Here is a 288,358-nt window from a genome sequence, read left to right on the forward strand (position 1 = left end):
CGGGTATCGGTATCGGATTAGATCCGATACTTTGCCGGTATCGGCCGATACTTTCCGATACCGATACTTTCAAGTATCGGATGGTATCGCTCAACACTAATCACGATATATCGCCCTCATCATTATTCTATCCCTCTCCCTATTAGTACCGGTTCACCGTACAGCGGCAAGCAAGCACTACAGGTGCAGCAGCCAGTCCTCCATATAAATAGTGAGTAGTCTTAATCCTAATTAACATTAGGTTGAGGTTGTATGTTTATGTTATATAAATCTCAATACACTATTTCTCCATAGAAATATTCCCTAAACTTGTGGAAGGATTGATAACAGTATCCGCATAGGAATACCTCACAGTATAGCACATAACAGCTATAAGTAAGTGTGCATACAAAATCGCTTAGTATTTATTTGCACTATTTCACATCTACCTCATTAACTTTATGATATCCCCTTTTAGCAATATACCATAATCAGGTTCTAATCCACCTCTAAGGGAACAAGTGGCTCTTATATTCAATAATTGACGCTTTATCAAGTAAGTCAACTTTTTTTCTGCTCGTTCTATTGCTCTTGGGTAAGCGCAGTGGTTCTAATTTATCAAAATGTACAACATGCTCATACAGAAAAAAACACAGCGATCGAGCATCTATAGGTACCCTTTCTATTAACTAATGTCATGGAGTACATACTGTCACATGCAATACAGCTTATATCATCAATCAGTTTTTATACTCATCTGCCTTCTCACGGTCATCGTTTTGACTCAGTGCAGCTTGAGTATTGTTGTGGACCTTTTCAGCGGTTTTAAAGCTGTATCCGCATTACTCCTTTTACGTCCACCTTTATGAATAGTGCCTCCCAACGCGTTTCATAACTTGGAATCATCAGGGGATTATGTCACATTCATGCATGTCACATGAGCATATCGCTACTGTGGCATTCATTCTGCCTGCTTTATATACACTGCTCACCGGCATTTGCAGTCTCGTGCTTCCGGATGCCGGGAATCAGATTTCCGGTCTGTGTGTGCACCATAGATTACAGCTCGCATATCCCTTCCGAACACCAGGACGTCGGCAGAACATGCCGTAACGTCATGTCCGGTGGGCGGGCACTTCAAACTTTGTAACGCCTCCTCTATAGTGATATGCAAAGAGCGCACTTCGTTTCATACAATAAACAAGCAAGAGACAGACGTCGGCAAACCATGCCGTAGTCGTCATGTCTAGTGGGCGGACACTTCCACCTTTGTGCCGCCCCCTAGATAGCAGTGTGCAAGAAAAAACGCACCGCATTCAAAGCAACAAAGAACAGGAGAAGAGTGTCACTCTAGAACTTCCCGTCCTTTATTTAATATTATCAGGGGGAGCAAAAGTTTTTCTCCTGAGCCCAAAGATGGGCATGTACAGATAGACTAGCCACATTTTCTTAAAGAAATTATACCCCATGTATCGAGGACTCCATAGAGCTTCAGAATTGGGTATCGCACTTCACTCAGCAGTTTATATACCTACTTAGAAAAAACAAATTCTTCTTTTTATAAAAAAGTAATACATGACACAGCGGACCTTCCGTAGAAAGAAAGATAGAAAAAGGTACACCTGCCAAAAACCCCTACGGAGCCCTCTCTAGACTTACTCCTACCTGTCGCGGAGGTTGGCACCCTATTCCTACGCAGTGGTGCCCCCACTCAACGGTGGCTATCCCTGTTCTCGGTGTACCCTATTACTCCCTGTCTCTATAGGAAGGAAGAAAAGTTGAGCTGGTCGTTCAGACCACGCGGTGGTGTTGTTTGGAGGCGGAAAATCCATTTACTCTCTCTCTGCAGGATGCTTTTATCCCAGTCACCTCCTCTCTGGGACTGGTACGCCCTGTCAATACCCATAAAGTTGACCATCTTTAGATTACCCTGATGTGTCCTCTTAATGTGGTTTGCGACCGGGGTGTCTCTTTTGTTAATCGTGTCTCTATGATGCTCTCTGACTCTTCTTCTAAATTCCCTACTTGTCTTGCCTATGTACTCCACCCCGCATTCACACGTCATCTCATAGATAACCCCCCTCGTTTTACAGTTTATAAAATGGTTGATGTGGAAAATTCTTCCTGTTACATTACTCGTGAAGTCCTTTCCCTGCCGTATGGCCTGGCAGTATTTGCAATTCCCGCATCTGTAACATCCCTTGACCCGGTTATCCAACCAGGTGGGTTGTGTCTGGGGGGAGGGGGGGTAAAATGGCTGTGGACTACCCTGTCTTTTATGGAACGGCCTTTTCTGAACGTGATTTGTGTAAGAATTCTCCTAAGATCATCGTCCATCTGTAAGATAGACCAATGTCTTTTAATGATCTCACTTAGATCTCCTGCCCCATTGGTGTATCTAGTAATCAGCCTTACATTATTATCCTCTTCCTTTTTTGGTGTGGGGGTTAGAAGATCTTTTCTCTGTTTCATAAGGGATGACCTGTATGCTTCATTTAGAATTTTACTGGGGTACCCCCGCTCCAAGAAACGCCCTCTAAGATCATCGGCTTGCTTTTGGTATACAGTGTTGTCCGAACAATTCCTCCGTACCTGCAGGTACTGGCCTTTAGGAATACCTCTCTTGAGCGATGTTGGGTGATTAGATTCCCATCTAAGGAGGGAATTAGATGCCGTTGGTTTCCTAAAAGTACTTGTGGCCAGTTGGCCATCTCTCCCCCTCTCAATTAGGACATCCAGGAATGGTAGTTTTTTCGGACTCGACTCGAAAGTAAAATGTAAACCCAGGTCATTGCCATTCAATTCTGCTACAAAAGACGTGAAACTAGTTTTGTTCCCCTTCCAGATAACAAAAACGTCATCAATGTAGCGTAGCCACATTATGACGTTGCTCTCGGCTAATGGGGTATCGCTGAACACGATATTCTCCTCCCACCAGCCCAGGAGCAGATTTGCGTACGAGGGGGCACAAGGGCTCCCCGTCGCGGTGCCCCTGAGCTGGTGGAAGTACCTCCCATCATACAGGAAGTAATTTCTGGTGAGGGAAAATTCCAAGGCCCGTTTTACAAATTGGTTATGTTCAGCATATTGCCGTCCTCTCATACTCAGGTAGTAGTCCACGGCCATACCTTTGTTGTGCGGGATTGAGGAGTAGAGTGCCTCTACATCTATAGAGCACAGCAACATATCATCATCCAATTCAACATTTTCCAATTTCAAGAGAAGATCCGCTGTGTCACGTACATAGGAACTCAATGAGATCACAAATGGTCTCAGAATACGGTCCACATAAAGGCCCAAATTTTGGGTAAGACTCCCAATCCCCGAAACTATAGGTCTTCCTTTTAGCGGGTTGATACCTTTATGTATTTTCTGTAAACAGTAAAATGTTGCAGTTACTGGATGTGCAGGTATAAGGAAATCCCTTTCGTTTGCATCAATCAACTTATTGTTAAATGCCTCTATTACCATTTCCTTAAGTTGTCTTAAATACATCATGGTGGGATTAGTCTCGAGTACCTCATAACCCATCTCTTTTTGTAGCAGGGAGTAACATAGGGTCCTGTACTGTGTTATGTCCATGACCACCACGTTACCCCCTTTATCAGAGGGTTTTATCACCCTTTCATGATCTCTTTCCAATTCGCATAGACCTTCCATCTCCTTTTTAGTCAGGTTATGCGAAAATCGCTTCTGTTTTTTGGACTCAAGTTCCATCAAATCGTGGGTTACCACATTCAAAAACACATCAATAGGGCTCACATCCCCTGTGGTTGGGGGCATATGTTTACTTTTGTTCTTTAAATCTGTAAATGGACCCTCTCCTATATCATTGGGATCAATATCTCCCAGATGAAACAGGAATCTGACATCACTTAAGAGGTCTTCATCTATGCCCAACTCGGTGCATTGTTTTCTATCCTCGTTAATGAAAAACTTTCTCCATTTTAACCGTCTAACAAAAAGGTTAAGGTCTTTTACTGCTAGGGTCGCTACTTCCAACAGGCGGGGCTATAGAGTTTAAGTCCTCTTTTTCTCTGAAGAGGCAATTTGCATATTAAATTTCCCAGAGGAGCATTGCACGGTGAATAAGCCTCCTTACCTTGACAAGCCAGAGCTGGTATGTCACTCTCCACAAGGAGAAACCTTACCCCTTAGACCCCAGGTGTTTATTAGGAATTTTTAACCATTACTCCCTGAATGTTGTGTTGAGTTGGTTGGTTACAACATCCCTAGTGCAACCAGCACACACATTCAGTTAGTGAACTTGCTATTTTAAGATCATGTTCATGTACTAGTACTTGGACAACATTGGACTTGTGAAATTTTTTCACACTGCGATCGCCGCTGGGTGTCAGATGATTCTGACACCCGTCACTAAGTGCTAGGCGTGGTCACACACCACTCCTGGCACTTTAACCCCCTAAATGCTGCGATCGAAAGCAATCACAGAATTCCGGGAGCCAGCAGAGGGATGCCCGGTGGTGATGGTGACCTGATGTTGTCATGACGACATCCAGATCACCAGAGCTGGGAAAGTTGCTTGATTATGCGCAATGCATGATCAGCAATTTTCTTTGTCAGTGCAGACAGACGGAGTCCAGAGTGAAAATGCCAGTCCTCACTCAGATCTGTCATCTGTTAACAGAAATATAGGGGCTTCCACGTTACTGGTAGCACAAATGCTCTGGAAAAGCGAAATGGCTCCTCACTCTTCAAAAGAAATTCAGCAATTTCTCCGCTCCCAAATCCAAATGCCCCCTCCCTTCTGAGCGCCACAATGCACTTAAACCACATATTGCATCCACATTTGCCATTTCTGAAGTGATGAAGCTCACCGAACTTACAGGTGCATGCCTCCAAAAGCACGGGTTGGACATAACGTGCTGGTCACTACAGCGTCCTGGTCACTACAACGGCAGTTTGCAATTTCCACTTGGCAACATTCATTGCTGGTTGTTTCTGGAAAATACCCATGGAGTCAAAATCGTCACTACACCTGTAGATAAATTCCCCATCCCTAGATATTTTATATACATGCCCTAGATTGAATCCTGTTTGTGTATGCGAGGAAATCTGCATCCATAGCACAAGAAATAAGCAACTAGCTTTTCTATATTCTCTGGGCCTTTGTTCCTTTCCTTCTTCTTCTATGGGCAGCTATCTAAGACTGCATTGGTAAAACTTAGCATGTAAAGCTGCTTTTTAGTGCCTGTTAAGTCCTCTTTTATGTCCCCTTTTGAACATAAGGATTAAACATCCGCTCGTTTTTTCTGTGTTTGCTGCTCCTGTTATCCTCTATCTCAGACCGTGCACTTTATTACCTGCTGCTGCTTTCTTTCCCCACTATACGGAGGCCCTTTTCTTGGCCTGTCTTTTTAACCTGGTTTTACACTGTTGTTATTTAATAAATAACAATAAAAAAAATCTTATCACTTCTCATCTATATGGCACTATAGCATAATAGATAATGTTAATTATATTATTCATGACTATGGGAATAAATTCCACATGCGGTAGAGTTTTCAAAATGGGGTCACTTGAGGGGGATTCCGCTCTTCTAGCAATTAGGGGCTCTGTATATGGAGTCCGCAAACTGTTATTGGAAAATCTGTGCTCCAGGAGGCAAATAGCGCTTCATTCCTCCAGAGTTTCTCCGTATGGCTAAGTAGTACTGTACAGCCACATATGGTGTATTGCCACGTTCAGTAGAAATTGTGGGACAGATTTTGGTGCCATTTTTACCCACTTCTTGTGTGAAAATGTAAAATTTGGGGCTAAAACAAAATTTTGGTGGTAAAAATGTAGTTAGTTTTTTCTTCATAAAATTCTGTGACACACCCGTGGTGTGAATACGATCGCTGCACTCCTAGATGAATTCATGAGAGATGTAGATTGTAAAATGGGGTCATTTATGGGGGGTTATGCTGTTCTGACTCCTCATGGGCTCTCCCAGTGGGTCATGGCACCTGTAAACCATAACAGTAAAATCTGGCTCTGCTTGCTTTCTGAGCTTTGCACTGTGCCTGAAAAATATTTCCCGATTACATGTAGGGTATTGGTGCACTCAGGAAAAAATGGACCTCAGTTTGTTGTAAAATAAAATTCCCATTAGCCTATAGAAAAATTAAAAACTTGGGGCTAAAACATTTTTGTGGTAAAACTATGATTTATTCTTTCTTCACTGCTCAGTGGTATAAAATTTTGTGAGGCACATGTGGCGTCAATATGATTACTGCACCACTGGATGAATTCATTGGGAAGTGTAGTTTGTAAAATGAGTTCACATATAGGGGGATTCTGTTGTTCTGTCACCTCAGGGGCTCTGCCAATGTGACATGCCACCCTCAAACCATTCCAGCAAAATCTGAACTCCAATATGGCACCTCTTCCCTTCTGAGCTTTGCACTGTGCCTCAAAAGTAGTATTCCCCCACATATGGGGTATCGGCGTACTCAGAAGAAATTGCACAACAAATTGTATGGTGCAGTTTCTCCTGTTACCCTTATGAAAATGCTAAATTTTGGGCTAAAAATAACATTTTTGTGGGGAGAATGTGATTTTATTATTTTCACGGCTCAACGTTATAAACTTCTGTGAAGCACCTGGGGGCTCAAGGTGCTCACCACACATTTAAATACATTCCTTGAGAGGTCTAGTTTCAAAAATGGGGTCACTTGTGGGAAGTTTCCACTGTTTAGGTACATCAGGGGCTCTCCAAACGGGATATGACGTCCGCTAATGATTCCAGGAAATTTTGCATTCAAAAAGTCAATTGACGCTCCTTCCCTTCCAAGCCCTGCCATGCACCCAAACAGTGGTTTTCTCCCTCATATTGGGTATCGGCGTACTCAGAAGAAATTGCACTACAAATTGTATGGTGCAATTTCACCCTTAGTTACAAACGCCTGAGGGGGGTGACAGGTTCCCTTTAAGGCTTAACTTTATAAATTTCTGTGAAGCACCTCAGGGTTCATTGTGCTCACCACACATCCAGATTAGTTCTCTGAGGGTTATAGTGTCACTTGTGGGGGATTTTCACTGTTTAGGCACATCAGTGGCTCTCCAAACGCGACATGGCATATGATCTGATAATTGTTCCATCAAATTTTGCATTCAAAAAGTCAAATGATGCTCCTTCTCTTCTGAGCTCAGTGGTTTTATCCCTCATATGGGGTATGGGCAAACAAATTTTGGGTTCCATTTTTTCCTGTTACCCTTGTCAAAATATAAAAATTTGGATCTGAAGTAAATTTTTTGTGAAAAAAAGTTAAATGTTCATTTTTTTTCCACATTCCAAAAATTCTAGTGAAGCACCTGAAGAGTTAATAAACTTCTTGAATGCTGTTTTGAGCACCTTGAGGGGTGCAGTTTTTAGAATGGTGTCACTTTTGGGTATCTTCTATCATATAGACCCCTCAAAGTGACTTCAAATGTGATGTGGTCCCTAGAAAAAATAGTTTTGTAAATTTAGTTGTAAAAATGAGAAATCACTAGTAAACTATTAACCCTTATAAATTCCTAACAAAAAAAATGTTTTTTCAAACTTGTGCTTGTGCTGCAGCAACGAAAACGAAATCCGAGCAATAACAAATACTCGGAGACCACCCGAGTGTGCTCGCTCACCACTAGTCCTTAACATAAATTTGTAGTGGATGGAGTTTTCTGGTGTGCGATTTTTCCTCCATAGGGGTTCAGTGCTCATAGAGCATCGCTGGAGAAATTGAGTTTTACCCTGTGTTTGGAGGTTCTGAGGGTGAGTGGCACTACTTGGTCCAGGGTGCTTTTGAGAGTTTCATTGTAGTGATCTACAGCCAAATCAGGACAGGAAAAAGAGAAGATCAGGGACAGTGATGAGTGTAGGGAGTCTGTAAGTGTATGAGGGTTAATTGCTTGTAGATTTCTGCATATATGGTAGGTGGGAGTGGGCTGGGGTGGGCAAGGATTTGTGAGCATGAAGGAGAGAATGTTGTGATCTGATAGAGGAAGAGGTGCGTCATCTAGGTAGGAGATTGAACAGAGTCGGACAAAGACCAAATCAAGGGTGTTACCATCTTTGTGTGTTTCTGAGGTTGAGAGCTGTGAGAGGCCAAGAGAAGTGGTTAGAGATAGAAGCTGGGATGCCGATGGAGAAGTGGGACTGTTTATGGGGATGTTGAAGTCTCCCAGGATAAAGGTTGGTAGTTCTGAGGACATGAAGTGTGGCAGCCAGGCAGAGAAATGGTCAAGGAAGTGGGTGGTGGGCCTGGGGGACAGTATATGACAACTACTCTGAGGGAGAGGGGATGAAAGAGCCTGATGGTGTGGACCTCAAAAGAAGGGAATGATAGTGATGGAACTGGGGGGATGACCTGCAAAGTGCATTGTGGGGACAGTAGTATACCGACTCCACCACCAAGTCTGTTTGGTGGTCTCGGGGAATGGGAAAAATGTAAGCCGCCACGGGAAATGACAGCAGGGGAGACAGTGTCAGAATCCTGAATCCATGGTTCAGTGAGGGCCAACAGATTAAGACAGTTGTTTATATTGTAGTTATGCAGGAAAGGAAGCTTATTGTGTGGCGCCCCTGAGGGTCCAGTTGCTACAGAGTACTGCACCTCATCCAGAGGTGTGGTATTCCACTCTCAGGTAAGGAGGGGGCACAGAGCCCTACACCTGCATCCAACATTAGACAATTCAGTCAGGGTACCCTAAGGGAGGAAGGTCTCATCTCAGGCCTGATAGGAAAGGGTGTTGGAGGAGTGTGTGGGGTAGGGGAGGGGAGGAGCTTAGTGAGCAAGAAAGATCAGGAAAGATCTAGAAAGTTAGTTAGATTGTGAGAGGAGTGGAGCTGAGCAGACGTGAGTGTCTGCAACTCCTGAAAGACAGAAGAGAGAAGTGAAAGGGAGAAGCAGAAAGAAGCTCCCAGAAGGGGTCCTAGGAGCACGGATAGTGAGAGATCCATCCGTGGGGCTCCTATCCACCGGCGTGGTTGGTGGAGGGACCAGGTTGCAGTTATGGGACCGGCCCCATTCTAGTGGAGAAACTAAGGACTCAGCTAGCTAACCGGAGGCTGTGGTATCTGTGTGTGCCACAGCCACATCTGCACACATTCGCTAAAAAGGCAGCCATATAGGATCCAGGGGGATTCAGCGCACACCGCCCGACAAGATCCGCGGCTGCTGGCTTGGGACACTGTGTGGCAGGCGCAGGGCAGGAGAGGCAAAGCCAGCGCAGAGAGACGGCCAGGAAAGGACATATGAAAGAGGGTTCTGGAAAGTGCATCCAAATTACTTGAGAGCTAGCTGGACCACAAACCTGGAGGACACAACACCCGGCTGGGGCAACTAAGAACTGTGAGTAAAGCATTGGAAACTGCACCATGCCATGTCCTCACATTTATTTAATGCGCCATCCACCCTGCACCACATCCACCCTCAGCAACACCATATTTTATAACCTAAGTGCCCTAGGACTAAAGCTCTGCCTGTGGAGAGCTGTACCAACTCTGCTGCATCACCATCAGCCCCAGTGGTCTCTTAAAGCAGCGTCGTCTAACACCTTTATTGCCGAATACCACAGATACGTCACAAACAATTTATCCCATTTCCTTTAGTTCCCTTTATTGGACGCCCAGGGCCACGGACCGGATCACTGCTGCCATGACCACATCCCCTTTAAGAACTGTCTGACAAGGTTCGAGTACTCCACGGTCCTAGTGGGCACTCCAACTGCATACAGACCGTGGATTCCAGAGTGCGCAATTAAAAGAGAGAGATGAAGAAGTACAGCTAATGTTAATCAGGTTAGTAAGGTTTCGATGTGAGATTGGGTTGAGGTTGGCAGAGGGTGGACCAGGGTTGGGGGAGATATCCCCTGAAATAAGTAGCAGTAGAAAGAGGAGCAAGTAGTTCTTGGAATTGTGACAAGGTTGTTTTTTGCGATGTCTTTAGACAAGAGGTTTTCAGGAAGGTAAGAAGTGCATGGGAGCTGTGCATGCAGTGCCATATTTGGCATTCGTGCTGCCCTAGGCACTGTAAGTGGTCACTCCCCCTTTTGGCTAGTCAGATAACAGTCCCATGCAGCTGTCAGTGTTACACATACAAATTATATCCGTATTTTTCACAAACACAGGTAACCATTATAGTCTATGAGGCAGTCCATATATCCATGACTTTTCACGGACTGTGTGCCTGTGCAAAACTTAAAGAAATTTGTCAGGTTTTTTTACAGTACAACATATGAAAAGTGCTAATACAAGTCTATGGGTCCGGAAAAAACGTATCACATGGGTAGTATTAGTATACAGTCTGTGCGCCATCCGTGTGCTGCCTGTGATTAACATTGCAAAGTATAGCAGAGGCTTTGTCATTTATTTATCCATCTGTGAAAACCACCAACGATAACTGATGGTAAAAACAGGCACATGGACTGTACACTGATGACACACAGACTGTGTATTGATGACACACAAACCATAAACTGATAATGCACGGACTGAACACTGATGACACACGGACTGTACACTGATGACACACGGACCGTACACTAATGATACATGGACCCTACACTGATGATACACGGACTGTACACTGATGGCAAACAGACCGTACACTAATGATACATGGACCCTACACTGATGATACACGGACTGTACACTGATGGCAAACAGACCATATACTGATGATACACGGACCGTACACTGATGACATACATACTGTACACTGATGACGCATGGACCGTACACTGATGATGCAGGGACCGTACGTACACTGATGACGCTCGGACCGTACGTACACTGATGACACATGGACCGTACACTGATGACATACGGACCGTACACTGATGACATACAGACCGTACACTGATGACGCTCGGACCGTATGTACACTGATGACGCACGGACCGTACACTGATGACGCGCAGACCGCACACTGATGACGCACGGACCGCACACTGATGACGCACGGACCGTACACTGATGACGCACAGACCGTACACTGATGACACACAGACCGTACACTGATGACACCTGAACCATTTTACACGTACATGTTTAAACACAGACGAGTGAAAGATGCCGAAAAGTGCCCATTACCATTAAATAGTAGTTAATGTACCCACACACATTAGACTAAGGTCAGACAAACCCGCAGATATCAATGTGTTTGGCCGACAATCTGATCCTAGATTAACACATCCGTGTGTTACAATCTGAGAGACGCCGAATGATTTTTTTCTCAGTGGTCATCCAGGTTGCTTAAATTTTTTTCTCCCGTATTGTTTCACTGAAGAGGCGCTCACTTCCAGCCAATACAAACCCCTTGGAAGGTCACGTTTTTATTCAAGTTTATCACTAAGAAACAAATGGAATCAATTCACTTTTATTGAGAGAAGCCGAATATATCGGTTTGGCATGTGACCCCAGGTATGCAAATCACATGTATAAGGTCACGGGATCGCTTGTATCAGGGAATCGTAATAGCGTGAATACAGACTATTTTTCTAAGTCTGGACTGCCCCTTTAATGGTATGGGCCATATGTTTGGGTTTGTTGTCCTGCTGCAAAATTTGGAGCCAGATGCATCCTTGCCACCTGCTTGAACTAGGTGTATACAGCCAAAAATGATGCACATCAGAGCATGTGCTGACTCTGCATCAATGACCCCATCAGCGCATATCACTGAATGCTGTTTTGTGGAGGATCAGAACTAAGCCCGACAGAGCCACGGAATGCATTTACACAGAATAGATGGTCAATCACACAACGCACGAGCAAAATGTTCATCCATTGAGTGAAATAAATGAGAAGATTGTTTAAAGAGGCCACTACTTTAACATTGATGACCTAAACTTAGGACAGCCCCTGTCCTAAGGGGATGACCTATCCTTAACCCCTTTCTGTCATTGGACGTACTATTCCGTCCATGTGGGGTGGGCCCTACTTCCCAAGGACGGAATAGTACATCCAGCACGATCGGCCGCGCTCACAGGGGGAGCGCGGCCGATCGCGGCCGGGTGTCAGCTGACTATCGCAGCTGACATCCGGCACTATGTGACAGGAGTGGTCACGGACCGCCCCCGGCACATTAACCCCCGGCACACCGCGATCAAACATGATCGCGGTGTACCGGCGGTATAGGGAAGCATCGCGCAGGGAGGGGGCTCCCTGCGTGCTTCCCTGAGACCCCCGGAGCAGCGCGATGTGATCGCGTTGCTCCGAGGGTCTCCTACCTCCTTCCTCGCTGCAGGTTCCGGATCCAAGATGGCCGCGGCATCCGGGTCCTGCAGGGAGGGAGGTGGCTTACCGAGTGCCTGCTCAGTGCAGACGCTGGTAAGCCTGCAGCCCTGTCAGTGAGATCGGTGATATGACAGAGTGCTGTGCACACTGTCAAATCACCGATCTGTGATGTCCCCCCCTGGGACAAAGTAAAAAAGTAAAAAAAAAATGTCCACATGTGTAAAAAAAAAATAAAAAAAAAATTCCTAAATAAATAAATTTTAAAAAAAATTATTCCCATAAATACATTTCTTTATCTAAATAAAAAAAAAATCAAACAATAAAAGTACACATATTTAGTATCGCCGCGTCCATAACGACCCGGCCTATAAAACTACATAACTAGTTAACCCCTTCAGTGAACACCGTAAAAAAAAAAAAAAAAAACGAGGCAAAAAACAACGCTTTATTCTCATACCGCCAATCAAAAAGTGGAATAACACGCGATCAAAAAGACGGATATAAATAACCATGGTACCGCTGAAAACATCATCTTGTCCCGCAAAAAACGAGGTGCCATACACCATCATCAGCGAAAAAATAAAAAAGTTATAGTCCTCAGAATAAAGCGATGCCAAAATAATTATTTTTTCTATAAAATAGCTTTTATCGTATAAAAGCGCCAAAACATAAAAAAATGATGTAAATGAGGTATCGCTGTAATCGTACTGACCCGAAGAATAAAACTGCTTTATCAATTTTACCAAACCCTTGGGAAAATACAAAACTGGGGCTAAAAAATAATTTTTGTGGAAAAAAAAATATTTTTTATTTGCATGGCTCTGCGTTATAAACTGTAGTGAAACACTTAGGGGTTCAAATCTCTCACAAAACATCTAGATGAGTTCCTTAGGGGGTCTACTTTCCAAAATGGTGTCACTTGTGGTTTTTTTTTACTGTTTAGGTACATTAGGGGCTCTGCAAACGCAATGTGACGCCTGCAGACCATTCCATCTAAGTCTGCATTCCAAATGGCGCTCCATCCCTTCCGAGCCCTCCCATGCGCCCAAACGGTGGTTCCCCCCACATATGGGGTATCAGCGTACTCAGGACAAATTGGACAACAACTTTTTGGGTCCAATTTCTCCTGTTACCCTCGGGAAAATACAAAACTGGGGGCTAAAATATAATTTTTGTGGGAAAAAATTTTTGTTTTATTTTTACGGCTCTGCATTATAAACTTCTGTGAAGCACTTGGTGGGTCAAAGTGCTCACCACACCTCTAGATAAGTTCCTTAGGGGATCTACTTTCCAAAATGGTGTCACTTGTGGGGGGGTTTCAATGTTTAGGCACATCAGTGGCTCTCCAAACGCAACATGGCGTCCCATCTCAATTCCTGTCAATTTTGCAGTGAAAAGTCAAACGGCGCTCCTTCCCTTCCGAGCTCTCCCATGCGCCCAAACAGTGGTTTACTCCCACATATGGGGTATCAGCGTACTCAGGACAAATTGTACAACAACTTTTGGGGTCCAATTTCTTCTCTTATCCTTGGGAAAATAAAAAATTGGGGGCGAAAAGATCATTTTTGTGAAAAAATATGATTTTTTATTTTTACGGTTCTGCATTATAAACTTCTGTGAAGCACTTGGTGGGTCAAAGTGCTCACCACACCTCTAGATAAGTTCCTTAGGGGGACTACTTTCCAAAATGGTGTCACTTGTGGGGGGTTTCAATGTTTAGGCACATCAGTGGCTCTCCAAACGCAACATGGCGTCCCATCTCAATTCCAGTCAATTTTGCATTGAAAAGTCAAATGGCGCTCCTTCGCTTCCGAGCTCTGTCATGCGCCCAAACAGTGGTTTAACCCCACATATGGGGTATCGGCGTACTCAGGACAAATTGTATAACATCTTTTGGTGTCCATTTTCTCCTGTTACCCTTGGTAAAATAAAACAAATTGGAGCTGAATTAAATTTTGTGTGAAAAAAAGTTAAATGTTCATTTTTATTTAAACATTCCAAAAATTCCTGTGAAACACCTGAAGGGTTAATAAACTTTTTGAATGTGGTTTTGAGCACCTTGAGGGGTGCAGTTTTTAGAATGGTGTCACACTTGGGTATTTTCTATCATATAGACCCCTCAAAATGACTTCAAATGAGATGTGGTCCCTAAAAAAAAATTGTGTTGTAAAAATGAGAAATTGCTGGTCAACTTTTAACCCTTATAACTCCCTAACAAAAAAAAATTTTGGTTCCAAAATGATGCTGATGTAAAGTAGACATGTGGGAAATGTTACTTATTAAGTATTTTGTGTGACATATCACTGTGATTTAATTGCATAAAAATTCAAATTTGGAAAATTGCGAAATTTTCAAAATTTTCACCAAATTTCCATTTTTTTCACAAATAAACGCAGGTAATATCAAAGAAATTTTACCACTATCATGAAGTAAAATATGTCACGAGAAAACAATGTCAGAATCACCAGGATCCGTTGAAGCGTTCCAGAGTTATAACCTCATAAAGGGACAGTGGTCAGAATTGTAAAAATTGGCCCGGTCCATAACGTGCAAACCACCCTTGGGGGTGAAGGGGTTAAGATAGGTCATCAATGTCTGATCGATGGGGGTGCAACGCCTGCCACTCCCATCAATCAACTGTCGTTGGTGGCTGGAACTGCACACACACTGCACCCCTCTATCTCCTGCACCCTGCACCCCTCTATCTCCTGCACCCTGCACCCCTCTCTCTTGCACCCTGCACCCCTCTCTCTCTCTTGCACCCTGCACCCCTTTCTCTCTTGCACCCCCTCTCTCTTGCATCCTGCACCCCTCTCTGTCTTGCACCCTGCACCCCTCTCTCTCTTGCACCCTGCACCCCTCTCTCTCTCTTGCACCCTGTACCCCTCTCTCTTGCACCCTGCACCCCTCTCTCTCTAACACCCTGCACCCCTCTCTCTCTCTTGCACCCTGCACCACTCTCTTGCACCCTGCACCCCTCTCTCTCTTGCACCCTGCACCCCTCTCTCCTGCACTCTTCTCTCTCTTGCACCCTGCATCCCTCTATCTCCTGCACCCTGCACCCCTCTCTCTTGCACCCTGCACCCCTCTCTCTCTCTTGCTCCCTGCACCCCTCTCTCCTGCACCATGCACCCCTCTCTCTTGCACCCTGCACCCCTCTCTCTTGCACCGTGCACCCCTCTCTCTCTTGCACCCTGCACCACTCTCTCTTGCACCCTGCACCCCTCTCTCTTGCACCCTGCACCCCTCTCTCCTGCACTCTTCTCTCTCTTGCACCCTGCATCTCTCTATCTCCTGCACCCTGCACCCCTCTCTCTTGCACCCTGCACCCCTCTCTCTCTCTCTTGCACCCTGCACCCCTCTCTCCTGCACCATGCACCCCTCTCTCTTGCACCCTGCACCCCTCTATCTCCTGCACCCCTCTATCTCCTGCACCCTGCACCCCTCTCTCTCTTGCACCCTGCACCCCCCCTCTCTGTCTTGCTCCTTGCACACCTCTCTCTCTTGCACCCTGCACCCCTCTCTTGCATCCTGCACCCCTCTGTCTCTTGCACCCTGCACCCCTCTATCTCCTGCACCCTGCACCCCTCTCTCTTGCACCCTGCACCCCTCTCTCCTGCACACTGCACCCCTCTCTCTCTCTTGCACCCTGCACCCCTCTCTCCTGCACCATGCACCCCTCTCTCTTGCACCCTGCACCCCTCTATCTCCTGCACCCCTCTATCTCCTGCACCCTGCACCCCTCTCTCTCTTGCACCCTGCACCCCCTCTCTGTCTTGCTCCTTGCACACCTCTCTCTCTTGCACCCTGCACCCCTCTCTCTTGCACCCTGCATCCCTCTATCTGCTGCACCCTGCACCCCTCTCTCTTGCACCCTGCACCCCTCTCTCTCTTGCACCCTGCACCCCTCTCTCCTGCACCATGCACCCCTCTCTCCTGCACCATGCACCCCTCTCTCCTGCACTCTTCTCTCTCTTGCACCCTGCATCCCTCTATCTCCTGCACCCCTCTCTGTTGCACCCTGCACCCCTCTGTCTCCTGCACCCCTCTATCTCCTGCACCCTGCACCCCTCTCTCTCTTGCACCCTGCACCCCCCTCTCTGTCTTGCTCCTTGCACACCTCTCTCTCTTGCACCCTGCAACCCTCTCTTGCACCCTGCACCCCTCTGTCTCTTGCACCCTGCACCCTTCTATCTCCTGCACCCTGCACCCCTCTCTCTGGCACCCTGCACCCCTCTCTCTTGCACCCTGCACCCCTCTATCTCCTGCACCCTTCACCTCTCTATCTCCTGCACCCTGCACCCCTCTATCTCCTTCACCCCTCTATCTCCTGCACCTTGCACCCCTCTATCTCCTGCACCCGGCACCCCTCTCTCTCTCTAGCACCCTGCACGCCCTCTCTTGCACCCCCCTCTCTCTTGCATCCTGCACCCCTCTCTGTCTTGCACCCTGCACCCCTCTCTCTCTCTTGCACCCTGCACCCCTCTCTCTCTTGCACCCTGCACCCCTCTCTCCTGCACTCTTCTCTCTCTTGCACCCTGCACCCCTCTCTATCTCCTGCACCCTGCACCCCTCTCTCTTGCACCCTGCACCCCTCTCTCTCTCTTGCACCCTGCACCCCTCTCTCCTGCACCATGCACCCCTCTCTCTTGCACCCTGCACCCCTCTCTTGCACCCTGCACCCTTCTATCTCCTGCACCCCTCTCTCTCTTGCACCCTGCACCCCTCTCTCTCTTGCACCCTGCACCCCCCTCTCTGTCTTGCACCTTGCACACCTCTCTCTCTTGCACCCTGCCCCCCTCGCTTGCACCCTGCACCCCTCTGTCTCTTGCAGCCTGCACCCCTCTATCTCCTGCACCCTGCACCCCTCTCTCTTGCACCCTGTACCCCTCTCTCTTGCACCCTGCACCCCTCTCTCTCTCTTGCACACTGCACCCCTCTCTTGCACCCTGCACCTTTCTCTCTCTTGCACCCTGCACCCCTCTCTTGCACCCTGCACCCCTCTCTCTCTCTTGCACCCTGCACCCCTCTCTCCTACACTCTTCTCTCTCTTGCACCCTGCATCCCTCTATCTCCTGCACCCTGCACCCCTCTCTCTTGCACCCTGCACCCCTCTCTCTCTCTTGCTCCCTGCACCCCTCTCTCCTGCACCCTGCACCCCTCTCTCTTGCACCCTGCACCCCTCTCTTGCACCCTGCACCCTTCTATCTCCTGCACCCCTATCTCTCTTGCACCCTGCACCCCTCTATCTCCTGTACCCTGCACCCCTCTCTGTCTTGCACCTTGCACACCTCTCTCTCTTGCACCCTGCACCCCTCTTTTGCACCCTGCATCCCTCTATCTCCTGCACCCCTCTCTCTGGCACACTGCACCCCTCTCTCTTGCACCCTGCAACCCTTTATCTCCTGCACCCTTCACCTCTCTATCTCTTGCACCCTGCACTCCTCTATCTCTTGCACCCCTCTATCTCCTGCACCCTGCACCCCTCTATCTCCTGCACCCTGCACCCCTCTCTCTCTTGCACCCTGCTCCCCTCTATCTCACACACCCTGCGCTTCTCTGTCACAGTCTGGACCTCTCTATTTCCCACAGCCTGTAATGCCACACAGCCCTGTCAGTCTTCACCCCCACAGCCCACAGAGCCTGCACCCCTCTATCACATTACACACTGCACTCCACATGTAACCGTTCCTTCATTACCTCTCACAAGTTCCCGGGGGGTTTCCTGCAGCTTCAAGCCAGCAAAATTCTGTGGCTCCTTCCCCTTGAGTCACATGATCGTGACGCCATCGCAGGTCCTGTACCATTCAGATGTTATTTCTTCCGTTTAGGCAGGGAGCTGATTAGTGCTCCCCTTCCCCCACCGTGCGCTCGCATATTGAAATACCCCCCTTAAAAAAACTTTGCCCGCCCCTGCAACCTGCTGGACTAAAAAAAAAAAAAACTTGCTCTGATGTCGCCCCCCCCCCCCCCCCCCCCGCATCCTGGAGCCCCTAGGCATGTGCCCTCAAGTGCCTAGTGGCAAATATGGCCCAGTGTACATGGGAGAGGAAAATAGAGAGGAGCTGATGTGTATGAGGGGTGATGGATGGGGAATGGGGTGGAGAATATGGCTGGCAAGGGCACACAGAATCCCTTGCTGATTTTGTAAGTTTGCCCACTGACAAAGACAGGAACAGACTATAATTTTAAGGGTAGGTTAATTTTAACATTGAGAGATAGAATATCATTAAAATCCAGAAAATCACATTGTATAAATTATATAAATGTATTTGCATTTTGCAGTGAGATATCTGAGAAATCTCCTACCAACCATTAAGAGTTCTGGCTCCTACAGACCAGTTAGACGCTCCTAATCAACTTGTTACCTGCATTGAAGACAGATGTCTTGCATAGTCACCTTTATAAAAGACTTCTGTCCACAGACTCAATCAGTCAGACTCTAACTTCTACAACATGGGCAAGACCAAAGAGCTGTATAAGTATGTGAGGGACAAGATCATAAAGCTGCATAAGGCTAGAATGGGACTGTCAATTGACATCCATCTTGGCCATCATGCAAAATCTCACCTCGTGGGGTATCCTTGATCATGAGGAAGGTGAGAGATCAGCCTAAAACTATGCAGGGGAAACCTTTAATGATCTCAAGGCAGCTGGGACCACAGTCACCAAGAAAACCATTGGTAACACATTACGCCGTAAAGGTTTAAAATTCTGCAGTGCCCACAAGGTCCCTCTGCTCAAGAAGGCACATGTGCAGGCCAGTCTGAAGCTTGCCAATGAACACCTGGATGATTCTGTGAGTGATTGGGAGAAGGTGCTATGGTCAGATGAGACAAAAATTGAACTCTTTGGCATTAACTAAACTTGCCGTGTTTGTAGGAAGACAAATGCTGCCTATGACCCAAATAACACCGTCCCCACTGTCAAGCATGGAGGTGGAAACATTATGTTTTGGGGGTGTATCTCTGCTAAGGGCACACAACTACTTGATCACATCAATGGGAGAATGAATGGAGCCATGTATCGTAAAATCCTGAGTGACAACCTCCTTCCCTCCGCCAGGACATTAAACATGGATCGAGGCTTCCAGCAAGACAATGACCCAAAACATACAGCCAAGGCAACAAAGGAGTGGCTCAGAAAGAAGCATATTAAGGTCATGGAGTGGCCTAGCCAGTCTCCAGACCTTAATCCCATAGAAAACTTATGGAGGCAGTTGAAGTTCCAAGTTGCCAAGAGACAGCCTCAAAATCTTAATGATTTAGAGATGATCTGCAAAGCGGAGTGGACCAAATTTCCTCCTGACGTGTGCAAACCCCATCATCAATTACAAAAAAGTCTACAGTATGTGTGTAAATAGGGTGCACCACAATGCATACATAAATAGACAAAACAATATCTATGTGAGTTGAGGTGCCACATCAGGTAGAAGATATGCTGTATAAGAGAAAGGGAAATGGCTAACTGTAAACATGTGCACACTCACAATATGTAATTATACAACGTGTAATTTTATTGGACACACAGGAAGCAAGCAAAAAATAGATTAAAAACAATTAAAATTATACAACCGGGGTTCCCAGGACAAAACACCCCTAAATAATTACATGTAAACTGATCATATTTGATTGATACATAAAAATGTGCAATACAAATTCATTCAAAAAAATTACAATAATATATGCATAGATCAGTTGTTATCAGAGAAACACACCACACTGCACCCCTGAATTAAAAATTCCCCACAACCATGAGCATGTAAAACATGCCAGAATTAGAGGCACTGGAATGATCCCATCCACAGCAAAAATTTCAAATAAGGATTCAATCGCTCCTCATAATAATAAAACAGAAAGGAACATGCATAGGTGTAGCCCAAACATGAACCCACCAATCTGTATTCATGCAGAAAGAATCATGGATAGAATAGAATCGTGCTCTCAGAGCAAGTCCCTGAGACACCCCCCAAGGTATAGCTACATCGGCAGTGAAAATCACCGGAGGAAGAAACAAAAATGCCAGGGAGATCAATGAGTGTAAAGAGGGGAGGGTGCAAGAGGCAGTGATACATGTGGGGTCAGTTCCAGGGCCCTTGGGCGACTTAACTTTCATCTCCACCCCTCACCTCTTTACGCTCATTGATCTCCCTGGCATTTTTGTTTGTTTCCCCCAGGATACTTCGCCGCCGTAAAGAGACAGTGCTTCACCTTTCTCCAGAATCAGTTTAGAGACTTTTCCCGTCATCTACGGCGCCATCGTGGGATTTTGCAGCCTCCTCCGTCCGGGAACCACAGGCTGATAAGTTAACCTGTTATTTGAATCTATATTGCTCCTTATTAATTGCATACACTTTGTTCATTCATATTACTTTAATATCTTTCTCCCTGCATGGAGTATCAACTGTTATAATACCTTTTCATAAAAACCCGTTAACTCTTGTACTGCCTCCTGCTTGTCACTGCATCCCGGGTATTTGCTAGCACCTTACACTTTACGTAGTTGGCAGGATGCATTCCAACAACACGGAGGCGGCAGATAAAGCAGTTGGGGTTGACCCTAGGTCCAGTATCTGTCTGGGGCAATGTTGAACAATTTGCCAAAGTTTACCGAAAGCATTTCCATTTTATGGAGCTGGACTGAGCGCATAAGGGGGATGATGAGAATGCACCCCATGACCCCTGCATTGGAGGCCGAGGTGGCCATTATGGCATTAGATGGAGAAGCCAGAGACTCAGTTATGTTACGACCCCCCCCAGAGAGTGGGACACCTTTAATAAGGTGCTTCAGATTTTGGAAGAGACCCATGGAGACCCCACGGACGTAGAGGAGCTGAGGACACGTCTTTTTAGCCACATGCAGAGGGAGGGGGAGATTGTGACTAAGTACATGAACGTACTGCAGGAGTTGCATACTGCGATTGTCAGGAAAGACGGCATAGGCCCTACGGACAAAATGCTGCGAGACCTTTTGGTGACGGGCTTGCAGGACACGCTGATGAAACAGACCCTGCAAGAGCACTTACGGGTGAACCCTCGCATGACTTTTCCTGAGGTAGGAAGTGAAGCACGCACGCGTGAACAGGAGCGGGGGTGACAGTCCCGGTAGGGAAGGTCCGGAGCGGGGAGGTGTCCGTGAATGCAATCACTGAACCTCAATGGGTAGAAGAATTAAGGAAAGAGCTGCTGAACATAAAAGGAAAGTTGGCTGATGTTAAAAAGAAGTCTGAGGCTGCCTCAAATCCGTCCGGAGGAAGGGAAGACCCGGATTTCCACCATGATTCTAGACTGCTCCACCGACAAAGGCCTCTCACCTGCTTCATTTGCGGCAAGACTGAACATATTGCACGGGAGTGTCCACGATGGGGTACGATCCAACCAAGGCGTCCGTTAAACTAGAAGGCTCCGAGTCTGGGGGACGCTGCCCGGAGCCAGAATCAACATGGAGGAGTAGTGGAAGTCCCACAAATCTAGTTTCAATGTGCCCTCTAATCTGGGCTGAATTTGATGGTCGAGCAGTGCGTTGTCTGGTGGACACCGGCTCACAGGTGACTACGATGCCTGAGGCCTATTTCCAGAGACATTTTACTGAAACAGGTCTGCCCGAATGGGGCCCATTGATAAAGTTGACGGCTGCCAACCAACTGCCCATCCTGGTTGCAGGGGTGGTGTGGATGCAGATATCTATTTATGGAAAGGATCTGGGATGGAAAGGTGTGAAGCTAACCCTAGGAGAAGTGAGTAGCGGACAGGAATGAATATATTGAAGGAATTTGCGAGTCTCCTCATCAACGAACCCGCTAATGAGATTCTGAAGCAGTGGAGCCCACATACCCCCCAGAGAAGAGTATTCCAACAGTCAATCCGTATAGCGCAAGCACAAGAGTCATTCAGCGACGAGGGACGTTATGAAAAGTGATCATACCCGCCTCTGTCGGACTCATTCTGCCTCCCAGGCAGATGGTACTCACTCTGCCTGTCCGAGCTCGCACCCCGCTAGAAGGAGTAGAGATTCAAATTAAGCCATCTTTCTCAGAGCAAATTCCCTCAGGACTCCTGGTGGCACGTACATTAGCCATTGTGTGTGATGGAACAGTTCCTATGCGTTGCATCAATTTAGAAGATCAGGATATCACAGTTTCTCCCAAAAGTGAAATAGCTCGCATAATGGGCATGCCTGAAGAAATAATACTACCTCAGGCTGTGCAACTGCAGGCACAGCAGGGAGATCTCTGGACTGTGACGGTAAGCTCCTCTTCGACGCGGGAGCCCCAACATATTCAGAAGGGACGACTTATTTTGGAACAGATGCGGGCTGAGATGACTGAACTCACTCAAGCACAGGTGCAACAGGTAGAAGCACTATTGGAAATCTAAAGAGACGTGTTCGCTCATCATGAGGACAACTTCGGCTGCACTATGGGCATCACACACGAGATACCAACTGAAAATGCTGCACCCATAAGAGAGCAATATTGACAAATCCCACCACAGCTGTACCAAGAAGTGAAGAGTATGCTGTTGTGAAATTGGATTTTGGGCTCCCCCGGTGGCCACTGGTGGAATTGAACTGGTGTGCATCATCCTCTCTGTTCACCTGTTTCCATCAGGATGTGGGAGTCGCTATTTAGCCTTGCTCCTCTGTCACTTCCATGCCGGTCAACATTGTAATCAGAAGCCTTTCTGTGCATGTTCCTGCTGCTAGACAACTCCCAGCTAAGTTGGACTTTAGTCCTTGTTTGTTTTTGCATTTTGTTCCAGTTCACAGCTGTAGTTTCGTTTCTGTGTCTGGAAAGCTCTTGTGATCTGAAATTGCCACTCTGATGTTATGAGTTAATACTAGAGTCTTAAAGTAATTTCAGGATGGTGTTTTGATAGGGTTTTCAGCTGACCATGAAAGTGTCCTTTCTGTCTTCCTGCTATCTAGTAAGCGGACCTCAATTTTGCTAAACCTATTTTCATACTACGTTTGTCATTTCATCTAAAATCACCGCCAATATTTGTGGGGGCCTCTGTCTGCCTTTCGGGGAAATTTCTCTAGAGGTGAGCCAGGACTATATTTTCCTCTGCCAGGATTAGTTAGTCCTCCGGCCGGCGCTGGGCGTCTAGGGATAAAACGCAGGCTACGCTACCCGGCTACTGTTAGTTGTGCGGCAGGTTTAGTTCATGGTCAGTTTAGTTTCCATCCTTCCAAGAGCTAGTTCTTATGTTTGCTGGGCTATGTTCTCTTGCCATTGAGAACCATAACAGTTTGACCGGCCAAAAAGGGTTAAATTAATTGACAGAGAAAGGAGAGAAAAGAGAAGTCTGCTGAAGTTTTTTTTTTTTTTTTTTTTTTTCCTTCAGTTCTGAGTGTGCTTGTAATTGAATCTCTTGCAAGTCTGCCTATATTGCAGCCTTTCTCTCTCTCTCTCCTTCTAATCCTGGAATGGCTCTGTGTTCACCTGTTTAAAATGGATATTCAGAGTTTAGCTGCAGGTTTGAATAATCTCACCACGAAAGTTCAAAATTTACAAGATTTTGTTGTTCATGTTCCTATATCTGAACCTAGAATTCCTTTGCCTGAATTTTTCTCGGGGAATAGATCTTGCTTTCAAAATTTCAAAAATAATTGCAAGTTGTTTTTGTCCCTGAAATCTCGCTCTGCTGGAGATCCTGCTCAGCAGGTCAGGATTGTGATTTCCTTGCTCCGGGGCGACCCTCAGGATTGGGCTTTTGCATTGGCTCCAGGGGATCCTGCGTTGCTCAATGTGAATGCGTTTTTTCTGGCCTTGGGGTTGCTTTATGAGGAACCTCAGTTAGAACTTCAGGCGGAAAAGGCCTTGATGTCCCTATCTCAGGGGCAAGACGAAGCTGAAATATACTGCCAGAAATTCCGTAAATGGGCTGTGCTTACTCAGTGGAATGAGTGCGCCCTGGCGGCGAATTTCAGAGAGGGTCTCTCTGATGCCATTAAGGATGTTATGGTGGGGTTCCCTGTGCCTGCGGGTCTGAATGAGTCCATGACAATGGCTATCCAGATCGATAGGCGTCTGCGGGAGCGCAAACCTGTGCACCATTTGGCGGTGTCTACTGAGAAGACGCCAGAGAATATGCAATGTGATAGAATTCTGTCCAGAAGTGAACGGCAGAATTTTAGACGAAAAAATGGGTTGTGCTTCTATTGCGGTGATTCAACTCATGTTATATCAGCATGCTCTAAGCGTACTAAGAAGCTTGATAAGTCTGTTTCAATTGGCACTTTACAGTCTAAGTTTATTCTATCTGTGACCCTGATTTGTTCTTTATCATCTATTACCGCGGATGCCTATGTCGACTCTGGCGCCGCTTTGAGTCTTATGGATTGGTCCTTTGCCAAACGCTGTGGGTATGATTTGGAGCCTCTTGAAACTCCTATACCCCTGAAGGGGATTGACTCCACCCCATTGGCTAGCAATAAACCACAATACTGGACACAAGTAACTATGCGGATTAATCCGGATCACCAGGAGATTATTCGCTTTCTTGTGCTGTATAACCTACATGATGTGTTGGTGCTTGGATTGCCATGGCTGCAATCTCATAACCCAGTCCTTGACTGGAAAGCTATGTCTGTGTTAAGCTGGGGATGTAAGGGGACGCATGGGGACGTACCTGTGGTTTCCATTTCATCATCTATTCCCTCTGAGATTCCTGAATTCTTGACTGAATATCGTGACGTTTTTGAAGAACCTAAGCTTGGTTCATTACCTCCGCACCGGGAGTGTGATTGTGCCATAGATTTGATTCCGGGTAGTAAATACCCTAAGGGTCGTTTATTTAATCTGTCTGTGCCTGAACATGCGGCTATGCGAGAATATATAAAGGAGTCCTTGGAAAAGGGACATATTCGTCCTTCGTCATCTCCCTTAGGAGCCGGTTTTTTCTTTGTGGCTAAGAAAGATGGCTCTTTGAGGCCGTGCATTGATTATCGGCTTTTGAATAAAATCACGGTTAAATATCAATATCTGTTGCCACTGCTGACTGATTTGTTTGCTCGCATAAAGGGGGCCAAGTGGTTCTCTAAGATAGATCTCCGTGGGGCGTATAATTTGGTGCGAATTAAGCAGGGGGATGAGTGGAAAACCGCATTTAATACGCCCGAGGGCCACTTTGAGTATTTGGTGATGCCTTTTGGTCTTTCAAATGCCCCTTCAGTCTTTCAGTCCTTTATGCATGACATTTTCCGTGATTATTTGGATAAATTTATGATTGTGTATCTGGATGATATTTTGATTTTTTCGGATGACTGGGATTCTCATGTCCAGCAGGTCAGGAGGGTTTTTCAGGTTTTGCGGTCTAATTCCTTGTGTGTGAAGGGTTCTAAGTGCGTTTTTGGGGTTCAAAAGATTTCCTTTTTGGGATATATTTTTTCCCCCTCTTCCATCGAGATGGATCCTGTCAAGGTTCAGGCTATTTGTGATTGGACGCAACCCTCTTCTCTTAAGAGTCTTCAGAAATTTTTGGGCTTTGCTAACTTTTATCGTCGATTTATTGCTGGTTTTTCTGATGTTGTTAAACCATTGACTGATTTGACTAAGAAGGGTGCTGATGTTGCTGATTGGTCCCCTGCTGCTGTGGAGGCCTTTCGGGAGCTTAAGCGCCGCTTTTCTTCCGCCCCTGTGTTGCGTCAGCCTGATGTTGCTCTTCCTTTTCAGGTTGAGGTCGACGCTTCTGAAATCGGAGCTGGGGCGGTTTTGTCGCAGAGAAGTTCCGATTGCTCCGTGATGAGACCTTGTGCTTTTTTCTTGCGTAAATTTTCGCCCGCCGAGCGGAATTATGATGTTGGGAATCGGGAGCTTTTGGCCATGAAGTGGGCTTTTGAGGAGTGGCGTCATTGGCTTGAGGGGGCTAGACATCAGGTGGTGGTATTGACTGACCACAAAAATCTAATTTATCTTGAGTCCGCCAGAAGCCTGAATCCTAGACAGGCGCGCTGGTCGTTGTTTTTCTCTCGGTTTAATTTTGTGGTGTCCTACCTGCCGGGTTCTAAGAATGTTAAGGCGGATGCCCTTTCTAGGAGTTTTGAGCCTGACTCCCCTGGTAATTCTGAACCTACAGGTATCCTTAAGGATGGAGTGATATTGTCTGCCGTTTCTCCAGACCTGCGGCGGGCCTTGCAGGAGTTTCAGGCGGATAGACCTGATCGTTGCCCACCTGGTAGACTGTTTGTTCCTGATGATTGGACCAGTAAAGTCATTTCTGAGGTTCATTCTTCTGCGTTGGCAGGTCATCCTGGAATCTTTGGTACCAGGGATTTGGTGGCAAGGTCCTTCTGGTGGCCTTCCCTGTCTCGAGATGTGCGAGGCTTCGTGCAGTCTTGTGACGTTTGTGCTCGGGCCAAGCCTTGTTGTTCTCGGGCTAGTGGATTGTTGTTGCCCTTGCCTATCCCGAAGAGGCCCTGGACGCACATCTCGATGGATTTTATTTCGGATCTTCCTGTTTCTCAGAAGATGTCTGTCATCTGGGTGGTGTGTGATCGTTTCTCTAAGATGGTCCATTTTGTTCCCCTGCCTAAGTTGCCTTCTTCTTCCGAGTTGGTTCCTCTGTTTTTTCAAAATGTGGTCCGTTTGCATGGTATTCCGGAGAATATCGTTTCTGACAGAGGTACCCAATTTGTGTCTAGATTTTGGCGAGCATTCTGTGCTAGGATGGGCATAGATTTGTCTTTCTCGTCTGCTTTCCATCCTCAGACTAATGGCCAGACCGAGCGGACGAATCAGACCTTGGAGACATATTTGAGGTGTTTTGTGTCTGCAGATCAGGATGATTGGGTTGCTTTTTTGCCTTTAGCGGAGTTTGCCCTCAATAATCGGGCCAGCTCTGCCACCTTGGTGTCTCCCTTTTTCTGTAATTCGGGGTTTCATCCTCGATTTTCTTCTGGTCAGGTGGAATCTTCGGATTGTCCTGGAGTGGATGCTGTGGTGGAGAGGTTGCATCAGATTTGGGGGCAGGTAGTGGACAATTTGAAGTTGTCCCAGGAGAAGACTCAGCTTTTTGCCAACCGCCGGCGTCGGGTTGGTCCTCGGCTTTGTGTTGGGGACTTGGTGTGGTTGTCTTCTCGTTTTGTCCCTATGAGGGTTTCTTCTCCCAAGTTTAAGCCTCGGTTCATCGGCCCGTACAAGATATTGGAGATTCTTAACCCTGTGTCCTTCCGTTTGGACCTCCCTGCATCTTTTTCTATTCATAATGTTTTTCATCGGTCATTATTGCGCAGGTATGAGGTACCGGTTGTGCCTTCCGTTGAGCCTCCTGCTCCGGTGTTGGTTGAGGGCGAGTTGGAGTACGTTGTGGAAAAAATCTTGGACTCCCGTGTTTCCAGACGGAAACTCCAGTATCTGGTCAAATGGAAGGGATACGGTCAGGAGGATAATTCTTGGGTGACTGCCTCTGATGTTCATGCCTCTGATTTGGTCTGTGCCTTTCATAGGGCTCATCCTGATCGCCCTGGTGGTTCTGGTGAGGGTTCGGTGCCCCCTCCTTGAGGGGGGGGTACTGTTGTGAAATTGGATTTTGGGCTCCCCCGGTGGCCACTGGTGGAATTGAACTGGTGTGCATCATCCTCTCTGTTCACCTGTTTCCATCAGGATGTGGGAGTCGCTATTTAGCCTTGCTCCTCTGTCACTTCCATGCCGGTCAACATTGTAATCAGAAGCCTTTCTGTGCATGTTCCTGCTGCTAGACAACTCCCAGCTAAGTTGGACTTTAGTCCTTGTTTGTTTTTGCATTTTGTTCCAGTTCACAGCTGTAGTTTCATTTCTGTGTCTGGAAAGCTCTTGTGATCTGAAATTGCCACTCTGATGTTATGAGTTAATACTAGAGTCTTAAAGTAATTTCAGGATGGTGTTTTGATAGGGTTTTCAGCTGACCATGAAAGTGTCCTTTCTGTCTTCCTGCTATCTAGTAGAAAACAACAAAAAAAAAAGATGATCACAAGGCAAAAAGTATGAAAAATAACCAAATTTTTATTAAATATCACCCATATAAAAACATATAGATCACAGTGTACAAAAGGGAAGCACACCTATCCATAAAACACCATCATACATAATATATGCTACGCGCATACCCAGGATGTATAACGACCTGTAGTGATATATAAGGATGGTACACGTATATGACTGCCCAAATAGTGTAAAAATAGGACAAATTGCTATAATGTGCCAAATTCCACCAATATAATTTACAATTCCATAATAGCAAGTGGCCCAATAACCACGCACAGAACGATCTCACCTATGCATGTGCAATATGTGACTGTACACTAAACCTCCCATCCTTAATTCACTGCTGCCCAAAGTATAGACCACCGTCCCTATCCTATGTAATACTCATGGCTAAAGTGCCCTGTATTGCCCGTATCATACCTGCTCAGTGCAGTGGGGGAACGTGGTCACTCCTGCGGTAGCGCGTGCGCCCCGACGCGCGTTTCGGTCACCTTTCTCAAGGGGCCGCACATACACACTGCTCTGGTCCTCCTATTTATGCAGTCACCGGCCGCCGCATGTGTGCCGTGCGGCCGGAAATGACGTACACACCCCCGGATGTGACGCGTACCGTTGCCCAGACAACCAACAACGCTAGCCGGCGTCGGCGTCATATGGGAAGAGACCCACATACAGACGCCGAAGGCAGGCAAGCGCAGCGATGAGTGGACATAGCACGCGTCAGGGGGAGGGCACAGGGACGTCACTCACACCATAAAAATACCCACCCTGACAAACAATACACAATTGTGGTGGAACAGCAGACTACATTGCCTGTACATTACCTGGAACATTTTGCAATCTATAACACAAATGTACAATAATCATCACATATTGATATTCAGTCATATAATATCACTTGATTGACAAAACCACAATGTGTCCGAATGTCTTTTGTTCCAATATGCGTATCCATATTCAGCTGCTCCCCACATTAGCATAGATCACCGCAATGTGTATACACGATCAAAACTGAAAAATAAAATAGGAATTACCACTACTATAAAAACACAATATATAAAAATTATTATTATGCAGCGATGGTGACAAATGAAAGTTGACGGTACCATGATTATAAAAAGGGGGCATAGCTAATATTTTCGTTGAGTCCAGATGGATGGACCGTGTCCAACGTCCATATCCACCTGGACTCTAGTTGGGCCAACCTCTTGGTCATGTTGCCTCCACGGATATCCATGTTCAACATGTCAATCCCCCTACATCTCAAAAGGTCCCCATTGCAATCATGGTACCGTCTAAAATGGCGTGGGATCGTTTTTAGTGCCGTGATATCCTCGGCACTAGCCGCCGCCATAATCCCTAGAATGTGCTCGCGGATCCTTATCTTCAGTGGTCTAGTGGTCATACCCACATATATTTTCTGGCAGGGGCACACTGCGTAATAGACCACATATCTACTATTGCACGTGATCCTTTTCTTGATAGAGAATCTGCGCGACCCTGCCTGATTCTCGAAGTGGTCAATTCGATCAATATTGGTGCATGCCACACACCGGCCGCATGGGAAGCACCCATTAGGTGCCCTAGCCTGATCTAAGAATGTATTTACAGGTGATCCGGTGTAGTGGCTGCGGACCAAATGATCCCTCAGATTTCTTGATCTTCTAGCTGCTATTGCTGCCTTTTCAGGTACAAATCTGGAGATCACTGGGTCCGCTTTAAGGATATGCCACGATTTATTTAATATTTCTCTCATTCGACCAAATTGAGAATGATAATCTGTTACAAATCTGACTTGATCTTGACCCACCCTATTTGTCTGTTTGGGGCCATATAATAATACATCCCTAGATGAATATTTTGCCCTATTGTAGGCCTTCTTAATCATTCGATTACTAAACCCACGTTCCTGCAATCTCCGTTTCAAATCCTCTGCCTGTATAAAAAATTCTTCATTATTGGAGCACAATCTACGTAGACGCAGGAACTGACCGGTGGGAACTGACTGGATCATGTGACCCGGGTGGGAGGAGGCAGCGTGCAACAACATATTTGTAGAGGTTGGCTTACGATAAATGCTCGTCTGCACCTCCCCCTTCGCATCTTTAGAAAGTAGGACATCCAGAAATTCAATAGTTTTTGACTCATACTTATAGGTAATAAATATGTTCAGCTGATTATCATTCAATGATAGCATAAACTTTTCTAGATCTTTTTTAGACCCCTGCCAGATCAGTAAAATGTCGTCGATGTACCGCGTCCACGATAGGACACGGCACATCGGCGACGACTGATCCGGCAGGGAGAGGTCCCTCTCCCACAGCCCCAGGAACAGGTTGGCGTAGGCTGGAGCGAAGGAGGCCCCCATCGCTGTCCCTTGGAGCTGCAGGAAGAAGGACCCCTTAAACACAAAGAAATTGTGTGTCAACGTAAATGTTAATAATTCGACCACCAATTTCTGGATGTCCAACGGGAGATTAGACATACTGAGAAAAACTTCCGTGGCATGAATCCCATCCATATGCCTGATGCTTGTATACAAGGATTCCACGTCCCCAGTCACAAACATCATGTCATCCTCGAGCTGTAAGCCATCTACTCTCCTCAGCAGTTCGCCCGTATCCTTAAGAAATGATGGCAATCCCTCCACAATTGGTTGCAATTTGGAGTCTATCCAACGGTTTATGTGCTCAAGGTAATTGCCCCTCCCAGAAATAATAGGGCGTCCAGGGGGGGTCTGCGCGTCCTTATGGATTTTTGGCAGCAGATAAAATGTGGGGATAGTTGGTTCGGGTACTACCAATGCACCAGCCAATTCCTTGGTTATGGTACCCCGCTCCCTCGCTTGATTGATAATCAAATGTAGCTGTGTGGTAAAGGAGGACAATGGGTTAAATGTTAATTTTTTATAACATGTAGTATTATTTAATTGGCGAAAGGCCTCCTTCTCATAGAGTGCCTTTGGCCAAACAACCACATTGCCCCCCTTATCAGCTGGTTTATATACCACATCCTCCAACTCCTGAAGGACGCGCAGACGCCCCCTTTCCTCCATCGTGAGGTTATCCTTGTACACATACCGTGGGATATTCATAAATTCCTTTGAGACAATTTGAACGAACAAGTCTACATTATGGCATGATGATAGAGGAGGAAATTTCTTAGATTTCGTACGTATCGATGTTGGTACTTTACCTCCTTCCGGAGTATTGTGCTCAATGGCTAATTCCTCCAATATGCGCAACGCTATTTGTTCTTCTTCTGTTGGAAAAAGTTGGGAGAGATTGCCATCAAAAAAATGTTTCTTAAATATCAACGAGCGGGCGAACAGATGTAAATCTTTCACAGCAGTAAATACATCAAAATTAGCTGCTGGAGAGAACGATAGGCCCTTTTCTAAGATGTTTAAATCAACATCTGAGAAAATGTGTTTGCTCAGATTAATTACCTTGTTTCTGTATCTAGTAGCCACCGGAGACCGATCATGACGTTTATATGGATGGAATGTATGATCCCTCTGATTATGTCTCATGAATCCTGATCTGGTGGCTATAGATGAACCAGATGCTTCAGATACATCGCTCGCCGATGACATAGATGTCTGTGACGGGGTACGGGCCAACCGGGGGCCTTGTACCTGTGATTTACGCCATAAATAGACCGTCCGATTCTCATAATCTTTACGATCTCTATTTAGTTTTTTAATTTGGGTGGTCTGAATATTTTTGACCACTGTCTCCAATGTTTTGTCTAACTGACCATGAAATATATTTATTTTCTCGGTTGTGCCTAGAGATTTTAACTCCTCTTCCATTCTCCCAATACTTATATCCAATTCGGTAATTGTGCTGTGATTATGCTCACTTAACAGCTGCATGAACGTCTGTGAGCATCCATTACATGCCTCCTCCCACCGGGACACAAAACCCTCGTCCTCCACCGGAAATGTGGGGATCACCCTCACACGGAGACCTCTGGGGATCATTTTTTTGGTCAGGTATTTGTCCAGAAATGTGCGGTTCCACCACAGCTTCGTCCGTTTGACCACCATTCTTTGTAATACCGTAGTTTGTTCCTCCCATTTCATGTCACTGTCAACCTGACAGTTAGATCCATTACCCCCAAACACCTGATCGATATGCGAAAGCCAATTCTTTTCCTTGGCTTGGAAATCCATGTCATATGTATGACCTGTGCAGAACACAGTAAAATATATATAGAGGTAAATATGACACATACCCATGGTAATACAATTATTTACAATAAGGCACTGAATACCCAATTATATACCATGTTAGAAATAACAGGACAATAACGCCTATCATCAACTACTATATAGAAAACAACAAAAAAAAAAAAAAAAGATGATCACAAGGCAAAAAGTATGAAAAATAACCAAATTTTTATTAAATATCACCCATATAAAAACATATAGATCACAGTGTACAAAAGGGAAGCACACCTATCCATAAAACACCATCATACATAATATATGCTACGCGCATACCCAGGATGTATAACGACCTGTAGTGATATATAAGGATGGTACACGTATATGACTGCCCAAATAGTGTAAAAATAGGACAAATTGCTATAATGTGCCAAATTCCACCAATATAATTTACAATTCCATAATAGCAAGTGGCCCAATAACCACGCACAGAACGATCTCACCTATGCATGTGCAATATGTGACTGTACACTAAACCTCCCATCCTTAATTCACTGCTGCCCAAAGTATAGACCACCGTCCCTATCCTATGTAATACTCATGGCTAAAGTGCCCTGTATTGCCCGTATCATACCTGCTCAGTGCAGTGGGGGAACGTGGTCACTCCTGCGGTAGCGCGTGCGCCCCGACGCGCGTTTCGGTCACCTTTCTCAAGGGGCCGCACATACACACTGCCCTGGTCCTCCTATTTATGCAGTCACCGGCCGCCGCATGTGTGCCGTGCGGCCGGAAATGACGTACACACCCCCGGATGTGACGCGTACCGTTGCCCAGACAACCAACAACGCTAGCCGGCGTCGGCGTCATATGGGAAGAGACCCACATACAGACGCCGAAGGCAGGCAAGCGCAGCGATGAGTGGACATAGCACGCGTCAGGGGGAGGGCACAGGGACGTCACTCACACCATAAAAATACCCACCCTGACAAACAATACACAATTGTGGTGGAACAGCAGACTACATTGCCTGTACATTACCTGGAACATTTTGCAATCTATAACACAAATGTACAATAATCATCACATATTGATATTCAGTCATATAATATCACTTGATTGACAAAACCACAATGTGTCCGAATGTCTTTTGTTCCAATATGCGTATCCATATTTTTTTTTGTTGTTTTCTATATAGTAGTTGATGATAGGCGTTATTGTCCTGTTATTTCTAACATGGTATATAATTGGGTATTCAGTGCCTTATTGTAAATAATTGTATTACCATGGGTATGTGTCATATTTACCTCTGCTATCTAGTAAGCGGACCTCAATTTTGCTAAACCTATTTTCATACTACGTTTGTCATTTCATCTAAAATCACCGCCAATATTTGTGGGGGCCTCTGTCTGCCTTTCGGGGAAATTTCTCTAGAGGTGAGCCAGGACTATATTTTCCTCTGCCAGGATTAGTTAGTCCTCCGGCCGGCGCTGGGCGTCTAGGGATAAAACGCAGGCTACGCTATCCGGCTACTGTTAGTTGTGCGGCAGGTTTAGTTCATGGTCAGTTTAGTTTCCATCCTTCCAAGAGCTAGTTCTTATGTTTGCTGGGCTATGTTCTCTTGCCATTGAGAACCATAACAGTTTGACCGGCCAAAAAGGGTTAAATTAATTGACAGAGAAAGGAGAGAAAAGAGAAGTCTGCTGAAGTTTTTTTTTTTTTTTTTTTTCCTTCAGTTCTGAGTGTGCTTGTAATTGAATCTCTTGCAAGTCTGCCTATATTGCAGCCTTTCTCTCTCTCTCTCTCCTTCTAATCCTGGAATGGCTCTGTGTTCACCTGTTTAAAATGGATATTCAGAGTTTAGCTGCAGGTTTGAATAATCTCACCACGAAAGTTCAAAATTTACAAGATTTTGTTGTTCATGTTCCTATATCTGAACCTAGAATTCCTTTGCCTGAATTTTTCTCGGGGAATAGATCTTGCTTTCAAAATTTCAAATATAATTGCAAGTTGTTTTTGTCCCTGAAATCTCGCTCTGCTGGAGATCCTGCTCAGCAGGTCAGGATTGTGATTTCCTTGCTCCGGGGCGACCCTCAGGATTGGGCTTTTGCATTGGCTCCAGGGGATCCTGCGTTGCTCAATGTGGATGCGTTTTTTCTGGCCTTGGGGTTGCTTTATGAGGAACCTCAGTTAGAACTTCAGGCGGAAAAGGCCTTGATGTCCCTATCTCAGGGGCAAGACGAAGCTGAAATATACTGCCAGAAATTCCGTAAATGGGCTGTGCTTACTCAGTGGAATGAGTGCGCCCTGGCGGCGAATTTCAGAGAGGGTCTCTCTGATGCCATTAAGGATGTTATGGTGGGGTTCCCTGTGCCTGCGGGTCTGAATGAGTCCATGACAATGGCTATCCAGATCGATAGGCGTCTGCGGGAGCGCAAACCTGTGCACCATTTGGCGGTGTCTACTGAGAAGACGCCAGAGAATATGCAATGTGATAGAATTCTGTCCAGAAGTGAACGGCAGAATTTTAGACGAAAAAATGGGTTGTGCTTCTATTGCGGTGATTCAACTCATGTTATATCAGCATGCTCTAAGCGTACTAAGAAGCTTGATAAGTCTGTTTCAATTGGCACTTTACAGTCTAAGTTTATTCTATCTGTGACCCTGATTTGTTCTTTATCATCTATTACCGCGGATGCCTATGTCGACTCTGGCGCCGCTTTGAGTCTTATGGATTGGTCCTTTGCCAAACGCTGTGGGTATGATTTGGAGCCTCTTGAAACTCCTATACCCCTGAAGGGGATTGACTCCACCCCATTGGCTAGCAATAAACCACAATACTGGACACAAGTAACTATGCGGATTAATCCGGATCACCAGGAGATTATTCGCTTTCTTGTGCTGTATAACCTACATGATGTGTTGGTGCTTGGATTGCCATGGCTGCAATCTCATAACCCAGTCCTTGACTGGAAAGCTATGTCTGTGTTAAGCTGGGGATGTAAGGGGACGCATGGGGACGTACCTGTGGTTTCCATTTCATCATCTATTCCCTCTGAGATTCCTGAATTCTTGACTGAATATCGTGACGTTTTTGAAGAACCTAAGCTTGGTTCATTACCTCCGCACCGGGAGTGTGATTGTGCCATAGATTTGATTCCGGGTAGTAAATACCCTAAGAGTCGTTTATTTAATCTGTCTGTGCCTGAACATGCGGCTATGCGAGAATATATAAAGGAGTCCTTGGAAAATGGACATATTCGTCCTTCGTCATCTCCCTTAGGAGCCGGTTTTTTCTTTGTGGCTAAGAAAGATGGCTCTTTGAGGCCGTGCATTGATTATCGGCTTTTGAATAAAATCACGGTTAAATATCAATATCCGTTGCCACTGCTGACTGATTTGTTTGCTCGCATAAAGGGGGCCAAGTGGTTCTCTAAGATAGATCTCCGTGGGCCGTATAATTTGGTGCGAATTAAGCAGGGGGATGAGTGGAAAACCGCATTTAATACGCCCGAGGGCCACTTTGAGTATTTGGTGATGCCTTTTGGTCTTTCAAATGCCCCTTCAGTCTTTCAGTCCTTTATGCATGACATTTTCCGTGATTATTTGGATAAATTTATGATTGTGTATCTGGATGATATTTTGATTTTTTCGGATGACTGGGATTCTCATGTCCAGCAGGTCAGGAGGGTTTTTCAGGTTTTGCGGTCTAATTCCTTGTGTGTGAAGGGTTCTAAGTGCATTTTTGGGGTTCAAAAGATTTCCTTTTTGGGATATATTTTTTCCCCCTCTTCCATCGAGATGGATCCTGTCAAGGTTCAGGCTATTTGTGATTGGACGCAACCCTCTTCTCTTAAGAGTCTTCAGAAATTTTTGGGCTTTGCTAACTTTTATCGTCGATTTATTGCTGGTTTTTCTGATGTTGTTAAACCATTGACTGATTTGACTAAGAAGGGTGCTGATGTTGCTGATTGGTCCCCTGCTGCTGTGGAGGCCTTTCGGGAGCTTAAGCGCCGCTTTTCTTCCGCCCCTGTGTTGCGTCAGCCTGATGTTGCTCTTCCTTTTCAGGTTGAGGTCGACGCTTCTGAAATCGGAGCTGGGGCGGTTTTGTCGCAGAGAAGTTCCGATTGCTCCGTGATGAGACCTTGTGCTTTTTTCTCGCGTAAATTTTCGCCCGCCGAGCGGAATTATGATGTTGAGAAACGGGAGCTTTTGGCCATGAAGTGGGCTTTTGAGGAGTGGCGTCATTGGCTTGAGGGGGCTAGACATCAGGTGGTGGTATTGACTGACCACAAAAATCTAATTTATCTTGAGTCCGCCAGAAGCCTGAATCCTAGACAGGCGCGCTGGTCGTTGTTTTTCTCTCGGTTTAATTTTGTGGTGTCCTACCTGCCGGGTTCTAAGAATGTTAAGGCGGATGCCCTTTCTAGGAGTTTTGAGCCTGACTCCCCTGGTAATTCTGAACCTACAGGTATCCTTAAGGATGGAGTGATATTGTCTGCCGTTTCTCCAGACCTGCGGCGGGCCTTGCAGGAGTTTCAGGCGGATAGACCTGATCGTTGCCCACCTGGTAGACTGTTTGTTCCTGATGATTGGACCAGTAAAGTCATTTCTGAGGTTCATTCTTCTGCGTTGGCAGGTCATCCTGGAATCTTTGGTACCAGGGATTTGGTGGCAAGGTCCTTCTGGTGGCCTTCCCTGTCTCGAGATGTGCGAGGCTTCGTGCAGTCTTGTGACGTTTGTGCTCGGGCCAAGCCTTGTTGTTCTCGGGCTAGTGGATTGTTGTTGCCCTTGCCTATCCCGAAGAGGCCCTGGACGCACATCTCGATGGATTTTATTTCGGATCTTCCTGTTTCTCAGAAGATGTCTGTCATCTGGGTGGTGTGTGATCGTTTCTCTAAGATGGTCCATTTGGTTCCCCTGCCTAAGTTGCCTTCTTCTTCCGAGTTGGTTCCTCTGTTTTTTCAAAATGTGGTCCGTTTGCATGGTATTCCGGAGAATATCGTTTCTGACATAGGTACCCAATTCGTGTCTAGATTTTGGCGAGCATTCTGTGCTAGGATGGGCATAGATTTGTCTTTCTCGTCTGCTTTCCATCCTCAGACTAATGGCCAGACCGAGCGGACGAATCAGACCTTGGAGACATATTTGAGGTGTTTTGTGTCTGCAGATCAGGATGATTGGGTTGCTTTTTTGCCTTTAGCGGAGTTTGCCCTCAATAATCGGGCCAGCTCTGCCACCTTGGTGTCTCCCTTTTTCTGTAATTCGGGGTTTCATCCTCGATTTTCTTCTGGTCAGGTGGAATCTTCGGATTGTCCTGGAGTGGATGCTGTGGTGGAGTGGTTGCATCAGATTTGGGGGCAGGTAGTGGACAATTTGAAGTTGTCCCAGGAGAAGACTCAGCTTTTTGCCAACCGCCGGCGTCGGGTTGGTCCTCGGCTTTGTGTTGGGGACTTGGTGTGGTTGTCTTCTCGTTTTGTCCCTATGAGGGTTTCTTCTCCCAAGTTTAAGCCTCGGTTCATCGGCCCGTACAAGATATTGGAGATTCTTAACCCTGTGTCCTTCCGTTTGGACCTCCCTGCATCTTTTTCTATTCATAATGTTTTTCATCGGTCATTATTGCGCAGGTATGAGGTACCGGTTGTGCCTTCCGTTGAGCCTCCTGCTCCGGTGTTGGTTGAGGGCGAGTTGGAGTACGTTGTGGAAAAAATCTTGGACTCCCGTGTTTCCAGACGGAAACTCCAGTATCTGGTCAAATGGAAGGGATACGGTCAGGAGGATAATTCTTGGGTGACTGCCTCTGATGTTCATGCCTCTGATTTGGTCTGTGCCTTTCATAGGGCTCATCCTGATCGCCCTGGTGGTTCTGGTGAGGGTTCGGTGCCCCCTCCTTGAGGGGGGGGTACTGTTGTGAAATTGGATTTTGGGCTCCCCCGGTGGCCACTGGTGGAATTGAACTGGTGTGCATCATCCTCTCTGTTCACCTGTTTCCATCAGGATGTGGGAGTCGCTATTTAGCCTTGCTCCTCTGTCACTTCCATGCCGGTCAACATTGTAATCAGAAGCCTTTCTGTGCATGTTCCTGCTGCTAGACAACTCCCAGCTAAGTTGGACTTTAGTCCTTGTTTGTTTTTGCATTTTGTTCCAGTTCACAGCTGTAGTTTCGTTTCTGTGTCTGGAAAGCTCTTGTGATCTGAAATTGCCACTCTGATGTTATGAGTTAATACTAGAGTCTTAAAGTAATTTCAGGATGGTGTTTTGATAGGGTTTTCAGCTGACCATGAAAGTGTCCTTTCTGTCTTCCTGCTATCTAGTAAGCGGACCTCAATTTTGCTAAACCTATTTTCATACTACGTTTGTCATTTCATCTAAAATCACCGCCAATATTTGTGGGGGCCTCTGTCTGCCTTTCGGGGAAATTTCTCTAGAGGTGAGCCAGGACTATATTTTCCTCTGCCAGGATTAGTTAGTCCTCCGGCCGGCGCTGGGCGTCTAGGGATAAAACGCAGGCTACGCTACCCGGCTACTGTTAGTTGTGCGGCAGGTTTAGTTCATGGTCAGTTTAGTTTCCATCCTTCCAAGAGCTAGTTCTTATGTTTGCTGGGCTATGTTCTCTTGCCATTGAGAACCATAACAGTATGCTAAGTCAGATGTTACAGAAAGGCATCATTAGAGAGAGTCAGAGTCCATGGGCTGCTCCTATAATCCTAATGCGGAAAATGGACGGCACCTTGCGTTTTTGTGTGGATTATCGTAAACTCAATGCCTGCACCGTGAGAGATTCATATCCATTACCCTGGATTGAAGAATCCTTGTATGCACTAGGAAAGGCCAAATTCTTTTCAACGCTGGACCTGGCCAGGTCGGAACAGGATCCGGCAAAGACCGCCTTTATACTACCAATGGGCCTATTTGAATTCAACCGTATGCTGTTTGGCTTAGCTAATGCTCCTGGAACTTTTCAGTGTCTTATGGAGAGATGTTTAGGAGATTTGAACTTTGAAGCTACGCTCATTTATTTAGACGCCATCATAGTCTACGCTGCTTCGTTCGAGGATCATCTACAAAGACTGGAACATGTGTTGCCTTCAAAGACACGGGCTAAAAGTGAAGCCTCAAAAATGTCATTTATTCCGCACCCAGATTGAGTACTTAGGCCATGTTGTCTCTGAAGAAGGGGTAAGACCATCTGGAGAGAAAATTGCTTCAGGAAATCACTAGAAGGAGGCCTTACTTGCAATATGAGACTAGCAATATATTTTCTCATAGGTGATGTATACAGATGTAGCACCCACCAACACGACGAACAGGCAAGTAGTAGTAAGAGTACCCCCCTCTCGTCAAAACGCCCACTTCCGGTTTTTGACAGGTGCCCCGCCCCTTTTTGCCACCTTCTAACACTAACCCCACCCTACTTCCGGTCTTAACCCTTCCCCTCTCCTCCCCATTTGCCGCCCACTCTCCGCCCCTCTGTGTATCACTATCTGTGACGTCAGTTCCGTGCCCGCCCCGGAAGCCACCCTGAGTGTGTCAAAACCTGTTACATCAGTTCCGTCCCCTCCCCGGAAGCCGCCCTGTCCCGCCTCTGTTACATCCCCATGACAGCCCATTCGCCGCCCATCTTGTGGGCTTAGGTGGCATTCCTTGATAGGTGGAGAGGCCATCCTCCCCACTTCCTGTCTAAACCTCTCCAGTGTGTTAGAATGGACTTATGTGGCATTCCTTGATAGGCGGAGAGGTAGAGCCCTCCCCACTTCCTGTCTAAACTTCTCCAGTGTGTAAGATTGGGCTTATGTGGTAGTTCTTGATAGGTGAAGAGCCCAGGTTCTCCCCACTTCCTGTCTAAACCTCTCCAGTGTACAAAAAACATGTCTTGACATGTTTTATGTGAGAAGACAGTCCATGGGTTAATGACAGCTGTCTGTAGCTTTCATAGCCCTCCAGGTTGTGTAGGAAAACTTGTCAAGACGTGTTTTGTGTGAGAAGGAAGTCTCAGGATTCCAAGGTTCATAATAATGACGTAATAAAACAACGCTTAAAAAATAAAATACATTTATTGTAGCTACACGTAGAGGTATACACAAATCATGAAATGAAAAAAGATGTAAATAGATCTAAAAAATACAGCGATATACAAACACGCCTATAGGTTACAATACAGTCATTTCAAATTTAACATTTACAAAGTTAACCACGCGCCTGGCGACAGCGGCGAGATTCTCTGTATCGGCAGCAAACGCCCTCTAGTTGTCGGAGTTGAGGTAGCGAGTACTTGTGATATTTTTTTAAAGGGGTTTGACGGGGTGCTCAACATCGTTTTTAATTCGTTCAGAGCGAAGGTATGTTTAATTCGGCCATAGCCCTCATAAAAATGTCCCATCCGTGTGGGGCGTTCTTTTTGGTTAGTCCGTGAGTTTGCAGCGTGGTCCGTACAAGGTCCAAAAAATGGGTGCCGGGAACGACGGAACCTTTGTAGACAAATTCACCTTTCTCAGTCCATGTAACAATATCTTTGTGTTGCAAGAAGCTGGCGAGTAGTATATCGGCATTTTTTCGGAAACGGGGATTGATGTGTTCTATAAGCTCAGGGCAGAGGGTCGTATCTCTATTTCGTCCGCTGGCAATGGTGATTGTTCACCGTCAGGAGGGATCACAAGATTTATACGCGTAAGTTCAGAAACGTCTCGTTTAGCATGCAGCAAACTTCTCTGTAGTATTTCTGTGTACCTTTTAATCTTTACATCGTCAGGCAAATCAGTACGTTGTAGAATGGCGCCGATTTCGTCGTCTAACCTTTGCAGGGTCGTCTGACGTACGGTAGGACCAGACGCGCCGATGTTTTTTAGTCTGTTAATCTCACGCGCAGGAACCAAGTACATTTTCTCCGCACGTTCCATAATCTACCGGTTATTAAACTAGTTATTAGCGGTATAGCGATAGCTAGAAGCGGCCCTATGAAACCTCCAGACTGATTCAGCAGATGTTGTTTTCTCCGAATGGAAACTTTTTTGTCACTCAGATTTCTTATAGCTCTACGCCATTTCTGTAATATTTTTCTTTGGTGCTCTTTGAGAGGAAGCCGCCCTTTCAGAATATTGAGAGCTATTTCCGCGATGGCAGCGATTAAATCTCTGCCGGCGGTCTTCAGAATAAACTTTCTCTCTGCCGAGGATGCTTTCATCAGCTTTTTCAAGAATCCCCAGTTACGCCTCACTCTCTCAGACATGTTGATAGAATGAAGGTTACGGGGTTGAATAATCACCGCAGAGAAAAAATTCACTTTTTAGAATGAATTTTTTCTTTTTGAACGTATGCTGCGGGTAAAGCTGATGGAAACAACCCCGTTCTTAAGCGATATTCCTCGGGCGTATCACCTCTCAAATCTACGAGCAAGAATCCGTAAGGCTCTCGCGTAGCATCTTCGAAAGCTTCTAAGAAGAAACGCGAGTTCCTCGGGTACATCTGCCGGGCCAGTGTGACAATTTGTATTTTATCGCGGGGGTTCTTAAATAGAACCATGTACTTGGTATTCAAGGTGATGGTTCTACTCTTTTTTCCCCTGACAAAAAACATTTTGAACCAAATAGAATAGGCTCAAGCTTCTATGATGAACGTACTTAGTAAATGCTTTTTCCAGTTCTGAATTACAGCTAGCGGCCTCCATGAGATCGTCCACCACCGCCAAGTTGATCTTGTCAGGCGGGAATAGTTCATCATCTACAAACGTCTGCGGCAAACCTTCGATAAAACGAATACCGGGGAAGGAATGGCTCAGTTCATCGTACATTTTCTGCCAGCAAGAATAAAACCAAACAATATTATCGGGTTTGTGAGATAAATGTGTTGTCGCGTGAGCTAAAATCTGTTTGACAAAATAGGATTTTCCAGAGTTAGAAGGACCCGCTAGAATGCACGAGAAGGGGTGCTGTAACCGGGGGTCCATGATGTTGAATGTTTAAGAGCAGTGGCGCGGCTGTGTAAATTCCAGAGCACATTTCTCTTTATACGTCACGGCTCTGTCTATAGCTACGCTTCGGTCGTTTGATGGTGCTGTAGTCTGTATCGTATTCTGCACCTGTAGCGGAGATAAAGGGACATCAGTTGTTTGAAGAAAAGGGGAATTCAGCTCTAATAACCGTAGGGTAAAGAAGTAAAGTCATCAAACAACTGCCTCTTGGTATAGACGCAGCGTTGAGTTTTGCGTAGGGGGCGAGTTACAATGTCCCAGTACTTTTTGACCCGCACAATACCATTCTGCTCTACGACAAGCGTCTTTTCATTTTCAGGAGCTGTAGAGGAAGTGTAAGCTAACACTAAATCTTTTAGACTCTCAAAATTGATAACGCCGGCGTTAGCGATATTAAGGGTTATACCTTTCACTTTCAAGACAGTGTCACCCGTGTTTAATTTGTAGCCGTAAGTTTTTTGCCCGGCGGATACAAATTCTGTGATGTGACTCCCCGGGGGTATTTCGCTGGTGAGTTCACCCAGGTAGTCTCCTAAGGGCGGCTGCCACTCGCCGTCATGACTTACAAAAATGACGGAGTCCGTGTCGTGGTAAAGACACCGCTCTTGCATTTTGTCTAGAAGGGTGTACAATTCTAAGCGCGCATAAGCTGTCGTGAAGCATGCAATGAAAATGTTGGGTTTTTTGTTTGCGGTGCGGTGTATTTCTAATTGACAGTCGCCGTATCGTCGCTGATAAAGTTTAGCTCTGAAACCTCATAGTACGGGAGAAAGGTGTACTCAAAGAGTTCATCGGCGTTGTTCACGACGCTGGTGGTAGGTAGGTTAGAGCGCTGCGCAAACTTACCCCATAAAGAGTTTAAGAATAGTTTAGCGATTTGTATTTTAGCCGAATTGGTCTCTATATGATCGGGGTCTAACTTTATACCTTCTTTTTCAAGATAGGCAGCTACATAGTCTTTTTTCATGGTATCATCCGTTCACCACGCGGGGTAACCCGTGGCTTCCTGTTTGTGTCTAAGATGTAAATCGATGTATTGCGCAAATAGATCTGTCGTCGTCTCCTCAAAATGCCACACTTCGTAAATGTGTGCTAGCCTATAACCCTTCCCTACCGCCATTTCTAACTCTATCGTGCACCAGGTACCCGTCAGTGCCCTCTCTTCCTCCGAATGAGCGCAGGGAGCAGATTCTGAATGCAAAGCGCATGTGTGACAGAGGGGAAAGAGCAATTTTTTGTTCATTTTAACAGGGAGCACAGGGAAAAACAAATCCCTGGGCGGATAGACTTTCACTTTGGCTATGCCAAAGTACTGCTTGATATAGCCAAAGTGTTCATAGATTATTTTAGGATGTCCTACGGGGTACACTTTTGTTTTATTGACGTACGGGTATAAACTGGTGAAATCGTAGTACTCTATAGTTTCACCGGGTTCTTGTTTGTGATAGAGTTTGATGGCGTTAGTACGACCCCCGTACAGAGCGTCACGAGGCTCTAACGGTTCTGGGAAGTGGATGTGGCGCAGAAACGCTTGTAGGGCTGAGTTTTTTTCAACCATCTCACGCCATTCGTGCTCCCACAATACGCGTACGTGGAACCCCTGTTGAAGTAAGAAACGTTTCTTCACCTCAAACATGCGATACAATTGCCCGTAAGTGGTCTTTGTGAGTTTGTTTGTGTCATTCTCGTTATAGCAAACGGAACAACCGTGGTAAAAGCACCCCTGAAATTCAAAAGCCGTGGGGCGTCCGTTGACGAGAGCATAGCCATCTAGAAAAAAGTTTCCTACTCTTTTCTCACCGCCGTTCAAAGCGTGTTGCAGATCTAGGTTCTCTGTACGTGCTACGTACATTAACCATTGAATAGCGGGGGACAAGTAACGTTTGTGCTTTTTGTGATAATTATCCCCCGGCAAAACGGCTATTTTGTCTTCGGGGACAAATTTAAAGCGGTACATTGCCAAACAAACAGCTGCTAGCGTCGTGAGCTGAAACGGATCTATACTGATGAGTTTTTCAGTAAATTTATTTTCTCGCTTACAGAATTGTATTTGTTTTTTGTCCGTCATTTCCATTCCCATTTTTTCTCGCGATACACAACGCACGCGCGTCTCAAGACCTCTACGTCCTGTTGACAGTAAGCTTTGAGCTCAGCCTGCAAATCAAACGTATTGTTTTTCACCGATTCGTACCATGTTGTGAATTCCTTTTTCTCACTATGCATCATGTACTCTACGCCGTAATAGCTAGCATCCAGCATAGGCCCTACATAGGACTGATTTTCATCGGTGTTAAAAAAATGTGGAAAGTGACCCTTAGCGCCTGAAAATCCCATAGCTTGCAGCAACTTACTGAGCTTCATGGGAATGAAATTTAAAGAGTCGATGAATCTCATGTCTAAATCTGGTAATGATACGCACAAAAGACGACCGCCTTTGGCTATGATGTTAACGCGTAGCTTCTCACGGATCAGCTCTTTAATGATAAAGTAGGAATCCTATCGAGCCGCATTGTGAGCTATAAAAGTGTAGCCTACATGTCCTCCCTTTGTAAAAAAATTTACAAAATCGGTAGTACACGTTTTACCCTCAAACTCCCAGCTAGATACACCGTGCAAATCCGTGGCAAAAACGTAATTGGGCTGGTGCGTTCCAGTCTCTTGCGTACATTCAAAATCGTAAAAAATGTATCGTTCCGTAGATTTCTTCGGCATATAGCGCTGCATGTAACATAGATGACTATCGAATCTGTTGACCGGAACGCCGCAAACGGTGCATCGTGCACCGACGCATCGGTGTTCGTCATCCGCTGTTTGGGGGATGTAACGATAGCACCGCTCGCAGAAAAATTTAAGTTTATAAAATGACCGGTCAGTCTCAGCGAGACTTCTGTGGAGTTCTAAGCAATTCACCGAACGACAAAATACTCGACAGCGGGGACATCTCAGCTGCTCCGCAACTGTATCAGCGCAATCAGACCTCTGACACGCGGCGCAAAAGTATTGACAAGAGTGATTATTTTTGTGATGAAATGCGGAACTGCACTTTTCACAAAAGAATTTCGCTCCTATGAATCCTTTTATATTTTTTATGCCGTAATAATGATTTTCATGATGCAGAATATACAATATTTTGCCTGAGGGTTCTCTATCCGTGTGAAAATAGCGCCAGTCTCCCTGACTAAAGTATAGAACTTTAATGGTAACGTTCAAATACGTCTCAAACGCGCTAATGTCGCTAAAGCTCACTAGTTGATCGTCGGGTAGTTTCAAATTTCTGTGCAACTCCGTTGCACTTTTCATTAAATCAGCATCAGGCGTGTCTTCTTCAGCCAGTAATGCGTAGAGAGACGCTGCCAAACACTGATTAGAACCGTAATTGTTAAAATCAAACAACATCTGGCGTTTCTGATGAATAATTCGTGTGTAAACTATAGATCTCAATCGTCTGTGTTTTGTACCTCCCCGTCTATTCCTCACGACGCTTACTATTAATTTCAAGCAGTCACCGCAACACTTTGCTCACGGCATTTAGGAAAGCAGTCGCGTCAAAATTATCTCTACATTGTTTAAAACCGTAGACTGGGTTTAGTCTACCATCCCCTTCTAATCTTAATTGTATAAAGTCGCCCGGGTCGATATCCCTCATGATCCTATCCAGTAACATTTGAATAGAACCGTGTATGATCTCCAAACTTTCTTCAAAGGATCGTATACGGTCTAAGTTCACAAATCTAAAATGGTCGATATACTGATAGGCGTTGAGGTTACTCATCTCCCTACGAACATGAAATAAGTGTTCCAAAAACGGCGAATGCTCGCCTATGGCCGGTGTATGAGGCTGTGAAAACTGTGACGCCGCTCCTTGGCGGTCTTCGCTCGAGATTTCAACGTCGGAGACTGTAGGTGTCTCCGGCGCTGAATTCTGCGGTGCGTCTGGGAATTGCGAATCTATCGAGGATTCGTGATCTGATGCCACAGCGTCGGCGGTCGGTAAAACCTGAAGAGCCGTAGTGTTCTGTGGGATTAGCTCCTGCGTAACGTGTGTTGAGCGAATAGCAGAGCGTTTTACCCTATTCTTGCGGTTTTTTGGCCTCTTTAACGCTCGTTTAGCGTATGTCGTATTTTTAATACATCGTTTTATGACACATGTTTTATTGAAAAAACCTTTACGCGGGGGGGTGCGTTTCATACCGCGACCCGTCATGCCTAGTCATAATGTACGAGCCCTCGGCAGGTTTTTAACTAGATAATCATGTATTCAGTATTAAATAAACATTATACATACATAATAATAATAATAATGATAATAAAAAATTATTATCTAGGTAATTAAATACACCATTAGCAATTTTGCAGTAGGCATTTTGTGACGCCGTCGCGGTACGTGGTTATAATGAAAAGTTGTTAGTTCATTAAGGGATTAATCTAAACCCGATACATTTTTGTTTTCAAAATGCCTAACGTCGACGCTCTGTTGCGCAAGCATTACTATACAGCAAAGAGTCCCGGTTCCTACGGAGGTCTACAACGTCTGTATAATGCCGTTAAGAAATATGGCGTGCGTAGAAAGGATGTCGCCGAGTGGCTTAGCACTCAAAAAGCGTATTCTCTACACAAACCCATAAGAAAACGGTTTATTAGAAACCGGATCATAGTTAGCGATGTGGACAGTCTCTAGCAGGCTGATCTCGTCTGCATGAATGACTACGCGAGTGATAACGACGGCTTAAAATATATTTTGACGGTCATAGACGTGTTATCCAAATACGTCTGGGTCGTCGGACTGTGGACCAAGACCGGTAAGGAACTTGCAAAAGCTTTTGAGATGATTTTTAAAAGCGAGAGCCGTATCCCGCAAAAACTACAAACTGATCGCGGGAAAGAATTTATGAATAAACCCGTCGCTACGCTTTGTAAAGAGTATAACGTACAACAGTTCTTTACGAATAACACGGTGAAAGCAGCGGTCGTGGAAAGATTTAATCGCATGTTGAAAGAGCGTATGTGGCACTATTTAACGGCTAATAATACGTTTAGATATATAGACGTATTACCTGATATAGTGCAATCTTACAATAACGCTTATCACCGCACTATAAAATGTATTCTGGCCTCCGTCACGAAAGCTAACTCCTTGACCGTATGGCGCAGCGCTTATCAAGACGTCTCCACCGTGAAAAGATTTAAAGCGCTATTAAAACCTGGTGATCATGTACGGATTGTAAGGTATAAGCATGTATTTTCAAAAGGGTACGAACATACCTATACACGTGAAATTTTCGTCGTTGCGTCCGTAAATATACGATTCAGAAAACCTCTCTACGCATTAAGCGATTTGAGCGGCGAAAGCATAGAAGGATCTTTTTATGAAGATGAACTACAAAAGGTACCGCAAGACGCTAATAGGATTTACAAAGTTGAAAAAGTGTTGAAAAAGCGCAGGCGTCGCGGTACAACTCTTTATTTTGTGAAGTGGTTAGGCTATCCCAATAAGTTCAACAGTTGGATAGAAGAAAATCAATTAACGCCCGTATAAAGCATGGAAGGCGATTCGTTTTTCGTCACCTTACCCAGCAATTCCTCAATCAAAATCTACCCTGAAAATACAATTTCCAGCTACAACATCAAGTTAGCAAAACCCGTTCATCTTTCATGTGCTTACGAAGTGGCGTTAACGGAAATACAGTACCCCCATACGTGGAACACGTTTGAAGCCTTTGAAGGGAACTTCTATGCGGCTAAACACAACGAACCGTTAGAACATTATCACGTAAAATCAGGATTTTACTCGAACATTCATAAGCTGGTTGGAGCGGTCAATGCCCGAGTAGACTCTCTGAATTTATCCACGCCTGCCTACAGAATACGGTATGATGAGCTACGTCGAGAAGTGATCCTACCCGACCCAGCCCCTATACAGTTTGCTCTGGGTACTAAGCTAAAATTTATTTTCGGCCTACAGACCGTCGATGACTCCCCCGTTGCTTTAATGCCGTGGAATCGACGCTTTTACCCCGATTCAAAGGCTGTTTTTTATTCGCTTTTTGTATACACTGATATAATTCAACATCAGCTTGTGGGGGACAGCTACGTTCAACTGTTACGAACCGTAGATGTTAGCGGCGATGATAATGATATTGTCACGGTGCGATTCTCGCGTCCCGATTACGTACCGCTGTGCAAACAACACTTTGACTCCATAAATAGTGTTGAGCGAAAGTATCGGTATCGGAAAGTATCGGCCGATACCGGCAAAGTATCGGATCTAATCCGATACCGATACCCGATACCAATACAAGTCAATGGGACACCAAGTATCGGACGGTATCCTGTATGGTTCCCAGGGTCTGAAGGAGAGGAAACTCTCCTTCAGGCCCTGGGATCCATATCAATGTGTAAAAGAAAGAATTAAAATAAAAAATAGGGATATACTCACCCTCTGACGCGCCCTGGACTTTACCGCCGTAACCGGGAGCCGTTGTACCTAAGAATGCGCGCTTGAAGGGCCTTAGATGACGTCACGGCTTTGTGATTGGTCGCGTAGCGGTCACGCGACCGCTACGGACCAATCAAAGCGCCTAAGGTCTTTCAAGCGCTTGAAATACCTTAGAAGACGTCCGCAGCTTTGTGATTGGTCGCGTAGCGGTCACGCGACCACTACGGACCAATCAGAGCGCCGTGACGTCATCTAAGGCCCTTCAAGCGCGCATTCTTAGGTACAACGGCTCCCGGTTACGGCGGTAAAGTCCAGGGGCCGCCGGAGAGGTGAGTATATCCCTATTATTTATTTTAATTCTTTCTTTTACACATTGATATTAATCCCAATACCGATTCCCGATATCACAAAAGTATCGGATCTCGGTATCGGAATTCCGATACCGCAAGTATCGGCCGATACCCGATACTTGCGGTATCGGAATGCTCAACACTATCCATAAACATTACAGTCATGTCGGACCAGGGTACGCCGGTTAACCCCTTCACCCCCAAGGGTGGTTTGCACGTTAATGACCGGACCAATTTTTACAATTCTGACCACTGTCCCTTTATGAGGCTATAACTCTGGAACGCTTTGACGGATCTTGGCGATTCTGACATTGTTTTCTCGTGACATATTGTACTTCATGTTAGTGGTAAAATTTATTCGATATAACTTGCGTTTATTTGTGAAAAAAATGGAAATTTGGCGAAAATTTTGAAAATTTCGCACTTTTCCAACTTTGAATTTTTATGCCCTTAAATCACAGACATATGTCACACAAAATACTTAATAAATAACATTTCCCACATGTCTACTTTACATCAGCACAATTTTGGAACCAAAATTTTTTTTTGTGACGGAGTTATAAGGGTTAAAAGTTGACCAGCAATTTCTCATTTTTACAACACCATTTTTTTTTAGGGACCACATCTCATTTGAAGTCATTTTGACGGGTCTATATGATAGAAAATACCCAAGTGTGACACCATTCTAAAAACTGCACCCCTCAAGGTACTCAAAACCACTTTCAAGAAGTTTATTAACCCTTCAGGTGTTTCACAGGAATTTTTGGAATGTTTAAATAAAAATGAACATTTAACTTTTTTTCACACAAAATTTATTTCAGCTCCAATTTGTTTTATTTTACCAAGGGTAACAGGAGAAAATAGACCCCAAAAGTTGTTGTACAATTTGTCCTGAGTACGCTGATACCCCATATGTGGGGGTAAACCACAGTTTGGGCGCATGGCAGAGCTTGGAAGCAAAGGAGCGCCATTTGACTTTTCAATGCAAAATTGACTGGAATTGAGATGGGACGCCATGTTGCATTTGGAGAGCCCCTGATGTGCCTAAACATTGAAACCCCTAACAAGTGACACCATTTTGGAAAGTAGACCCCCTAAGGAACTTATCTAGATGTGTGGTGAGCACTTTGACCCAACAAGTGCTTTACAGAAGTTTATAATGCAGAGCCGTAAAAATAAAAAATCATATTTTTTCACAAAAATGATCTTTTCACCCCCAATTTTTTAATTTTCCCAAGGGTGAGAGAAGAAATTGGACCCCAAAAATTGTTGTGCAATTTGTCCTGAGTACGCTGATACCCCATATGTGGGTGTAAACCATTGTTTGGGCGCAGGGCAGAGCTCGGAAGGGAAGGAGCGCCATTTGACTTTTCAATGCAAAATTGACTGGAATTGAGATGGGACGCCATGTTGCATTTAGAGAGCCCTTGATGTGCCTAAACATTGAAACCCCTAACAAGTGACACCATTTTGGAAAGTAGACCCCCTAAGGAACTTATCTAGATGTGTGGTGAGCACTTTGACCCACCAAGTGCTTCACAGAAGTTTATAATGCAGAGCCGTAAAAATAAAAAATCATATTTTTTCACAAAAATGATCTTTTCACCCCCAATTTTTTATTTTCCCAAGGGTAAGAGAAGAAATTGGACCCCAAAAATTGTTGTGCAATTTGTCCTGAGTACGCTGATACCCCATATGTGGGTGTAAACCATTGTTTGGGCGCAGGGCAGAGCTCAGAAGGGAAGGAGCGCCATTTGACTTTTCAATGCAAAATTGACTGGAATTGAGATGGGACGCCATGTTGCGTTTGGAGAGCCCCTAATGTGCCTAAACATTGAAACCCCCCACGAGTGACACCATTTTGGAAAGTAGACCCCTTAAGGAACTTATCTAGATGTGTGTTGAGCACTTTGACCCAACAAGTGCTTCACAGAAGTTTATAATGCAGAGCCGTAAAAATAAAAAATCATATTTTTTCACAAAAATGATCTTTTAACCCCCATTTTTTTATTTCCCCAAGGGTAAGAGAAGAAATTAGACCACAAAAGTTGTTGTGCAATTTGTCCTGAGTACGACGATACCCCATATGTGGGTGTAAACCATTGTTTGGGCGCATAGCAGAGCTCAGAAGGGAAGAAGCGCTATTTTACTTTTCAATGCAAAATTGACTGGAATTAAGATGGGATGCCATGTTGCGTTTGGAGAGCCCCTGATGTGCCTAAACATTAAACCCCCCCACAAGTGACACCATTTTGGAAAGTAGACCCCCTAAGGAACTTATCTAGATGTGTTTTGAGAGCTTTGAACCCCCAAGTGTTTCACTACAGTTTATAACGCAGAGCCGTGAAAATAAAAATTATTTTTTTTTTTCACAAAAATGATTTTTTAGCCCCCAGTTTTGTATTTTCACAAGGGTATCAGGATAAATTGGACCTCAAAAGTTGTTGTCCAATTTGTCTGGAGTACGCTGATACCCCATTTGTGGGGGGGGACCACTGTTTGGGCGCATGACAGAGCTCGGAAGGGAAGGAGCGCCATTTGGAATGCAGACTTAAATGGATTGGTCTGCAGGCGTCACGTTGCATTTGCAGAGCCCCTGATGTACCCAAACAGTACAAACCCCCCACAAGTGACCCCATATTGGAAACTAGACCCCCCAAGGAACTTATCTAGATGTGTTGTGAGAACTTTGAACCCCCAAGTGTTTCACTACAGTTTATAACGCAGAGCCGTGAAAATAATTTTTTTTTTTTTCACAAAAATGAAATTTAGCCCCCAGTTTTGTATTTTCACAAGGGTATCAGGATAAATTGGACCCTAAAAGTTGTTGTCCAATTTGTCCTGAGTACGCTGATACCCCCTATGTGGGGGGGAACCACTGTTTGGGCGCATGACAGAGCTCGGAAGGGAAGGAGCGCCATTTGGAATGCAGACTTAAATGGATTGGTCTGCAGGCGTCACGTTGCATTTGCAGAGCCCCTGATGTACCCAAACAGTACAAACCCCCCACAAGTGACCCCATATTGGAAACTAGACCCCCCAAGGAACTTATCTAGATGTGTTGTGAGAACTTTGAACCCCCAAGTGTTTCACTACAGTTTACAACGCAGAGCCGTGAAAATAAAACATATTTTTTTTTCCCACAAAAATGATTTTTAGCCCCCCAAATTTTTATTTTCCCAAGGATAACAAGAGAACTTGGACCCCAGAAGTTGTTGTTCAATTTGTCCCTAGTACGCTGATACCCCATATGTTGGGGTAAACCCCTGTTTGGGCACACGGGAGAGCTCGGAAGGGAAGGAGCACTGTTTTACTTTTTCAACGCAGAATTGGCTGGAATTGAGATTGGACGCCATGTCGCGTTTGGAGAGCCCCTGATGTGCCTGAACAGTGGAATCTCCCCAATTCTACCTGAAACCCTACCCCTAACCTCACCCCTAACCGTTTACTGAACATTTTCTGACAGTCATAAGTGCCACGTATATAAGTGCCACGTATATAAGTGCCACGTATTTAAGAGCCACGTATTTAAGTGCCACGTATTTAAGTGCCACGTATTTAAGTGCCACGTATTTAAGTGCCACGATATTTCAGTGCCACGATATTTCAGTGCCACGTATTTCAGTGCCACGTATTTCAGTGCCACGTATTTCAGGCACTGAAAAATACGTGGCATGTAAATACGTGGCACATAAATACGTGGCACTTAAATACGTGGCACTTAAATACGTGGCACTTAAATACGTGGCACTTAAATACGTGGCACTTAAATACGTGGCCACTGAAATATCGTGGCACTTATATACGTATATACGTATATAAACGTATATTTCAGTGCCACGTATTTCAGTGCCACGTATTTCAGGTTAGGGGTAGGGTTAGGGGTAGGGTTAGGGTTTTTTGTTTTTTTCTTGTTTTCTTGTGTTTTTCTATAAAAACGCATGCGTTTTACCGCGTTTACATGCATTTTTTCACACATGTGGTTTTTTTAAAAAACGCATGCAGATAAAAACGCAAGTGTGAAACCAGACTAAAAGACGCTTTTTATAGCAAAAAAGTTTTTGTGTCTCCACATTTTGAGACCTATAATTTTTCCACATTTTGGTCCACAGAGTCATGTGAGGTTTTTTTTTTTTTGCGGGACGAGTTGACGTTTTTATTGGTAACATTTTCGGACACGTGACCATTTTTTATCACTTTTTATTCCGATTTTTGTGAGGCAGAATAACCAAAAACCAGCTATTCATGAATTTCTTTTGGGAGAGGCGTTTATACCGTTCTGCGCTTGGTAAAATTGATAAAGCAGTTTTATTCGTCGGGTCAGTACGATTACAGCGATACCTCATTTATATCATTTTTTTATGTTTTGACGCTTTTATACGATTAAAAACTATTTTATAGAAAAAATAATTATTTTGGCATCGCTTTATTCTGAGGACTATAACTTTTTTATTTTTTTGCTGATGATGCTGTATGGCGGCTCGTTTTTTGCGGGACAAGATGACGTTTTCAGCGGTAACATGGTTATTTATATCCGTCTTTTTGATCGCGTGTTATTCCACTTTTTGTTCGGCGGTATGGTAATAAAGCGTTGTTTTTTGCCTCGTTTTTTTTTCTTTTTCTTACGGTGTTTACTGAAGGGGTTAACTAGTGGGCCAGTTTTATAGGTGGGGTCGTTACGGACGCGGCGATACTAAATATGTGTACTTTTATTGTTTTTGTTTGTTTTTTTTAGATAAAGAAATGTATTTATGGGAATAATATTTTTTTTTTATTATTATTTATTTAGGAATTTTTTTTTTTTTTTTTTACACATGTGGAAATTTTTTTTTTTACTTTTTTACTTTGTCCCAGGGGGGGACATCACAGATCGCAGATCTGATAGTGTGCACAGCACTCTATCAGATCCGCGATCATACTTTCATCGGAGCAGGCTGCAGCTTTCATCTGCAGCCTGCTCCGACCCGGAAGTGCTCCCTGCAGGACCCGGATACAGCCCCTCGGCCATTTTGGATCCGGGGCCTGCAGGGAGAAGACGTTCGGTACGAGGTGAGTACATCACCTTGTACCGATCGTCTCAGGGAAGCCCGCAGGGAGCCCCCTCCCTGCGCGATGCTTCCCTGTACCGCCGGTACACCGCGATCATGTTTGATCGCGGTGTGCCGGGGGTTAATGTGCCGGGGGCGGTCCGTGACCGCTCCTGGCACATAGTGCCGGATGTCAGCTGCGATATGCAGCCGACACCCGGCCGCGATCGGCCGCGCTCCCCCCGTGAGCGCGGCCGATCGCGTATGACGTACTATCCCGTCGGCGGTCATGGGGGCCCACCCCACCTCGACGGGATAGTACGTCAAATGTCGGGAAGGGGTTAAATTCAGATACGGAAAGTGTATAGTGCGATTACATTTTAGGCCTCGCAAGACGACGCCACGGTAAAATGATGTCTCAAAGAGTTTACGGCGATCCCTCTTTATACGCACGGTACTATGTAGCTCAAGCGGGTCACGGCTTAGAGGGGTTCCGCGGTGATGAATACATGTACGGCGCAGGCCTCGGCGGGCTGTTTAGAAGTCTTTTTAGAAGAGCCGTCCCGCTTTTCAGAAAAGGTCTAGAACTAGTCAAACCGCATGTAAAAACGGCCGTAAGAAACATCGCTAAAGATGCGTTCACTAGTGTGTCTACGGCCGTAGTGAACAGACTGAATCGCGACGCTAAAAACAATCAAGAGGGCGACGGTCTAATTTACGTTGCCACAAAATCGCGTAAAAGAAAAAGAGAAAGAAACACTTTACCGCGAGCGAAAAGACGCCGCTCATCGCGAATCCCTCCGCGCCTCATGAATAACACCGCGCGACATAAATCGCGCTTTCGTCAGAAACCCGCAAGACGCCTCACGAGTGACATCTTCTAATAACCGATCATGGCATTTATTCACGACGCATCAATAGAGTGCGCTAAAAGCGAACTGGATATCTTTACCGTGCCACCCACGCAGACAAGCGTCGAAAAATCGGTTTTTGTCGAGGTGCAGCCGATAGCCGCTCTAGCCGATAACGCACCTTTAGAATTTTTCATATCGGGAAGCGGTGAATATTATTACGATTTGAATAATACGCTCTTGAACGTCCAGTGCCGTATCCTGAAACAGGATGGTGCGGCTCTCACGGCCGGTACGCGTGTGGGCCTTATCAATTACCCCATAGCAACACTTTTCAATCAAGTGGACATTACTCTGGGGGACCGTTTGATTTCACAATCCGATAACCTTTATAGTTACCGCGCCTACATTGAAACGCTTTTAAACTACAGCCCGCAAGCGTTGAGATCGCAACTTACAGCGGGGTTATTCTATAAAGATACGGCAGGCCATCATCAGAGCACCGTACTCGACGGCGATAATCAAAATCAGGGGTTCGCACGCAGAGCCCACGCGACCCATCTCTCAAGACCTGTGGAACTCGTGGGACCGATCTTCGGTGACATTTTTAATCAACCGAAACTCGTTTTGAACGGACTAGATCTTAAGATCAAGTTATCAAGAAATAAGGATGCATTTTGCGTTATGACCGCCGAGCAGGACCAGTTTAAAGGTTCAGATCATAAACGCGGCCCTCTATGTAAAAAGAGTACAAGTCTCTCCCGCCGTCAGGATCGGTCACAGCCAAGCTCTTCTATCAAGCCCCGCTAAATACGCTCTAGACAGAGCCTGTTTGAAAGTCTATAGCATCCCCGGAGGAACGAGAAATAGTAATCATGAAAATCTTTTTCTGGGACAGATACCAAAAACTGTGATTCTATGCTTTGTGGACAACGAGGCCTTCAGCGGAAGTTATCAGAGAAACCCGCTTTGTTTTCACCACTATCGGATCAATCACGCGGCTCTGTATTTGGACGGACAGCAGATTCCCGCCAAGCCATTTCACCCTAATTTTGACGCTGAACATGCTGTGAGGGAATATATGGCGCTCGTTCACATCTCAGGAAAACAAAAAGCAGACGTCGGATTAAGCGTAGACCGTGACGAATTTATGAGCGGCTACACTTTCTTCGCGTTCGATTTGTCGCCGGATCAGGAACCGAGCGCTCACTTTTCGCTCATTAAAACGGGCAACCTACGGGCCGAAATTCATTTTGCGGATGCCACACCCCACACGGTGAATATGATCGTTTATGCGGTCAACACCGCCGTACTGGAGATTAACCACCGTCGAGAAGTCCTTTAGACTTTAATTAACCCTTTGTGTCTCCACCGCCGCCTTCGTCTATAATGAATACAGTGCAACTGACGTGCCTTTTGCGACGAAATTCCGTTACTCGGCGTATGTTTGCCGGTGTATTTCCCTGCGACCTCTTACCGCGCCGCATTATCCGGCGTAGACCTAGCGCCTATATCGTCAACACAGATTCTTCGGAAGAACCCGGTACTCATTGGCTACTTATTATTTTATGCAAGAACAAATCCTTATTTTTTGACAGTTACGGATTACAACCTGACGCCGCCGTATTTCCAAAGACGATTATTCAATTTTTAAGAAGAAACACAGCGACGTATTGTTATCAGAACCGCCAACTGCAAGACTCTATGTCAAGTTTTTGCGGTCAGTTTTGTATTTACGTGTTGTATCACGTCGCTGCGGGAATGATGTTGAAGAGAGTACTGAAAAAGTTTACAAATGATTTAAAACGTAATGATCGTCTAGTTGCCTCTTTTGTACAAAATCTTTCTAACTCTATTATGATTTTACATACGCCATTATGCGGCTATAATCAGGCTTGCAAACCTCCCTGCGCAACATGATCTTGCTCTGTTTCTGTTATATTACTAAAGTGTTTTTATAGCGTTATTTCATTTTTGTAATGCGTACTATACATTGCTTAGATCTAATTATTTCTAGTTCACGTGTCAATAGCCTGTTGAAAATCTTGTTTAGTGGTGTCTTCTAGCTAAAAATACCTGAAGCTATAGAAAAAACTTGTTTAGCTTATATTTCTAGATAAAATCTGACCCGTACTGAAAAAGATTACAAATGATTTAAAATATAATGATCGTCTAGTTGCCTCTTTTGTACAAAATCTTTCTAACTCTAATAAAAATACCTGAAGCTATAGTTAGTGGTGCCTTCTAGCTAAAAATACCTGAAGCTATAGAAAAACTTGTTTAGCTTATATTTCTAGATAAAATCTGACCCGAAGGTATAAGGCTGTGAGTACTAATAAACAGTTTGCTGAAAAACTGATTAGCTGCACTTGCTATCTAGAACTAGTTGAGCGACCCTGGAACTTTTTTCATTTCTTTAAATATTAGCTTTGAAATGACTGTATTGTTACCTATAGCCGTGTTTGTATATCGCTGTATTTTTTAGATCTATTTACACCTTTTTCATTTCATGATTTGTGTATACCTCTACGTGAAGCTACAATAAATGTATTTTATTTTTTAAGTGTTGTTTTTATTACGTTATTATGAAAGCTACAACCTATGACTGTATTGTAACCTATAGGCGTGTTTGTATATCGCTGTATTTTTAGATCTATTTACATCTTTTTTTCATTTCATGATTTGTGTATACCTCTACGTGTAGCTACAATAAATGTACTTTATTTTTTAAGCGTTGTTTTATTACGTCATTATTATGAACCTTGGAATCCTGAGACTTCCTTCTCACACAAAACACGTCTTGACAAGTTTTCCTACACAACCTGGAGGGCTATGAAAGCTACAGACAGCTGTCATTAACCCATGGACTGTCTTCTCACATAAAACATGTCAAGACATGTTTTTTTGTACACTGGAGAGGTTTAGACAGGAAGTGGGGAGGACCTGGGCTCTTCACCTATCAAGAACTACCACATAAGCCCAATCTTACACACTGGAGAAGTTTAGACAGGAAGTGGGGAGGGCTCTACCTCTCCGCCTATCAAGGAATGCCACATAAGTCCATTCTAACACACTGGAGAGGTTTAGACAGGAAGTGGGGAGGACGGCCTCTCCACCTATCAAGGAATGCCACATAAGCCCACAAGATGGGTGGCGAATGGGCTGTCATGGGGATGTAACAGAGGCGGGACAGGGCGGCTTCCGGGGAGGGGACGGAACTGACATAACAGGTTTTGACACACTCAGTGTGGCTTCCAGGGCGGGCACGGAACTGACATCACAGATAGTGATATGTCATGGTTCCCAATGGCAGGGAATTTGTCAACATAACACGGGCAAAAACAGGACGAGCTCTAGGGTGATGGAACCTGAGCTGACCGCGATCCTGAACCTCAACACTCAACTAACAGTAGCCGGGGGACGTTCCTGGGGGGCCCCTAGACGTCTCGCGCCAGCCGGAGATCTAGCTTCCCCTATCAGAAGAATAACAGACCTCACTTGCCTCCAGAGAAATATTCCCACAGAGATATCAGCCTCCCACATATAATGACGGTGAAATGAGAGGAAGGCACAAACGTAGTTATGAAAACAGATTCAGCAAAATGAGGCCCACTTAAGCTAGATAGCAGAGGATACAAAAGGTGAACTGCGCGGTCAGCTGAAAAACCCTTCAAAATACCATCCTGAAATTACTTGAACTCATGTGCCAACTCATGGTACATGAGTGGTAATTTCAGCCCACTAGAGCAACCAGCAGCAGAGAATTACATATCTGCAAGCTGGACTAAAAAAACATGAAAGCAATCATGAAACAGGGAAATACAGACTTAGCTTGTCTTGAAGGCCTAGGAGCAGGTAACAGAGACACACACTGATACATTGATAGCCGGCAAGGGAATGACAGGAAAGCCAGGTTAAATAGGAAACACCCAGCCACTGATGGACAGGTGGAAACCAGAGACCGCAACCCACCAAAGTCACCCAGTACCAGTTGTAACCACCAGAGGGAGCCCAAAAACAGAATCCACAACAGTACCCCCCCCTTGAGGAGGGGTCACCGAACCTCACGAGAACCCCCAGGGCGATCAGGATGAGCTCTATGGAAGGCGCGGACCAAATCAGTCGCATGAACATCAGAGGCGACCACCCAGGAATTATCCTCCTGACCATAACCCTTCCACTTAACCAAATACTGGAGTTTACGTCTGGAAACACGAGAATCCAAGATCTTCTCAACAACATACTCCAATTCTCCCTCCACCAGCACCGAAGCAGGAGGCTCAACCGAAGGAACAACGGGCACCTCATACCTCCGCAATAACGACCGATGGAACACATTATGAATAGCAAACGATGCTGGGAGATCCAAACGAAAAGATACAGGGTTAAGAATCTCCAAGATCTTATAAGGACCGATGAACCGAGGCTTAAACTTGGGAGAAGAGACCTTCATAGGGACAAAACGAGAAGACAACCACACCAAGTCCCCAACACAAAGTCAGGGACCCACGCGGCGACGACGATTAGCAAACTGCTGAGCCTTCTCCTGAGACAACTTCAAATTGTCCACCACCTGATTCCAAATCTGATGTAGCCTATCCACCACCACGTCCACTCCAGGACAATCCGAAGGCTCCACCTGACCAGAGGAAAAACGAGGATGAAACCCCGAATTACAAAAGAAAGGAGAAACCAAAGTAGCAGAACTAGCCCGATTATTAAGGGCAAATTCGGCCAGTGGCAAAAAGGCAACCCAGTCATCTTGATCAGCAGAAACAAAACACCTTAAATAAGTTTCCAAGGTCTGATTAGTTCGCTCCGTCTGGCCATTCGTCTGAGGATGGAATGCAGACGAGAAAGACAAATCAATGCCCATCTTAGCACAAAACGTCCGCCAAAATCTAGACACAAACTGGGATCCCCTGTCCGAAACGATATTCTCCGGAATCCCATGAAAACGAACCACGTTCTGAAAAAACAAAGGGACCAACTCAGAGGAGGAAGGCAACTTAGGCAAGGGTACCAAATGAACCATCTTAGAAAAGCGGTCACACACAACCCAGATAACGGACATTTTCTGTGAGACAGGGAGATCTGAAATAAAATCCATGGAAATGTGCGTCCAAGGCCTCTTCGGGATAGGCAAGGATAACAACAACCCACTGGCCCGAGAACAGCAAGGCTTAGCCCGAGCACACACTTCACAAGACTGCACAAAGGTGCGCACATCCCTTGACAAGGAAGGCCACCAAAAAGACCTGGCCACCAAGTCTCTAGTACCAAATATTCCAGGATGACCAGCCAACACAGAAGAATGGACCTCAGAGATGACTCTACTGGTCCAATCATCCGGAACAAACAGTCTTTCTGGTGGACACCGATCAGGTTTATCCGCCTGAAACTCCTGCAATGCACGTCGCAAGTCTGGGGAGACGACGGACAATATTACCCCATCCCTAAGGATGCCAGTAGGCCCAGAGTCTCCAGGAGAGTCAGGCACAAAACTCCTGGAAAGAGCATCTGCCTTCACATTCTTTGAACCTGGCAGGTATGAAACCACAAAATTGAAACGAGAAAAAAACAACGACCAACGAGCCTGTCTAGGATTCAAACGCCTGGAAGACTCAAGGTAAATCAGATTTTTGTCATCAGTCAAGACCACCACACGATGTCTAGCACCCTCAAGCCAATGACGCCACTCCTCAAATGCCCACTTCATGGCCAAAAGCTCCCGATTACCCACATCATAATTGCGCTCGGCGGGCGAGAATTTTCTAGAAAAGAACGCACATGGCTTCATCACCGAGCCATCGGAACTTCTCTGTGACAAAACCGCCCCCGCTCCAATCTCGGAAGCATCAACCTCAACCTGAAAAGGAAGTGAAACATCTGGTTGACATAACACAGGAGCAGAAGAAAACCGGCGCTTAAGTTCCTGAAAGGCCTCCACAGCCGCAGGAGACCAATTAGCAACATCAGCACCCTTTTTAGTCAAATCAGTCAAAGGTTTAACAACACTGGAAAAATTAGAAATGAACCGACGATAAAAATTAGCAAAACCCAAGAACTTCTGAAGACTCTTAACAGATGTAGGTTGTGTCCAGTCACAAATCGCCTGAACCTTGACGGGATCCATCTCAATAGTAGAAGGAGAAAAAATGTACCCCAAAAAAGAAATCTTCTGGACTCCGAAGAGACATTTTGAGCCCTTCACAAACAGAGAATTGGCCCGCAGGACTTGAAACACCTTCCTGACCTGTAGAACATGAGACTCCCAGTCATCAGAAAACACCAAAATATCATCCAAATACACAATCATAAACTTATCCAGATATTCACGGAAAATATTGTGCATAAAGGACTGAAAGACTGAAGGAGCATTAGAAAGTCCAAAAGGCATTACCAAATACTCAAAATGGCCCTCAGGCGTATTAAATGCGGTTTTCCACTCATCACCCTGCTTTATCCGCACAAGATTATACGCACCGCGAAGATCTATCTTAGTGAACCACCTAGCCCCCTTAATGCGAGCAAACAAATCAGTCAATAATGGCAATGGATACTGATATTTGACTGTAATCTTATTCAGAAGGCGATAATCTATACAAGGCCTCAGGGAACCATCTTTTTTAGCCACGAAAAAAAAACCTGCTCCCAGAGGGGACGAAGATGGACGAATATGTCCCTTTTCCAAGGACTCCTTAATATAATTCCGCATAGCAGTATGCTCTGGCACTGACAGATTAAATAAACGACCCTTAGGGAACTTACTGCCAGGAATTAATTCTATAGCACAGTCACAATCCCTATGAGGAGGGAGCGAATTGAGCTTAGGCTCCTCAAAAACATCCCGATAGTCAGACAAAAACGCAGGGACCTCAGAAGGAGTAGATGAAGCAATTGAAATCAGAGGTGCATCATCATGAACCCCCTGACATCCCCAGCTTAACACAGACATTGTTTTCCAATCCAGGACTGGATTATGAGTTTGTAACCATGGCAGACCAAGCACTAGTACATCATGTAAATTATACAGTACAAGGAAGCGAATCACCTCCTGATGAACGGGAGTCATGCGCATGGTCACTTGTGTCCAGTACTGCGGTTTATTCATAGCCAATGGTGTAGAGTCAATTCCCTTCAAAGGAATAGGAACTTCCAGAGTCTCCAGACTAAAACCGCAGCGTTTGGCAAAAGACCAATCCATAAGACTCAGGGCAGCGCCCGAATCCACATAGGCATCGACGGAAATGGATGACAGTGAACAAATCAGAGTTACAGACAAAATGAACTTAGACTGCAGAGTACTAATGGCAAAAGACTTATCAACCTTTTTTGTGCGTTTAGAGCATGCTGATATAACATGAGCTGAATCACCACAATAAAAACACAATCCATTTTTCCGCCTATAATTTTGCCGTTCACTTCTGGACTGAATTCTATCACATTGCATAGTCTCAGGTGCCTGTTCAGAAGACACCGCCAACTGGTGCACAGGTTTGCGCTCCCGTAAACGCCGATCAATCTGAATGGCCATAGTCATAGACTCATTCAGACCTGTAGGCGCAGGGAACCCCACCATAATATCCTTAATGGCCTCAGAAAGACCATCTCTGAAGTTTGCAGCCAGGGCGCACTCATTCCACTGAGTAAGCACCGACCATTTCCGAAATTTTTGACAATATACTTCCGCTTCATCATGCCCCTGAGAGAGGGCCAATAAAGCCTTTTCAGCCTGAATCTCCAGGTTAGGTTCCTCACAGAGCAATCCCAGTGCCAGAAAAAACGCATCCACACTGAGCAATGCAGGATCCCCTGGTGCCAATGCAAATGCCCAATTCTGAGGGTCGCCCCGCAGGAAAGATATTACAATCTTGACCTGCTGAGCAGGGTCTCCAGAGGAGCGAGATTTCAAAGAAAGAAACAATTTGCAATTGTTCCTGAAATTCAGGAAGGTAGATCTATCTCCAGAAAAAAACTCTGGAATAGGAATTCTAGGTTCAGACATAGGAGTGTGAACAACAAAATCCTGTATATTTTGAACTCTTGCAGCAAGACTATTCAGGCTGGAAGCCAAACGCTGGACATCCATGTTAAACAGCTAAGGTCAGAGCCATTCAAGGGTTAAGAGGAGGTAAGAAGCAGCTAGACAGCAATTAAGGGCTAGGCAGCAAAACTCTGAGGGGAAAAAAAAAAAAATTTCCCTTCAACACTTCTTTTTCTCCTGCTTCAGCCCAAACAATTAACACTTTGTGGGCCGGCTATACTGTCATGGTTCCCAATGGCAGGGAATTTGTCAACATAACACGGGCAAAAACAGGACGAGCTCTAGGGTGATGGAACCTGAGCTGACCGCGATCCTGAACCTCAACACTCAACTAACAGTAGCCGGGGGACGTTCCTGGTGGGCCCCTAGACGTCTCGCGCCAGCCGGAGATCTAGCTTCCCCTATCAGAAGAATAACAGACCTCACTTGCCTCCAGAGAAATATTCCCACAGAGATAGCAGCCTCCCACATATAATGACGGTGAAATGAGAGGAAGGCACAAACGTAGTTATGAAAACAGATTCAGCAAAATGAGGCCCGCTTAAGCTAGATAGCAGAGGATACAAAAGGTGAACTGCGCGGTCAGCTGAAAAACCCTTCAAAATACCATCCTGAAATTACTTGAACTCATGTGCCAACTCATGGTACATGAGTGGTAATTTCAGCCCACTAGAGCAACCAGCAGCAGAGAATTACATATCTGCAAGCTGGACAAAAAAAACATGAAAGCAATCATGAAACAGGGAAATACAGACTTAGCTTGTCTTGAAGGCCTAGGAGCAGGTAACAGAGACACACACATACATTGATAGCCGGCAAGGGAATGACAGGAAAGCCAGGTTAAATAGGAAACACCCAGCCACTGATGGACAGGTGGAAACCAGAGACCGCAACCCACCAAAGTCACCCAGTACCAGTTGTAACCACCAGAGGGAGCCCAAAAACAGAATCCACAACAGTGATACACAGAGGGGCGGAGAGTGGGCGGCAAATGGGGAGGAGAGGGGAGAGGTTAAGACCGGAAGTAGGGTGGGGTTAGTGTTAGAAGGTGCCAAAAAGGGGCGGGGCACCTGTCAAAAACCGGAAGTGGGCGTTTTAACGAGAGGGGGGTACTCTTACTACTCAGGCATACTACAATATGTTAACAGTTCAGTGTAGCACAGTGGCATAATACTCAAGTAGCATAGTTGCGCTATTTTTTCAATATAGAGTTTTGTAGTGGTTTTGTTGGTACGGCTATGTATGTGTACATGCAATGTACTTTCAAGGAGCTGAATAGTGGCCAGTAAAGACAGTATAGAGGGATATCCGAATCTCCATTTTCCAACATCCCTACAATTAATCTGATACACAGCAAACTTTAATGACCACTGTAGGATAAAAGAAAAATACTAAGCTACTCTAAACCACTTTAGATCTTTAGATGATGTAATAAAAGCAACTAAATGTTAATATTAGCAAGCACTCTATAGGCTCTTTAGGCAATGCATGCCAATTCTTCAATTGGTGAGAGATGTGAAAAAAACTTGTTGGCCACACGGCCATGATGACTAAACTGTTATTCTTTCCAACCTCTAAACTCAATAAAATTCCATGTTTAATTATTTGTTTTTCCTTCATAAATATTTTTTTATTAGTATTTGTTCATGTTTTTTCAAAGATATTTCTTTTGGAGTCTATTTTTCTTGGCTTCCTAATTCATTCATAATGTATTTCTGTGTACAATATATATTTAAATAAGAGGAAATGAATATCAGCTGTTATTTTATTTTCGTAGTATGAGAATATAATATGAAGATGGTATAAAAAAAATCGCTATTAAACAGTATGTGCAGATTATGCAACTGATTAATGAGACTGTCTCCCTATGTCCTATATTCTCTTATTACACTTTTATACGGGACCCCATTGAATCAAATAATAAGACTGGTTTCTTAGGAAAGCAAACCCTGTATCTGGTTAATCTGGAGCTTGGGGCAAGCGATGAAAATGCACAATCATTCATTTCACTTATATTCAATGACATAAGTGTAACACACACTATAAACTATAAATACAGTATGGCAATTTTTCCCATTATTTGGCTCAGTTAGGCACTAAGAAAGTGAACTTGGAACTATAAATGTAACTATTTAGCAATAAATCTCCCTATATTATTTAATAATTTAATATTATATCCTATTCTTCACAGGCCACCAAGAATGCCTTTATTATAAACCACCACTCTCTAGATGGAAGATCTACTGTTGCTACACATGCTAGCAAAATTGACTTTAATTTGCAACACAATGACTGATTGAGCAAATGACAATCATATACACTTTAAGAAACAGTATGGCAAAATCATGTGTTTTTTAAACTGGTAATCTTGTGGCACACATCTCCAAAAAATGTATGTTAAGATAGATAGATTTACAAGTCTGTCAATAAAGAGGAAGACCATCCAGGACTGAAAACTGAAATGGTGCTTCACCCTGCAGTGCAATATAAACCTGCAGTGAATGAAGACAATTCCATCATTGGTTTTTGGGTTTTGCATTTAAGGTATTCATGATAAGGTAAAAATTACTCATGAATATTACTCTCCAGATCAATGCGATTACAGCGATACCAAACATATAGATTTTATGTTAAAAAAAATATACGATTTGTGATATCAACATCACTAAAAACATTATCAAAACATGAATATATCACAAAAGCCACCATTTATACATACATATATCATCAGAATCACTGTCAGTACAGGAACACAGCACCAGGACCACCATTAGCACATTAATACAGCATGAGAACAATACATCACCAGATTCATCAGCAATACAGGAATACATCGCCAGAACCAACATCAGTACAGAGGTACAGCACCAAGCTTAAAGTAAACCTCTAAAAGGGTCAACAGTAATCAGTTTAGTGTACTTTACTAAGATTTTTGCATTACTAGAACTGAGATTAAAGTTAGGCAGTTTTTATTCATTTCAGTATATTTCCTATGACTCTACATATTTCTGGTTCACATTATTTGCTGGTGTTATTTTTCTGGTGTCATGTGAAATCTTCCAGACTCACAAGCGAATCCCTTATTCCAAGCAGAAGAATTTCTCAATCTTGTAACTTTCACCATTGTTGGCCTTAAATGTGAATACAGGCTTATTCTACTATGCTAAAGGTGCACTATGTAGCCTCAAGCCTTGATTTATCATTTATTGAAATAGTTTTCAACAATACAATACTATTGGTTTGCCGCATCACGTCATCAAGTCTTATATTTAAGACCTCTTCACTCTCTCCTATGGAAGTGGAAAGTTTGCAAGTATATACACTCACCGGCCACTTTATTAGGTACACCTGTCCAACTTCTTGTTAACACTTAATTTCTAATCAGCCAATCACATGGCGGCAACTCAGTGCATTTAGGCATGTAGACATGGTCAAGACAATCTCCTGCAGTTCAAACCGAGCATCAGTATGGGGAAGAAAGGTGATTTGAGTGCCTTTGAACGTGGCATGGTTGTTGGTGCCAGAAGGGCTGGTCTGAGTATTTCAGAAACTGCTGATCTACTGGGATTTTCACGCACAACCATCTCTAGGGTTTACAGAGAATGGTCCGAAAAAGAAAAAAAATCCAGTGAGCGGCAGTTCTGTGGGCGGAAATGCCTTGTTGATGCCAGAGGTCAGAGGAGAATGGGCAGACTGGTTCGAGCTGATAGAAAGGCAACAGTGACTCAAATCGCCACCTGTTACAACCAAGGTAGGCCTAAGAGCATCTCTGAACGCACAGTGCGTCGAACTTTGAGGCAGATGGGCTACAGCAGCAGAAGACCACACCGGGTACCACTCCTTTCAGCTAAGAACAGGAAACTGAGGCTACAATTTGTACAAGCTCATCGAAATTGGACAGTAGAAGATTGGAAAAACGTTGCTTGGTCTGATGAGTCTCGATTTCTGCTGCGACATTCGGATGGTAGGGTCAGAATTTGGCGTAAACAACATGAAAGCATGGATCCATCCTGCCTTGTATGGAGCATCTTTGGGATGTGCAGCCGACAAATCTGCGGCAACTGTGTGATGCCATCATGTCAATATGGACCAAAATCTCTGAGGAATGCTTCCAGCACCTTGTTGAATCTATGCCACGAAGAATTGAGGCAGTTCTGAAGGCAAAAGGGGGTCCAACCCGTTACTAGCATGGTGTACCTAATAAAGTGGCCGGTGAGTGTATAATATACTATATGAAAAACAACCGGTTAAATGAATAACCAAAGAGTATATGCCCATAAAATATTTTTTATTTAAATTACATCCATAAAATCAGAAAAAACTTGAGAACGAACATACTACTGGGCATGAAATAATGGGGACGCCAAACAGTACAGTATAAAACATAAAATGCCTATCAGATTAAGTAAATCTGCACAGGCAATAGTATATGGGGTGACACTTCCCCCAAAGCTCTAGCAGACACCGGAATGTAAGTATGTAGTGTTTTTTTTTTTTTTACATTTACAATGGTAACCAGGGTAAACATCGGGTTACTAAGCGTGGCCCTGCGCTTAGTAACCCGATATTTACCCTGGTTACCCGGGGACTTCGGCATCGTTGGTCGCTGGAGAGCTGTCTGTGTGACAGCTCTCCAGCGACCACACAACGACTTACCAACGATCACGGCCAGGTCGTATCGCTGCTCGTGATCGTTGGTAAATCGTTTAGTGTAATGGTACCTTAACTCTAGCAATGATTAGTGAGCAAATAGGCAGCATGAAGGAGGATATTCACTGCATTAAACAGGACCTCCATATAGTAAATGAAAGAGTGGAGGAGCTGGAGGAGAGGGTTGGATGCATGGAGGATAAAATGCCTCAAATCATTAGAGATGTTAAGAAAACTGTGCAGAACATTTCCCTACTGTTGGATAAAACAGACTATTTAGAAAACAGGATGCGCAGAAATAATATAAGGCTGGTGGGGGTCCCCGAAAAAGTGGAAGGAAAGGATCCTGTGGGATTTTTTGAAAAGTGGCTATATAATACCATAGGAAAGGAGGCACGCTCATCAGTTTTTGCAATTGAACGACCGCACAGGGTCCCCTGCAGACCCCTCCAACCAGGTTTTCCCCCATATCCAGTCATTATCCACATGCTGCACTACCATGACAGAGACGCTATTCTAAAATAAGCCAGGGAACTTAAAGATCTCTCTATTAATGGATATAAAACTTCCATTTACCTGGACTTTTGTGCAGAAATCCAAAACAGGCGCGCAAAGTTTTTTTATATAAAAAAAAAAGACTGAAAGATAATAAAGTGCCCTACTCCATGCTTTATCCAGATAAACTCTGAGTAGCTGCAAAAGGAGAGATACGTATCTTTGAGACCCCGCATGATGCATTGTTGTGGCTGGATAATAATGAAATAACAAAAAAGACCTACAGAACAGGCGCCCCTGGGAGCTGTATGATCCTGACACAAGAGGACAGTTGTGGTTTCCTGTTTACCCCTTCCCTGCATATAATATTTTTCAATTTATGGCAGTCTGTTCTATTGCAGGTAGCCACTAATACCTAAGCAGAGTGTCTGGTATTCAAATGGACGGTATGCTATATAACAACAATAGAGGCAGCTCGTCACACAACTCCAGGAACATACAAAGCCTCAATCATCTTATTAGAAGTGGAATGTCTATTAAGCTGTTTATATGTATGTTTAATCTGGTTTTTATTGAAAAGAACTTCCAAACAAACAAGGAACAAAGGATTCAGTTGTTTATATATATTATTAGTTTTTTATATGTAGTTGGGTTAGTGAACTACTGTATGCGTGACCAGCTACCTGCCAGTGTGCTCTCTCTGCAAGTGGAAACAACAGTAATATCATATGCTAGATACTGTGCTTTTTGTCCAAAATGTCCAAAAACGTAAATTTTGTAGCGTGGAATGTCAGAGGACTGGGTGATCCATCGAAGAGATGCGCAATATTTTCATGGTTGCGTACTTACCAACCAGCAATAATTTGCTTAATGGAAACACATATGGTGAAGGAAAAGACGCATCTATTGCATAGATCATGGATGTCATTTGAATATCATTCGGTCTATAGCACACACTCAAGAGGACTGAGTCTTTTGGTTCATAGGGCCATCCCGTTCACATGCATCAAAGTCATGGTAGTCTCAGAGGTTCGCTTTGTCTGTATATTTTGTACTATACATAACACCCCAAACCTTATAGTAGCCATTTATATCCCTCCACCTTACTTCGGTGAGGTGCTGAAAAAAATACTCTCTCCTCCACACTTCCACACTTCCACACATACCCTTGCTCATGATGGGGTATTTCAATATGTATTTACACCCGTACGGTGGTTGGAAATGTGAATATTATGTCTCAGATAAAGGAGGTTGAAAATTAACCAAGCACCATGTCGAATCATTGCCCCATAAGGGTGCAACTGAGGTTGGGCACCGAGGGCTTGGTCACCAAGAACTTATGGCTTTTAAACCCATTATGGATTTAGTGTATTGGGGGTTCGACAGATTGTGGGAATACTTTAATTTTAATATGGACTCCATTTCGAGGTTAATAGTATGGGATGCTATGAAAGCATTTGTTAGAGGGCTCTATATTGGTGAAAATAGTAAACGGAAAACTAAAACAAGAGAATACACTCAAAAGTTACAAGAGCAGGTCGGCCTAGCAGATTCAGAATTGATATCAAACCCCTCAGCTAGCACTGCAGAAAATATTTAAGCATCTCAAAAACTAATGAAAAATCACCTATTGGGATTAGCTGCACAAAAACCTTTTTTGGCAAAACAAACATATTTTACGGAGGGTGAAAGTGCGGCCACTTGCTAGCAACTATTGTAAAGCTCAAAATGGGTCCTCGTACATTTCTAGACTAACCTCTGACACTGGGATTGTGGTTACGGAGGATGCAGATATTCTCCACACTCTGCATATTTACTTTTCTAGTATTTATTCTTCTAGAAGCGCGTCACCAATTCAGAAGAAATAGAAAACTTTTTAGCAACTATGCCATTACCACAATTATCTAGAGAGGGATATACTTGACAAACCAAGTGTAACTTGAGGAATTAGAAAAGGCCATTCAAGGGTTCCAAAATGAGAAAGCCCCAGGCTCAGATGGGTTACCAGGGGAATTCTTCAAAACATATCAAGAAGTATTGCTTCCAAATTTACTGGCATTTTTTCAAGAAGATATTAGAATTGGTAACCTCCAGGAATCTATGAAAGAGGCGGTGGTGGCTTTGATATTGAAACCTGGAAAGGATCCATCCCTGCCTGATGCTTATAGATCCATCTCCCTCTTCCAAACCAACGTCAAACTGCTAGGTAAGATTCTTGCAAATAGATTATCCAAGGTGATTACAAGGGTAATACACGATGATCAAACTGGATTTATACCAAACAAGTTCACTTTAAATAATAGGCGATTATATATGGGGGTGCACTTTAGTTCAAAATCCACGGGAACAAGGGCGATCCTTTCCTTGGATGCCGCCAAGGCATTTGACAGCGTTGAATCAAACATTTTGTGGGCTATGTTAAAGGGCTTGGGATTCGGTGATAAATTTATTTCAATTATCCAGTTATTATATAGTTCTCGTAGGGCAAAACTCCGGGTTAACTGTCATATATCAGGATCATTTGATCTGAGAAGGGGAACACGGCAGGGTTGTCCCCTGTCACCCCTTCTTTTTGCAATAGCCATAGAGCTACTTGCCTGTTTGATACGAAATAATCCTGCAATCTCTGATTTTCGGTGTGGGTCAATAGAGATTAAAATCTCTTTATACGCTGATGATATTCTTCTTTTTTGGGGGGACCTAGGCACTTCTATAGGACCAGCAATGAACTTGATTAAAAGATACGGAAAATGGTCGGGCCTTCTAATTAACTGGAGCAAATCGGTACTTATGCCTTTTGATCCTCTTCATGGAGCATACACAAATTCAAATAGTAAACTCTTTAAAATATTTGGTGGTAATAGTATCTGCTAACCCTAAGGACTTTCATTCACATAATTTTGCCCCACTGCTGTTAAAATTTAAGTCTAAGGTGGATACATGGTGTCGCCTCCCGATGTCTCCAGAGGGAAGAAGTAATCTTTTGAAAATGATCCTAATGCCACAGCTCCTTTATTTTCTTCATAATACTCCGATTTGGATTCCTATGTCTTTCTTTCATGAAATACAGTGGGGCAAAAAAGTATTTAGTCAGTCAGCAATAGTGCAAGTTCCACCACTTAAAAAGATGAGAGGCGTCTGTAATTTACATCACAGGTAGACCTCAACTATGGGAGACAAACTGAGAAAAAAAAATCCAGGAAATCACATTGTCTGTTTTTTTAACATTTAATTTGCATATTATGGTGGAAAATAAGTATTTGGTCAGAAACAGACAATCAAGATTTCTGGCTCTCACAGACCTGTAACTTCTTCTTTAAGAGTCTCCTCTTTCCTCCCCTCATTACCTGTAGTAATGGCACCTGTTTAAACTTGTTATCAGTATAAAAAGACACCTGTGCACACCCTCAAACAGTCTGACTCCAAACTCCACTATGGTGAAGACCAAAGAGCTGTCAAAGGACACCAGAAACAAAATTGTAGCCCTGCACCAGGCTGGGAAGACTGAATCTGCAATAGCCAACCAGCTTGGAGTGAAGAAATCAACAGTGGGAGCAATAATTAGAAAATGGAAGACATACAAGACCACTGATAATCTCCCTCGATCTGGGGCTCCACGCAAAATCCCACCCCGTGTGGTCAGAATGATCACAAGAACGCTAAATCCCAATGAGCTAAAATCCCAGAACCACGCTGGGGGACCTAGTAAATGAACTGCAGAGAGCTGGGACCAATGTAACAAGGCCTACCATTCGTAACACACTACGCCACCATGGACTCAGATCCTGCAGTGCCAGATGTGTCCCACTGCTTAAGCCAGTACATGTCCGGGCCCATCTGAAGTTTGCTAGAGAGCATTTGGATGATCCAGAGGAGTTTTGGGAGAATGTCCTATGGTCTGATGAAACCAAAATGGAACTGTTTGGTAGAAACACAACTTGTCGTGTTTGGAGGAAAACGAATACTGAGTTGCATCCATCCAACACCATACCTACTGTAAAGCATGGTGGTGGAAACATCATGCTTTGGGGCTGTTTCTCTGCAAAGGGGCCAGGACGACTGATCCGGGTACATGAAAGAATGAATGGGGCCATGTATCGTGAGATTTTGAGTGCAAACCTCCTTCCATCAGCAAGGGCATTGAAGATGAAACGTGGCTGGGTCTTTCAACATGACAATGATCCAAAGCACACTGCCAGGGCAACGAAGGAGTGGCTTCGTAAGAAGCATTTCAAGGTCCTGGAGTGGCCTAGCCAGTCTCCAGATCTCAACCCTATAGAAAACCTTTGGAGGGAGTTGAAAATCCGTGTTGCCAAGCGAAAAGCCAAAAACATCACTGCTCTAGAGGAGATCTGCATGGAGGAATGGGTCAACATACCAACAACAGTGTGTGGCAACCTTGTGAAGACTTACAGAAAACGTTTGACCTCTGTCATTGCCATCAAAGGATATTTTACAAAGTATTGAGATGAAATTTTGTTTCTGACCAAATACTTATTTTCCACCATAATATGCAAATTAAATGTTAAAAAAACAGACAATGTGATTTTCTGGATTTTTTTTTCTCAGTTTGTCTCCCATAGTTGAGGTCTACCTATGATGTAAATTACAGACGCCTCTCATCTTTTTAAGTGGTGGAACTTGCACTATTGCTGACTGACTAAATACTTTTTTGCCCCACTGTACATGGGCTGTTTCGGGAACTCATCTGGAAAAAACAGCAACCCAGAATTTAACTTGAAACCCTGCAAAGGGGAAACCCTGCAAAATGGGGGCCTAGCAGTTCCAAACGCTTGGTTATACTTCATAGCCTTGCAGCTACAACAGTTTCAGGGTTGAGTACAATTGACCACTGTGGAACTTCAGGTCAGTTAATAAGGAGGGCACTAAATGGGAGATCCCCCTATTAGCTCTTGAGGCTGGTTTTCTCAGGAAAAATTAGTCAATGAAAATCTGAGATAGGGGCAAGGACATTCTCCGTTAAGGGATTCACAAACTATTCCCCTCTGTGGCAGAATCCTAAACTAGGCGAAATAGCTAAACTAGATGGCTTCGGTGAGTGGGAATGCAGGGGGATTTTGCTATTGACCCAAATAATACGTGACGGATAAATCCAAAGTTTTGATAAGATTCGCTCTGGGTTTGCCATTCCACATAGAGTATTCTATCAGTATTTGCAGCTTCATCATGCTTTCCAGACACAAATTAAGAATGCTAAGGTAGATATCACTAATCACTATATCTTAGATTTAATTGCTACAGCATCTAATACGAAGGGCCTTATTTCCTCCATTTACAGGATATTATTACCCTTGTATCTGGATAAGCATCCCATGTTGGTCAGATCAAATTGGGAAGAGGATCTCGGCCCAATATCTGAAGAACAATGGAATGAAATGCTAGAAACAACACCTACACTATCTCTACATGTATTTACCAGTATAGTAGCATTTACCCATGTCAAAGCCAACTCGCTGAACAATCCAAATATGCCAATAAAATCTCACCAAAAATGTATTGTTTTTATGTATTGCAATAAATACAAATAACATACAAAAACAAATTAGATCCAAAGAAATGTACAATTCATACAATACATGGGTTTTAAATCACTGAGAGCTTGAATCCACAGGTGTAAAGAATGGGGCTGAAGAAAGGACCGGATCTGTACATACAAAAGGTGCAGTCAGGGAGAGACAGCAGGGCATGTAATCTATTGCAATGAACCACAGTACATCATGTGTGTGGCTGAGTATACCTTAGCAAACAAATGTAGCGATCCCTAAGGCTACTTTCACATTTCCGTCGGTACGGGGCCATCGCAAACCGTTGGCCCGATGTACCGACAGACGTTGTGCAAAATAGAAGCAACAGTGGATTGAATGGCACTAGGAACACTGCCGACAATAAAGGAGATTTTTTTCTCTCAGTTTACACCCTTCTTTTTCCTATTGACATGCGACGTCACGCAAAATAGTGCACAACGTGGGCAGTGGATGCAGTTTTCAGATGCATCCGCTGCCCATTATTAGTTCCGGGGCGGGGCATGCACGGTCAAAAATGGCGGACGTGTCGCACAAAAAAACGTGACATTGAACGTTTCGTGATGGTCCGCCAATTACTGACACATCCAATGCACGACGTATGGAACGTGTGTCCATACGTCGCGATGCGTCGGTAATACAAGTCTATGTGCAAAAAAACGCATCCTGCGGACAACTTTGCAGGATGCGTTTTTTGCACAGAACGACGCATTGCAACGTTTTTATAAAGACAGAAGTGTGAAAGTAGCCTAAGTCCCACTGCTGCATCCAAAATCCATGCAAAATGCTATTTAGTAACAAACAAAAGGGTTAATTACCCATGGTGATGATGTGTCCTGCCTTTACCTCGGCCACGTACCCCATGTTGGTCAGATCAAATTGGGAAGAGGATCTCGGCCCCATTTCTGAAGAACAATGGAATGAAATACCAGAAACAACACCTATACTATCTCTATATGAGTCCAAAAGAATGTCCCAAGTTTTCCTTATCCACAGGGTATATAAGACACCTAATATATTGTTTAAAATTGAGGCTCGGACTGAAGACTCACGCCCCAGGTGCGGTACCAATGGGGCCCATCTGATGCATTTGCTATGGGAATGTGTTGATATAGGCCATTACTGGTTGGGAGTGACCTCTCTGATTAAACAAGTATTCAGCATACACATACAACTTGATCCTAGGGTGTGCAAACTGGGCCTTCAGGGGGTGGGGGTAAATTTATGATCCCCTGTGACTACCGCCATTCTGAGAATTCTGTTTCTAGCCAGGAAATTGTTAACATTGCACTGGTTAGACCATAATCCCCCAACATTGCAGGAATTGAAAGCTAAAATTAATAATACCATATGCCTGGAGAGAGGTACTTATATTAAAAGAAACTCAATAAAAAAGTTTAGAAATATATGGGAATGATGGCTGGTCATCCCTGGGGTGGCACCTGTGGACCTAATCAGAATAACTGTACTAGACCGGTTGGCTATTTCGGCTTTTTTAAATATTGTATGTTGAGGACATATAGATACCAATTATTTTCTGTTCGTAAACATGTTGTTAGTGAACATACTAACAACCAATACTAGTTTTGGTATAATCCCTGTATTTAATAATGTGTTACCAGTCTTTGAGAAAATCTTTATTTGGACAAAATTGACAACTTTGTTTGGCATGGAATACTTTGGCAGGTTTATTGTGTTTCTACTATATTGTATAATGTATGTAATTGTTTATAAGAATCAAATAATCAATAAAAATGATCTGATTTTAAAAAAATCTATCTTATCTTTGGCTTTGTACGCTTTATTGTCATTTCATAAAAGTGGAGTAATACTCTGACAACATTGCTCCCAGCAGTAACCTGGGAGTCTGAAATGCTTCCAGGCGTCTTCTCCGTGCTGTTACCATTAGGTTTGAGCACTATTTCCATCCATATCAGTGACTTTTCTGCCTCAACAGCCCTCCTATTAGGGAGTTTCCTATTGGCTTTCATTATACGCGGTACTTGAGTCGAGCCCGTCCAATGTTTGACCTCCTCGATTTGAGTTCTGAGCACTAGAGCATTGTAGTGCTCCATCATGGCTATTTATTAGTATTTGGAGGCACATAGGGGTGCATTATTACTATGAGGTGGTACAGATGGGGATGTATTACTACAATCAAGTACAGTGGGGCATTAAAACTATGTGAAGACACAGAGGGTCATTATTACTATTAGAAGGTACAAAGGGGGCATTATTACTTTACGGTGGGACACAAAAAGAGGGTATTATTTCTTTGCAGATTTACAAAAGGGAATTATTACTATCTAGGGAGTTATGGATAGAACTATGAAGTATAATTCACCCCCTATTGACCTCCATACAGTATTATCGCCACCACAATGTACTCACTGATTTAATACTTACCTCTCCTCATTCCACCGCTGCTCTGGTCTCCATAGTGAGTGCTCTGAATCTCTGCACTACTCAGCTCTGCAGGCACATTGTGGTGTTATCATCGTGCCCGCTGCACTGAGACATTAGATGAAGAGGGAGAATGAAGGAGGAGGGAGCATCATTATTGCTTTCAACTGTATCAGCATCCAGGATGCTGATATAGTTGAACGGGTGGGTGGGGCACTGGTCCTCCCCCTTGCTTAAGGGCCCCTGTTATGGTCTGGTGATTAAGGAGCGACATGCGACTAGCTCTGGGCAGGTGGTAACTATACTGGCCGCAGTTCCTGATCTTAACACAGACACTAGCAGTAGCCGTGGGATGTTCCTGTCACTCCCTGGACACCTCGTCACAGCCGGAGATCTAGCGACCCCTAAAGGTAGAAGCAGGAAAGCTATCTTGCCTCAGAGAAAATCCCCAAAGGATAGGACAGCCCCCACAAATAATGACTGTTAGAGGAGAAGGAAATGACATACGTAGTATGAAACAAGATTTAGCAAAGGAGGCCACTACTAGCTAGAAAGAATTAGTACAGGACAGAACACTGTGCGGTCAGTAATAAAAACTAGAAAAAGTCCACTGCAGAGAAATGCAAAAATCTCCACACCTGACTAAAGGTGTGGAGGGCAAACTCTGTTGCCCAGAGCTTCCAGCTTAGCTGACTAGATACATACTGATAAGCTGGACAAATGAGCAAAACATAGAAAGTGCTAAACAACAAAGTCCACAACAAGTGAACTGCAAAAAGACAAGCAAGGACTTAGCTTTACTGAAATGGTCAGAGTGACAGGGAAATCCTCAGAGAGCCATGACTCCAAGCTCAACAATTGACAACTGGCATTGAATTAGGGGAAAAGGCCAGACTAATATAGCAGAGCCAGAAAGACGATCAGTGAAAACAGCTGCTGATGCTAAATCCAAGAAGCAGCCATACCACTCAAAACCACAGGAGGGAGCCCAAGAGCAGAACTCACAAAAATGCTACTTATAACCACCGGAGGGAGCCCAAGAGCGGAATTCACAACAGGCCCCATAGTGTCCATGTGGCCTGCCACAATTTAAGGTAAGTTACTGCCCAGAGCTGTTTCACACCTAGCCTGGCCCCGGGTGAAGCACAAGTGAAGTTATGTTTCCAATGCATGGAGATTATCAATAGCTTCACATGTAAAGCGCCATGGAATAAAAGGCGGGCTAATAATAAATAATAATAAAGCAGGGTGGAAGATGCATACGAGTCAGTATTTGTGAATTACAGAGGAATTACAGGATGTAACATAATTGGGTTCTTTGTATGATGAATGTGCAGCACCCCAGGTAACCGGTTGCTGCAGTGATGTTGCTTTTCCTTCTGGGAAGGTAATGTCATGCTCAGAGGCAATGGAGTTCTCTTCACCAGGTAAGGCACACACATGCAACACATTCTGAATCCAGGCCAGGAGGGGGAGCTCAATACCCGGATTCAGGGGAGTTTCCCTAGGCTACATGTATCCTGACCTAGAGGAGGAGTTAGGGAGTTGGTCCTGGGAGACCAAGCAGAGCAGACGTCTAGGAGAGTCGTAGAGCAGACAGAGAGGCCTGGCAGCCATGAAGGAGCTGCAGCCTCTGGAAGGAGGAGGACCTGAAGGGTTGGATGTGGAGTAGCCGGAAGGGAAGGAGCAAAGGAGAGGAACAGGGCTCAGAGGAGAACTGTGACTGGGCACCCTCAGAGCCATAGCGCAGAAGCCGGTTACCTGGAGCCCGAGGCCTTAGTGGAACTGTACGACACTTGGCAGAACCGGAGGGCATAAGATCAAACAGACATTGCCCACACCACACCTGAGATGCAGTAGCACCTGAGGATCCCGGGGCATGATAGAGTCCCTGTAAAACGGCTCAATCTGCCCATCATGCAGGTACCTGTCTCAGGACAGGGGGAATAGAGGACTCTGCAGGAAGCTTCAGGCAGCAGGGACCTCACATTCAGCAAGTGCTAGATGGAAAGGATCACGGACCTCTACTGGATCAAGGGAACCCTCCATTGCCTCTGAGCCGGCCGGACCACCATCATCCGTGCCTGGTACCCTGGACTGTGGCCTGCCAACTACAGTAAACCAGGTAAAGACTTACAGCTTGTCTCCTCCATTTATTCATCGGCACATACCATCATCTTGGCCACACACCATAGGACCCCTGGGGACCCCGCTTCACTTGTGGGAAGTGTAACACCCATGCTGCCACAACATCCCCCAGGGAACCCCTTCAATGCAGCATCGGTGTCACGATCCAATTTTTGATTTGTGGCAGATCTGGTTTGCCTCAGTTTAAGACCTTTTTCCTTTCTGGTCATCGGGGGTTAATGCAGTTTCTCCCCCCCCCCCCCCCGGTGGCCGCTGGTGTTATTGCATTGCTGCTGGGTCAGCTGATGTTTGTGGTGACCACTCCCTCCATCCTTTAAGAGGTCACCTGGTTCATCAGCTGACTGTCGGTGTTAGTTCATTCTTCAACAACCAAGCTGGGAGTAGGAGCTTGCTGGGAACTGTTCTTCTACTGCTGTATCCAGTGAATCTGGTGTTTCTTCCTGCTGTGCTGTGCCTTGTAGCATTAAGCTAAGTGTTGTTTTCCTTTACCTTGTCTGTATTTCCTTATCCCGTGTTGTATTAGTGCAGCGGTGGGACCAGTGCTCTCACCTGCCAGTTCCCTACTTAGGGATAGGTGCAGGGCAAGTGAGGGACTAGGTATCCTGGTCACCGACGGGTTGAAAGAACCCATATAGGGATGGTAGCAAGATCAGGGCACATCTGCAGGCCAGTGCATGAGGTGCCCATTTCCCCAGTCCCTACCGACAGGGCCCACCGTTGTAATTGTGTCCCTGGTGTTCCCTTGTGTGTTGTGCTGTTCGTGACAGACCTACAGTTGGGTCGTTTTATACCGGGTCAGTCACTCCGTGACAATAGGTCCCACTACTGACCGAACACCACAGGTGGCGTCACGACAGACTCAAACATTTTCCCCTTTAAAGACCGTTCCACTTCAACGTTGAGCCCCAGGGCCACGGACCGGGTCGCAGCCACCATGACATCCCCCTTGAGACCGGGCCCGGTACTGAGTACCCCACTGCCCTGGCTGGGCTACTCAAATGGATCTGACCGAGGATGGAGCATTAGAGCGACATTAGGTGGATGGATCACACAGCAGAGTACAGAGTGGGAGATGTAAACTATAGACCACAAAGCAGGGTATTGTGCTAGTCAAACTAGGACAATCACTGCATCTAGTAATATTTCAGCAGTCTCCTGTTTTAAGAAGAGGTAGGTAAAGGAAACTTTTCAACTTGGAAACAGCTAGTGGTAACGAGTATTTATGTGAGATTAAAGGGAATCTGTCAGCAGGATTGTGCACAGTAACCTGCAGACAGTGTCAGGTCAGTGCCATTATACTAATTAAATTGACACCTTGGTTGATGAAATCCGTCTTGTGGTTGTTCTTTAATCTTTATTTTCAGCTTTTAGTTGATGATATTCTCATGCCCCGAGGCAGGCAAGGGAACAAGTCACCTCCAAAAATGCTATTTATTTGCAGACATAGTGGTAATCTGTCTGTAAATAGAATTTAAATCATGTCTGGCTTCCTTACTGGAGCAGGCGCTACAGAGAGAAAATTAAGTTACAGTATATTCTCCCTGCAGCTGCTTGTTTCCAATCATTGGGGCGGTGCACATACATATGCAGTAGTACAGGCTGTTAATCAGTGCTTCAGGGAGTGATTACAATGCTCTCACTTTATAGTAAGTGGTGACTTACAGCTCACTGCACTGCCTTTATGACTGGAAGCAAGCAGCTGCAGGGAGAATATAACTTTATTTTCTCCCTTTAGCCACTGATCTAATAAGGAAGCCAGACTTAATTTAAAAGCTGTTTGCCAACTATATCTGTAGGTAATAGCATTTCTGGAGGTGACAAGATCTCAACGAAGGGGTGTCCACTACAGGACAACTTCTACTTAACCAATTCAGAACCCCAATTAAAATAAAAACAATGGTTTATTTTCTCCTGCAGGGACGCCGTTCCTACAATGCCGACACCACTCTACCCAGAGAGTGGTATGACATGGTGATGTCACGTGCCTGCTACAGCCAATAAGCGGCCCCTGTTTGGCTATAGCCTTTACTATTTCATAAGAGAGAACATCTGTCCTGGCGGAATATTGATGAGCTCCAATGACCAATCATTGGCTCCAACATTATGCACAGACAGGTGTGTCACTGTTTCAGGAACAAGCAGCCATGTTTTTCTAAGGCTTGACAGCCCAGTTAAATGTGATACCCAAGACAAATATTAATGTTGTCAGCCATGGAGGAGGTGTCAGATGTTGCAGGGAGGACAGGTGGGTCATGTAGTTCTCCTGGCAGCAGATGGTAGTGTCACAGTACCTAAAGTGAGCTACTGGACCTCACAGATTTCCGCAACAGTTGTCAATAGTGGGAGATTGCTCTTTTTGAGACTTTATGGGACTCCCCTGGAGCCCTCCTATAAGGGTGATGTCTGGGTGCAGCGGTTGGAACCCCTGTGATGTTAGTGCAATTGGAAGCAACCAGACACGTGTGAACTTGCAAACAGAACAATTCTTCATAATTGGGAAAAAACAGATTATAGTCTCTCTTAAAGGCACAATGGATGTAGTTCACAGATTAAGATACACTCAGCCTATTGCCTATGAGACAAGGTTACATCTCTCTGCGTACTACATGCAGATTTGTGTCATGGTTGTTAGAGTACAGTTCACTTCACGTGAAATTTAAAGCACCACTCTAGCATTTTTTTTTTCACCGCTGGAGTGGCACTTTAAATGTAAGTCACCCACCTCCGGTCATATACTTACCCTCTGGTGTTTTCACTGCTTTTCGGCACCGCTTCGGTCCCGCCACGCAATCTTGTGAGCGCAGCTTCTGATTGTCCGGAAGTCAGAAGCTACGACACAATCTCTCAATGCAAGTCTACAAGAGCTAGAACGAGGTTCTCATAGACTTGTATTGAAAAGTGACCTCGACGCAGCTCCATGAAACAGTGGAGCGTGCCGGCAAGTCACTTTCCAGAGGAGACAGACGAGAGCGACACTGCAAAATGTTGAAGGCGGCAGCAGGTGAGTATCATACAAGGGACAGAGGAACTACATTTAAAGCACCACTACAGCTGTGCAATATGAAAAAATGCTTGAGTGGTACTTTAACCCCTTCACGACCTTAGACGTATCCATACGTCAGGGAAGGAGTTCCTGACCTAGGACACATGGATATGTCCTGGCTATCGCATGGGCACAGGAGCTGTGTGCGTGCGATTGGCACCAGGTGTTCAGATAACATGAAAGCTGACACTCGGTTCTCACTGAAGTCCACAATATGAGGAGACATAGGGGGAGTAGGAAGAGGACTTATATGGGGGTATTTCATATGGGGCATAATGGAGACATATGGGGGGGGACAGGATGAGAGGACATATATAGGGGCAGGATGGAGAAATATGAGGGCCAGGATTAGAGGACTTATGGGGGGGGCAGGAAGAGAGGACAGTTATGGGGTTATTTCATATGAGGGCATGATGAAGACATATGGGAGGCCAACATGAGAGGACATATATGGGGGAGGATGGAGACATACGGGGGGACAGGATGAGAGGACATATATGGGGGTCTTTCATATGGAGGGCATAATAATAATCTTTATTTTTATATAGCGCTAAAATGTTCCGCAGCGCTTTACAGTTTGCACACATTATCATCACTGTCCCCGATGGGGCTCACAATCTAAATTCCCTATCAGTATGTCTTTGGTATGTGGGAGGAAACCGGAGTACCAGGAGGAAACCCACGCAAACACGGGGAGAACATACAAACTCCTTCCAGATGTTGTCCTTGGTGGGATTTGGACCCAGGACTCCAGCGCTGCAGTGCTACCCACTGAGCCACTGTGCTGCCCTATGTGGGGCCAAGATGAGAGGACATAAGGGGGCCAGGATGAGTGGTCATACATGGGGATCTTTCATATGAGGGCATGATGGAGACATATGGGGGGCCAGGCTGAGAGGACATATATAGGGGCAGGATGGAGACATATGGGGGGACGGAATGAGAGGACATATACTGGGGTCTTTCATATGAGGGGGATGATGGAGACATATGTGGGGGCCAGGATGAGATGACATATATGGGGCAGGATAGAAACATATGGGGTGACAAGATGAGAGGACATATGGGGGGGCCAGGATGAGAGGACATATATGAGGGCAGGCTGGAGACTTATGTGGGGGGAGCAAGATGAGGGGACAAATGGGTGGGTCAGGATGAAAGGACATATATGGGGCAGAATGGAGACATATTAGGGGCAGGATGAGAGGACATATGGTGGGGCCAGGATGAATGGACATATATGGGGTCAGGATGGAGACATATGGGAAGGCCAGGATGAGATGACATAAATGAGGGGGCCAGGATGAGAGGACATACATGGGGCCAGGATGGAGACATATGGGGGCCAGGATGAGATGATATACATGGAAGCAGGGTGGAGACATAGGGGGCCAGGATGAGAGGACATATGTGGGGGCCTTTCATATGCGGGGGCATGATGGAAACATATGGGGGGCAGGATGAGAGGACATATATGGGGGCAGGATGGAAACATATGGAGGGGCCAGGATGGAGACATATTGGAGGCGGCAGAATGGAGACATGGGGGTGGGGGCAGGATGGAGACATATGGGGGAGCAGTAAGGGGGGACATATGGGAGCTGGAATGAGACACATGGGGGCAAGTATGGAGTACGTTACAGAAAGGTGCCAGGATGTAAAACATTATTACTGTAGTGGTTAATTGAGGAATGCTATTACTACTCTGATATATTTTATTTTTGAGGATATTGTTTTCAGTCAAAGACGGTGCTGTTACTGTGCAGGGCGGCACTGTCGCTTTTTTCTTCATCTGGCACAGTGTAGATGTTGGAGAAAAATTGGGGAAATTGCACAACACATTTCGGGGTCCAGTTTCTCCTGCTATCCTTGTGAACGTGAAAAAAAAAATGGGCTAAAACAACATTTTTGGGAAATATACATGTATGTTATTTTTACCATTTTCACAGTTCAATGGTGTAAAATTCTTTGAAGCCCCTGTAGGTATATGGTGCTCACCACAGGGCTAGATAAATTCCTTGTGGGGTGTAGTTTCCAAAATAGGGTCACTTGTGGGGGATTTCCAATGCTTAGGCACATCAGGGGCACTCCAAACGCAACATGGAATCTGCTATCTGTCCGGCAGTGACAGTCTTCGGTAAGTAAGGGTGGGCTTCAAACTGTCCTTGGAACTGGGACCCTAACTATTCCTGTCTCAGGGGTACTCTTGAAGGAAGAGAGGCCTGAGTCTCATCCATTAGGAATCTTTCACACTTCCGTCGGTACGGGTCCGTCGCAATGCGTCGGGCCAACGTACCGACGGACGTTGTGAATGTTTTGCACGATGTGGGCAGCGGATGCAGTTTTTCGACGCATCCGCTGCCCATTCTGCAGTGCGGGGAGGAGATGGCGGAGTTTCGGCTGCACATGCGCGGTTGAAAATGGTGGACGTGACGGACAAAAAAGTTACATTGAACTTTTTTTGTGACGACGGTCCGCCAAAACACAACGGATCCATCGCACGACGGACGCGACGTGTGGCAATCCGTCGCGATCCGTCGCTAATACAAGTTTATGGGCAAAAAATGCATCCTGCGAGCACATTTGCAGGATCCATTTTTTGCCCTAAACGACGGATTGCGACGGATTGCTAAAAACGCTAGTGTGAAAGTAGCCTTACTGTGCTGCGGTTAACCCCTGATCTGTCTTCTCCCCACCCCTTGAGGCCTGGGCCAGAACTATAAGGTAAACAAGACACAAAGACAAAACAGGGATAGCAAAGCAGCAAACATACACTCACTAAAGGTAAACAAGTATATAATGAAGGATAGGAATGTACCAATCACATGGGAATAGAGACCAGGAGACAAACACACATGTACTACAGCAATCTACAGATCACTACTACAAGAACTCCACACCAACCACTTAGCTTTAGCACTCAGCACAGGAAAGTGAAAACAGGCTTGGGGGTGAAGGGGTTACGGATTTGTTATAGGAAAGCACACTCCAGGGTAGGAGGGATTTTCACGGGCTCTCTCACCATGGCAACAGAATAGTAGTATGGGGTTGCTCCTTATTTTTGCCACTACTGTTCATTGTATTACCTGTACAATTACACTACATACACCGTATCACGCTGCTCTTGGCTCTGTGTTACCTCATACAAGCTGGGCATTGCAGAGCCACCTGCTCTGCTTTTTGCAAACAAACACTGACACACCCAACCCTTTGCTGCAGGGTTTTTAAAATGGAATCTGTAGCCATGGACCACTTGTAAGACCCAGCCTGTAGGGAGCGAAATGCCCCACTACCGTCCTGTAGTTCGCTCCAAAAATAAAAGCCCATGCCGGGTTTTCTTAAATCTGCCTCAGACAAATAGCTTCCACAAGGCCAAACGTACTTTTATTTTGCACTGCAATCGCAGCTATATCTGTCACTGCAATGCACTCCAGTGGTCTTAATACGCTTCTATGCGCATCCTAGGGGACACATAGCGACCGTCACATATAACACCTGTCGCTGCCTCACAAATGTCACAGGTGATCGCTGTATTATCTGTACACTGACTGTCAGTATTCCGGGTTTTCCAAGTCACCTTGTGAATGATCTTGCCCTTTCTTAAGATGGAGTTTGCTGTTTTTGTCTGCCCTACTTCCTGTTCGTTTGTTTAAAACCCGGATCAGGTGTCAGCCTCCTTGCTGGAGTATTCTGCTTGCGTTCCCCTTCTGCTCAGCTGCTTGTTCTACTGTGCTTCTACCCATGGCTCTGGACATTCTCTGCGTATGTAGGCTACACTCTCTAAGTTATCTTTAGTCTGTTGACTTTGGAACTTAACCCTTGGTTCACTTCTCCTGGTAAGAACTCTGTTTCTGAACTGTGTTTTTGAACTATGTTGCTGGACTGTGTTTTGCTATTTAATCCTTCACTTACTCCCCCCGGGGGGAGCTGCTGGAATCTACACCAGTATAATACTTTAATGTGAACTTGTTTCTGGACTTACCCGTGTTTATGCCACAACTGAGATCAACTTGAGAACTAGTTTCTGGACTTACCTGTGTTCATGCCACACCTGGGATTAACCTGTGGACTTGTTCTGGACTTCCCTGAGTTTACTACATACCTGGATTTGACTCTTTCTGCACCGACAGTGTTTTGGATCTGCGCCACGTCACCTGTCACACTCACCTTTTGATCACCTTGCTGAGGACTCTGCCTTAAGAACTCTGCCGATTTGCTGTATATTGTTTCATGGACTTGTTTCACTGCAGGTCACTGCGGGTAATCAGTATATTGTTTCGGGTGTTATTGCTGTGATACAAATACACTATTTGCACTAAAGAAACCCGTCTTTGTCTGTCCATTGCCCCACGCTACCAGAATTCTCGAGTTCCTACAATAGTATTACACTGACACTATATACAGAGTTCCTGTGTATAATGTCATTGGTGATCATTGTATTATCTGTACACTGACACTATATACAGAGCTCCTGTTTATAATGTCACTGGTGATCACTGTGTTACCTGTACAGTATATACAGATATCCTACATATAATGTCACTGGTGATCACTGTAATACCTGTACACTGACTCTACAGTATATACAGAGCTCCTGTGTATAATGTCACTGGTGATTTCTGTGTTATCTGTACACTGAAACTATATACAGAGCTCCTGTGTATAATGTCACTGGTGTGTCAATGAGTTATCTGTGCACTGACACTGTACACTGTATATCTATGTACAGAGCTCCTATGTATATTGACACTTATGGTAATATTACTATTGTGTTTTTTTAATAATGATCAGTATTGTAGTATTCGGTCTCTATGTGGTGGTAATATGTGGTCTGGTCATGGTGTGACAGTATTTCTTCCTTGTATGTGGTATTATTTGGTCACTTTGTGGTGGTAATATGTGCTACGGCCATGGCGTGGTGGTATTTGTTCCTTGTATGTAGTATTATTTGGTCACTATGTAGTGTTTATATGTGGTCTGGTCATGGTGTTGTGATACTTGTCCCTTGTATGTGGTATTATTCTGTCACTATGTGGTGGTGATATGTTATCTGGTCATGGTGTGGAGGTATTTTTTCCTTGTATGTGGCATTATTTGGTCACTATGTAGTGGTAATATGTGGTCTGGTCTTGGTGTGGCAGTATTTGTTCCTTGTATGTGGTATTATTCGGTCACTATGTGGTGTTAATATGTGGTCTAGTCATGGTGTGGTATTTGTTGCTTGTATGTAGTATTATTCAGTCACTATGTGGTGGTAATATGTGATCTAGTCATGGTGTGACAGTATTTGTCCCTTGTATGCTGTATTATTGGTCATTTTAAAAAATGCATCCCTCCCTGTATCCACATACATATCCCATTCATTCCCTTAAAGAAAATAAATAAATATGGCTATGTATGTGATATGGTGTTTGATGGGAACTGTTAATATGTGATTGGTGAGGACATTGTGCAGACGAGGAGTTTTTCAAACAGTGGGCGGTGGAGCTGTGGAGATTGGAGCTGGGGTGGAAGCAGAGCTGGTGTGGAGTAAGGGCAGAGTCTCAAGGGGGCCCTAAAATTTTGCCAGTATGGGGCCCTGAAATTCCTGGTGACAGCCCTGGTCATATAGCACTGGTTTCAGCTTAAAGTGAATAAAGAGACCAGTATGCAAGAGAGCCCTTGTTCAGCTTTATCTCTCCTGAGTCCTGACTGTATGAAGCTTTACTCCCTTGTGGAGGTGACTCTATGAAGAAAGATTTCCCCTCAGTATGGGCTGGATAAAGACTCTGAGAGTAGTAGGGCTTCCTTCCTCACCCTGGGCTAGACTGGGCTGTAGTGGTTTGTATCATCTTGCAAGAAGCGTGTCAGCACTGAGAAGGGAGGCTTTTCTTTGGTAGTTTATGGTGAGGAGATTGAATACCTAAATTTCATAGGCATACATCAGCCAGTAGATGGCAGCAAAATACAAAGCAAATGCACATTTATCAGTCCTCAGTGTACGCACATACAGTGCATTATACATTTCCTAACTCACAGTGCCCAAAGTAATTCTAGCACACTGGAACAGATCTACTGCCACACAAAAGAAGTTTCATTTAGCAGAAGTAGAACAAGTACCGGGATACCACATTACCTCTATCTATTATTTATCTGGACTGGGTAATAGTGTGGTAATGTTAACAAATAAGAATAGTTTGACCCTATGAGCAGGATTGTAATGGGACAAGGATGCCAAAATTAGTTATGCCCAAGTGTACACCAATAAATCTTTTCGTCCTTTTCTGCGTTTAAGATCTGAAAACAAATGTTATAATCTTATAAGGAAATTACAATGTGAAAAACAGAATATCCATGCGTAGCCGCTTAGTCCATCAGAGCTCTTCTAGTGAGCCAGCTGTGTAAGCAGGACAAGGGGGAATGGGGATTCAACTTCAGAATGTAAACTAGAATGTTTCCTTTAAATGACAGCAAGTAGAGATTTCCAAAACTACAAGGAACTGATAGTATATTAGAAAGTTTCTCATCATGCAATGCTTATACTTTATTTATACAAAATTACAAAACCCTTGAAATGAGGCAGTCTGGATTTACAGCAAATGCAGAAATTATTTTCCAAAAATGCTCTGATCTTAGTAAACATTTATACTGGCCCCTTCTATTCCGGGTATACCAAAGAAGTAACTAACACATAATTAACTGCTCGAGAATTAAGTGGCGGTTACAGTACCGATGTGGTGTATAACAGGTCCGCTGTAATGCTTCCACTGGGTGAAGTTCATTTAGTCTGCATCTGATGTTAAAGGACCAAAGAGTGTTTGGGGATATGATTTGCCAAAATGCCAGTGAAATCTCTGACAGGATAGATTAGGATGTTTACCCCTAATAATCTAAGCAATGAGCATGGGGTCAATTTCTCATTGATCATACTAGGCTGAATGCTCGGGAGACAGAGGCATAGCTAGGGGTTTGGTTGAGGGGGGACAAAACTTTTGAGTGGGTCTCTAACCAGGTAACCCTTATTAGAAAGTACGGTGGGGCACCCCAATGGTGGATGTAGAAGTGCAGCAGATGACGGAGCTGTTACTAAAACAAAATCTCTATACAAAGACCAACACAACACTGATATTACTGCCATATGGTGACATAGTGGTAGATACCAGTTCTGCAGAACATATAAGAGATTACAGTACACTTACAGTGGGTACGGAAAGTATTCAGACCCTTTTAAATTTTTCACTCTTTGTTTCATTGCAGCCATTTGGTAAATTCAAAAAAGTTCATATTTTTTCTCATTAATGTACACTCTGCACCCAATCTTGACTGAAATGAAAACAGAAATGTAGTAATTTTTGCAAATTTATTAAAAAAAGAAAAACTAAAATATTAAATGGTCATAGGTATTCAGACCCTTTGCTCAGTGTTACGACTGCGACCGCAGACGTGGCCTAACCGACGCCTCCACATCGCCAGACCATAACGACGTGGGGCGAATGTCCCAAGTGGGAATGGAATGTGGACCCATTGGACCACATAGAGTAACCTGGACCTACCCAGACTAGGGAAGGGCAGCGAGCAGGGTCTGTGGCAGCTGAGCATGTGGACAAAATGGCGATATGCAGAACTAGATTACACCGCACAACTTCAGGTATGAAGAAACAAAGTATAAACAAAACATAATGATGCCAGGATCTGATTCCGCAAATCAAGGAAGGGTACACGTCTCAGGATAACAGACGAAGGCAGGAGGACATCACGGGTTGATGCAGTCCAGGGTTATCTGGCACGGGCATACTAGGAGGGTCTCTCTCAGGCCTCAGGTGCAGCACAGGCTCAGCAGGAAAACATCAGACACCGACCTTGGACAGACTTCAGACGATGGCAGGGGTCATCACTGGTTGATGCAGTCCAGGGTCACCTGGCACAAGCATATTAGGATGGCCTCTCTCTCAAGCCTCAGGCATAGCACAGACTCAGCAAGAGAACATCAGACACCGATCTTGGACAGACGTCAGACGATGGCAGGGGTCATCACAGGTTGATGCAGTCCAGGGTCATCTGGCACGGGATTACTAGGATGGCCTCTCTTTCAGGCCCCAGGCAAAGTACAGGCTCAGCGGGAGAACATCAGACACCGCGCCAGGACATCATCACAGGGTGTGAAGGAACAGATGATTGGCCTCGGGGAGACCAAAACATCCAACACCGCGGAGACACCATCACGTGTTTCTCAACGCAGTGATCCAGAACACTGCCCCCATCCCTTATGGGAAATATGCAAATGCATGTAGGATAGCTGCGGAGACACCATCATGTGTTTCTCAACGCAAGCAGTGAATAGCCAGACCTTTCCCCGGGAAGGAACAACCACGGGAAGGGCAGCATCCAATAAAGGAAAACATCCAATACAGGAAAACCACCTATGCCAAGCATGGTATCCATCCACAGACAGCTGTTTCGAGGTGTTTACCCCTCATCAGTGTGGAGTAGGAATCTGGCTATTAGGAGCAGTGCCTAGTAAAAGGCTGTGAAGGAACAGATGATTGGCCTCGGGGAGACCAAAACATCCAACACCGCGGAGACACCAGGTTTTCCTGTATTGGATGTTTACCTTTATTGGATGCTGCCCTTCCCGTGGTTGTTCCTTCCCGGGGAAAGGTCTGGCTATTCACTGCTTGCGTTGAGAAACACGTGATGGTGTCTCCGCAGCTATCCTACATGCATCATCACAGGGTGGACCCCGGCAATCCGGTGGAGCAATGGGTCACAGACAGAACATCAGGACATCAGGACACAGGCTGGACATCTGGACACAGGCTGGACCTCAGGACATCGGACTCAGATTGGACATCAGGTCATCGGACACAGACATCTGGACACAGGCTGGTCCTCAGGACACCAGACTCCGATTGGACCTCAGGACATCGGACACAAGCAGGACATCGGGACAGAGGCAGGACATTGGAACATCAGGACACAGGATAGACATCTGGGACACTGGCATGGCAGCCCAGGTCATTGTCTACATCAGGACATCAGGGATACCGGGTAGACATCTGGGACACTGGCGTGGCAACCCAGGTCATCGGCTACATCAGGACATCAGGGACACCGTATAGACATCTGGGACATTGGCGTGGCAGTGTGGCACCCCAGCAGTTCAGGTACCACAGTATTGCTATGTCCAGAGACAAGTGAGATTCCCTTTGGTAGGATTACACACAACACCTTCCAATTCCAGGCCAGGAGGGGGAGCTCAAATCCCTGTTTTAGGGCAGCTTCCCTGTATAAAGATCCTGTTTTGGAGGCGGAGAGAGTTGAGTTAGTGCAGATAGTCGGTGTGCGAGGAAAGACAGGAGGGGAGCACAGAGGAAAGTGAGAGCTCCAGGAGGCCACAAGCAGGCCTCTGAAGAGCTATAGCGCAAGGAGCCGGGAACCGGGAGCCTGAGGCTTACGTGGACTCTACGACACGGAGCAGAACCAGAGGGCATTATACTACCAAGACTTTGCCCATAATCAGTTGTGGCACAGCAGCACCTAGGAGCTTGGAGTCACTGAGAACGGACCCCACAACACACAGCTCGAGCTGCCTGCCATACAAGTACCCTCTCACAGGTGAAGTATGTCCCCAGGAAAGACCTTTCCCTTTTACATGGGCGCCCAGGGCCACGGACCGGGTCGCAGCCACCATGACCTTCCCCTGTGAACACCAGACCCGGTACCGAGTACCCCATGGCCCTGGTGGGCGACTCAGCAGCCCAGGTCATCAGCTGGCACATGGATGGCACAGGACCAGACAGCGGTGGTCATCAGGTTTCTAGCTATGGCTGTCAGGCTCTGGGCATCGGACCTAGGAAGGAACTCAAGCGGGATGGTACAAGCACCGCCGGACTGGACCTGGGCCAGATGGAGTTAGCGCCGCATAGAAGACTGAGCACAGCATAGTAAAAGCTCAGCAAGAACACTGGACTCCATCTTTAAAAGATGAGCTGAGGAAGTTCACAGTCACTTGGTACGAGATGTCAGACACAAAGGGACTTCAGGAACATAACACAGAGGACACAGTTCAGACAGGGTCAGGTACTGGATATGCAGCCTCCAGGATAGTCGAATCTGGGTACTCTGCCCCCAGAAAAGGCGGAAAAAACAAGACACAAATGGATCTGGGTATTCTGCCCCCAGAGCAGGCGGAAAAAATGAGACAGAAACGGATCTGTGTACTCTGCCCCCCAGAGCAGGCGGAAAAACAAGACTCAAAACAAAAATGGATCTGGGTACTCTGCCCCCAGAGCAGGCGGAAGAACAGACTCAAAACAAAAATGAATCTGGGTACTCTGCCCCCAGAGAGCAGTCGGAAGAACAGGTATCAGCTTTCCCAGAATTGAATGCAGGCAGAATGGGGGCTGAACACCTCACACACAAGGCAAGACTCAATTACAATAGAATGCTCTGGCAACACCCAACAGGAAAGAGAGAGTTTATATAGGAGCTGCCCTTCAGCAATAGGCTGAGGAAAGAAACACAGGTGCACATACTAACCCTAATAAAAGCAGGGAAGGTGTGGCCGCGTGCACTCTAAGCACAAACAGAAACCATTACAACACAGTCAGCACAGGAACTGAGGCGTAGGGCACCTGGTAGTGACTGCAAGCCTGAACACACATGGAAGTCATGCACCAGCTGCAGAGGACCTTGAAACTCACGGATAGTTTCCACAGCGGCAGCCAGGGACCGCACATGCGGATAGTCATGCAGCAGAGCAAAGACATCACAACACATGTACAGCTACGCAGTGGGACAGGGAACTGAGCCGCATCCTTACAGGTAACAGACAACAGTATCCCTGCAGGGGGAGAGGAGCAAGGGTTAAAGCAGAGACATGCAGAGTAACACCGACGAAACAAGGTATGAACCCACCGGCATTACACTCAGTATTGAGTAGAAGCACCTTTTTGAGCTAGTACAGCCATGAGTCTTCTTGGGAATGATGCAACAAGTTTTTCACACTTGGCTGGGCCAGTTAAGAATGGTCACAGAGTTGTTCTGAAGCCACTCCTTTGTTATTTTAGCTGTGTGCATAGGGTCATTGTCATGCTGGAAGGTGAACCTTAGGCCAAGTCTGAGGTCCAGAGCACTCTGGAAGAGGTTTTCATCCAGGATATCTCTGTACTTGGCCGCATTCATATTTCCTTCAATGACAAACAGTTGTCCTGTCCCTGCTGCTGAAAAACACCCCCATAGCATAATGCTGCCACCACCATGTTTCACTGTTTGGATTGTATTGGGCAGGTGATGAGCAGTGCCTGGTTTTCTTCACACATACCGCTTAGAATTATCACCAAAAATGTCTATCTTCATCTCATCTGGCCAGAGAATCTTATTTCTCATAGTCTGGAAGTCCTTCATGTGCTTTTTAGCAAACTCTATGAAGGCTTTCATATGTCTTGCACTGAGGAGAGGCTTCCGTCGTGCCACTCTGCCATAAAGGCCCTACTGGTGGAGGGCTGCAGTGATAGTTGACTTTGTGGAACTTTCTCCCATCTCCCTACTGCATCTCTGGAGCTCAGCCACAGTGATCTTGGGGTTCTTCTTTACCTCCCTCACCAGGGGCGTAACGACCGCGGTCGCAGCGGTCGCCATTGCGACCGGGCCCAGCAGGTCAGGGGCCCCGGGCCGGCAGGTCAGGGCAGGGCCGGGCTGGACATCGGGCACTTCTGGCAAATGCCAGAAGAGCCGATGCCAGTAGTGGGCCGCTGCACTGTTCCTCCCCCCCCCGCCGCCGCCGCCGCCGCCGCCGCCGCATTTAACTATACCGGCGTCTATGACACCGGTATAGTTCAATGCAATGATGGAGGAGAGCGTCACCTGACGCTCCCTCTCCCATCATTCCTCGCTCTGCCTCTGACAGTACACTGCGGGTGCGCGATGACGTCATATCATCGCGCACCTGCAGTGTCCTGGGCAGACTGCAGCCACCAGGAGCAGCGCGGGCAAAAGGAAAGGTGAGGAGAGTTGTTTTTTTTCTTTTTCACCGGACTGTGGGGCCATTATCGGGGGGGGGGGGGGGGAGATGAGATGCGGGCTGTGCTCTATATACCCCTGTGCTGGCTGTGCTCTATATACCCCTGTGCTGGCTGTGCTGCATATACCCCTGTGCGGGCTCTGCTGTATATATCCCTGTGCGGGCTGTGCTGTATATATCCCTGTGCGGGCTGTGCTGTATATATCCCTGTGCTGGCTGTGCTCTATATACCCCTGTGCTGGCTGTGCTCTATATACCCCTGTGCGGGCTGTGCTGTATATACCCCTGTGCGGGCTGTGCTCTATATACCCCTGTGCTGGCTCTGCTGTATATACCACTGTGCGGGCTGTGCTGTATATACCCCTGTGCCGGCTGTGCTGTATATACCCCTGTGCTGGCTGTGCTGTATATACCCCTGTGCGGGCTCTGCTGTATATACCCCTGTGCGGGCTGTGCTCTATATACCCCTGTGCGGGCTCTGCTTTATATACCCCTGTGCTGGCTGTGCTGTATATACCCCTGTGCGGGCTCTGCTGTATATACCCCTGTGCGGGCTCTGCTGTATATACCCCTGTGCGGGCTGTGCTGTATATACCCCTGTGCGGGCTGTGCTCTATATACCCCTGTGCGGGCTGTGCTGGATATACCACTGTGCGGGCTGTGCTGTATATACCACTGTGCGGGCTCTGCTGTATATACCCCTGTGCGGGCTGTGCTGGATATACCACTGTGCGGGCTGTGCTGGCACCCAACACCATGTTGCAGTGCAGGAGATTCCTGCAACAGTCCGAGGCGTATCTAGGGGAAGGGGGTGGGGGGGCGTCATGGAGGTAGGGGGGGGGGCCCCATTTGGAAGTTCGCACCGGGGCCCATAACTTTGTAGTTACGCCACTGTCCCTCACCAAGGCTCTTCTCCCACAATTGCTCTGTTTGGCTGGATGGCCAGATCTAGAAAGACTTCTGATGGTCCCAAACGTCTTCCGTTTAAGGATTATGGAGACCACTATGCTCTTAGGAACCTTGAGTACTGCAGAAATTCTGTTGTAACCTTGGCTAGAGCTGTGCCTTGCCACAATTCTGTCTCTGAGCTCCTTGGCCAGTTCCTTTTACCTCATAATTCTCATTTGGTCTGACATGCACTGTGAGCTGTGAGGTCTTACATAGACAGGTGTGTGCCTTTCCAAATCAAGTTCTATCAGCTTATTTAAGCACAGCTGGACTCCAATGAAGAAGTGGAACCATCTCAAGGAGGATCACAAGGAAATTGACAGCATGTGACTTAAATATGAATGTCTGAGCAAAGAGTCTGAATACTTATGACCATGTGATATTTCAGTTTTTCTTTTTTATTCAATTTACAAAAATTTCTACATTTCTGTTTTTTTTCAGTCAAGATGGGGTGCAGAGTGTACAGTAATGTGAAAAAATTACTTTTTTAATTTACCAAATGACTGCAATGAACCAAAGAGTGAAAAATTTAAAGGGGTCTGAATACTTTCCGTACCCACTGCATCTATAGTAACTGTTCTTTCTGGAGTCGTTTACTTTCCCATCTTCTTCATCTTGTCCAGACCAACATAGCAACTTCTCCAGCCAGGACTCGTCTACAGAGATTACAACAAAGACACAACTGACTTCTTACATTTCTGGCACCATCCCCTTCTATCCCCAACCTGTACAACCTCCTCATTCTGCTGATACCCGAATGCTGAGCCGATGCTGCCATATGTGTCCCTATTATTGCACCTACTGTGTGCCCTCTAATTTTCCTTCTACTGGAGCCCTAGATTCCCCTTTCAAGGCACTCGTAAAGTATGATGTCAACAAAAGTGCTCCATAAACACTAAGATACCCCTACAGTGAATTCTTTCACATGCACAGTATGATGACCCTACTGTACACCACCTCAAGACTGCCCCGGGAAAAAACAGGCAACTCCAACACAGTATGATCCTCCAACTGTGACAAACAGACAGCCCTCCATGCAGTATAATGGGCCTACATACAATATAATGGCCCCACACCTATCCCAACTGGATAATGGCCTCCACACAGCCCTCCACACAGTATGATGTACCCCACACAAACCTTTACATTGTGTAACTGCCTGCATACTGTATAAAGGCTCTCATATAGCCCTCCAAATAGGATAACAGCCCCAACATAGTCTTCCATACAGCACAATGCACCCTGTAATATTATTATTATATTATTATTATTTATTATTATAACGCCATTTATTCCATGGCGCTTAAATGGCGCTCTACATATGAAAAGGGGTATATATAATAAAAAGCAAGTACGGTACAATAATCCTAAATAATACAAGTCGTGACTGGTAGAGAAAGAGAGAAGACCCTGACTGCGAGGGCTCACAATCTACAAGGGATGGGTGAGGATACAGTAGGTGAGGGTAGAGCTGGTCGTGCAGCCGTTTTGTGTCCATACAGCATAATACACCCCATAGTCCATACAGTATAATGCACCCCATAGCCCATAAAGTATAATGCATCCCATAGCCTATACAGTATAAGACACCTCAGTCTACTCAGTATAATGCACCCCATAGGCAATGTAGTATAATGCACCTCATAGCCAGTACAGTACAATGCACCCCATAGCCTATACAGTATAATGCACCCATAGTCCATACAGCATAAAGCACCCTATAGCCCTTACAGAATAATGCACCACATAGCCTATGCAGTATAATGCACACCATAGTCCATACAGAATAATGCACCCCATAGCCTATACAGTATAAAACACCTCAGTCTACTCAGTATAATGCACCCCATAGGCAATGTAGTTGTCACGGGGAGACTAGGTGGGCAAGAGCTAATAACCCGGGCCCCTGCAATTTCCCTCAGACTAGGGAAATCCTGACTGACCCTCTACCTAGAGTTTACACTGATGGTGTGTATGTCTAGACCTCGACCCTCGCCCTGTCTCCTGTTTCAACCCTAGGCTGAAACAACCGCCCACCACCCAGTGAAAAGATAATACACCAATACCCACAGTTAGAACAGACAAGGATAACGGAAAATATACACCACGCCGCAGTCACTCAGGAAAACACTATAAATGCACAGGGCAAAATAAATACAAATATAGGAAGGAGTAAATAAGACAAAGGGAAATACACCACCAGCAACGATACTCCAACTACTAGCTCACCACTCCAGACCGAGATAACAACGCACAGGACAGAAGCTATAATCGGCGACGCCTAATGTTCAGGAGAACTATTTAAAGGCAATGGGCATGGCCCAGATTCCAATCCGAGCATCAGGTAAATTAACCCCGGACCAGCTAGATAAAATCTAGCCGACGCCAATGAGCACATAGTGCTCAAAAGCGGAATTACCGTTGTCTGTCGAACGACCCGGTCTGAACAGCGTCCGACATGACAGTAGTATAATGCACCTCATAGCCAGTACAGTACAATGCACCCCATAGTCCATACAGCATAATGCACCCCACAGCCTATACAGTATAATGCACCTCATAGTCTACACAGTATAATGTACTCCATAGCCCATACAGTATAATGCACCCCATAGTCCATACAGTATAATGCACCCCATACAGTATAATGCACCCCATGGCCCATACAGTATAATACACCCCATAGTCCATAAAGTATAATACACCCCATTGTGGCCAGCTTAACCTATGTGCGAGCGGTGTGGTGGCACAGGGAACCGGCCGCCAGACACAAGAGGGGGCGGTACAGGGACCAGAGCCACCATCAGGGCTTGCTGCCCTCATTGGTGTATGGTGTGGCATATTTGGTGGTAATATGTGGTCTTGTCATAGTATAGCAGTATTTGTCCCTTGTATGTGGTATTATTGGTCACTATGTCGTTGTAACATAAGGTCTGGTCATGGTGTGGCAGTATTTGCTACTTGTATGTGGTATTATTCAGTCACTATGTGGTGATAATATGAGTATTGGTCATGGCGTGGCGGTATTTGTTCTTTGTAGGTGGTACTCTTGGTCACTATGTGGTGGTAATATGTGGTCTGGTCATTGTGTAGTGGTATTTGTTCCTTGTAGGTGGTATTATTGGTCACTACGTGGTGGTAATATGTGGTCTGGTCATGGTGTGACAGTATTTGTCAATTGTACGTGATATTATTGGTCATTTTAAAAACTGAAAAATAAATAAAAATATACCTAAAATTTTTGTAACAAATATTTAATAGGCTAGAGTAGAGTAGGGCTCGGCCAAAAGAGTCTACCTTGTCATGATGGCGGCTTAAAAAATCTTTTGGCCAAAACAAAAGCTGATGGCTATATATGTGATCTTGTATTCACTGGGAACTTTGCAGAAGTAGAGTTTTTCCAAGAGTGGGCGATGGGGCTGTGGAAGGGGTGAGGGGTGCAGAGCTGGGGTGAAGCCTCGGCAGATCACATGTAATGGTTTAATGTGAAACAAAAGCTATTCTGTGCAACGTTAGCAGCTGTCTATTATGAGGTTCTACAGCTGCTGAGATTTGTATTATGAGGTTCAACAGCAGCTGAAGTGTCTATGAAGTTCTGCAACAGCTGAGGTGTATTATGAGGTTCTGCAGCAGCTGAAGTGTATTATCAGATACTGCAGTAGCTTAGGAGTGTATTATGAGGTTCTGCAGCAGCTGAGGTGTGTATTATGAGGTTCTGCAGCAGATGAGGTGCATTATTAGGTTCTGCAGTAGCTGAGGTGTATTATGAGGTTCTGCAGTAGCTGAGGTGTGTATTATGAAGTTCTGCAGCTGCTGCAGAACCTCATATTAGACACCTCTGCTGTTTTAGAATCTTATATAAGGCTATGTGCACACGTAAGAAAAGAGGTGCAGAATTTTCTGCCCAAAATCCGCATCTCCTGGCAGAATCCGCAGCCGCGGATTTGCAGCGGTTTTTATGCAGATTTTGGGCGGTTTTTATGCGGAATTGCTGCAGATTTTGTGAGGATTTTCTGCGTTTTTTGCCACTGCGGATTTTTAACATGGAGGGGTGCAGAAACGCTGCAGATCCGCACAAAATAATGTCTTCTTTGAAATCTGCAGCAATTCCGCAATTAATTTTCCGCACCATCTGCACATCTTTTTTTCCCATTGAATAACATTGTACTGTACATCACAGTGCGGATCTGCAGCGTTTCTGCGTGGAAAAATCCGCTGCGGATCCCCAGCAAATCCGCATCGTATGCACGTAGCCTTAGACACCTCAGCTTCTGCAAAACCTCATTAAACACAGATAATGCCCACCTCAGCTGTTGCAGAACCTCATGATACACCTCAGCTGCTGCTGCTGCAGATTTTCAAAAACTCTGCTGCAGAACCTCACAATACACACCTGAAGCTGAGGTATGTATTATGAGGTTCTGCAGTAGCTGTGGTGTGTATTATGAGGTCCTGCAGCAGCTGATGTGTATTATAAGGTTCTGCAGCAGCTGAGGTGTGCTTTATGAGGTTCTGCAGTAATAGTAATTGAGGTGTGTATTATGAGGTTCTGCAGTAGCTGAGGTGTGTATTATGAGATTCTGCAGCAGCTGAGGTACATTGAGGTTCTGCAGCAGCTGAGGTGTATTATAAGATTCTGCAGTAGCTGAGGTGAATTATGAGGTTCTGCAGCAGCTGAGGTGTATGATGAGGTTATGCAGCAGCTGAGGTGCATGATGAAGTTCTGCAGCAGCTGAGGCGTGTATTATGAGGTTCTGCAGTAGCTGAAGTATATTATGAGATTCTGAAGCAGCTGAGGTGTATGATGAGGTTCTGCAGCAGCTGATGTATCATGAGGTTCTGCAGTAGTTGAAGTGTGTATTATGAGGTTCTGCAGCAGCTGAGGTTTTTTACGAGGTTCTGCAGCAACTGAGGTGCATTATGAGGTTCTGCAGCAGCTTAGGTGTGTATTATGAGGTTCTGAAACAGGGGTTTTGAGAAACTGCAGTAACTGAGATGTATTATGAGGGTCTGCTACAGCTGAGGTGGGTATTATCTGTGTTCAATGAGGTTCTGCAGCAGCTGAGGTGTCTTAATATGATGTACTGCAGCAGCTGAGGTGTCTAATATGAGGTTCTACAGCAGCTGAGGTTTCTAATATGAGGTTCTGCAGCAGCTGAAGTATGTAATATGAAGTTCTGCAGCAGCTGAGGCATCTGATATGAGGTTCTGTAGCAGATGAGGTATCTGATATGAGGTTCTGCAGCAGCTGAGGTATCTAATATCAAGTTCTGAAGCAGCTGAGCTATCTGATATGAGTTTCTGCAGCTTAATAAATTGTCTTGTGTCCTGGGTAAAAATAAATAGGGAGTGGGGGCACCAAACAGTAGTTTTGCACAAGGCACCATTCAGGCTAGCTCATACAATATAATGCACTCCATAGTCCATACAGTATAATGCACCCCATAGCTCAGGCAGTATAATGCACCCCATAGCTCAGGCAGTATAATACATCTCATAGTCCATACAGTGTAATATACCCCATAGTGCTCAATACCGTTTTATGGCCACCACAATGTTCTAAAAAAATAAACCAATACAGTACTCCCCTCTCCTCCTCGCTCCTCCGCTCTCAGCAGCTTGTTTTCTGAACCGTCGCACATCTCAGTATAGAGGACGCCATGTAGTGATGTCATCAGACTGAGACATGAGACGCCAAGGAAGAATGATAGGGAGAGGGGGAAGAGTCAGCTGACGCTCCCTCCTAAACCATTGCTTTTTGAACTTGTGGGAGGTGGGGTAGAGGTGCCCTATGTTGGCGCTGGCAATGGGCCCCCCAGCTCACAGGCCCCATAGTGGCAGTGCATGGAGATTGTGTCTGATACTGTGTCTAAGGGTACCGTCACACAGTGCCATTTTGATCGCTACGACGGTACGATTCGTGACGTTCTAGCGATATCGTTACGATATCGCAGTGTCTGACACGCAGCAGCGATCAGGGATCCTGCTGAGAATCGTACGTCGTAGCAGATCGTATGGAACTTTCTTTCGTCGCTTGATCCCCCGCTGACATCGCTGGATCGTTGTGTGTGACAGCGATCCAGCGATGTGTTCGCTTGTAACCAGGGTAAACATCGGGTAACTAAGCGCAGGGCCGCGCTTAGTAACCCGATGTTTACCGTGGTTACCAGCGTAAACGTAAAAAAACAAACAGTACATACTCACATTCCGGTGTCTGTCCTCCGGCGTCTCAGCTTCTCTGCACTGTGAGCGCCGGCCAGCCAGAAAGCGAGCACAGCGGTGACGTCTGACGTCACCGCTCTGCTTTCCGGCCGCTGTGCTTACACAGTGCAGAGAAGCTGAGACGCCGGAGCACAGACACCGGAATGTGAGTATGTACTGTTTGTTTTTTTTACGTTTACGCTGGTAACCAGGGTAAACATCGGGTTACTAAGCGCGGCCCTGCGCTTAGTAACCCGATGTTTACCCTGGTTACCCGGGGACTTCGGCATCGCTCCAGCGCCGTGATTGCACCGTGTGACCGCAGTCTACGACGCTGGAGCGATAATCATACGATCGCTGCGACGTCACGGATCGTGCCGTCGTAGCGATCAAAATGGCACTGTGTGACGGTACCCTTAGGCTGGAGTCACTTAACGTATAAAAAATCGGTTCGAGTCTCCCTACTGAGAGTCACACAGGGCTGGACTGGCCATCTGGGAATTCTGGCAAATGCCAAAAGGACCTTGTCTGGATGTGTGCTGCCTTGTCTGCTACATTGTTAACAGAATCGGTGTTCTTAGGACACCCATACTATTCTGTCACGCGTCCCTCACGTATGGACTGTCCTATGCTCAGCCTCATGAGAACGTTGCCATGTGTGGGAAAACTGCATGCAGATATTACTCGAGTCGTACCTGATTCTTCTAGTACATCTGTATCCACAAGACAAGGAGTCAGGGAGTAGATTACTTGGCAGTTTATTTTGCCTTGAAGCAAATCACGGTCCGCTAGGTAAAAAGACAATTCCTTTGCCAGGTCAGAAAGTATGACTTCCTTAAATGTTCACAATTACAGCAAAACAGACAGGAAGAAGAACTGGTTCTAACCGGGAAAGCAAGGTCTCCACCCAGGTCATTAACATATACACATATACATGTTGAACACCAAGATGACCACTGGGTGGCAGCAAATCATAACAAGTAAGAACACAATACAAACTGAATGGGTTACAAAACAACTAGGGAAAACCAGACAAAATAATAATGTAAATACATTTGAATCTGCCACTGCGTGGCAGCACACTCCTCGCCTAAAATCCAAGGGATTTTACTCCTTTATTAACTACATTGGAAAATGCCCAAAGTCCATGGAATAGCTGCAAGGGAAAGGCATGAATATATGCACTTTTAATAGACACAATATGCAAAAAGAACAGTTGTAGTCTTTGTTCATAAAAAAAAAGGGCAAAAATGTAAAACAGGAACAAACTGTAATGAAGGTGGGAGGCTGCCTACTGGCCAAGGCCTCAAGGAAAAAGAACAGCAAACTGTAATCCAAAGTGTAACTGTAATCCACAGGGTTGCAAATCCAAGAGTTCCCAGCGACCACAGGATAACTCCCGCCGTGAACTGATGAAGTTAACAAGGGGCTATTTCTCAGTAGGCAAAAGCAAAATCACTTGGTGAATGGGCCTCAAAAATGATTTTGGTTCACCATCTTTAATGAGTATAACTTCTACTTTTCTAATGCTGCCGTCATTACTGGGAATGAGCTTATCAATCCGTCCCATAGGCCAGTAAGGACGAGTAAGGTCCTGGTCCTTTACTAAGACAATGTTCCCTTCTTGCAAATTTGGACTTTTATTTTGCCACTTTCTTCGTTCTTGTAGCAGAACAAGATACTCCCTTTTCCACCTGTTCCAGAAATAGTTGGCTAGATGTTGCACACGCTTCCATTGGCTCTTATATATATTGTCTGATGGGTCAACAGGAGGGCTGGGTATGCCTCCTAACTTTTGTGTTAACAGGATGGCTGGGGTTAATATAGTTGGAGATTCTGGGTCTGTAGAAACTGGTACAAGAGGTCTGGAATTAATGATGGCAGCTACTTCTGCTAAGAGGGTGGTCAGCACCTCGTGAGTCAGCCTCACAGTATTTGAATCCATAAGCATAGAGTCCAAAATCCTGCGGGTTATGCCAATCATCCTTTCCCAAGACCCACCCATATGTGAGGAATGAGGAGGGTTGAAGACCCAGCTGCAGTTGTTTTCTGTCAACCAGTTTTGAACTGATGCAGGATCTAATTGTAACTCCCTGCATACTCCAACAAAGTTTGTACCACGGTCAGACCTCAATTGTTTCACTGGTCCTCTTATTGCTAGAAACCGTCTTAACGCATTAATGAAGCTGGAAGTGTCCATCGATTCAATTACTTCTATATGTACCGCACGCACACTCATGCAGGTAAACATCACTGCCCATCGCTTGCTGTTTGCTAGGCCTCCTCTAGTTTTACGCGCTGTGACTGACCATGGCCCGAAAACATCCAGACCCACGTAGGTAAATGGCGGCTCTGAACTGCACCTTTCTGCTGGCAGGTCTGCCATTTGCTGTTGCTCCAACTTCCCTCTTGTTTTAAGACACTGAACACACTTGCGAAGTAAAGAAGAAATGAGTCTCTTAGCTCCCACTACCCAGTAACCTGCGGATCTTATTGCTCCTTCAGTGAAATGTCTGCCTTGATGTATAATCAATTTATGGTGGTGCCGGATTAACAGGGTAGTAACATGGTGATTTTTGGGAACAATGAGAGGGTTTCTCTCTGACTCTGTAAGGGTGGACTTGTTCAAGCGCCCGCCGACTCTTAACATACCCAGACTGTCAATAACAGGGTTTAGCTTGGCAATAGGGCTGGTCTGGGGCACACTCTGACCTTTTAGCAAACATTCCAGTTCTACTTTAAAAGCGTCTCTTTGCACAATGCGTATAACTGTTTGTTCACTTCTGGCAATGTCCTGCGCATCTAATGACTCCTTACACACATGCCACCCCTGACAGATAGTATCAGCGTTTTTCTTACAAAAACATTTTGCAATATGGACTAACCTTGCAATAGCTCGTACAAGCCTCGTCCAGCTCGAGAAGCATTCAAAGTGCTGGCGGTCCTGTCCTGCTCTGGTTTTATAAGTCTTGACTTCCTGATGGATCTCAGGATCGCTGTTGGGATTCTGGAGACTGAAGAAGTTGTCCTGAGTTGACTCTTCCTCCTTGTCCAGCAAGAATGATGGGCCTGTTAACCAGGCAGATTTCACTAGGGCACTGGCAGATATTGCCCTGGTAGCGAGATCAGCAGGATTAAGTTCAGACGAAACGTAGCTCCAATGTTCAGGCTTAGAAGATTTCCTGATTCTTGTCACACGGTTATGTACATACACATAGAAGCGCTTGGTTTGATTGTAAATGTAACCAAGGACGACCTTGCTGTCTGTATAAAACTTAACATTGTCCACATTGACATCTAGCTCCTGCTGCACAAAGTCTGCCATCTCCACGGCCAGCACTGCCCCACAACGTTCAAGTCTAGGAATTGTATGATCGGGTTTGGGGGCTAGCTTAGCCTTGCCGAACAGGAACCCAATATGGTTTTTGTCTGAAGAATCTGTAATCCTCAGATAAGCAACTGCTGCTATGACCTCAGTGGATGCGTCAGAAAACACATGTATCTCAGTTCTTTTACTTGAGGCAAGAGGTATTGGTACATAGCGTCTTAACACATTAACCCCTTCTAAGGCTTGAAGGGACTGCTTCCAGGATTCCCATTTTTTAAGCTTACTGTCAGGCAGCGGTTCATCCCAATCTTTCACAGTCTCTGAAAGCTGCCTTAATAGGAATTTACCCCGAATGGTGATGGGGGCAACAAATCCCATGGGATCATAGAGGCTATTGACTACTGAAAGGACACCTCTTTTTGTAAATGACTTGTTGGCACAGCTGACCTGAAACCCAAAGGAGTCTGTTGACAAGTCCCATTTCAGGCCTAGGCTCATCTGCACAGGTGGCAAATCTGACCCTAGGTTTAAGTCTTTAAAACCTGGAGCATGGTCACTAGGTTGAAAGGCTTTCATGACCTCTGCGCTATTGGAGGCAATTTTGTGCAGTCTTAAACAAGCCTTGGACAGCATACTCTGGGTTCTTTTTAACAGATCAATGGCTTCCCCTTCAGTGGGCAGGGACTTCAGTGCATCATCAACATAAAAGTCTCTCTCCACAAAGCGCTGAGCATCTGCCCCGTATTCTGCCCCTCCTTCAGATGCAGTCCTGCGCAACCCATAGGTAGCTACGGCAGGTGAAGGGCTGTTACCAAACACATGTACTCTCATACGGTACTCGATTACCTCCTTACTGGTGTCATTGTCACGATGCCACAGAAACCTGAGGAAGTTCCTATGATCCTCTTGCACAATAAAGCAATGAAACATTTGTTCAATGTCAGCAGTGATGGCTACACGCTCTTTTCTGAACCTCAATAGCACCCCCACTAGGTTATTGGTGAGGTTGGGACCTGTAAGGAGCACGTCATTAAGGGATGTACCGTGGTGCCTTGCGCTAGAGTCAAACACTACTCTTATTTGGTTTGGCTTACGTGGGTGGTATACCCCAAAGAAAGGCAGGTACCAGCACTCCTCGTAGACTTGTAGTGGAGGGGCTGATTCGGCATGGTTGTTGCTGAATATCCTACCCATAAAGGTGACAAAGTGTTCCTTCATCTGAGGTTTGTTGCTTAAAGTGCGCTGTAAGGAGTTGAGTCTGGATAAGGCTTGTTCCCGGTTGCTTGGGAGTTTGGCCCTGTTGAGTTTAAAGGGTAAGGGTGCGACCCAATGACTGGTCTTGTCCTTGACAAACCCACTGTCCATAATATTGACAAACTCCTCGTCTTCTACTGATGAGGCTATCTTGTTGTCATCGTGAGTTGTGCGGAAAACCTGTCCCCCCAAACTGTCATCATAAGGGGTGGGAATGACATCGGGTCTCTGCACTATGTCAGAAGGCCCCTCTTTCACTTGGTAATGACAGGGACAGGGTCTGAAGCAAGTAGGACGGCCATTACTTAGAACATAAGTCTTAAAGGAACTCACACAGTCTGCGTGATGCATCCTATTCAGGCACACATCTCCTACGATTACCCAGCCTAAATCAAGTCTCTGCGCGTATGGGGCATTATCGGGACCGTTGCACTGCTGGCGCACCTTGTGCATCCTAAGGACGTCTCTCCCAAGAAGGATTAGTATTTCTGCATTCATGTCCATGGGAGGGATCTCACTGGCCAGGTGCCTTAAGTGGGGATGATGATAAGCGGCCTCAGGCGTGGGTATTTCCTCTCTCTCATCTGGCATATCATTGCACTCAATCAATGCAGGTAAGGGAAAGCTCTTTGTGCCCTTAATTGGAGAGATCATGTACCCGCTGGCCCTTCTGCCCGTGGTGTCTACCAGGCCGGAACAGGTCCTGAGAGTGTAGGGAGTGGCCGGTGTCTTTATACCAAAGATGTCAAAGAACTTGGGTTTTGCTAGAGACCTGTTGCTTTGTTCATCTAACATAACGTACATGCGGACAGCCCCCTCTGGCTTCCCCTCTGGGTAAACACTGGCTAAGCATATTTTGGCACAGCATTTGGGACCGGATCCCTCCCCACAGACTTCAGTGCAAGAGGATGAGACTGTTGCTTTAGCAGCTACTGGCCCCTCACCCTCCCCGCCATGGACTGGTACAGGACTGGAGGCAGGGGTATGCTGGGCAATTCCAGGAGCTAAGACAAGGTGCATGGCTGTTACATGTCTATTGCTACTGCACTCAGCACATTTGACTTCTACCGTACAGTCTTTGGCAATATGGTTGGTAGATGCGCAGCACCTGTAACATATTCTATGTTTCTTTAACAACTCTCTGCGCTCTCTCAGAGGCATTGCCTTAAACCCCCTACAGTGATGAAGAGAGTGAGACTTGCCATGGAGTGGGCACTCTCTATTGGGATCCCTTTCCCTCGGGGCAGGGAGAACTGATGTAGCAGGAGGGGGCATGGCAGAAGGGATGTCAGTTTTCTTGACGGATACAGTCCTTCTAATGTCTCTGCGTTTTGGTGTGGTGTTGTCATACCTTTTAGCGGCAGATGGTGGCATTGGCATGTCAGGATCGGTGTAGACGAAACTGGGGTCATTTCTCACCCGCGCTTGATTCTGGACAAACCTGCAAAGGTAAGAGAAAGGGGGAAAAGACACACCATAATCTTCCTTGTACTTGAAGCCTTGTATTGTCCATCTCTCCTGTATGCCATGTGGTAGTTTCGCTACTATGGGGTTCACACCAAGAGCACTGTCGAGATATCTCAGACCAGTTAGGCGTGGGTCAGCCTTAGCAAACTCGAGTTCCGTCAGTAAATCGCTGAGATCCTGAAGCTTGCGAGTTTCCCTCATCTGGATCCTAGGAAAGTTCTTAAGTCTGTCGAGCAAGGCACGCTCAATGACCTCCGAGCTGCCATACGACTCCTCAAGCCTTTTCCAGGCGGCAGCGAGACCCGGAGCTGGGTTATCCATGTGCACTGACCTTAGCGGTTTGATGCGATTGGTAGACTCTGGGCCAAGCCAGTTGATGAGTAGATCAAGTTCTTCCTTGGCAGTGAGGCTTAAATCTGCGATTGCAGCCTTGAAAGTTGATTTCCAGGCCCTAAAGTTCTCTGGACAGTCATCAAACTTGGAGAGGCTAACCTTGATCAGCTCCCTGCGTATCATGTACCTGGCAAAGTCAGACAGATCTGACCTCTCGTTCCTTGTTGCCGCTGAAACTTGTAGTCCCTCTTGGACGGGTAAGTCGTTTGGCGTGTAAGGCTGAGCTGTACCAGGGTGGAATGACGTAGCATAAGGGTTGAGCTGCGGTTTAACCTCTGTGGTGACTGGTGGCTGTAGCTTGAACTGTGGCGGTGCGCTGGTGTTCACCTTGTGGTCTGCTGCAGATGAGATCTGCTGATGTGTAGGCACATTTAAAGATTGGATTGGAGGTGGCGCCAGTGTCTGCGGCACTGCGACATCCGGTTTAGGCGGTTGCATGAGATCGCTGGTAGGAGGCATGGAGGCTGATTGGTTCAGCACGTACTCAGCAGTGCGATCAGCCGGGCTAACCTCCTCTGTAGGGAGAAAACAGTCTGTATTAGTGCACTGGCCCAACGCTTGTTCCAGGACTTTTACTTTAGCGAAGGCAGCGGCCTTTTCCTTTTCTGTATGGAGGATTTTCAATAGGGCATCTGCTTTTGCCTGTTTGGCTTGGGCCTCTGCTTGTGCTTGTTTGGCTTCAGCCTCTGCTTCTGCTTCTTTCTTTGAGAAGGCACTCCTTACCTCTAAGTCTGCAGCGGCTATTTGCGCTTGGATGAGTTGGTCACTTAAGACTGACCTCCTGGAACTAGTAGTTCTGCTTGACCGTAATGATCTGGCTGTCCTGATGGTTTGCTTGGATGCAGCAGATCCGTGTGATCTGGTCTCCTGTAAATGGGCGATGCGGAGGTCTGCTTTAACCTTGGTGTTTTCCACTGTCCCCTGCCTCTGCTGGCTCAGTTCTTCTATTTGGGCAAGGGTTAGTGAGGCATCTGGAACATTACTACTTTTCAGAAAGGTGGTATACTTGGTAAGAAGCCTCTCATAAGATTCCTGCTTGGCAGATAAACGGTTAATGAACGCTGTTAATTCTGCTGTATCATCACCGTGAGGGAAAGCTGAGATGCATTGGGAGACTCTTTCCCACAGTTCACTTAAGTTTCTTTCATATTCACTTTTTGTGTACATGTAACTTTCCACTGCCTTTGTGGATGGGTGGAGTGCCCTTTTAGGTTTTGTGGCTGCATCTGCACTCTCTGTGACTTCTGTGCACACAGGAATGTCCATCACTGTCACTGCATCGGCAAGCGAGCTTATATCAGACATTTTACTTCACTTTGCAATAAAGATGTACTGTCACTTTAAATCTTTTTTGAGGCAGAAAGCAGGGCTTTAGATGATGCAAGAAAGGAATACAGTCTATGATTAATCAAGATCTCTTTGAGCGCGTGGCGGATGGCGCGGACTGTAGATGGCAGCAAGCTGTGATTTCAACATGTGCTCTCACAAATGGTGGATGATAAGTCACAGTCACTCATAGATAAGCAGATTGTATGACAAATCGGATCGGATTATCACTTAATTGAGGGCAGATGGGTTCTGATTGTGTCTTGAACAGTTGTGGGCACCATGCGGCTGCTGGATGAGGCACACACAGGCAGGTGTCGTATTACATATTACAGTCTCTGATTTGCGCTGGGCTGCTGAGGCTTCAGGCGGCTTATGACACACACACTATGCGGTGCTGAGAATCTTCTCACAAAGCTTTCCTCCTGAATATACTGAAATGTCTTTTTACTATTCTGTCACGCGTCCCTCACGTATGGACTGTCCTATGCTCAGCCTCATGAGAACGTTGCCATGTGTGGGAAAACTGCATGCAGATATTACTCGAGTCGTACCTGATTCTTCTAGTACATCTGTATCCACAAGACAAGGAGTCAGGGAGTAGATTACTTGGCAGTTTATTTTGCCTTGAAGCAAATCACGGTCCGCTAGGTAAAAAGACAATTCCTTTGCCAGGTCAGAAAGTATGACTTCCTTAAATGTTCACAATTACAGCAAAACAGACAGGAAGAAGAACTGGTTCTAACCGGGAAAGCAAGGTCTCCACCCAGGTCATTAACATATACACATATACATGTTGAACACCAAGATGACCACTGGGTGGCAGCAAATCATAACAAGTAAGAACACAATACAAACTGAATGGGTTACAAAACAACTAGGGAAAACCAGACAAAATAATAATGTAAATACATTTGAATCTGCCACTGCGTGGCAGCACACATACTGTTAACAGTTGTGATGGAGAACAAAGTCAGTGACTCTGTCACTTAGCCCAGCAGGCCATGGGTATCATTAGAAATATTGGTCTTGTAGAAAATCTTGCTTTCCTCCATCCAGTAATATGTTCCATCTGGTGCTTGGGGATGGAGACCGCATGGGCCTGTGTGATGTCAAATGCCAGGGCTGAATTTCAGTCCCAGTCCGTACCTGACACGATTGTTCTCCATATGGCCATCCGTGTGTAATGCGTTTGCAATGCGATGATGCCTTTTTCTCACACCTATGTATCCGTATGACATCAGTATGGCTTTACATTTCTCACTGCTTTTCCCCATTGAATTTAATGGCACAATGGGCTGAAATGAGGAAAATGCTTGCGTTTTTGTCGCAAGCTAGACAAATGGTGTCCGAATTTTTCTCGCACCCATAGGCTTGCATTGGCGAGTCTCGGGTGATATACGCATACAATTGCAGCATGGTATAATTTTACAAGCACGTCAAATATGCTTGAGAAAAAAATACGCTGATGTGAGCTGCCCCATAGATTAACACTGGTCCGAGTGCTATGCGATGTTTTCTCTCATAGCACTCATCCGTATTCTACGGTAGTGTGACCCCGGCCTAATGCTGAGCTGCCGTCAGTCAGTGCCACACCAGCGCCGCCCCTATGACTGAAAACCAAATGTTACTGTGAGGAATAAAGTTAATTTCCTCTCACTAGCTAAGGCTACTTTCACACTTCCGTCGGTACGGGGCCGTCGCAAACCGTCGGCCCGACATACCGACGGACGTTGTGCTAAATTTAGCATAATGTGGGCAGCGGATGCAGTTTTACAACACATCCGCTGCCCATTGTGATGACCGGGGAGGAGGGGGCGGAGTTCCGGCCGCGCATGCGCGGTCGGAAATGGTGGACACATCGCACAAAAAACATTACATTGAACATTTTTTTGTGCGTCGCGTCCGCCAAAATACGACGGATCCGTCGCACGACGGATGCGACGTGTGCCCATTTGTCGCGATCCGTCGCTAATACAAGACTATGGGCAAAAAACGCATCCTGCAAGTACATTTGCAGGATCCATTTTTTGCCCATAACGACAGATTGCGACGGAGGACAAAAGACGGAAGTGTGAAAGTAGCCTAAGCGCTAGGTGCAGGCAGGTTCAGAACACTATTAACCTGCAGACTAACCCCATAGCTGCAGGTTAATAGCACTTTTTTCATGTGACAGGTTCCCTTTAAGCTACGTGTTGGTGTGCTGTCCGATTTTTTTTTTATCAACAGCATACACACCCATTAAGGGTAAGTTCACACAGGGCATTTTTGCGGCTTTTTTTCTGCGGCAAAACCTGATCTTCTTGGCAGGAAAGAAGCTTTGCCAAAAAAACAGGTTTAGGGTACGTTCACACAGGACTTTTTTGCTGCGTATTTTTGCTGCGTATTTTTGCTGCGTTTTTTTTATGCTAATTTTCAGCTGCTTTTTACAGTACCAGCAAAGCCTATGAGATTTCAGAAATCTCATGCACACACATTGGGTTTTTGTTTGATCAGTATTTTCTGCTTTGCTGCGTTTTTTGGACATAGAGCATGTCACTTCTTTCAGCGTTTTTGCTGCGTTTTTGCACCCATTGACTTGAATGGGTGATGGAAAAACGCTGCAAAAACGCAGCCAAAACGCATGTAGCATTATTTGCTGCGTTTTTTGTGCAGAAAAATCATGGCCAGCAGGAAGTGATCTCACAGCCAAGACAGAGCTTAGGGGTGTGGTTAGTGAGGTGTGAAGAGCCATTGTGAGGTGTCCTGATTGTGATCTACTGTGAGGGAGTTTCTCACTAGGTGTTAGCCATGTCTTGGTATAGGAGGATGAGCATTAATGTTTCCCAACTAATCATGGAGGTAATATTTTTTTTAATTTGTGATATATCTATCTATCCGATTGTTTGCAATGGTACACTTTGCGATGCTCATGTGCTGTTATGTACATGTTCATGTGTTCTGCATGTGTATGTTTGTATCTTCCTTGTCATGAATGTTGGCTTCATTTTATCTTGCATTTGGTAATTACTTTTTCATTTATTTTTCCAAGGTGGAAGCAATGCCTGTAATTTGGGATGTAGCTTGCCCAAACTACAGTGATCGTCAAAAAAAGGCCGATGCATGGCATGTAATTCGCCGTAAATTGTTCCCCCGCTGGGATGAAGGCGCTGCTAAGCTCCACTGGGGTCACTCAACTTTATTATCATGCACAGATAGACAAAAAAACGCACAAAAAAACGCATCTATAAGCAGCTGAAAATTGGCATAAAAAACGCAGCAAAAATACGCAGCAAAAAAGTCCTGTGTGAACGTACCCTTAGGTGCGTTTGTTGTTGCGTATTTGGTGCGTTTTTTGGTGTGTTTTTTTTCTCTTTTTCCAGGCTAATGTCCTTGGATTTTCAGCAGCAAAAACGCAGCAAATATTGATACCTGCGTTTTTTCAAGACCCATTCAAGTCAATGGGTGAAAAAAGCTGAAGAAACGCAGCAAAAACGCTGAAAGAAGTGACATGCTCTATGTCCAAAAAACGCAGCAAAGCACAAAATACTGATCATACAAAAAAACAATGTGTGTGCATGAGATTTCTGAAATCTCATAGGCTTTGCTGGTACTGTAAAAAGCAGCTGAAAATTGGCATTAAAAAAACGCAGCAAAAACGCTCTAGGACCTGCTGTAAATCTCACTCAGATCCGTCATTTTCACAGATGTGTGAATAGATCCATAAAAGACTATGGGTCTGTGTGCCGCTCAATAAAAAACTGGGCACACAGCACACGGACGTGTGAGGCAGCCTCTGACAGACCCACTCTATAAGTCAGTGGGAGCAGTCAGCTGTGCAGGGCAGGACTTCCTCGGTCCCAGTGCATTCTGGGAGCTACAAGCCGGACTCCGTGCTGCTAAGGTATTGTACTAACACTGTCGTCCATTGTGTCAGCTGCTTATTGTTTCCCGGGGTGATGGCTTACAGTCAGGAGCTTCAGCTCTCCGTCCATGACAGGACACATAAATTCCATTAACCTCTGGTTTTCATATGTGTCTATTTATGAAAGATCAGCAGTTGTCCGTCCATAAATCCAATAACACACGAGGCATACATATAAATTAGGTCGTGTCTTATGAAAGTTGTACAAGTTCTTTTCCAACGTCTCGACCCATGTTTTTTAATATACGTAATGAAAATTGGATTAGCCTTTTTACAGAATGATCCCGGTAAACAGACCTTCTTGGCTAAAAAATGGGACGTAATTTTAATTTAATTTTTTTTTTCAAATGCCAGAAAATATTGCAGAAACCTTGGCAAAGCTGTACGTTCCTAGCCAGGGTTGTATATTCTCCAAAAGGGTTCTCTAGCCTAAATAGTTTGTGTCTATTTTTCACTTGCTCCATTGTTTTATGATATATGAAAACAGGCACAATCTATGTGTCTTTTCTGGCTTGGTCGTTTCAGTTTACGCCAAGGCGCATATTTCTTGTCTGCTTTTTATTATATAAATCGATATTGTACATAACAGCCTTGAAAAATGTGCTGCGGCCAAACATGCAGAAAAAACCTCATGTTTTGTCTATTGGATAATAAAGCAACCACGCGTCTCTGCCAAATCCACTCACTTTTCATGTTTCACTTGTCACACAATAAAGGAGAAGTCTCCATGTTTTTTTAGACGTGGTATTAGGACGCCGAGGTTTAATGGTGTGCACAGGGCTGTGCTTGGCATAGATGAAATGTGCCGTAATTATGATGCAAAATGTGGAAACGTTTTGTAATGTGGCGCCGGAGCTAAGATTTTAGTTGATCCAGCTTGACAACTGTTTTACTGCAAGATCACATGGCATAACAAAAATTCAGGGTTTGGACATTGCCTTCAATATAGTAATATACCCTAAGCCACTGGCAGAAACATGTGGTCCCCTGCGTAAGAAATGTATGCAGTTCTATAGCTCATCATAATGTATAATTCCAGCTGCTTTGGAGGTAGAAGTGGGCCCCATACCTCTTGGGCCCCTGTGCGGCCACACAAGTTGCACCAATGATATATGTGCCCCAGCCCTAGGCTCAAGAGCATGTATGACCAACCTCAAGGCATAGATGTATGCAACACATTTTCCCCTTGAAGCAACAATTCTAAGGGTGCTTTGTGACACTTTTATACTATGTTCTCAGTGTTCCCATCGGAGCTACAACAAAATCCTCTGCAAAACCGGATTCAGGAATAGGTGCCGACTTGACCATAGACTATAATGGTGCCGACAAAGAGAAAATGTTCTCTGCTGTGTATCGTTTTTGGAAGTGTGCACCTACTAGAGAGGGACACCCAGACGCAGTCTACTACGTTTGATTATCAACCTCCAGTAGGCACGCACTCCTGAAAATGATGCACGACAAAGCGCATGTTCACTCTGTCGGCATCATTTTATACTCTATGGTCCCATCGACGCCTATGCCTGAATTCCATTTTAGGCCGGGGTCACACTTGCGCGTGTGATGCAAGAAACTCGCATCAATACTCGGCACTAGTGATGAGCGAATATACTCGTTACTCTAGATTTCTCGAGCATGCTCAGGGTCCTCCGAGTATTTTTTAGTGCTCGGAGATTTCGTTTTCATCGCCGCAGCTGAATGATTTACATCTGTTAGCCAGCATAAGTACATGTGGGGGTTGCCTGGTTGCTAGGGAATCCCCACATGTAATTAAGCTGGCTAACAGATGTAAATCATTCAGCTGAGGCGAGGAAAACTAAATCTCCGAGCACTAAAAAATACTCGGAGGATACCCGAGCGTGCTTGGGAAATCTCTAGTAACGAGTATATTCGCTCATCGACACTAAACATAATAAAATGGTACATAAAGAGTAAGAATACCGTCTCACAGTGGCACTTTTGTCGCTACAACGGCACGATCCGTGACGTTCCAGCGATATCCATACGATATTGCTGTGTCTGACACGCAGCAGCGATCAGGGACCCTGCTGAGAATCGTACATTGTAGCAGATCGTTTGGAACTTTATTTCGTCGCTGGATCTCCTGCTGTCATCGCTGGATCGGTGTGTGTGACACCGATCCAGCGATGTGTTCGCTTGTAACCAGGGTAAACATCGGGTTACTAAGCGCAGGGCCGCGCTTAGTAACCCGATGTTTACCCTGGTTACCATCGTAAATGTAAAAAAAACAAACCGTACATACTCACATTCTGGTGTCCGTCAGGTCCCTAGCCGTCTGCTTCCCGCACTGACTGACTGCAGGCCGGAAAGTAAAATCAGAGCACAGCGGTGACGTCACCGCTGTGCTCTGCTTTCACTTTACGGCCGGCACTCAGTCAGTGCAGGAAGCGGACGGCAGGGGACCTGACGGACACCGGAATGTGAGTATGTACGTTTTTTTTTTTTTTACATTTACGATAGTAACCAGGGTAAACATCGGGTTACTAAGCGCGGCCCTGCGCTTAGTAACCCGATGTTTACCCTGGTTACCCGGGGACTTCGGCATCGTTGGTCGCTGGAGAGCTGTCTGTGTGACAGCTCCCCAGCGACCACACAACGACATACCAACGATCACGGCCAGGTCGTATCGCTGGTCGTGATCGTTGGTAAATCGTTTTGTGTAACGGTACCCTTAGGCCGGGATCACACATGCGAGAAACTCAGACGAGTCTCGCATCTTAATACCAGGCACTGCCTCCAGAACTCGGGAGCGGAGCGTGCGACTGCATGTATTTCTAGGCAGCTAAACGGTCCGGTCTGAGTGCCGGCGGCAGTGCGAGACTCGTGTGAGTTTCTCGCAAGTGTGACCCCGGCCTTAAATGCAATATCTGTTTAATTAAAAAAAAATAAAATAAAAAAAATAAAGAAATGGTGTGGCTCCCACGCAATTTTCTGTACCAGAGAGGGAAAGCCAGTGACTGGGGGCCAGTGTTTATAGCCTGGGAAGGGGTTAATACTCATGGAGCTTCCCAGGCTATGAATCTCAGCCCGCAGCTGTATACTTAGCCTTTACTGGCTATTAAAATAGGGGGGCCCAAAAAAAAAAATGAAGTGGGGTCCCCCTATCATTAATAGCCAGAAAAGGCTATGCAGACAGCTGCGGACTGATATTCATAGCATAGAGAGGGACCATGGCTAAAAATACCAAACCCCAGCCGCCCCAGAATTGGCACACCTCTAACATGTGCGAATTCCGGCACTTAGCCTCTCCCTTCTCACTGCCCTGTAGCGGTGGCACATGGGGTAATAAGGGGTTAATGTCACTTTCCTACTGATATTAAGCCGGCTTAGTAATGGAGAGGAGTCAATAAGACACCTACCATTATTAATCATATAGTTGGTAAAGCGTTAATAAAACACACACACGTGCAGAATAAAGTATTTTAATGAAATAAAACACAATACACATTTTTCCCATATTTATTCTGCCAATCCAAACGATGCCATGTCCCGATGCAGTCCATTTAATAACGAGTGTCCCACGACTATTCCAGCTCTGCTACATCTGGATGCCTGACAACTTTCCGGCAATCACCTACACTCAGCTGACCGTGAGAGCTAGCCTAGGGTGACCTGAGGTATCCCCGGTCTCGTGCATGGCAGTTCTCGTAATAAGCTAAGTTATCTTGAGAACTGCCGTGGACACGGACTTCCGGCGGTGTGTCGGCTAAGACATTATGTAAATTAGTAGACATGCATAGTAAGCTGCGTTTTTGCAGTTATTATGCATGTGAGTAATCATTAGATGTGGTTTTGCTTGCCAGTCCTCAGTGGAATCCTTTCCAGTTCGAGTTTGAAGTTTCCTGACAGGTAGGCCCAAGTTCAGCCAAGTGTTGAGCACACTCCTTGGTTTTCTGCTTTATCTAGGACCAGACAAATTCATCCTGAGCATACCGGTTAGGGGGATTCATTGCACTGGCCCCCTCAGTCTGCAGAGCCCTTCCTGTAGAGACTCTTTTGGGGTACTTGGAGACTCAGCCACTGGTGGTTAAAAGTTGACTTCTGGTTCATTTCCTGTCCCATTAGAGAGCGGCACCAGCTTCTCCGGCCCTACAAACTTTCCGCTGAGGCCTATTACTGTCGCCTCCGCAACATCCCTGGATGGTTTCCCTTGATTTGGACTGGCCAGCAGATGGAGGTCTCTCCTCATTAACGGCACATCCTGCTAGGGCTCTTCGGGAATTTCTCTGCTTCTTATTATACCCACATTAAAAATGAAGATAGTAAAAGAATAAATTAAAAAATACACCTGGTATTGCCGTTTTCAGAAAAGTCAGATCTATCGAAATATAAAAATTAACCCGTAAATGAAGAAGGAAAAAAAAAAAATCAAGAACGGTAAAATTGTTTACAGCTCCATCAACCAAAAAGTGAAACTTTACGATACTCTGAAAATGGTGAAACAACCCAAAAAATGGTTTTTTTGCAAACTTCTGTTTGTTTGTTTTTTTCACCACTAAAATAATTAAAATCTGGCCATCTTTGGTATCACTGTAACCATACTGAAGAGCAGAATCCAACTGTGAGGTTGTGTAACACCCCAGGTTCCTGGTTGTTACTGTGGCATTGCTTTCCTCACGGGGAGAGTGATGTCACGCTTGGAAGCGAGAAAGGACCTCTTTTATCAGGTAACCACAAGCATACAACATGTTCATACTCCAGGCCAGAAGGGCGAGATCTGATCCAGTTTGTGGGTGGTATATATACACTATGTTCCAAATTATTATGCAAATTACATTTTTCTCAGATTTTCCTAAAAGGTCGGGGCAAATGACAGTCAGTCTAATAAAAGTCATCACCCGTTAGATTATACATTGAATTTTATTGAGAAACCTCCCAATGATAACAGTATAATCTCCAAAATGAATAAAAACTCAAAATGCACTGTTCCAAATTATTATGCACAGTAGAATTTCTAAACATTTGATATGTTTTAAAGAACTGAAAATGCTCAATTGTGGAATTTGCAGCATTAGGAGGTCACATTCACTGAACAAAAAAGCTATTTAACGCCAAAACATCCTAACAGGCCAAGTTACATGTTAACATAGGAACCCTTCTTTGATATCACCTTCACAATTCTTGGATCCATTAAACTTGTGAATTTTTGGAGAGTGTCTGCTTGTATTCCTTTGCATGAAGTCAGAATAGCCTCCCAGAGCTGCTGTTTTGATGTGAACTGCCTCCCACCCTCATAGATCTTTTGCTTGATGATCCTCTAAAGGTTGTCTATAGGGTTGAGGTCAGGGGAAGATGATGGCCACACCATGAGTTTATCTCCTTTTATGCCCATAGCAGCCAATGACTCAGAGGTTTTCTTTGCAGCATGAGATGGTGCATTGTCATGCATGAAGAAGATTTTGCTCCTGAAGGCACATTTCTCCTTTTTATACCATGGAAGAAAGTTGTCAGTCAGAAACTTTATGTACTTTGCAGAGGTCAATTTCACACCTTTAGGAACCTTAAAGGGCCCTACCAGCTGTTTCCCCATGATTCCGGCCCAAAACATGACTCCTCCACTCCTTGCTGACGTCGCAGCATTGTTGGGACATGGTGGCCATCCACTACTCCATCCATCTGGACCATCCACAGTTGATCGACACTCATCAGTAAACAAGACTGTTGGAAAATTAGTCTTCATGTATGTCTGGGCCCACTACAACCGTTTCTGCTTGTGAAAACTGTTTAGCGGTGGCCGAATAATAGGTTTATGCACCACAGCAAGCCTTTGAAGGATCCTACACCTTGAAGTTCTAGGGACTCCAGAGGCACCAGCAGCTTCAAATATCTGTTTGCTGGTTTGTAATAGCTTTTTAACAGCTGCTCTCTTAATCCGATTAACTTGACTGGCAAAAACCTTCCTCATTCTGCCTTTATCAGCACGAACACGTCTGTGCTCAGATTCAGCCAGAAATCTCTTCACAGTATGATGATCACGCTTAAGTTTTCGGGAAATATCTATTGTTTTCATCCCTTGACCAAGGCATTGCACTATTTGATGCTTTTCAGGAAGAGAGAGATCCTTTTTATTTCCGATATTGCTTGAAACCTGTGACCTGCTTAATAATGTGGAACATCATTTTTAAGTAGTTTTCCTCTAATTAGAATCACCTGGAAAACTAATTATCACATGTGTTTCAGATTGATTTCAGTGATCCATTGAGCCCTGAGACACAATACCATCCACGAGTTTATTTGAAAAACAAAACAATTAAATCTTTACGACACTGAAATCCAATTTGCATAATAATTTGGAACACAGTGTGTATATATATATATATATATATATATATTTCTTTTTTTTCATTGATATGGAGGGAAAGTGAGTTCAGTTAGGGCTCATTTCCACTTGCGAGAAACACGTCCGTGTCTCGCATGCGGAAACCAAGCTGTGGCGCCGGCACTTTGGAGCGGAGCGTGCAGCTCCATGTTTTCCTATGCGGCTGCACGCTCCGCTCTGGAGTGCCGGTGCCACAGCTTGGTTTCTACATGCGAGACACGGACGTGTTTCTCGCAAGTGGAAATGAGCCCTTAGACTGACAGAGGTGAAAGTCAGGAAGACTGAAGGGGCCATGCAGCCACGAGAAGTGCTGCAGCTCCCGGTAAGAGACAGAAGAGAAGGAAGAACAGATTGTAGTGAGCGTGCAGGAGAGTGAAGAACTGGGGAGTTAGCTGTGACTACCTCCCTACTGAGTGCAGACACCGGTAGCCGGAAGACCGGGGTTGTGAGGGACTCCACATCTCACAGCAGAAACCGGCAGGACAGCTGGATTACAAGTCACCTGTCTGTGCTTACACTTGAGGACACAGTAGCTCATAGAGCCTGGGTCGTGAAAGAGACCCTATAAAAAGGCTTGAGCTACCTGAGTGTCCTGGCAACCTGGAGGACAGAGAGAACACGTGAGGACCTTGTGAGAGGCTTAAGGCAGCAAAGGACTACACCACAGCGCTAGAAGGAAGGCTTCTAACCCCACCTGGTAAGGGGGACTCCCAGCTCGCTTCCAAGCTGGCTGGACCATACATGCACCTGTGATCTGGTACCCTGGACTGTGGCTGCCTGAATCCTTTAGTAAACCAGGTAAAGAGACTGCAAACCTGTGTCCTCCGTTTCTTGCTACATCATTCACCATCTCTATCTACACTCTGGGGGCCCAGCTTCACATGTGGAAAGCCATAGCTGCCATAACATCACCTTAGTGGACCCCCTTTTAGCAGCGTCTGTCACCTCTGACCAAGAACCACAGGTGGCGTCACGAACACAAACTTTATTCCTAACTCATTTAAAGACTTTTCCCTTAACATGGGCGCCCAGGGCCACGGACCAGGTCACCGCTGCCGTGACACATCCCTTTAAGTTCCGTACCCAGTAAAGAGTACCCCACGGCCCTGGCCGGCGTTCCACATGTTTACCACAAAATGTACACTGTAAAAACAATTCCCAAAAAACAATGTTAGAATTCTGTTTTGTTTATTTTTTTTTTCTTTTTCACAATTTCTCCCTCCTTGAAATTTTTTTTTTTTCCTGCTTTCCAGTACACTCTGTGGTAAAGTGAATGGTGTTATTCAAACGTGCAACTTGTCACTGTGGACAGAAAAACAAGAATAGTAAGAAGGGGGTTGAAACAAAAACGTAAAAATGTAAACTAGCCCCATCATAAAGGTTAATGTATATGTATGAACATATATTGGTTCTGTATTTGTGAGTATGTATGTATGTATGTTAGCACTAGTGCCGGAGTTAGTGGGGATGTGGGGTGAAGTGCCATTTGTAAGTGTGTATGTATAGCATCCACTTTTATAAGTACCGCCAGTGCAGACAAGCATTTGTATGTGTTAAGATGTCAGCAATCACCCAATGTATCAGTAGAACGACTGGAGCAAAAAACATTCTCTGCAGTACATTGTGCAGTGTAAACAGGATATTTATCGGTCGTCCATGACCGCACCACAGGGAGAGGAGATCCACCCTTCAGGAACAGGAAACCTACAGATGCATAAGGGCGGCACCTCTCCCACGCATCAGTTGGTTTCCTGTTCCTGGAGGACAGGATGCCGTACAGACATCTGTACTTCATCTAGAATACCCAGGCCTGCTGTCCGACTCAGGTAGCGAGGGGGTCTCCTACCTCGGTCAGTGCGGGTCCCTGGAAGCGCCATGGTGGGTCCAGGTAGGGCTCCACGACAGTGAGTGGAGCAGGTGGAGCGGAGTCCGGAGGATGTCCGTCTCTGGGTGCCAGCGATGGAGGTATTTTCCCCCCCCCCCCCCCGGGGGTCTGTCCAGTTTTCCCTGTGCCTCTGGAGCTCCTGCCTCCCGTCGGTCATCCTGCCTGGGGCGCCTGGCATAGTGATGTGCGGTGGGGTCGACCGGCGGCACGGTGCCACAGCCTCCCTGCTTGTCCCTGTGCGCTCTTTTCGCCACCGGAAGTGACGCGGCAGGGGGCGGGACCGGAAGTCAAGACGCCGCTATGCTGCGGCCACGTGCAGCGGTGGCGTGGGGGGGCGGTTGGGAGCTATGGGGGGACTGGCGGTGACCTGCATGGGGAGGGGGTGGAACCCCTGGCCACGCCCCTGCTAACACTCCGGACCCGGGGGGAGGTCTATTTAAACTGCACAGAAGGCTGCAGGGCTGCTTGTGAGCCCGGCTGCAGGGCTGCTTGTGAGCCCGGCTGCAGGGCTGCTTGTGAGCCCATCTGCAGCAATGGATGAGCCAGAAGCTCCCGTCGGTGTGCTGGAGCAGGACAGAGCCTCGGAGAGGTCCCATGCAAACCCCCAGCCGAAGACCTGCGGATGCAGTGATCAGCCCAGTCGCAGGACCTCGTCTAGACTGAAGGATACGGTTCGCTCCCCCAGTAATCCGGTACCTACCGCTGCTGCCTGGGTAAGAGACCTTTGTGAACGTACCCTGATGCAGTCTTTTCCTATGATTTTTCCTCAGGGGAAAAAATGCGCTGGTAAAGTATAGAATAAGGAGTGTGCACTATGTGGTCGCCCTCTGCCAGACGCGTACCCTAAAAGACTGTCAGTCGTGTGTGCGACAGATGGTAGGGAGAATATATATATATATATATATATATATATATATATATATATATATATATATATATATATATATATATATATATATATATATATATATATATATATACACACACTCACCGGCCACTTTATTAGGTACACCATGCTAGTAACGGGTTGGACCCCCTTTTGCCTTCAGAACTGCCTCAATTCTTCGTGGCATAGATTCAACAAGGTGCTGGAAGCATTCCTCAGAGATTTTGGTCCATATTGACATGATGGCATCACACAGTTGCCGCAGATTTGTCGGCTGCACATCCCAAAGATGCTCCATACAAGGCAGGATGGATCCATGCTTTCATGTTGTTTACGCCAAATTCTGACCCTACCATCCGAATGTCGCAGCAGAAATCGAGACTCATCAGACCAAGCAACGTTTTTCCAATCTTCTACTGTCCAATTTCGATGAGCTTGTACAAATTGTAGCCTCAGTTTCCTGTTCTTAGCTGAAAGGAGTGGTACCCGGTGTGGTCTTCTGCTGCTGTAGCCCATCTGCCTCAAAGTTCGACGCACTGTGCGTTCAGAGATGCTCTTAGGCCTACCTTGGTTGTAACAGGTGGCGATTTGAGTCACTGTTGCCTTTCTATCAGCTCGAACCAGTCTGCCCATTCTCCTCTGACCTCTGGCATCAACAAGGCATTTCCGCCCACAGAACTGCCGCTCACTGGATTTTTTTTCTTTTTCGGACCATTCTCTGTAAACCCTAGAGATGGTTGTGCGTGAAAATCCCAGTAGATCAGCAGTTTCTGAAATACTCAGACCAGCCCTTCTGGCACCAACAACCATGCCACGTTCAAAGGCACTCAAATCACCTTTCTTCCCCATACTGATGCTCGGTTTGAACTGCAGGAGATTGTCTTGACCATGTCTACATGCCTAAATGCACTGAGTTGCCGCCATGTGATTGGCTGATTAGAAATTAAGTGTTAACAAGAAGTTGGACAGGTGTACCTAATAAAGTGGCCGGTGAGTGTATATATATATTTATTTATTTATAGCGGCAGTACTAGTTAAGTTACATACAGTTCTTTCCGCTCCCATAGGTGGTGGAAGAGTCTCCCGATTTTACTTCAAACCTTAGAGAAATCACCAGGAGAGAAGTAAAAGATTCCCTAAAATCCTTGTCCCAAGGGGAGCCTTCCAAGAGGAAAAGGGAACCTAGCGTTTCAGACTCAGACTCGTCTACCGCTCCTGGGAAAGAATGTAGTTCAGAAGCCTCCGTCTCCTCTGCATCCTCTTCAGAAGAGGATTCTAATCGATTTTTCTTTCTGCTAGACCAGATGGACAGGCTGATTTAAATCGGTCAGATCCACCATGGGGGTGGCTGACGAAAAACCAGAACTTTCGGCGCAAGACCTAATGTTTGGCTGTCTAGACCCGAGAAGGCGTAAATAATTTCCACTTAATGACAAAGTTCAGAACCTAATCAAAAGAGAGCCAGAAAAAAAGGGCTCTCTGCCACCTGCCTTTAAACTGAGATATCCCTTTGACGACCCCTTGGTGAGCATGTGGGATAAGGCACCAAAATTAGATGCAACGGTGGCTAAGGCTTCTAAAAAATCCTCTATTCCCTTTGATGACATGGCTTCTTTAAAAGATCCACTTGAAGGCAGATTTGTTTCTTAAAGGGACTTGGGAGATGTCAGCTGGTGCTCTAAGACCACCAGTAGCTGCGACATGCGCAGCCAGATCAATGATGGTCTGGCTGGACCAACTAGAATCTAAACTAGAAGATGGAGCCTCTAGGGAATCCATGTTAAAATCCCTGCCGACAATCCAGAATGCCGCTGCTTTTCTCGCTGAGGCGTCCGCAGATTCTGCAAGGATGGCAGCTAGGGCTGCGGGGCTATCAAATGCGGCACGCAGGGCCGTATGGCTGAAGTGTTGGCCCGGCGACATTCAGGCCAGATCCCGTCTTTGCTCTATTCCGTGCGAAGGAGAGTACCTGTTCTGTCCAGTTCTAGACGAACTGCTGGAGAAGGCCATCAGGAACCATCCCGTGAGATCAAAAGGCCACCCCAATGACTAGACGCCCCGGTGGGCGAAATTCACGACCTGCTCAGTAAGAAAGTCCTATCAGAGGTTCCGGAAGGAGAATGGGGTAGAGGATTCTACTCTCCTCTGTTCCTAATAACGTAAACCAGACGACTCCTTCAGAACTATTATCAACCTTAGGGCTCTTAAAAATTTTCTGACCGTACAACCGTTTAAAATGGAGACTGCTAATACCGCAATAAAATTACTGTTTAAAAACTGCTTTATGGTGGTGTTGGATTTAAAGGACGCCTATTACCATATCCCCATTTATGCAGGCCACCAACGATTCCTGAGGGTAGTGGTCCAGTTAGATGGGGTGGTCAGACATTTCCAGTATAGGGCCCTCCCTTTTGGCAAATCTGTCACCCCCCCGGGTATTTACTAAGGTCATGGCTGAGGTCATGGCCCACCTACATGAGTCTGACATTCTGGTAATCCCCCTAACTCGACGATCTCCTTATCTCGGGTAAAATAGCGGATCACTGCTTAGAGCAATTACAAAAAGTAATGTCTGCCCCGGAGCGACTCGGATGGTTACTAAATGTCAAAAAGTCCCGGTTACAGCCCATGAAAGTGCAGCACTTTGTTTTTTTTTTGTTTGTTTCCCCCCCCCCCCCCCCCTTCCCCTCTTCCTGACCTTGGATTCCCAGGATCAGGAATGCCGTTGATCTCACGAAAAAATAGAACGCCTCCAAAAACCTCACCAATCCCTTAGAAAAGTGATGTCTCTTTTAGGCTCTCTCTCGTCCTGCATTCCAGCGGTCCGATGGGCCCAGTATCATACAAGGATACTTCAGGGCGAGGTATTATTGGAACACAGAATTTTGGGGGGTCACTTAGAGAGCCATCTGACCTGGTCCCAAAACAATATTGTATCCCTTGAATGGTGGCTAGACCGAAATAACTTGTCCACAGGGGTCCCCTGGGAATATAACGTAACCCGTATAATCACCACAGACGCTAGCCCTTCTGGTTGGGGGCCTCACATGGGTGAAATTAGAATCCAGGGACTTTGGGACCATCTTCAGACGGAAATGTCCTCTAACCTGAAGGCGTTAACGGTGGTGGAGCAGGCAGTTAAGACTCCTTGTCTATCTACAGGGCCAAGACGTGTGGATATTCTCCGCCAATCGGGTCACCGTGGCAAATATCAATCATCAAGGTGGAACCCGTTCCAAATCCCTGATGAACGTGGCAGATCGTCTGTTCCAGCTAGCAGAGCAACACTTTCTCTCGTTGATGGCTCTTCATATAAGAGGGATAGAAAATACTATGGCGGATTACTTAAGCCGCAACACCTTGAGGCAGGGAGAATGGTCCCTAAACGACTCCATCTTCAACCTCATTGTGGAAAGGTGGGGTCAACCGGAGGTGGATCTTTTCGCCACAAAGGAAAACAAGAAAGTGAGACAATTCTGCTCTCTGAACCCCAGAGAAAATCCTCTGTCAGTAGACGCCCTCCTCACAGACTGGAACTTCAGGCTAGCTTACACCTTTCCTCCCCTGTCTCTACTTCCTCTGATGAGGAAAATCAGGAAGGACAAGGCCAGAGTTATAGTAATTGCCCCCTTTTGGCCCAGAAGGATGTGGTTTTCATGCCTCAGGACCATGTCCATATCCGACCCATGGGTTTTGCCAGACATCCCAGATCTCTTATCCCAGGGCCCAGTCTACCATCCTCGGGCGGTTGGCCTTTGTCTGACGGTGTGGATTTTGAGCGGTCGCTATTAAGAGATAGAGGTTTCTCTCCGGGCCTGATTAACACTCTGCTGAAGAGCAGAAAAATAATCACCACAAAAATTTGTCAGGATCTGGAAAAGATTTCTTCTAAACTCAGGGGTGGTAGCTGGTCAATCAACACCAATAGACCAGATTTTGGAGTTCTTGAAAAAGGGGTTGGATATGGGGTTATCCCCAAATACTCTTAAAGTACAGGTGTCAGTCTTAGGGGCCCTCTTTGGCTGCAACATTTCTGAAAATTACTGGATCAGTAGATTCATCAAGGCGACAAAAAGGTCTAGGCCAATGGTGACGAATAGGGTCATGCCGTGGGACTTTAAACTTAGTCCTCTAGGCCATGACAGAAGACCCATTCAAGCCAATTTCTTCAGCCTCTAATAAAAACCTGTCTCTTAAAGTAGCCTTCCTAGTAGCCCTAACGTCAGCTCGTAGGGTAGGCGACATCCAGGCGTTATCCAGGCTTCCCCCTTACATGTAACTTAGGGATGATAGAGTGATACTTTCCCCTGATCCAGCATATCTTCCTAAAGTAGTGTCCAGATTCCATAGAACACAGGAGATAGTTCTTCCATCTTTCCTCCCTAATTCTACTAATGATAAAGAAAGGAAACTACACACTCTAGTTGTAAGAAGATGTATCTAGCAGTGACTGATCCTTGGAAGATAGATAACGCCCTATTCGTGTCCTATCAGGGTAGTAGGAAAGGTCATAGAGCATCAAAATCTACACTAGCTAGGTGAATCAGGGAGGCAATTTCGCTGGCATACATCTCAAAGGGCAAGCCGGCGCCTGAAGGACTAGCGCATTCCACTGGAGCTATGGCTGCCTCGTGGGCGGAGAGGTTAGAGGTGTCGATCAACCAAATATGTAAGGCTGCTACTTGGTCTTCTCCAAACACATTCTATAACCATTATAGATTAAACCTGGGTGCTTCCTCGGACCTCTTTTGGTGTAAGGGTGTTGCAAGCAGTAGTCCCTCCCTAAATAGTTTACACTCTGTAATTCTCTCTGTGGTGCTGTCATGGACGGTTAACGGTGTTTTTCGGAGTCCATGACAATACCCGTACATACCCTCCCGTCTTCTTAAGTTTTGGGTGTACACCCCTTCCTTTTTTATATAGTCCACTCGTGGTGAATAGTTAGCAGTAGTATCGTTGTATATAAAATATGCTGTTAACCTTGGTGGTCCTCTTGTGCTGTGTGAACCAACTGATGCGTGGGAGAGGTGCTGTCCTTGTGTATCTGTAGGTTTCTGTTCCTGAAGGGCGGATCCCCTCTCTCTGTGGTGCTGTCATGGACTCCGAAAAACACCGTTAACCGGTGAGTTTCTAAGACTATTCTACCAATAACATATTGTAAAGAGGCCGGTAAACAAGCACCACATGATTTCAATATAGTTGATTTATGCTCATTTAACACTCTGAAATTGTTTTTTGTAAATCGCCATATATTTTCCTGTGCAATATGTAATCATTTGAGAATTTACTTGTCATGTTCATTTAATACAGGGCCACAATTTGTATAAAACCCTTCTGTACTGTGTGCATTATTGCCAATCTAAGTTGTAACTGTAGTTCTAATCAGGGGTGAACACTGACAGCTTGGGGCCCATGTGCAAGAAATGTCTATGACCCCCCCTCCTTTTATGGCTACAAATATATATTCTCCTTTTATTATGTATATTACCATCCCCTATTACACAGTGCCCTTTCTTGTTATGTACAGCGCCGTCCCTTACATATTGGATTATTTACAGCGCCGCCTGTCTTTATTACATACCGTCCTGTCTTGTAAGATGTATAATGCAATGACGGCTGATGGAGCATGGGAAAGCTTCTTTTCTAATGGAGGAGCTAATGGACTGGTCTTCTGGTCACAGGCTGCTCCATCAGCAGTCATTTTACATCTAACTAGACTATGTAATAAAAGAAAAAAATTGCAAGAATAAACTAAGTAAGAGACAGCACTGTTTATAACAGCAGAGGTAGCTACTGTATATAATAATGGACGGCACCATATATAACTAGAAAGGATGGTACGTAATAAGGGACGGTGTTATACATAATAAATGAGTATACTATGTGCTATGCATAATGTAGCTACATTCCTGTGTCGGTGTGCTGTTCGGTTTTACAGACGCATTGAGCATGTCCTATTCTGATCCTCAAAATCAGATCAGAACAGGACATTTCCTGACCCTCAAGGATCTCATTCTCAGAGCTGTGATTTTCATGTTTGTGTGAATGGACCTATAGAGCGCTGGACCTGTGTACCATCTAATTTAAAAAAAAAAAAAAAAAAACTGGATGCACACGGACATTTCACACAACTGTAAGAATGTAGAATAAGGGATTTTAAAAATAACTTTATCACTCCGAGTCATACAGAACAGATATAAAGCAATATTTACATCCAGGCACTTGACGCTGACTTCTTGTCTGATTAGAGCTCCTTTCTCCTGTTTCTTCTCCATCCGGGCCCTGGGCCACCCACCAAGCGGCGGGCTCCCACCAATATAGGGATAAATATCTCAAAACATGTAAAATACACGTCTCTTTGCTGTGAAAAGTTTCTAATGATGAGGAATATTTAACAAAAGAGAAACTATTGAAAGTGTAGGGACCTGGCTATGGTCCTACATCTCAGTGGCTGGCGCAGAGTGGCAGAGTCCTGGCACCTGACCTGCGTCAGCATCCACTGACCTGGCTAGCCAGACTTCCTTAGTACCCTCCCTGTACCTAATGCTTAGCTTATGGCATGCGGCAGCCTTCTCTGATCCCAACAGAAGCTTCTAGGTGCTACCTATTCAGCTATATGATCGCTCCCTCGGATTAGATCAGATGAGAGTTTGTTCAGCTACCTTTTGAGGAAGGAGGTGGAGCCACGATGTCGGTGCGAGAAGAGGCTTCTCCACCGCGGAGCGCGGTAGGACTTCACTCTGGATCTTCAGTCACTAAAGATCCAGAGGTGAAGTGGTTCAATCTTCACAGTGTCGCGGTGGGTGAGTATGATCTGTCTGTGTGTGTCTGTCTGTGTATCTTTCTTGCAGCTCCTGTCCTACACAGTACCATACTGTATATACAGGTCCACACTATATCCTGCATTAGTGTGTCTGTGTATTATGTATGTATATAGTGTGAACCTGTTTACAGTATATTGCTGTGTATACACTTTATACAGCCCCTCAGCCTCTATTCTATATACAGCCAGCACAGCAACAGCCTCAGATATTTACGCCTGGCAGCAGCCCCTCATATATATACAGCCCAAGAGCAGCTTCTAATATATACAGCCCAGTAGATATATATACTATTGAACCCGTTCTACGCCCGGGTGGCGAGCATTTATATTGGTATATGGTCTCCATCCTGGTATGTGTTGCTTCCATCCTGCGCCCTAATCTTGTCATGTGTTGCTGCCATCTTGCGCCCCCATCCTGTCATGTGCAGCCCCCATCCTGTTTTGTGTGCCTCCATCTTGTGATGTGCTACTGTCTTCCTGAGCACTCATCCTGTCACGTGCTCCCATCCTGTACCCCAATCCTGTCATGTGGTGGTCCCATCCTGTACCCCAATCCTGTCATGTGGTGCTCCCATACTCCGCCCCAATCCTGTCATGTGCTGCTACCATCATGCGCCCCCATCCTGTCATGTGCTACTCTCTTCCTGAGCCCTCATCCTGTCATGTGCTCCCATCCTGCGCCCCCATGCTGTCATGTGGTGCTCCCATCCTGCACCCCCATGCTGTCATGTGCTGCTCCCATCCTGCGCCTCTATTTTGGTTATGTGCTGCTCCCATCCTACCCCCCCGTTCTGTCATGTGCTGCTCCCATCCTGTGCCCCCATGCTGTCATGCGCTGCTTCCATCTTGAGCCCCCATTCTGTCCTGTACTGCTCCCATCCTGCGCCCTTATGCTGCTCGTATCTTGTGCCCCCATCCAGTCATGTGCTGCTCCCATCCTGCGCACCCGTTCTGTCATGTGCTGCTCCCATCCTGAGCACCCATGCTGTCATGCGCTGCTTCCATCTTGAGCCCCCATTCTGTCATGTACTGCTCCCATCCTACGCCCCAGTTCTGTCATTTGCTGCTCCCATCCTGCACCCCCATCTTGTCATGTGCTGCTGCCATCCTGCACCCCCCTTCTGTCATGTGCTGCTGCCATCCTGCACCCCCGTTCTGTCATGTGCTGCCCTATTCTGTCATGTGCTGCTCCCATCCTGCGCCACCGTTCTGTAATGTGCTGCTCCCATCCTGTACCACCGTTCTGTAATTTCCCATCCATATGCCCCATACGCTGCTCCATAAAGGTTGATGGCCCCCATAAGATGCTCCATAGTATATGCCTCATATGCTGCTCCATTATGGTTGATGGCCCCCATAAGATGCTCCATAGTATTATATGCCCTGTATGCTGATCCATAAAGGTTGAAGGCCCCCATAAGATGCTCCATAGTACTATATGCCCTGTATGCTGATCCATAAAGGTTGATGGCCCCCATAAGATGCTCCATAGTATTATATGCCCTGTATGCTGATGCAATAAAAAAAAAAAATAACATACTCACCTATCGTCGCTGGGCGCCGAGTGCTGGGGGGGCCTGAGCAGGCAGGGACACCGGTGCGCTGTGGGGGTCAGGTGCCGGAGTCGCCGCTAGCTCAGGCCCCCAGCACTTGCTATAGTCAACTGGCCCTGATCCAGTGCTGCGTGCCGCTCCGTCTTCCGGGTCCTCTGCCTGTGACTGTTCAGTCAGAGGGCGGCACACATTAAGCGCGCCATCGTGCCCTCTGAACGTCACAGGCAGAGGATGTGGAAGATGGAGCAGCGCGCATCACTGGAACGGGACAGGTGAATATAGCATACTCGCCCTCCTGGCACGTCCCTGCTTCTCCGTTGGAGATCGCGGTGTGCGTTCAGTGCTTACGCATACCGCGATCTCCTGGGAGCGTCACTCTGTGAGGTCCAGACTGCGCCGGTGCTCGAGCAGTCTATAAAGGTGTCGGACAGGCTCCCAGCGTTATATTATAGATATATACAGCTCAGCAGAAGCCCCACATACATGTACAGGTCCTTCTCAAAAAATTAGCATATAGTGTTAAATTTCATTATTTACCATAATGTAATGATTACAATTAAACTTTCATATATTATAGATTCATTATCCACCAACTGAAATTTGTCAGGTCTTTTATTGTTTTAATACTGATGATTTTGGCATACAACTCCTGATAACCCAAAAAACCTGTCTCAATAAATTAGCATATCAAGAAAAGGTTCTCTAAATGACCTATTACCCTAATCTTCTGAATCAACTAATTAACTCTAAACACATGCAAAAGATACCTGAGGCTTTTAAAAACTCCCTGCCTGGTTCATTACTCAAAACCCCCATCATGGGTAAGACTAGCGACCTGACAGATGTCAAGAAGGCCATCATTGACACCCTCAAGCAAGAGGGTAAGACCCAGAAAGAAATTTCTCAACAAATAGGCTGTTCCCAGAGTGCTGTATCAAGGCACCTCAATGGTAAGTCTGTTGGAAGGAAACAATGTGGCAGAAAACGCTGTACAACGAGAAGAGGTGACCGGACCCTGAGGAAGATTGTGGAGAAGGACCGATTCCAGACCTTGGGGAACCTGAGGAAGCAGTGGACTGAGTCTGGTGTGGAAACATCCAGAGCCACCGTGCACAGGTGTGTGCAGGAAATGGGCTACAGGTGCCGCATTCCCCAGGTAAAGCCACTTTTGAACCATAAACAGCGGCAGAAGCGCCTGACCTGGGCTACAGAGAAGCAGCACTGGACTGTTGCTAAGTGGTCCCAAGTACTTTTTTCTGATGAAAGCAAATTTTGCATGTCATTCGGAAATCAAGGTGCCAGAGTCTGGAGGAAGACTGGGGAGAAGGAAATGCCAAAATGCCTGAAGTCCAGTGTCAAGTACCCACAGTCAGTGATGGTGTGGGGTGCCATGTCAGCTGCTGGTGTTGGTCCACTGTGTTTCATCAAGGGCAGGGTCAATGCAGCTAGCTATCAAGATATTTTGGAGCACTTCATGCTTCCCTCGGCTGAAATGCTTTATGGAGATGAAGATTTCATTTTTCAGCACGACCTGGCACCTGCTCACAGTGCCAAAACCACTGGTAAATGGTTTACTGACCATGGTATTACTGTGCTCAATTGGCCTGCCAACTCTCCTGACCTGAACCCCATAGAGAATCTGTGGGATATTGTGAAGAGAAAGTTGAGAGACGCAAGACCCAACACTCTGGATGAGCTTAAGGCCGCTATTGAAGCATCCTGGGCCTCCATAACATCTCAGCAGTGTCACAGGCTGATTGCCTCCATGCCACGCCGCATTGAAGCAGTCATTTCTGCCAAAGGATTCCCGACCAAGTATTGAGTGCATAACTGAACATTATTATTTGATGTTTTTTTTGTTTGGTATTAAAAAACACTTTTATTTGATTGGTCGGGTGAAATATGCTAATTTATTGAGACATTTTTTTTGGGTTATCAGGAGTTGTATGCCAAAATCATCAGTATTAAAACAATAAAAGACCTGACAAATTTCAGTTGGTGGATAATGAATCTATAATATATGAAAGTTTAATTGTAATCATTACATTATGGTAAATAATGAAATTTAACACTATATGCTAATTTTTTGAGAAGGACCTGTATATACAGCCCAGCAGAAGCCCCTCGTGTATACAGCCCAGCAGAAGCCTCTCATGTGTATACAGCCCAGCAGAAGCCTCTCATACACATACAGCCCAGCAGCAGTCTTTGATATAGACAGCCCAAATTTCTACAATATGTATGCATGCATACATACATACATACATACATACATACATACATACATACATACATATTTTAATCTTTAACGCCCTTTCAGGACTTCAAGGGTTGACAAGGTCAGATATACTGCGTGAATTGAACTTTAGTGACCTCATTAGTGATTTTGCAGCACAAAAATCAAGGAAAGTGCCGGGATTGTAAAAAATGAATGATTTTACTTGAATTACTCTGCGTAAATGATTTCTGTAAATAAACTTGCGTTCGTTTCATTTTGTGTTTTTGCATTACATATTGCAACACCTTGAAAAATGGGCCTCCCTCCAAAATGGGGGGGCCCCCACCTCCTAAATCCGTCCCTGCCGACACCTCCAAATTCATTACAAGTCCTTGACATAGTTTTCTCCCACCTTTCACTTCATAAAGGGTCCTGTGCACCTTACCGCCTCCTCTCCCACTCCCCAATAAATTTCAAGTCCCTGAGAGCATCACAATGAATTGTGAGATGGGGAGGACGCTATCAGGGACTTGGCATCCTCCTCCACCACCCAATTCATTTTACATCCATATCTAACGTCCTCCTGCCCCTGTTCGTAAGTCCCCAACATCCCTCATTGCCCTTTCCACTACCTCAATCATTGCCTCCTCCCCCAATCACTAAGGGGTGATCTTATTTTAATGTATAAATATATGAGGGGACAGTACAAAGACCTTTCTGATGATCTTTTTAATCATAGACCTGAGACAGGGACAAGGGGGCATCCTCTACGTCTGGAGGAAAGAAGGTTTAAGCATAATAACAGACGCGGATTCTTTACTGTAAGAGCAGTGAGACTATGGAACTCTCTGCCGCATGATGTTGTAATGAGTGATTCGTTACTTAAATTTAAGAGGGGACTGGATGCCTTTCTGGAAAAGTATAATGTTACAGGGTATATACGCTAGATTCCTTGATAGGGCGTTGATCCAAGGAACTAGTCTGATTGCCGTATGTGGAGTCGGGAAGGAATTTTTTTCCCCAATGTGGAGATTACTCTTGCCACATGGGTTTTTTTTGCCTTCCTCTGGATCAACATGTTAGGGCATGTTAGGTTAGGCTATGGGTTGAACTAGATGGACTTAAAGTCTTCCTTCAACCTTAATAACTATGTAACTATCATTGCCCTAACACACACCTCTCCGCAGGTACCCTGCAGCCACAGCATCTTCCTTGCTGGCAACTTTCTCTCTGATAAAGGCTTGCGGTGAATAATGACATCATCTAGTCATGCTGCTGTGTCAGACAGGAAGTGCAGGCAGGAAGCACGACAGATCCCTGCAGCTTCGCTCCGCTGTCATTCTCTCCTGTAGGCAGCGGAGCTGCAGGGATCGCTCCCTGCATGCCACACATGAGGGCAATCTGGCCGGGGCCCCCGGAGCCTCGGGGCTGGATAAACAGGCCAGATTGCCCTCAGTGTTAGCACCCTGCAGGGGCCCCCCTCCACCTGCGGGCCCGGTGCAGCCACACTAGCTGCACATGCTGTATGTCCGCCCCTGGTTCTAATAGTATGTTCATATGTGTTAAATTTACTACAGCAAATTTATCATGTACTGAATAGGTCTGTGGCATTAATTCAAGGCAAAAGTTTACCTACATTTCATTAGTATTTGGTACCATTGCCTTTAAACTGAATGACTTGGGTCAAACGTTTGGGATATCCTTCCACAAGCACCTGCCTTCTCAGCTTTGCCCATAAATTTTCAATAGGAGAGAGATCAGGTCTTTGTGATGGCCACTCCAAAACATTGACTTTGTTGTTCTTAAGCCGCTTTGTTACCATTTTGGCAGTATGCTTTGGGTCATTGTCAATTTGTAAGAGCCATTTCCGCCCAAGCTTTAACTTTCTGGCTGATGTCTTGAAACGTTAATTCAGTATTGCCACAATCTTCTTTTCTCATGATGCAATCTATTTTGTGAAGTGCACCAGTCACTTCTACAGAAAAACAACCTGACTACATGATGCTGCCATCCCCAAGTTTCACAGTTGGGATGGTGTTCTTGGGCTTCCAAGCTTCTGTCCTCCAAACGTAACAATGGTCATTATGCCCAAAAAGTTCAATTTCAGTTTAATCAAACCACGGGACATGTCTCCAAAAATTAAGGTCTCTGTTCCTGTGTGCATTTGCAAATGTTAGTCTGGATTTTTTTCTTTTGGAATAATGAGCTCTTCTTGGCAGAGTGGCCTTTCAGCCCATGTTGATACAGTACTCGTTTCACTGTGGATATTGACACAATTTTACCAGCTTCCGCCAACATCTTCAAAGGGTCTTTTGCTTTTGTCCTTGGGTTGATGTGCACATGTCGGACCAAAGCATGTTCATCTCTGGGACACAAAATCCATCTCCTTCCTGATCAGAATGATGGCTTGACATTCCCATCTTGTTTGTACTTGCGTATACTTGTTTGTACCGATGAACAAGACCCCTTTAGACATTTTGAAATTGCACCCAAAAATGAGCCAGACTTGTGCAAGTCTACAATTCTCTTCCTGATATCTCGGCTGATTTCTTGACACTTTTCTATGTTTCTACACAAAGAAGCAGTGTGCTTCAGGTGTACATTAAAATACATCGACAGGTTTGTCTCTAACTCAGGTTTTTTTTTGTTTTGTTTTTTTTGCAACATCTATCAGAAGCTTCCAAACATATGATATCATCATATGGACAGTCCAGAATTGTTTAAACCAGAAGTTTATATACACAATATAAAAAGACATATGTATGACAAAGGTCCGAAACGCGTGTCGGGGCATGTTCCGCTCCAGCATTTACCACCCACCAGTTAATCCCATCCTCTGCATTATTTCTCCCACAATCTTTCTGCCATTTAAACCTGTTTATTTAGAGCCATTGGTCATGTACTCAAACACCCCCCCCCCCTCTTCAGGAGCACCCCACTTGAGACCTATACTTACTTTTGCTGTTCCTGGTCAGTGTCCCTTGGCCCCTGAACCATATATTATATTATCTAGTGCCATTGGTCATGTACTTAGACACCCCCCCCCCCCTCCCTCGGGAGCACCTATATTGGCTCACTTGAGATCGATACTTATCTTTGCTGTTCCTGTTTAGTGTCTTGGCCCCTGAGCCATATACTATATGCAGTATATCATAGCTTTTTTCTGTGGATTACCATAATACAACTTGATATCAAGTGGACTATATTGAATGAGACAATATTATCTTGTACATATGCTTACTCTGCTTGATTTATCTTTATGGTATATACCTTACCTGGTGTTCTCCGATTTTTACTTTTACCAATTTATTGTGTCTAATGATGATCTTTTATTTAAAGGGAACCTGTCACCCCCAAAATCGAAGGTGAGCTAAGCCCACCGGCATCAGGGGCTTATCTACAGCATTCTGTAATGCTGTAGATATGCCCCCGATGTTTCCTAAAAGATGAGAAAAAAAAGTTAGATTATACTCACGCGGGCGGTCCGATCCGATGGGCGTCGCAGTCGCAGTCCGGGGCCTCCCATCTTCTTGCGATGACGTCCTCTTCTTGTATTCACGCTATGGCTCTGGCGCAGGCGTACTTTGTCTGCCCTGTTGAGGGCACAGCAAAGTACTGCTGTGCGCAGGCGCCGGGCCTCTCTGACTGCGCACTGCAGTACTTCGCTCTGCCCTCAACAGGGCAGACAAAGTACGCCTGCGCCAGAGCCGCAGCCTGAAGACCAGAAGAGGATGTCATCTGATGAAGATAGGAGGCGCCGGACCGGACCAGCAGCGCGAACGCCCCTGGGTGAGTATAATTTAACCTCTTTTTCTTATCTTTTTGGATACATCTGGGGGCTTATCTACAGCATTACAGAATGCTGTAGATAAGCCCCTGATGCTGGTAGGCTTACTTCACCCTCGATTTTGGGGGTGACAGATTCCCTTTTAATTGTGCTGGCACCCTTTCTGTTATGGTGTTACCACTTACCAATTCTTGTCCTAATAAAGGTATTTTATCTTTATATAACTGGTCCTATCTTCTTCCCTGACCTCATGTTCGGCTTCTTCATTTTGGTCCTCACAATTTCTCTTGTCTGCCATTCATTTCCTTTGCAAATGTAGATCACCTACCACATATGAAATGTTATGTACCGCACCGTGTTGGGGTGTGTGTGTATATATCTATATCGCTACGTCCAGCACGTGTTTTAAACTAGTATTATACTGTACCTCTGAGTTTATGGGAGAAGATAATACTTTTCGATGGCATAGAGTCCCTACTTCTCAATAATATAGGGACTCTATGCACATCTATCAGATCTAGAAGGTTAGATTGTTATGACCAAAGCTGATCAGACTGCAGACCATCTGCCCAAAATAACAATTTACTCATCTGCCAGTACTGGCCAAATATGTGAACATGTTTTCTGCTAAAAACATATTTTTTAATTGTAGCAGATTTTCAACATAGTATCTGGAGAATGTGAATATATTGTCTGGAAAGCCAAAGAATGCAGCGTAAGTTCTTTACAAGGTAAAAGAAATCACTCAATTCTTAGAAATGACTTCTTGAACTGTGCTCATCCAGCACATTTACGACAGATCAGTTCTCTATTAAAGCTCTCTAGAAGATCTGACATTAGGAAAGTCACATCAATAGTCTTCCAAAAACTAGACTTAGACTTGAAGGCTTTGTTCCAATATTTTAGTCATATCTGGAAGAAGTTTCTGGAATTTATATAAATGTAGACTTTTCATTTCAATTGGAAATATTCCATATGGATGTTTTCACATATGTTTATTATAGAGCAACACAGCTGTCATCCGCTTTAAGGACCTTTTGAATAGATGATGACAGGCTGTCATGGTATTTACACTGCTATATCTATGCCCAATGGTGATATCTTGTCTACGTATTAACTTCAGTAAGGTTGTTTTATAACCTTTGACGCAGAATCTACACACCTTTTTAAGCAGGCAATTCAAAGTACAGTATACAGGCTATTGTACATCACCTGGTGAGGTAGATTCTCAAAGCCATGTGTCAGAGGGAGTGGCCAGCGCAATGGGTCTTGTCAGTTGGCACGTGGATCAGTGAGGATTACGACAGCTCGATATGCACGACGGAAGATAGACAAGTGGAGATGCAAACGCCAGGAGACACTTGGTGAAGTGTGCAGAAATATGCAGGAACACTAACTCCCTTCATGCCAGAGCCCATTTTCGTTTTTTGCATTTGTTTTTCGCTTTACTTCTTCCTAGAGCTATAACTTTTTTTTTTCCCATCAATATGGCCATGTGAGGGCTTCTTTTTTTTTTTTTCTTTCCCCCCCCCCCCCTTCCGCAGGTTGAGTGAGGGCTTATTTTTTGCGTGCTGAGCTGACATTTTTATTGACACCATTTTGGTGCAGATATGATCTCTTGATTGCCATTTATTGCATTTTAACCCCTTTGAAACTAAGCCAGTTTTCACCTTAATGACCAGGCCAATTTTGACAATTCTGACCACTGTCACTTTGAGGTAATAACTCTGGAACACTTCACCGAATCCTAGTGATTCTGAGTCTGTTGGATTTTTTTTTGTAACATATTGTACTTTATGATAGTAGTACAATTTCTTCGATATGATTTGCATTTATTTGTGAAAAAAACGGAAATTTGGATTATTTTTGAAAACTTTGCAATTTTCAAACTTTTTTTTTTTTATTTTTCTTTTGCCCTTTAAATCAGTCATTTCTCACAAAATGTTTAAATAACATTTCCCACATCCCCTTCCCCCAACACATTTTGCAAAACTTTTTTTTTTTTTTAACACTAGCTTTTACATACAGCAATTCTGTCATTTACACATTTTCAAATTAAATATTCTTCAAAAATATATATATATATTTCATAGAGAAAAGCCGGTAATTCCGTGTTCGGCAAAATCACTGCAGGAGCCGACAAGATAGAAGAGATGGATTACATACAGTAAATGCAAATAGAATAGGTAGATATATAGATGTCAGTGACAAATACAATTAGTACAGTGTATGCAAATTACTGGCCATGTATTTAATTGATAAGATTATTTTTGGGGAAAAAAATGGTGTGGGCTCCGATGCAATTTTCCTCACCAGTGCTTCTCAGCCTGGACGGTCGCATCTTGGCACCGTCCAGGTTGAGAACTAATTCTCCCCTAGACGTGGATTACAGCGTGGGACAGAACGACCGACAGGAATGGTATATTGTTGTTGTTTTTTTATTCTACTTTTATTACAGGAGATCGAGGGCTTCGGTGGGCAAGGTCGTAATATGGTTTAATTAAGAATATTAAAGAAGTCTGTGTCTTTCAATTAAAGGACTTTTTTTTTCTGGGTGTCTGTGTTTACTAACCCCATAGTCACATTGTAAGAAATGGGGGCGTCTTATTGACGCCTCTTCATTATCAACCAGCCAACTATTACCCCACTTGCCACCGCTACAGGGCAAGTGGGAAGAGCGAGGCTAAGTATCAGAATTGGCGCATCTTAGGCTACTTTCACATTAGCGTTGTGTAATGTCCGTCGCAATGCGTCGTTTTGGAGAAAAAACGCATCCTGCAAAGTTGCCCGCAGGATGGTTTTTTTTTTTCTCCATAGACTTGCATTAGCTACGCATTGTGACGTATGGCCACACGTCGCATCCATCGTGCAACGAATGCGTCGTGTTTTGGCGACCGTGACGCACAAAAAAAAGTTCAATGTAACGTTTTTATTTGCGTTGGGTCCGCCACTTTCTCCGCCCCCTTCTCCCCGGAACTCACAATGGGCAGCCGATGTGTTGTAAAATTGGATCCGCTGCCCACGTTGTGCTACATTTAGCACAGTCCATCGGTACGTCGGGCCGCGTAGCGACGGAAGTGTGAAAGTAGCCTTAGAGATGCACATTTTTGGGGCAGCTGAGAGCTGATGGTTTTTAACCAGGTGGGGGCCAGTATCCATGGCCCCTTCCTAGGCTATTAATGTCAGCCCGCAGCTGTCTTCATAGCCTTTGCTGGTTAATTATTATAGGGGACCCCACGACATTTTTTTTTTTTTTTGGGGGGGCGGTCCCCCATTTTAATAGCCAGTAAAGACTAAGTATACAATTGTGAGCTGGTTAATAGCCTGGGAAGCTTCATGGGTACTACCCCCTTCCCAGGCTATAAACATCTGTTGTTGTGAATTCTGTTCTTGGGCTCCCTCCGGTGGTTGTAAGTGGTAGCGCTGCTGTCTCTGAATCGCAGCATTTATCAGGTGTCTTCACTTTTTGCAAATCGGACTGGGCTATTTAGTCTTGCTTCACCCTTTAGTCAGTGCCAGTTGTCCATTGTTCCTGGAGGATTCACATCTCTGCCTGGTCTCTCCTGCTTTGCAGTTCTTTTCAACAAACATAAGTTCTGGCCTTGATTTTTTGCTGTCCACATGCTGTGGCCTTATTGTTCAGTTCTTTTCCATGTTTTTTTCTTGTCCAGCTTGGTCTGTATAAGGATTTGTTTAGCCAAGCTGGTATCTCTGGAGATGCAGATATACCCTCCATATCTTTAGTTAGCTGTGGAGTTTTTGTATTTTCTGTGGTGCATATTTTCTAGTGTTTTAATACTGACCGCATAGTACTCTGTCCTATCCTTTCTATATAGCTAGTAGTGGCCTCCTTTGCTAAATTCTGATTTCAGTCTGTGTATGTTTTTTCCCTCTCCTCTCACAGTCATTATTTGTGGGGGGCTGGCTATCCTTTGGGAATTTTCTCTGAGGCAAGATAGTTTTCCCTTTTCTATCTCTAGGGGTAATTAGTCCTCCGGCTGTGTCGAGATGTCCAGGGAGTGCTAGGTACATCCCACGGCTACTTCTAGTTGCGGTGTTAAATTCAGGGTCTGCGGTCAGTACAGGTTCCACCTTCTCCAGAGTACGTCCCATGCTGCTCTTAGGCCACCAGATCATAACAATCTGTCCCCAGTCATCGGCTTTCCCTCTGGTTACGAAAATTGCACAGGAGCCCACACCATTTTTTTTTTCTCTGAAAAATAATCTTTTATTAATGAAATACATGGCCAGTAATTTGCACACACACTGTTCTAATTGTATTTGTCACTGACAAAAATATATACCGTATATATCTAATTTTTAGATTTATTCCATTCGTATTTATTGTATGTAAGACATCTTTTCTATCCTGTCAGCTCCTGCAGTGATGTTACAGAACACTGCCGATTTGCCGACTTTTCGTAGGTATGTGTGTGTCACTGACATCTATATATCTATGTATTCTATATGTATATATTCTATTATAACCGGTCAGTGTGATTTTTACTGTACACCACACATGAATTGACGGCTTTTCCAAGGACATCGGTGCGTAAACATCGGACAGCACTCGCACGGCCATGTGGTGTCCGTTTTTTTTCTCACACCCATAGGCTTGCATTGGCGAGACTCGGCCGATATATGCGGAAGATCACAGCATGCTGCGATTTTACATTCACGTAGAATACATCCGAGAAAAAATACGGTGATGTGAGCTGCCACATAGATTAACACTGGTCTGAGTGCTCTGCTATGTTTTTTCGCATAGCACTTGTCTGTATTCTGCGGTAGTGTGACTCCGGCCTTAATCACTGAGAGATGTGATTCAGATGAAACCCCCGATAGTGTGATAGTGAGGCAGCAGAGTTACTTTGGACTGTGTGGCCTCTGTTCAGCGGTGTCCTTCTTTTCAGAAGTGCACAAAACTGTGGCCGATGGCACTGTTATGCAATCCTAAAAAGACGGACATCGCCGTATCACAGGTCAGACGGCGTCCACAGTGCCTCCATCTGCCTCATTACAGGGAATCTTCAGCCAGAGTGTTGTGAAATTGGATTCTGGGCTCCCCCGGTGGCCACTTGTGGAATTGAACTTGTGTGCATCATCCCCTCTGTTCACCTGCTCCTATCAGGATGTGGGAGTCGCTATATAACCTTGCTCCTCTGTCAGTTTCTTGCCGGTCAACAATGTAATCAGAAGCCTTCTGTGCTTGTTCCTGCTACTAGACAACTCCCAGCTAAGTTGGACTTTTGTCCTTGTGTGTTTTTGCATTTTGTTCCTGTTCACAGCTGCTGTTTCGTTACTGTGTCTGGAAAGCTCTTGTGATCGGAAATTGCCACTCTGGTGTTATGAGTTAATGCTAGAGTCTTATAGGAATTTCTGGATGGTGTTTTGATAGGGTTTTCTGCTGACCATGAAAGTGTCCTTTCTGTCTTCCTGCTATCTAGAAAGCGGACCTCGATTTTGCTAAACCTATTTTCATACTACGTTTGTCATTTCATCTAAAATCACCGCCAATATATGTGGGGGCCTCTGTCTGCCTTTTGGGAAAATTTCTCTAGAGGTGAGCCAGGACTGTCTTTTCCTCTGCTAGGATTAGGTAGTTCTCCGGCTGGCGCTGGGCATCTAGGGTTAAAAAACGTAGGCATGCTACCCGGCCACTTCTAGTTGTGCGGCAGGTTTAGTTCATGGTCAGTATAGTTTCCATCTTCCAAGAGCTAGTTCTCATATATGCTGGGCTATGTTCTCTCGCCATTGAGAATCATGACAGTTTGACCGGCCCAAAAAAGGGTTAAATTACTGGCTGAGAAAGGAGAGAAAAAAGAAGTCTGCTACAATTTTTTTTTTCCTCTAGTTCTGAGTGTGCTCTTAATTGAATCACTTGCTAGTCTGCCTATACTGCAGCCTTCCTCTCTTTCTCTCCTTCTAATCCTTTAATGGCTCTGTGTTCACCTGTTTCAAATGGATCTTCAGAGTGTAGCTACAGGTTTGAATAATCTCGCCACAAAGGTACAAAATTTGCAAGATTTTGTTGTTCATGCACCTATGTCTGAGCCTAGAATTCCTTTGCCTGAATTCTTCTCAGGGAATAGATCTCACTTTCAAAATTTTAAAAATAATTGCAAATTGTTTTTGTCCCTGAAGTCTCGCTCTGCCGGAGACCCTGCACAGCAGGTCAGGATTGTAATTTCCTTGCTCCGGGGCGACCCTCAAGACTGGGCTTTTGCATTGGCACCAGGGGATCCTGCGTTGCTCAATGTGGATGCGTTTTTTCCCCCTCTTCCATCGAGATGGATCCTGTCAAGGTTCAGGCTATTGGTGATTGGACGCAACCCTCTTCTCTTAAGAGTCTTCAGAAATTTTTGGGCTTTGCTAACTTTTATCGTCGATTTATTGCTGGTTTTTCTGATGTTGTAAAACCATTGACTGATTTGACTAAGAAGGGTGCTGATGTTGCTGATTGGTCCCCTGATGCTGTGGAGGCCTTTCGGGAGCTCAAGCGCCGCTTTTCTTCTGCCCCAGCCTGATGTTGCTCTTCCTTTTCAGGTTGAGGTCGACGCTTCTGAAATCGGAGCTGGGGCGGTGTTGTCGCAGAGAAGTTCCGACTGCTCCGTGATGAGACCTTGTGCTTTTTTTTCCCGTAAATTTTCGCCCGCCGAGCGGAATTATGATATTGGGAATCGGGAGCTTTTGGCCATGAAGTGGGCTTTTGAGGAGTGGCGTCACTGGCTTGAGGGGGCCAGACATCAGGTGGTGGTATTGACTGACCACAAAAATTTAATTTACCTTGAGTCTGCCAGGCGCCTGAATCCTAGACAGGCGCGCTGGTCGTTGTTTTTCTCTCGGTTTAATTTTGTGGTGTCGTACCTACCGGGTTCTAAGAATGTTAAGGCGGATGCCCTTTCTAGGAGTTTTGAGCCTGACTCCCCTGGTAATTCTGAGCCCACAGGTATCCTTAAAGATGGAGTGATATTGTCTGCCGTTTCTCCAGACCTGCGGCGGGCCTTGAAGGAGTTTCAGGCGGATAGACCTGATCGTTGCCCACCTGGTAGACTGTTTGTTCCTGATGATTGGACCAGTAGAGTCATCTCTGAGGTTCATTCTTCTGCGTTGGCAGGTCATCCTGGAATCTTTGGTACCAGGGATTTGGTGGCAAGGTCCTTCTGGTGGCCTTCCCTGTCACGAGATGTGCGAGGCTTTGTGCAGTCTTGTGACGTTTGTGCTCGGGCCAAGCCTTGTTGTTCTCGGGCTAGTGGATTGTTGTTGCCCTTGCCTATCCCGAAGAGGCCTTGGACGCACATCTCGATGGATTTTATTTCGGATCTGCCTGTTTCTCAGAAGATGTCTGTCATCTGGGTGGTGTGTGACCGTTTCTCTAAGATGGTCCATCTGGTTCCCTTGCCTAAGTTGCCTTCTTCTTCCGAGTTGGTTCCTCTGTTTTTTCAAAATGTTGTTCGTTTGCATGGTATTCCTGAGAATATCGTTTCTGACAGAGGGACCCAATTCGTGTCTAGATTTTGGCGGGCATTCTGTGCTAGGATGGGCATAGATTTGTCTTTTTCGTCTGCTTTCCATCCTCAGACTAATGGCCAGACCAAGCGGACTAATCAGACCTTGGAGACATATTTGAGGTGTTTTGTGTCTGCGGATCAGGATGATTGGGTTGCTTTTTTGCCTTTGGCGGAGTTCGCCCTCAATAATCGGGCCAGCTCTGCCACCTTGGTGTCCCCGTTTTTCTGTAATTTGGGGTTTCATCCTCGATTTTCCTCCGGTCAAGTGGAATCTTCGGATTGTCCTGGAGTGGATGCTGTGGTGGAGAGGTTGCATCAGATTTGGGGGCAGGTGGTGGACAATTTGAAGTTGTCCCAGGAGAAGACTCAGCTTTTTGCCAACCGCCGTCGTCGTGTTGGTCCTCGGCTTTGTGTTGGGGACTTGGTGTGGTTGTCTTCTCGTTTTGTCCCTATGAGGGTTTCTTCTCCTAAGTTTAAGCCTCGGTTCATCGGCCCGTACAAGATATTGGAGATTCTTAACCCTGTGTCCTTCCGTTTGGACCTCCCTGCATCCTTTTCGATTCATAATGTTTTTCATCGGTCATTGTTGCGCAGGTATGAGGTACCGGTTGTGCCTTCCGTTGAGCCTCCTGCTCCGGTGTTGGTTGAGGGTGAGTTGGAGTACGTTGTGGAAAAGATCTTAGACTCTCGTGTTTCCAGACGGAGACTCCAGTATCTGGTCAAATGGAAGGGATACGGTCAGGAGGATAATTCTTGGGTCACTGCCTCTGATGTTCATGCCTCCGATCTTGTCCGTGCCTTTCATAGGGCTCATCCTGATCGCCCTGGTGGTTCTGGTGAGGGTTCGGTGCCCCCTCCTTGAGGGGGGGGTACTGTTGTGAAATTGGATTCTGGGCTCCCCCGGTGGCCACTTGTGGAATTGAACTTGTGTGCATCATCCCCTCTGTTCACCTGCTCCTATCAGGATGTGGGAGTCGCTATATAACCTTGCTCCTCTGTCAGTTTCTTGCCGGTCAACAATGTAATCAGAAGCCTTCTGTGCTTGTTCCTGCTACTAGACAACTCCCAGCTAAGTTGGACTTTTGTCCTTGTGTGTTTTTGCATTTTGTTCCTGTTCACAGCTGCTGTTTCGTTACTGTGTCTGGAAAGCTCTTGTGATCGGAAATTGCCACTCTGGTGTTATGAGTTAATGCTAGAGTCTTATAGGAATTTCTGGATGGTGTTTTGATAGCGTTTTCTGCTGACCATGAAAGTGTCCTTTCTGTCTTCCTGCTATCTAGAAAGCGGACCTCGATTTTGCTAAACCTATTTTCATACTACGTTTGTCATTTCATCTAAAATCACCGCCAATATATGTGGGGGCCTCTGTCTGCCTTTTGGGAAAATTTCTCTAGAGGTGAGCCAGGACTGTCTTTTCCTCTGCTAGGATTAGGTAGTTCTCCGGCTGGCGCTGGGCATCTAGGGTTAAAAAACGTAGGCATGCTACCCGGCCACTTCTAGTTGTGCGGCAGGTTTAGTTCATGGTCAGTATAGTTTCCATCTTCCAAGAGCTAGTTCTCATATATGCTGGGCTATGTTCTCTCGCCATTGAGAATCATGACACCAGAGGTTCTGTGTGAATTGCGTATTTCAGAGATTTATATGCAGAGCGCAGAATAAATGTGCGCTGAGCCTTACTGCAATCTTTGGGAGGCAGAATGAAACAAATCAACAGCATTTGAAGAATTGGATTTATTTTTTTGCCGTTCCTCGTGCGGTATAAGTGATCAGACGACTTTATTGTGAAAACTAGTTTTTGCGTCACCATATTTTGAGAGCTATCATTTTTTTCTTTTATATATATATATATATATATATATATATATTTCGGACAACAGTCATGTGAGGGATTGTTTTTTGCGGGACAAGCTGACGTCTCTATTGGTACCATTTTCGGGAACATTACTTTTTTATCGCTTTCTATTGATTTTTGGGAGACAATGAACAAAAAAGCAGCAATTCGAGAATTGTTAAGGAATTGTTGTGTTTTTTTTTTTTTTATATTACTGTGCTTACTAAAGGGGTGGGACTTTTTTTGTTATATAGGGTGGGTCGTCACGGATACGGAAATGCCAAATATGTATATTAATTTTTTTTTTAACCCCTTCCCGACCTTTGACGCATACGCTGCGTCATGAAAGTCGGTGCCAATCCGACCTGTGACGCAGCGTATGCGTCATGGAGGGATCGCGCTCCTGCAGATCGGGTGAAAGGGTTAACTCCAATTTCACCCGATCTCCAGGAACAGGGGGAGTGGTGCTTCAGCCCATGGGGGGTGGCTTCACCCCCTCGTGGCTACGATCGCTCTGACTGGCTGTTGAAAGTGAAACTGCCAATCAGAGCGATTTGTAATATTTCACCCAAAAAAACGGTGAAATATTACAATCCAGCCATGGCCGATGCTGCAATATCATCGGCCATGGCTGGAAAACCTAATCTGCCCCCCCCCACACCCACCAATCTCCTCCCCAGTGTTCCGTTACGTGGTCCGCCCCCCTAAGTCGTCCTGTCCGCTCCTCCGTCCTCCTGTCCGCTCCCCCCGTGCTCCGGTCCCCCCTCCCCGTGCTCCGGTCCCCCCCCCCCCGTTATCCGATCACCCCCCTTCATACTTACCGGGCCTCCCGGTGTCCGTCCGGCTTCTCCCATGGGCGCCGCCATCTTCCAATATGGCGGGCGCATGCGCACTGCGCCCGCCGAATCTGCCGGCTGGCAGATTCGTTTCAGATGTATTTTGATCACTGCGATATAGCCTATCACAGTGATCAAAATAAAAAAATAAGTAAATGACCCCCCCTTTATCACCCCCATAGGGACAATAATAAAAATAAATAAAATATATAATTATTTTTTTTCTGCTAGGGTTAGGGTTAGAACTAGGGTTAGAACTAGGGTTAGAATTAGGGTTAGAATTAGGGGTAGGGTTAGGGCATGTGCACACAGTGTGGATTTGGCTGCGAATCCGCAGCGGATTGGCCGCGGATCCGCAGCGGATTGGCCGCGGATCCGCAGCGGATTGGCCGCGGATCCGCAGCGGATTGGCCGCTGCGAATTCGTAGCAGTTTTCCATCAGGTTTACAGTACCATGTACACCTATGGAAAACCAAATCCGCTGTGCCCATGGTGCGGAAAATACCGTGCGGAAACGCTGTGTTGTATTTTCCTCAGCATGTCAATTTTGTGCGGATTCCGCAGCGTTTTACACCTGTTCCTCAATAGGAATCCGCAGGTGAAATCCGCACAAAAAAACAATGGAAATCCGCTGTAAATCCGTAGGTAAAACGCAGTGCCTTTTACCTGCGGATTTTTCAAAAATGGTGCGGAAAAATCTCACACGAATCCGCAAAGTGGGCACATACCCTTAGGGTTAGGGTTGGAAATAGAGTTAGGGTACCGTCTCACAGTGGCACTTTGATCGCTACGACGGTACGATCCGTGACGTTCCAGCGATATCCATACGATATCGCTGTGTCTGACACGCAGCAGCGATCAGGGACCCTGCTGAGAATCGTACGTCGTAGTAGATCGTTTGGAACTTTCTTTCGTCGCTGGATCTCCCGCTGTCATCGCTGGATCGTTGTGTGTGACAGCGATCCAGCGATGCGTTCGCTTGTAACCAGGGTAAACATCGGGTTACTAAGCGCAGGGCCGCGCTTAGTAACCCGATGTTTACCGTGGTTACCAGCGTAAAAGTAAAAAAAAACAAAAAACGTACATACTCACATTTCGGTGTCCTTCAGGTCCCTTGCCGTCTACTTCCCGCTCTGACTGTCTGCCGGCCGGAAAGTGAGAGCACAGCACAGGGGAGTTCCTACTGTTTAGGCACATCAGGGGCTCTGCAAACGCAACGTGACGCCCGCAGAGCATTCCATTAAAGTCTGCATTTCAAAACGTCACTACTTCCCTTCCGATCCCCGACGTGTGCCAAAACAGTGGTTTACCCCCACATATGGGGTATCAGCGTACTCAGGAGAAACTGCACAACAACTTTTGGGGTCCAATTTTTCCTGTTACCCTTGGGAAAATAAAAAATTGTGGGTTAAAAAATCATTTTTGAGGAAAGAAAAATATTTTTTTATTTTCATGGCTCTGCGTTATAAACTTCTGTGAAGCACTTGAGGGTTCAATATGCTCACCACACATCTAGATTAGTTCCTTGGGAGGTCTAGTTTCCAAAATGGGGTCACTTGTGCGGGAGCTCCAATGTTTAGGCACACAGGGGCTCTCCAAACGCGACATGGTGTCCGCTAATGATTGAAGCTAATTTTCCATTCAAAAAGCCAAATGGCGTGCCTTCCCTTCCGAGCCCTGCCGTGCGCCCAAACAGTGGTTTACCCCCACATATGGGGTATCATCGTACTCAGGACAAACTGGACAACAACAATTGGGGTCCAATTTCTCCTATTATCCTTGGGAAAATAAAAAACTCCGGGCTAAAAATCATTTTTGAGGAAAGAAAAATAATTTTTTATTTTCATGGCTCTGCGTTATAAACTTCTGTGAAGCACCTGGGGGTTTTAAGTGCTCACTATGCATCTAGATTAGTTCCTTGGGGGGTCTAGTTTCCAAAATGGGGTCACTTGTGGGGGAGCTCCAATGTTTAGGCACACGGGGGCTCTCCAAACGCGACATGGTGTCCGCTAAAGATTGGAGCCAATTTTTCATTCAAAAAGTCAAATAGCGCTCCTTCCCTTCCGAGCCCTGCCGTGCGCCCAAACAGTGGTTTACCCCCACATATGAGGTTTTGGCGTACTCAGGAGAAATTGCCCAACAAATTTTAGGATCCATTTTATTCTGTTGCCCATGTGAAAATGAAAAAATTGAGGCTAAAATAAATTTTGTGTGAAAAAAAAGTACTTTTTCATTTTTACGGATTAATTTGTGAAGCACCTGGGGGTTTAAAGTGCTCACTATGCTTCTAGATAAGTTCCTTGGGGGGTCTAGTTTCCAAAATGGGATCACTTGTGGGGGAGCTCCAATGTTTAGGCACACGGGGGCTCTCCAAACGCGACATGGTGTCCGCTAAAGATTGGAGCCAATTTTTCATTCAAAAAGTCAAATGGCGCTCCTTCCCTTCCGAGCCCTGCCGTGCGCCCAAACAGTGCCCAAACCCACATATGAGGTATCAGCGTACTCAGGACAAATTGGACAACAACATTCGTGGTCCAGTTTCTCCTTTTACCCTTGGGAAAATAAAAAAATTGTTGCGAAAAGATCATTTTTGTGACTAAAAAGTTAAATGTTAATTTTTTCCCTTCCCCCATGACGGCACACCTGAGAGAGGGGATCCGCCCAGTCAGGACAGGAACCCTACTGAAAATAAAAGGGCGGTACCTCTCCCTCGCTTCAGTTGGGTTTCCTGTCCTGACAGGGACCCTTGTGCTGAACACGGCGGTTCGACTTACCCAGGTCCCGTCCCGGCGTGGAAGAACAGGCAGCGCCTGTGCGTCGGAGGTTCGGGTCCTGGAGGCGCCGTCCGCAGGTCCCCCCGGGTCACTGCGTCCGTGCGGGCGTTGTGCAGCATGGTTGGAGGACCGGGTTCCTTCCATGGCTGCCACGCCGCCCACCCCTCTCTGCCGGCGCGGCGGCCGCTTCCGGGTCGCTCTTCTGACGTCGCACGTCAGGCCCGCTGTGAATGGGCGTGCCCGTGTGACGTCGGAGGCAGGCGCCGGATCCAAGATGGCGGCGCGCATGAAGAAAACGCCGGCCGGTGAATGAAGACTCCGGCGGCATGGCAGAGAGGGGGAGGGATCACTATTGGGCACCGGAGAGGCGGGGAGTGCAGTGGTCGCCCCATGAAAGGGTGCTGGACCACAGAAGACGCGCTCATGTCCAAAAACTTCGCCATGGAGGTAGGACAACAAGAGCAGCTGCAGCAGTCTTCTTCACAGCAGCAGCAGCCGGAGCTCTCACCAGATGCCTTGCCGAGCCACCAACATACCAGGAGCAGCCGCTCAAGTGGTAAAAACAGTGGTCGTTCCGTCCGGCAAGATTCGTCAACGTCCAGGAGGGACGCTTCACGTGCATCTGTCCAGCCTCAAAAATCGGTACCCTTGATTGTCGGCGGTGGTGAGTGATCTACGTGAATGTATCCCTTATGGTAACAGGGTCCATTTTTCTGTTTTGATCACTAGGGGTCCAGGAAAGCTACCGGTAAAACAAAGAACCGAGAGTGTGCCCTTTGTAAAAACCCGCTCGCAGTGCAGTATCGGAAGGATCTCTGTGCTGACTGCATAAATAAGACTATTCAAGAAGAAACCCCTAATTTCACCACTAGCCTTAAAGCCATAATACAGGCTGAAATAAAAGACTCCTTAAAATTGGCCCTTAGCGAACCAAGAGGGGGAAGCCGTAGGGCGTCTACAGAGTCGGATACCTCTCAGAGACAAGGGAGTCATAAAACATCCCGATCTCCCTCTACTTCCCCAGCCTCGGTCCACTCTTCAGATTCCTCCTCGGACAGTGATTCAGGAGGTCGTCCGTGCCTTCCCACGGAGGACGTGGACAAATTAGTCAAAGCAGTTAGGTCTGCAATGGGCCTTAAAGAGGAGAAGACACCTAGGTCACTAGAGGATGTCATGTTTGGTGGCTTAGAAGAGAGGAGGAAACGCACGTTTCCAGTTAATGCAAAAATAAAAGCATTAATTGAGAAAGAGTGGAAAAGACCTGAAAAAATGGGTTCTTTGCCCTCTTCATCCAAAAGGAGATATCCCTTTGAAAATAAAGACTCTGAACCTTGGGAAAAGATCCCCAAAATTGACGGAGCGGTAGCCAAATGCTTAAAAAAATCATCCCTTCCATTAGAAGACTCGGGTGTTCTTAAAGACCCGCTTGACAAAAAAGCAGATGGGTTTCTCAGACATATCTGGGAAGCCTCAGCGGGGGGCCTGAAGCCAGCAATCGCTGGAACTTGTACGGCCCGCGCTCTGATGGTCTGGCTACAGCAGATAGAGGATCAGCTAAGGGACAAGGTACCCAGATCCGACATCCTTGCCAATATATCCTTGGTGCAAGGGGCAGCAGCCTTTTTAGCAGACTCTTCTGCGGATTCCGCAAGACTAACGGCCAGAGCAGCGAGCTTGTCTAATGCGGCAAGAAGAGCCCTCTGGCTCAAAGGTTGTCCGGGGGATTTACCATCTAAACACAAGCTGTGCTCCATCCCATGTGATGGCCAACTCCTCTTTGGGAAAAAACTTGAAGAAATCCTGGAACATGCAGGAGATAAAAAGAAAGGCTTTCCCAATATCCCTAAAGAGTCCAAAAAACCCTTTTTTCGGAGGAGAAGATTTAATAGAGGTCGCCCCCCAGGAGAAAGAAAAAACTGGGACTTTAGGGATAAGAGAGGCTCAGGCTACATGTTCAAAGGGCCCTCTACATCGGCAAAGAAATCCCCCCAATGACATTACGCCAGAAGTGGGAGGAAGACTCTCCCTCTTCTTTCCGGCCTGGGTAAACATCTCCCCCAGTACCTGGGTCATAAATATAATCAGAGACGGCCTCAAAATAAAATTCACCTGTCCACCCAGACGAAACTTTATTATAACTCCCCGAAGAAAGTCCCAGCAGGAACAATCTGCCCTAGAAGCCGAAGTCCTGGGACTTATCCACAAAAAGGTTCTTCTGGAGGTTCCGGTTCAGGAGGAGGGAGACGGGTTTTACTCCCCCCTCTTCTTAATCCAAAAACCGGATGGTTCTTGGAGAACTATTATAAACTTAAAAAAACTCAACCAATCCATAGAGAACTACTCTTTCAAGATGGAGTCTATAAATACGACCATAAAACTCCTTTTCCAACACTGCTTCATGGCAGTAATAGACTTGAAAGATGCGTATTATCATATACCAATGCATCCGGAATATCAGAAATACTTGAGAGTAGCTCTCTATGTCCAGAACCAGATGAAACATTATCAATACACAGCCCTTCCGTTCGGTCTGTCTACAGCTCCCAGGGTGTTCACCAAGGTGATGGTGGAAGTAATGTCATACCTCCGGTCCCGGGATGTAGTCATTGTCCCATATCTGGACGATTTCCTGGTAATAGGAAGATCAGAGTCCCACTGCACTCATCAAGTATCAGTGGTAACATCAACTCTAAGGGAGCTGGGTTGGATAATAAATATCCCCAAGTCCAGACTGCTGCCAGTAAAATTACAGTCCTTCCTGGGGTTAATACTGGACTCCGAACGTCAGCTCTGCCTTCTTCCAGAAAACAAGGTAGACAAAATAATAAATCTGACCGGTACAGCAATACGCCAGCCGACAATGACTCTGAGAAAGGCAATGTCCCTTCTAGGCTCGTTAACATCGTGTATTCCGGCAGTAGAATGGGCACAATTCCACCTAAGACAACTACAGTGGGAAGTTCTCTCAGCCCAAAGACTGCTAAAAGGGCATTTAGAAGGAAATCTATGTCTCTCCCTGGGCGTAAGGGATTCCCTAGTTTGGTGGACTGTGAGAAACCACCTGACAATGGGGGTCCGGTGGCAAAATCCGGTCATAGACATTATCACGACCGACGCAAGCGGTACAGGTTGGGGGGGCTCACCTGAGGTCTCACTCTGTACAAGGGACCTGGTCCATACGAGAAAAGAACTATGGATCAAACGAAAAAGAGCTGTGGGCAGTGGAGAAATCCCTAAGACATTTTCTTCCTTTACTCCGGGGTCGCCATACTCGAATCCTGACGGACAATCGAGCAGTGGTGGCGTATGTCAATCATCAGGGGGGAACGAGGTCCAAAGGCCTCATGCAGGCATCAAACATACTCTTTCAACTAGCAGAACAACACCTGTCATCTCTGTCGGCATTGCACATCAAAGGCACAGAAAACACTCAAGCGGACTTCCTGAGTCGCAGAGGCTTAAGGCAGGGGGAATGGTCATTAAACCCCCAGATATTTCAACAAATAGTCCAAGCCTGGGGCACACCAGAGATAGACTTGTTCGCCAACTCCCACAACAGAAAAGTCAGGAGGTTCTGCTCCTTGAATCCGAGAGAACATCCCTTCGCAGTAGATGCCCTACTGATACCTTGGAAGTTTTCTCTGGCCTACGCATTCCCCCCGATAGTGATGATTCCAGCTGTGATCCGGAAGATCAGAGAGGATCAGACGAATATCATCTTCATAGCTCCTTTTTGGCCAAGGAGACCTTGGTTCTCCCTTCTAAGGCAGATGTCGGTAACAGACCCATGGATCCTGCCAGAGGTTCCGGACCTGCTAACCCAGGGCCCAGTGACCCACTCTCAGGTGAAGGGCTTCCATCTCGCAGCCTGGAATTTGAGAGGGCGTTACTAAGTCGCCAAGGATTCTCTCCAGGGTTAGTCTCCACCCTGTTGAAAAGCAGAAAACCCATAACCTCTAGAATCTATGGTAGGACATGGAAAAAATTTCTCGACTTCCTGGGGGAACCATTGGGGGAGGTGGCTCCAATAGGTCCTATCCTAGAGTTTCTGCAAGCAGGATTACATCTTGGGTTAGCAACCAGCACCCTTAAAGTTCAGGTTTCTGCCTTGGGGGCCCTATATAATTGTAATCTTGCCTCAAATAAATGGGTCTCACGATTCATAAAATCTTGTAGTAGATCTCGGCCAGTTATTATCCCAAAAATCCCTCCTTGGGATCTAAATTTGGTCTTAGAAGCCCTGACTAAACAGCCCTTTGAGCCTTTGCAGGAGTTATCACCTAAGTTACTTACCCTTAAAACAGTTTTACTAGTAGTCTTAACATCGGCACGTAGGGTAAGTGATTTACAGGCCCTGTCAATATGCCCTCCTTATACTCAGGTTTTTGATGACAGGATTGTTCTAAGACCAGACCCGGCTTATCTCCCCAAGGTGGTTCAAAAGTTCCATAGGAGTCAGGAGATTACTTTACCATCTTTCTGTAGTAATCCTAAAAATCCAGGGGAACAAAGGTTCCACATGTTAGATGTGAGAAGATCTATGTTACAATACATGTCTGTGACTAATCAGTGGAGGAAAGACCAAACCCTATTCGTAGCCTTTCAGGGTAGCAAAAGAGGGTGCGGGGTAGCTAAAAGTACCATTGCTAGATGGATCAGGGAGGCCATTAGTTTATCCTATTCTGCAAGTGGCACTCCGGTTCCTGACGGCATCAAGGCTCACTCCACCAGAGCCGTGGCTACCTCCTGGGCAGAGAAAGCTGAGGTATCAATTGACCAAATTTGCAAGGCCGCTACCTGGTCCTCACCCTCAACTTTTTTCAAACACTACCGGCTAGACCTTTCCTCCTCTGCTGACCTAACCTTTGGTAGAAGGGTGCTCCAAGCGGTGGTCCCTCCCTAAGGTTTCATTCTACAAAATTCTCTCAGGTGTGCCGTCATGGGGGAAGGGAAAACACCAAGGTTACTTACGGGTAGCCGGTTTTTCCGGAGCCCATGACGGCACCCGTATATTCCCCCCCTTTTTTTCACCCTTTCGGTGTGCACTATTGTTTTGGGTGTGTTTAGTTAATATAATGTGGTGTTGGATTGCCATGTATACTAACCAGGGGGGCCTCTCATGCTCTGAAAACCAACTGAAGCGAGGGAGAGGTACCGCCCTTTTATTTTCAGTAGGGTTCCTGTCCTGACTGGGCGGATCCCCTCTCTCAGGTGTGCCGTCATGGGCTCCGGAAAAACCGGCTACCCGTAAGTAACCTTGGTGTTTCCCCTCCATGTTGCTTCTGCTGCTGTGAAACACCTGAAGGGTTAATAAACTTCTTGAATGTGGTTTTGAGCACCTTGAGGGGTGCAGTTTTTAGAATGGTGTCACTTTTGGGTATTTTCAGCCATATAGAACCCTCAAACTGACTTCAAATGTGAGGTGGTCCCTAAAAAAAATGGTTTTGTAAATTTTGTTGTAAAAATGAGAAATCACTGGTCAAATTTTAACCCTTATAACTTCCTAGCAAAAAAAAAAATTTGTTTCCAAAATTGTGCTGATGTAAAGTAGACATGTGGGAAATGTTATTTATTACTATTTTGTGTCACATAACTCTCTGGTTTAACAGAATAAAAATTCAAAATGTGAAAATTGCAAAATTTTCAAATTTTTCGCCAAATTTCCGTTTTTTTCACAAATAAACTCAGAAATTATCGACCTAAATTTACCACTAACATGAAGCCCAATATGTCACGAAAAAACAATCTCAGAATCGCTAGGATCCGTTGAAGCGTTCCTGAGTTATTACCTCATAAAGGGACACTGGTCAGAATTGCAAAAAACGGCAAGGTCATTAAGGCCAAAATAGGCTGGGTTATGAAGGGGTTAAACATTGTCCCATACTGGGACATTACTATATTACATCAAATCGCAGATCTGATACTCTGCACTGCACAGAATGCTAGATCAGGATCTGTCAGGCAGGGAAGGAGGCATGCCGGCACCTGCTCTCAGCAGGCGCTCACAAGCGGCCTTACCTGCAGGACCCCGCGGCCAGGGATCTCCATGGAGACCATTAGGACATCGTGATGTGATGTCCTGATGGAAGTGTGCAGGGAGCCCCCTCCCTGAGCGATGCTTCTCTAACCCCTCTGATGTCGGCATAAATGCCCAATATCTGTGATCGCACCGATCACGGGCATTGCTGCGGGGTGTCAGCTGCCACACAGCTGACACCCGCACACGATCACGACGGTGCTAAACGTGAGGCTGCACGATCGCGGTGCCGTACTAGTACTGCTCTGATATAGAAAAAATTTACCGCACACACAATACTGGTATGATGCAAAAAAGGTATATGCCAGGTTTATTCAAAAGAAGAACAAGACTGTTGTCACAATTATTAGTAGAAAGGAAACCCAACGTTTCGACCCTCCCGGGTCTTAATCATGGGGTTTACTCTGATCCTACGATACATAAACCAACGAGTGGAAGTAGTGGAGGGTGGGCAAGCGATCCCTTTAAAGCATAACCTTGTTATAGGGCCAGTAAAAGGCCTCTGTGTCCCGGGTGGAGGAGGGCTGGTTGAAGGGGCCGTCACTTTTAGTGATGACCTGTAGTGTCCCGCGAAAATAGTAGGGTCAGCGGCGCTCCCGCGCCCTGCTGTGGGTGCTGTCCTGGAGAGAAAGGTCGCGGTGCCGTACTAGTACTGCTCTGGGCACAAACGCACCTCCCGCAGAGCAGTACTAATACGGCGAAGGTTGCAAAGGGATTAATGCAATGCAATGTCTTGGGGTCTAAGGGGTATCATTTCTCCTTATGGAGAGTGACATACCATCTCTGGCTTGTCAAGGTAAGGAGGCTTATTTGCCATACAATGCTCCTCTGGGAATTTAAATATGCAAATTGCCTCTTCTGAGAAAAAGAGGACTTAACTCTATAGCGCCACCTGTTGGAAGTAGCGATCCTACAAGTCACAATCAACCCTTTAACGAGTCGTGCAATATGACTTAGGATAAAAGCCAAATGATTGGCTGATTTGGCTTTTATCCTAAGTCATATTGCACGACTCGTTAAAGGGTTGATTGTGACTTGTAGGATCGCTACTTCCAACAGGTGGCGCTATAGAGTTAAGTCCTCTTTTTCTCAGAAGAGGCAATTTGCATATGCAATGTCTTGGCAGCCCAAAAAAGTAATTCTGGCATGTTGACTTTTCTCGCTATGCCGTTTAGCGAGCAGGTTAATCATGGATTTGTTTTTTTTCCCCTCAGGCTATTCTGAATGTGGCGATACTAAATATGTTTTTATTTATTTATTTTTTTTCATTTTATTTTATTTTGAACTAGATGGTAGCCCAATTCTAACGCACCGGGTATTCTAGAATATGTATGTAGGGTTGAGCGAAACGGGTCGATCATTTTCAAAAGTCGCCGACTTTTGGCTAAGTCGGCGTCTCATGAAACCCGATCCGACCCCTGTGCTTGTCGGCCATGCGGTACGCGACTTTCGCGCCAAAGTCGCGTTTCAATGACGCGAAAAGCGCCATTTCTCAGCCAATGAAGGTGAACGCAGAGTGTGGGCAGCGTGATGACATAGATCCTGGTCCCCACCATCTTAGAGAAGGGCATTGCAGTGATTGGCTTGCTGTCTGCGGCGTCACAGGGGCTATAAAGGGGCGTTCCCGCCGACCGCCATCTTACTGCTGCTGATCTGAGCTTAGGGACAGGTTGCTGCCGCTTCGTCAGAAGCAGGGAGAGCGTTAGGCAGGGTCCACTAACCACCAAACCGCTTGTGCTGCAGCGATTTCCACTGTCCAACACCACCTTCGGTGTGCAGGGACTGTGGAAGCTATTTTTTTTTTTTTTTCCCCTCAGCGCTGTAGCTCATTGGGCTGCCCTAGAAGGCTCCGTGATAGCTGTATTGCTGTGTGTACGCCACTGTGGAAACCAACTGCTTTTTTCAAAGCACATATCCTCTTGTTCCTTCCTTTCTGCACAGCTATCTTTTTTGTTTGTCCACACTTTTTATTTAATTTGTGCATCAGTCCACTCCTATTGCTGCCTGCCATACCTGGCTTACATTACTGCAGGGAGATAGTAATTGTAGGACAGTTTTTTTTTTTTTTTTTTGTTTTTTTTTTGTGGGAGATTAAGATTGGCATTTCTGCTACAGTGCCATCCCTGTGTGTGCCATCTCTCACTGAGTGGGCCATAGAAAGCCTATTTATTTTTTCCGTGATTTGTGTTCTAAAATCTACCTCAACACAAAAACACTACATCAATCAGTGGGAGAAAAATATTGGCCTCAGTCAGGGCTTGTGTGCCACTGCTGTGTGTGCTATCTCTCATTCAGTGGGCTATAGCAAGCCTATTTTTTTTTTTTTTTTTTAATATTATTTGGTTTCTAAAGTCTCCCTGAAAAAAAAAAAAAACCTAAAAAAACAGTGGGAGAGTAATATTGCCCTTTCAGCTTGTGTGCCAGTCTTGACTCCTGGGTGTGCCACCTCTCTCCCTCTCATTCAGTGGGCCATAGAAAGCCTATTTATTTTTTTTTTTAAATATTATTGGGTTTCTAAAGTCTCCCTGAAAAAACAAAAAATACATAAAAAAACAGTGGGAGAGTAATATTGCCCTTTCAGCTTGTGTGCCAGTCTTGACTCCTGGGTGTGCCACCTCTCTCCCTTTCATTCAGTGGGCCATAGAAAGCCTATTTATTTTTTCCGTGATTTGTGTTCTAAATTCTACCTCAACACAAAAACACTACATCAATCAGTGGGAGAAAAATATTGGCCTCAGTCAGGGCTTGTGTGCCACTGCTGTGTGTGCTATCTCTCATTCAGTGGGCTATAGCAAGCCTATTTTTTTTTTTTTTTTTTTTTTTTAATATTATTTGGTTTCTAAAGTCTCCCTGAAAAAAAAAAAAAACCCTAAAAAAACAGTGGGAGAGTAATATTGCCCTTTCAGCTTGTGTGCCAGTCTTGACTCCTGGGTGTGCCACCTCTCTCCCTCTCATTCAGTGGGCCATAGAAAGCCTATTTATTTTTTTTTTTTAATATTATTTGGTTTCTAATTCTCCCTGAAAAAAAAAAAAAAACCTAAAAAAACAGTGGGAGAATAATATTGCCCTTTCAGCTTGTGTGCCAGTCTTGACTCCTGGGTGTGCCACCTCTCTCCCTCTCATTCAGTGGGCCATAGAAAGCCTATTTATTTTTTTTAAAAAATATTATTGGGTTTCTAAAGTCTCCCTGAAAAAACAAAAAATACATAAAAAAACAGTGGGAGAGTAATATTGCCCTTTCAGCTTGTGTGCCAGTCTTGACTCCTGGGTGTGCCACCTCTCTCCCTTTCATTCAGTGGGCCATAGAAAGCCTATTTATTTTTTCCGTGATTTGTGTTCTAAATTCTACCTCAACACAAAAACACTACATCAATCAGTGGGAGAAAAATATTGGCCTCAGTCAGGGCTTGTGTGCCACTGCTGTGTGTGCTATCTCTCATTCAGTGGGCTATAGCAAGCCTATTTTTTTTTTTTTTTTTTTTTTTTTTTTTTAATATTATTTGGTTTCTAAAGTCTCCCTGAAAAAAAAAAAAAAAAACCTAAAAAAACAGTGGGAGAGTAATATTGCCCTTTCAGCTTGTGTGCCAGTCTTGACTCCTGGGTGTGCCACCTCTCTCCCTCTCATTCAGTGGGCCATAGAAAGCCTATTTATTTTTTTTTTTAAATATTATTGGGTTTCTAAAGTCTCCCTGAAAAAACAAAAAATACATAAAAAAACAGTGGGAGAGTAATATTGCCCTTTCAGCTTGTGTGCCAGTCTTGACTCCTGGGTGTGCCACCTCTCTCCCTTTCATTCAGTGGGCCATAGAAAGCCTATTTATTTTTTCCGTGATTTGTGTTCTAAATTCTACCTCAACACAAAAACACTACATCAATCAGTGGGAGAAAAATATTGGCCTCAGTCAGGGCTTGTGTGCCACTGCTGTGTGTGCTATCTCTCATTCAGTGGGCTATAGCAAGCCTATTTTTTTTTTTTTTTTTTTTTTTTTTAATATTATTTGGTTTCTAAAGTCTCCCTGAAAAAAAAAAAAAAACCTAAAAAAACAGTGGGAGAGTAATATTGCCCTTTCAGCTTGTGTGCCAGTCTTGACTCCTGGGTGTGCCACCTCTCTCCCTCTCATTCAGTGGGCCATAGAAAGCCTATTTATTTTTTTTTTTTAATATTATTTGGTTTCTAATTCTCCCTGAAAAAAAAAAAAAAAACCTAAAAAAACAGTGGGAGAATAATATTGCCCTTTCAGCTTGTGTGCCAGTCTTGACTCCTGGGTGTGCCACCTCTCTCCCTCTCATTCAGTGGGCCATAGAAAGCCTATTTATTTTTTTTTAAAAATATTATTGGGTTTCTAAAGTCTCCCTGAAAAAACAAAAAATACATAAAAAAACAGTGGGAGAGTAATATTGCCCTTTCAGCTTGTGTGCCAGTCTTGACTCCTGGGTGTGCCACCTCTCTCCCTTTCATTCAGTGGGCCATAGAAAGCCTATTTATTTTTTCCGTGATTTGTGTTCTAAATTCTACCTCAACACAAAAACACTACATCAATCAGTGGGAGAAAAATATTGGCCTCAGTCAGGGCTTGTGTGCCACTGCTGTGTGTGCTATCTCTCATTCAGTGGGCTATAGCAAGCCTATTTTTTTTTTTTTTTTTTTTTTTTTAATATTATTTGGTTTCTAAAGTCTCCCTGAAAAAAAAAAAAAAACCTAAAAAAACAGTGGGAGAGTAATATTGCCCTTTCAGCTTGTGTGCCAGTCTTGACTCCTGGGTGTGCCACCTCTCTCCCTCTCATTCAGTGGGCCATAGAAAGCCTTTTTTTTTTTGGGTTTTTTTAATATTATTTGGCTTCTAAAGTCTCCCTGAAAAAAACAAAAAAAACATAAAAAACAGTGGGAGAGTAATATTGCCCTTTCAGCTTGTGCGCCAGTCTTGACTCCTGGTTGTGCCACCTCTCTCTCTCTAATTGTGGGCCATAGAAAGCCTTTTTTTTTTTTTTTTTTTTAATATTATTTGGTTTCTAAAGTCTCCCTGAGAAAAAAAAAAAAATAAATTAGGTGGGAGATTAATATTGACATTAGTGCTTGAGTGACAGTCCTGCGTGTGTGTCATCTCTGTGATTTTGTGCCACAGAAAACAGAGTGTGTAACATTGTGCCTGATTTTCCTTGTGGTCTCACCAACCTGTTAAGGGATATTGAAATCATACTGAAGTTATAGCTCACCGTGTAAGTTGTTTGACAGCAACAAATAAAGTTACTTTGGTTAAGATTTTAAAACAATGAGGAAGTCTGGTGCAAGAGGTCGTCGTGGGCGTTCATTGTCAGCTGGTAATGATGGTAGTGGTAGTGGAGCATCAGGTGGTCGTGGGGATAAAAATATTCCACCTAAGTCTGGAGCTGTGGAGCCAGTTTCGTCGTCAGGCTACACAAGGCCTCGAACGCTCTCTTTTCTGGGAGTAGGAAAACCGCTTTTAAAGGCGGAGCAGCAACAGCAAGTTTTGGCTTACATTGCAGACTCAGCCTCTAGCTCTTTTGCCTCCTCTTCCGAAACTGGTAAATGTAAAAGCAGCGCGTCGCTTGTGGATGTTCACGGTCAGGGACAAGTCGCTTCCTTGTCCTCCTCAGCAAAAACTACAACAAGAGAGAAGGATGCAGCAGGCGACACAACGGGTCACTCCATGGAGCTCTTTACACATACCGTCCCTGGCTTAGAAAGTGAAACATTTAACAGGCCATGCCCATTACAAGTATATTCTGACATGGAGTGCACTGATGCACAGCCACAGCCAGAGTACTATGCTGCTCCTTTGACTCAGACCACCACATTGCCCTCTCAGGGTACAGATCCACAATCAGACCCTGATGAGACTATGTTGCCCCGCCACGAACGCTATACCACCGACCGACACAGTGACACAGACGAAGTTGCACACGAGCTCGAAGAGGAGGTAATAGATGACCCAGTTATTGACCCCGATTGGCAGCCATTGGGGGAACAGGGTGCAGGCGGCAGTAGTTCAGAAGCGGAGGTGGAGGAGGGGCCGCAGCAGGCATCAACATCGCAACAGGTTCCATCTGCCGGGCCCGTATCTGGCCCAAAACGCGTGTCAAAGCCAAAACCTGTTGGAGCACAGCGTTGCCATCCGGTTAAAGCTCAGTCTGCAATCCCTGAAAAGGGATCCGAGTCTAGGAAGAGTGCAGTCTGGCATTTTTTTAAACAACATCCAACTGATCAGCGCAAAGTCATCTGTCAAAAATGTTCAACTAGCTTAAGCAGAGGTCAGAATCTGAAAAGTCTAAATACTAGTTGCATGCATAGACACTTAACCACCATGCATTTTCAAGCCTGGACTAACTACCAAACGTCCCTCAAGGTTGTAGCACCCTCGGCCAATGAAGCTAGTCAGCAACGCAACATCCCTTCCGTCACTGTAAGGCCACCATTTTCCGCACCACCGGCAGTATCTGTGCAGGTTTCTTTGCCAGCCAAAAGCAGTCAGGGTCAGGGAATCACCAGTTTTGTAGGAGGAAATATTGCATCTAGGGCACCGGCGGAAACAATACCGTCTCCAACCGTCTCTCAGTCTGCCATGTACACCGGCACACCCGAAAGTTCCACGATCTCCAGCTCTCCAGTCCAGCTCACCCTACATGAGACTCTGGTTAGAAAAAGGAAGTACTTAGGGTACCGTCACACATTGAAATTTCCATCGCTACGACGTTACGATTCGTGACGTTCTAGCGATATCGTTACGATATCGCTGTGTCTGACACGCTACTGCGATCAGACACCCTGCTGAGAATCGTACGTCGTAGCAGATCGTATGGAACTTTCTTTCGTCGCTTGATCACCCGCTGACATCGCTGGATCGTTGTGTGTGACAGCGATCCAGCGATGTCTTCGCTTGTAACCAGGGTAAACATCGGGTAACTAAGCGCAGGGCCGCGCTTAGTAACCCGATGTTTACCCTGGTTACCAGCGTAAACGTAAAAAAACAAACAGTACATGCTCACCCGTCGGTGTCCTTCAGGTCCCTTGCCGTCTGCTTCCTGCTCTGAGTACCGGCCGGAAAGTGAGAGCAGATCACAGCGGTGCTGCGCTCTGCTCTCACTGTACGGCTGCACTCAGAGCAGGAAGCAGACGGCAAGGGACCTGAAGGACACCGACGGGTGAGCATGTACTGTTTGTTTTTTTACGTTTACGCTGGTAACCAGGGTAAACATCGGGTTACTAAGCGCGGCCCTGCGCTTAGTTACCCGATGTTTACCCTGGTTACCCGGGGACTTCGGCATCGCTCCAGCGCCGTGATTGCAACGTGTGACTGCAGTCTACGACGCTGGAGCGATATTCATACGATCGCTGCGACGTCACGGATCGTGCCGTCGTAGCGATGTAAATGGTACTGTGTGACGGTACCCTTATCCTCGCATCCGCGTACACAGGGTTTTAACGCCCACATAGCTAGACTAATCTCGTTAGAGATGATGCCCTACCGGTTAGTTGAAAGCGAAGCTTTCAAAGCCCTGATGGAGTACGCTGAACCACGATACGAGCTACCCAGTCGACACTTTTTTTCCAGAAAAGCCATCCCAGCCCTGCACCAGCATGTTAAACAGCGCATCGTCCATGCACTCAGGCAATCTGTGAGTACAAAGGTGCACCTGACTACAGATGCATGGACCAGTAGGCATGGCCAGGGACGTTATGTGTCCATCACGGCACACTGGGTGAATGTGGTGGATGCAGGGTCCACAGGCGACATCAATTTAGGGACAGTTGTGCCTAGCCCACGGTCTAGGAAACAGTTGGCTGTAGGCGTTCGCACCCCCTCCTCCTCCTCCTCCTCGTCCTCCTGCAGAAGCTACAGCTCTTCCACAGAACGCAGTCTGCCAACCACTCCATCGGCAGATGACACTGTTGCACACCAGTTGTCCCATTATGGGCCAGCTACTGCCAAGCGTCAGCAGGCTGTATTGGCTATGAAGTGCTTGGGCGACAATAGACACACCGCGGAAGTTCTGTCCGAGTTCTTGCAACAAGAAACGCAGTCGTGGCTGGGCACAGTAGATCTTGAGGCAGGCAAGGTAGTGAGTGATAACGGAAGGAATTTCATGGCTGCCATCTCCCTTTCCCAACTGAAACACATTCCTTGCCTGGCTCACACCTTAAACCTGGTGGTGCAGTGCTTATTGAAAACTTATCCTGGGTTCTCCGACCTGCTCCTCAAAGTGCGTGCACTTTGCTCACATATCCGACGTTCGCCTGTACACGCCAGCCGTATGCAGACCTATCAGCGGTCTTTGAACCTTCCCCAGCATCGCCTAATCATAGACGTTGCAACAAGGTGGAACTCAACACTGCACATGCTTCAGAGACTGTGCGAACAGAGGCGTGCTGTTATTTATTTGTGGGAGGATACACGGGCAGGCAGTAGGATGGCAGACATGGAGTTGTCAGGTGTGCAGTGGTCTAAGATACAAGACATGTGTCAAGTCCTTCAGTGCTTTGAGGAATGCACACGGCTGGTTAGTGCAGACAACGCCGTAATAAGCATGAGCATCCCCCTAATGCGTCTGCTGATGCAAAGTTTGACGCACATAAAGGAGCAGGCGTCTGCACCAGAGGAAGAGGAAAGCCTTGATGACAGTCAGCCATTGTCTGGTCAGGGCAGTGTACAGGACGAGGTAGCGGGCGAAGAGGAGGTGGAGGACGAGGAGGATGATGGGGATGAGTATATTTTTAATGCCGAACCTTTCCCGGGGGCACAGGAATTTGGTTGCGTGTCACGGCCGGGTTCTGGTTTTTTGAGGGACACAAGTGACGTAGATTTGCCTGCAACTGCCCCTCAACCAATCACAACCGGAGATTTGACAACTGGAACTTTGGCCCACATGGCGGATTATGCCTTACGTATCCTAAAAAGGGACACACGCATTACGAAAATGATGAACGATGACGATTACTGGTTGGCCTGCCTCCTTGATCCACGCTATAAAGGCAAATTGCAAAATATTATGCCACATGAGAACTTGGAACTAATATTAGCAACCAAACAATCAACTCTTGTTGACCGTTTGCTTCAGGCATTCCCAGCACACAGCGCACGTGATCGTTCTCACACGAGCTCCAGGGGGCAGCAGACTAGGAGTGTTAGGGGTGCACACATCAGAAGTGGCGTTGGACAGAGGGGTTTTCTGACCAGGTTGTGGAGTGATTTTGCTATGACCGCAGACAGGACAGGTACTGCTGCATCAATTGAAAGTGACAGGAGACAACATTTGTCCAGTATGGTTACTAACTATTTTTCATCCCTTATCGATGTTCTCCCTCAACCGTCATTCCCATTTGATTACTGGGCCTCCAAATTAGACACCTGGCCAGAATTGGCAGAATATGCATTGCAGGAGCTTGCTTGCCCGGCAGCAAGTGTCCTATCAGAAAGAGTATTCAGTGCTGCAGGTTCAATATTAACCGAAAAAAGGACTCGTCTGGCTACCCAAAATGTTGACGATCTAACATTCATTAAAATGAACCACAACTGGATTTCGAAATCTTTTGCCCCACCTTGCCCGGCCGACACCTAGCTTTCCTATGAAAAGCTCTTGCCTGTGAATTACTTTTCTAATGTCTAATTTGCTGCAGCTGATTGTACAGCATACGACATGTTTACACCTCCCTAAATGGCAAAACTCCCCACACGGGGCCGTGGTATCGCGACTTGGCGCAAGCACCCGTGAGACTGCTGTTTGTCTGAAGAGGTGGGTGTGCTCGCTTTTGGTTGACGGCATTGCTACTGGGTCCCTCATAGTACAATGTAGTGTCTCTGGCGGTGGTGGTGCGCACCCAACGTCAGACACACCGTTGTAACATGAGGGGCCCTGGGGCGGTCCCGCCGGCCTCAAGAGAGTTCCCCCCTACCCCAGCTCAAAATGTGCTCTACCACGTGCAAAATTATGTCGCACAGCTCCACCAATCTTTAGTCTATTCGCTGACATCATTCAATGTCTGGCACTGACAATACAAATTTGTAGACATCTATGATGCAACTTAAAGTAGTCTGTGTCTGTGTCCTATATTGGCACCATTAAATAGTTACTGCCAAATTACTATGTCAGAAACTCAGTAGATGAGCCCACCCCTGTACCTAAGTATGCCACCTTTTTTTTTTGTTTTGGTTGTTTTGCGAGACATTAACATCTATTTATATTTTGGGAGTACTGGGACAGACACTCCTTGCACTACTCCTCCACTCACCACCAAGCTGCCTGTGTATCCATGTAACCGCTGTAAAACTGCCATGAGCCTATTGTTTGTTATTTTAGGCCTTTGATAGCCTGTCTGCGGCCCCTACTTGCAATACTCCTCCACTGACCACCAAGCTGCCTGCCCGTGTATCCATGTAACCGCTGTAAAACTGCCATGAGCCTATTGTTTGTTATTTTAGGCCTTTGATAGCCTGTCTGCGGTCCCTACTTTAAATACTCCTCCACTGACCACCAAGCTGCCTGCCCGTGTATCCATGTAACCGCTGTGAAACTGCCATGAGCCTATTGTTTGTTATGTTAGGCCTTTGATAGCCTGTCTGCGGTCCCTACTTTAAATACTCCTCCACTGACCAGACCACTGCTGCCCGTGTACCCCTGGAACCAATTATAAAGTGCCTACAGCCAGCCCATTTTCTTATGTTAGGCCTTTGAAGCCTGTCTGCGGTCCCTACTTTAAATACTCCTCCACTCACCACCACCAAGCTGCCTGCCCGTGTATCCATGTAACCGCTGTGAAACTGCCATGAGCCTATTGTTTGTTATGTTAGGCCTTTGATAGCCTGTCTGCGGTCCCTACTTTAAATACTCCTCCACTGACCAGACCACTGCTGCCCGTGTACCCCTGGAACCAATTATAAAGTGCCTACAGCCAGCCCATTTTCTTATGTTAGGCCTTTGAAGCCTGTCTGCGGTCCCTACTTTAAATACTCCTCCACTGACCACCAAGCTGCCTGCCCGTGTATCCATGTAACCGCTGTAAAACTGCCATGAGCCTATTGTTTGTTATTTTAGGCCTTTGATAGCCTGTCTGCGGTCCCTACTTTAAATACTCCTCCACTGACCACCAAGCTGCCTGCCCGTGTATCCATGTAACCGCTGTAAAACTGCCATGAGCCTATTGTTTGTTATTTTAGGCCTTTGATAGCCTGTCTGCGGTCCCTACTTTAAATACTCCTCCACTGACCAGACCACTGCTGCCCGTGTACCCCTGGAACCAATTATAAAGTGCCTACAGCCAGCCCATTTTCTTATGTTAGGCCTTTGAAGCCTGTCTGCGGTCCCTACTTTAAATACTCCTCCACTGACCACCAAGCTGCCTGCCCGTGTATCCATGTAACCGCTGTAAAACTGCCATGAGCCTATTGTTTGTTATTTTAGGCCTTTGATAGCCTGTCTGCGGTCCCTACTTTAAATACTCCTCCACTGACCACCAAGCTGCCTGCCCGTGTATCCATGTAACCGCTGTAAAACTGCCATGAGCCTATTGTTTGTTATTTTAGGCCTTTGATAGCCTGTCTGCGGCCCCTACTTGCAATACTCCTCCACTGACCACAATGCTGCCTGGAGTGCCTGCCTGTGTATCCATGTAACCGATGTAAAACTGCCATGACTGCCTACTGTTTGTTATTTTAGGCCTTTGATAGCCTGTCTGCAGCCCCTACTTGCAATACTCCTCCACTGACCACACCAATGCTGCCCGTGTACCCCTGGAACCTATTTAAAAGTTCATAGAGCCTAGTTATATATTTTATTTACTATTAATAAGGCCATGATGGACTACGCTGTACCACGCTACAAGCTAACCAGTCGACACTTCTTTTGCGAGAAAAGCCATCCCAACCCTCCACCAGCATGTAGAAGACCGCATTGTCCATGCACTCTGGCAATCTGTGAGTACAAAGGTGCACCTGACAACAGACGCATGGACCTGTAGGCATGGCCACGGAAGATTACGTGTCCATTACGGCGCAATGGGTTAATGTGGTGGATGCATGGTCCACAGGGGACAGCCTACTAAGTCTGTCTGCAGTCCCTAATTCAAATTGTCCTCCACTGTCTAAATCGGAACTTCCACCTTCTGGCTTTCGGCCTATAGTATCAGAAATTAAACTGCATTTGGCCTTCAACTTTGGTTAGGGCCTACTAACGGCTTCTGCCCCTCCCTGGTGTTGCCCTCAACTAAATAAAGCTGAGCTTCAACCTTCTGCTCCAAATTACCATTTTGAAAAATGCAATAGGCTTTTCAGGCCTACTAAAGGTGTCTGTCTGTGTGCCCCTGCCTGGTGTTGTCCTCAACTAAATAAAGCTGAGCTTCAACCTTCCGGCTCTCATTAAGTGGTTTTAAAAAAAAAAATGGTGGTTAGGGCCTACTAACGGCTTCTGCCCCTCCCTGGTGTTGTCCTCAACTAAATAAAGCTGAGCTTCAACCTTCCGGCTCTCATTATGTGGTTTTAAAAAAAAAAAATGGTGGTTAGGGCCTACTAACGGCTTCTGCCCCTCCCTGGTGTTGCCCTCAACTAAATAAAGCTGAGCTTCAACCTTCTGCTCCAAATTACCATTTTGAAAAATGCAATAGGCTTTTCAGGCCTACAAAAGGTGTCTGTCTGTGTGCCCCTCCCTGGTGTTGCCCTCAACTAAATAAAGCTGAGCTTCAACCTTCTGCTCCAAATTACCATTTTGAAAAATGCAATAGGCTTTTCAGGCCTACTAAAGGTGTCTGTCTGTGTGCCCCTCCCTGGTGTTGTCCTCAACTAAATAAAGCTGAGCTTCAACCTTCCGGCTCTCATTATGTGGTTTTAAAAAAAAAAATGGTGGTTAGGGCCTACTAACGGCTTCTGCCCCTCCCTGGTGTTGTCCTCAACTAAATAAAGCTGAGCTTCAACCTTCCGGCTCTCATTATGTGGTTTTAAAAAAAAAAATGGTGGTTAGGGCCTACTAACGGCTTCTGCCCCTCCCTGGTGTTGCCCTCAACTAAATAAAGCTGAGCTTCAACCTTCTGCTCCAAATTACCATTTTGAAAAATGCAATAGGCTTTTCAGGCCTACAAAAGGTGTCTGTCTGTGTGCCCCTCCCTGGTGTTGTCCTCAACTAAATAAAGCTGAGCTTCAACCTTCCGGCTCTCATTATGTGGTTTTAAAAAAAAAAATGGTGGTTAGGGCCTACTAACGGCTTCTGCCCCTCCCTGGTGTTGTCCTCAACTAAATAAAGCTGAGCTTCAACCTTCCGGCTCTCATTATGTGCTTTTAAAAAAAAAAATGGTGGTTAGGGCCTACTAACGGCTTCTGCCCCTCCCTGGTGTTGTCCTCAACTAAATAAAGCTGAGCTTCAACCTTCCGGCTCTCATTATGTGGTTTTAAAAAAAAAAATGGTGGTTAGGGCCTACTAACGGCTTCTGCCCCTCCCTGGTGTTGCCCTCAACTAAATAAAGCTGAGCTTCAACCTTCTGCTCCAAATTACCATTTTGAAAAATGCAATAGGCTTTTCAGGCCTACAAAAGGTGTCTGTCTGTGTGCCCCTCCCTGGTGTTGTCCTCAACTAAATAAAGCTGAGCTTCAACCTTCCGGCTCTCATTATGTGGTTTTAAAAAAAAAAATGGTGGTTAGGGCCTACTAACGGCTTCTGCCCCTCCCTGGTGTTGTCCTCAACTAAATAAAGCTGAGCTTCAACCTTCCGGCTCTCATTATGTGGTTTTAAAAAAAAAAATGGTGGTTAGGGCCTACTAACGGCTTCTGCCCCTCCCTGGTGTTGCCCTCAACTAAATAAAGCTGAGCTTCAACCTTCTGCTCCAAATTACCATTTTGAAAAATGCAATAGGCTTTTCAGGCCTACTAAAGGTGTCTGTCTGTGTGCCCCTCCCTGGTGTTGTCCTCAACTAAATAAAGCTGAGCTTCAACCTTCCGGCTCTCATTATGTGGTTTTAAAAAAAAAAATGGTGGTTAGGGCCTACTAACGGCTTCTGCCCCTCCCTGGTGTTGCCCTCAACTAAATAAAGCTGAGCTTCAACCTTCTGCTCCAAATTACCATTTTGAAAAATGCAATAGGCTTTTCAGGCCTACTAAAGGTGTCTGTCTGTGTGCCCCTCCCTGGTGTTGTCCTCAACTAAATAAAGCTGAGCTTCAACCTTCCGGCTCTCATTATGTGGTTTTAAAAAAAAAAATGGTGGTTAGGGCCTACTAACGGCTTCTGCCCCTCCCTGGTGTTGTCCTCAACTAAATAAAGCTGAGCTTCAACCTTCCGGCTCTCATTATGTGGTTTTAAAAAAAAAAATGGTGGTTAGGGCCTACTAACGGCTTCTGCCCCTCCCTGGTGTTGCCCTCAACTAAATAAAGCTGAGCTTCAACCTTCTGCTCCAAATTACCATTTTGAAAAATGAAATAGGCTTTTCAGGCCTACTAAAGGTGTCTGTCTGTGTGCCCCTCCCTGGTGTTGTCCTCAACTAAATAAAGCTGAGCTTCAACCTTCCGGCTCTCATTATGTGGTTTTAAAAAAAAAAAATGGTGGTTAGGGCCTACTAACGGCTTCTGCCCCTCCCTGGTGTTGCCCTCAACTAAATAAAGCTGAGCTTCAACCTTCTGCTCCAAATTACCATTTTGAAAAATGCAATAGGCTTTTCAGGCCTACTAAAGGTGTCTGTCTGTGTGCCCCTCCCTGGTGTTGTCCTCAACTAAATAAAGCTGAGCTTCAACCTTCCGGCTCTCATTATGTGGTTTTAAAAAAAAAAATGGTGGTTAGGGCCTACTAACGGCTTCTGCCCCTCCCTGGTGTTGCCCTCAACTAAATAAAGCTGAGCTTCAACCTTCCGGCTCTCATTATGTGGTTTTAAAAAAAAAAATGGTGGTTAGGGCCTACTAACGGCTTCTGCCCCTCCCTGGTGTTGCCCTCAACTAAATAAAGCTGAGCTTCAACCTTCTGCTCCAAATTACCATTTTGAAAAATGCAATAGGCTTTTCAGGCCTACTAAAGGTGTCTGTCTGTGTGCCCCTCCCTGGTGTTGTCCTCAACTAAATAAAGCTGAGCTTCAACCTTCCGGCTCTCATTATGTGGTTTTAAAAAAAAAAATGGTGGTTAGGGCCTACTAACGGCTTCTGCCCCTCCCTGGTGTTGCCCTCAACTAAATAAAGCTGAGCTTCAACCTTCTGCTCCAAATTACCATTTTGAAAAATGCAATAGGCTTTTCAGGCCTACTAAAGGTGTCTGTCTGTGTGCCCCTCCCTGGTGTTGTCCTCAACTAAATAAAGCTGAGCTTCAACCTTCCGGCTCTCATTATGTGGTTTTAAAAAAAAAAATGGTGGTTAGGGCCTACTAACGGCTTCTGCCCCTCCCTGGTGTTGTCCTCAACTAAATAAAGCTGAGCTTCAACCTTCCGGCTCTCATTATGTGGTTTTAAAAAAAAAAATGGTGGTTAGGGCCTACTAACGGCTTCTGCCCCTCCCTGGTGTTGCCCTCAACTAAATAAAGCTGAGCTTCAACCTTCTGCTCCAAATTACCATTTTGAAAAATGCAATAGGCTTTTCAGGCCTACTAAAGGTGTCTGTCTGTGTGCCCCTCCCTGGTGTTGTCCTCAACTAAATAAAGCTGAGCTTCAACCTTCCGGCTCTCATTATGTGGTTTTAAAAAAAAAAATGGTGGTTAGGGCCTACTAACGGCTTCTGCCCCTCCCTGGTGTTGTCCTCAACTAAATAAAGCTGAGCTTCAACCTTCCGGCTCTCATTATGTGGTTTTAAAAAAAAAAATGGTGGTTAGGGCCTACTAACGGCTTCTGCCCCTCCCTGGTGTTGCCCTCAACTAAATAAAGCTGAGCTTCAACCTTCTGCTCCAAATTACCATTTTGAAAAATGCAATAGGCTTTTCAGGCCTACTAAAGGTGTCTGTCTGTGTGCCCCTCCCTGGTGTTGTCCTCAACTAAATAAAGCTGAGCTTCAACCTTCCGGCTCTCATTATGTGGTTTTAAAAAAAAAAAATGGTGGTTAGGGCCTACTAACGGCTTCTGCCCCTCCCTGGTGTTGCCCTCAACTAAATAAAGCTGAGCTTCAACCTTCTGCTCCAAATTACCATTTTGAAAAATGCAATAGGCTTTTCAGGCCTACTAAAGGTGTCTGTCTGTGTGCCCCTCCCTGGTGTTGTCCTCAACTAAATAAAGCTGAGCTTCAACCTTCCGGCTCTCATTATGTGGTTTTAAAAAAAAAAATGGTGGTTAGGGCCTACTAACGGCTTCTGCCCCTCCCTGGTGTTGCCCTCAACTAAATAAAGCTGAGCTTCAACCTTCCGGCTCTCATTATGTGGTTTTAAAAAAAAAAATGGTGGTTAGGGCCTACTAACGGCTTCTGCCCCTCCCTGGTGTTGCCCTCAACTAAATAAAGCTGAGCTTCAACCTTCTGCTCCAAATTACCATTTTGAAAAATGCAATAGGCTTTTCAGGCCTACTAAAGGTGTCTGTCTGTGTGCCCCTCCCTGGTGTTGTCCTCAACTAAATAAAGCTGAGCTTCAACCTTCCGGCTCTCATTATGTGGTTTTAAAAAAAAAAATGGTGGTTAGGGCCTACTAACGGCTTCTGCCCCTCCCTGGTGTTGCCCTCAACTAAATAAAGCTGAGCTTCAACCTTCTGCTCCAAATTACCATTTTGAAAAATGCAATAGGCTTTTCAGGCCTACTAAAGGTGTCTGTCTGTGTGCCCCTCCCTGGTGTTGTCCTCAACTAAATAAAGCTGAGCTTCAACCTTCCGGCTCTCATTATGTGGTTTTAAAAAAAAAAATGGTGGTTAGGGCCTACTAACGGCTTCTGCCCCTCCCTGGTGTTGTCCTCAACTAAATAAAGCTGAGCTTCAACCTTCCGGCTCTCATTATGTGGTTTTAAAAAAAAAAATGGTGGTTAGGGCCTACTAACGGCTTCTGCCCCTCCCTGGTGTTGCCCTCAACTAAATAAAGCTGAGCTTCAACCTTCTGCTCCAAATTACCATTTTGAAAAATGCAATAGGCTTTTCAGGCCTACTAAAGGTGTCTGTCTGTGTGCCCCTCCCTGGTGTTGTCCTCAACTAAATAAAGCTGAGCTTCAACCTTCCGGCTCTCATTATGTGGTTTTAAAAAAAAAAAATGGTGGTTAGGGCCTACTAACGGCTTCTGCCCCTCCCTGGTGTTGCCCTCAACTAAATAAAGCTGAGCTTCAACCTTCTGCTCCAAATTACCATTTTGAAAAATGCAATAGGCTTTTCAGGCCTACTAAAGGTGTCTGTCTGTGTGCCCCTCCCTGGTGTTGTCCTCAACTAAATAAAGCTGAGCTTCAACCTTCCGGCTCTCATTATGTGGTTTTAAAAAAAAAAATGGTGGTTAGGGCCTACTAACGGCTTCTGCCCCTCCCTGGTGTTGCCCTCAACTAAATAAAGCTGAGCTTCAACCTTCCGGCTCTCATTATGTGGTTTTAAAAAAAAAAATGGTGGTTAGGGCCTACTAACGGCTTCTGCCCCTCCCTGGTGTTGCCCTCAACTAAATAAAGCTGAGCTTCAACCTTCTGCTCCAAATTACCATTTTGAAAAATGCAATAGGCTTTTCAGGCCTACTAAAGGTGTCTGTCTGTGTGCCCCTCCCTGGTGTTGTCCTCAACTAAATAAAGCTGAGCTTCAACCTTCTGGCTCTCATTAAGTGGTTTTAAAAAAAAAATGGTGGTTAGGGCCTACTAACGGCTTCTGCCCCTCCCTGGTGTTGCCCTCAACTAAATAAAGCTGAGCTTCAACCTTCTGCTCCAAATTACCATTTTGAAAAATGCAATAGGCTTTTCCGGCCTACTAAAGGTGTCTGTCTGTGTGCCCCTGCCTGGTGTTGCCCTCAACTAAATAAAGCTGAGCTTCAACCTTCTGCTCCAAATTACCATTTTAAAAAATGCAATAGGCTTTTCCGGCCTACTAAAGGTGTCTGCCCCTCCCTGGTGTTGTCCTCAACTGAACAAAGCTGAGCTTCCACATTCTGGCTTTCGCCCTATACTATCAGATATTAAACTGCATTTGGCCTACTAGTGTGGTTAGGCCCTTGAAACAGTGTCTGCTGCTCTTGGGTTTGCTACTCCACTGAACAAAGCAATGCCGCCTGTTTAGTCCTGTTACCAATTTTGAACTGCATGTAGCCTACTTTATTCTTTGGCCCTATATCTGTTTCCTCCTCATCCTGCCCATTGCCCAGCCACTGCTAAATGAGTCTGCTGGTACATTGACCTAGACCACTACATTCCCCTTGTACTCTACACAGCCAGAATCTGTCCCTGCTGAAAGTAAGGTTCCCCTTCCCGCATGTTATACCACCTTACACAGGGACAAAGAGGAAGGTGCAGATGAAAGTGCAGGTTCCTTCATCAGGTGGGGGGGCATACTCGTTGGCGACGTCACTGGCACAGGGCCCCTCAGAGTACGCAAAAGTGTCGCTGCTGGTGGGAGGCGCCCCCGCCATGCAAACACACCGCCGTACTTTGAGGGGCCCTGTGCCAGTGGCAATGCGAACGAGTGGGCCCCCCCCCCCTGCTTGCTCAGGATCACAGCACTTGCAACTTTTAAATACTTACCTTTCCCTGCAACACCGCCGTGACGTAGTCCGCATTTCCTGGGCCCACGAAAAACTTGAGCCAGCCCTACTCCCCCCACAACTTTCCCCCAATTCCCTATGCCCAACTATTATTATACAGTTAATTAAGATTGGCAAGCTTCAGAAACAAGAATGGATGTTTTTGGCATTAAAATGGGCACTGTAGGTGTTTTCCTGGCCTCCACTCACTGCCGACTATGCTTCCCCATTGACTTGCATTGGGTTTCGTGTTTCGGTCGATCCCCGACTTTTAGCGATAATCGGCCGACTGCACTCGACTCGACTCTGGACAAAATCGGGTTTCCCAAAACCCTACTCGATTTTAAAAAAATGAAAGTCGCTCAACCCTATATGTATGTAGTTTATTTATGAAGATTTTAGAATAATACATTGAATACACAGGATTCGGCCGGCCGCGTCCAATTAGCGAAGCGTGGTTCAAATCCCGTGCCAATTCGCGGCCGGACTGCGCCTGTCGCTGATTGTTCGCGGCCGGCCACATAGTATATAACAGCCCACGTAGTAAATAGCACAGCCATGTAGTATATAGCACAGCCACGTAGTGACTGTTATCATTTTAGTGTGTGTATATGTGTATATATATATATATATATATATATATATATATATATACACACATACATACATACATACATACATACATACATACATACATACATACACTCACTCACTGGCCACTTTATTAGGTACACCTGTCCAACTTCTTGTTAACACTTAATTTCTAATCAGCCAATCACATGGCGGCAACTCAGTGCATTTAGGCATGTAGACATGGTCAAGACAATCTCCTGCAGTTCAAACCGAGCATCAGTATGGGGAAGAAAGGTGATTTGAGTGCCTTTGAACGTGGCATGGTTGTTGGTGCCAGAAGGGCTGGTCTGAGTATTTCAGAAACTGCTGATCTACTGGGATTTTCACGCACAACCATCTCTAGGGTTTACAGAGAATGGTCCGAAAAAGAAAAAAATCCAGTGAGCGGCAGTTCTGTGGGCGGAAATGCCTTGTTGATGCCAGAGGTCAGAGGAGAATGGGCAGACTGGTTCGAGCTGATAGAAAGGCAACAGTGACTCAAATCGCCACCCGTTACAACCAAGGTAGGCCTAAGAGCATCTCTGAACGCACAGTGCGTCGAACTTTGAGGCAGATGGGCTACAGCAGCAGAAGACCACACCGGGTACCACTCCTTTCAGCTAAGAACAGGAAACTGAGGCTACAATTTGTACAAGCTCATCGAAATTGGACAGTAGAAGATTGGAAAAACGTTGCTTGGTCTGATGAGTCTCGATTTCTGCTGCGACATTCGGATGGTAGGGTCAGAATTTGGCGTAAACAACATGAAAGCATGGATCCATCCTGCCTTGTATGGAGCATTTTTGGGATGTGCAGCCGACAAATCTGCGGCAACTGTGTGATGCCATCATGTCAATATGGACCAAAATCTCTGAGGAATGCTTCCAGCACCTTGTTGAATCTATGCCACGAAGAATTGAGGCAGTTCTGAAGGCAAAAGGGGGTCCAACCCGTTACTAGCATGGTGTACCTAATAAAGTGGCCAGTGAGTGTACATACATACATACATACATACATACATACATACATACATACATACATACATACATACATACATACATACATACATACATACACACACATATATATTTACTGTGAAAATTGTACATTCACACTGAAGGCATCAAAACTATGAATTAACGCATGTGGAATTATATGCTTAACAAAAAAGTGTGAAACAACTGAAATTATGTCTTATATTCTAGGTTCTTCAAAGTAGCCACCTTTTGCTGTGATGACTGCTTTGCACACTCTTGGCATTCTCTTGATGAGCTTCAAGAGGTAGTCACCGGGAATAGTTTTCACTTCACAGGTGTGCCCTGTCAGGTTTAATAAGTGGGATTTCTTGCCTTATAAATAGGGTTGGGACCATCAGTTGTGTTGTGCAGAAGTCTGGTGGATACACAGCTGATGGTCCTACTGAATAGACTGTTAGAATGTATATTATGGCAAGAAAAAAGCAGCCAAGTAAAGAAAAATGAGAGGCCATCATTTACTTTAAGAAATGAAGGCAGGGCCGGACTGGCCATTTGGCAATTCTGGCAAATGCCAGAAGGGCCTGTCTGGTTGTGGGCTGCCTTGTGTGCTACGTTGTTAACAGAATCAATGTTCTCTAGACACCCATACTGTTAACAGTTGTGACGGAGCACAAAGCTGGTCACTCCGTCACTTAGCTCAGCATGCCGTGGGTATCATTAGAAATATTGGTCTTGTAGTAAATCTTCCTTTCCCTCATCCAGGGTAATATTAGTAATATATTCCATCTGGTACTTGGGGACGGGGACAGCATGGGCCTGTGTGATTTAAAATGCCAGGGCTGAATTTCATCCCCAGTCCGTACCTGAATGAAGGTCAGTCAGTCCGAAAAATTGGGAAAACTTTGAAAGTGTCCCCAACTGCAGTGGCAAAAACCATCAAGCGCTACAAAGAAACTGGTTCACATGAGGACCGCCCCAGGAAAGGAAGACCAAGAGTCACCTCTGCTTCTGAGGATAAGTTTATCCGAGTCACCAGCCTCAGAAATCGCAGGTTAACAGCAGCTCAGATTAGAAACCAGGTCAATGCCACACAGAGTTCTAGCAGCAGACACATCTCTACAACAACTGTTAACAGGAGACTTTGTGCAGCAGGCCTTCGTAGTAAAATAGCTGCTAAGAAACCACTGCTGAGAACAGGCAACAAGCAGAAGAGACTTGTTTGGGCTAAAGAACACAAGGAATGGACATTAGACCAGTGGAAATCTGTGCTTTGGTCTGATGAGTCCAAATTCGAGATCTTTGGCTCCAACCACTGTGTCTTTATGCAAAGCAGAAAAGGTGAACGGATGGACTCTACATGCCTGGTTCCTACCGTGAAGCATGGAGGAAGAGGTGTGATGGTGTGGGGGTGCTTTGCTGGTGACACTGTTGGGGATTTATTCAAAATTGAAGGCATACTGAACCAGCATGGCTACCACAGCATCTTGAAGAGGCATGCTATTCCATCCGGTTTGCGTTTAGTTGGACCATCATTTATTTTTCAACAGGACAATGACCCCAAACACACCTTCAGGCTGTGTAAGGGCTATTTGACCAGGAAAGAGAGTGATGGGGTGCTACGCCAGATGACCTGGCCTCCACAGTCACCAGACCTGAACCCAATCGAGATGGTGTGGGGTGAGCTGGACCGCAGAGTGAAGGCAAAAGGGCCAACAAGTGCTAAGCATCTCTGGGAACTCCTTCAAGATTGTTGGAAGACCATTCCGTGACTACCTCTTGAAGCTCATCAAGAGAATGCCAAGAGTGTGCAAAGCAAAAGGTGGCTACTTTGAAGAACCTAGAATATAAGACGTAATTTCAGTTGTTTCACACTTTTTTGTTAAGTATATAATTCCACATATTTTAATTCATAGTTTTGATGCCTTCAGTGTGAATGTACAATTTTCATAGTCATGAAAATACAGAAAAATCTTTAAATGAGGTGTGTCCAAACTTTTGGTCTGCACTGTGTGTGTGTGTGTATATATGTATGTGTGTGTGTGTATATGTGTGTGTGTGTATATATATATATATATATATATGTATATGTATATCTATCTATCTATCTATCTATCTATAGGCTCCCATAACCCGATCGGCTCTGCTACATACAGGCGATGATTAGATCACCTGTATGTAGCACAATACCTCACTTGCTATGAGCGCCGACCACCAGGCAACGCTCACAGGAAGCCAGCAGTGACAACCATAGAGGTCTCCAAGAGACATCTGTTTGTCATGCCAAACCATCGGTGACCCCCGATCACATGACTGGGGTCACCGATGGGCGGATTTGTGGCCTGATGGCTGGAAGCGCACATTAAATGCTGCTGTCAGTTTGACAGTGGTATTTAATGGGTTACTAGTTGCGGGTGGATCGCGATTCCACCCGCAGCTGTTCCAGGCATATGTCAGCTGTTCAAAACAGCTGACATGTGCCAGAAAAGATGTGGGCTTACCGCCGGATCACACATCAAAAGAAGTGAAATTCTCAGTACTATTATGGTGCATGTCGCTAAGGGGTTAAATGTAGTCAATCTGGGTCTTGACGCAGAAAAATGGTTAATGGCTGAGACATATGCAGTCAGATAAATGGTTAGCTACAGAAAAGCAGTGCTGAATAAGCAAACTCGACACTTGATAGAGAAGATTACACTCTGTGCAGCAGAGTTTTAGGTAGAAAAAGCACCTGTTGTAACAGAAAAGTGTGTGATCAGGTGCTTTTTGTAAGGGAGTTGAAAGTACAGTAGCACCAGGAATCAAAGATCCGAGCTTAGTTGTATAGAGTTGAATTGCAGTTTGCTGAAGAGATGATTAGAAAGCTGAGAGAAATGGATGAGGGAAACCCCAGTTCTGCACATAGCAACTAAATGCTATGCTTACTGAATACTCAGGCAGCACATGCATGCATGAGTCAGCCTTATAAGGCCTTGGATAATGATGTAAGGGTATGTGCAAACGTTGCGGATTCTCTGCGGATCCGCAGCGTTTTTTGCAGTGCAGAAACGCTGCAGATCCGCAATTGATTTACAGTACAATGTAAATCAATGAGAAAAAAAAATGCTGTGCACACTTTGGGGAAAATCCGCTGTGGAAACGCTGCTGTTTAAAAGAAGTAGCATGTCACTACTTTTTTGTGAATCTGCAGCGTTTTTGTACCCATTCCATTATAGAAAACTGCAGGGGTGAAAACCGCAGCAAAAAATGCTGCGGAACCGCACAAACAATGCGACAAATCCGCAGGTGCGTTTTCTGCCAGGAGAGGCAAAATTCGCACCAGAAATTCCTAAGGCTAATCCTCAACGTGTGCACATAGCCTTAAAGGTGATTGCCGACTTCCCACAGTATTCAAGCATGAGCTTGCACAAATGGAACTGGAATGGAAATGGAGAAGGGTCCAAGACATGGCACCTGATCCAGGAACGTAGAGCAAGACTGACCTACTATGTGATGCCTGGATTCTGCTGACGGGCAACAGAATTTTATTTTCTCCCAATAGTAAAGGGAAAAACTCAGATAATTAAAATATATTAGGTGACAGTTTATAATCCAATTCCCCAATATAATATTCAAAGTAGATCAGATTTAATCACTGTAAAACTTGCACCTGTTCTCCACCAGAGGGCGTATTCCCATTTTTCTTGCCATGCAGACAAAACAGCTGGTGATGTTAAATAATAAACCCAATCATGGGATTATTTAATATGTGGATTAGTCGGACAATTTAGAGCTCAGTTTTACTATACACGAACTGTGAGTGATTGAATGCTTGTTTAATCATTTCTAAGGAGATTTTGAGAGAACATTTTTACAGTCGTATTTTTTTTATTTTTCGTGTAAGAGACCGCACCTTTGGCAGATATGCAAATACAGCATTCTAGCCAGGACTGTGCTGCAGCCACCAACAGTCACTTTGAAGGCTTTTCACATTTTTCTCATAGTGTAAAAAAAAAAAAGTCTAAATTCCATTTTACATGAGGAGAATGTTCTGTATTAGCGCAGCTGACACTATGGTGTTGGAACGAGGGAGTTATTCATGGACATAGCTTTCATAATGTTTGCTCATGGTTTCAGGAAAATGTGAATATTATAAATAAATGTCCAGTTTATCCAGATTCCTAACTGGAGAATAAATACTTATTAATCTGAGCTACGTGGCTGGAGTACAGGTTGTAAAAGTGTAAGCGTGATACGGAGCTACACAGCTCAAGAAGGAGTATGCCAAGTGCTTACAGGTTGTCTCGGGGTAGATCATCGATGTCTGATGGGTTGGGGTCTGACACCCAGTACCCCACCAATCAGCTGACATTGGTGTTGGCAGAAGCAGCCGCTGGCCAGAAATGCTCCATTGCGAATCTGCTCTCTTCTGCTAGTGACCGCTGCAGGTTACTGCACATCCGCCTCCTATTGATCTAAATAAGAGGCAGATGTGCAGTACCCTGCCGCAGCCACTATCAGAAAACTGAGCAGCTCCACAATTAAGCATAGCTGGCGGGCGCCGCCGCCAACACCGAGAACAGCTGATTGGCGGAGTGCTGGGTGTCAGACCCCAACCCATCAGACATTGACCTATCTTAAGGATAGGTATCAATGATATAGCAGGTGACAACCTCTTTAAGGATGAGTCATGTTTGAGCTTATCCAAGGAGCCTGTTCTTTCTAAAAAAAAAAAAAAAAATGGATTTAAACTTCAGATTTTTTTAAGCTTTAAATAAAAAAAATAATAATTTAAACTCTATTGTACTTGTTAGTCCTTTTGGGCGACTTGAATCTGTGATCACCTGTTCCACATTATTGCTTTATATAGCAAAAATCACGGTCTCCTCCTGGCTGCTATGACAATCTATTGGCACGTCGTAGGGGAACTGATGGTTGGTTAGAATGAGGCAACACGCTGCTGACATGTTGTATAGGCCGCTGCCACAGATTCACAGCGTTATTTAACTGGTTACCGTAAAATGCGGGTGTAGCTTTGCTCCATGCACGGCTATTAGAGGCAAATGATGTCTGAATAACACAGCCATCATCTGCCAGCAGAAATGCAGACTGTTTCTGAGCTTGCATCTAAGTCAGGGAGTCAGCATATGACTTACCAGTATGTCATGTCAGTAAAGGGTTTAAACTCTTATTAAGTGCACTGCAATGTTTTCGTTAATTATAGAATTAGCAACTATGAGCTAAAAAAAAAAAGTTAATTGGTCTGCTACCTCCTCTAGCTAGTGCCTTCACTGTTGCCAATCGGGCCCCATCTTTGAGCTTTATTTCCATTGCTGCAGCCATTTTTAGTTTAACCAGTATTAGTTAGGAGTGTGCTTCTTGCAATTTTAAATTTTAATCCCTAACATTCATGTTGACTGCAAAGCCCTATCTTATATTTGAACTTGTAGAGTGTGTAATAGTATTTACTTTCTATTCCTCACATCATTTTCATTTATCTGCTTTAAATACAAACGTGTTAATTGGTCCAACCTCATCTCTTGTGGACAGGGGTTTCCTAAGTTGACCCCTGGCAGAAGAGGAAGACCCTCCTGCATCCCACTACAGTGATGGGAGGGGCCAATCATTAGCAGCCCTGATTGCTACTTAAAAGTACCCTGGAAAAGGAGTACTTCCCATCAGTCATTACTGTGCCCTTAAAACATGGATAGCAGTGTAAGATCACTTAGCCTGAGAGGCCTGCAGCAGAGGTGTCCTTTCCAGAGTCAAGCACACTGCCTTGGAGGTCTAGTAGAAGTTTACCTCCTGCACTCATTCAGTACAAGCCTGACGAAACTGCCACTACTGTAGAAGTGCTGCTGGCAGCCATGGAGAAGTTAATTGTCCAGTTTGCCAAATTGCAGTGTGAAGAGGCCTACTATTGTCTGATAACTGTCACTCCCATCCCAGATGGTGAAGAAGGGTATGACACATGAAGGAATGTGTTGTGGATTCTGTTTGTGGGCTCCCTCTGGTGGTTACTGCTGGTACTGGGTGACTTTGGTGGGTTGCGGCCTTTGGTTTCCACCTGTCCATCAGAGGCTGGGTGTTTCCTATTTTACCTGGCCTTTCTGTCATTCCCTTGCCGGCTATCAATGTATTCAGATGTGCTCTGTTTGGTTCCTGCCTACCTGTTCCCAGATCTTTCAGGATAAGCTAAGTGCTGATTTTCAGTTGTTGGTTTTTTTGTCCAGCTTGCTTATTATGTCTCTATGCTAGCTGGTAGCTCTAGTGGACTGAGGTTCTCCCCATGTGCCATGAGTTGGCACATGGGTTCTTGTAATCTCAGGATGGTTTTTTGATTAGGGTTTTTTGCTGACCGCTCAGACCCCTTTTGTATCGTTCTGCTTTCTAGTTTACAGCGGGCCTCAATTTGCTGAACCTATATATATCATCTCTATGTGTGTGCCTTCCTCTCATTTCACCGTCAATACATGTGGGGGGCAACTATACCTTTTGGGGTTCATTCCTCTGGAGGCAAGTGAGGTCTTTATTTTCTCTGCAGTACTAGTTAGCTCTTAGGCTGGTGCGTGGCGTCTAGAACCAACGTAGGCACGCTCCCTGGCTATCTCTAGTTGCGTTTGTCAGGCGTAGGGCAGCGGTCAGCCCAGGTTCCATCACCCTAGAGCTCGTCCGATATTTTGTATTACTTTGCTTGTCCCTTGCTATCCCTAGCCATTGGGATTCATGACAGGAATGTTGCTCTGCAGTATATAGAAAAATGGCCGTGCTGTGACGAAACCGGGAATTGTGGAGAGTCTTAGAGGTCTGTCATGATCTCAATGGCAAGAGATCATAGCATAAGCATATATAGGAACTAGCTCTTGGAAGATGGGAACTGAGCTGACCATGAACTAAACCTAACGCTCAACTAGCAGTGGCCGGGTAGCATGCCTACGTTGGTTCTAGATGCCCAGCCCAGCCGGAGGACTAAATAAAGCTAGCAGAGGAAAATATTAGTCCTAGCTCACCTCTAGAGAAATACCCCGAAAGGAGACAGAGGCCCCCCACATGTATTGGCGGTGAGTTGAGATGAAATAACAAACGTAGTATGAAAATAGGTTTAGCAAATTTGAGGTCCACTTACTACATAGCAGAAGACAGAAAGGACACTTTCATGGTCAGCTGAAAACCCTATCAAAAAACACCATCCAGAAATTACTTTAAAACTCTGGCATTAACTCATAACACCAGAGTGGCAATTCCCGTTCACAAGAGCTTTCCAGACACAGTAACGAAACTACAGCTGTGAACTGGAACAAAATGCAAAAACAAACATGGACAAGAGTCCAACTTATCTAGTAGTTGTCTAGGAGCAGGAACAAGCACAGAGAGGCTTCTGATAACATTGTTGACCGGCAAGCAACTAACAGAGCAGCAAGGTTATATAGCGACTCCCACATCTTGATGGGAACAGGTGAACAGAGAAGATGAAGACACCAGTTCAATTCCACCAGTAGCCACCGGGGGAGCCCAGAATCCAAATTCACAACAGTACCCCCCCCTCAAGGAGGGGGCACCGAACCCTCACCAGAACCACCAGGGCGATCAAGATGGGCCCTATGAAAGGCACGAACCAGATCGGAGGCATGAACATCAGATGCATTCACCCAAGAATTATCCTCCTGGCCGTATCCCTTCCACTTGACCAGATACTGAAGTCTCCGTCTGGAAACACGGGAGTCCAAGATCTTCTCGACAACGTACTCCAACTCACCCTCAACCAACACCGGAGCAGGAGGCTCAACGGAAGGCACAACCGGTACCTCATACCTGCGCAATAATGACCGATGAAAAACGTTATGAATAGAAAAGGATGCAGGGAGGTCCAAACGGAAGGAAACAGGGTTAAGAATCTCCAATATCTTATACGGGCCGATAAACCGAGGCTTAAACTTAGGAGAAGAGACCCTCATAGGGACAAAACGAGAAGACAACCACACCAAATCCCCAACAGAAAGCCGAGGACCAACACGACGGTGGCGGTTGGCAAAAAGCTGAGTCTTCTCCTGGGACAACCTCAAATTGTCCACCACCTGCCCCCAGATCTGATGCAATCTCTCCACCACAGCATCCACTCCAGGACAATCCGAAGATTCCACCTGACCAGAGGAAAATCGAGGATGAAACCCCGAATTACAGAAAAACGGGGACACCAAAGTGGCAGAGCTGGCCCGATTATTGAGAGCGAACTCCGCCAATGGCAAAAAAGCAACCCAATCATCCTGGTCAGCAGACACAAAACACCTCAGATATGTCTCCAGGGTCTGATTAATCCGCTCGGTCTGGCCATTCGTCTGAGGATGGAAAGCGGACGAAAAAGATAAATCTATGCCCATCCTAGCACAGAATGCCCGCCAAAATCTAGACACGAATTGGGTCCCTCTGTCAGAAACGATATTCTCAGGAATACCATGCAAACGAACAACATTTTGAAAAAACAGAGGAACCAACTCGGAAGAAGAAGGTAACTTGGGCAGAGGAACCAAATGGACCATCTTAGAAAAACGGTCACACACCACCCAGATGACAGACATCTTCTGAGAAACAGGCAGATCTGAAATAAAATCCATCGAGATGTGCGTCCAAGGCCTCTTAGGAATAGGCAAGGGCAACAATAATCCACTAGCCCGAGAACAACAAGGCTTGGCCCGAGCACAAACGTCACAAGACTGCACAAAGCCTCGCACATCTCGTGACAGGGAAGGCCACCAGAAGGACCTTGCCACCAAATCCCTGGTACCAAAAATGCCAGGATGACCTGCCAACGCAGAAGAATGAACCTCAGAGATGACTCTACTGGTCCAATCATCAGGAACAAACAGTTTATCAGGTGGGCAACGATCAGGTCTCTCCGCCTGAAACTCCTGCAAGGCCCGCCGCAGGTCTGGAGAAACGGCTGACAATACCACTCCATCCTTAAGGATACCTGTGGGCTCAGAGTTACCAGGCGAGTCAGGCTCAAAACTCCTAGAAAGGGCATCCGCCTTAACATTCTTAGAACCCGGTAGGTATGACACCACAAAATTAAACCGAGAGAAAAATAATGACCAGCGCGCCTGTCTAGGATTCAGGCGCCTGGCGGTCTCAAGATAAATCAAATTTTTGTGGTCAGTCAATACCACCACCTGATGTCTGGCCCCCTCAAGCCAATGGCGCCACTCCTCAAAAGCCCACTTCATGGCCAAAAGCTCCCGATTCCCAACATCATAATTCCGCTCAGCGGGCGAAAATTTACGGGAAAAGAAGGCACAAGGCCTCATCACGGAGCAGTCAGAACTTTTCTGCGACAACACTGCCCCAGCTCCGATCTCAGAAGCGTCGACCTCAACCTGAAAAGGTAGAGCAACATCAGGCTGACGCAACACAGGGGCAGAGGAAAAACGGCGCTTAAGCTCCCGAAAGGCCTCCACAGCATCAGGGGACCAATCAGCAACATCAGCACCCTTCTTAGTCAAATCGGTCAATGGCTTAGCAATATCCGAAAAACCAGCAATAAATCGACGATAAAAGTTAGCAAAGCCCAAAAATTTCTGAAGACTCTTAAGAGAAGAGGGCTGCGTCCAATCACAAATAGCTTGAACCTTGACAGGATCCATTTCAATGGAAGAGGGGGAAAAAATATATCCCAAAAAGGAAATCCTCTGTACCCCAAAAACACACTTAGAACCCTTCACACACAAAGAATTAGACCGCAAAACCTGAAAAACCCTCCTGACTTGCTGGACATGAGAGTCCCAGTCATCCGAAAAAATCAGAATATCATCCAGATACACAATCATAAATTTATCCAAATAATCGCGAAAAATATCATGCATAAAGGACTGGAAAACTGACGGAGCATTAGAAAGACCAAAAGGCATCACTAAATACTCAAAGTGGCCCTCGGGCGTATTAAATGCGGTTTTCCACTCATCCCCCTGCCTGATTCGCACCAAATTATACGCCCCACGAAGGTCAATCTTAGAGAACCACTTGGCCCCCTTTATGCGAGCAAACAAATCAGTCAGCAACGGCAATGGGTATTGATATTTAACAGTGATTTTATTCAAAAGCCGATAATCAATACATGGTCTCAAAGAGCCGTCTTTTTTTGACACAAAGAAAAAACCGGCTCCTAAGGGAGATGACGATGGACGAATATGTCCCTTTTCCAAGGACTCCTTTATATATTCTCGCATAGCAGCATGTTCAGGCACAGACAGATTAAATAAACGACCCTTTGGGTATTTACTACCCGGGATTAAATCTATGGCACAATCGCACTCTCGGTGCGGAGGTAACGAACCAAGCTTGGATTCTTCAAAGACGTCACGATAGTCAGACAGGAACTCAGGAATTTCAGAGGGAATGGATGATGAAATGGAAACCACAGGTACATCCCCATGAGCCCCCTTACATCCCCAGCTCAACACAGACATAGCTCTCCAGTCGAGGACTGGGTTGTGAGATTGCAGCCAAGGCAATCCTAGCACCAAATCATCATGTAGATAATACAGCACCAGAAAGCGAATAATCTCCTGGTGATCCGGATTAATACGCATAGTTACTTGTGTCCAGTATTGTGGTTTATTATTAGCCAATGGGGTGGAGTCAATCCCCTTCAGAGGAATAGGAGTCTCCAAAGGCTCTAAATCATACCCACAGCGTTTGGCAAAGGACCAATCCATAAGACTCAAAGCGGCGCCAGAGTCGACATAGGCGTCCGTGGTAATAGATGACAAAGAGCAAATCAGGGTCACAGATAGAATAAATTTAGACGGTAAGGTGCAAATGGAAACAGATTTACCAAGCTTTTTAGTGCGCTTAGAGCATGCTGATATAACATGAGTAGAATCACCACAATAGAAACACAACCCATTTTTCCGTCTAAAATTCTGCCGCTCGCTTCGGGACAGAATTCTATCACACTGCATACTCTCTGGCGACTTCTCAGTGGACACCGCCAGATGGTGCACTGGTTTGCGCTCCCGCAAACGCCTATCGATCTGAATAGCCATTGTCATGGACTCATTCAGACCCGCAGGCACAGGGAACCCCACCATAACATCCTTAATGGCATCAGAGAGACCCTCTCTGAAAGTCGCCGCCAGGGCGCACTCATTCCACTGAGTAAGCACAGACCATTTACGGAATCTTTGGCAGTAAATTTCCGCTTCATCTTGCCCCTGAGATAGGGACATCAAAGTTTTTTCTGCCTGAAGCTCCAAATGAGGTTCGTCATAAAGCAACCCCAAGGCCAGAAAAAACGCATCCACATTGAGCAACGCAGGATCCCCTGGTGTCAATGAAAAAGCCCAGTCTTGAGGGTCGCCCCGGAGCAAGGAAATCACAATCCTGACCTGCTGTGCAGGGTCTCTGGCAGAGCGAAATTTCAGAGACAAAAATAATTTGCAATTATTTCGAAAATTCTGAAACCCGGATCTATTCCCCGAGAAAAATTCCGGCCAAGGAATTCTCGGCTCAGATACAGGTGCATGACAAACAAAATCTTGCAAATTTTGTACCTTCGTGGCGAGATTATTCAAACCTGCAGTTACACTCTGAAGATCCATTACAAACAGGTGGACACAGAGCCATTCAAGGGTTAAGAGGAGGTAAGAAGCAGCTAGACAGCAATTAAGGGCTAGGCAGCAAAACTCTGAGGGGGAAAAAAAAAAATTTCCCTTCAACACTTCTTTTTCTCCTGCTTCAGCCCAAACAATTAACACTTTGTTGGCCGGTCAAACTGTCATGATCTCAATGGCAAGAGATCATAGCATAAGCATATATAGGAACTAGCTCTTGGAAGATGGGAACTGAGCTGACCATGAACTAAACCTAACGCTCAACTAGCAGTGGCCGGGTAGCATGCCTACGTTGGTTCTAGATGCCCAGCCCAGCCGGAGGACTAAATAAAGCTAGCAGAGGAAAATATTAGTCCTAGCTCACCTCTAGAGAAATACCCCGAAAGGAGACAGAGGCCCCCCACATGTATTGGCGGTGAGTTGAGATGAAATAACAAACGTAGTATGAAAATAGGTTTAGCAAATTTGAGGTCCACTTACTACATAGCAGAAGACAGAAAGGACACTTTCATGGTCAGCTGAAAACCCTATCAAAAAACACCATCCAGAAATTACTTTAAAACTCTGGCATTAACTCATAACACCAGAGTGGCAATTCCCGTTCACAAGAGCTTTCCAGACACAGTAACGAAACTACAGCTGTGAACTGGAACAAAATGCAAAAACAAACATGGACAAGAGTCCAACTTATCTAGTAGTTGTCTAGGAGCAGGAACAAGCACAGAGAGGCTTCTGATAACATTGTTGACCGGCAAGCAACTAACAGAGCAGCAAGGTTATATAGCGACTCCCACATCTTGATGGGAACAGGTGAACAGAGAAGATGAAGACACCAGTTCAATTCCACCAGTAGCCACCGGGGGAGCCCAGAATCCAAATTCACAACAGAGGTCCTGCTATGGAAGATGTACAGGCTGCTTGGAGAAGCCAGCCGGAAACAATGTCCAAAAACTACATGATGGCTTTTTGATCACCAGAGGATGCCACAAACTCCTTTATAAACTCTTCACCACTTACCAGGACTCTGGTGAGAATGTCAGATTACCTCTGTCAACTGGAATAGCTGGTGAATAGAATACTATCCAAGGGCGGACTTGGGCCTGGACAAGTTGACCAATGTCATCTGGATCAAGTGCTATGAGGGCCCTGACTTATGATCCCATAGCTCAACGACTAAGGTGGTGTTGTGAAAAAAAGCAGATTTCCCATTCCATCAGCTGGATAAGTAAGTGTGACAAGATGAAGCAATTCTGGCAGCAAGACAGCAAGTGACCAAACGAGTGACTGCTGTCACTGTAAATCCTGAACCGAGCCAGCGAAAGGGAAAACTCCTGAAGGCCATTGAGAAGCAAGGGAAACAGATTGGCCTACTCCTAAGTGCCCAGGCTTCGAAGGTAGAGCATCTAAAGCAAATTGTTGAGTCAGCTTTCAAGACCCAACAATGTTTGAAATTGGCGAGCAACGGCCAGAGTTTGGTGGAAGATGCTAAATAAGATGAGCGTTTTGTCTGTGGAAGTGCCCATCATGTGGCCCGCAAGTGCACAAAGAGGTGGAGTTTGAAGAAATCTCTTAAATCTCCCCCCCCCATACTCAGAAAAAGCAGCCGGAAAACAGGGAATTAGGCCGGTAGAGTACCATACTGCCCCCCCAACACAAAGTACTGTACAACTTCTTCTAACATTGCATAGTCAGACCGGGGAATAGTATCTGCTATAGTGGGGACAAATGTAAACCTTTTTCATACTCTGGCTCAGTGGTTTGAGAAGTTGGAGGCGATAGATATTCGCACACTTATAAGAAAGCGGAAGGGAGGGAACTACAGCCTGAACATTTTTTTTACCCCTGCTTTGAAGGTAGTGACATGAAGCAGGGAAAGCGGTTTGTTTATAAGAGGTATGATGAAGCGTGCCATGGCTTTCTCATTGGGCGATTTGGAAACTGGGCCTTGCAAAAGGAGTATAGCCATATGTGGTGCTTCCTGATGAAATCCTGTTTCGAGAGAGATTGTAAAGATTGTCTCCCGCAGATGTGGAGGACGTCAGAAAGCGCGTATGAGTCTTACTGGACACTCGCATCATCATAGAGTTCAATAGCCTGTATGTATCTACCATTAAAGTTGCTTGGAAGAAAAATGGGACTCCGGATGTGCGGATTGTCATACTGTGAACAAGTTCAAAGTACCCGATCAGTATACTGTGCATAGGAATGATGAAGCCTTAGATTGCCTGCAGATTCTTATGACCAAGGAGGATCAAGAGAAGACTGCTTTCATTTGTCCTATCAGGTTCTACAATTCCAGAAGATACCTCAGGGAGTGAGCGATGCCCCAGCTAACTTCTAGTGGTGCATGGATAAACTGATGGAAGACATGAACTTTCATGAAGTCCTGGTCTAACTAAACAATCTGATTGTATTTGGGTACACCTTGGAAGAGTACATGTAGCGCCCCCACTGCCGCAGGGCCGAGGGGTACCCGGTACCGGGCCTCTGAGTCTCTGTTCTGGGGTTGTCACGGTGGCTAGACCCGGTCCGTGACCCTGCTGAGGGGCGTACAATGAAGGTGGAGGGGATGGTGATGATGTTGTGGTGGTGCGGTGCAGGTCGCAGTAAATAACGAGGACACCAGGTTGCAGTCTCTTTACCTCTTTACTGAAGGTCCCAGGATCCTCAGTCCGGAATACGGTTAGCCGGGCTGCGCAAGTCCGGACGGTCCGATGGCACCTCCAGAGTTCCCTTTGCAGGTGGAAATCTGTGCCTACCTTCTAGCGCTTGTGTGTTGGGGTCCTTCCCTGCTGTGCTCACGGGATAGTCCTCACAACTGCTGTGTCTGTTTCTGAAGTTCCCTCACAACTCGATTCTGATGTTCTTCTTCGTCCCCCAGATGATATGGCTAGGACGCACCCGTATGACGGGTAGGCTCAGAGTTCTTCCGGTACCCTAGCGTCGCCCCTCTCCTATTGTTGCCCCCTATGTCTTCGTAGGTGATTTGTGTGAGACAGCCCGCCTATAGCTGACTGTCCTGCCGTAGGTTTGAAGTATTGCTTGGAGCCTAGTACTTCCTCGGCGTTCCGGCCACCGGCTACGCGCCTCAGTAGGATGTTGCCTCGTCTTACAGCACGACTCCTACTGGTATTACTCCTTGTTGCGTTGATCTCGTTTCTCACTCAGCACAATATACCTCGCTTCTTGTCCTTTCTTAGGGCACCGCCGCTATCTAGTGCAGGCGCGGTCCCGTAACGTTCTCTCTGTTCGCTAGGTCTCTGCCAGGATCCCACCCCTGACAGGGACCCCCCTGAGTCTCTCCCCGCAACACCCTCTGCCACAGGATGTTGCCTGTTCGATTCCCAGTCAGCTTCTCACTAACTTTCTGCCTAACCCCCAGTTTTACCAGATTGTGAGGAGTGGCCTAATACATAGCACCCTTAGCTCCCCCTGGAGGCCAGACTGTGAAGTGTTTTGGTGACTGTGATACCTGGTCAGAAGAACTCCTTCAGTGCCATCAGACGTACCATAGCCCCCCTTAGCGGCGGAGCATCAGTACTGCAACGACCAGGACTCTGGGGCGCTGCATACAACCAGAGGTTTTTCACTGAACTGAACTGTACTGAACTATCACTTGACAAGTATAGGTTCCTCAAACCGCTGTTAAGAATGTAGGACGCATTGTCAGCTGGAAGGGACCAAAGTAGAAGCTGTGATTGAGCGGCCCAAACCCACCAAATTAGGGGAGCTCAAATTGTTTGTACAGTTTTGTGGGTACTACCTAAGATTTTTACCCCAATATTTCAAGATGGTGAAGCCTTTAACTGCTCTCACCCAAGGATGTCCCCCCTCCATGAGGGATGGCTTTGTATAAGCAGCCTGAAACAAAGGCCTACTTCAAGGTATGTGCGCTTTAGAGAGAGATGAATAGCAGCGTGTGATGAGGCCTTTGAGAAACTCAAGACCTGATTGACACAGGCACCAGTGTTGGCCTATGCAGACCTCAACAAACCAAATCTATTTCATGTGGATGCTTCTTTTGAGGGGCTTGGAGCAATCTTGTACCAAGAGCATAGTGGTTGTCTTGCAACCAGTCTACTACATCAGTCGAGGATTGACTCAGAGTGAACTCAGTTGCCCAGAACATAAACTTGAGTTCCTAGCATTAAAGTGGGCTGTGATACGACTATCTGTATAGGGTTCATTTCACACCAACAACAATCCGCTGACCTAAGAAGAAGCTTGGATTGAAGTCCCGGCCACAGAGGTAAAAGCTTTGTGTCATCAACATCAATGGAAGACTGTTCGATCCAGGGGCTGAGCTACCTTCTTAAGAGTTTCAAAGTAAGCTCCTCCATCTTTATTCTGTCTCAAACTCAAGTTTAAAAGGTACAAAGAAGGGAAGATTCTTTTGTGGAGGTTGTTTGATGGTTGGTGAAAAGGGGCCAAAGGCCTTCGGGGAGTGCAGTGAGGACCGAAGAGTCTGTCTTGCTCACTTGTGAAAAAATGGATTGCTGTACCGAGAGGTCAAGCATCAAACAGGGAAGTTCGTAGGCAAAAAGTACAACCAACACACTGGCGCTCTCAGACTCTTGGTAACTAAAGCTGCTGGAAGTTACAGGTTCTATATGCCGGCCTGTTTGAATACGAATTGAAAAATAAAGTAGCAAGAAAATAAACTCCCGCGTTATAGCACCTGATGGCAACAGAATCCTATTGCTGTTTGATAAAGCAAACCTGATATGGCGTTATAAAAGTAATAAATCAGGTGGGATTGAATTAGTGAAATAGCTATTTTAATTCTTCCCTTTAGCTGACCAGCTGCAATTTATGAATTGGTGGCTCTGATAAGTAGCAATAGGTCGGGGAAACCACAACCAATGGTGGATAGAGTGAACAAACCTTAATGGGCTTGAAATGTTCACTAATGGCTGTGTGACAGAGCTCAAAGCGAACACTCTCAAGTAAGCATGCGCCAAAAACCTAGTGCAACTATTAAGTTCGTAGGCAGCTGGGGCTTCTCTTGATTTCTGCATGACGACCATGGGCACCTGGTTGCTCAGAAGATCGATTTTACTGACATTACTATAAGTTACTATAAATCCTGTGAGCGGCGTGTCCTGAGGAAAACTTTGCTTTCTCAGTCTGCACCCCTTGTGAGCATTACCAGTGATGGCCCCTTTGACCTAGTGAGCAATGACTACCTTTCAATTGAGCCGGATGAATGACATATCGGTAACAATCTAGTGGTTACTGATCATTTCAAGCTTATACCACCAAAGACAAGAGGGCAACCACTGTGGCCAAAACTTTGTGGGAGAAACTCTTGTGTTTTATGGGCTGCCAGCACATATTCATTCTGACCAGAGAATAAACTTTGAGAGTTAACTAAGAGTTATCTATAAGGAAGCATTGCTGGGACTTGTGTTTAATGCACTATGAGCTATATTCGGAGCAGCCTTGGCCCCACCTTGAACTTTGTTTCCATTTCTGCAGCCATTTATAGTTTAAGCAGTATTAGTAAGGAGTGTGTTTGTTGCCATTAAAACGGAAAGCGTCATCCCTAACATTCAGGTTAACTACAAAGCCCTATATTGTATTTGCATTTGTAGATTGTGTAATATTATTTTGTTACTTGCTATTCCCAGACATCATATTCACCATTTATCCATGTTATAAATAAACCTGTTAATTGTTCCAACGTCCTCTCTTGTGAGTGTATTCGGAGTGTGGATAGGGGTTTACAGAGTTGACCCCTGGCAGAAGAGGAAGACCCTCTTACATCCCACTACAGCTCCCAGCACAATTCAGGTGGAGGCACTGCAGCATATTTAGATGAGAACTACCAGACACCCTGCCCATGGAGGTAGCTTAAAGGGGTGGTGCAGTTATATAATCTTTTAAAATGAAGGTTTTTAGTGCACAAATTGGACAATTCTTGTGTGCACAATAGCCACAATAAGATAATCTTTCTGTTAGGACCCTAAACCTAATCTTTCACAAACATAAATCACCTGGAAAAAAAAAAAAACTTCAAATTTCTATGCTTGAATACTTGTTTTCTACAAAAAAAAGTAGATGGCTTTTACTGCTACTTGAATGTGACCATTCACTATAGTCAATTCCAAAGAATTTGGGACAATGTGTAAATGTGAATAAAATATGGCTCTAAGATTTCCAGTCATTGCATATTATTTTTTTTTTTTTTTTTACAAGAGACCAGAGGACACTGATCAGAAATTGGAAGTTAGACATTTTTTTCCATTTCATTTGAAAAAAATTAATTTAGAAATTGAACACATCTGAAAAAAACATAGGACAAAGCCTGGTCTACCCTTGTATAGCATCCTCTCTTGTTTTTACAAGTCTGTTGAATGTTGTCCCATTCTTGTCTCATTCAGGATTCTCAGTGCTCAACAGTCCTGGGTAGGGTTGAGCGACTTTTGTGTTTTTAGGGTCGAGTTGGGTTTTGTGAAACCCGACCTTCTCGAAAGTCGGATCGCGTGAAATCGGCCGATTCCACGAAACCCAATGCAAGTCAATGTGGGTTATATCTCTCTCTCTCTCTCTCTCTCTCTCTCTCTCTCTCTCTCTCTCTCTCTCTCTCTCTCTCTCTCTCTCTCTCTCTCTCTCTCTCTCTCTCTCTCTCTCTCTCTCTCTCTCTCTCTCTCTCTCTCTCTCATGGCTCTATGACGCCACAGAAACCAGGCCGGAACCTATGTCATCACGCTGCCCACACTCCTTAATTGGCTGAAAAAATGGCGCTAAACGCGTCATATGAAACGCGACTTTGGCGCCAAGATCGCGTACCGCATGGCCGACCCCACACAGGGATCGGGTCGGGTTTCATGAGACGCCGACTTTGCCAAAAGTCGTCGACTTATGAAAATGAACGATCCGTTTCGCTCAACCCTAGTCCTGGGTAGTCTTTGACGGATTTTTTTTTTTTTTTTAATGTTTCTCATTCCTTTTTATGGTAAAGTGAAAGGTGACAGTCAAAATTGCAACTGGTCCTGTTAAAAACAAGCCTGCTTATGGCTAAGTCGATGGAAAATTTAAAATAAGGGGAGGAAAAAAATGAAGGCACAAAAATGAAAATTGGCCATTGTGGAAGAAGTTGAGAAAGGTCCACTAACAAGGTGCACTTGCACTTACTTACATTGAGTTCCCAACTTGATGAAAAACAAATTAGGTCAACTGGTGGGAGTCATAATGACTGGTTTTGATCAATGTGTGTTTGGTAGTGCTAGGCAGGAGGCCTTACACCCCGATGGCTAGGTTACTTAGCATGTGTAGTAGACAGATCATCTAGGATTGTCAATTGATGCAAGTTGTCATCCTCTAGCTTAGAAGTAACGGCCACCTTTCCTCACATTTTCTGTATATGGAAAATGGCTATGCAAGCAAGGTAAAAATTAGGTGGGAAAACCTAGAAAATTGGAATGAAGAGAAACAAAGAAACAGAACAGGAAAGCATTCCTTATGAGACAGTCTGAACACAATCTACAAGGATCTTGCTGTTTTGACTAGGATGGTATGGTCATATCTCTATCAAGCAAATGGAAGAGCAGATGAAAAAGAAGGTAATAACCTGGTAGATATATAATATTCCAGTCTAAAACTAGGAACACCAAAGATTATAGAAAGGGCTGGTGGACGTAGGGGTCCTTTACCTCACACTCACTGATGGATTTTTAGTAATCCTATACAACTGAAAAGCAGCACCCAAGTGATCGCAGATCCATATACAATAGGTCCCTCTTGAAGTCTAATTGATTGGCAAGCTCAACAACAGTTACCATCCCTCCCATACACTTTAGCTGAGTGGAGAGGGTCATGAGCAAGTATCGACACTTCTATATGTGGCTTACACAGAGAGTTAGGTGGGTCCTGAATCTGATGCTTGAAATAGGGAACTAAACAAATTTTACCCAATCCCTGGATGCGAGGTTATACATTTTCAGCATTCTGCATGTCAGGAAGCTGAGAATCATTGAGAAACTCATAACGTATGTGAATAAAATAAACTTTCCACCTAATAATTTCATACGATTAATTCTATTTAATGCTGTTTGGCAGGCCTCCGCATGACAAAGTACAGTGAGCAAAAGGAATTCTTGTTCCTATCTAATAGCTGTTTCCTCAGTTGATGAATAGCACCATACTGGAACCATTTACCTAATGCATTGCATATCTTCATATGGGCCTCCAGTCTTCCAATAACACATGTGTAAAGTGGTGCAGAGAGAACTGAGCTTCTAGGAAAACACCAAGCTATTCAATTCGTAATGGAAGAAGTACAGAAGATGTCATCTGATCTGTCATGTGAACCTCAGAGACAAGTGAGAAGTGAATTTTTAAGATATTGTCTACTAAAAAATGAACAATTTTAACGATAGAACCTTGGACCTTTTTATTTAAATAAATGTCTAATAAAATAGCCCCTTCACAGTCAGCTGATCGCTGGAGCTCAGGCTCTATGAAGAGGGCCGCAGATTTGCCCTGCAGCTTAAATTTGATTTTTACATGAATGGAGCAATCATTTTTCAGGTACAGTCAGCCAGCAGCTGATCTGAAAGTCTGTCGCCTATAGATTTCTCCTGCAGCAACAGGCTATATATACAATAGACACCATCCATTTAGCTTACATTTTTAATAGATTAATTGCAGTGATTATGCATAAAAACAGATTTCACATGAATATCTTACTGATGGCAAAAATTGACACATGAAGGCATACAGATGACAATACAGATGAGAAATCTTCCAATTTTTTTTTCTGACTCTTCATACACTTGTGTGAACCTAATGGGTGATTCAGAGTGAAGCCTAAATGGAGCATATTATACTTCTCTGTGCTGTCCAGGGTCGGACTGACCCACCGGAGGATTCTCTGGTGGGCCCAGGTACTGACACCTGCCAGCAGCTGCCTAGGGCCCCCACTGCTCCAGGGGCCCCCAGCCAGTGGCATTTCACTAATAGCGGCACACCCCTGAGTCAAGGGGTGCCCGCCGGGTGCCAGTGGAGCAGAAGCTGAAGACAGGAGCCTGTCCCCGCTGCTAAAGAGAAATGAATATTCACGCTTCCCCACGCCCCCATAGGTGTGGAGGAGTGAACATTCATTTCACTTTAATAGCGGGCAGTGTTAGCCGCAGGCTGAGGCTAACACTGCCCGCATGTAAAGCCACTGCGGCTATATCGGGGCCCTGGAGGTGGGCCCCTGCAGGGTGGCTAACCCTGGGGTAATTGGTGGGCAGAGAGACCCTGCAGCTTGGCAGCAGAGCTGCAGGGATCCAATGGCATCCTGCTTCCTGTCTGACACAGCGCGGCTGAATGATGTCAACATTCAGCATGCGGCTGTTTCAGACAGAAAGCTGCCGAAAATGAAGATGCTGCCGGGATGTGCTGCAGCTGCTGGGAATGTTCAGAGAGGTGAGTGATGCTGCGTGTGTATGCGGTGCTTTGTGTATGTATTGGAGAGGGCAATGATGTGGGGGAGAAGGCAGTGTTGCTGGTGGTGGAAAGGACGATGGGGTAGTGGGGGGAGGCAATGATGGAGGTGTTTAAATGGGCAATGATGGCAGAGAAAGCAGTGGTGGTGGTGGAGGCAATGATTGAGGTGGTGGAATCGGCAATATTAGGGGTTATGGGTGAGAAAGCAATGCTGGAGGTGGTGGAATGGGCAATATTGGGGGTTGTGGGGGAGAAGGCAATGATGGAGGGGGAAGAACAGTGAAGGTGGAGGGAGGCTGTATTATACTTTAAGGGGGCGACATTATATTCTGTGGGGGGCTGCATTATTCTCAGGGGACTACATTATATTCTCGAGGGGCAACATACTATGAGGGGGCTGCCCCTTATATGCCCTACAGGGGACTGCATTATACCTTTATGAGGGGGTTGCATTATACTCTGAGGGGGCAACATTATATTCTGTGGTGGGGCTGCATTATACCTTATGGGGGGTTGCATTATATTCTATGAAGGGCGCTGCATAATATTCTGAGGGGGCTACCCCAACCCCTGCTACATAATTAAGATGTGTACTACCTTACTTACCGTATTATACCCTGATATTAGTGTATTTTACCACACAATTGGTGGTCTTTTATTTATTTCAATGTAGCTACATAGTGGGCCGCAAGAATGACTTTCTCTGGTGGGCCCAAGGTGCTTCAGTCCGACGCTGGTGCTGTCCATATACAAATCTGTACAGATGGCACCACTGACCAATGCAAGTTAATGTGCTATTTCACATGAACATTATTATGCACAGACTAAGGGCTCATGCAGATAGATGAGTGTGTATGTGCTGTCCGATATTTAATTGATTAGCATATGGACCACACCTGCCCCATGTTATTCAATAGGGCTGTGCTACTTTCTTCCAAGTTTCAGATGAAACTCGCCCACTCAAGTCAATGTGTTCGTTGAAAAAAAAAACTCATCCCACACGGAACATCAAAGTGGCATCCAATTTTTACGAAACATCTAGGATACTGTTTGTGACTACATAAATGTTTTAATGTAGTAGCATGAACACGCCATTACACACGGACATCACATGAATGTAAAACATGGACACAGGTGAAAATCAGATGGAAATTTAGAAGAAAAAAATCTGAGTTTTCTAGATTAAACTAGTTTGAACTGGTTACAAAAATTGCGTGGGAGCCCACGCCATTGTTTTCCGAAAAGTAATGTTATTTAATACATGTACAGTATGCTGCACACTGTACTAATTGTATTTGTCACTGACACCTAATATATCTATTCTATATGTAGTTACTGTATGTAGTCCATCTCTTCTATCCTGTCGGCTCCTGCAGTAATTTTACAGAACCCGGCAGATGAATTACCGGCTTTTCTTCTATCTATGTAATATAAATACATACTCTGAATTATTAGGCAAGTTGTATTTTAGATGATTATTTTTATTATTGATCAACAACTATGTTCTCAATCAACCCAAAAGACTCACAAATATCAAAGCTTAATATTTTTGGAAGTTGGAGTGGTTTTTTTTAGATTTGGCTATCTTGGGAGGATATCTGTTTGTGCAGGTAACTATTACTGTGCAGAATTATTAGGCAGCTTAATAAAAACCAAATATATTGGTTTACCTGGCGAAAATAAACAAGTGAGATGGGAATAAAACTGCACAAAATTTAGAAATAAACATTTCTGACATGCAAAAAAAAACCCCCAAAAAATTAGTGACCGATATAGCCACCTTTCTTTATGATGACACTCACCAGCCTTCCATCCATAGATGGTCAGTTGCTTGATCTGTTTACGATCAACATCGCATGTAGCAGCCACCACAGCCTCCCAGACACTGTTCCAAGAGGTGTACTGCTTCCCTCCCTGTAGATCTCACATTTTATGAGGGACCACAGGTTCTCTATGGGGTTCAGATCAGGTGAACAAGGGGGCCCATGTCATTATTTTTTCTTTTTTGAGACCTTTACTGGCCAGCCACGATGTGGAGTAGTTGGACGCATGTGATGGAGCATTGTCCTGCATGAAAATCATGTTTTTCTTGAACGATACCAACTTCTTCCTGTACCACTGCTTGAAGAAGTTGTCTTCCAGAAACTGGCAGTAGGTCGGGGAGTTGAGCTTCACTCCATCCTCAACCCGAAAAGATCCCACAAGTTCATCTTTGATACCAGCCCATACCAGTACCCCACCTCCACCTCGCTGGCGTCTGAGTCGGAGTGGAGCTCTCTGCCCTTTACTGATCCAGCCTCTGGCCCATCCATCTGGCCCATCAAGAGTCACCCTCATTTCATCAGTCCATAAAACCTTTAAAAAGTCAGTCTTAAGATATTTCTTGGCCCAGTCTTGACGTTTTATCTTATTTTTCTTGTTCAAAGGTGGTCGTTTTTCAGCCTTCCTTACCTTGGCCATGTCCCTGAGTATCGCACACATTGTGCTTTTTGTTATTCCAGTAACGTTGCAGCTCTGAAATATGGCAAAACTGGTGGCAAGTGGCATCTTGGCAGCTTCACACTTGATTTTGCTCAATTCATGGGCAGTTATTTTGCGCCTTTTTTGCCCAACATGCTTCTTGGGACCCTGTTGGCTATTTGCCATGAAACGCTTGATTGTTCGGTGATCACGCTTCAAAAGTTTGTCAATTTCAAGACTGATGCATCCCTCTGCAGGATATCTCACAATTTTGGACTTTTGAGAGCCCGTCAAATCTCTCTTCTGACCCATTTTTCCAAAGGAAAGGAAGTTGCCTAATAATTAAGCACACCTTATATAGGGTGTTGATGTCATTAGACAGCACCCCTCCTCATTATGGAGATGCACATCACCTGATTTACGTAATTGGTATTTGGCTCTCAAGCCTGATCAGCTTTGAGTAGGACAACATGTATAAAAAGTATCATGTGATCAAAATACAACTTGCCTAATAATTCTGCACACAGTGTATATATGTGTGTGTGACTGACATCTGTATATCTGTGTATATATTTATTCTAACCTGTCACTCTGTGATTTAATTGTACACGGCACATGACTTGCCGGCTTTTAAAATCACTAGTGTGACTCCAGCCTAAGACTTGTAACAATTTTTTTACTTTTCATAGTCCAATTAAATATCTTTTTGGTCCATTTTACCTGAGGAAAACAAGTTGCCTAATAATTCTGCAAATCTTGATAAAGGGTGTTGTATCTTTAGGCCGCACCCTCCCTCATTACACAGATACACATCACCTGATCTGCTTCATCCAATAAGCATTCAAGTTTCTACAGTTTGGAGTTTAAAAATCTGCATAGACATTATGGGGCTAAAATACTCACTTTATACACAGTTTATATAGATAAAGATCAAAGAACTTGACACTCCATTATAAGAAGCAGACAAAGGTCCAGATTGTGGACTAAAATGTCACTCAGAAAATGAATGATGTTTTAGTCCACAATCCAGCCCTTCGTCACACCCTACAGATTGCATGTGTACCATGCTTTACCTTTAGCATTATTTTCTGCTTTATCCGCTTACGTTTAGTGTTGTTTTGTGCTTTATCAGCTGTCTCTCCTCTGTTAACACGCAATCCATAGGGTCAGATGAAGGTCAGGGTTGTGACACATTTTCAGTATTGGATTCTGCCTGTTTGGATATAGTGGGGAAAAATAAGTATTTGATACACTAAAAATTTTGTCCCTGGGCTCTTTGGTCTTGGCCATGGTGGAGAGGTTGGAGAGTGTGTGGCCAAGTGTCGTGTGTTTTTTTTTTTTTTTGTTTTGTTTTTTATACAGGTAATGAGTCCAAACGGGTGCAATTAACACAGATAATGAGTGTGGAGTAGGAGGGCTTCTTAAAGAAAAACTGACGGGTTTTCTTGCTCTTATTTCATGCAATAAAATGCAAATTAATTATGTAAAAATCATACAATGTGATTTTTCTGGATTTTATTTTTAGATTTTGTCTCTCTCAGTTGAAATGTACATACGATAAAAATTACAGACCTCTCCATTCTTTATAGGTGGGAAAACTTGCAAAATTAACTAGCTACTTTTCCCCACTGTGGGAACGAATGAGTGAGTGTGCTTGGTCCAATATAATTCATAGAGACTGGCTACTGTACGCTTTATTCAGCGTCAGTACAATTATGATGCATTTTTTAAATAGAAAAAAAGGCCTTTTTCTGATTTATTTATCTAATTTCAGAAATCTTTTGAGGACAAGTGAAATGTGCCATTTTTAAAAATCTATAAACATGGCGAATAGTGATAAAGGGCTACGACAAGTCCGAGATATAATTGCAGCTGCTCATAAAGACTGCTCGCTCTCAGAAAAGCTACAGTTTTACGACCGGTGGGCTAATCGGTATGAAAAGGTAAGAGATCTTGGCTATCTAGACAAATTGGGTCTTAATCCCCCGACTACAGATAAGGATAGGACATATAGGCAAGCTAAGCACAGGATTAATGGCCGGAATAACTGAAAAAAAGAAACATATGCTCCTTGCGTAAATAGCATTCCCATGAAATATACTTTGGACACACCTGAATATAAGTATGTTTCTCATGATCTTTAAGAGATTTTTCTCGGGGCTAATGGTCAAATGCTTGAAAGGAATTTTTGAAACACAAATAAGATTTATTTTATTCAATCCAATAGTGGAGGTGCAGAATGTTGGCTCTGGGATTATCCCCACAGACTGTAAATTTGTTCCCAATTAGCAAAGCCTTTCTGTAACGTATGGACTCTGTAGTGGCTCATAAATGGCTCGGGTCTTTAGAAGGACGTTTAGTCGTAGTAGTTCATAATACAAGAATTGTCACCGGAAAGACCAAAACCTACTTATAACACCCAGTATAGGTTATTTAGTTCGACCTACCACAGAAATCATTTATTTCCTATACCCCAGATAGGGGGCTAAATAAATTTGTAACGTTAATCTGTTGCCAGATGTCTGCTGCCCCTAGCCCAGTGACAGACAGCAGTGTATTACATACTTTTTGTTCAGTTGTTTTCTAAAAATTTTGTTCTTTTCATCAGTTTTGGTAGAGTATTTGCTGCAGAAATGTCTTCACCAGAAACTCGTCTCTTGACAGGAAAAACATGGCACATTATATGCACATTTATATTCTTTATTTTGTGTTTTTGATTGTTTTTTTTTGTTTGAGTGAAAAATGCTGCAAAAATGCTACAAACATTTTTTTCAAGCTGTAGATTTGAAACGCAGCTCTTCTGATCAGCGACTGATTGGTTTGCTGTCCTATGGAAACTGGGTCATGCTAAATTGTCACTGTTTTAATTGACAGCTCGGCTTTCCAGTCTTGTGCTGAGCTGTCTGCGCTTTGATTGACAGCACGGCTGTCCAATTTGGGACTGGGAGGTGCCGGACTTTCTCCAGGTGTTATCTGTTCTAGAGATTGCCCAAGCTGTTTGCCTCTGATCCCTGCCAGACGTAGTTTATGCTTCCTGGTGAGTGTTTGCCTAAGGGTCCCTTTCCACTTGCGAGAGAAAAAACGGTCCAATTAACGGACCGAAAAAACGGAGGAAAATCATGCGATTGTCATGCGAGTGTCATGCAATTTTTTTTTTTTTTTTATTGCAACATCCGTATTACATGCGTATTGCTGTCCGATTTGTACACACCGGTGCCCTTTGAAAAGCCAGCAAATCAGTGCTGTGCACAGTAAAATCACACTGACAGGTTAGAATAGATATGTACACATAGAATGAGCAGATATACATATATATATATATATATATATATATATATATATATCAGTGAGACACCTATATATGTATATTTATATTTAATGCAGCGCTAGATAGCATAAAAGCCGCTAATTCAATTGCCAGCTTTTGCTCTCTCCTTCACAAGCCCGACAGGATATGAGACATGGTTTACATACAGTAAACCAGCTCATATCCCTTCTTTTATTACATATTCCTCTTCACTAATGTAAGAAGTGTATGTGTGTCAAATTTGGGGGCTCTAGCTATGAAATTAAAGGGTTAAATCGCGGAAAAAATTGGCGTGGGCTCCCGCGCAATTTTCTCCGCCAGAGTGGTAAAGCCAGTGACTGAGGGCAGATATTAATAGCCTAGAGAGGGTCCATGGTTATTGGCCCCCCCGGCTACAAACATCTGCCCCCATCCACCCCAGAAAAGGCACATCTGTAAGATGCGCCTATTCTGGCACTTGGCCACTCACTTCCCACTCCCGTGTAGCGGTGGGATATGGGGTAATGAAGGGTTAATGTCACCTTGCTATTGTAAGGTGACATTAAGCCAGATTAATAATGGAGAGGCGTCAATTATGACACCTATCCATTATTAATCCAATAGTACGAAATGGTTAAAAAAAACACACACACACAATATTGCAAAGTATTTTAATGAAATAAACACACAGGTTGTTGTAATATTTTATTGCTCTCTCAATCCACCTGAAGACCCTCGTTCTGTAACAAATTAAAAATAATAAACCAAAAATATACATACCTTCCGTAGATCTGTAACGCCCCACGATGTAAATCCATCTGAAGGGGTTAAAATATTTTACAGGCAGGTTCTGCTAAAATGCAGCTGTGCTCGTGCCTGTAAACCCCGGGCAATGATGGTAATGTAGGTCAATGACCTGTAGTTACCTTCATTCGCGGTGATGCGCCCTCTGCTGGATGTCCTCATGAACTGGAGCCTTGGAAAAGTTCCCACGCTCGAGTTCGAGTTCATATGAGGACATCCAGCAGAGGGCGCATCACCGCAACTCAAGGTAAGTACAGGACAAGCCCCTGCTTTCCATTCAGTACCCGGGGTTTTACAGGCACGAGCGAGTGCATTAGCACAGCTCCTGGCTGTAAAATGATTTAACCCCTTCAGATGGATTTACATCGTGGGACGTGACCTGAACGACGGAAGGTATGGGATATTGTTGATTTTTTATTTCTCCCTTGTTAGGAACGAGGGTCATCAGATGGATTAAGAGTCTAATAAAATATTACAACAACATGTGTCTTTATTTCATTAAAATACTTTTAAATAATGTGTGTGTGTTTTATTAACCATTTCGAACAATTGGGTTAATAATGGATAGGTGTCATAATTGACGCCTCTCCATTATTAATCTGGCTTAATGTCACCTTACAATAGCAAGGTGGCATTAACCCTTCATTACCCCATATCCCACCGCTACACGGGAGTGGGAAGAGAGTGGCCAAGTGCCACAATAGGCGCATCTTCCAGATGTGCCTTTTCTGGGGTGGCTGGGGGCAGATGTTTGTAGCCAGGGGGGGCCAATAACCATGGACCCTCCCTAGGCTATTAATATCTGCCCTCAGTCACTGGCTTTACCACTCTGGCGGAGAAAATTGCGCGGGAGCCCACGCCAATTTTTTCCGCGATTTAACCCTTTAATTTCATAGCTAGAGCCCCAAAATTTGACACACAGACACTTCTTACATTAGTGTAGAGGAATATGTAATAAAAGAAGGGATATGAGATGGTTTACTGTATGTAAACAATGTCTCATATCCTGTCGGGTTTGTGAAGGAGAGAGCAAAAGCCGGCAATTGAATTAGCGGCTTTTATGCTATCTAGCGCTGCATTAAATATAAATATACGTATATAGGTGTCTCACTGACGTATATATGTATATATACCTATTCTATGTGCATATATCTTCTCTATTCTAACCTGTCAGTGTGATTTTACTGTACACTGCGCTGAATTACCGGCTTTTCAAAGGACACCGGTGCGTAAAAATCGGACAGAACTCGCATGGTGCGAGTGCTGTGCGAGTTTTTGCTCGCACCCATTGACTTGCATTGGCGAGTCTCGTCCGAGAATCGCAGCAATACGCAGCATGCTGCGATTTTTTTTTCTCAGCCGACCCAGATTTTTCTCAGTCCGATTTCGGCTGAGAAAAAAATCGCAAATGAAAAGACACCTATTAAATAACATTGGTCCGAGTGCAATCCGATTTGTTTTTTATCGGATTGCACTCGTCCGTTTTCCTCGCAAGTGGAAAGGGGCCCTTATTCTGTTTTTCTGAACTCTGATCTTCTGCTTTTTGACCCTTGGACAGTGTTCTCACTACCCCTTTCTTTTGACCCTTTGCTTTGATCCGCTATCTCCTGGTATTTTGACCCCGGATCGTGACCTGATTTACGCCTTGTCTTTTATCTTGGTTTTCTACCTGTTGTCTTGGTACTGACCCTGGAATGTGTGACTTCTCTGCCTCAGTCTATCCATGAGTAGTGACTAGCATCACACTGGTACTTTAACCCCTTAAGGAGTCAGGACCAGGGGTATTTCCATTTTTTGCTCCCCTTCCTCCCACGGCCATAACTTTTTTTTTTTAGTTTTAAGTCAGTATGGCCATGTGAGGGCTTGTTTTTTGCGGGATGACTTGCAATTTTGAATGTCACTATTCATTTTACCATATCATGTACTGGAAAACAGGGAAAAAAAAATTCTAAATGCAGTGAAATTGCAAAAAAAAAGGGAATCCCACAAATGTGTTTTTTTTGTTTTTGTTTTGTTTTGTATTTTTTTTTCTTCTTTGCTACGCTGTTTACCGATTGGAATAATTATTTTTATATATTGATAGGGCAATTCTGAATGCGGCGATGCAAAATATGTGTATATTTGATTTTTTTATTATTATTATTAGTATTATTCTGAATGGGGCGATTTGAACTATTTTATATTTTCTTTAATTTTTTTTAAATTCCTTTTTTTTTTTTTTTTACTTTCTCCAATAGTCTCCATGTGAGACTAGAAGCTGCAATCATCCGATCGCTTGTGCTACATAGAGCAGGGCTGCAGCCCTGCTCTATGTAGCAGATATGCTCACTTGCTATGAGCGCCAACCGCTGGACAGCGCTCATGGCTATCCAGCTATGACAGCCACAGGGGTCTCCTGCAGACCCCGGGTTGTCATGCCAACCCATCGGCGACCCACGGTCATGTGATACGGGTGCTGATGGGAGAAGGTAATGATGCATTTAATATGTTAACAGACGCGGGTGGATTGCGATCTCACCCGTGGCTGTTAGGGGCACTTTTCAGCTGATCAGATCAGCTGTCATGTGCCGGAAAAGGTGCTTGTGCCAAATGGGTAGGCGTCCAATGACTGACACTTCCCATCATTGGACGTTAAAGGGTTAAACTGCAGTGATTTTGATACAGAAATGTATTCTGCAAATACTCAATGTGTGCACATACCCTTTAAATCTTCTCCATTAAGTGCACAGACATCTCCCTATGCACAGTATGTGGAAAAATCTATCAGAAGATAACTAATCCACAGCGACAATAAACCTAGTAATATCACAGTACTAATTTAATAAACCATAATACCACAGTGTAGACATAATAATACAGTATTGTCATAGGTTTGGAATATCAAACTCCATAAAGTCCCTGTACAAATATAACAGCCACAGTGACATCACAGGACAAGGATAATAAACACACTGATATCCCAATACAAAGATAATAAACATAGTGATGCCACAGTACAGGGATAATAAACACATCTATGTCAGTGTACGACTAATAATATTAATGACATCACAGTACATCCTTAATAAACACAGTGATGTAACAGTGCAGGGATGTCAAGTGTGAACTTTACCCTGATACTATGTTTTAAAGGGTGAAATAAAGCCTGGGATTTTATCTGAAGTGCTGGATCCATTTCTTCGTTATTCTACATGGACTGCAGCACCGATGATATCTGATCCAGGAATAGTGACCACATTATCATTTAGTTTTGCATAAACGGGTAGAGGGCAAAAACACACAATTTTGCCGCAAGGGCCTAAGAGGAATGGTGGTGGCCCCCATCCATCTCCCATGCAGAAAGCAACTGTTGCCACAGACCCATTATTGTATGGGGTCTCTTCTCTGCCCGTCTGCCTCTGGATGTACATATACCCTAATCCCATTATCCTTTCCAATCTCACAGTTGTACTTTTTGGACTTGTATTTTTCAACCGTACCATATAACAAATGCAGTGATGTCGCAGTACAGGAAACAATAATAATAATAATAATAATAATAGTGTTCCAGTTCAGTTTTACAGACCCTCTTGGAAATGAAAAACAGCTATTGAAATTAATTGCTTTGGGAAACTGCTTCACTTTTACTTTCCAACAGTTTTGATAATTCTGCTACAACAACACTAAATGCCTAGGAAGTGGGATCTTTTCTTGAACATACCAGACTCTTTCAATGTTTTGCACATTTGTCCAACATTACGCTGATGATTTTTTCCTAAGTACAGAGATTTTAAGAAATCTCATGTTACAGAAAATCTGTTCAAATTTGAACATCTAAAGCCTGTCCACATGACTGCTGCTCTGCATTGTGTAAAGGATAAATGGCACAAAGATCCACAGGAAGTCTTCAACGTACCATAATTGCTTTTTATAACAGCAGCTAATGACTTTTACACTATAATGTATACATGACGTAATTTATATGTTTTTGTCTCTTTTTTTTTTTTTTTCTTCATTAAAGGATGTCTCAATCTTAGAATATAAAGCCCCACGTTTAGCCGCGCAGGCCTTAGCCTCAGTGTGTCTGGTAAATCGAGAGTTGCAGCTTGTTCTGGATGTTGCATGTGGAACTGGACGTGCATCAGAAGAGGTACAAATGTTACCTGCAATAAACATTACAGCCACTAGGGGGCAGTAGTGCCAGTGATATTTCTATATAGTTATGACAAAACTGTAAAAAGTCTGAAACTTGGAGGTTGTGGATAATTTGGAGAATATTGGTGAAAGCGTCTCTGCAAACTTTTATTAACTAAGGTATGAATGTAAAATTCATACCTTGCACACGTGCATAATGTGCTATAATTACTGAAATAAACGATGCTATGCGCTAAGTGCACCTGTAGTGAATAGAAATATCAGTAGCTTGAAGAGCACCTACCTGTCATTGAGATGTCTTAATGTATTTAGTGTGACTATCCATTTACTTTCTGATCTTGACATATGATGTATATGATTTCCTCCCCTCTAGTGTTTTTTTTTTTATATTTTCTAAACCCAAAAAAGACCTTCCCTTTAATTTTACTATGATGTGCTACCTTATAGTGATATGATATTCGATGGCCTGCACACTGTCTTTTGATGTTGTGTGTTTATTTCTGACTCTTAATTAACAATTTGGTGTGTGTGTGTGTGTGTGTGTGTATATAATATATCTCTATCTCTACTATATAATTGTCTAAGGGTCACTTCTGTCTGTCTCTCTGTCTGTCTGTCTGTCACGGAAATCCCAAGTCGCTGATTGGTCGTGGCTGTTTTGCCGTGATCAATCGGCAACAGGCACAGTCTGATGGCAAAATGGCCGCTCCTTACTCCCCGCAGTCAGTGCCCACTCCATACTCCCCTCCAGTCAGCGCTCACACAGGGTTAATGGCAGCGGTAACAGACCGCGTTATGCCGCGGGTAACGCACTCCGTTAACGCTGCTATTAACCCTGTGTGACCAACTTTTTACTATTGATGCTGCCTATGCAGCATCAATAGTAAAAAGATCTAATGTTCAAAATAATAAAAAAAAAAAAATAGGCCTTTACCACTCCTCGCGACGCTCCGGTGACCGCTCCATGCATTGCGATCTCGCGAGATGATACAGCTGGCAGAGCAAAGTACTGAGGGCAGAGCAAAGTACTGCAGTGCTCAGGTGCCGGGCCTCTCTGACCTTTCCGGTGCCTGCGCGCTGCAGTACTTTGCTCTGCCCTCAGCAAGGCAGACAAAGTACGCCTGCACCGGAGCCGCGGCATGAAGACCAGAAGAGGACGTCATGGAATGAAAATGGGAGGCGCTGTACCGGACCTGAGATGCCCATCGGAGCGGGACCGCCCCTGGGTGAGTATAATCTAACGTCTTTTTCTCCTCTTTCAGGTAACATCGGCAGCTTATCTACAGCATTACAGAATGCTGTAGATAAACCCCTGATGACGGTGAGCTTACCTCACCATCAATTTTGGGGGTGACAGGTTCCCTTTAAGTTTTATTTTTAACAGGGATATGATGCCCACATTGCTATATACTACGTGGGCTGTGCAATATACTACGTGGGCTGTGCAATATACTACGTGGGCTGTGAAATATACTACATGGGCTGTGCTATATACTATACGAACAATCAGCGACAGGCGCAGTCCAGCCGCGAATTGGCGCGGGATTTGAACCATTTTTCGCTAATTGGTCGCGGCCGGCCGAATCCTGTGTATTCAATGTACTGTTCTAAAATCTTCATAAATACACTATGTTCCAAATTATTATGCAAATTACATTTTTCTCAGATTTTCCTAAATGGTCGGTGCAAATGACAGTCAGTCTAATAAAAGTAATCACCCGTTAGATTATACATCGAATTTTATTGAAGAAACCTCCCAATGATAACAGTATAATCTCCAAAATGAATTAAACCTCACAATGCACTGTTCCAAATTATTAGGCCCAGTAGAATTTCTAAACATTTGATATATTTTGAAGAACTGAAAAGTCTCATTTGTGGAATTTGCAGCATTAGGAGGTCACATTCACTGAACAAAAAAGCTATTTAACTCCAAAACATCCTAACAGGCCAAGTTACATGTTAACATAGGACCCCTTCTTTGATATCACCTTCACAATTCTTGCATCCATTGAATTTGTGAGTTTTTGGAGAGTTTCTGCTTGTATTTCTTTGCATGAAGTCAGAATCACCTCCCAGAGCTGCTGTTTTGATGTGAACGGCCTCCCACCCTCATAGATCTTTTGCTTGATGATACTCCAAAGGTTCTCTATAGGGTTGATGTCAGGGGAAGATGGTGGCCACACCATGAGTTTATCTCCTTTTATGCCTATAGCAGCCAATGACTCAGAGGTATTCTTTGCAGCATGAGATGGTGCATTGTCATGCATGAAGATGATTTTGCTCCTGAAGGCTTGTTTCTGCTTTTTAGGCTATGGAAGAAAGTTGTCAGTCAGAAACTCTATATACTTTGCAGAGGTCATTTTTACACCTTCAGGAAACTTAAAGGGCCCTACCAGCTGTTTCCCCATGATACCGACCAAAAACATGACTCCTCCACCTCCTTGCTGACGTAGCAGCCTTGTTGGGACATGGTGGCCATCCACCAACCATCCACTACTCCATCCATCTGGACCACCCAGGGTTGCTCGACACTCATCAGTAAACAAGACTGTTGGGAAATTAGTCTTCATGTCTGTTTGCTGGTTTGTAATGCTATTTTGGAAGCTCCTCTCTTAATCCAATGAATTTGTCTGGCAGAAACCTTCCTCATTATGCCTTTATCTGCATGAACCCTGTCTGTGCTCTGTTTCAGTCACAAATCTCTTCACAGTATGATGATCACTCTTAAGTTTTCATGAAATATCTAATGTTTTCATACCTTGACCAAGGCATTGCACTATTTAACGCTTTTCAGCAGGAGAGAGATCCTTTTTATTTCTCATATTGCTTGAAACCTGTGGCCTGCTTAATAATGTGGAACATCATTTTTAAGTAGTTTTCCTTTAATTAGAATGACCTGGAAAACTAATTATCACGTGTTTCAGATTGATTTCAGTGATCCATTAAGCCCTGAGACACAATACCATCCATGAGTTTATTTGAAAAACAAAACAATTAAATCTTTATGACACTTAAATCCAATTTGCATAATAATTTGGAACAGTGTAAGGCCATGTGCACACGTTCAGTATTTTTCGCGTTTTTTTCGCGTTTTTTCGCTATAAAAACATGATAAAAACGCGAAAAAAACGCTAACATATGCCTCCTATTATTTACAGTGAATTCCGCATTTTTTGTGCAAATGTTGCATTTTTTTCCGCGAAAAAATCGCATCGCGGAAAAAAAAGCAACATGTTCATTAAAAATGCGGAATTGCGGGGATTCCGCACACCTAGGAGTGCATTGATCTGCTTACTTCCCGCACGGGGCTGTGCACACCATGCGGGAAGTAAGCAGATTATATGCGGTTGGTACCCAGGGTGGAGGAGAGGACACTCTCCTCCACGGACTGGGCACCATATAATTGGTCAAAAAAAAAGAATTAAAATAAAAAATAGTCATATACTCACCTTCGATGGCCTCCGGAGTCTTCCCGCCTCTCCGGTGCATGCTGCCGCTTCCGTTTCTATAGATGGTGTGTGGTGAAGGACCTGCGATGACGTCGCGGTCTTGTGATTGGTCGCGAGACCGGTCATGTGACCGCTCACGTGACCGCGACGTCATGGAAGGTCCTGCACACACACAGCATCTATAGGAACGGACGCCGCTGAGGAGATCGGCTGTCTGCAGGTGAGTATAACCATTTTTTTTATTTTTTTTATTATTTTTAAACATTCTGTCTTTTACTATAAATGCTGCATAGGCAGCATCTATAGTAAAAAGTTGGTCACACTTGTGAAACACTATGTTTGACAAGTGCGACCAACCTGTCAGTTTTCCAAGCGATGCTACAGATCGCTTGGAAAACTTTAGCATTCTGCAAGCTAATTTCGCTTGCAAAATGCTAAAAAAAACGCGAAAAAAACGGGAAAAAAAACGAAAAAAAAAATGCGGATTTCTTGCAGAAAATTTCCGGTTTTCTTCAGGAAATTTCTGCAAGAAATCCGGACGTGTGCACATACCCTCAACTACATACATATTCTGCGTTAGAATCAGGCTACCATCTAGTGTATATATGTATGGTATGTATGTATATATTTTATTTGTTTAATTTGTAAAATGTACATAGGGCCTTTGATGTAAGTTGGTAAAGTTGGGACATATTTATGATCTAAATATTTAGAAAGGTTGGCTATTAGATAATTAATTCCCGATATGATCAGCATTGCCTGGTGGATTACGTTCATCTTCATGAATTTTTGGTACTTGATATAACATGGCCATACATGGTTTCTGGATATTTATATTCCTGTGCTGATAAGATGTTGTTTTTCTCTCCACATCAATTAAGGCTTTTAATTCTTTTTTTAAACTTAATGGTAGGATGAAACAATTTTTTTTTTTTGTTTGTTTTATCATTAAGCAGCATAGATGCAGTTCGGTGTGTCTACTATAGGATGTCGCAATCCTATAAGTCAATGTCAACCCTTTAACGACCCTTGTTACATGACTTAGGATAAAAGCCAAAACCAGAATCTCAATTTGCAGACACTGTTTCGAGGTACTACCCCTCATCATTGCACCCCTTAACATGTCACTTTCTGCAAGGAGAAACGTTACTTCTTGGATCCTGGTCACACGCCTCCACAGCCAAACCAGGTCTCACACTTTGCACTGATGAGGGGCAGTATCCCTAAACAATGTCTGCAAATTGAGATTCTGGTTTTGGCTTTTATCCTAAGTCATGTGACAAGGCTCATTAAAGGGTCGACATTGACTTTCAGGATTTTTACTTCCTATGGGTGGCGCTAGGGTTCTAGCCCTCTTCCTCTCTGAAGAGACAATTTGCAATAAGAAATTGCTCCATTTCATTTAGATTGGGATCTATTCATTGTACTGGTGGTGGGATTGGTAGCGATATTTTCTATGATCCCATCATTTTCTGTAGTATGAATGGAATTTTGTGAAGAAGTGGTATGTACTGTAATCTTTAGTGAAGAACATTCCATCAAATTGGTATGTATTTCGTACTTATATATAAAGTATAACTATTACACTAAATAACTATAAAAAACAGTCCAGACAGGCTGCTAAGATGTACCCACCATAATGTATATCCTTGTGAGGGCAGGAGCAAAACAGAGGCACAACAGGGCAGGGGATGGTAGGATCCCCCCTCCCCAACATCTAATGATCTCCTCTGTTCCCGCTTTCCTTCAACCTGCTAATGACAAGACTGAATGAATTGACGAGATTAAACCATTTACTACTGAGCACTGATTCAAGCACAAGCACTTTATCACCTTTGTGTCCGGAGTGTTTTTTTAGAATAAAAGTTACGGTATATTTTATATATAGGGAATCTCTCCTTGCTGCCTATCGTCCCTGATATATAATATATAAATATATATGTGTCTAAGGGGTACTTCCGTCTTTCTGTCCTCAACTTCCGTCACGGAAATCCCGCGTCGCTGATTGGTCTCGGCAGCTGCCTGTCATGGCTGCCGCAACCAATCAGCGACTGGCACAGTCAGATTAGTCCCTCCCCTACTCCCCTGCAGTCAGTGCCCGGCGCCCGCTCCATAATCCCCTCCAGTCACCGCTGACACAGGGTTAATGGCAGCGGTAACGGGACGTGGTGTAACGCACTCCGTTACCGCTGCTATTAACCCTGTGTGTCCTCAACTACCGAGTCATGGTTGGCGGGTGAGGGGGAGAGAGGACTGTCGCATACTCACCTGCTCCCGGCGCTCCTAACGCTGTCCCAGCCTGTCCCATGGTCTCCCGCACTGCAGCTCTTCCTCTATTCAGCGGTCACGTGGTACCGCTCATTAAAGTAATGAATATGGACTCCACTCCTAGGGGTGGAGCTGCATATTCATTACTGTAATGAGTGGTACCATGTGACCGCTCATTACAGGAAGAAGCTGCGGTACCATGGGACAGGCAGGGACAGCGCCAGGAGCAGGTGAGTATTTTATATTCACCTGTCCATGTTCCATCCGCCGGGCACCGCTCCGTCTTCCCGTCCTCTTGCAGTGACTGTGCAGGTCAGAGGGCGCGATGACATATTAGTGTGCGCGCCGCCCTCTGCCTGAACAGTCAGTGCGGAGAGATAGGACGCTGAGGAGCAGCGACGAGAGGTGAGTATGTGATTTTTTTTTTTGTTATTGCAGCAGCAGCATTTCATGTGGCACAATGCTGTATGGAGCGTCTGTGGGGCCATAAAGAACTGCATGGAGCATTATATGGGGCATCTATGAGGCCATAACTGCATGGATCATTATATGGGGCATCTATGGTGCCATAAAGAACTGCATGGAGCATTATATGGGGCATCTATGGGGCCATAACTGCATGGAGCATTATATGGGGCATCTATGGTGCCATAAAGAACTGCATGGAGCATTATATGGGGCATCTATGGGGCCATAACTGCATGGAGCAATATATGGGGCATCTATGGTGCCATAAAGAACTGCATGGAGCATTATATGGAGCATCTATGGGGCCATAACTACATGGACCATTATATGGAGCATCTATGGGGCCATAACTGCATGGAGCATTAAATGGGGCATCTATGGGGCCATAACTGCATGGACCATTATATGGGGCATCTATGGGGCCATAACTGCATGGACCATTATATGGGGCATCTATGGGGCCATAACTGCATGGAGCATTATATGGGGCATCTATGGGGCCATAAAGAACTGCATGGAGCATTAAATGGGACATCTATGGGGCCATAACTGCATGGAGCTTTATATGGAGCATCTATGGGGCCATAACTGCATGGAGCATTATATGGAGCATCTATGGGGCCATAACTGCATGGAGCATTATATGGAGCATCTATAGGGCCATAACTGCATGGAGCATTATATGGGGCATCTATGGGGCCATAACTGCATGGACCATTATATGGGGCCATAACTGCATGGAGCATTATACTACGTGGCTGGGCATTATACTACGTGGCTGGCCAATATACTACGTGACTGGGCAATATACTACGTGGACATGCATATACTAGAATACGCGATACGTTAGAATCGGGCCACCATCTAGTGTACATATGTGTGTGTGTGTGTGTAATAAATATATATATATATAATGTCAAAGGAGCTCTCCATGCAGGTGAAACAAGCCATCCTTAAGCTGCGAAAACAGAAAAAACCCATCCGAGAAATTGCTACAATATTAGGAGTGGCAAAATCTACAGCTTGGTACATCCTGAGAAAGAAAGAAAGAAAGCACTAGTGAACTCATCAATGCAAAAAGACCTGGGCGCCCATGGAAGACACCAGTGGTGGATGATTGCAGAATAATCTCCATGGTGAAGAGAAACCCCTTCACAACAGCCAACCAAGAGAACAACACTCTCCAGGAGGTCAGCGTATCAATGTCCAAATCTACCATTAAGAGAAGACTGCATGAAAGTAAATACAGAGGGTTCACTGCACGGTGCAAGCCACTCATAAGTGTCAAGAATAAAAAGGCTAGACTGGACTTTGCTAAAAAAAAAAAACATCTAAAGAAGCCAGCACAGTTCTGGAAGAACATTCTTTGGACAGATGAAACCAAGATCAACCTCTACCAGAATGATGGAAAGAGAAAAGTATGGTGAAGGCGTGGTACAGCTCATGCTCCAAAGCATACCACATCATCTGTAAAACACGGTGGAGGCAATGTGATGGCTTGGGCATGCATGGCTGCCAGTGGCACTGGGTCACTAGTGTTGATTGATGATGTGACACAGGACAGAAGCAGCCGAATGAATTCTGAGGTATTCAGAGCCATACTGTGTGCTCAGATCCAGCCAAATGCAGCCAAACTGATTGGTCGTCGTTTCATACTACAGATGGACAATGACCCAAAACATAAAGCCAAAGCAACCCAGGAGTTTATTAAAGCAAAGAAGTGGGATATTCTTGAATGGCAAAGTCAGTCACCTGATCTCAACCCAATAGAGCATGCATTTCACTTGTTAAAGACTAAACTTCAGACAGAAAGGCCCATAAACAGCAACTGAAAACCACCGCAGTGAAGGCCTGGCAGAGCATCAAAAAGGAGGAAATACAGTGTCTGGTGATGTCCATGAGTTCAAGACTTCAGGTAGTCATTGCCAACAAAGGGTTTTCAACCAAGTACTAAAAATGAACATTTTATTTAAAATTATTGAATCTGTCCAATTACTTTTGGTCCCTTTAAAAACAGGGTGGCACATGTTAAGGAGCTGAAACTCCTAAACCCTTCATCCAATTTTAATGTGGATACCCTCAACTGAAAGCTGAAAGTCTGAACTTCAACTGCATCTGAATTGTTTTGTTTAAAATTCATTGTGGTAATGTCTATAACCAAAATTAGAAAAATGTTGTCTCTGTCCAAATATATACAAATATATATGGACCTAACTGTGTGTGTGTGTGTGTGTGTGTGTGTGTGTGTGTGTGTGTGTGTGTGTGTGTATTATGTATTCTATTTTATTGGTATGTATTTCATCCAACGTTTCATATACATTATCCATTGATTTTGTCTATGGGTATGATCTGGTTTATCCACATAGGGAATTTTGTTTCTCCAGAATTTAGATAGCTTTTTTTTTTCTCCCTAATCCCCTGCTCTTTATCATGTAGCCGCATTTGTATGTTAATGGCTAATGCCTTTACTTGTGCAGGCCATCCAATATCCTATCACTATAAGGTAGCACATAATGGTAAATTAAAGGGAAGTTCTTTTGGGGGCATAGAACATGTTAAAAAAAAAAACAAAAAACATTGGCCTGGAGGAAATATACATGAAATGTCAAGAAGCGGAAAGTAAATGGATAATCGCACTAAATACATTGAGACTAACAGGTTTCAATAGTGATTATAGAACTGTTTGCTTTATAGAAGATGATCAATTAGTATTTGGACCAATGTGCTGTGAAACTTATAAAAGACCTGTAGTTCGCTATGGAGTGTAATCCCTGATGGAGGACGGTAACTCAGAAAGGCGTGAGGTAATCAGCACTCTTCTTTTTTTGCCTTGAAGAGAGCCCGTAGCGAGTGACGTTTCGTGTGCACAGGGCAGCAGTCTTCTTTTTCATACATGTGTCTTGGCAAGCGTGACCGGCCGGAACGCTGCTGATACTGTTTGTCTAGCACAACCCGGATCCAAGGTGAAAGATCCACCGCATTCTCATGATCATAACACAGACCGCTATTTATTACGGAAGACTCCAAACACCATTCATATAAAGAAAACTCTTACTGACAGGCGCTCTTCAACGTATTGATATTTATGTTCACTGCAGGTGTATTTAGTGCATACCATCGTTTATTTCAGAATTAGTGAAAAAAGTATTTAAAACAGTACACAATAAAAAAAAAAAAATATTTGTAATATGACCATATATATATTCACTACTCCCCCGCAACGCCAAACAGTGCAATGGACTTCCAGGGAAAGTCAATGTTTGGGTCTGCTCTCATCCCTACTCACTACATGTTGTGCTTTTCTCAATAAAATTTCCAGCTTTATTCTGTCTTCAACATTTAGTGAAAGTTAGATCTCAGGTATTTCACATTTTTCACTTTCATAGCGGACATGTCACCACTTTTCCTCAATAATATTAACACAGGGCAGTGTACAGGATCTGTAGACAATGCTAGGGGTTACCGCTTTCCTTTTTTATAAATTGTTCTACGTAAGAGGCCCAAAATCTTTCCAGTTTCCAGAGCAAATATTGTTTTCAGGAATCCCACTCTGGATTGCCAAGTCACTGTCAGCGCTTCTACATCAATGCTATTTACAGAGACAACTGAAGATGCTCCGTCTAATGCAAAATCTGTAAGGGTATGTGCACACAATATCTTAGACTGCAAGTTTTTCAAGAAGACCCTGTAGGAGAAGGCTGGCTATGATTTTCCTGAAGTGTCTTTGCCTGACTTTTTGAGGCAGCTTTGCGGTTTTGTTTTGTTTTTTTCCACTTACTTTTTTTTTAAACAGAAGTGGCTTCCAACAGAACAATGGTCAGATCACTTCTTTTTAGCGTTTCACATCTTTGGAAATCTGAAACTCTTATAAGAAGTTCCAATGACTGAAAACATGCAAATCAAGTCCTTTTTATATTGCAGTGCATATGTTTAGGCATGGACTGGCCCACAGGGGAACAGGTGAATCCTCCGGTGGGCCTCTGTTTCTGCTAGCAATGCAGGTGTTAATCTATTCTGTTGAAATCTCCTGGAGCTTTCCTCCTTTGATGTATCAGCTGTTCAGTGTTGGCCACTACCCCCTGCTATATATACTTGCCTCAAGGACTGCCAATGCAATTTTTTTTATACTGCCTAGTTCTCCCAATTCATTACAAGTCCCTGACAGCGTCTTCTTCCACCTTTCAATTCATTATAAAGTGTCCTATGCACCTTACCCTCACCTCTCCCACTCCCCAATAAATTTTCATTCCATGATGGCATGCTCCGCTATATTACAAATATTATATTACAAATATATTCATTATGACACTATCAGGGGCTTAGTGCCCTTCTTCATCACCTAATTTTACAGTCCTATCTAATGTCCTCTTCCCCCTGTCTGTAAATCCCCCTTACTCCTATCACTATTCTCCACCCCCCCTTATTGTCCTTTCCTACACCCCCTTTATTTTCTCCCCAACATCCCTCAATGTCCTGTCCCCCAGTTCTATCATTGTCCTCTGTACCACCCCCATCATTGTTCTCCATCTCCCCCACCCTCATCATTGTTTTCCCTAACCACAACTTAGTGTCCTCTCCACCACATCTCGGTGTCCTCTCCACTACCCTCATCATTGTTCTCCACCACCTCCATGATTGTCCTCCCCACGACACCTCTGTAACCTCACCATCACAGGACCCATGCGACTAATGTAAAAGTGGATACTTTGTGGACAGTGAGTACCTGCAGTGGCATCAAATAGAGATGACTGAGGTGTGATTCCAGTAGGCAGCTAGTGTGGAGTGTCAAAAAGGTCCTGGAGGACTAAGTTGGCTCTTTTATCTGACTAGGAAAGAACATAATTAACTCCTGAAGGTTTGCTATAACAATGGTTGTCCAAACACATTAATGTCTATTTTTTGGCATCAGCCATGGATTGTGTACTATGTCACCTCAACACCAATGCATTTATACTGCATTTTTATGGCATGGAATGTCCGGAAATTGACCAGCAAAACAGTCCGGTGTTCCTGTAAATGTGCCTGTGTGTACAGATGAGTCCACTGTCACTCCTTTTTGTTACATTGAATGTTGCCCATGAGATATCAGAACAGTACCGCCCTCGACCAAAGATGTCAGATAAGCGGCCTAAGGGCTCCTTCTCACTTGCGAGAAATACGTGGGAGTTTCGCATGTTAAAACCAAGCTCTGGCGCCGGCACTCCAGAGCGGAGCGTGCGGCTACATAGCAATACATGGAGCTGCACGCTCCACCCTGGAGTGCTGGCACCAGAGCTTGGTTTTAACATGCGAGACTCGCACGTATTTCTTGCAAGTGAGAAGGAGCCCTAAGATATATTATAGCACGGGTATATTATGGCATAGACCAATTTATACTCTAGGGTATAAATTGGCCTAGGCCATTTCATACACCCTCATGCCAGATTGTGCCCCTCCTTAATATCAGCAGCGTTGCGTGTTATACACAAAAATTACTTAATTTTTAAGCATCTTATTGGGGGTTCAGGTTTGTCAGGTAAGTTATGTGAGAAGATAACTGACTCCAATCTTAAAGTTCTAAACACACTGAAGTTTTTTTGCTTTAAGTAACACAATCCTATCAGTAAAAATGAAACTTCCACAAAGATATGAGGTAAAGAATCCTACCGCACTTCTCAGTAGTTACACATTAAGGCTGTGTGCACACGTAGCATATTTTTCGCGTTTTTTTTGCGGTTTTTCGCTATAAAAACGCTATAAAACCGCAAAAAAAAACGCTTACATTAAGCATCCTATGTAATAGAATGCATTCCGCATTTTTTGTGCACATGCTGCATTTTTTTCCTGAGCGGAATCGCATTCCAGAAAAAAACGCAGCATGTTCATTGAGGCTAAGTTCACACGTTGCAGAATTGCCGCGGAAATTTCCGTGGCAATTCTGCGCCTCCTGCCGCGGGTATATCGCATGCAGAATTAGTATGCATATACCCGCAGAAAACTAGCGTTTTGCAAGCATAATTAGCTTGCAGAATGCTAGAGTTTTCCAAGCGATCTGTAGCATCGCTTGGAAAACTGATTGACAGGTTGGTCACACTTGTCAAACATAGTGTTTGACAAGTGTGACCAACTTTTTACTATAGATGCAGCCTATGCAGCATCAATAGTAAAAGATAGAATGTTTAAAAATAATAAAAAAAATATAAAACATGGTTATAGTCACCTGCAGACCTCAGCGGCGTCCATTCCTATAGCTGTTGTGCGGTGAAGGGCCTGTGATGACGTCACGGTTTGTGATTGGTCACGTGACCGGTAACATGCAGTCTCGCGACCAATCACAAGACCGTGACGTCATCGCAGGTCCTTCACCGCCCAGCAGCTATAGGAAGGAACCGAAGCGGCAGCGTGCAGCGGAGAGGCCGGAAGACTGCGGGGGACATCGAAGGTGAGTATATCGCTATTTTTTATTTTAATTCTTTTATTTTTTACCAATTATATGGTGCCCAGTGCGTGGAGGAGAGTCTCCTCTCCTCCACCCTGGGTACCAACCGCACATGATGTGCTTGCTTCCCGCATGGTGTGCACAGCCCCGTGCGGGAAGTAAGCAGATCAATGCACTCCTATGGATGCAGAATCGCCGCGATTCCGCAATTTTAATGAACATGCTGCGTTTTTTTCTGGAATGCGATTCCGCTCAGGAAAAAAATGCAGCATGTGCACAAAAAATGCGGAATGCATTCTGTTACATAGGATGCTTAATGGTAGCGTTTTTTTCGCGGTTTTATAGCGTTTTTATAGCGAAAAACCGCGAAAAATATACTAAGTGTGCACACAGCCTAAAATTGCGGAATCGCGGCGATTCTGCACCCATAGAAGTGCATTGATCTGCTTACTTCCCGCACGGGGCTGTGCACACCATGCGGGAAGCAAGCACATCATGTGCGGTTGGTACCCAGGGTGGAGGAGAGGAGACTCTCCTCCACGGACTGGGCACCATATAAGTGGTAAAAAATAAAGAATTAAAATAAAAAATAGTCCTATACTCACCCTCTGATGGCCCCCGAAGTGTTCCCGCCTCTCTGCTGCATGATCTCTCTTCCGTTCCTATAGATGATGTGGTTCAGGACCTGTGATGACGTCACTGTCTTGTGATTGGTCGCGTGACCGCTCATGTGACTCACGCGACCAATCACAAGACAGTGACGTCATCCCAGGCCCTTCACTGCACTCCAGCTATAGGAACGGACGCCGCTGAGGTCTGCAGGTGAGTATAACCATGTTTTTTATTTTTTTTATTATTTTTAAACATTCTATCTTTTACTATAGATGCTGCATAAGCAGCATCTGTAGTAAAAAGTTGGTCACACTTGTCAAACACTATGTTTGACAAGTGTGACCAACCTGTCAGTCAGTTTTCCAAGCGATGCTACAGATCGCTTGGAAAACTCTAGCATTCTGCAAGCTAATTATGCTTGCAAAACGCTAGTTTTCTGCGGGTATATGCATGCAAATTCTGCATGCGATATACCCGCGGCAGGAGGCGCAGAATTGCCGCAGAAATTTCCGCGGCAATTCTGCAACGTGTGAACTTAGCCTAAATGTGGCTGTGTGTCTGCGTATGATAGAACCAGATCTGCAAACTTTTCAACCAGACACAAGGTGAGAAACTAGTGAAGTGATAAGATAAAGTTACAACTATGTTCTAAGGTAAAAACACATATCTTAATGGACAACCATGTAATCTCAGATCTAATGACTGTTGTCCATTACCAGTCATATTGTATTGTAAGTTCAGTCTCCATCATAAGATTAACAGATACCTTCCCACTATGTGAAAGTCAGTTTTAGGTCCTTAACAAATGGCATCTAACATCTATTTCATTTACAAGTGCTCATAAAATAGAGGGGTATAGTTTGGCCTAGAATATTTTTACTCCCCTGAGTATAGTTTGACCTAGGACAGTTTATCCCCTGGTGTATACTCAGGCCTGGGCCATAATATATCCAGGTTTAATCTTGGCAGGGGGTTAATTTGGCCTGTTACACTGAGACTGTCACCCCAATCTCGACCATACAATGTGCGAGGCTTCAACAAAGTGATGCCCAAAAGCAGGTGTTTGGGGGGAAATCCTGAACAGTAAAGAGGGTGATACTAAAATATAATATTGTACAATAAAAAGTGATTAAAAAAAAATTCCTGGTTATGTGATGGTCATGGGGGAGGGGGGCTTAACAAACTGGAGGACTTCTGTAATCAATAAATGGAGGACAGATTCATATTTTCTGGATAGAATGAGATCGCTGAATAATTGTTTAATTGCTACACTAAATTTGCTGATACTATAATACTCTTCCAAGCCTGGTGGGCCAACAAGCTTAAAATAAATCATGTGCAAAGTATATTGGATACCTGCAATATATAAACTTTATTTGTTAAATAGTGGATCACCCCTATAAGGGCTCGGTAGCACCTTCTGCAACTTTTGGGACATTTGGTGGGAGATACAAGCCTCTAATATTGACCATAGATTTCAGGAAGACTGTCATGTTTAGGATCTACATTCACGCCAACATGCACAATTTATTATCATGCCTTTTATTTTGTGCTTTAAATCCATATTGCTGACAAATGTTGTCTCAGTGCCATCCCTCAATGTAAAGCTTATGACCCGTGAAATTGATTTTTCCTTTGCGTCTGGGAAACCTATAATCAGGCCTGGATGTGCATGACTAGCAAAGGGAAGCGCTGTGCATTTTTCTTTACAGCTTCAGGCAAAATCCATAATGAAAGCTAGAGAAGTCTTTTTCCCATTTGTTCTTCCTTTTAGCCATTATTGTCACTTGTCTTTCCTTGAATTGGTTTAATCTGCGCTGTATTAATTCAGGGAAAATCTGGCTTGTTGAAAACCTTTCTAAATACAGGTGCTTCTAGGAAAATTAGAATATCATCAAAAAGTTAATTTATTTCAGTTATTCAATACGAAAAGTGAAACTCATATATTCTATAGCATATATACATTGATCTACTTCAAGTGTTTATTTCTGTTCATGTTGATGATTATGGCTTACAGCCAGTGAACACTCAAGTCATTATCTCAGTAAATTTGAATACTTTATAACACCAGCTTGAAAAAATTATTTTAAAACCTGAAATGTTGGCCTACTAAATGTATGTTCAGTAAATGCCCTCAATACTTGGTCGGGGCTCCTTTTGCATCAATTACTGCATCAATGCAGCATGGCATGGAGGCGATCAGCCTGTGGCACTGCTGAGGTGTTATCAAAGTAACCTGGGTTTCCATAACAGCCTTCAGCTTGTCTGCTTTGTTCGGTCTGGTGTCGCTCATCTTCCTCTTGACAATACCCCATAGATTCTCTATGGCGTTAAGGCCAGGCAAGTTTGTTGGCCAATCAAGCACAGTGATACTGTTTGCTTTTAAACCAGGTATTGGTACTTTTGGTAGTGTGGACAGGTGCCAAGTCCAGCTGGAGAATGAAATTTCCAATTCCAAAAAGCTTGTCGGCAAAGAGAAGCATGAAGTGCTCTAAAAATTTCTTGCAGACGGCTGCGCTGACTTTGATCTTGATAAAACACAGATCACATGGCTCCCCAAACATCACTGATTGTGGAAACTTCATACTAGACCTCAAGCAGCTTGGAATGTGTGCCTCTCCACTCTTCCTCCAGACTCTGGGACCTTGATTTCCAAATGAAAAGCAAAATTTACTTTCATCTGAAAACACCTTGGACCACTGAGCAACAGTCCAGTTCTTTTTCTCCTTGGCCCAGGTAAGACGCTTCTGGCATTGTCTATTGGTCATGAGAGGCTTGACACAAGGAATGCGACACTTGTAGCCCATGAGCTTGATACGTCTGTGTGTGGTGGCTCTTGAACCAATGACTCTAGCAGCAGTCCACTCCTCGGGAATCTCCCCCAAATTTTTGAATGACCTTTCTTAACAATCTTTTTAAGGCTGCAGTTATCCCGGTTGCTTGTGCACCTTTTTCTACCACACTTTGTCCTTCCACTCAACTTTCCATTAATATGCTTGAATACAGCACTCTGAACAGCCAGCTTCTTTAGCAATGACTTTTTGTGGCTTATTCTCCTTGTGGACTGTGTCAATGACCGCCTTCTGAACATCTGTCAAGTCAGCAGTCTTCCCCATGATTGTGAAGCCTACTGAAACAGACAAAGTGACCTTTTTTAAATGCTCAGGAAGCCATTGCAGGTATTTTGTGTTAATTATTCTAATTTACTGAGATGACTTTTGGGTTTTCATTGGCTGTAAGCCATAATCCTAAACATAAATAAACACTTGAAATAGATGACTGTTTGTAGTGACTCTATATAATGAGTTTCACTTTTTGTATTGAAGAAATTAACGTTTTGATAATCTAATTTTGTGAGAAGCACCTGTATATAAATCCCACTACATTTGTCCGAATGATTCACCAGAGGTTCCAAGCATCCTTCTACAGCTGGCAGCTAGGAGTGGCATGTTGTTCAGCTGACCGTTGCAGTACCTGATTCTCTAAATCTCCCAAGAGCTGACTTTCCCAGCATTGTATCAGTACATGGCAGTTTTACAGGAGCACTATGCTTGGTAGCCTGGCAGCTTTTAATAGGGCTTCTTCGGACAGGCTTAGTGCTAGCCATTCCTTCTCTCAGATCCCAGGGCCTCTACACTCACACAAAGGCCTCTGGGTTGGGTCAACAGAGTATCTGCTGGCCTGTGGAGCAAGCTGGCAGAAAATTGTCAGAAAGCCGCATCAATACCTGGAGACCTGGGGGTCTGAAACAAAAGCAAACATCAGTCAGAAGAGTGATCGAAATATAGGCCAAGGTCAAACAGGAATCAAACAATCATAATAAAAAATGGATGTAAAAAAAAAACAAAACCTTACCACTAACCTGTTCCACCAACCCTGCTGCTGTTGCGGCATAGCACGCAGTCACTTTAGAAGCCTGATGGAGCCAGAAGTCTCTGCCCAGGGTGAAGAAGGCTAAAGAAGATCTGTGCGACTGGGGAAGGTTAAGTGGCACGTTAAACAAAATGTTGGTCTGCGGGGCGGCAAAACAGTGAGTGGTGAGGTAGTAGTGTTTGTTGACTTGTATTTAAATGAGGTTGGTCTGGTCGGATGGGCATCCTCCTTGCAGGGTCTGTTCCTCCTCTCTGGTAGTAAATTCTGTCCTCCGGCTCTGACTGATGTGGATGACGGGTCCTGCATCATCCATATAGCTGAACGAAGTCTCGCACCTGCTCTGTAACCTCACCGGCCATTCAGGAACACTGTGCTCTGCCCTACTGCGGGCAGAGGAAAGGACATCAATGCGCACGCCCGAAGTAGGGCAGAGCAAAGTGTGCCTGCGCGACCAGCGATGTTACTGCGCAGGCGCAAGACTTTATTCAGCTATGTGGATGACGCAGGACATGTCATCCACATCATTCAGACCTAGAGAACGGCTTTTACTAGCAGAGAGGAGAAAGTCGCAAGGAGGACGCCCATTGGACCAGACCGTCCTCCTTTTAAGTAAAGTGTAGGACCAAATCAAATAGTATTTTTGAGGTGTACAGGTGGAGTCAGAAGGCAATGTAATAATTTGTGAAATGCATGAAAACAGCAGAAAATGTGGTGGCATTTGTTGGAATACTAAAAAACTGGTGGCAGGTTTCCTTTAAAGCCAGAGGCTGCTGGGGAGATTAACATTCATTTCCTCCCAGCAGCTGTGTTTTCAATGCGGCTGCCGCTTAACTTTGGAGCTCCATTAACCTCCATATTAAACCCATATTTGCTGGTTAATAGCATTTTTTTTTACATGACGATTCCCTTCAAAGAAGGCTGTGTGCTAACTTTACTGGGTTCTGCAGTTTTGATTAGAAACATTTTTATCTCCTGCAGATTTACTAGTTCTCTGAATGCCGAGATCTGTATAACCTGCCCGCACCACTGACTGGCATCTTTGTGTACACTGTACATAGGCAGACAGCTGCCAATCAGTGGCTGGAGTGGGGATAGGGGTGGGGTTGTCTACGTGGGAGTAGGCAAAGTAGTCCCCTAGTGAATTTTTTTTTTTTTTTTAGGTTTATGAAAGTGATTTTTTTTTATTTTTTTTTTTTAACTACAGTAGCTTGCAAAAATATATACATCCACACACAGGCATTTTTCGTGTTGTACTACCTCACGCCATGGAATTTTACGGTTTGTGTTTTTTTAAGGTTTGCATCAGTTCATGTAAAGAACATACCTACAACTGTGAACATTTTTTTTTCTTTTTATTGTGAAGCAAACAATAGGATACAATAACTGAAAACTCCAATGTGCATAGCTATTCACCCCTCTAAAGACAGTACTTTTGTAGAGCCTCCTTTTGTGGCAATTACAGATGCAAGTCACTTTGGATAAGTCTCTGAGCTTTCCACATCTAGCCACTGGTATTTTTGCCCATTCCTCATTGCAAAACTGCTCCATCTCCTTCAAATTTGCTGTTCACCAGAGGTAGCCATCTACGCTGCTCAAAAAAATAAATGGAACACTCAAATAACACATCCTAGATATCACTGAATGAAATATTCCAGTTGCAAATCTTAATTCATTCCATAGTGGAATGCCCTGAGAACAATAAAACACAAAAATGATCAATGTAAATCAAAATTAATATCTCATGGAGGTCTGGATTTGAAATGATACTCAAAAACAAAGTGGAAAATCAAATTAGAAGCTTATCCAACGTGACATTGGTGGATGGTGTGAGACATGATGTCCCAAATGTGTTCACTCTGATTCAGGTCTGGGGAACGGGCGGGCCAGTCCATAGCTTCAATGCCGTCATCTTGCAGGAACTGCTGACACACTCCAGCCACATGAGGTCTGGCATTGTCCTGCATTAGGAGGAACCCAGGGCCAACCACACCAGCATATGGTCTCACAAGGGGTCTGAGGATCTCATCTCGGTACCTAATGGCAGTCAGGCTACCTCTGGCAAGCACATGGAGGTCTGTACGGCCCTCTTAAGAAATGCCACCCCACACCATTACTGACCCACTGCCAAACTGGTCATGCTGAAGGATGTTGCAGGCAGCAGATCGCTCTCCGCGGCATCTCCAGACTCTGTCACGTCTGTCACGTGCTCAGTATGAACCTGCTTTCATCTGTGAAGCACACAGGGCTCCTGTGGCAAATTTGCCAATCCTGGTGTTCTGCGGCAAATGCCAAGTGTCCTGCATGGTGTTGGGCTGTGAGCACAACCCCCATCTGTGGACGTTGGGCACTCAGACCATCCTCATGGAGTTGGTTTCTAATCGTTTGTGCAGACACGTACATTTTTGGCCTGCTGGAGGTCATTTTGCAGGGCTCTGGCAGTGCTCCTCCTGTTCCTCCTTTCACAAAGGCTGATGCAGCGGTCCTGCTGCTGGGTTGTTGCCCTCCTTCAGCTCCCTCCACGTCTCCTGGTGTACTGGCCTGTCTCCTGGTAGCGCCTCTGGACACTACACTGACAGACACGGCAAACCTTCTTGCCACAGCTCGCATTGATGTGCCATCCTGGATGAGCTGCACAACCTGAGCCACTTGTGTGGGTTGTAGAGCCCATCTCGTGCTACCACGAGTGTGAAAGCACAACCAACATTCAAAAGTGACCAAAACATCAGCTAGAAAGCATTGGTACTGAGATGTGGTCTGTGGTCCCCAACTGCAGAACCACTCCTTTTATTGAATGTGTCTTGATAATTGCCAATAATTTCCATCTGTTGTCTATTCCATTTGCACAACCGCATGTGAAATGGATTGTCAAACAGTGTTGCTTCCTTCCTTGATTTCACAGAAGTTTTATTTACTTGGAATTATATTCTGTTGTTTAAGTGTTCCCTTTATTTTTTTGAGCAGTGTATATTCAAGTCTGACCATAGATTCTTAATTGGATTAATGTCTGGGCTTTGCCTAGGCCACTCACTCCAAAACATTTACACATTTCCCTTTAACCCACTCAAGTGTTACTGCTAAAGGAAGCTTTGGGTCATTGGGATGGAGGTTCAACCTCCAATAAAACAGTCTCAAATCACTAACAGACTAAAACCAGTTTTGCTCAAGACTATCCCTGTATTGCGCACCATCCATCTTCCCCTAGACACGAACCATTTTCCCTGCCAAAAAACATTCCCACAGCATGATGCTGCCACCACAATGTTTCACTGTGGGATGGTGTTCTTGAGATGATGAGCTGTGTGATTTGGCGACAGACACAGCGTTTACCTTGGAGACCAAAATGTTCAATTTTGGCCTCATCTGACCACAGCTATTTCCTCCATACATTTTGGGGTGTCTCCTACATGTCTTTTGTCACACAAAACAAACCTTACAATTTTTGAGTGAAGGCTTTTAAGTAAATTCTTTTTTTTTCTTCCCTTTTCTTCCATAAAGGCCACCTCTATGGAGCGTATGGTTTATTGTGGTTGTATTGTCAGATACTCCAGGCTCTACTTGGGAACTCGGCAGCCCCTTCATGGTAACATTTGCTCTTTGTGATTCTTCTCTGCCCTCCTGGTGACACAAGTGAACTTCCTGTCACTAAACATGACAATGACTTATGAACGTAATTGTTTGTACCAGAAATTTTTAGAGGCTACATAACAAAAGGGGTGAAAACATATGCACATGCCAATTTTTTTTATTTGATCCCATCAATTTAATTTATGCCTATGTTTTTCTCACTTCACCAACTTAGATTTAGTGCTGATGCATCATACTTGCATTACAAAAATATTTAAACACAGATTGAAATAACAATATAATGTAACAAAATAGGTAAATAGCCAAGGGGGTGAATACTTTTGCAAGCCACTGTATACTAAGCAGCTCGGTAAGTGACACATTGCTGGAATTAGTCTTTACCCCTAAATATTATGCTGCTCTCATTCGGGGTCAAAAACCTTATGACAGATTCCCTTTACCAAATTACTAACTCAACTCTCTGCCATTTTTTGTGATTCTATGAACTGCTTTCTCTCTCTATTTTTTTTTCTTTTTTATGCAAATCCACTGCATAGAAAAATAGATGTAATGACAATATGTTAGCATCCCATTTGTAAACTTGCCTGCAGTTGTCCTACATTACATCCCAGTTTTGATGCTTTCCTCATGGGGTGAACACATCTGTTATTAAATGTACCCTTAAACTAATATCAAATTCACTTCGCATCTGCTATGAGGTCAGTAAAATTACTACCATGCTAATATATACATATACGTGATGGAATGCCTCTAATATCCCTTTTCCTGAGCATATTTTTAATAATAATGATGTAAGAGAGCATCATGATATTGCATGTAGCCACCTCATCAATACTTTACAGTATAGTCCAGTACACTACAATTTTTTTTTATTTATTTATTTTTTTAAGGATGTTAATTTATTTTATTATATTGTATAGATGATAATGCTTCATTTTTTATACAAACCCTCAAAATTACCTTCTCACCTACCTCAGCCATAATTAATGCGAAGGAGCTGACCTCCGGTTCTTGGCAGTGGCCGCTGTATAGTGATTGGATGTGTGCTTTTCAGCTCCATTCAATGTTTATATGCAACCATAGCTAATACCAGCTGATCACTTTGGGAGAATGTGACCCCCATCAATAAGGGATAGGTCATGAGTGACACAGGCGTAGCTAGGGTTTTGGTCGAGGTGGGGGGACTTCTGAGTGGGCCTCTAACCAGGTATCCCTGATTACCACTATGGTGGCACATCCTAATAGTGGATGTAGGAGAGCCTCAGCAGATGTCCGGGCTGTTACTGAAAATAATCTCTACAAAGACCAATATTGATATTACTGCCATATGGTGACCATATAGTGATAGATAGCGGTGCTGCAGGACATATAAGGGATTACAGTTCCGTTACAGATAGAACGTCCTGTGTAAGTTACATTCTGATGGAATCATATTTTTTTTTTTTTTTTCCTCTGGCCCAGACCGCCCTAACGTCTCCAGCCAGGACTTGTCTGCAGAGATTACAACAAAGACACATTTGACTTCTCACATTTCCTGCACCGTCTCCATCTATTCCCAACCTTCACAAACTCCTCATGTGCTGAACCCCCAATACATATGTGTCACTATTACTGCACCTACTGTGTGGTTCTGTGTGCCATCTATATCGTAAAACTCCCTGAGGAAGGTTAATCCGAAACGTGTGTCGGGGAGGGTGGGAGACGGCGTGGTATACTCTGTATTGCCGACTGGGTATGTATCTTTACTTTTGAAGTATATAGGCTGTCAATTAGGGTTTGTCTTCATTAGGAATTTTCCATTATTTATACTGCAACACTTCTTAGCATGATTTGATGTGCTTTGTATATAGCGTCCCGGCTGCTGAAAGTTACTCTGTTTCATCTCAATATAGCAGTGTTGCCACTCCATATCCCTGCTATTCAGTGTGCCTTGATTACCAATTTTAGCCCTTTGTCTTGCCGTGACTTTTTTGTATTTATTAAAAAATTTTGTAATATGCATTTCAACTATGGACTACTGCACTGGTCTTTGTTTTGTGGTTTTTCTAGTTTTCTATTCAGTGTGTCCCACACTTCCATTTAACCTCTTATATCATCATGATTAGATATTTTGGTAGGAGCCTTGTATGTTTTCCTTGTTTCTATGGTAAAACCCCTGTATAATATAGTAATGCCAGGTGCAAGTGCCCTAGAAAACAGTGCTCATATTTTGCCCCCTAGAAAGTAATAATGCTCTGTGTGCCCCTTTGACAGTCACAATAACCTGAGTTCCCCTATAACAATAAGTGCCCACTTAACATATAATAATGTCCCGAGTCTGCCCCCTGTACAGCTCCCCTATGCACAGTATGATGCGCTTATACACAGTATAGTGCCCCCTCACTGTATATATACTGACCCCTCCTATCTCAGTAATGTAATAATCTGTCTTCACTGATAAAGATTTTACTTGGGAATTTAGAATTTTGAATGTCAAAATAGCTGTTCAATATCCTAAAGAAAATATACCCATGTTTGTATAAGGTATTAAAGGGGTTCTCCCAAAATTACAACTTACCGCCTATTGACAGAATGGGACATAAGTGTCTGCTCCCTGGAGGCCCCACCTTTGGGTCCACCACCTGTCAAGAGAATAAGGGTCTTGTCCCTAATTTGAATGTCCATAGTACTGACAGGCAAATACTGTACTCCACTGTCTCAATCAGTCCTATAGACAGTGAATAAAGTGTCAGCATGTTCTCCAGAGACCTGATCTCATGACTGATGGGGGTCCCAGCCAGGGCCGGACTGGGACTAAAATTCAGCCCTGGCATTTGAAGTCACACAGGCCCACTTGTCGCATGGTGACTGTATAATATCTTTGTACACTTGTAGGCTACAAGAAGTGAGGGGAGTGTAACACGACTATATAACATATAATTACAGCTGTATCCAGCATTACAGCTCAGTCCCCATAGAATGTAATACAGCACAGCCCCCATAGACTATAATACAGCACAGCCCCCATAGACTATAATACAGCACAGCCCCCATAGAATGTAATACAGCACAGCCCCCATAGAATGTAATACAGCACAGCCCCCATAGAATGTAATGCAGGCAGGCAGCCCCCATGGAAAGTAATGCAGGCAGCCCCCATAGAATGTAATGCAGGCAGGCAGCCCCCATAGAAATTAATGCAGGCAGCCCCCCCCAATAGCTCCACAATCCAGTCATCACTCATTGATAAAAAAAAACCAAACACACTACTCACCTCTCTCCTCGTGTCCCGCGCTGCTCCTGGCTCCGGCCTCAGCAGTCGCAGTCTGCCCGCCCGGTCACACAGCAGGTGCGCGATGATATGACGTCATCGCGCACCCGCAGTGTCAGCGGCAGGCAGAGCGGGGAATGATGGGAGAGGGGGCGTCAGCAGACGCTCTCTCCTCCATCATTGCATTCAACTGTACCGGCGTCTATGACGCCGGTATAGTTGAATGCGGGGCCGGGAGTGTGCCGACAGCGGCACATTCGAGCGGCCCACTACTGCCATCGGCCCTTCTGGCATTTGCCAGAACTGCCCTATGGCCAGTCCGGCCCTGGTCCCAGCGATCAAACACGGATCACCTATCCTGTGAATAAGTGGTAAGCTTTAAGTAAAAAATGATACAACATTGGTGCACTGTGGGTATTGTAGCTGTTTGCATAGCCAGTCACTTATTCACTTTATATAAGAGCAGACGCTGCCGTAATAGAGCTTCGTGGCCTCAAATTGGCCCTTACTAAATAGTGTTCTCATTACTCAACACTTACAAGATCTCTGCTCAATGTCAGCAGATGGAGACAACTAATGGCTCAGCCAATACATCCTCGTTCCTTCACTTCTTATTATGCCATGAAGTTTCCTTATTTACAGACAACCCTTAAATCTAATTTTCTACCAAATAATTATGAAGATGTTTAAGGAGTTCGACTCACCCGTTGTGGGTGTCACGTCTTCAGGGTATTTATTTAGCTGTCTGTCTGGGAGTTTCTGGAGGTACGTTACATTTCGACACATAATCAATGTTCATTTACTGGAGATTGGCTGTGATACAATGCTTGAATTCATTTTTGGTCTTATTTACCGCTAATCATTACAATAAGCTTATTATAGGTATAATATACCTGGCTTCAGCATTTATTTAACTTTTCTTTCCAGTTGCAGCGCTACGGCTTTAACTTGTTTCATGGTTTGGACGGCAGCGCCGGAATGCTGGAAATTGCTAAGAAGAAAGATTTGTATCTGGAGCTGAAGCAGAGCATGCTGGGACAGGAACAATTGCCGTATCATTCTGGTAAAAAAGAAAAAAAAGTGTTGTAGAGAGAGGTTAAAGGAGTTATTTGAAACTTTAAGATTATCTATCTTTAGTGTATATGCAGCGCCCCCACTGTCGCAGGGCCGAGGGGTACCCGGTACCGGGCCTCTGAGTCTCTGCTCTGGGGTTGTCACGGTGGCTAGACCCGGTCCGTGACCCTGCTGAGGGGCGCACAATGAGGCCGGCGTCACACTGGCGAGTTTTACGGACGTAAGAGCGCAGAAACTACGTCCGTAAAACTCGCATAACATACGGCACAATTATTCTCAATGGGGCTGCTCCTATTAGCCGTATATTACGGTTCAGTATTATACGGCTTTCTACGGCCGTACAAAATCGCAGCATGCTGCGTTTGTCAGCGTACTGCGCAAAAAAATCGCCAATGAAAGTCTATGGGGGCGTGAAAAATACGGATTCCACACTGACCAGCAGTGTGACTTGCGAGAAATACGCAGCGGTGTTAGTGAAAAGTCGGTAATTCAATTGCCGGCTTTTAATTTCTCCTGCACAAACCCGACAGGATATGAGACATGGTTTACATACAGTAAACCATCTCATATCCCCTTTTTTTTTGCATATTCCACATTACTAATGTTAGTAGTGTGTATGTGCAAAATTTCAGCGCTGTAGCTGCTGAAATAAAGGGTTAAATGGCGGAAAAAATTGGCGTGGGCTCCCGCGCAATTTTCTCCGCCAGAATGGTAAAGCCAGTGACTGAGGGCAGATATTAATAGCCAGGAGAGGGTCCTTGGTTATTGGCCCCCCCGTGGCTAAAAATATCTGCCCCCAGCCACCCCAGAAAAGGCACATCTGGAAGATGCGCCTATTCTGGCACTTGGCCACTCTCTTCCCACTCCCTGTAGCGGTGGGATATGGGGTAATGAAGGGTTAATGCCACCTTGCTATTGGAAGGTGACATTAAGCCAGATTAATAATGGAGAGGCGTCAATTATGACACCTATCCATTATTAATCCAATTGTAGGAAAGGGTTAAAAAACACACACACACATGATTTAAAAGTATTTTAATGAAAAAAACACAGCGGTTGTTGTAATAATTTATTGTACTCTCAGTCCATCAGGAACACCCTCGCTTGGAAAAATAATAAACGCACAAGATACATACCTTCTGCTGTCAGATCAGGTCCCACGAAGTAATCCATCTGAAGGGGTTAACTAATATTACAGGCAGAGCTGCGATAATCCACTCGCTCTGCCTGTAATCCCCGGGTGCTGAAAGGAAAGCAGTGATCTATACTTACATTCAGTTGCGGTGATGCGCCCCTGCTGGATGTTCTCATGAACTGCAGCCTGGGAACTTTTTCCCACGCTACAGGTCATATGAGGACATCCACCAGGGGGCGCATCACCGCGAATGAATGAAATGTAGGTCAATGACCTACATTTCCTTCAGTCGCGGTGATGCGCCCCCTGGTGGATGTCCTCATATGACCTGTAGCGTGGGAAAAAGTTCCCAGGCTGCAGTTCATGAGAACATCCAGCAGGGGCGCATCACCGCAACTGAATGTAAGTATAGATCACTGCTTTCCTTTCAGCACCCGGGGATTACAGGTACGAGCGAGCGGTTTATCGCAGCTCTGCCTGTAATATTAGTTAACCCCTTCAGATGGATTACTTCGTGGGACCTGATCTGACAGCAGAAGATATGTATCTTGTGCGTTTATTATTTTTCCAAGCGAGGGTGTTCCTGATGGACTGAGAGTACAATAAATTATTACAACAACCGCTGTGTTTTTTTCATTAAAATACTTTTAAATCATGTGTGTGTGTGTTTTTTAACCCTTTCCTACAATTGGATTAATAATGGATAGGTGTCATAATTGACGCCTCTCCTTTATTAATCTGGCTTAATGTCACCTTCCAATAGCAAGGTGGCATTAACCCTTCATTACCCCATATCCCACCGCTACAGGGAGTGGGAAGAGAGTGGCCAAGTGCCAGAATAGGCGCATCTTCCAGATGTGCCTTTTCTGGGGTGGCTGGGGGCAGATGTTTTTAGCCACGGGGGGGCCAATAACCAAGGACCCTCTCCTGGCTATTAATATCTGCCCTCAGTCACTGGCTTTACCATTCTGGCGGAGAAAATTGCGCGGGAGCCCACGCCAATTTTTTCCGCCATTTAACCCTTTATTTCAGCAGCTACAGCGCTGAAATTTTGCACATACACACTACTAACATTAGTAGTGTGGAATATGCAAAAAAAATGGGGATATGAGATGGTTTACTGTATGTAAACCATGTCTCATATCCTGTCGGGTTTGTGCAGGAGAAATGAGAAGCCGGCAATTGAATTACCGGCTTTTAACACATATCGCGCTGAATGAAATCTAAATACAGAATATATATATATGTGTCTCAATGACATATATATATATATATATACTGTATATATGTTTTCCCGAACATTTGAGCACATAAATCCATTAGATGTCGGTTTTGCAAGCCTGCGCGAAAATCTCGCAGTACGGATGCCATACGGATTACATACGGAGGATGCCATGCGCAAAATACGCTGACACACCCTGACTACGGATCACTATTTTGGGAACATTTCACCGTATTTCGGCCGTATTACGGCCGTAAAATACGGACCGTATTGTCTTACGCCGAGTGTGACGCCGGCCTGAAAGGACGTGGTTTGATGATGATGTTATGGTGCGGTGAAGTGCCGGTCGCGGTAAATAACGAGGACACCAGGTTGCAGTCTCTTTACCTCTTTACTGAAGGCTTCAGGGTCCTCAGTCTGGAATACGGTTAACCAGGCTGCGCAAGTCCGGCCGGTCCGATGGCACCTCCAGAGTTCCCTTTGCAGGTGGAAATCTGTGCCTACCTTCCTGCGCTTGTGTGTTGTGGTCCTCCCCTGCTGTGCTTACGGGATAGTACCCACAACTGTTGTGTCTGTTTCTCGTGTTCCCTCACAACTCGATTCTGATGTTCTCCCTCTACGTCCCCCTGATCTTACGGTTAGGACGCACCCGTATGACGGGGAGGCTCGGAGCTCTTCCGGGACTCCAGCGTCACCCCACTCCTGTTGTTACCCCCCTGTGTCTTCCTGGGGCTGGGTGAGACAGCCCGCCTGTAACTGACTGTCCTGCCGTAGGTTTGAAGTTTGGCTTGGAGCTCAATACTTCCTCGGCGTTCCGGCCACCGGTTATGCGCCTCAGTAGGATGTTGCCTCGTCTTGCAGCACGACTCCTACTGGTATTTCTCCTTGTTGCGTTGATCTCGTTTCTCACTCAGCACAATAAACCTCGCTTCTTGTCCTTTCTTGGGGTACCGCCGCTATATCGTTCAGGCGCGGTCCCGTAACGTTCTCTCTGGTTGCTAGGCCTCTGTCAGGATCCCACCCCTGACAGGGACCCCTCTGAATCTTCCCCTACAACACCCTCTGCCACAAGGTCTTTCCATGGTTCCAACCCAGTCAGCTTTCTCTTCTCACTTCCTGCCTAACCCCCAGTTTTACCAGACTGTGAGGAGTGGCCTAATAAATAGAACCCTTAGCTCCCCCTGGAGGCCAGACTATGAAGTGTATTGGTGTCTGTGATACCTGGTCAGATGAACTCCTTCAGTGCCATCAGACGTACCATAGCCCCCCTTAGCGGCGGAGCCACAGTACTGCAACGACCAGGACTCTGGGGCGCTGCATATACTGTCGGTATCAGAAGGGTTGAGTACCCCTATCAATCAGCTGTTAAGCTGATCTGCGGAGATGTAGAGTCAGACCTCCTCCATTTTTTTTTTTTTAAATTGGTGGTTTATTAGTTCTTAAGTCCCACATTAGGCCTTTAAGAGAGAGAACCTTTTGTGCAGGCTGTGTAGCTCCAAATGGGTCATATGGGCACAAGGTTTTCACATGGACATGAAAGATTTTAAGTCCCTGCATTGTTAACTCGACTCCATGTATGGAACTGTGCTAATGAATTTAATTAACAGTGATCTAGAGGAATGCTCTGGGGAGTGGCGATTTAGAGCAACGCTCTGGGGAGTGGCGATTTAGAGCAACGCTCTGGGGAGTGGCGATTTAGAGCAAGCTCTGATCATCACTTCATTCATAACAAATTAGTTGTTGGACAGCAATAGGTCCATAATGTTATATTGAAGGGGCTGTCTTTCATCTCTGTCAACCACTGTAGCCCAACATTTTCCAATTTGGCCACAACCAACAAGGGAAGCACCAAATTGTTGAAGATTTGCCCATCAATGGCGATTTATTTTGCTCTCTGAACAGAAAGCACCTATGAAACACCAGATTATATTGTAATATTTCCGTGAAAAAAAACGATTATAAAAATATTACACAGTTCAAGCGACCCTCTACCCTGGGACTAAAAATTGGCTATAAATTTCAATATATATATATATATATAATAGTTATTATTATTATTTATTATTATTGCACCTTTTATTCCATGGTGCTTTACAAGTGAAAAATTATACTGCTTGTCGCCCTTCGTCTGCCTCCTCCACTGAGAACGACATTCTGTTCCAAATGCCTCAAGATGTCCACCGCAAGGGGTATGGGAGCGGTAAAATGGTTAACCTAAAACATGCCATTCCTATTCTGTGAGCTAAGACAAGGCACGGTGAGGGCATGTTTCATATGGTTCATACTTACTCCTGCTCTCTCCATGACACTACAGAGGCTATTTTGAAAGCAGGAATCAGCTGGAGGCAAACAGAAGGCACCAGGTAGATAAATAAGTACAGGCCCTTTAAAGCCACCAAATAGCTTTAATTATTCTAAGGCAGGGGTTACTTGGACACTTATGTAGTATAACTTTCGGTAACTGCTGATAATGGTAGACAATTGGAAACTTGTGCTCCAGCCTAATATTCCCAACATTAAGATGTCATGTACATAGAGCCCCTTAGGATCCATGCTTAAAGTAGTAGGTGGTCAATATGCCGATGTGACATATTCTTCCCTAAAAAACAGAACAGTGATGTAATACAACTACTCATGGAACACGGTCAGATTTTTTTCTTTTTTCTCCGTCAGATTCATACTTTAACTTCCGTATTTAATTAAAGGTATACAAAATACATATGGTCCTATAAACTGGTAGTGTAAGGAGGTTGCTTTCCCTGCTCCTTACCTGGAACCACTTAGTCAGACAGCTGGGTTGTGGGGGGGGAAGACTTTCTGCCCTGGACAGAAGGGACCATGTGACTGCTGGGGGCAGAGAGGAAGAGAGGGGTGTGGTCAGAAAAGAGCGGGAGAGCAGAGCGCGCGGGACAGAGGGGACAGCGCACCAGAGAGAGAGCAGACTGCAGCGGAGCTCCCCGAAAGAGTGCTCCCCGTGAGGGTGCTGAGGCTGAGATACCAGCCGTAGTGAAGGCTGGATGTGAGAGTGTGGACTTGGAAGCCTCTGTAATCAGAGAAGACGTATCCCCTGACAGTGACCTGAGCGTGCAGCCCCGGTGACCGCAGTGACAAGCCAGGACCCCTGAGTGTGACAAGTAAACTGCTCAGTGTGTGTGTGTAGCATTGCTACTGCAGAGAGACTGCCAGGCTAATATACAGAGACTGTGCAGCAGAGAGGCTGTGTTACTTCCTGCTTCCAGCTTCACTGGGAGAAAAGACTGCAAAGACTTAACCCCGGAGTCTCCAGTTCCCAGAAGACAGAGGAGAGACTTCAGGATCTCAAGCGCTGCTGGTGACTGGAGGGTTCTTATTCCAACGTGGGTACAGTCAGGACCTCCCTGGACTGATAAGTTACAATAACACTCGTTAACCATTTCGATTCTACTTAACTGATTACTGTTTGCTTTATCTCTATTTACCCCCTGTTTACTCCCTGCAAGGAGAATCTTACTCCTGTTAATAAATTCCCCTCAACAGTTGGTCTGTCTGTTCCATGGTGACATACTCTACCCTGCACTCTATTACAGTAGCATACAAATTGCAATTACTCACAGTGGTGTACATGCGTTCTTAGGAAGTAATTAAAGAAGATATAGTGGGCGTGCAGAGAGCCACAGAAATATCTCGACAAAACTGCATGGCGTACCTTTGTTGTAATGATTTAGGCCTTTAACAGACAGTAGATCAGTGTTCCCCAAGTCCGGTCCTCAAGAGCCACCAAAAGGTCATGTTTTCAGTATTTCCTTAGTATTGCACAGGTAATAATTGCATCACCTGCACAGGCAATATTTCCATCACCTGTACAATATTAAGGAAACCCTGAAAACATGACCTGCTGGTGGTTCATGAGGACCGGAGTTGGGGAACACTGCAGTAGATCCATAGTATGATAACGGTGCTACTGAACCATTCCCTGTAAAAACCTGCACTAGTGATCAGAGAGTATGCTCATTATTCGAGTTTCTCCGAGCATGCTCGGGTGGTCTCCGAGTATTTCAGCGTGCTCGAAGATTTAGTTTGTCACCGTAGCTGTATGATTTGCGGCTGCTAGACAGCTTGAATACATGTGGGGGGGTTTCCTGTTTGTTAGGAAATCCCCACATGTATTCAAGCTGTCTAGCAGCCGCAAATCATGCAGCTACGGTGACATAAACTAACTCTCCAAGCACGCCGAAATACTCTGAGACCACCCGAGCATGCTAAAAAACTCGAGTAACGAGCATACTCGCTCATCACTAAACCTGCACACATTTAATGTGTATGTTCTGCAGCATTGCAGTAGCATTTCCTCTGTGTTTAGGCTTTAAAATCTGAATATATTTCATGATAAAATATTTTCGGAATTGTATTGAATTATACAGGGTGAAATCTACAATGAATTCCACACAATGAATGGACAGACTGAGGATTGGAAAATCCAAACCGCAGGTCAATTTACGTTTGGAAAATTTACCCAACGCGTCAATGAGATTTAAAAATCTCAACTTTTATATTTGTACACTTAAATCCACACAGAAAATCTGCCCCAAACATGCACCATCTGATGTATGCCACTATGCATATAATGACCTATGTCGTTTATTGTCTAGGTTAAAAAAATATACACTACATGGGGTACTTTTTTGTTGTCTTTTTTTTTAACTTTTTTACTGGATGGCTCTGAGTAGACTAGCAGGCTTAATGCATCCTTACAGATGGGAAATGAAATTAACTATTCAAATGCTCATCAGACTAACCGTATGTCATGACTATCAGATATTTATGTAATAATGAGTATCAGACCATGATGAAATTTACCAATAACTTTACACCTTGTTTGTTTTCAGATAATTATGATGCAGTTATTATAGTAGGAGCCCTCAGTGATGGACAGGTCCCGGTATCGGTACTTCCCGAACTGATTCGTGTCACAAGACCAGGTGAGAGTATAAATACTAGGGGCCTGACTCCTTAAGAATTGCATTGTACATGTCAATCTAGTGAAGTCATTTCGTGAGTAGGATGCTTCGAATTTATTAACATACACTCTACTTAATGAATTTGGCTCATCTTCTTAGTGCTAGGCGTCTGCTTGCAACACACCAGAAAACTTGGTAGTCTGGAACTTGGGTAACATTTGCAATGAGTTATGCCAAGAAAGTGGCATAATTTTCCATAAGTTGGCTGAGCGGGCGCTGCCGCTCCCCATTTTGCCCATACGCCGCCTACTTTGGAACTGGCCTGGGATGACAAAAGTTTACCTTTTTCTTTGATGTTTTTGCCTGTACTTACCGATGTGCCCATCCTAAATCATGAGTTTGAAAAAGTTATGCAATTTGTCATGACATAAAATCAATATAATCTTTTACCATCCAGCAAAATGTTTATATGTTAAATGTGTGAGCCTATTGGTGACAGATGTGCCACAAATGACATGCCTTTCCAATGACATCACAATCCACTGAGGCTTGAAATTGGCTGCAGTGGTCAGGTGACTGAAGAACAGTCATAATTTCCTGTCCGAAAGCTTCCTATGGACCACTGGATGGATTCATGCTGGCGATGGATGCAGGGAAGTTGATTCTTTTGAGTATATCTCATTTAGTTATGTAAAACCATCCCTGCTGTTTGTCAATTTTAAATAGGTGTATGTGTATATCTATCTGAATCACAACCTTTCCAAAACTGAACTTCTGCATCTGCCAACTACTAAACTCCCTAAATCTGACCTCTCCCCCTCCGTGGGTGGCACCACAATAACACCTAGGCAGCAGTCTGGGTGTTATGTTGAACATCAATCTTTCCTTCACCTCCCATATACAATCTCTTGCCCGCTTGTGCCGCTTACACCTAAAGAACATCTCTAGAATCCGCCCTTTTCTCACCATGGAGACACAAAACCCCTCACTGTTGCCCTGATCCACTCTCGCCTTGACTACTGTAATTCTGTTTTTACTTGGCCTCCCCCTCACTCGACTTTCCCTTCTGCAGTCCATCCTTAATGCAGCAGGCAGGGTCATCTATCTGGCCAATCGTTACCCGGACATTTCCGCTTTGTGCCAGTTATTACACTGGCTGCACATACATTATAGGATCCACTTTAAATTCCGTGTATTCACCCACAAAGCTCACCACAGTGCGGCTCCCCCCTACATCTCCTCCCTCATTTCTGTTTATCAGCCTACCCATTCTCTACGACTAACATCAGCACTAATTGGCACCTCCCACTCCCGCCTCCAATACTTCTCCCGAGTTGCACCAATTCTTTGGAATGCTCTACCCAAGAAATTAGGACTAACCACAACTTACACAGTTTTAGGTGCTCCCTAAAAACACATCTGTTTAGGGCAGTTTATCACGTTCCCTAATCGAAGTCCTTTTTATATATAGCCCATTAACTATTTCTCTGAACATAATCTCTTGATCAAACTGCACCACACCCAAAAGCACTAAAAATATTGGTTGGTGACCAGCATGTGCAGCCTTTATCTATCCCCTGTTCCCTCATGATGGCTGGGCCATCATTGTAAATAAGCCCCTGTGAGTAGTCTCCCCAGACCTCCTTGTAGAATGTAAACTCTTACGAGCAGGGTCGTCTTATTGTTGCGTTAGTTTTTGTATTATCTTTATATATGTCACTTATGACTTGGATATGAACCACTCAAATGTAAGGCGATGTGGAATATGTGGCAAGTAATGTATGAGTCTGCATGTAACGTAATGAGCAAAGTCCTACATATGCTTCTGCTTCTTCTTATTAACTTACTTTTGTGTAGTTATTGATTGTTGTACAAAGAACCTGAGAAGGTCAATAATAAAAGACTGTCATTTATTATGAGACATATACTTAATATTTCCGCTCCACCTTAAACAAAAGACTGTTTTTCTGCCCTTGTGTAGGTGGCTTTGTGTGCATGACCACACGTAGCAACATCTCCAATTTGCAGTACAAGGCTGAACTTGAAAAAGAAATAGTGTCTTTGCAAAGCAAAAGATTGTGGGAACAAGTCTTTTTACAAGAAGTGGAGCAGTGGGAGAAAGCTACGTCAGACAAGGAGATTACTCAAGAAACTGATTATATCCCAGGCGTCATATATATTTTTAGAAAAGTTACCCCTTCCTGTCATTAGTTAATTGTACATGAGCTACCATATATATAATTTTAAATTTTATTGAAATTGTTCAATAAACTGTTGTTCAATAAGCTTATATTTTCTTTTTCTTTTTTCTAAGTCCCAAGGACCGATATACCTTATGTGCAACTGCACAGATGCCCAATATTCATGGGGTGCCATTGTCATGTTTAGGGTTTGCTTACACTAGTGTATTAAACAGACGAGTGCAGTGGGGGGAAAAAATTGCATTGCACTCTGACCAATGTTAGTCAATGAGTTGGTGCAGATCTGCATATTATTTTTTTTTTTCTTCCTCTGCTGTATTCAGCTTGAGAAAAAAATCGCAACATGCTGCGAGTGGCCACGTATATCAGACCAGACTTTCCAATGAAAGTCTATGGGTGTGAAAAAAAAAACGGATGGCAAATGGACCATGCATATGGCGCCCGATTTATACAAATCACAAAGAAAAATTACACAGGATATTCAATCATCCCATGAGAGGAAGTAACCACTTCAGGAAGTGTTGGCACCTTTCCCAAAGTGTTTGTTTTGGTTTTTGTTTTTTCCCCAGGCCAGAACATACAGTTGTGCTGAAAAGTTTACATACCCCGGCAGAATTTTTGCTTTCTTGGCCTTTTTTCAGAGAATGTGAATGATAACGGCAAAACCTTTTTCTCCACTCATGGTTAGTGGTTGGGTGAAGCCATTTATTGTTACACTGTTTTTTCTCTTTTTTTTTTTTTTAAATCCTAATGACATTCCAAAACATCCAAATGACCCTGATCAAAAGTTCACATACCTCATTTCTTAATACCGTGTATTGCCCCTCTAACATCAATGACAGCTTGAAGTCTTTTTGTGGTAGTTGTGAATGAGGTTCTTTATTTTCTCAGATGGTAAAGCTGCACACTCTTCATGGCAAAAAGCCTCCACTTCCTGTAAATTCCTGGGCTGTCTAGCATGAATCTTGCGCTTGAGATCTCCCCAGAATGGCTCAATGATATTGAGGTCAGGTGACTGAGATGGCCACTCCAGAACCTTCACTTTGTTCTGCTGTAGCCAACGACTGTTCGACTTGACCTTGTGTTTTGGATCACTGTCATATTGGAACATCCAAGTATGTCCCATGCACAGCTTCCGGGCTGATGATTGCAAGTTTGCCTCCAGTATTTGCTGATCACATGCTGCATTCATATTTCCTTCAACTTTGACCAGGTTTCCTGTGCCTTTGTAGCTCACACATCCCCAAAACATCAGAGATCCACCTTCGTGCTTTACATTAGGACTGTTGTTCCTTTCTTCATAGGCCTTGTTGACCTCTCTCTCCAAGTGTAACGTTTATGGTTGTGGCCAAAAACTTCAATTTTGGTCTCATCACTCCAAATTATCTTGTTCCAGAAGTTTTGAGGCTTGTCTTGTGTTATTTTGCATATTGTAGGTGAGATACTTTGTGGCATTTGCACAGTAATGGCTTTCTTCTGGCGACTCGACCATGCAGCCCATTTTTCTTCAAGTGCCTCCTTATTGTGAATCTTGAAACAGCCACACCAAGAGAGAGTCCTGTATTTCAGCTGATGTTGTTTGTGAGTTTTTCTTTGCACCCCGAACAATTTTCCTTACCTTTTTATTAGCCACTCAAACACATTTGCATCAACTTCTGTACATGTTATCAGGCCAAAATCACCAGGGTATGTGAACTTTTGATCAGTCATTTAGATGTTTTGGGTTGTCATTATGATTTTAAAAAGAGAAAACACAGTAGTTTGACAATAAATTGCTTCACCCAACCACTAACCATGAGTGGAGAAAGTTTTGGTGTTTATCATTCATATTCTCTGAAAAAGGCCAAGAAAGCAAAAATTCTGCTGGGGTATGTAAACTTTTGAGGACCAACTATACATGCCTCCATGGAGAACAGCAGAACATGTCTTGGCAAATCAATGTTGAGATGCAACTGGTCCTCGTACAAGAGTGTCCTGAACTATGGGACACTAGTGACTGTGGGTATGTCAACAAGGTGAAGTGGATTGTGTCACGCTCATGGACCTATATATGCCATAAGATAAACCAACAGTATGACGCCATCCCACGGGATGTCCAAATTGGAATTGGTAAGTTTGTTTTTTTTTCTCAAAAAAAGTATTGTTTCCTACCCTCATATCTGTCCCACATATGTTATATTGAATACCATTACGGTATATCTACTTACAGTTCATTTATAGGCATTGATTTTGCCCACTGTACCTAATGCCACATCCAACATCATGCAACACGTCTAACACACTGCACATACCCCGACATGTGCAAGCTTATTGTACTGATACTTAACAAAGACCTTCCTATGTAATTTGTGGTTTTGCTAATCACAACTTCTCTATATAATGTTGCACATTCCCAAATGACCAATTACGTATTGTTCTCTTTCTTATTTTCAGACAGGTAATCTAATTTTTTTTTTTTTTAACACTGACATGCCAAATTTTGTAATTGGAGCCATGCATGAGCAGGCAATGTGTCAACTTATAAACAAGTTACAAAAATGAACACTCATATTCTTCATAATTTGCAAATATACACAAACTCCATTGCAGAAGGCACAAACCCTTTTGCATGTTTGATATGTGGCTTTGTTTCAGTTCTGAGCTTGGTTATCTTTGTATTGTACTCATTCCAGTGACTGATGTGACAAGATGCTGGCGCAGCTACAGGGATAAGTATCGGAGGGCATCAGCAGGAGGGGAGAGTCAGGAGGGGAGAGTCTCTTTTTGAGGGTGCCATCTGTATATGGAGCGACTCGGTTTTCTCACACCCATCATGGAGCTTAGACTGTAAGTTCAATCCTCTGTGCTGCTGTTTCCAATTGTGCTTTGTCTATTATTTGTACTGTGAGGAGCTATCCACGGACTTTTTCCAGGACAGAACACCGGTACACTGATCTTATTGTTGTGTTTATTAGAGCTTTGCTTTGCTTGACGGTTTAAGGCAGACCTGGGCAAGATGCGGCCCGCGGGCCGCATCCGGCCCGCCTGATGATTTTTAACGGCCCGCCAGCTAGCTGTCATTTCTGACAGCCGCTCGGCCAGCCGCCAGATGCTTATGAGGGCTGGCGGCTGGAGTGAAGGCCCCACACGCTGCGCATTGCAGCGCATACAATTCCTCCAGGCTGGAGTCCTCCAGGGTCAGGATGTGATTGACACAGCATCAGGAGCCATCGGCTCCCGGCTGTGTCAATCATTCTTGTGACCGGAGGCAGCATTATGCCACCGGTCACAAGAGGCAGAGCTCCGCATTGACCCTGTACGTCACGTGCGAACGTCACGTGCGTACGTCACTCCAGCGCCGCGCGGGATGTGCTGCACCGCGGTGAAGAAAGTTGCTGGCTGGTGGTGTCCGTCCTTCCGGGTGAGTATCAGAGGTGGCGTATCCAGGGGGCCCCGGGCGCAGCCACTATATGGGGGCCATAACATTTGTGCAGCACAGTATGTGGGCCATAATTTTTGTGCAGGACTATATGGGCCCCATATACTGCAGCACAAACATTATGGCCCCATATACTGCAGCACAAACAGTATGGCCCCATATACTGCAGCACAAACAGTATGGCCCCCATATATGGCTGCACAAACAGTATGGCCCCATATACTGCAGCACAAACAGTATGGCCCCATATACTGCAGCACAAACAGTATGGCCCCCATATCTGGCTGCACAAACAGTACGGCCCCATATACTGCAGCACAAACAGTATGGCCCCCATATACGGCTGCATAAACAGTATGGCCCCATATACTGCAGCAAAAACAGTATGGCCCCCATATATGGCTGCACAAACAGTATGGCCCCCATATATGGCTGCACAAACAGTATGGCCCCATATACCGCAGCACAAACAGTATGGCCCCCATATACGGCTGCACAAATAGTATGGCCCCATATACTGCAGCACAAACAGTATGGCCCCCATATATGGCTGCACAAACAGAATGGCCCCATATACTGCAGCACAAACAGTATGGCCCCACTATATGGCTGCACAAACAGAATGGCCCCCATATATGGCTGCACATACTGTTTGTGCTGCAGTATATGGGGCCATAATGTTTGTGCTGCAGTATATGGGGCCATAATGTTTGTGCAGCCATATATGGGGGCCATACCGTTTTTGCTGCAGTATATGGGGCCATACTGTTTGTGCAGCCATATATGGGGGCCATACTGTTTGTGCTGCAGTATATGGGGCCATACTGTTTGGCCCCCATATATGGCTGCACAATCAGTATGGCCCCATATACTGCAGCACAAACAGTATGGCCCCACTATATGGCTGCACAAACAGAATTGCCCCATATACTACAGCACAAACAGTATGGCCCCCATATCTGGCTGCAGAAACAGTATGGCCCCATATACTGCAGCACAAACAGTATGGCCCCATATACGGCTGCATAAACAGTATGGCCCCATATACTGCAGCAAAAACAGTATGGCCTCCCTATATGGCTGCACAAACAGTATGGCCCCATATACTGCAGCAAAAACAGTATGGCCCCCATATATGGCTGCACAAACAGTATGGCCCCATATACTGCAGCACAAACAGTATGGCCCCCATATACGGCTGCACAAACAGAATGGCCCCATATACTGCAGCACAAACAGTATGGCCCCCATATATGGCTGCACATACTGTTTGTGCTGCAGTATATGGGGCCATAATGTTTGTGCTGCAGTATATGGGGCCATAATGTTTGTGCTGCAGTATATGGGGCCATAATGTTTGTGCAGCCATATAGTGGGGCCATACTGTTTGTGCAGCCGTATATGGGGCCATAATGTGGCGTATATGGCGCAAGTGTCTGTATGGGGCATTGCCCATCATATGTATCGTGGAACCCGCCAGCTGTAATGCCCCATGCAGATGGCCTTATTATATATAGGGGTTCAGCGCAGTCCATATGTCATTGTGTTGTAGGTAGCAAGGAGAGATGAGCTAGTGCTGCTCAGTAAGGGCACAGAACAAGATGAATGTGATTATTATCTGGTATTGTCGCAATGTGTTTAGTTGTTTAAACTCACTTATACCTCTGTGGGTAATAATAATAATAATCTTTATTAATATTTTTAGTGCTGAGCATCCCCTTTTGAAAAAAAGAAACCTTGTAATAATTATTGTATAAATCTGCATTTTCTCCTTCTGTAGAGAATCGTGACTCCCATCAAAATAAATAAAATAAAAGAATTAGCCAAGCTGTTAGCCCTTAAATATGTCTGCTAAAATAAGAAAGATTGATGGAGAATGCAGAGTTTTTAACAAGGAGTGGACTTCTAAATATTTATTTACTGAAACCAAAGGCAAAGCTGTGTGCTTAGTTTGTGGAGAGCAAATAGCTGTGTTTAAAGATTATAATTTAAATCGCCATTACGAAACAAAACATGCACAGAAATACAAGAACTTGACAGAGGCCGAGCGGGCACGGGCATCTGAAGATTTGCTATCAAAACTGCAAACGCAGAAAGGATTTTTTACAAAGCTCCACGCATCCAGGGATGCAGCCATCAGGACAAGCTTTGTAATATCCCACAAAATAGCAAGAAACAGTAAGCCATTCTCTGATGGGGAGTTTGTGAAAGAATGTTTGGTGGACTCTGTAGCAATAATTTGTCCTGAGAAAAAAGAAGTGTTTTCAAATGTGCCCCTCTCCAGGCGAACCGTAACAAGACGGGTAGAAGACATTGCGGGGAATTTGGAGTTTCAGCTTAAAAACAAAGTTGATCATTTTATTTTTTTTTCCCTGGCTCTGGACGAGAGCTGTGATGTCCGTGATACCGCACAGTTACTTATCTTTGTTCGCGGAATAACAAATAACTTTGAGATGACTGAAGAGCTGGTAGCTTTGCGATCATTGAAAGGTACCACGAAAGGGAGTGATTTGTTCACCGAAGTAAATGCATCCGTGGACAAACTGGGCCTAAAATGGAACAAATTAGTAAGTGTTATAACCGATGGATGTCCAAATATGACAGGGAAAAATGTTGGACTTTTGAAGCGGATGCAAGATAAAGTGAATGAAATAAACCCAGAACAGAAATTGATATTTTTGCATTGCGTTATTCATCAAGAAGTGCTGTGCAAGTCGGTGCTAAAAATCAGCCATGTTGTTGATGTTGTAACTAAGATAGTTAATTTCATCAGGGCAAGAGCACTGAATCACAGACAATTTGTTTCACTGTTGGAGGAGCAAGAAAGTGACATAGGCTACCACACAGCTGTGAGATGTCTCAGCCTTGGAAAGGTGCTTAAAAGAGTATGGGACCTCAGAGCTGAGATTCAGACATTTTGTCAAATGAAAGGCAAAGACATCCCAGAGTTCTCAGATAAGCACTGGATAGCAGATCTGGCCTTTGCCATTGATGTAACTACACTAATGAATGAGCTGAATACCAAGCTGCAAGGCAAAGGCCTCTTTGCACATGAAATGTTCTCCTTGGTGACAGCTTTCATGAGAAAATTGAAGTTTCTTTCTAGCCAATTGAAGATCAATATTCTCACTCACATGCCAACACTGAAAGAAGTCACACCATCAGCTGATCACCTCGACAAGTATTCATCCATGTTTGCGGCTTTACATGATGAATTTTCCAGAAGATTTGAAGACTTTAAAGCAGTTGAGAGTGAAATGCACATGATTTCTTCTCCTTTTACATGCTGTGTGGATAATGCCCCCAGTGATATCCAGTTAGAACTCATTGATCTGCAGTCTGACAATCTACTGGCAGAGCTTTTTAAATCAGTATCACTGCTGGAGTTTTATTCTTCTCTCAAAGAGGAAAACTTTCCACACATAAGGAGGCATGCTCAGAGGATGTTGGTTCTCTTTGGATCTACCTACGTATGAGAACAAACATTCTCACTGATTAAGTTCAACAAATCCAGATACAGATCCTCTCTCAGTGATGATCACTTGTGTGCTGTTCTTCGCATATCCACCTCAGATATTGGACCTAACTTCACTGAACTTGTTCGGGCCCAAAACAGGCTAGATTACTCTCATTGAAGATTCTCATGTTATAGAAATGTTTCATTTACTGTTCTTTACCAAGTTAAAGGGATGCCGTTCTTTAAAAAAAATAACATATCTTGATCTACAACACTGTTGTAACAACAGCAAGTTTTCTACAGTTTTCTACAGTTAACAAGCTCGTTGCAGTTCATCATCTCATCATTAAATAATGATGTATGTCTTCCATATTTTCTTTGTATTGTAAATCTTTGCATTGTTTAACATACTGTTTGCTTATGAAAAGATAGCATATGTATACTACAGTATTGGGTAAAAATCAGTTAATTATATTAGTCCGGCCCTCTAAAACCATCCCAATTTCTCATGCGGCCCCATGGCAAAATTAATTGCCCACCCCTGCCCTAGATAGTTTGTAATTAAATATACACCATTGCCGGTCCAGATCTTGGCGGTGATAAGGCCTCTTCAAATGACTGCTCAGCTGAAATGCCTTATACCCCAACGAAAACGAACGCAACAGCTTCAGCACTTAAGCCATGTAGAATTCATGGAGGACATACCTATTTCATTGCACAGAAATGGCTGAAGAATTGAAGATTCGAAAATCTCAGGTTCTTTCATAGGCCCCAATTTCTATAATTACAAACCGGTAGTAGCCAAGGCAAACGTCACTACCGGAAAACATTTTTTGTAGTTATAGTATTGGGACCATCTTTACACAGATGTGCTTCCCATCAACTGCTACAATGCAGTTGGGGAATTGGCATTTGATAGACTTTCCCCAGGCAATGTGGGCCCAGTTTTCAGAGGTTGGCTCAGGCATGACTTTTGGTTGAAGTAGCTCCCAGATTTGCTGAAGCATTGCTCACATAATGACTGAGATATCTGTCTTGCTGAGGAGAAACTCTAAATGCAGTGCAGCAAAAGACAGGCCAATTGACACATCTAAAGGGGCAGAGGAAATCCATAAAATTGGGTAAAAACAAGATCACATGAAAAAACGATGACAAATATTAATAAATGAAGGACTCCGTTGGGCCATAAACACTGTGCTAAATGACTTTTAAATGTTAGTCGATATGAAATCAGGCCCTAAAGACATGCTTCCTGTAATTATATATTAGAAACATTTAAAGCACATGTGTTTTGGGCAAAAGGGTGCAGGCTGTATTTTGAACCAAAACCCAGTTTTGCAAACACAAGATGCTGGATTTAAAACCCCAAAGCTTGGAGGACAGGGCTAAAATAGAACTCACAAACACTTGATGGATGTCATGCTGGCCCTATATTATTCTAAGCTGAACATCATTTGTTAAAAAGAAAACAAATTAGGCAGCAAATACTTGGAAAGCAATTCAAATTACCACCACGCGGGAGTAACATAATTGGTTTCTTAAACAACGGATTAAAATAACCGCATTGACTGGTAAATTACCTCAGGGTCATCATCAGTCACTCGTCTGCAGAAATATAACACCACAAACGGGTGTTCTGGAATGTGAGTACTGGCTTAAAATCTTCCAATAGCCAGTCAAAAATCATGATTGACATTTGAAATATGCATAAAATTTGTCTGGGTGGCTGCTTGGCTCCCTGAACAAATGGGCAAAATATCCTGTTGAGACCTTGTTGGCTGAGGAGGGGTGTACCCAGAATTGGCACCACTTCTTCGGAATTGCCAGGGATGGGTACTTTGTCCCAAACTCCCGGGACAGCTCCCAGTTATACAATACCCGTTCGATAGTATTGAAGGACAAATTCATTACGGACATATCCTTAGGTAGGGTAATCGTCAACAGCAGGAACAGTACTACGATATGGGAATCTCTCCAGCAATATGGATGTGCTCAACTTCTGACCTTTGGTAGGGTCTTTTTTATAGGGGTAGCAATCAAAAAGGACAATCGCTAATATGCTTTTAAATTTGGAAAAGATGGTGAAAAAACTCATTGGGTACCGATGTGAGCTAAGAAAATAATCGTACACTCGCATGACATATGGTAAACTATATAGATTCTGCTCTTCCAACTTTTCTGGTTGAGTATAGGGCCAATTTTTTTTTTTTTTTTTTTTTTTTATACACGTGTGATCGAACACTTAATAGTATAATAGCATAATACAGTATGTTCACACAGGGCAGACACTCTTCAAATTTTAGGCATGAATTTTCAGAATGTAAAATCTACAGCTTATTACGTTAACGGCAAAGTGATTGAGAATTTACGAAATCTCAACTGGATGCCTAGAAAAAACTATCCATGGCACGCAAGTGGAAATTGTGCAGCAGTGTATCAATTTATATTGTACATTTTTACAATAGATTTCAGCCTTTTCATAAAATCTGTGAATCCAAGCAAAAACTCACATACAAGCTTCTGTGGTTACTATAGCAGTACATGGGCATCCCCACACACAATAGGTTGTCGGCCAAACCTGTCAGTATCTATAGATTCAAATGCCATATTCTGCGTCTTTCACTAAGAGAAACAGTCCTGGCTCCTTTAGCATCTCTTATCACTGGGGATAAGAAGAACTGGATATATAAAATTCAAATCAGTTTTACTCCTTGTTATCCCTGATGAAGATGTCATTATCTTTCAACAATTATCTAATGTCTCAGCCTTTAGGGTATGTGCACACGTTCAGGTTTTTTTGCGTTTTTTTCGCGTTTTTTCGCTATAAAAAACGCATAAAAAAACGCAGACATATGCATCCTATCATTTAGAATGCATTCTGCAATTTTTGTGCACATGATGCGTTTTGTTCCGTGAAAAAAATGCATCGCGGTAAAAAAAAGCAGCATGTTCATTAATTTTGCGTTTTTTTCGCTTTTTTCCCGCCATTCTATGCATTGGGGGAAAAAAAACGCACAAAAACACGTCAAAAACAAGGAAAAAAAACGCATGCGGATTTCTGGCAGATATGTCCGGTTTTTGTCAGGAAATTTCTGCAATAAATCCTGACGTGTGCACATACCCTTAAAACTTTAGGGTTCAAAGGATAGGTGATAATTTGCAAACTGTTAGGGGTTCCAATGGTGGGAACCCTAATATTCTAGAGAATACTCCACAGCATACATTTAAACCGGTCAGTTTTCTATTGCCTACGGGACTATAGCGGTAGCCGGTGTTGTATTCTGCTACATCTGGCAGTCCCATAGACAATGAATGGAGCAGTGGCACTTCGGATCTTTGCTGAAAATGTTTCCTGAAAAGACCAGAAATAAAAAATGGCCCATTGGCAATTAAGAAAAAAAAAATTGTCAAAAAAAAAATGCATGTAACACAACCTGATTTAAACAATAGATAGTTTTTTGATGATACATTCCCTTTAATCAGTCATCACTGTGATAAGCATTCTAATTTGCGCTACATTTCTTTTCAGAGGAAATAAGGGTCTAGTTAGGTTTCTAAGATCATCTAGTCCTTCGATAATTTGAACACACATCTTTGTTTATGGCAGCACTCATCGTATTCCTACAATCTGCTCTCTCTGATCACAAACATGAAGTATAAATCTCATCTAATGGAATGGGACGTGGGGATCGTAAATTTAAATTGTGAGACGGCACCATTAGCATATACCATCGATCACTCCTTTTAGTGACATTTGCATAGAGATGTTAAAAATAAATTACCGCTTTTCCAGGAAGCTCCATAAAGTGCAGCATTGGTTCCTGTATAAGATGGGGGGGGTTATATGCTATTCAAACTCTGTGCACGATGAATGACAACCTATGTGGGTCCTGTAAATGTTTGGTGCACCAAAATTCACAAAAACAATTACAAAATAGGCCCCATTTTCTCAACTGGAAAAACTACATTACTCTTAATACTATGCATTTTTCTTTCTAACCTGATATTAAAATGCCACAAAATTGCCAACACTTCTTTTATTTGCTTGCCTAGTGTAACCTTAACTAAAGTTTACATTTAGGTCAATGTAAGGCTGGTATCACATTTGCGGTTGTGTACACAGCGTTTCTTCCGCAATTAACCACATGCGTCGTGTATTTCTATATTTAACATAAGGGACGCATGTGTCTGCGATCGGTTGCGTTTTGCCGCGTTTGACGACGCATGCGTCATTTCATTGTCTGCGGCTTGGCGCGGTAAACGCTACATGTAGTAATTTTAGAGGCGTCAATTTGCCGCATGGAAATGTATGCAGTTGTTAGCGGAAGGAATGCGGCAAAAAAAGGCATTGCTGTCTATGTGAACGCATGCATTCGCAAGCACAATGCGTTTGCTTGCGTTTGTGAACACATGCGTTGCACCACAGGAAAACCTGTCTAGACACTGATTAGCCACCCCCCACATACAAACTGATAAAGGGAGGGAGTGGACATTTGCAGGTCACTACTCAGCAGACTGGGAACAAGAGAAGAAGCAGCAGAGCAGACACAGGAAGGAATCTACACTCAGAAAATAAAGACATTGGCTAGGATATACTCACATTGTTCAATTTTCTGTCTCTATATGTCCTAATTTCTGCCATTTCTTTCTTTCTGCGTGCAGCAGAATGTCATCTTCTTCTTCTGAGGAGCAACGGCCTTGGCCTGCACAAGCTGAACATGTCAGTGAAGTGAGTACTCACCTCCTCAGATTGGTGAGTATTCACTGTCACATCTACACATATGACAATTTTTTTTTCTTTCCTTTTTTTTTAGAGCACTTCTTCCACTGCGGCAGGAGCAGCGAGGTCACGGTCAGGTGGCAAGGCGGCAGCGTGTACATATACGTGGCTGAGTGTTTATTATATCCTCACTTTACTATTGGATGTTCATTTCTTTACTTCTTTCTTTCCCTTTTTCTTCTTGACTCCTTTTTTCTTGACTTTAAATATTCATGCCAGTTTTCTGTCTCTGTTTTCTTTCTTTTCCTTATGTTAATGTATCCAACATTAATGTCTTTCTTTATTTTTTAGGTGAAGATCCGGCGGCTATGGAATGAGATGGCCAAAGCGATGTGGTATGGCTGGGACAATGCCCCGACTCGGGTCCGAAATGCATTTTGTAAGTATTGCAATGCAGCGGTGACCTTGGCCGTGATCACACAAGTGTGTGTGTGATGAGAGAAACTCATTGGACACGACCAAACAAATCCCGAAAAGAGTCTTGCGACATATGGGAATTTGTCCGGGTTGGCATTAAGCTCGCCATATAGCGTGTGATAGGCTCCACGGCTCTCCCGGAGTTCGATAATGGGGTGTCTCCAAAAACGCAGACGCCGTGTGTTTCAGTCTTTCTCTATTTTTTTGTTGCTCCCAAACAAACGCACAGGCAAAAAACAGCTTGATGCTTAAATCCAGGTTGAAATAAAAGCTCTCCATGCGAAGATCCATCATGTCACAGGATACAGTAGCACACTGTTAACATTTCAGCAGTCCTAGGGTCTATATATAGATATCCCATAATACACACCTTCTGTAGTCCCATTGGCAGTGTCTGGTTATCTAGATTTTTCTCCTGTAAAATTTTCCACCATGCGCACAAAAAAACGCAAACGCATGCAAAAGCATGAAAACGCCACGCTTTTTAAACCGCAAGCATTACCGTATGCGTCTAAAAAAACGCTGCGTTTGTACGCGTTTCCATGCAGTTTTTCCTTCCTTCCTTTGTGAAACTAGCCTAAGGTTATGTGCACATGGTGATTTTTTTTCATGTTTTGAAGTTATGATGAACGGTCTTTACAACTGAGTTGTTCTCATATTGTAGCTTAGAACAGTTGTAGGATAGAGCTCAGCAATGTATGAAGCTCTGTACCAGAAAAAATATATATATGTTACAGACCAAAAGTTTGGACACACCTTCTCATTTAAAGATTTTTCTGTATTTTCATGACTATGAAAATTGTACATTAACACCGAAGGCATCAAAACTATGAATTAACACATGTGGAATTATATACTTAACAAAAAAGTGTGAAATCTGAAATTATGTCTTATATTCCAGGTTCTTCAAAGTAGCCACCTTTTGCTTTGATGAATGCTTTGCACACTTTTGGCATTCTCTTGATGAGCTTCAAGAGGTAGTCACCGGGAATGGTTTTCACTTAACAGGTGTGCCCTGTCAGGTTTAATAAGTGGGATTTCATGCCTTATAAATGGTGTTGGGACCATCAGTTGTGTTGTGCAGAAGTCTGGTGGATACACAGCTGATAGTTCTACTGAATAGACTGTTAGCTGCTTTTTTCTTGCCATAATACAAATTCTAAGTACAGAAAAACGAGTGGCCATTATTACTTTAAGAAATGAAGGTCAGTCAGTCCGAAAAATTGGGAAAACTTTGAAAGTGTCCCCAAGTGCAATGGCAAAAACCATCAAGCACTACAAAGAAACTGGCTCACATGAGGACCGCCCCAGGAAATGAAGACCAAGAGTCACCTCCTGCTTCTGAGGAAAAGTTTATCCGAGTCACCAGCCTCAGAAATCGCAGGTTGACAGCAGCTCAGGTTAGAAACCAGGTCAATGCCACACAGAGTTCTAGCAGCAGACACATCTCTACAACAACTGTTAACAGGAGACTTTGTGCAGCAGGCCTTCATGGTAAAATAGCTGCTAGGAAACCACTGCTAAGGACAGGCAACAAGCAGAAGAGACTTGTTTGGGCTAAAGAACCCAAGGAATGGACATTAGACCAGTGGAAATCTGTGCTTTGGTCTGATGAGTCCAAATTTGAGATCTTTGGCTCCAACCACTGTGTCTTTATGCAAAGCAGAAAAGGTGAACGGATGGACTCTACATGCCTGGTTCCCACTGTGATGCATGGAGGAGGAGGTGTGATGGTATGGGGGTGCTTTGCTGGTGTCACTGTTGGGGATTTATTCAAAATTGAAGGCATACTGAACCAGCATGGCTACCACAGCATCTTGCAGCGGCATGCTATTCCATCCGGTTTGCGGTTAGTTGGACCATCATTTTATTTTTCAACAGGACAATGACCCCAAACACACCTCCAGGCTGTGTAAGGGCTATTTGACCAAGAATGAGAGTGATGGGGTGCTACGCCAGATGACCTGAGCTCCACAGTCACCAGACCTGAACCCAATCGAGATGGTTTGGGGTGAGCTGGACCGCAGAGTGAAGGCAAAAGGGCCAACAAGTGCTAAGCATCTCTGGAAACTCCTTCAAGATTGTTGGAAGACCATTCCCGGTGACTCCCTATTGAAGCTCATCAAGAGAATGCCAAGAGTGTACAAAGCAGTCATCAAAGTAAAAGGTGGCTACTTTGAAGAACCTAGAATATAAGACATAATTTCAGATTTTCACACTTTTTTGTTAAGTATATAATTCCACATGTGTTAATTCATAGTTTTGATGCCTTCAGTGTGAATGTACAATTTTCATAGTTATAAAATTTTATACTTTTCATGTCTTTGTCAGTGGGCAAACTTACAAAATCAGCAAGGCATCAAATACTTATTTCCCCCACTGTATATACATATAACTATAGCAGGATCAGTGCTCAAAGAAAGTCTCCTTATCTTCTTATGTTCCCCGGGACACATGAATATTATCATAACCTGGGTATTATTGGTAGAGCATGTCCTTACATAGTGTAATTTTATTGTCTTACGGGAAACTGGTTCCCGGCTGCCATAGTGAATAACATCTATATCAGATCACTCACAGGAGGGAATGTCCTGTTCTCACTTGATTGCACCATCCCATCAGATGTTCTATCGATCGGCTTAATTGTGGCAATACATGCCATTTATTCAGGGAATAAAGAACGGCACCTGATTTCTTGGCATTGATAATTGGCAGCTATTTGCAGATAGTCATACTTATTGTAATAGACTTCTAAATAATGAGTGGCAAACAGTGCGTTCCAGATTTCTCTCTTTATACGATATAAAAAAAGTTTTATTCTGTTACTTTTGAGTTGATGGTATCGTGCCTTGCAGGGCAACCTTACACTGTAAAATTATCTACATAAGCAGAGTAATATTATAAATACTGTCCACTGTATAGAGCGGTTATTCACATTTCTGTCAAATTTACAGCTAAAATTTCCATGCATCCATGGGTCAGAATGGTGAATGGTATCCGGGGAAGTGTCACATTTACACAAGCTTCTGCATGCGAGGGGGTATTGATAGTTATGGAAACAAGATTTATTTTTTTAAAGGGGTTGTCATGGACATTAATATTCATGGCCTATCCTCAGGATGGGTCATCAATGTCTGATTGGTGGGGGTGTGACACCCGGTACCCCCGCTGATCAGCTGTTCCAGGTATCAGACGAGACAGCTCAGTGTTAGGCCGCCGTCATACATGCGAGTTTTACGGACGTAAGAGCGCAGAAACTACGTGCGTAAAACTCGCATAACATACGGCACAATAATTCTCAATGGGTCTAGTCCTATCAGCCGTATATTACGAATCCGTAATATACGGCGTTCTACGGCCGTACAAAATCGCAGCATGCTGCGTTTGTCAGCGTATTGCGCAAATAATACGCCAATGAAAGCCTATGGGGGCAAGAAAAATACGGATTCCACACGGACCAGCAGTGTGACTTGCGAGAAATATGCAGCGGTGTTAGTGAAAAGTCGGTAATTCAATTGCCGGCTTTTCATTTCTCCTTCCCAAACCCGACAGGATATGAGACATGGTTTACATACAGTAAACCATGTCATATCCCCCTTTTTTTTGCATATTCCACACTACTAATGTTAGTAGTGTGTATGTGCAAAATGTGGGCGCTGTAGCTGCGCAAATAAAGGGTTAAATGGCGGAAAAAATTGGCGTGGGCTCCCGCGCAATTTTCTCCACCAGAATGGTAAAGCCAGTGACTGAGGGCATATATTAATAGCCAGGAGAGGGTCCATGGTTATTGGCCCCCCCGTGGATAAAAACATCTGCCCCCAGCCACCCCAGAAAAGGCACATCTGGAAGATGCGCCTACTCTGGCACTTGGCCACTCTCTTCCCACTCCCTGTAGCGGTGGGATATGGGGTAATGAAGGGTTAATGCCACCTTGCTATTGTAAGGTGACATTAAGCCAGATTAATAATGGAGAGGCGTCAATTATGACACCTATCCATTATTAATCCAATAGTACGAAATGGTTAATAAAACACACACACATTATTAAAAAGTATTTTAATTAAATAAACACACAGGTTGTTTTAATATTTTATTGCTCTCTCAATCCATTTGCAAACCCTCGCTTGGCAAAATAATAAACGCACAAGATACATACCCTCAGATGAACCGTCACGTCCCACGAGGTAATCCATCTGAAGGGGTTAATTATTTTACAGCCATGAGCTGTGCTAATGCACTCGCTGGTGGTTGTAATCCCCGGGGAATGAAGGAAATCTGAGTGATCTGTACTTACATTGAGTTGCGGTGATGCGCCCTCTGGTGGATGAACTCATGAACTGCAGCCTTGGAAAAGTTCCCACGCTCGAGTTCATATGAGTTCATCCACCAGAGGGCGCCTCACCGCAACTCAATGTAAGTACAGATTTTTTCCGCCATTTAACCCTTTATTTGCGCAGCTACAGCGCCCACATTTTGCACATACACACTACTAACATTAGTAGTGTGGAATATGCAAAAAAAAAAGGGGATATGAGATGGTTTACTGTATGTAAACCATGTCTCATATCCTGTCGGGTTTGTGCAGGAGAAATGAAAAGCCGGCAATTGAATTACCGGCTTTTCACAGATATCGCGCTGAATGAAATATAAATACAGAATATATATATATGTGTCTCAATTATATATATATATATATATATATATATATATATATATATATATATATATATATATATATTGTATATATGTTTTACCGAACATTTGAGCACATAAATCCATTAGATGTCGGTTTTGCAAGCCTGCGAGAAAATATCGCAGTACGGATGCCATACAGATTACATACGGAGGATGCCATGCGCAAAATACGCTGACACACCCTGCCTACGGATCACTATTTTGGGAACATTTCTCCGTATTACGGCCGTAAAATACGGACCGTACTGTCTTACGCCGAGTGTGACGCCGGCCTTAGAGCTACACAGCCTAGCTCTGTCGACAAAATAGTGGCCATGACCAGGTATGGCACATCCACCCCCTATTGATTTGAACAGGTGCAAATGTGCAGTACCCGACTGCGGCCACTATATAGTCAATGGAGCTGTGATGTGCACTGGGCAGTTCTAGCCACCGCCAGCATCAGGAATAGCGGATCGGTGGGAGTGTCGTGTGTCAAAACCACTTTAACTTTGAGAAATGTATGTGCTAGGCTTTAGCAGAAAAGGTTTTTTCATTTTGAAATTGTGATTAACAAAAGTTAATCATTTCAGATGAACATTAGAACTTCAGTTATTCTTGTTTTTCCAGAATAGTGTGCCTACCCACTATTACACTGCAAAAACTCAGTGAAATTGGCTTTGAAATTGTCGCTTATCATACAAATTGGCCCTGTCTGATTATTATCGCTTTCCAAAACTCAAAACAAAATCATTGGGAGGATGAAAAATTGTGACAAATGAGATGGTAATTGAAGCTGTGGAGTTGTGGTTCACATGACATTTTTTTTTCTAAAGGAATAGAATTACTTTTTGATGGATGAATTAAAAGTGATTAGGTGAATAAAATAGCATTAAGGTACTTTGAAAACATGCAGTTTTTTTTCTATGCTAGGCCAACAATATATCAGTACCCCTTGTATTAAAGTTTTATTCCTAAAATATTAAGTTATCCTTCCACTATACATAGGATGAGGAAAACCTTAGGCAGGGTTCACATTGCGCTAGGGCAGTCTGTCTAACGGACACGTTTTTAAGTAGCCAAAACGCAATGTAATGGGCATTGTAACGCACCCATAGACTTTCATCAGTGTAATGCATCATAACTAGTGTTGAGCGATACCGTCCGATACTTTCCGATACCGATACTTTCAAGTATCGGCCGATACCGGCAAAGTATCGGATCCAATCCGATACCAATACCCGATACCAATACAAGTCAATGGGACTCAAGTATCGGACGGTATTCCTGATGGTTCCCAGGGTCTGAAGGAGAGGAAACTCTCCTTCAGGCCCTGGGATCCATATAAATGTGTAAAAGAAAGAATTAAAATAAAAAATATCGCTATACTCACCTCTCCGACGCAGCCTGGACCTCAGCGAGGGAACCGGCAGCGTTGTTTGTTTAAAATTCGCGCTTTTACTTGGTTACGTGAAGTCCCGGCTTGTGATTGGTCAGGGCGGCCATGTTGCCGGGACGCGGACCAATCACAGCAAGCCGTGACGAAATTACGTCATGGCTTGCTGTGATTGGTCCGCGTCCCGGCAACATGGCCGCCATTAACCAATCACAAGCCGGGACATCACGGGAGGCTGGACACGCGCCGATTTTAAAAAGCGCGCGTGTCCAGCCTCCAGTGACGTCCCGGCTTATGATTGGTCACGGCGCCATGTTGCCGGGACGCGGACCAATCACAGCAAGCCGTGACAAAATTACGTCACAGCTTGCTGTGATTGGTCCGCGTCCCGGCAACATGGCCGCCATTAACCAATCACAAGCCGTGACGTCACGGGAGGCTGGACACGCGCGCTTTTTAAAATGGGCGCGTGTCCAGCCTCCCGGCTTGTGATTGGTTGATCGCGGCGCAACCAATCACAAGCCGGGACGTCACGGGAGGCTGGACACGCGCCCATTTTAAAATGCGCGCGTGTCCAGCCTCCCGTGACGTCACGGCTTGTGATTGGTTGCGTCTCCCATGTGACTGCGACGCAACCAATCACAAAGCCGGGACGTAATTTTAAAATCCTTAAGGACCTGAAATTACGTCACGGCTTGCTGTGATTGGTTGCGTCGCCCATGTGACTGCGACGCAACCAATCACAACGCCGGAACGTAATTTTAAAATCCTGAAGGACCTGAAATTACGTCACGGTTTGCTGTGATTGGTTGCGTCCCGGTCACATGGGCGGCACGCAACCAATCACAAGCCGGGACTCGCGTAAAGGAAAGAAAAGCGCAAATTTTAAACAAAGAACGCTGCCGCTTCCCTCGGTAAGGTGCAGGCTGCGTCGGAGAGGTGAGTATAGCAATATTTTTTATTTTAATTCTCTCTTTTACACATTTTTACATTAATGTTGTTTCGATACCGATACCCGATATCACAAAAATATCGGATCTCGGTATCGGAATTCCGATACAGCAAGTATCGGCCGATACCCGATACTTGCAGTATCGGAATGCTCAACACTAATCATAACGCATGTCAAAATTGGCATGCGTTTGCAACATTCTGTTTTTTGTGATGCACCTTCCAACGCGGCCTGCAGCGTTTTCGGGTCCGGTACAGCGAACGCACGGGTAACGGAAGCGTTATTTCTGCCATTGAAGTCTATTGCAAACGCAGCCAGACGCAAATCAAGCAAAATGTCAAAATGAAACCATGCGTTGGATTCAGTTAACCCCTTCACCCCCAAGGGTGGTTTGCACGTTAATGACCGGGCCAATTTTTACAATTCTGACCACTGTCCCTTTATGAGGCTATAACTCTGGAACGCTTTGACGGATCTTGGCGATTCTGACATTGTTTTCTCGTGACATATTGTACTTCATGTTAGTGGTAAAATTTATTCGATATAACTTGCGTTTATTTGTGAAAAAAATGGAAATTTGGCGAAAATTATGAAAATTTTGCAATTTTCCAACTTTGAATTTTTATGCCCTTAAATCACAGACATATGTCACGCAAAATACTTAAGTAACATTTCCCACATGTCTACTTTACATCAGTACAATTTTGGAACCAAAATTTTTTTTTGTGACGGAGTTATAAGGGTTAAAAGTTGACCAGCAATTTCTCATTTTTACAACACCATTTTTTTTTAGGGACCACATCTCATTTGAAGTCATTTTGAGGGGTCTATATGATAGAAAATACTCAAGTGTGACACCATTCTAAAAACTGCACCCCTCAAGGTGCTCAAAACCACATTCAAGAAGTTTATTAACCCTTCAGGTGTTTCACAGGAATTTTTGGAATGTTTAAATAAAAATGAACATTTAACTTTTTTTCACACAAAATTTATTTCAGCTCCAATTTGTTTTATTTTACCAAGGGTAACAGGAGAAAATGGACCCCCAAAGTTGTTGTATAATTTGTCCTGAGTACGCTGATACCCCATATGTGGGGGTAAACCATTGTTTGGGCGCATGGCAGAGCTTGGAAGGGAAGGAGCGCCATTTGACTTTTCAATGCAAAATTGACTGGAATTGAGATGGGACGCCATGTTGCGTTTGGAGAGCCCCTGATGTGCCTAAACATTGAAACTCCCTACAAGTGACACCATTTTGGAAAGTAGACCCCCTAAGGAACTTATCTAGATGTGTTTTGAGAGCTTTGAACCCCCAAGTGTTTCACTACAGATTATAACGCAGAGCCGTGAAAATAATTTTTTTTTTTTTCTCAAAAATGATTTTTTAGCCCCCAGCTTTGTATTTTTACAAGGGTAACAGAATAAATTGGACCCCAAAATTTGTTTTCCAATTTGTCCTGAGTACGCTGATACCCCATATGTGGGGGGGAACCACTGTTTGGGCGCATGACAGAGCTCGGAAGGGAAGGAGCGCCATTTGGAATGCAGACTTAAATGGATTGGTCAGCAGCCGTCACGTTGCATTTGCAGAGCCCCTGATGTACCCAAACAGTACAAACCCCCCACAAGTGACCCCATATTGGAAACTAGACCTCCCAAGGAACTTATCTAGATGTGTTGTGAGAACTTTGAACCCCCAAGTGTTTCACTACAGTTTATAACGCAGAGCCGTGAAAATAAAACATCTTTTTTTTCCCACAAAAATGATTTTTAGCCCCCCAAATTTTTATTTTCCTAAGGATAACAAGAGAACTTGGACCCCAGAAGTTGTTGTTCAATTTGTCCCGAGTACGCTGATAACACATATGTTGGGGTAAACCCCTTTTTGGGCGCACGGGAGAGCTCGGAAGGGAAGGAGCACTGTTTTACTTTTTCAACGCAGAATTGGCTGGAATTGAGATTGGACGCCATGTCGCGCTTGGAGAGCCCCTGATGTGCCTGGACAGTGGAAACTCCCCAATTCTACCTGAAACCCTAACCCAAACACACCCCTAACCCTAATCCCAACGGTAACCCTAACCACACCCCTAGCCCTGACACACCCATAATTCTAATCCCAACCCTAATCCAAACGTAAATGTAATCCAAACCCTAACCCTAACTTTAGCCCCAACCTTAACTTTAGCCCCAACCCTAACTTTAGCCCCAACCCTAACTTTACCTCCAACCCTAGCCCTAACCCTAACCCTACCCCTACCCCTAACCCTAAACGTGACTGAAATACGTGGCACTGAAATACGTGGCACTGAAATACGTGGCACTGAAATACGTGGCACTGAAATACGTGGCACTGAAATACGTGGCACTGAAATACGTGGCACTTAAATACGTGGCACTTAAATACGTGGCACTGAAATACGTGGCACTGAAATACGTGGCACTGAAATACGTGGCACTGAAATACGTGGCACTGAAATACGTGGCACTTAAATACGTGGCACTTAAATACGTGGCACTGAAATATGTGATACGTGGCACTTAAATACGTGGCACTGAAACACGTGGCACTGAAACACGTGGCACTGAAATACGTGATACGTGGCACTGAAATACGTGGCACTGAAATACGTGGCACTGAAATACGTGGCACTGAAATATGTGATACGTGGCACTTAAATACGTGGCACTGAAATACGTGGCACTGAAATACGTGGCACTGAAATACGTGGCACTGAAATATGTGATACGTGGCACTTAAATACGTGGCACTGAAACACGTGGCACTGAAATACGTGATACATGGCACTGAAATACGTGGCACTGAAATACGTGGCACTGAAATACGTGGCACTGAAATACGTGGCACTGAAACACGTGCAACTGAAATACGTGGTACTAAAATATGTGGCACTGAAATACGTGGCACTGAAACACGTGGCACTGAAATATGTGATACGTTGCCCTGAAATACATGGCACTGAAATACATGGCACTGAAATACGTGGCACTGAAATACGTGGCACTGAAATACGTGGCACTGAAATACGTGGCACTGAAATACGTGGCACTGAAATACGTGGCACTATGACTGTCAGAAAATGTTCATTAAACGGTTAGGGGTGAGGTTAGGGGTAGAGTTAGGGTTAGGCCGGAGACACACTGGTGCGAGAGACGGCCGAGTCTCGCTGGTTAAAAGCAAGCTGTGGCACCTGCATTCCGGAGCTGAGCGTGCAGCTCCATGTATTGCTATGGAGCCGCACGCTCCGCTCCGGAGTGCAGGTGCCACAGCTTGCTTTTAACCAGCGAGACTCGGCCGTCTCTCGCACCAGTGTGTCTCCGGCCTTAGGGTTTGGATCCCTTTATCACAATGATGGTGGTGGGTGGCTTTTCAGTGTGTTTTCTGTTTTTTTTTCGATAAAAATGCATGCGTTTTTAACGCAAACAAACGCATGTGCTTAAAAACGCAAGAAAATACTGCAGGTTGTATTTCTGAAAATTAACGCATGCAGAAAAAAACCGCATGCGTTTGAAAACGCGACCAAACGTGTACAAAAAAAACGCATGCGTTTTCAATGTTAAATATAGGGAAAAAACGCATGCGTTTTTTTGTGCAAAAAACGCTGCAGACAAAAACGCAAGTGTGAAACCAGCGACGCTTTTTATAGCAAAAAAGTTTTTGCGTCTCCACATTTTGAGAGCTATAATTTTTCCACATTTTGCTCCACAGAGTCATGTGAGGTCTTGTTTTTTGCGGGACGAGTTGACGTTTTTATTGGTAACATTTTCGGACACGTGACCGTTTTTGATCGCTTTTTATTCCGATTTTTGTGAGGCAGAATGACCAAAAACCAGCAATTCCTGAATTTCTTTTGGGAGAGGCGTTTATACCGTTCCGCGTTTGGTAAAATTGATAAAGCAGTTTTATTCTTCGGGTCAGTACGATTACAGCGATATCTCATTTATATCATTTTTTTATGTTTTGGCGCTTTTATACGATAAAAACTATTTTATAGAAAAAATAATTATTTTGGTATCGCTTTATTCTCAGGACTATAACTTTTTTATTTTTTTGCTGATGATGCTGTGTGGCGGCTTGTTTTTTGCAGGACAAGATGACGTTTTCAGTGGTACCATGGTTATTTATATATGTCTTTTTGATCGTGTGTTATTCCACTTTTTGTTCGGCGGTATGGTAATAAAGCGTTGTTTTTTGCCTCGTTTTTTTTTTTTTTTTCTTACGGTGTTTACTGAAGGGGTTAACTAGTGGGGCAGTTTTATAGGTGGGGTCGTTACGGACGCGGCGATACTAAACATGTGTACTTTTATTGTTTTTTTTTTTATTTAGATAAAGAAATGTATTTATGGGAATAATATTTTTTTTTTTTTTTCATTATTTTGGAATATTTTTTTTTATTTTTTTTTACACATTTGGAAATTTTTTTTTTTACTTTTTTACTTTGCCCCAGGGGGGGACAATACAGATCGGTGATCTGCCAGTTTGCATAGCACTCTGACAGATCACCGATCTGCGAGAGGTGCAGGCTGCTTCACAGTGCCTGCTCTGAGCAGGCGTCTGTGAAGCCACCTCCCTCCCTGCAGGACCCGGATCCGCGGCCATCTTGGATCCGGGTCTGGAGCAGGCAGGGAGGGAGGTAAGACCCTCGCAGCAACGCAATCACATCGCGTTGCTGCGGGGGGCTCAGGGAAGCCCGCAGGGAGCCCCCTCCCTGCGCGATGCTTCCCTGCACCGCCGGCACATCGCGATCATGTTTGATCGCGGTGTGCCGGGGGTTAATGTGCCGGGAGCGGTCCGTGACCGCTCCTGGCACATAGTGCCGGATGTCAGCTGCGATATGCAGCCGACACCCGGCCGCGATCGGCCGCGCTCCCCCCGTGAGCGCGGCCGATCGGCTATGACGTACTATCCCGTCGGCGGTCATGGGGGCCCACCCCACCTCGACGGGATAGTACGTCGGATGTCAGGAAGGGGTTAATGAGGGTTTTCCATGTGGTCATGTGACAGGAAATATGATTTCAGCCATTTTGGAGCATACAGTCTGCAGACACACTTCAGAACGCCAGCTGCACAGGGTGTCTAGTGTGTGAGCGACCTGAGGCAATGTAAGTACAATTATATATGTATATATACACATCCTTTGAGTGTGTAGTGGCTGTCCAATGTATGTGTACTAAATGTATGGTTTTATATGTACACAGATGTCGGATAGTGAGGGATCAAGCCGCAGCAGCGTGTCTGCCATCTTGTCATCGGAATCGGTAAAGTCTTGCCATTTATAAAAAGCCCTAAAAAAATGTGTGACACTCTAGTGCTGCTTTGATGATGTATCTCACCCTTCACATGCAAGAGCAGAATATCAAAAGTTTCGATGGACATCCGAAGATAACGCTGAAATTTAAAGGGATGATCCCGAAGTTGAACATACAGGGTCTGAAAGGCACCATACGTATTCCGGAGAAAACTCACTTCATGAATCCAATAACTCCATTGGGAAATACGCCTTCTCTGACGACGTCACAACTGCATCAAACGAAATCTAACAAACTGAGACACAAACATCTTGCTTGCAGCAGAAGTTCACTTAATGCTTCCAACATGGAGAATGTGTGTCCACTCCCACACGACGCAGACAAAAGGCCAAAAAAAAAAAAAAAGAAATGAACAACTTTATTGACAGTGTCTGAAGGCAGACTAACAGAGGCTTCAGGAACGGACATCAAAATGACATAACGCCATCACATGCGTTAACGCGAGGGCAAATTTAGACAACATTTGGCTACTTTCAACACATCCGTTTAACGGATCCGTTAAATGGATTCTACAAAACTCAATGTGAACCTTGCCTTACTGATCACTGGGGGTTCGACTACTGAGACCCCCAATAAGTCCCGCAATCATTTTCCATGCAGTGGAGGTACACAAGCTAGACCACCACTCCATTCATTGTTTGAGGGACTGCCAGGGAAAGTTTTGTACAGTGCACGTCTATTTCAGACAGTCCCATAGGCAATAATTATAGTAGGGGTCAAGCATGTGGAGCGCCCCCAGTAGGGCCGTGGGGTACTTGACACCGGGTCCTTCGGTTCGCAGTGGGGATGTCACGGTGGCTGACCCGGTCCGTGGCCCTAGGGACGTCCATATTAAAAGGGAAAGGTCTTTAAAGGGATAGTGTTCGTGTCACCACCTGTGGTATTCGGTCAGGGTGACCAACGCTGCTTAGGGTTCCGCTGGGGAGGTGTTATGGCAGCTAGATGGTATACCTTCCCACAGGTGAAGTGTATCCCCAGGGCTTCCCAGAGTGTAGATGGTGGATGGTGTGAGGCACAGTGAATAACGAGGACACAAGGTTGCAGTCTCTTTACCTTTTACTGAAGGCTTCAGTGTCCACAGTCCAGGGCACCGGCTCACAGGGTAGGCAGAGTCCGGCCGGTCTCAAGGCAAATCCAGAGTCCCCTTGTCCAGGTGGAATGCAGTAGCCTTCCTATGCGCCCAGTAACACAGTAGGTCCTCACTTGCATAAGCTCTAATGAGGTCCTCACTGGTTTTACTCCTCTCACTGTTCCCCGTAGTCGGATAGAACAAAACCCGTATGACTGATGGCCTGAAGCTTGTTTATAGGGACCCTAGAGACGCCCCGACCCCCACAAGTTGCCACCGTGTCTTCCTAGGTATTAAGGACGGGCAGCCAACTTGGAATTGACTGTCCTGCCAATCTCTGGAGCAAGGCTTGGAGACAGTTGCTCCCTCGGTATTCCGGCCACCGGCTTCGCGCACCAGGAGGATGCTGCTTCTCTCGGCCACTATCCTGCCTGGTATCCACTTGTTGCTATGCCTTCGTTTCTCACTCACTGCAATACACGTCTATATCTCTTTCTTTGGATGCTGCCGCATGTGGGGCAGGCGCAGCTCCGTGGACCCTCGTCCTCCTCAGACCGCAGTCTGGATCTGACTGGAACTCGCTCCAGCCAGCTCGGTCTGGAGACCTTTCTCTCTGTCTCCAGCCAGGAACTCTCTAACTTTGCCTCCAACTACCAGTTTTAACTAACTGTGAGGAGTGGCCTAATAGATAGAACCTTTGCCCCCCTGGTAGCTGGAGTGTGAAGTGTGTTGTGTATGGTTGTGATTCCTGGACAGAAGATCTCCTTTATTGCCCTCAGACGTACTATCACTCCCCCTGGTGGAAGAATGACACTACTGCAACGACCAGGACTCTGGGGCGCTGCACTTGTGCACCTCATTCCATTCAAGAGGGGGTTCTGTAAAACCCAGTTCCTGTATTCCAGAGCCCTGATCTTGGGATCTGAGGGGGTCCCAGCAGTTACTTCCTCAGCGATCAGCATGTTATCTCTTCTTCTGACTGCTTTGAGAATAGCTCTTTAACCCCTTAATCCCATATGACGTACTATCCCGTCGAGGTGACCTGGGACTTAATCCCCAGTGACTGGATAGTACGTCATGGTATTTAATGCGACATCGCGACTTAAGTCACGGTGATCGCATTAAATTTCCGAAGCCATCTTACCTCACGGAAGATGGCCTCGGTATCCTGGGGTATGGCGCCGTCCCCCAAGCCTCCCGATCGCTGTGATTGGCTGTTCAGAATTGAACAGCCAATCACAGAGTTTCTCATTGTTTCAGCCAATGAGGTCCCAGGCTAGGATCGAGTACCGATGTATAACCGAGTACCGGGAACCCCCCCCCCCCCCCCCGGATTGGTGCGATCACCGATCGTATCGATCGCGCCAATCGCAGGGCGCAGCAGCGGTATTACCGCACTGTGCCCTGCCTGTACAGCACCGTTTCTAGGCCAGAGCCTAGGACAGACCCAGCAGGGCCTGCAGGAGCTGATTGGCGCGATCATCGATAACATCAATCACAAGGCACAGCGGCGGTCACGTTGTGACCGCTGTGTGCCCTGCTGATGACCTGGCTGTGACCTGCCTAGGATCGGAGCGATCCTAGGCAGTTGCCATGGTCACCAGGGCCTGCAGGGATTGGTGGGATCGATGTGATCATTCGATCCCACCAATGACCGCTTACAGCAGCGGTGTGACCGATCTGTGACCTGTCTGACCGCTCTGCAGGGGTCCTCACTCTAGCTGAGGATTCCTGCAGAGCGGTCACACAGCCAGATCTCCTCTTGCTGGGCCTTGTGGTGCTACAGAAGCCTATAACACAACAGTCTCTGCTTTAGAAAAGACAGAAGAAAGAAGACAGAAGAAGAGCGACTACAACCGTAAGTGTTATCCCTGATCCTTACCCGATCTCTTTTTTTTTTCACCTCCCCTTGCACCACACCTGTGCGCAAACCCAGCAGCCGCCGAACTTTGATAAGTGACGCGGTTCACTTATCAAAGCTCTCGTGCCTGCTGTTTTCCTTTTCTTTTTTTTTTTTTTTTTTTTTCTCCACATCCCGTTTGCACACCCAGCAGCCGCCGAACTTTGATAAGTGACGCGGTTCACTTATCGGAGCTAGGGCCTGCTGTTTTAGACTTTTCCAGTTACCAATAAAGTACATCCAAGCACCATACTCACAAAAAAAATGTCCCGCTCATCCCGTTCATCCCAACAGCGCTATTCATTGGAGGAGGCATATTCTTTCCTTGCCTCCGACACTGATAGCGAGGGAGAGGATCCCACTTTTCTTTATTTTTCCAATGCTTCCTCATCCTCTTTCCCCGCCTCATCTTCCTCCTCTGGTCCTGTGGAACCGCCACACAGACTCCGCAAGATGAGGCGGTGCCCATCATTGATGAAGATGATAAAACAGCGCCCACCATTGCCGAAAACGAACCAGCGCACCCTACTGCGGACCCCATATGGACCTCGCCGCCCGAAAATTATGAGCCACTGATTCCTGATTTTGTGTCAGAATCAGGAATCAAGTTTGACACCACCGGCCTCACAGAACTAGACTTTTTCAAAGTCTTTTTCTCTGAGGCTTTCGTTAAGCTCATGATGGAGCAAACTAATTATGTATGCTCATAAATTTTTGGAACAAAACTCAGGTTCATCATATTCTAACTGGTCTCCCGTAGACGCAGTTGAAATGATGCAGTTTTGGGGCCTGGTCCTCCACATGGGGATCCTGAAGAAGCCAGAACTCCGGCAATATTGGAGTGTTGATATTTTATATAACACTCTAGTGTTTCGAATGGTCATGACCCGGACGCGTTTTGAGGCCATCCATAAGTTCCTGCATTATAACGATAATGCACAGTGTCCCGCACGAGATAACCCCAACTTTGACCGTCTGTGCAGTTCGGCCGGTCATCGAACACTTCAACAAAAAGTTTGCTGAAGTGTACGTGCCTCAAAGGGACATCTACGTGGATGAGTCCTTAATTCATTTTTAGGGACGGCTCGGATTCCATCAGTACCTGCGCAGCAAGAGGGCCAGGTACGGAATCAAATGCTACAAGCTTTGTGAGAGTACTTCAGGGTACACCTACAGCTTTAGAGTCTACGAAGGGAAGGACACCAGGATTGAACCGCCTGAGTGTCTTCCTGTCCTGGGAGTGAGTGGGAAAATTGTGTGGGATTTGGTGCACCCACTGCTGGATAAAGGTTATCACCTCTATACTGATAATTTTTACACCAGCATCCCACTCTACAAATCCCTCTCTGCGTGAGGTACCGCAGCCTGCGGTACAGTCCGCAAAAATCAGAGAGGCCTCCCGAAGACGCTACTTGGGCAGATGCTCAGAAAAGGTGAGAGCAAAGCCCAATGTAGCGACCACCTGCTGGGAGTCAAGTACAAGGACAAGAGGGATGTCCTTCTATTGACCACCATACACGGTGATGGCAGCGCCCTCAGCACTGCACGGGGTGCCTTTACAGAGTTCAGCAAACCGACCTGTGTACTGGGGTACAACAAAAACATGGGGGGCGTTGATCTCTCTGATCAACTCCTCCAACCATACAGTGCTTTGAGAAAGGCCAGGGTGTGGTACAAAAAGCTGTCCGTGCACATTGTACAAATGACAATGCTCAACGCTTTCCTGCTGTCACGATGTGCATGCCACACTGATACGTTGTAACTTCATTTCCAGGCGGTAGTGGTTAAAGCCCTGATGTTTGGCACTCCAGAAGGAGCGGGCCCCAGTACTTCTGGAACTGAAGGTGCTCGTATCGTACCAGGTCAGCATTTTCCGGGGGTGATCCCGCCAACTGGAAGAAAAGGGAAGCCGCAAAAAAGGTGCAGAGTGTGTTAAATACACAAGGACACCATCTATCTGTGACCCCTGCCCCGAAAAAACCTGGACTGTGTATGAAGGATTGCTTTAAATTGTACAACACCTCCATGGTCTACTAATTTACTTTACAGGAAACAGATTTGTTCCAAAGGAGGCACATCTAGATAAGTTCTTGAGTTCTTTTTTACACCCGGGCATTATAAACTTTAGTGAAGCCTGGGCGTTCAAAGTGCTCATCACACATCTAGATAAGTTCCTAGGGGGCTAGTTTCCAAAGTGGTGTCACTTGTGGGGGGGTTTCCACTGTTTAGGCACATCAGGGGCTCGTCAAACGTGACATGGCGTCCGATCGCAATTCCAGCCAATTTTAGGTTGAAAAAAATCAAACGACGCTCTTTTCATTCCGAGCCCTGCCGTGCGCCCAAACAGTGGTTCCCCCTCACATATGGGGTATCGGTGTACTCGGGACAAATTGGACAACAACTTTCGCAGTCCAATTTCTCCTTTTACCCTTGGGAAAATAAAAATGTTGCTAAAAGATCATTTTTGTGACTAAAAAGTTACATTTTCATTTTTTCCTTCCACGTTGCTTCTGCTCCTGTGAAGAACCTGAAGGGTTAATAAACTTCTTGAATGTGGTTTTGATCAGCTTGAGGGGTGCAGTTTTTAGAATGGTGTCACTTTTGGGTAATTTTAAATAAAAATAAATAAATTTTGTAAAAATGAGAAATAGCTGGTCAACTTTTAACCCTTATAACTTCCTAACAAAAAAAAAATTTGATTCCAAAATTGTTCTGATGTAAAGTAACTTGTGGGAAATGTTATTTATTAACTATATTGTGCGACATATTTCTCTATTTTAAGGGCACAAAAATTCAAAGTTTGAAAACTGCAAAATTTTCCAAATTTTCACCAAATTTCCATTTTTTTACACGAATAAATGCAAGTTATATTGAAGAAATGTTACCACTATCATGAAGTACAATATGTCACGGGAAAACAATCTCAGAATCGCCAAGATCCGTTGAAGCGTTCCAGAGTTATAACCTCATAAAGGGACAGTGGTCAGAATTGTAAAAATTGGCTCGGTCATTAAGATGCAAACCACCCTTGGGGGTTAAGGCGTTAGAGACTTGATGTGAGAAATGCTAATTGTCCCACTGCTTTGTAGTAAATCGGGTGTGAGGGGGGCGTCTTTCATGGCATTTTTTTAATGCATATAAATAAATGGGCTACATCACTTGATGTAAATAACTTGCCAAAAGACTGCACACAAAAATACAAGTGTAAATAAGGTTCAACTGTATTTGATATTTAATTTTTTATACCAATAAACAAGTCACAATAAGGAAAGGTGCAGATGACCGTTTTCTCCACATCTGAGAAAATCAGTACGATTATACTAATCACACACTGATCAGAGAGTGATCAGAGTCTGATTCAATTTTCTTGGAGGGGGAGAAAAAAAGTTTCTCCACCTTCTTCATTCTGTCAGTTTGTAAAAATCGGACCGCACTCTGTTATTAGCTGAGTGCTGTCCAATTTTTACCATGGACTCATAAAGTCGAATGCCATCCGATTGTAAGGCTTAAAAAACGAAAAATGGTCAGACAGGAAAAGATACTTTTTTCAGAATTTTCTTGTTATTTAAAGTGACCCTCCATTTTTCCCTTATCAGTTGTTACTATGCATTTCTAATACCTCATATGCCGCTTTACGTTTCCGCTGACTTCACTTCTAAGATCGACACCCAATCTTCATCTCCAAAATAAGACATGAGTAGTCCTGTAGAAAGTCTGAAACAAATGTCCCCTGTTGGTTCGCTGCTACAGGATGGACGTAGCACTGTTTCTATTGGTGTTGGTCCAAAATACACCAGTGGAAAGGCAAAGGAAGAGTGGTAAAAACTAGGCAGCGCTCCTCTAGCCTCTATTGCAGTCATTTTGGGATAAACATGGAGCACTGATCTCAGGAGATGGTCGCTGCAGCAAGAGAAAGGAGAACATGAGGTACAGTGACTGCACATTAGAAATGTATAGTCCTATTTATTATGGGGTGGCTTTGAAAGATAGTTTGTTCAATTAAAAATATTTACCCCCAAAAAGGATTTGCCCAGTTTTCCCATACATAGTGATGCCAAATATACAGGTGCTTCTCACAAAATTAGAATATCATCAAAAAGTTCATTTATCTTCAGTTCTCATACACTTTATGCAGTTAATAGCCTCTGTGTCTGTACTGTTACATACTTAGGCAGTTAACTGGTTCATGCAGCTTTACATGAACACCCGAGCCTTACACTATGGCTGGTCCAAATAACTAAAGCAATTGTTACCATCCACCTCTTGTGTCTCCCCTTTTCCTCATAGATTGTAAGCTTGCGAGCAGCAGGGCCCTCATTCCTCCTGGTATCTGTTTTGAACTGTGATTTCTGTTATGCTGTAATGTCTGTTGTCTGTATAAGTCCCCTCTATAAGTTGTAAAGCGCTGCGGAATATGTTGGCGCTATATAAATAAAATTATTATTATTATTATTATTATTATTAGTTCTTCAATACAAAAAGTGAAACTCATTATATAGTCATTACAAAGTGATCTATTTCAAGTGTTTTTCTGTTAATGTTGATTATGGCTTACAGGCAATAAAAACCCAAAAGTCATTATCTCAGTAAATTTTAGAATAATTAACAAAAAAAACATCTGCAAAGGCTTCCTAAAAAGGTCCCTTAGTCTGTTTCAGTATTCTCCACAATCGTGGGGAAGACTGCTGACTTGACAGATGTCCAGAATGCAGCCATAGACACACTCCACAAGGAGGGTAAGCTACAAAAGGTCTTTGCTAAAGAAGCTGGCTGTTCAGAGTGCTGTAGCCAAGCATATTATTGAAAAGTTAAGTGGAAGGAAAAAATGTGGTAGAAAAAGGTGCACAAGCAACAGGGATAACCACAGCCCTGAAAGGATTGTTAAGAGCAGGCCATTCAAAAATTTGGGGGAGATTCACAAGGAGTGGACTGCTGCTGGAGTCATTGCTTCAAGAGCCACCACACACACACACACACGTATCAAGGACATGGGCTACAAGTGTCGCATTCCCTGTGCCAAGCCACTCATGACCAATAGACAATGCCAGAGGCGTCTTACCTGGGCCAAGGAGAAAAAGAACTGGACTGTTGCTCAGTGGTCCAAGGTGTTGTTTTCAGATGAAAGTAAATTTTGCATTTCATTTGGAAATTAAGGTCCCAGAGTCTGGAGGAAGAGTGGACAGGCACCCAATCCAAGCTGCTTGAGGTCTAGTGTGAAGTTCCCACAATCAGTGATGGTTTGAGGAGCCATGTCATCTGTTGGTGTAGGTCAACTGTGTTTTATCAAGACTAAAGTCAGCGCAGCAATCCACCAGGAAATTTTATAGCACTTCAGCACTTCATGCTTCCCTCTGCCGACAAGCTTTTTGGAGATGGAAATTTCATTCTCCAGCAGGACTTGGCCCTGTCCACACTGCCAAAAGTACCAATACCTGGTTTAAAAACAACAGCATCATTGTGCTTGATTGGCCAGCAAACTCGCCTGGCATTAACCCCATAGAGAATCTATGGGCTATTGTCAAGAGGAAGGTGAGACACCAGACCCAGCAATGCAGACGAGCTGAATGCTGCTATCAAAGCAACCTGGGCTTCCATAACACCTCAGGAGTGCCACAGGCTGATCGCCTCCATGCCATTCAACATTGATGCAGTAATTGATGCAAAAGGAGCCCCGACCAAGTATTGAGTGCATTTACTGAACATGCATTGTAGTGGGCCAACGTTTCGGATTTTAAAATCATTTTTCAAGCTGGTGTTATAAAGTATTCTAATTTACTGAGATAATTACTTTTGGGTTTTCATTGGCTGTAAGCCATAATCATCAACATTAACAGAAATAACCACTTGAAATAGATCACTCTGTTTGTAATGACTCTATATAATATGAGTTTCATTTTGTGTTGAAGAACTGAAATAAATTAACTCTTTGATAATCTAATTTTGTGGGAAGCACCTGTATGTGTATCTTGGGTAATGTATGACTTTTCTGCATTGCTAAAAAAAAAAAAGTTTAGGCATCTTCCTTCCTCAATGTATCTTTGCCTCTGTATGTTAAAAGAGCCTATGGGAGACGAAAACAGTCAATTACATAACACCAATAGTGAAGGAAGTGTGGGGCAAACGCTCAACCACCAATTTATTCAAACTTGTTTTAATTGTGGTCAAGTGTGGTCATGGCCAAGGATAAATGAGAGGAGGCTTAGGATCCAGCAGTGATAACCCCAGCAATCAGCATTCATCACCTCTCCCGTGGATTGGCCCATTTTGAGACAAGAGTTAAATATTGAAATAAAACCATTTAATATGGCTCTCTGCATTTGCATTTAGATTTTTTTTTTTTTACGACTATTCTGTACAAAGTACCTAAGGACACAATTACAAATACATCACAGACAGGAGGGCATCATGGAATGGAACATAATGACTTTATGGCTAATTAGTTGACTGTTATAAAACATAAGAGCACTAAAGTGGAAAATTGTGTGACCTTATTCTAGCGATTGCTCCACAAATCAGTACAACTTAAAATTAAATATACATTGGGAGCTTGAGGATGAAGCTGGGGCATCGTGGCTGCGCAAAATGTTTGCAATTTTTGCCATTTTCATGCCATTTTCACCCAGTCCCAGCTGCAACAAAAAGAGTGGGATGAGGGCAGGACAGGGTGTAACCATCCCCCATCAAATTAGTACCTTAATTCCCAAAATCTAAATGCAGCCCCTGACTGGTGTAAGACTTGTGGCAAGGCACTTTGCGCCTTGGCCGATTCATTAAGAGGTGTGCGTCAAGTGTATTGATGAATCGGGCCATGGTGTTACATAGGACTGCAGGTAACAACGTGTACTACATTATCTGTACTAAGAGAATTATCACCGTGTGTTGTGTGGTTTTAAATTGGACTTCAGGGTATAAATACTTTACCTGTAGTTCAAGAGTTATCACTGTGTTATCTATGATGCTACATTTGTTTTCAAGAGGTGTGGTCGAATATCTTGGGGCTTGTGTCTCTGCTCTTTTCTGAACACCGTAGAGGCCCCTGGGATGAGGTCTAAAGGATATTTACCATAAATAGTAGTTTTAACAATTCATAAAACCTCCAGCAGAGGGCATCTGGCATCTGCTTTAAAAAACTGAAAGCTGAAAATGTCCTTGGCAAGAAAACTTAAAAGTAAACAGGATTCTCTAAAGTGCCCTCACCTCCTCCAGTATTAATTTTCCTAAAAATTCTTTATGGTTAGAAATATATCTAAAAAAAAGTAACAGAAACAGAGCTCCCATTGAAACTAATCACAATAATTTGTATAACACTATCATATTCTATCGTGTTTTGCTCTGCAATACAAAGCAGGTATAAAGTTTGCACCTCTGCTCATCATAAATCAGGTCTGGGACATTACAAGTTCAGGGTCTACTGGAGCTCATACTCACTGACTTGATTTATGATGAGCTTACAGAACTGGTGACACAAGAAAAACACCCACTCCTGTGATAAAACAGGCAGGGAAACGTTACTTCAAAAAATAGCATCTATCGTTCAAGGGTAGTTTCCCTGTACATGATGCGGAGCTCGCATCTTTCCCTGCACATGACATCTGATCTGATCCAAAATCGACCCCCCACGACTCTTAAGTTAAATTCCTCTGTCCATCTGACAGCGGTATTTAACACATGCTGGGTGGAAGCATGTCACAAGTCCCGCCTATGAGCCCCTGTCACGTAATCGCGGGGCGCTGATGGGTTGTCATGACAGCCGTGGTCTGTAAATCTTGGGATATATATATATATGTCTAAGGGGTACTTCCGTCTTTCTGTCGGCAACTTCCATCACGGAAATCCCGCGTCACTGATTGGTCGCGCCAGCTGCCTGTCATGGCTGTCGCGACCAATCAGCGATGGGCACAGTCCGATTAGTCCCTCCCTACTCCTCCCTGTCAGTGCCCCCTGCGTGCTTCACTGCTGACACATGACCCGCACATGGTGCACGAGGTTATAATGGAGAGGAAGCAGCGAGCGCTCACAATGCGGGACATGCAAATACAACGGGGAGATCACAGCGGCCGCCATCATCTGACCTGTGCCCGGGGCTCTGCACACTCCCGGGAGCAGCCACGATGTCCTCTGCCAGCAACGGCCTCCGTGCCGGACTACAGGATGGACGGACTATCACCCCGCACGTGAACAGCTCTTCGGAGCCAGCCCATGTGCCGGAACTGTGGAGTCCTGCAGGGCGCCCCGTGTGAGGCACACTCCCGGCCGGGCCCTCGGCCCCTCCGTCATCTACACACGTGTCCTGTTATTGTTAAACGCGGGCCATGTGCTGCTCCTGCACTGCCTCCACCGCTCTCACCACCGGCCGTACATCTGCTCCTCTCATGGACGGACGGGCCGGGGACGGTCTCCAGAAAGCTGCCATACTACTTGGGCTGTGTTACATACGTCTCTGTATTATATACTACGTGGGCTCTGCTATATACTACGTGGGCTCTGCTATACACTACGTAGGCTCTGCTATATACTACCTGGCTGGGCAATATACTATGTGCCCTGTGTTATATACTGCATGGGCTGTGCTATATACTATGTGGGCTGTGCTATATACTACTATACATATTCTAGAATACCCGATGCGTTCGAATCGGGCCACCATCTAGTGTGTGTATGTGTGTGTGTATATATATATATATATATATATATATATATATATATATATATAATGTCCCCAATCCAGGTATACATGGCCACCCCATCCTCATCCTGGTATAAATGGACCCAATCACCCTCCTGGTATACATGGGCCCCATTCCCATCCTGGTATACATGGTCCCTATCACATTGCACACATAAAAAAATAAACCATTCTACTTACCTACATTCTCTCCACTCCCTCGCAGCATCCTGTTCTGATGCTAGCATCTGATTTCAGCTTGTAAGCAGCACATGGCATTGACAGCATACGCTGCTTACATGCCGAGGTCAGCTGTCAGAATACTCGCTGCTCCCCACGCCCAGGACTATGGGTGTGTGGAGCAGTGAATATTTTCTTTAATAGGCTCACTTGTTAGCCCCAGCCACCAGCTTCCTGCAGCGGATGAGCGATCACTTGTGTCTGCTATTAAAGAGAGTGAATATTCACTGCTCTCCACTCCCATATGCATGAGAAGCAGTGATTATTCATTCTCTTTAATAGAGGGCACACGTCATTGCTCAACAGCTGCAAGAGCTGGCGGTTGAAGCCATCCGCGTGCCTGCTATTAAAGAAAATGAATATTCACTGCTCCACACACCCATAATTCTTGTTGGTGATGACTTCAATGCATAGAGGAGTTGGGGACTATGGGTGTGGGGAGCAGTGAATATTTTCTTTATCAGCGATCACACATGTTAGCCACAGCAGATGACTCCTGCTTCCTGTGATCTGCTCCACTGCTTCCACTGCCCCACCATCCACATCCACAGCCGGTATATGCAGACTATAAGACACACCCCGCATTTTCCTTCAAAAATTTTGGAGGGAAAAAAGTGCGTCTTATTGGTATCTGTGTACTCGTACTGACCTGGAGGAAAATCATATTGGCAGGTCAGTTTTAGCATTTAGTGAACATGGTAAATAAAATAAAAAACAAAAAAAACAAATTAGTGGAATTGCACTTGTTTTTGCAATTTCAACACACCTGGATTTTTTTCCCCTTTTTCCAGTACACTATATGGTAAAATGAATGGTGTCATTTAAAAGTACAAGTAGACCCGCAAAAAAACAAGCCATCATATGGCTATATTAGCCAAAAAACAAAAACGTTATGGCTTTGGGAAGAAGGGGAGCAAAAAACGAAAGCGCAAAAACAAAAAAATTGCAAGGTGGTGAAGGGGTTAAGGGGCTATTCCCTTCTTAATACATGGGTATTGTTGGCTAGTACTTGTAAAAACAAGCAATGTAATGCTTATTACATATTTTATACGTTTGTGAGATATTAGCAGTTTTGTTTTTTTATTTACTTTTGTTGGCTAGTTGACTGAACATCGCTGCTGTCTACCAGTGGTGGCCTATAATGAGCCACACACAAGCTTTTTTTCTCTTCAGCTTGTAAGTACTGCCTTGTAGGGATTCCTGAAATGTCCTGTTATATGCTGGTCATGAGCCACTTTAGTGAAGTGCTTACAAGTTGGACAGTAGAGGTGGTTGGTCTTTTAGGCAACGAGCTCGAAAATGAAAAGAAAATGTTACAAAGAGGTGGCCTGGCACCTAAATTGTTCTTTCTAAATATCTGTCTTTACACCCTAACCCCTTTTCTAATTCTCCCTATTTAGATAATCCCTGAATGTTTTGGGGGTTTTTTAAATACACTTCCTGTGATGTTTTCTTTGAAAGAAGTCCCAAACAAGACATCACAGGAGACTGGGACTACACTCTTTTCCCTGCAGCGTCCATCACCCCTCCTGGAACAGAAAGTCCTCAGTGGGAAGCAATGCAGTTACTCACTAGTTTATTGCATTGCCATCCTCTGAAAATGTCCTGGATCCATGGTGGTAGACCCTGTGGGAGAGGTGAGTGCAGCATCGCCACTATGCTTATATCCCCAACGAATCTTTTAACTGTGAAACAAAACATTTTAAGGGGATGGAGATAGAAGCAATGAGCGAAACCAGCGCTGCCCCAGTGTTTCAAACACCTCATCAAATGAGGTGCTTGATAGTCATCAGGGGTGGTGCGAAAGTCACTCACAGCTTTGTATCTCTGACCCCCTGAAAACATCTTGTTTCACAGTTAGAAGATGCAGCATGGGAAAAACAGCAGAAAAAAATGTGGGAAAAATGCAGAAAAAATGAGATCTGGGCACATACCCTCACACATTTAACACCTTCTTACCTGGCTAAGAATTAGGGAGTAGACCAAGTAGAGTAATAATTGGATAGCCCAATAGGACAAAACATGAGTCACAGATTTCTTCATGGTACCAGCGCTCTTCTAGTATTCCTTTCCATTGTGAAAGATCCAGCTACAGGACTTGGCACTTTGCCCGTGAGTGAGTGAAAAATCCACATTAGATTAATTTTTTTTACATAGATCTTTATATGGACAGTCAATCAGCCCACACACAAGTCAATGTTCCCAACCCATCGGGAATTTTTCTTTCATACCAGATTGCAAAACAAAGATGTTCATCATCAGCTACTTATTAGACACTAATTGCTTTCTTTGAACTGCTGTACATTGAGCAACTAGTGATAAAAATAAAATGATGAAAAACCGGTCTTTTTTTAAACAAAAGCTTAGTGAGTGCCACTAGATGTGCACGGAAACTTGATTCTAAAGCGGCTAGAGGTAAATTAATTATTAACTTATAACACAATATTGTGATGGAAAACGTCTTATAGGAGACATTTGTATCGGGTTTAACATGGGAAAGTTTTGTGCTGTCTGTGGGAACACGTCCAATTTTGTTATTTACTACACAAAGCAAGCGAGTTAATTGCTTATTTTATGTCAGGAAATTCCATGGTTGTCACCACAGACATGCATGGGGCCTGTATTGGGTTGGTGTAAGATGGGTTGCCAGCACCTGGGGCATATTGTGACCCTAACCTGAGGACTGCAAGCACTTCCTGACATGTCAACAGTCCAGGATTGTAACCCTCAGGGCCGGGACAAGGTATTTTGGTGCCCTAGAAAGATGGTTCCCCCTTCCCCCCGATGACTCCTCAGCCCCTAATTAAGGAATGGGTCAGAGAATAAAGTAAACAGACCCCAAACACATTCCCTCCAATGTGTCAGGTTGCAAGCTATGATGAGCACTTCCAATAGAATCGTTACCTTTTTCATCAAAAATTACCAGCAAAAGTAGAAAGAAAAGTGGGGTGCTTTAAGGAGAAGGCACAGCAGGGAGCGCATTTTCAAAGTTAGATGCTACAACAAGGGAGAAAAGCCAATGCATACAAATGTGCACACCTGCTACGTAATGCAAAAGAATATAAATTTTTATTATAACAACAAGGACACAAACCTCAATATAAAACCAATTAAAAGCATGACAAAAACACCCTTCTCCATATGCCAATATCAAGAAATAATAAACATATATGTAGTGCTATACACCTATACCCGACAATCTGTAACACAAAACCGTATATAACTGTCATATAATACAGTAATCATGTATAAAAAGTCACATACCGCAAATAGAAACATACCCCATGCGTGGTACCGATAACCAGACCTGAAAAACAGCCATGTCTGCAAAAGTGCACAGAGAAAGATGCAGGTAGAATACAGGTCCAAAAATGACAGGGCTGAGCATGACAAGGAGAAGGGTATGGGAAGATGCAACGCGTATCGCTGCCGCTAGGCAGCTTCGTCAGGGAGACTCTCCCACGCATGGGGTAGGCTCATTATCTTTTGTGTTAGGCTCAGCCACTTTATATGGCATTTTTTCCAGCCATTACCCTATACTTTGCCATGGTTTGGTCATTTGGCTGCAGGCTTTTCTAACTTTTACAGAGCTCCATCTTACCCGTCCATTGTCCTACAGTACATATTTGGGCATTTATTTATGACAAATTTGGGGATGCCCACTTTTTGTCTCACTATACTCATACTAAGACCATGGCCCAGCGCTATATGTTTCTATTTGCGGTATGTGCAGTGACTTTTTATACATGATTACTGTATTATATGACAGTCTACAGGTCCTTCTCAAAAAATTAGCATATAGTGTTAAATTTCATTATTTACCATAATGTAATGATTACAATTAAACTTTCATATATTATAGATTCATTATCCACCAACTGAAATTTGTCAGGTCTTTTATTGTTTTAATACTGATGATTTTGGCATACAACTCCTGATAACCCAAAAAACCTGTCTCAATAAATTAGCATATCAAGAAAAGGTTCTCTAAACGACCTATTACCCTAATCTTCTGAATAAACTAATTAACTCTAAACACATGCAAAAGATACCTGAGGCTTTTAAAAACTCCCTGCCTGGTTCATTACTCAAAACCCCCATCATGGGTAAGACTAGCGACCTGACAGATGTCAAGAAGGCCATCATTGACACCCTCAAGCAAGAGGGTAAGACCCAGAAAGAAATTTCTCAACAAATAGGCTGTTCCCAGAGTGCTGTATCAAGGCACCTCAATGGTAAGTCTGTTGGAAGGAAAAAATGTGGCAGAAAACGCTGTACAACGAGAAGAGGTGACCGGACCCTGAGGAAGATTGCTGAGGAAGCAGTGGACTGAGTCTGGTGGAAACATCCAGAGCCACCGTGCACAGGCGTGTGCAGGAAATGGGCTACAGGTGCCGCATTCCCCAGGTAAAGCCACTTTTGAACCATAAACAGCGGCAGAAGCGCCTGACCTGGGCTACAGAGAAGCAGCACTGGACTGTTGCTAAGTGGTCCCAAGTACTTTTTTCTGATGAAAGCAAATTTTGCATGTCATTCGGAAATCAAGGTGCCAGAGTCTGGAGGAAGACTGGGGAGAAGGAAATGCCAAAATGCCTGAAGTCCAGTGTCAAGTACCCACAGTCAGTGATGGTGTGGGGTGCCATGTCAGCTGCTGGTGTTGGTCCACTGTGTTTCATCAAGGGCAGGGTCAATGCAGCTAGCTATCAGGAGATTTTGGAGCACTTCATGCTTCCATCGGCTGAAATGCTTTATGGAGATGAAGATTTCATTTTTCAGCACGACCTGGCACCTGCTCACAGTGCCAAAACCACTGGTAAATGGTTTACTGACCATGGTATTACTGTGCTCAATTGGCCTGCCAACTCTCCTGACCTGAACCCCATAGAGAATCTGTGGGATATTGTGAAGAGAAAGTTGAGAGACGCAAGACCCAACACTCTGGATGAGCTTAAGGCCGCTATTGAAGCATCCTGGGCCTCCATAACATCTCAGCAGTGTCACAGGCTGATTGCCTCCATGCCACGCCGCATTGAAGCAGTCATTTCTGCCAAAGGATTCCCGACCAAGTATTGAGTGCATAACTGAACATTATTATTTGTTGGTTTTTTGGTTTGTTATTAAAAAACACTTTTATTTGATTGGACGGGTGAAATATGCTAATTTATTGAGACAGGTTTTTTGGGTTATCAGGAGTTGTATGCCAAAATCATCAGTATTAAAACAATAAAAGACCTGACAAATTTCAGTTGGTGGATAATGAATCTATAATATATGAAAGTTTAATTGTAATCATTACATTATGGTAAATAATGAAATTTAACACTATATGCTAATTTTTTGAGAAGGACCTGTATATATGGTTTTGTGTTACAGATTGTCGGGTATAGGTGTATAGCACTACATATATGTGTATTATTTCTTGATATTGGCAAATGGGGAAGGGTGTTTTTGTCATGCTTTTAATTGGTTTTATATTGATGTTTGTGTCCTTGCTGTTATAATAATAAAAATGTATATTCTTTTGCATTACGTAGCAGGTGTGCACATTTGCATGCATTGGCTTTTCTCCCTTGTTGTAGTTTACAGTTTTCCATGCTTTTTGGAGCACCCTGACTTATATATATATATATATATATATATATATATATATATATATATATATATATATATTTTTGTTGTGATAGTGGTGCACCCGATTCTGGATTTTTCCTTCAAAGTTAGATGAAGAATCATTCACTGTTTGGGAACCGTTTACACACTACAAGGGAAAAATTGGCGATCTTCATCCCTGAATCCTATATTTTATATGTCAGACACAAGAACAGTCATGAAAACTAAGATACTAGTGACAGTGCTGATAATGTCTGTAAATTGCTGTGGAATTAATGGCACTATATAAATGAGTAAAATAAATAGCTTAACTATGATGGGGACCAACTGGTAATTAAGGTGTCCAGATTTTCTCAGATACCCTAATGGAAACTAAACAGATCCCATTATAGATAAAGTCTCTTCAGACTTCACTGTTCTGCAACACATCCCGACACAGTGCTCTTAAAAATATTAATGTTATTAAAATGCCCTCTGCATAAAAATATCTGTCCGTATTATAACCTAAATATGGCTCCCCACAGCCCAGGTATAATAGCTCCCAGTATAATGTTCCCCAAAGTATCCCATGTAATACGATGTATCCCACAGCCCCTATTGTTAACTCCCCATAGCCAGATCCTCTTTTATTCTAAGAGAGCATTGGCATTAAGTTAGGTCCTGCTTTAACGTGGCTTCCAGGTACACATGAATTGGCCAATTTATGCACTAAGCTTTCTCAGTTTTTCATATTTCTAGTGCAGTAATGCAATTCAATTTTCATATTTGATATTTGCATGCTATAGCGCTACAGTGTGCTGCTTTATTTGTTAGATCCTCTTTTATTGTCCACACAGCCAGCTTCATTTATGTCTCCACCACCAGCCCCTCTTATGTCTTCACATACCCCTCTTATATTGTCCACCATTCACTCCAACAATAATATAAGAAGTAAAAACCCAAACACCCACCTTATCCAGGCTCCCTATCGAGCACAGCTCCGTCTTCTATCCTGTACACCAAAAGGCGCTGGACGGCGCAATGGCGTCACTGCATCACGCCATCCTATGTCCCCTGCATGTGCCGTCTCCAACAGGGCGCAGGCCAGAAGTAGCCTGCATATTGATGGAGTTCCTGGTGGAGCAGAGCGCTGATTACAGCTCCTATGCTTCTGTTCCGGGCAGCACTCACTTTAATTGAATTTGCGCCTGACACTCGGGAAGGGGGTGACGGACTGGGAGCAGGTAGAGAGAGGGATGACAGGTGTCAGGGACTGAAACCACTCGTGTTCCCATGCTCATCTTACATTTTTTTTCCCCCAAAGTGCGCCTCTCTCGGGGAGGCAGGAGATTGTTCCTTAGGTGGGTGCGTACCCTGCCTACTCCTTGTCCCAGCCCTGACCACAGGAAAAAAGAGTGACCTTATTTACAAATGGCAAGTCACAATAGAAATGCAGTAACGGGATGCAGCAGACCCCCATGATAAAGGCGGGGGCAGCACAAGTGCACAATACTGATGAATCAACCACTCACAAACCTACCAATTCATGGAGGGTTGATTGCCCGATATTATACACAGAGGTGTCAAACTGCATTCCTCGAGGGCCACCAACAGGTCATGTTTTCAGGATTTCCTTAGCATTCCACAAGGTGCTGGAATCATTCTGTGCAGGTGATTAAATTATCACCTGTGCAACACAAGGAAATCCTGAAAACATGACCTGTTGGCGGCCCTCGAGGAATGCAGTTTGACACCTCTGTTATACATGCACACATATGTAGTGTGTGAGTGCAGTGCAAATTGCCTGTCTTCCAGTCTATTAGTGACACCTATATTATTAAATCAGGCAGGCTGCCCTGTGTGACCCTGCCTTTATCATGGTGGTCTGCTGCATCCCAGCTAATGCATTTGTATCATAATTTGCCGCTCATATGTAAGGCCGCTCTTTTTTTCCTGTGATGTTTGTTGAATGTATACCTTTTTGTGCTACAGAGAAAAGTTTCCAATAGTGCAAGCCTGACTTCAAAAGTTGACAAGTATGTCATGAAGATGCAGGGGATCTCCATATGCTTTCGATTTCGTACAACACTGCATGCTTTATCTGACTCCATATATTGAATTAGCTAATCTTTTGGGGAGAATATCTCTGAAGTCTGAATGTGCCAATGCAGCGCCCCAGAGTCCTGGTCGTTGCAGTACTGTGGCTCCGCCACTATGGGGAGCTATGGTACGTTTGATGGCACTGAAGGAGTTCATCTGATCAGGTATCACAGACACCAATACATTTCACAGTCGGGCCTCCGGGGGGAGCTAAGGGTTCTATTCACTAGGCCACTCCCCACCATAGTGGGTAAACTGGGGGTCAGGCAGGAAGTTAGATCAGAAAGCTGACTGGGTTGGAACCAGGCAACACCTTGTGGCAGAGGGTGTTGCAGGGGAAGATACAGTAGGGTCTCTGTGAGGGGTGGGATCCTGACAGAGGCTTGGCAACTTGAACGAACGTAACGGGACCGTGCCTGCTCAGGATAGCGGCGGCGCCCAAGGAAGGATTAGAAGCGAGATAGATTGTGCTGAGTGAGAAACGAGATCAAAGCAAGAGGAGAAATACCAGTAGGAGTCGTGCTGTAAGACCGAGGCAACATCCTACTGAGGCGCACTACCGGTGGCCGGAACGCCGAGGGAGTATTACAATATTCAGCTTCAAGCAATACTCTAAACAGCGGCAGGACAGTCAGTCTAAGGCGGGCTGTCTCACTTAAATCACCTATGCAGTCTGGGGGGCAACTTGTGGAGAGGGGCGACTCTAGGGTCCCGGAAGAGCTCCGAGCCTACCCGTCAAACGGGTGCCGTCCCAACCAGAACATCAGGGAGGGACGGAGGATTAGCAGAACATCATCTAATCGAGTTGTGAGGGAACTTAAGAAACAGACACAACAGTTGTGGGGACTTTCCGTAAGCACAGCAGGGAAGGACCGCAACACATAGCGCTAGAAGGAAGGCACAGATTTCCACCTGCTAAGAGAACTCTGGAGGTGCCATTGGACCGGCCGGACTTGCGCAGCCTGGTTATCCGGATTCCGGACTGAGGACTCAGAGATCTTCAGTAAAGAGACTGCAAACCTGGTGTCTTCGTTATTTACTACAACCTCACCACCATCATCCGTCATACCTATCACCGTACGCCCCTCGGCAGGGTCACGGATCGGGCCTAGCCACCGTGACAACCCCAGAGCAGAGACTCAGAGGCCCGGTACCGGGTACCCCTCGGCCCTGCGGCAGTGGGGGCGTTTCACCAACATACTGAGTTTATGCATATATTTACTAGTGAGCAAAGGGCCACTATGCTCTATCATAGGTTTATATGGCAGCAAGATTTTTGTACAGGTTTACGGTAAGGACTCATACGGGAGTCCATACAATGCTTCATCAGATGAAATGTGTACTGAGCTATAACACTGGTCAACAGCATTTTTGGTGCCAAAGATATTTCATCGAATTTAGGGTATTTTTGGGGTGCTGATTCTGAATATGTCATCAGTTTTGCCAGATTGGCTCAAGTTTTTGAGATTTTTGGTATCTTATTTATAGCACTTGTTGGTAAATGCGACGCATCATCTCATTAATTTCTTTGGATTAGTACTTGAACTGAGCAGTTCTCAATATAGTTTTGTGTTAATTAGTGTTCTAAAAGTTTGTTCATAGCTTGATTTTTGCACTAACTTTATGTTGTTGTCTGTTTTCCAGTGAAAAGCATGAACTCATCAAGAAGAAGTTGTCTTAACGATCCAGACTCATTCTGTTACATTTGTGGTGAATACACACTGCCAAAACATAGAAGAAACATAACAGACTTCGTAAAAAAAGTGTATTTTGCCTATTTTGGGGTTATGCTTGGGGACCAAGACAAGTTTTGGGCACCACACATAGTGTGCAAAGCATGTATCGAATTATTACGAAAATGGAGCAAAGGACAAAGAAAAAGCTTCAAATTTGGTGTTCCAATGGTGTGGAGAGAGCCAAAAAATCATCATGATGACTGTTATTTATGGTAAACACAGGTACAGGCACATCTTCACAATGAGGGACAGGCCTTCTTGCAGATTCCATGTTACTCCCATTTTCGTTTCTTATGCTTATTGAATCCTTGCACTTGCACTGCACAGAAATAACAGTCATCATGATGATTTTTTTGGCTCTCTCCACACCATTGGAACACCAAATTTGAAGCTTTTTCTTTGTCCTTTGCTCCATTTTCGTAATAATTCGATACATGCTTTGCACACTATGTGTGGTGCCCAAAACTTGTCTTGGTCCCCAAGCATAACCCCAAAATAGGCAAAATACACTTTTTTTTACAAAGTCTGTTATGTTTCTTCTATGTTTTGGCAGTGTGTATTCACCACAAATGTAACAGAATGAGTCTGGATCGTTAAGACAACTTCTTCTTGATGAGTTCATGCTTTTCACTGGAAAACAGACAACAACATAAAGTTAGTGCAAAAATCAAGCTATGAACAAACTTTTAGAACACTAATTAACACAAAACTATATTGAGAACTGCTCAGTTCAAGTACTAATCCAAAGAAATTAATGAGATGATGCGTCGCATTTACCAACAAGTGCTATAAATAAGATACCAAAAATGTCAAAAACTTGAGCCAATCTGGCAAAACTGATAGCATATTCAGAATCAGCACCCCAAAAATACCCCAAATTCATTAAAATATTTTGGACACCAGAAAAATTTTTTTTTGTTGTTGACCTGTGTAATGCTTCTGTTCTGTTGGTGTGCTGTACAAATCCTCAAGAACAGGGGGAGGGGATGGGGGGGTGAAAAGGTGGTCACTAAATTCTATGACACAAAATTTCAATTCAGGGAAACAGTGACTGCCTGGCTGGAAACTCTTATGAGTAAATCAGATCATAATAGCTAAGGGTACCGTCTCACAGTGGCACTTTTGTCGCTACGACGGCACGATCCGTGATGTTCCAGCGATATCCTTGCGATATCGCTGTGTCTGACACGCAGCAGCGATCAGGGACCCTGCTGTGAATCGTACGTCGTAGCAGATCGTTTGGAACTTTCTTTCGTCGCTGGATCTCCCGCTGTCATCGTTGGATCGGTGTGTGAGACACCGATCCAACGATGCGTTCGCTTGTAACCAGGGTAAACATCTGGTTACTAAGCGCAGGGCCGCGCTTAGTAACCCGATGTTTACCCTGGTTACCGTCGTAAATGTAAAAAACAAACAGTATATACTCACGTTCCGGTGTCCGTCAGGTCCCTTGCCGTCTGCTTCCCGCACTGACTGTGAGCGCCGGCCGTAAAGTGAAAGCAGATCACAGCAGTGACGTCACCGCTGTGCCCTGCTTTCCGGCTGGCACTCACAGTCAGTGCGGGAAGCAGACGGCAAGGGACCTGACGGACACCGGAATGTGAGTATGTACTGTTTGTTTGTTTTTTACATTTACGACGGTAACCAGGGTAAACATCGGGTTACTAAGCGCGGCCTTGC

At 44.7% G+C, this 288,358-nt stretch overlaps 1 protein-coding gene and 1 pseudogene across 4 annotated transcripts; both read left to right on the plus strand.

Moving 5' to 3' along the window:
- Positions 1-111,963: 111,963 nt before the first annotated feature.
- Positions 111,964-241,043, plus strand: METTL27 (methyltransferase like 27). Of its 4 annotated transcripts, none has more exons than XM_077294548.1 (6): positions 111,964-112,092; positions 200,013-200,181; positions 206,329-206,457; positions 231,316-231,451; positions 238,685-238,777; positions 240,738-241,036. In XM_077294548.1, exons 2-6 carry the CDS (start codon positions 200,062-200,064, stop codon positions 240,965-240,967), a joined length of 708 nt encoding a protein of 235 aa, XP_077150663.1. In that variant the 5' UTR covers positions 111,964-112,092; positions 200,013-200,061; the 3' UTR covers positions 240,968-241,036. The 4 variants fall into 4 exon arrangements, with proteins under 4 accessions (XP_077150663.1, XP_077150667.1, XP_077150664.1 ...); XM_077294549.1 differs by lacking the exon at positions 111,964-112,092 and adding an exon at positions 119,700-119,775; XM_077294551.1 differs by lacking the exon at positions 111,964-112,092 and adding an exon at positions 126,289-126,343.
- A 5,176-nt stretch (positions 241,044-246,219) lies between these two features.
- Positions 246,220-247,851, plus strand: LOC143817628 (general transcription factor II-I repeat domain-containing protein 2B pseudogene; annotated as a pseudogene).
- Positions 247,852-288,358: the final 40,507 nt, after the last annotated feature.

This window comes from Ranitomeya variabilis, chromosome 3 (genome assembly GCF_051348905.1).
Source record: "Ranitomeya variabilis isolate aRanVar5 chromosome 3, aRanVar5.hap1, whole genome shotgun sequence".
Classification (NCBI taxonomy): domain Eukaryota; kingdom Metazoa; phylum Chordata; class Amphibia; order Anura; family Dendrobatidae; genus Ranitomeya; species Ranitomeya variabilis.

Bases quoted from the DNA above. Each gene is read 5' to 3' on its own strand.
- METTL27 (XM_077294548.1), top strand. From the start codon at position 200,062: ATGGCGAATAGTGATAAAGGGCTACGACAAGTCCGAGATATAATTGCA. The intron at 200,182-206,328 runs GTAAGAGATCTT...TCTTCATTAAAG, and splicing joins GGGCTAATCGGTATGAAAAG to GATGTCTCAATCTTAGAATA. The intron at 238,778-240,737 runs GTGAGAGTATAA...GCCCTTGTGTAG, and splicing joins GATTCGTGTCACAAGACCAG to GTGGCTTTGTGTGCATGACC.